The sequence below is a fragment of the Giraffa tippelskirchi genome, chromosome 6, assembly GCF_054371585.1.
Source record: "Giraffa tippelskirchi isolate mGirTip1 chromosome 6, T2T-mGirTip1v1.2.pri, whole genome shotgun sequence".
In the NCBI taxonomy this organism is placed as follows: domain Eukaryota; kingdom Metazoa; phylum Chordata; class Mammalia; order Artiodactyla; family Giraffidae; genus Giraffa; species Giraffa tippelskirchi.
Window position 1 is genome coordinate 113,924,390 of NC_137280.1, and position 265,852 is coordinate 114,190,241.

A 265,852-nucleotide genomic window follows, 5' to 3' on the forward strand; every position below is an offset into this window, starting at 1 on the left:
ACTGAAAAATGGCTAAAATGGTTACTGTTATGTACATTTTATTAAAAATTTTTATAAAAGTAAAGTGACTTAGTACTGACCACAAACTTGGGTAGTTTTATAGATAAAGCCAAGTCAATATGTCCTATTTTCAAAGAATCAATATCTTATTGAGATCTCTGATTATTAGCCTATAATCTGCATGATCTCCTAATGGATATTTTTCCTTAGTACTGACTGTTCTCATTCAGTTGGAACAATATATCACTCACAGACTGCTTCATTCTAGTTTGTACAAGCACAGCCTGGTAAGCTAAAGACTAAAGATAGACAAGAAAAAAGGTCAAGTGCTTCCTCATATGCTGCTCAGAAAAAAGAACATTAAAAAAAATACCCCTATGTTCATGCATGAATAAAAAGTTATCAGAAATACCAACAGTATTCTAAAACAAATGACCTCAGTTGGTTTTTCTCATTTTACATCACACAAACCAAAAAGCAAAAATACAGAGCATCTGAGCAATAGAATAAGGCTGCTCTAACACAGACAGATCAAACTCCACCTCGAAAACTAACTATATGATCACAACGCAAAAGCTAATCTACATTTTACACCACAAAGAAAAGCTCAACTCATTGCCAGAAGAATACAGACCAGATCCCAAGGGAAGGCACATGCGTTTAGTTCTCTCCTCTCCAAAAACCCCATTAAAGTCATTAGAAAACACACATCCCATAATTTCCAGAGAAACTTCTAGAAGTTCAGTACAGACTCAGAGAAAAATGAAAGCAGAAAAAAAAAGCCCAAAACCCACAGGATGAGACTATTCAGAGGTTAAGCACAACACCAAGGAGAACAAGTAGGAAGCAACTCAGGTGGACAGCACTCAAGGGAAGAGAGGTAAAGTAAGACACTGGTTTCCATCTGTCTGGCCTGGGGAGGTGGGCATGTAATTTCCTCTACAAATAGTGAGCAGATCCTGGAGCAGACCAGAGTAGGTTGGGTGTAAACATTCGGCAGAGCAGAGAGCTTTAGGAAGAACCACAAAACTTCAGGGAACAGGAAACAGAAGCAGAAACAGCTGAGTAAACGTGAGCCTTTAGGTGAGACTCAGAGCACACAAGAGATGACAGCAGAATTGTAAACATTTTTCATGAAAATGCAGCTATTCCTTTTCTACTTTCAAATATGGCTTGATCCTACTGTATATAGCACAGAGAACTATATTTAATATCCTATGATAGGCCATAATGGAAAAGATTAAAAGAGAGAATAAAGAATTCACATATATATAATTTATCCTGGAGAAGGGCATGCAACCCACTCCAGTATTCTTGCCTGGAGAATCCCAGGGACAGAGGGGCCTGGCAAGCTACAGTCCATAGGGTTCCAAACAGTCAGACATGACTGAAGCCACTTAGCATGCACACACACACAAAGAATTTATATATATTTATATATTATATATAAATTAAAATATAAATATGTATTTATATATATATAACTGAATCCCTTAGCTGTACAGCAGAAATTAACACAGCATTGTAAATCAACATACTTCAATAAAAATAAATAAACAACAAACAGGGAGTGAACCAGAGTGAAGAATTAGGTCCCAGACACATTCTTGTGTGAAGTACGTCACTTAATAGTTAATTGCGACTCTTTAGAATCATCCTTTAGGGAAAGCAGTCTTTTCAGTAAATAGCTGAAGTCTCTCATGCATCCATTCAGTTCAGTTGCTCAGTCGTGTCTGACTCACTGCAACCCCAAGGACTGCAGCACGTCAGGCTTCCCTGTCCATCACCAACTCCTGGAGCCTACTCAAACTCATGTCCATCAAGTCAGTGATGCCATTAGAAACTGAATTAGGTAGGCTGCCAGTGACAGAGGCCAACCTGTGTCTTAATCCCATAGGGCTTTCAATTTTTTTTAATTGAAGTATGGTTGACTTATATATTAGTTTCAGGTGTACAACACAGTGATTCAATATTTTTATAAACTGCATACCATACAAAGTTATTATAACATATTGATTATATTCCCTGTGCTGTACATTATATCCTTGCATCTTATTTATTTTATACATAGTAGTTTGTACCTCTTAATCCCCTTCATTGATGTTACCCCTGCCCCTACCCTCAACCTGTGGTGACCAGTAGTTTGTTTCCTGTATCTGTGAGTCTGTTTCTGTTTGGTTTTGGGGGGGCCCCCAATGAGCAGTATGAAGGATCTTAGTTCTCTGACCTGGGATCCCAAGCCCCACTGCAGTGGAAGTGCAGAGTCTTAACCACTGGACTGGCAGAGAAGTCCCAGCCTGTTTCTGTTTTGTTATATTTTGCTTTTCTCTCAGGAAACAAAGTGTTCAGCATCAGGTATGCAGGGTTGGCAGGACTACTGCAGCCAGCAACTCCTTTTGCCTTTCTGCTATGACACAGAATATCATCCTGGAGTTCACCTCTTGGATGGCACTTCCAAACATTAGGTGGACATCCCAGGAAGGAGCAGGGCCAGGGGCAGAAGGGTGAGTGAGCTTCAGGCTGAGCCAGCCCCTTCAAAGAACATTCTGGAAGCACCACTTGATGACTCCAACTTCTAACCAGCACCAGCAACGGAGCTGGAAAAGGTCACCCCAGATTAAATCCAGGTTTTGACAGGTGTGAAGGAGATAGCACACATCCGGGAGACAGCTAGTCATTCCCCAACTGAGTGTGTGAAGCCTGTGGGTATTTTGTTTTTCTTTTTTAAGATCTAGAGAATCTTTTATGGTTTGAGGGTGATATGATTAGAAAGTAAAAAAAAAAAAAAGCTATGGATTCCAATTAGCTCAAAATTAAAATTTCTTATTTTTTTAAAAGAGGGATCAGGAACTATATTAGAAAAAATTTAATAAACTAAATTGAGTTCAACATACAATAAAATAATTAGAACAAAAGTCATGAGAAATAGGAATTTTTAGATGGAAAACTACCAACTTCACTGAGGGACATAAAACTAATTTCCACAGCCAGAGAGTCCATGTTACAAAATGGAAGGAATGAGCAGCATAATTTGTATTAATGGTGACAGTTACTGGGGGCTCCGTCATGGCAGACAGACATTACTCCATGTAATGGGCTCGCGCATGCGTTGCTCTCAGCAATCCTGAGGCAGACAGAGTTGACCCACTATTAAGACAAGACAGAGGCACACAGGAGTTGAACTTGTTCCTCTCAAGGTGCAAGGGTGAAGGAAGGATTCAAACACAGCCAGAAATCTACAACCACAGCACTTGTCACTATTTCAGTATAAAATTTCACATAATCCCCCCCAGCTTTGCTGAGGTACAATTGATATGTAACATGTGGGTCAAGGTACTGTCTTTATGGTATGTTCGGGAAGGAGGGGTCTGGGGCTGTTGGGTGCGTGTAACAGGCTGAGGTGGATGGTTGATTAAGTTCTGTCTGTGGTTTCTCTAGAGTTGGGAGGAGAAAGACAACCCAAGGTCACACCAGGGGTCAGAGTTTAGATTTTAAAAATTTAGATTTCAAAAGTAGGCACTTGTGCCTAGGAAGAAAGAGAATGAAGCCCAGGAGAAGGAGCTCGGACTCAGGAGGGCAAAGAACCTGGGCATGGGGCACCTGGGCTAGAGGGGGAACGACTGGGAAAGGAGGCAGAGACAATGTGGAGGAGCTTTAGAAGACCTGATTATTTGTACACAGGAAACACTGCAAGTTAAAAACAAGGCAAGTGACAACTCAAGGAAAAGCTCAAAACTGCACAGTCAGGCACTGTAACTGGGGCGGCTCTACCTGGCCTGAAAGTAGAATATATTTGCATCCTGATAATGATCATTTATTTGCTAAAAATAGGGACATAATCACATTTGGAGGCTGGGGAGAAGGCGGATGTAAAAGAGCTGAACCTCAAGTATCATACAAGGAAGTGAATACATAATGCTGAACACTTAGATATTCAGACAAAACAGGCGTATCATTTAGAAATACAAAAGTAACTGCCAGGAATAAGAGCTAAAAGAGTTGAAAATCACTGCCCCTGGAAAGCAGAACTGGGGATCATGGAGAGTGGTCATTTTTGTTGCTGCTGCTATGGCCTTTGATATATTTGATTTTTAAATCATTCCATGTATTATTAGATGTGGGTTTTATTTTTCTTTTTGATGTAGACCATTTTTAGTCTTTATTGAATCTGTTACAATAATTGCTTCTGTTTTATGTTTTTGATTTTTTGGCTGAGAGGCATGTGGGATCTTCGTTCCCCAACCAGGGAACAAACCTGTATCCCCCGCACTGGAGGGCAAAGTCTTCATTGGACCACCAAGGCAGTCCCTATTTAATGTGTTTTAAAACAAACACAGAACAGAATTGATACTACCTGTAAGTTATTTCAATTAACCCATGTAATTGTTTGTTTTTAGCAAAGTCTTTTCTCTCCTTGGTAAAAACCTCAGTTCCTGATATGATTGATAAAGTTTCTGCTTTGAGGGGGTCTCCTCCTTTCTCAGTTATAAACGTTTCTGGGGTGTGATTCTCTAGAGTCTGTCAGGGAGATGACACCTTCTTACTTAAATGGTGAGCTGGCTTATTTAAGGGAACTTGTATTGCTGTGCACACTCTGTGTGACATTAACTTTGTTCTCAAATGATGTGCAGGGATGAACAGAAACATAAGCAATTCAAGCAATGATGTTAAGAATTAGGCTGCATCCTAAAAGCGTTTATTTTTGCATTCCAGGTTTAAATTTCTCTAAGTAGATTTTAGAGTCTCCTTATCAAAATCCTGAACTGCAACGCTCAAGGCTGCAGAGCTGCCACAAAACGTCACTCCAGCCCACAAATCTGGGACTTCAAACACCAGCCCAGGAAAAAGTGGAGGCTCTCCCTCAAATGAAGTTCCCTTCAAGGGAGGCCATGCTCTTGGAAACCGAGGGAACTCTGACACTGGCTCTCCGAGAGAGAATATGAGAGTAAAATTCGAACGATTCCATCCTAAGTTTGGGGATTTTCTTACTAGGTAATATTTGACTGGAGTGTTACCAGCAATGAGTTACCAAGGGGTGCTTTCTGGGGCTTGTCCTGACCCTGTTCCTTGCACTCACCCTTAAACGGAGATTGGTTAAGGAGATGGATGCTTGGGCTCTAGAGTTATAATGCTGTGCTTGTCTGCTTTCTGGGGGAGAGTAGGGAGTACCACTACCAAATGGATTTTGTGTCCAAGATGATGAATATTGAAATTTCCCCAGTTTCATTCTAGAACAGATAAAGCAATATTTCTATTTGACTGTTTTACTGTTATCATAGGTTTTTCAGAAGGCTTTGTAGTGAGTTTGTGGAAGCCACCAGAGAATGCTAACATGGACAGCTGACTCAGCGCCTATGCTGTGCACAGGCCTCCTCTTTTTAAAAAAATGCATATTCCCAGGCTCTGCCCCCCAGCAGTTTGGGTCAGTTGGCCTGGTGCCCCCCAGACCCCACTCTGAGAGCCATGGTCTACCTTATGCTGATACTTGGATGTCTGCACCCAGCCCTCTCAAGACGGGAAAGGGGAACACTTACAGTCCTCAAAGACCTGGGCTTTGGCACCCAGTGCTCTGATGAACTTCTCCTTTACTAGCTGCAAGCATGCCTATGGTATGTTAAAGCAGGTGGAGGTCAGCAGCCACTTAACCTGACAGTCACCCTGTGGCTCTGTATGTGCAGGGACTGCCCTTCCCCACCACCAGAAGTGGGAGGAGGCCGGGAGTGGTCCCCAAGGGTTGGCACATGTCAGTCCAAACATCGCCCATCTGGAGTGCAGAGTCAACATAAGGCTCACATATGCTGGGGGAAATGTCTGTTCCAACAACCGGATGACCGAGAGCCCAGGACAGCAGGGTGATCAAGGCCAAGGCACTTCAGCGCCCGTTCCTCTCAATTGGAGCTCAGGAGAGAACCAAGAGATGGTGAGGAGCAGTGGTGGGGGTGTGTGTATGGTACAATTATACACTGCTGCATAAAAAGCCACCCTGAAACTTGGTGATATAAAATAGCAATCTCTTTTTGTTGTTGTTGTTGTTTATTCATTCACTTACTGATGGACATTCAGAATATTTTTCTTTTGACCATACCACGTGGCATGCGCAGGACCTTAACTGCCCTACCAAGGATTGAGCCCATGTTCCCTGCAGTGGAAGCAGAGAGTCCTAACCACTGGACCACCGGGTAAGTGCCAGCAATCCCTTTAGGACTCTGTGGTTCAGGGATATGGAAAGAGCAAAGGAATTGCTCTACATCCAGTCCACGACATCTGGGGCTTCTGCTGGAGGACCTGAACAGCTGATGCAGGAGCCCAGATGGCTTCTTCCCTCACATGTCAGCACCCGGAGGCTGAGAAAGAGGATCAGCTGGGACTGGAGGCCTGCTTCCATAGTGGCTCAGGGTTCCCAGGGCCAGTGTCCCAGGCAAGCGGGTGAAACTGCCTGGCCTTTAAGGCCAGCCTCAGAAGTCACAGCACCTCACCTCTGCCACATTCCACTAATGGAAGCAAACAGAAACCCACCAGACGCAAGGAGGGGGAGACAGAGCATGGACCCTACCTCTCGAGTGGAGAAACATGAAAGAACTTTGGGCAGTGCTATAAAATGAACACAGCAGGTCATCAGAAGAGTCCATGATAAATGACAGTAACAGAAGAAAACTTCCCAGAGCTAAATAAAGACACAAGTGTCAAACTGAAAGGAGATCCCTAGTGCCAAGGAGGAGAAAAAAAGAAAAAAGATTCAGACCCAGACACATCCTGGTGATGTTTCAAACCATCAAACATAACTACTCCTAAAAACTTCCGGAAAGAAGAATCAGAGAGGAGCAAGAATCAGAAGATGACATCAGACTTCTAATTGACCACTCTAAACACAAGTATAAGATCAAAATAAACCTGATTTCAGACAGAGGAGAATTCAGAATGATAACTTCCCCAAACCGTCTCTAAGAGAGTATCTAATAGGCATATGCCACAAAACAAAACACAAAATGGAAAAGGACCTGGAACACAAGAATTGGAGAGCAAAGAGACCAGGAAGGCAAGTCAGTGCATATTTTTAAAATAGCCATTTATAACCAAAATCCCAAACAATTTCTGTTGGTTTCCTGTTCTGCCCCTCCCCCAGGATGGCAGTTTAACGATGACTACTTAAGATTAGTACCACAGGATCCCGAGGGGACCCCGGTTCAGGCACGGAGATTTCTGGAGTGCTCAGCCAAGCAGTGGTGTCTGAGTGTATCAGCTGAGTGTATCTGCCTCAAGCCACCCAGTTTATTATGAATCACTGTCTCCTCCACAAGGCTTCAAGCAAGGCAGAGCAGGGTTTGCCCATTCCCCTCCTAACATCCCCTCTCCATGAGATCCACTCCCTCCCACATTCTCAGTGACAAGTGAAGTTTCTACTAAATTTACCAACTTAGCCATTTAACGTCGTTCCTCCTTCTACATATTAGATTCTCCTGATCACATTTGCATGAGTTAGAATTAATCTCAACCATGAATAAAAGGAAACTACACATGCATGCAAGTTTGATTTCTCTCCTTGTGAATGCCCTCTGCAGCAGTGGCGGGTCCAGGGACCTTCGTGTGCCACCCTCCAGGCAGCCGCGTGCCCAGCAGCCTGCTGTCTGCGGGTTAGTCATCGTCTCTAAGCCACAAGCCCACATTTCTATACTGTTGCGTGGCGCTGTGTCTGGAACTCTGTAAACTACGCTTGCCACGCTCCTTAGCCAGCCAGCCAGCCTCCTGCTGGGTTAAGCTCTGGGGAAGTCTTAGATGGAGACTGGAAGAGAAGACAGATGGGACTGGTCTCCTTTTTCCCAAGGGAAGCAGCAGTAGCCAGAGGCTCCAGCCCGTTCAGCACTCACAGCAGCACAGACCTTGTCCCATTCATCAGCAGAAGCAACTGTTATACTGCGCTCCCTCTCTGCTGGGAGTCCAAGTACCTGCCAGGTCCCAGCTTCTCCAAAGTCTGAGCCCCAACCAAAGGGCACCCCAATTTCTTGATGGCTCTTTGAGGATACAAAGATCCTCCACTGACGAGAAGAGAAACACAAATGACAACTTTTGTACACTCATCAGACTACCAAAAATTAAGCACTCTAACAACATCAAGTGCTAAGAAGCGGCAGTGGGCTGGCAGCCAAGATGGGTGTGGAATGGATGCGACCCCCTTTTGGAGACCACCCTGACCTGTAATAAAACTGAAACTCATGTGAGTTACAACAGTAGCTCCTGCACACTTGTGTGTGAAGACTGCTCACGAATTGTGCAGAGCAGAGCTCTAAGGGCAAAACCTGGAAACCGCCTAAATGTCCAGCAGTGCAGAATGGAGAACTGGAGTCTGCTCAGGCCACATCTTGAGCTACATGTAGTCCAAAGGCTCACAAACAACGCTGAAGTTTAAACACTGAGGAAGGGAATTCCCTGCTGGTCTGGGGGTCAGGACTCCATGCTTTCACTGCCACAGGCCAGGGTTCAACCCCTGGTCAGGGAATGAGGATCCTGCAAATCAAGTGGTGAGGCCAAAAATAAACAAGTAGACATTGAAGAATACATCTGTGTACCATTTATAATTTTTAAAATGCAAAATAATACTATGTACTGAGGGATATACACACTTCCATGGTAAAATTTTTCAGAAACACATAAAAAGTCAGAACCAGCAGTGGTCACCTCTGAGGGGAGGGCACAGGTTTAGAGCAGGGGACAAAGAGGTATGCAAACATTTTGAAATGTTTTTTCTCACACTGCACAGCAGGTCCAGGGATATGCATTTATATATAACTTTCAGATGATCAAGTAACTCAATTTTTAAACACACTTGGCAAAAACTTAGATAACAGCATCATGATCCCACGGGTATGAAAAGACAGATTAAGAACATACATCTAACCATCTAATTTTCTGAGGAAGCACCCCTGGGTGTGAATTTTGAGAGGAATATAAACAAGACCCTGACAGTCAAGCACAGACCAACACCATCACTTTACGCTCTGCCTTCAAATCAGTGACCTGACACCTGCTGGTTCTCAAGCCTGGATTCTCATCAGAACCACCTGGGCGGGGGAGGGAGTGCTGTTAAAACGGCCCTTGGGCTTCCCTGGTGGCTCACTGGCAAAGAATCCACCTGCCAATGCAGGAGACATGGGTTCAATCCCTGGTCCAGGAGGATCCCACATGCCACAGAGTGGCTGAGCCCATGCACCACAACTACTTACCTGTGCTCTAGAGCCCAGGAGCTGCAACTACTGAAGCCCGTGCTCCACAAGAGAAGCCACCGCAATGAGAAGCCTGAGCAAGGCAACTAGAGAGCAGCCCCCACCCTTTGTATAGAGAAAAGCCTTCAGCAAGGAAGCCCCAGCATCGCCGAAAATTAAATATATAAAATTATTAAAATACATATATATATATATTTAAAAAACAAAACCAAAAAAGCCTGCCCTTGCCCAGGCCCCGCCTTCTTACACCAGAGCTGGAGAAGGCAGGCTCACTTTCCTTTTCTAGGTGACTTTAACATACAGTCAAGGGTGAGAATCATAGAGCACCAGATGCCAACTTGTCTACTTCAGGAATTCAGGGGACACCGAGTATGGCAAGTGGCTGCAGATAACATGGCTGCTGCCGTCATGGAGGGGGGTCCAGACTCCAAGCCTCAGCTGTGCATGTCAGTGTGGACATGGCGCTCCTCTCCAAGAGCCCTCCCTACAGACTTCCTGCATCCACAAGGGCATGGAGTGAAATGAGTTAACTCATGTCAACCGCTTAGAACCAAACCCTTGGGCACACAGTGCGCACTCCATGTTAGCTACTTTTTGAGTAAAGAAACCATTTTGAGGTAAGTGCTTAATAAAATGTTTCAATAAAGAGGATCATGTTTACTCTTATGGCTTCACAAACAAGCTCCCAAACCCACGTGACGGAAACACAGCTCAGACCTCTCAAAGTCAAGCGTGTGAACAATCTCTCGACACCTAAGCCATACACGCAGGAAACATCGAGAGGGACAGGAGATGGTTAGGAGTAGACCAACAAAGAGCTCTGGGAATGAGCCTGAAAGACTGAGAAAATAAGTTCTCACTCTTCACTTCATCTACTTTTACATCACCTATTCTACAATGAAAGTCCAATAATGTCAATTACAAAAAGTCTGCCCACAACTGGAAGCGAGGGTTTGCGCTTTCTTTAAGATGGAGGTTCAATTGCTTCTGTGTCCTGGTGCTGCACTGATGCTAAAAAAAACCCGTGTGGTTCTTTAGCCAAGATGTTTGAGGAAACCCAGACCCCAGACCAGCTGACAGAGGAGGAGGTTGAGATGTCTGCCTTTTAGGAAGCAATTACCCAGTTGACGTTACTGAGCAGCAATAATTACCACTCGAATAGCAAGCTCTGAGGGAGCTTTTTTTCTAAATCATCAGATGCTCTGGACAAAATTATGATATGAAAGATTGACAGACACCAGTAAACTAAAATGTGGAAAAGAGCTGCACATTAATCTCATTCCAGAAGAGTAAAATTGAACCCTCATGGCTGTGGACACCAAAATAGGGATGACCAAGGATGTTCTGATCGATAACCCTGGTGCTATTCCAAGTCTGGGACCAAGGCACTCACAGAGGCTTTGCAGGCTGCTACAGAGCTCTCCGTGACAGAACAGTTTGGTGCTGGGTTTTACTCTTACCTATTTGGCTTCTGAAAGTGGCCGTTATCACCACTAGAGCCTTCTGTAGGAGGATCGTCCAGTTAGGACTAACAGAGGCAAACCTACGGGCCGAAGAACAAAGGCTATTCTGTGTCTGAAAGACCAAACCAAGTCCTTGGAGGAAAGAAGAATAAAAGAGATTGTGAAGAAACACTCTCAATTTATTGGGTGTCCCATGACTCTCTTTGTGGAGAAGGAACACGATAAGGAAGTCAGTGGTGGCTGAAATGTTTAACAGTGAGTGGGAAGGTGCTGGGCTGGATGGGGGTCCCATCCCATGGCGGGCAGGGGTCAGGGGAGACTGGATGCAGCAGTCAGCTGCACTGGGAGTGAGCCTCAGAGGCTGCCACATGAGGCACTTACTGTGAGCTTTCCTCATGTCCTGAACCACCTTTGACCAGCCATGACACCAATGGGAACACCACTGCTGACCCACAATCCCTTGGGTGGGAAGTCATACCCACCGTGTGGGAACCACATCCTCCCCTCAATGGGTCCTTTCGCAGAGGCCCAGGGTGCGTGGAGATAATGCAGGCCCCACTCCATGTTGCCAATGGTTGTGTGTCACCAGGCAAGTTTTGCTTGACCTCTGAGAACTGTGATTCCCCATCTGGGAAATGGAGACCACAGCACCTGCCTCCTGGGGCCGTGCCACGCCTGGGGACGAGGCTCAAAGCTGGAAAGCAGCCGGAAGTCATTCGAAGAAAAGAAAAGCAGACCTCTTAGGGCAGCCACACAACTGAGGTTGGTTATTTCACTTTATTTAGCAAACCATCATACTCTGGGCCCCACCAAACTGCTCCTCCAGCCTCACCCGAGGGTCTGCCTTGGGAAGAAGCTCGGAGCATGAACAGGAAGACCCAGGCTCCCCAGTTGGCCTCCTCTTCTGCCACACATACCACACAGCACAGAACAAGATCACTGCTTGTGTTCTCAGGCGCCCACCCCAGCGTGGCCTGGGGGGCCTCCAGTGTTCACAGCCACCTGCCGGGCACTCGGCCCAGCACCAGGCACAGACCTCCTGCTCCTGAGAGGCCGGCACAGGGCCAGGGCCTCTGGCCCAGCTGTGGGCATGGAAAACCCTTATTTCCCAGCCCTGCAGCCTTATTCCCCATTGGGCAAGAAGCAAAATATATGAAAATACTTTAATTATTTCTTTGAAATGGTTAAGAAATAAGGTCATCTTATTTTCCTTTTACAATCCTAGTAAAAAAAAAAGTTCACATTAGCGCCAGGGCCCTTCCCCAAGCCACGGGCTGGCTGCTCAGTAGAAACGCTTGTTCCGTTCCTGCCGCTTCTGAAACACCACGGCCCCCACCACGGCGCACACGATGATGCCCAGGAGCGCGCACAGCAGCAGCAGAAACACCCGCCACCCCGTCAGGGGTCCACTGCGAAAGTTCCCCGTTGGGTCGTCCACATTGTCTGAGGGAGGAGAGAGGGGGAAATGAGAGGCCGAACGGGCTCCCCGGAAACAGCATGATAAGGTCCCCCACCCCACCCTCGAGGCAGCAGCTGTGGCCTGCTCGCACGGCTCCAGCGAGGGGCAGGGACATGCACAGAGCGACAATCTCACTGGGACCAATGTTCCCCGGGATCCAGGCTGAGGCGCCTTCTGCTGCAAGCTGGTGAACACTGGACACCTGGGATCTCCCTGACAGCCTCAGTCTGCCTAGGCGGGCCCAGAACCTGTTTTCCCAAGACCACCCCCAGACCAGTGCAGTGGTCTGAGGTTTCCAGCTGAAGAAACATGGCCCTGGCACAGGCTGCCTTCCCTCACATGTGGATGCATTCCGTGCCTCCTGGGAGGGCTCCCAGGGCCCTGACCCCCAACCTCCGTTCTTTCGCTTTGACCTTCTAGCCCAGTGGGCCCACTTGTCTGACAAGGAATTAACCCCTGCTGGGCCAGCCGCATGGGCTGCTGGGTAGGCTGGAGCAGATGTGTCCAAAAGCCTTGGTAGCAGGAAGCCTTCAACGAAAGATCGCAAATCAGTGGTCTATGGCAGGGTTGGTTTGGCCCCCAAAACGTTTAAAAGCAACTTGAATCTTTAAAAAGTGAAATGTCACATAAAATGTTGGTTTCCAGTGGTACTCTATCTCCCGCTGGGCCAACACACACAACTTTGGGGCTCCTGAAGTACAGTTTGCAACACACACACACACAGGGGCCTCACTCCCCATCCATCCTGAAAACCCTCTGTGAGGATGGAGCGGTGGCTGACTATTACCCTGCAAAGGCTCAGACTTGGACGTTTGCTAAAACTCAAGTTTGCATCCCGCCTTTTCACCTCTTTCTAGCTGAGGAAGCCTAAGGATCAGCTCCCCTAGCAGTTGTAGGACCTACTGCAGGCTGTTCACTGAGGCCACGCACTGAGGTATCAGCGCGCCTGTACCAGCAAACAGCCCCTCTGGCTTCACTGTCTGTTATCCCAGCACTGAGTGCAGAACGATGCAGATGCCAGGGGCTCACACACCTGTTCATGAGCACTAGCTGCTGATTCAAGGGCTGAGTTGGTCCAAGGAAGGGCAGATGGACACCGAGCAGCTGCCTAAGCCAGCCCAAGCCCCACAGGGAGGGGCTGTGCGTTCATACCTTTGGGCGACTTGAGGAAGTTGACGCTGGGCTCGATCTTGGTCCAGTCGATGCTCTCCTCGTCCGGTGTGTGCTCCACCATCAGCTGGAACAGCTTCATGGAGATGATGTCATGATTGTCTGCAGGATGAGAGTTAGCTTCTAAGGGGCATGGAGCCGCTTTGGCACACGTGGCTCAACCCTCTCCCGCCCCCCACCACACAGAGCGGCCAGGTCCCCTGGGGAGAATCCAGCAGCCTCCAGCAAGCAGTATTCCACGGGCTGGAATACTCCAGAACACAGCAATAAGAAACCTGGGAGGAAGCAGAGCAGAGAGGAAAAAGCACAGGTTTTACAATCAACATTGCTGGGTCTAATCCTGGCTCTGCTACCCTCTTTGAGGCTCAGTCTTATTTGTAAATGGGGGTGGTAATCTCCATCTTGTGGTTACTGAGGCATGTAAATGAGAAAGTACAGACAGGGCCGAAGGTATACTGCCTGGAGGTAGTATGTCCTTGAAAATAGAACCGGATAAAGACCCACACACTGCTGCATGGCTGGTTGAGAAGCCTGACCCTCCCGGGGGTGAGCAGCCACCAGACGCTCTGTCACAGAGACCCAAGTGCAGGATGCAGATGAACAACCTGGCAGCCGGCTGACAGCTTGGCTCTAACAGTCATCGACTGTACCTGGGGAGACTTGAGGAAGGCCCTGGTCCACTAGCATGGGCAGGAGAGAACCTCTGCCTGACACTGACAGTAACTGACAACTCTATTTTGAGATGGAGAGGCTGAGGTTCAGAACTGAGACGAGGGTCCCAGTCAGCCTGCCACCAGCTATCAGCTCAGCTAATTGACTGGAATCTGAATAAAGGCCAAGAAAAGGGGGAAAGCGTAAAGAGCAAGGACCCTGCAGCCAGGTCAGGCAGAGACCAGTGTACCGGACCCCTGGTATGTGCAGCCCTGGAAGCCCAGGGAGAAGCAGGGACCTTGGAGTCAGACAGCAGGTCCCATTTGAGCTTTGTCACTTCCTGGGTGCCCGAACTTGACGTTCATCTCCCTTCAACTCCCAAATGCTCAGTGGTCTCAGTTGTACAAAGGGGGAAAGAGACAGCTACCTAACTAAGAACACGGCCGTGAGACACCTGGCGGGAGGCTGGCTGACCCTCCGCCTAAGGGTCACACACTACCGCAGGCATGGCCCCTCCATTGCCCTTCCCAGGGCTTCTCCAAACAGACTTAAGAGAATACCACCTGTCACAGACCTGGCTCTGTTTCCAGAACCTCTCCTGATACCTGCTGAAACGCTGTCAAATGGAATTCCAGGTAACCCAGGGAAGGGTTATAGCGGGTCCACAGATGAAACAAGACAGGCCGTGAGCTGGTAATTACTGAAGCTGGGTAACAGCAATAAAGGGCTTATCACACCATCTTCCCTCTTGTGGGTATACAATTGGAATTACCATATTAGAAACCTTAAAACAATAGACACTCCGGGAACCAAATGGACCCAGACACTTCCATGGTGATGGGGATGCTCCTAGACAGTGGCTGGCTCATAGGCCCTGGAAACATCTATCCTGACAACAAACAAGCCTCTGTCTGGTCTGCCACATTACTTCTCAGCTCTGGTCAACAAGAGCTGGCCCTAGACATGGTGCCTCCCGGGGGCCCTGAGAAGGGACTAAGGACCAGAGACAAGGGCCACCAACAAGTGCCACCCAGGCCTGGTGGTCCCGAGACGCCTGCACAGGTAGGTAGCACCCCAAAGCTTACAGCACTCACCGTGGGCCAAACAAGACAGAGCCCTGACTCCATGGAGCTTACAATTCAGTGAGGGGGACATGACAATGAAATTAATGACACAGCAGACACCAGGATGGTTAAATGCTATGAAGAAAAATAAAACTAGAAGGCAACAGGAAGTGTGCAGGGGACTGGGTGTGTGTGTGACTTTAAATGAGGGAATCAGGGATGGCCTCACTGGGGAAGAGATATCTGAGCAAGACCTGGAGAGACGCAGGCACAAAGGCCCAAGGCAGGAGGGCAGGGGTGGGTCTGAAGAGTGGCTAGGGGCAGTGTCACCAGAGAGCAGAGAGGATGAGGCAGAGGGAATGTGGCGGAAGGCAACAGGACCACTGCTGGGAGGACAGCAGCCTCAGCTTTGAGTGAGGCGGAAGGAGTAGCTCGGCTGTGGTGCTGGGAGGAGGGGACCCTCAGGAGGCTCCTGCAATTGTCCAAGCAAGAGAGGACGGTGGCCCAGACCTGCCTGCAGTAAAGGAAGGGAGAAGAGTGGTCTGCTGCAGGATGAAAGGAAGACACAGCCAGCAGGACACGCCAACAAATGGGAGGTGGCATGTGAGAGAAAAAGCAGAGGCCGGAATAACACCAAGGTGTTCTGACCCAAGTAACCACTAGAACAGAAGTTTGTTTGTCCCTGGCTGTGGGCGTGTGAAGGCTGAAAGGCCTGCTGGTCACGTTGCTGGTGACTCAGGTTTGGAGAGGGAAACGTGAGGGTCCATTGCTGGGTTCACCAGATTCAAACCTTCCCAGCTCACAGATGACAAGAGAGGGAAGATGGCTGAAGGACCGCACACACATATGGGAAGAGGGGGAAGAAAACGTGTGGAACCAAATGCAGGCAGGTCGAGGAGGAAAGGGATCTGCCATGTCACAAGCTCCCAACAGCAGGGAAGGCCAAACTGAGACTGGATGCCTTGCTCTGCCCACACACTCACCAGACAGGTCGCCAGTACCGGCCGAGGCTCCAAAGTAGTAGCCAGTGGGTAGGCGCACTCCCGTGATGTCAATGCAGTTCTTCCACTCATTCTTGTCCTCCAGGTCAGTCATCACCTGTGGCCAGCCAGCAGGTCAAGGGTGGCCCAGGGCCAGCCTGCCCGCCTTCCCAAGCCCCGCAGAGCTACCCCTCCTGCCTCTCACCGTCAGGCGACCCCGGGAGTAGCGCACTGCCAGGAAGGTGTCATGATCGCGGTTGCGGAAGTCAGCCGTGCAGCCCGCCAGCTCGGTCCAGCGGCCGTCCTTGCTGTGGTCGTAGGACAGGGAGCCATTGTTCACCATCACGGAGATGTACGGGAACACGCGCTGAGACAAGACACCGGTCACTCCGAGGGCAGCCCAGCCAGTGGGAGGCCGCGGGGCACCCACCACCCTGACCCCTGGAGGCTGCTCTCATGCAGGGCCCAGGGAGAAGTCCTGTCCTGCCCTGCAGGAGAGCAAGGGCCTACCTCTGTGGTCTCATCGTTGGGATACGTGTCCAGGAAGATGGCTAAGCCATGGAAGTTGTCTTTGCTTCCAAACACAGGCCCTAGAATTAGAAGGAGATGCTCCTGTAACAGGAGAAATTGGGAGTTGCCCGATGGGTACCTGAAGGACAGAGGAACGCCAGCGTGGATGGGACCAAAAGAGGTTAGCCCATGGTCATGCTCCCAGGAAAAAGAAGGGATCTCTAAGTGGGGTGGGGTGGGGGGGTTGGAAGGGTAGTCTCAGGCATATGGCAGAGATGACTCAAGTTTGAAGCCTGAACTGTGAAGGAACAGCACCTGTCTATGTGCTCTGAGGTGTTGGGGGCAAGGGGATACCTAATCTGTAAAAACCAGGTGGTCATGCAGTAAGGACCATCCCTGAACCCAGGGGTCACCAACTTTCTGTCCATGGCCAGAGAGCAAAGAATTTAGGCTTTGTGCGCCACAGATGGTCTCTGTCACAGTCGTCCTTCTTTTTTCCTTCTTAAAATGGTAGGATGGTAAAATCCTCTTAGCTGGTGGAGAACACCAGGCCATGCTGGGCAGAGTTGACCATGGGGTCATCTTCTACAGGGACGTTCCATCCAGCTACTCCCCAGGCCCCATGTTTCCTCAAAGAGGACCAGCAGTGCCCTAACAGGGAGTGCAGAGTGGAGGATTCCTGGCCACAGACAGCCCACCTGTGCCAGCACCACCCTACCTGGCACCAGGCGGTCCCGAGTGTACCACAAGGCAATGCCGTCTCCATGGAGATTTTTCTTTCCTGCGCCATGAACTTTGAAGTGAACGTGCATCTCCCAGTCCTTGAGGAAGCAAGGCTAGAGGGAGAGCAGAGAGGGCTGTCAGAGCTCCCCATGCTTGCCTACTCACTGGAAGTGACCCAGCACAGACCCTAGAGCGAGTCGGGACACTCAGAACAGGGCCAGGCAACAGGGTCCCAAGTGTCACTGATCCTTGAGCATCTCAGTAGGGAGGGAGGGGGAGGCCACAGACTGTCCCAAGGCTGCTGAGGCCCAGACTCCACCCACCCTGGCCCCAGTCTTCTCCTGGGCTGGTTCTCACACCTTGACTCACTTTCCTTGATACCAGCCAAACCTGTTAGTCCTGTTTCTTCTCCATCCCCACTGCTTCTGTCCCCTGGGATCTTGTGGGAGGATTATTATCCCTATTTGAGTCATATATTTTATAAAAAGAAAACACATTCAGAGATGAAACAACTTGTCCACAGCAGGTAAGTGGACGTCCTGACTCATGCCCAGGACTGTCTGACTCGGAAACCCCTGCTGTTGCCTACAGCTGCCATGGCCTTCAGGCCTGTAATACAAGCTGTACCAGCTTCTTTTTGGCTTTCCATCCCCACCGTGTTCCCTTCAAACCAACCCCTCAAACTGAGGGACCCCCACCCAGGTCTGGCAGACTCGAAGCCCTAGACTCTCAGCCAGCACCCCACCTGCCTCTTGCAGTCTCAGCCCAGCCTGAGGGTGGTGACACTGATATCAGGGTTGGGAGCTGGAAGGGCTACTGTGATGTGAGGGAAGGAAGTACTTCCCAGCAGTCAGGAAGGCACAAAGCTGGGCCCACAGCAAGGACACCAGCCTGGCCTTGCCTGCCAGGAAGCTGCTCATGAAAACCATGGTATTGACACTCGAACGAGAATCTGCTTAGGGAAAGTCTGTAGATGGGTGTGTGAGCAAGTAATTAAACAAAGGCCCAGCTGAAAGGCAAACTAAAACAAGATATTGCTGACTTATCAGATTGGCAAGGCTTAATGCTGCAATGCAGAAAAGAATGAAGAGAAACACGGCCTAAATCCAGAGGACAGTGGATGCTCCCATCCTCTTGGGGGCAATTTGGCTGTTGCAGCTTTTTAACAAAATGAGGGAGATCCATAAGCTCTTACAGGTCAAGATCAAGATGTCAAAGATACTAAGAGGAAAGATAAACTGAAAACAGTATCAGCGCTATGTGCTCATTTTTAAAAAATATATTAAGTCTATGTGCAGAGAAAGAAGGAAATGAAAGAAATATGACCAACATTAATGAAAGCTAACTCTGGGAGGGGAATGATTACTTTCTACATTTCAGTCTTCTATACTGAACATATTACTCCTGTAATCATAAGAAATTCAAGTAAAAAATAAAAAACCCTATGTCCCCTCGTGGCTTGTGCATCACTGATTCACCAGACGCAGTGTTCTGGGCCTGGGCACCAGCAGCTCAGGTGAGAAGACTCGGCCCTTGAGAATACAGGGTTAGCAGGCACCTGCACGATAGGATGACACAGTGTGAAGTCAGCCCTCCCAGTTTCTGACAGTTCACTGGCTCTGGGAGACCCTGCAGATTCTGGAGGGGGGCAACTGTGAGGTGATAAAAAGCAGGTCTCCATGACAGATGTGCAAGGAATCTGAGTCCAAGACCTACTGAGGGGGTGGAAGGACTGGTGAATCAGTCTTCCTTTGGATTGAGGTGACAAAAATCACAACTGAAAAGTAAGAACGAATGAGAAAGGGCTCCCAGGGACTGCAGCTCAGCTATGAGTTCTCAATCCTGGAAATTAGACTAAACAGACTCACTCAGGCCTCATACTTTTAACAAAATATTGTACAAACACAATATCTGGGACACACCCAAAAATACCAGGCACATGAAGAGACAAGATGGGAACTAAACATAGAGAAAGGCGAGGAGGGAGAGAGAACAGCCATAGGAACTAAACACAGAGAAAGGCGAGGAGGGGGGAGAACAGCCACCACCATCACATCCCAGGAACCCTTAAGTAACCGAAGGAAGAAAAGATTAACTTCAAAGGACCTATAACTAGACTTATACTAGAATTTTCAACAGAAACCTTAGGAGTAAGAAGACAACAGACTGATATATTTGAAGTTGAAGGAAAATAACAATCAACATAGGATTCTATACTTAGCACATGTATCCTTCAAGAATGAAGGTGCTCTTTGGACTCGAACCTAATTTTCGGCAACAGAGCTAAACACACTAAGAAGATCCAGTAAATATGGGATCTGCTATTTCCCTCAGGAAAATGGTGAAGGGAATGGAAATCAGCCAGCACAACAAGTACATTTGCTCCTGTGACAAAACCAAGATGAAGAGATAAGCTGAGGGGATCTGCCACTGTGGTTCCTTCATGAGAACAGTAGCTGGTGGTGCCTGAACCACCACCACCACTTCTGCCATTACGGGGAGGTCAGGCCTCAGAAGACTGAAGGAACTGAAGGACCAGCAGAAGCACCACCACTGCTAGCCTATAATAAATAGATTAATTTATGTAATCCCCTTTTAAAAAAAAAAAAGGTGAAATTAAGACATTTTCAGACAAAAAACACTGAGACTATCTTTCATTCTTCAGGGAGAAATGGGATCCAGATCCAGACATGAAGTCAGAGATTCAAGAAGGAATGAAGACCACTGACTAAACTAAGTATGAGACTAAAAACACAAATAAATATTTGGCTGTGTAAAACAATAATGTTTTGTGTGATTTAAAACAGAAAGATTAATAACAACAAGGTAAAAGAAGTTAAAGCGTCCTAAAAGCCTATCATTGTCTTGGAAGGAGTTAAAAGTGCATCTTATCAGTACTCTTTGGTAAAATGTGATCTGTGTTTTAAACTCCAGAGTAACCACCAAAATCTTGGGAATAAGCACAGAGCTTTCAAGCTAACAGAAGAATAAAAGTGGAATAAAAATTAACCAACTCGAAAGAAGCCACGATCAGAGAGAAAAGTGAACAGAGGACAGCCAGTACAAACAGAAAGTAAACAGTAAGATGGTACATTAAATCCAAATGTATCAATGACTTCACAAAATGTAGTTAGACTAAATGCTGGTAAGGGTACCCAGGACCTCCCTGTATTCTTTTTTTTTTTAAATGAAATATAGTTGACATACAATATCAGTTTCAGGTGTACCACATAGGGATTTGACAGTTACATACATGACAAATTGATCACCACAAGTCTAATAATATCCATCACCATAGAAAGTTACTGTAATACTATTATTATTGCAGTATTATTGACCACATTCCCTATGCTATACATTACATCCCCATGACTCATTTAATTTTACAACTGGAAGTCTGTACTTCTTAATCTCTTTATTTTTTCTTACAACTACATGTGAATCTACAATTATCTCAAAAAAAAGTTTAACTTTAAAAATAAGTAATAGAACAAAGACTTAAACTAAAGAGCTAAAAGTATAAAACTCTTAGAAGAAAACATGGGAAACACTAGATTTAGCAATAATTTTCTGGATATGCCACCACAGCACAGACAACAAAAAAATTAGATAAACTGGACTTCATCGAAATTAAAACCTTTTACATGTCAAAGAACATCAAGAGAATGAAAAGACAATCCACAGAATGAGAGGAAATATTTCCAAATCCCAAATCATGTCCTGATAATGTCCAGAATACATAAAGAACTCCTAAAACTCAACAACAAAAAACAACCCAACACTGTACAAAGGATTTACACAGACATTTTTTCATAGAAGATAATAATTTGTATATAAAAAGTATATGAAAAGATGCTCAACATCATTAATCATTAGAGAAATGTAAATCAAAACCATATACCACTTCACACTCGTTTGGATGACTATTATTAAAAAAATGGAAAATATAGTATTATAAAAATGTGGAGAAACTGGAACGCTGGTGCATTGCTGGTGGGACTGTAAAATGGCGTGGTTGCTGTAGAAAACAGTTTCAGTTCAGTCAGTTCAGTCGCTCAGTCGTGTCTGACTCTCTGCGACCCCATGGACTGCAGCACGCCAGGCCTCCCTGTCCATCACTCACTCCCAGAGTTTACCCAAACTCATGTCCATCGAGTTGGTGATGCCATCCAACCATCTCATCCTCTGTCGTCCCCTTCTCCTCCGGCCCCCAATCCTTCCCAGCATCAGGGTCTTTTCCAATGAGTCAGCTCTTCACATCAGGTGGCCAAAGTATTGGAGTTTCAGCTTCAACATCAGTTCTTCCAATGAACACCCAGGACTGATCTCCTTTAGGATGGACTGGTTGGATCTCCTTGCAGTCCAAGGGACTCTCAAGAGTCTTCTCCAATACCACAGTTCAAAAGCATCAATTCTTCGGCGCTCAGCTTTCTTTATAGTCCAACTCTCACATCCATATATGACCACTGGAAAAACGATAGCCCTGACTAGACGGACCTTTGTTGGCAAAGTAATGTCTCTACTTTTTAATATGCTACCTAGGTTGGTCATAACTTTCCTTCCAAGGAGTAAGCGTCTTTTAATTTCATGGCTGCAATCACCATCAGCAGTGATTTTGGAGCCCAAAAAAATAGTCTGACACTGTTTCCACTGTTTCCCCATCTATTTCCCATGAAGTGATGGGACTAGATGCCATGATCTTAGTTTTCTGAATGTTGAGCTTTAAGCCAACTTTTTCACTCTCCTCTTTCACTTTCATCAAGAGGCTTTTTAGTTCCTCTTCACTTTCTGCCATAAAGGTGGTGTCTTCTGCATATCTGAAGTTACTGATATTTCTCCCAGAAATCTTGATTTCAGCTTGTGCTTCTTCCAGCTCAGCATTTCTCATGATGTACTCTGCATATAAGTTAAATAAGCAGGGTGACAATATACAGCCTTGACGGACTCCTTTTCCTATTTGGAACCAGTCTGTTGTTCCATGTCCAGTTCTAACTGTTGCTTCCTGAACTGCACACAGGTTTCTCAAGAGACAGGTCAGGTGGTCTGGTATGCCCATCTCTTTAAGAATTTTCCACAGTTTACTGTGATCCACACAGTCAAAGGCTTTGGCATAGTCAACAAAGCAAGAACAGCCATGAAGAGATACCCCACGTCCAAGGTGAGAGAAACTCAAGTAAGACAGTAAGTGTTGCGAGAGGGCATCAGAGGACAGACACACTGAAACCACAGTCACTGAAAACTAGCCAATCTGATCACATGGACCACAGCCTTGTCTATCTCAATGAAACTAAGCCATGCCAAGTGGGGCCACCCAAGACAGATGGGTCATGGTGGAGAGGTCTGACAGAATGTGGTCCACTGGAGAAGGGAATGGCAAACCACTTCAGTATTCTTGCCTTGAGAACCCCATAAACAGTATGAAAAGGCAAAAAGATAGGACACTGAAAGATGAACTCCCCAGGTCGATAGGTGCCCAATATGCTACTGGAGATCAGTGGAGAAATAACTCCAGAAAGAATGAAGGGATGGAGCCAAAGCAAAAACAATACCTAGTTGTGGATGTGACTGGTGATAGACGCAAAGTCCGATGCTGTAAAGAGCAATATTGCATAGGAACCTGGAATGTTAGGGCCATGAATCAAAGCAAATTGGAAGTGGTCAAACAGGAGATGGCAAGAGGGTATGTCGACCTTTTAGGAATCAGCGAACTAAGATGGACTGGAATGGGTGAATTTAACTCAGATGACCATTATATCTACTACTGTGGGCAGGAATTCCTTAGAAGAATGGAGTAGCCATCATGGTCAACAAAAGAGTCCGAAATGCAGTACTTGGATGCAATCTCAAAAATGACAGAATGATCTCTGTTCGTTTCCAAGACAAATCATTCGATATCACAGTAATCCAAGCCTATGCCCCAACCAGTAATGCTGAAGAAGCTGAAGCTGAACGGTTCTATGAAGACCTACAAGACCTTTTAGAACTAACACCCAAAAAAGATGTCCTTTTCATTATAGGGGACTGGAATGCAAAAGTAGGAAGTCAAGAAACACCTGGAGTAACAGGCAAATTTGGCCTTGGAGTACAGAATGAAGCAGGGCAAAGGCTCATAGAGTTTGCCAAGAGAACGCACTGGTCATAGCAAACACCCTCTTGCAACAACACAAGAGAAGACTCTACACAAGGACATCACCAGATGGTCAACACCAAAACCAGATTGATTGTATTCTTTGCAGCCAAAGATGGAGAAGCTCTATACAGTCAGCAAAAACAAGACTGGGAGCTGACTGTGACTCAGATCATGAACTCCTTATTGCCAGATTCAGACTTAAATTAAAGAAAGTAGGGAAAAGCACTAGACCATTCAGGTATGACCTAAATCAAACCCCTTATGATTATACAGTGGAAGTGAGAAATAGATTTAAGGGACTAGATCTGATAGACAAAGTGCCTAATGAACTATGGATGGAGGTTTGACATTGTACAGGAGACAGGGATCAAGACCATCCCCATGGGAAAGAAATGCAAAAAAGCAAAATGGCTGTTTGAGGAGGCCTTACAAATAGCTGTGAAAAGAAGAGACGTGAAAAGCAAAGGAGAAAAGGAAAGATATTCCCATTTGAATGCAGAGTTCCAAAGAATAGCAAGGAGAGATAAGAAAGCCTTCCTCAGCGATCAATGCAAAGAAATGAAGGAAAACAACAGAATGGGAAAGACTAGAGATCTCTTCAAGAAAATTAGAGATACCAGGAGAACATTTCATGCAAAGATGGGCTCGATAAAGGACAGAAATGGTATGGACCTAACAGAAGCAGAAGATATTAAGAAGAGGTGGCAAGAATACACAGAAGAACTGTACAAAAAAGATCTTCACGACCCAGATAATCACGATGGTGTGATCACTCACCTAGAGCCAGACATCCTGGAATGTGAAGTCAAGTGGGCCTTAGAAAGCATCACTACGAACAAAGCTAGAGGAGGTGATGGAATTCCAGTTGAGCCATTTCAAATCCTGAAAGACGATGCTGTGAAAGTGTTGCACTCAATATGACAGCAAATTTGGAAAAACTCAGCAGTGGCCACAGGACTGGAAAAGGTCAGTTTTCATCCTAATCCCAAAGAAAGGCAATGCCAAAGAATGTTCAAACTACCACACAATTGCACTCATCTCACACACTAGTAATGCTCAAAATTCTCCAAGCCAGGCTTCAGCAATACGTGAACCGTGAACTTCCAGATGTTCAAGCTGGTTTTAGAAAAGGCAGAGGAACCAGGAAAACAGTTTGGTGGTCCTCAAGAAGTTTAACAAAGAGTTACCATATAACCTAGCAATTCCACTTCCTAGGTATTTACCAGAAAAGTGAAAGCAGGCACTCCAGTAGCCACCTATGTCCACCCATGTACACAGCAGCACAACAGCCAAAAGGTGGAAACTACCCAGTGTCCAGCAACAGATGAATGGACAAACAAAATGTGGTGTACACACACACACAGGAATATTATTTAGCCATAAAAAGAATGAAATACTAATACATGCTACAACATGGATGAACTTTGCCTGCATTATGCTAAGTGAAATAAGTCAGATACAGACAAATATTCTGATTCCATTTATGTGAGGTACCTAGAAGAGTCAAATTCAAAAACAGAAAGTAGAATAGTGGCTACCAGGGGCTGTAGATAGGCAGAAAATAGGGAGTTAGTGTTTAAGGAGTACAGTTTCAGCTTCCGGTGATTAAAAAGTTCTGGAGGTAGATGGTGGTGATGGCTGCACAACAAAATGAATGTACTTAATGCCACTAAACTGTACACTTAAAAATGGTTAAAATGGTCAATTTTATGTCACGTATATTTTACCACAATAAAAAAATTTGAGAAATTTTTTTATTTTCTTTTTCATGCAGATACATATTTATAGTAATTGAAACTAATTTTTTGTTGGTAGACATTACACTTTTAAAAATTTAACTGTAGACTGATTTACAATATTGGGTTAATTTCTTCTACACAGGAAAGCGACTCAGTTATACATAGTCTTTTTCATATTTTTGTATTTTCCATTACAGATTATCACAGGATATTGAATATAGTTCCCTGTGCTATACAGTAGGATTTATTCATCCTATACTAATAGTTCGTGTCTGCTAATCCCAAACTTCCAATCCTTCCCTCCCCACCCCCCTGACAACTTGGCAACCACAAGTCTGTTCTCCATGTCTGTGAGTCTGTTTTGTATATATGTTCATTTGTGTCATATTTTAGATTCCACATAAGTGATATCATAAGATACTTGTCTTTCTCTAACTTCACTTAGCGTGGTAATCTCTAGGTCCATCTGTGCATGCATGCTAAGTCACTTCAGTCACGTCTGACTCTGTGCAACCCTACGGCTGCTCTGTCCATGGGATTCTACAGACAAGAGTACTGGAGTAGGTTGCCATGCCCTCCTCCAGGGGATCTTCCTGACCCAGGGATCACACCCGCATCTCTTATGTGTACCGGCACCAGCAGGCAGGTTCTTTACCACTAGTGCCACCTGAGAAACCCCCCAGGTCCACTCATGTTGCTGCAAGTGGTATTCTTTTCTGTGGTTGAGTACTATTCCGTTTGTGTGTATATGTGTTTACATACACACACATACATCTAGATCCATTCATCTGTTGACCGACATTTAGGTTGTTTCCATGTCTTGGCTACTGTAAATAGTGCTTTAACGAACACAGGGATGCATGTATCTTTTCAAATTAAGAGTTCTGTCTAAGTATATATCCAAGAGTGGGATTGCTGGATCATATGACAACTCTATTTTTAGTTTTCTGAGGGCTCTCCATACTGGCTGTACCAATTAACACTCCCATCAACAGTGTAAGAGGGCTCCCTTTTTCCCACACCCTTTCCAGCACTTATAGTTGTTAGATTTTTTAATGATGGCCATTCTGACCAGTGTGAGGTGGAACCTCATTCAAGTTTTGATTTTCATTTCTCTAATAACTGGCTTCCCAGGTGGCTCAGTAGTAAAGAATTCACCTGCCAATGCAGGAGATGTGGATCTGCACTGAGAAGATCCCCTGGAGAAAGAAATGGCAACTCACTCCAGTATTTTACCTGGAAAATCCCACAGACAGAGGAGCCTGGGGGCTACAGTTCATAGGATCACAACAAGTCTGACTTGACTTAGCAACTGAGTATACACACTGGCATTGGCCATCTATATATCTTCTTTGGAGAAATGTCTGTTTAGGTCTTCTGCCCATTTTTTAATTCTTTTAAAAATTATTATTGAATTGTATGAGCTGTTTGTATATTTCGGAAATTAAACCCTTGTTGGTCGCATCATTTGCAAATATTTTCTCTCAATCCGGGCTTCCCTGGTAGCTCAGTTGGTAAAGAATCTGCCTGCAATGCAGGAGATTCCAGTTCGATTCCTGGGTCAGGAAGATCTGCTGGAGAAGGAATAGGCTACCCATTTCAGTATTCCTGGGCTTCCCTGGTGGCTCAGACAGTAAAGAATCCACCTGCAATGCGGGAGACCTGGGTTCAATCCCGGGGTTGGGCAGATCCGCTAGAGAAGGGAAAGGCTACCTACTTCAGTATTCTGGCCTGGAGAATTCCATGGATTACAGTCCAAGGGGTCGCAAAGAGCTGGACACAACTGAGCCACTTTCACTTTCTCCCAATCCATAGGTGTATTTTCATTTTGTTTATGGCTTCCTTTGCAAAAGTTTCTAAGTTTGATTAGGACCCATTTGTTTATTTTTGCTTTTTATTTCTATTGCCTTGGGAGACTGACCTAAGGAAACACTGGTACGATTTATGTTAGAGAATGTTTTATCGACGTTCTCTTCTAGGAGTTTTATGGTGTCATGTCTTATATTTAAGTCTTTAAGCCATCTTGAGTTTATTTTTGTGTAGTGTGAGCATGTGTTCTAACTTCACTGATTTACATGAGGCTGTCCATCTTTTCCAACACCACTTGCTGAAGAGATTGTCTTTTTCCCATTGTATACTCTTACCTCCTGTGTGGTGACCATTTACACTTTTAAAAACTATCTCAACGCCATTAAGTATCATGCAGAAGAGAATGGTTTGAAAAATTAAACTGTTTAAAAATAAAAAACAATGAAAGGTTAAATGAGGGACTCCCCTGGTAATCCAGTGGCTAAGGCTCCCGACTCCCAATGCAGGGGCCTGGGTTCAATTCCTGGTCAGGCAAATAGATAGCATCTGCCTCAACTAAGATTCACATGCCACAACTAAAGATCCCACATGCTGCAACTAAGGACCGAAGATCCCTCATGTTGCAGCTAAGTCTAGGCAAAGACCAATAAATAAACTTCTTTTTAAGAAAGGTTAAATGGCAAATTGTTATGTTACTGTATTTTATCACAATAAAAACAAATGGATAACCACCCAAAAGCCTAGTTATATGCTGTTTACAAGAGACAACTCTAGAAGAGGTAGGGAAAAGAAAAGGACAAAAAAAGACAGCACATCCAAACGCTAAGCAAAAGCAAGCTTGTGCAGCTGTGCCAATAACAAAGTTTAGAAGAGGACTCTTCTCCATGACAAAGGACTCCATTTACCAGGAAAATGTTGGTCTCAAAATATATGAAGTAGAAACTGACAGACTATAAAGATGAAGGCAAATATACACACAGACATTTTAATACACCTCTTCTAATAACTGATAAAAACAAGCAAAATGTCAGAAAGATATAGAAATTTGAGCCCGATCAGCAAACAGACCTAAAGATCTAAATGGCACACTTTACTCAACCAGCAGAGAATCCACATCTTTCGCAAGCACACATGAATGTGTCCCCCAAATCCTGATCACTTGAAGGACCATTTGCAAGACTCAACAGATGTCCAAGGATTGAAATCACAGAATCCGTTTCTTGACTATGAAGAAATTAAACTAGATATCAATAATAACAACTTAAAAGACAAAGATAACTAGAAAAGCACTTATATATTTGAAAAAAATTTAAAAACATAACTTACATACACAAAAGTCAGCCCAGAAGCCAATATTTCAAATGGTCTCTTTGGTGCCCAGGAGTTTCCTGCGCCTGGGAACAAAGCACCGAGGTAAGACCCCAAGCTAGGAGGAGGTGTGCCTCTGAGAAGTGCCTCTGCGCACTGAGGGATGGGAAAGGAAAACCTCCCCTCCTGTCCCCAGCATGCCTGCAGGGAGATCAGTTTTAGGAAAGAGTACACACACACAGAATTTGAGGACCTAGGAACTGATACCTCCAAGACTACCCAAGCCTTGGGAAGTCTCCCCATAGTACAGGTAAGACCGCAGATCATCAGATAGAATACCATGATAAAGACAGTACAAAGAAAGATTTTAAGCAGATGAGGTATGGGCTGGAACTAATGTAAAGCTGCTTTTGGGGGACAGAACATGACATGGTCATGGCCCTCCATCCCAGCTGAGCCATGTGGGGAGCTGAGAAATCTCAATGCCCTGGCCCTCCCCCAGGCCAACTAAATCAGAATCAATCACCTGGCAGTCATGAACCATTTTACAGCTAGGTGGTTTCTATGTCTTGGCTTATAACAAAGTGAAAGGCAGAGCTAATCTAACAGTCAGCTGATACATCATTAACTTTTTTTTCATTAAAATTTCTGATGAAAGATCACTACATGATTCGGGGTTTATAAGTCAAAGGAGTTCAAAATATTGAATGACCCCTGCTGTAACAAAATTCCTTGCATCTCTATCTACTACTTAAGCGAACACAAATTTTCAGCATTCACGTGAACAAAAAGCAGAAGTCATGCTTAAGCTTCTCATTCTGACAATGACATTCACTCAAATGGGGATGGGGAGATAACAGCTCATTGAGATCCATTTCAAAAAATGTTTACTTGGTGTAATAATTATTCAAAAATTGTGTAATGTGTAAGGCATTTCTTTCTATCAATTGTATACTAGTGGTAACTATAATAATCCCACAGAAAATATTAAAACTTAATTTCAAGGTCCCAACAAAGTTAAAAAGCTTAAATTATTACACTTAAGTCACAGAAGAACATGATAGGCTAATCAATAAGATTTTCAAGCATTACATACACTGCATTAGGATAAAATTCTGTGTGGGATATGAAATGAAAATATAAGTTCAATTTTAAGAATGACATACAATTTGGGCTTATTAATAGTGTTTAAAGGGTTTCCCTGGTGGCTCAGCTCCTGCCTGCAATCCAGAAGCAATGGGTTGGATCAGGAAGATCCCCTGGAGGATGGCATGGCAACCCACTCCAGTATTCTTGCCTGGAGAATCCCATGGATAGAGGAGCCTGGCGGGCTACAGCCCATAGAGCTGCAAAGAGATGGGACACAACTGAAGTGACTTAGCACACGCATACAGCATTTAAAAGAGTGGATCTCAAATTGCAATATTTAGATTTCACTAAACAGAAAAATAAGACAATTATATTCCAGACTGAAAATGTGATGATGGCAAGTGCAGAATTCTCTCAGCCCTGTGGTGGTGGTGTTGACACTACCAACCACCAGTGACCTCCAATCATAATTAAGTTACTTGTGACTGAACCAATTTCTAGCAGTTTCAGCACAATTTGTACCTCACTTAAAAAAAAAAAAAAAGTACGCTATGCCGAACTCACTTTCTTGAAAAATATCATTCTTACAAGTTATCCAAGGAGAGAGTAGCGTGGAAGCATATACACTAACATACATAAGTAGACAGCCAATGGGAATTTGCTGTATGACTCAGAGAACTCAAACTGGGGCTCTGTAGTTACCTGGGTTCAAACCTGGGTTGGAAAGATTCCCCTGGAGGAGGACATAGCAACCCACTCCAGTATTCTTGCTTGGAGAATCCCCATGGACAGAGAAGCCTGGGGGGCTACAGTCCATGGGCTTCGAAAAGAGCTGGACACAACTGAGCAACTAAGCACAGCACAATAACCTAGAGGGGTGGGAATGGGCTGGAGGAAGGAAGGAGAGTCAAGAGGGAGGAGACATACGTACACCTATGGTTAATTCATGCTGATGTATGACAGAAATTAAAGCAATATTGTAAATCAATCATCAATCAATTAAAAATTAATAAACTTTAAAATAATAAAAGTTATCCGAAAGCATTGGAGTTCCCTGGTGGTCCAGCCATTGGGACACCATGCTGCCACCACCAGGGGCCCGAGTTGGACAACTAAGATTCCACATGCCTCGCAGTGCAGCTAAAAAAAAAAGTTATCTGAAAACAAATGAGACCTAATGAAACTTAAAATGCGTTTGCACAGCAAAGGAATCCATAAACAAAACTACAAGACAATCCACACAATGGGAGAAAACATTTGCAAATGAAGCAACACACAAAGGATTAATCTCCAAAATATACAAACAGCTCATTCAGCTCAGTATCAAAAAAACCACCCAATCAAAAGAAAAGGGCAGAAGATCTAAACAGACATTTCTCCGAAGAAGACAGATGGCCAAAAAGCACATGAAAAGATGCTCAGCATCGCTCATCACTAGGGACACACAAATCAGAACTACAATGAGGGCCCTGCGGGCAGCACAGCCCCTGGGCAGTAGAGGGGGCTTGGGGCTGAGTCCTTGCTAATGCCAGTGTGGAGACGGCACCATGGGCAAGGGGTAGAGGGGCAAGTTGGCCACCGCCACTGCTATCACCACCAAGGGTAGTGAAAGAGCCGCTTCGGGGCAGGGGTCAGGTTGGGGAGGAAGGGGTAGGTATCATTTTTCTAGCTTTTCTGGATGCAGTGGTGGTGATGTTCCAGATCCCCAGAGCGACACTGGCTGCTACCTCCCTGGGGAGAGGAACACCAGCTCCTGAGCAGGCCCCCTTGGGGGAGGAGGGACAACCACTGACCTGCCAGGAAACTGCCTCCACTGACCCAGGTGTGGAACCTGAGAGCACAGCCACCACTAGTCTAGCTTCTGTGAAGGAGTAGGTAACTCTGCACGCTGAAGAAAACTGGAAATCTGTCATGATTTTTGCCCTGTAATTCCTTGATGGCTTCAGATGACTTCAAACTTTTATCTTTTGGCAAAAAATAGTACTCTTAATGGATGTATGTATGGGAGAAAGCAAAAGGGGTTCTGGTTTCTCGGGAAAGAAGGAACTTCCTTCTGTTTAACTGCTACTTCTTTCGTGAAGCCACATCTACCCCAGCCTGAAGATAATAAGTCAACTCTCTCCTGATCTTCTTCAGCACTTTTACCACTGCTCTGACTCTTTTCATATGCTCTTCTGGAGGATATAATAAAAAGCTACCTAAGGATTAAAAAAAAAAACTACAATGAGGTATCATCACCTCACACCAGTCAGAATGGACATCACCAAAAAATCTAAAAATAATAAATGCTGCAGAGGGTGCGGAGAAAAGGGAACCCTCCTATGCTGCTGGTGGGAATGTAAACTGGTGTAGCCACTACGGAGAACAGCATGGAGGTGCCTTAAAAAACTAAAAATAGAGCTACGATATGATCCAGTAATCCCACTCCTGGGAATATTTGGAGAAAATCATAGTTCAAAAAGGCACATGCACCCCAATGTCCATCACAGCGGTGTTTACAACAGCCAGGACATGGGAGCACCCTAGATGTCCATCAACAGAGGAATGGATAGAGAAGATGTTGTACATTTATCCAGTGGAATATTACTCAACCATAAAAAGAATGAAGTAATGCCATTTGCAGCAACATAAATGAACCTAGAGATCATACTAAGTGAAGTAAGCCAGACATCAAAAGTCAAGTATCATCTGATACCACTTCTATGTGAAATCCAAGGAAAAAAAAAAAGATATAAATGAACTTATTTACAAAACAAACAGACTCACAGACTTGGAAAACAAACTTTTGGTTACCAAATGGGAAACGTAGTGGGGGGAGGGATAAATTGGGAGTTTGGGCTTAATAAATACACACTACTATATATAAAATAGACGATAAATAAGGACCTACAATACAGCACAGGGAACTTTACTCAACATTCTGTAATAACCTATATGGGAAAAGAATCTGAAAACAAAATGGATATATGTATAAACGAATCACTTTGCTGTATACTTGAAACTAACACAATATTGTAAATCAATCATAATATAAAATGAAATTAGGGGCTTCCCTGGGGGTCCAGTGGCTAAGACTCTATGTTCCCAATGCAGGGAGCTCAGGATCAATCGACCCCTGGTCAGGGAAGAAGATCCTGCATTACGCAACTAAAAAAGATCCTCAGTGTCGCAAGATCAAAGACCTCTGTACCGAAACTAAGGCCTAACACAGCCAAATAAACATAAAATGAAATTTTTTAAAGTTATATGACAGAATAAGAGGAGAGAATGTGACTCCAAGGGAAACAAGGTAGTTATTGAAGTACTCTCTGAGTGGGTGGCACCCAAACTAAAACTTAACAAATGAGGAGAAACCAAGCAAGCATGAAGAGCCAGGAGACGGTGTACCAGACAGAAGCTACAAGTGCAAAGGTCCTGAGGCAAAATGGCAGCCAGAGAAGCCGGAATAACATTAACAGAGAGGATGACTGGAGATGTGAGGCACCAGGGGCCAGACCGTGCAGACACAGTGCGTGTTTATCCCTTCACAGGAGACCCCAGGCTCTGAGGATCAGAGTGAAAGCTAAGCCAAGTAACTCCAGATCCCTCAAGCAGGAAGAGAGGAGGAGGAGAAGTAACACGCAGACGAGGCAACAAAAGGACGGTGTGGGCTCTCAGAACTGCACGGGGAAGTCATTCAGAGAAACCAAAGAGCAGAGTGATGGAGAAAACTAGGACACTGGCCAACTGCTTAGGCCACGGAAGGGGTTGGGATCAGGCAGGCTAAGGGGAGAAGTAGGTTCTGCCCCCAGTTATTCCCCTTCCACCCCTTCCTAACCTTCCTTGGTGTGGTGTCTGTGCAGCAGCAGATCTCGGCCACTGCTTATGTATGACACACCTGCGACACCTGAAGGTCCCTAACCTCTGCAGCAAAGGTCGCAGAAACTAAAACTGCGCATGACTCCACTGATGACCAGACCCTCAATCAAGCGCTGAGGAAGGGGACTGATGTCTGTAAGGATTTTTAAGGGGTTCCTTCACTGTCCAGGCTGGGTCAAGTGTAGCAAGTGAATTGCTGGACTTGGAGATGAGACAGAATTTAAATGTTGTTTATAGCCATTCACTGTCTGTGTTTGCTCTGCTTATGCAGAGTCACGAAAGCCATCTACCTTTGTTTGAGAACTAAGTGCAATAAGGCACATTAAAGTCAGTGCCTTACATACATAAAATACCCAATAAAGACCCCACTCCTTCCATTTATCCCACTAATGAGAGGGTTCAGTTGAAGCAGACAACAGCTCCACGACTTGCTGGCTATGTGACTTTGAGGAAGGCACTTTCAACTCTGAGTCTTAGCTTCTTAAGCCAGTGAAACGGAGATAACATCAGTTACTTCACATGGCTTTTGAAGGAATGAAGAGACGGGTGCACAAAGTGTCAAGATCAGCTCCTGACACATGGTAACTTCAACAGCCATCACCTGTCACTACTGGCAAGTAGTAAGGCAAGTGACAAAGGGGGAGGGGGAGCAGGGGGGCCTTCAAATCAAGCTAAAGCCTGCTGAAGACTAACTGTAATGGCTTACTTCATGGTCTGCCTCCCCTCTTAGGAACCACTCACCAGGTGGTTCCAGATAGAGCCCTCTTTACTGCGCTCGTCAGGGGTCAGACGCACATACTGGCTCGTGAGCATTGTGCTTCCTTGGAAGTCCCAGAGGAGAGTGGAGCTGGAACCGATCCCTGCGGACAGAGACAAGGGCAGACAGGTGCGTAAGAGGCCGGGCCAGGACTAGCTTTGCCAGAGGCAGGGAACCCACAGGGCTGCCCTGATCAGAAGAAAGAGAATCCCTTCCCCAACCCCGTCCAGCCTCGACCTTACCCTAAACTCATCCCCGCCACAGGCCTCACCGTGGTAGGGCTTGATAAGCGAATGCTCCCGCTTGAGGTGTTCACTGTTGCCGTCAGTTATATCCGCAGCCACTTGCCCCAGCAACAAGAGGAAAAGCAGAATTATAGTGGGGCCTGGGCCGGGGCCGCGAAGCCCAGACCTCCCTGGGCACCGCCGGCCCCAGCCCCAGCGCCAAATCCAGCCAGCTGCCGCCGCCGCCGCCATTCTCCGTCCCTCTCGGCCACTTCCGTCCTAGGACTTCCGCCTTCCGGGAGTTCCATCTAATAGCCTCCGGCTCGAAACCCGCCAACCCTAATGTCACCTGGGAACTCCCAGCAAAAGCAAAGCCTCGCTGCCGAGTGGACGACAGCTTTATTTGCTAAGCAGCCCCCTATCCTGGTCTAGTGCCTTGGCGGCTGCGAGACACCTGTCAACCAGGCTCAGCAATGGGTTCTTAGGAACGACAAGAGCAGCAACCAATCATGGAACAGCACGTTCGGCTTGCGGGTCAACGGGGAGCAGAAGGATGACTTATGTCGGCCGGCTGCGCGGGGGGGCGGGGGAGGCCGTCTGTGAAGCGGGGCATGCTGGAACTTGTAGTTTTTATGGGCTCCTAGAACACTTGGCCTCTGGCCCCTGGTTACCTCTGTGGGGTAATCTTTCCCAGTCAGAGGGGAAACGAGTTCTAAATTGAAGGTGGAGGCCTGAATTCCAACTTCTGCGCCGTCTAGATCTCAGGCGGGGCTTTTTCGTCTGTGGCTCCAAGCCTTTGGAAACTTAGAATTCTGTTATTTGGTGGCGTCCACTATTCCCAGCTCCTCAGGCCCAGTTGGATTTCAGCAGAAGGAGGAGGCCCGAATCCCCGTCCCTGTGATGGCTGGGGCCCATTCATATCCAAATGATTGTAGCAGGTACCCTCCGTGAAAGGTCCAGGGAAGCTGACAGGACCAAAGGTGGGAAACAGGTGGCCCACAGCTCAACAGAGCTCTTACTGATGCTATTTCAATAAATGGCTTAACTACCAATATTTTAAATCATGAGACAAATGCATATTAAAAATCCAAATTTCCAGCTTCTCAGGAAAAATCGGAAGACCCAAACACACTTGGATCATGGGGATGCCCTGCTAAAAATGCCTTATTTTTCAAAGCTCGTCTCCACTCTGGCCACTAATTTACAGCACCTGCCTGGCCTCCTAGACACTTGAATTAATAACTCCTGTTATAGATCACAGGGTGGAATAGTTGGTTGCTTGCTCCTTTAAGAAGTTGGGCCCCCCCTCTCTTTTAAATTGTTGTTCTTTGCTTCAACAACCCATCTTTAAAAAAAAAAAAACAAAACTGTTTGCTTGCTCCAGGTCTTAGTTGCAGCACACAGGATCTTCAATCTTTAGTGGTAGCATGTGGGAATTTTTTTAGTTGCAGCATGTGAACTCTTAGTTGGCGGGACCTAGTTCCCTGACCAGGGATGGAACCCAGGCCCCCTACATTAGGAAAGAGTCTTAGCCACTGGACCAGTGTAGGAGAGAGATGGGCTCCAGGTTAGACATTTACAACTGGCTTCCTGTTTGCATTTCATAGGGCATGAAGAAGTGGGCTTCAGGCTGGATACTAACAACTATTAGCACTTCTTGAGACAAGAGCTAGGTGGACTCCAGTTAAGGCATTTACAAGCAGCTTCCTGTTTGCCCTCCAAAATGGAAGTAACAGCAGAAACAGGGTAAAAAAAACCAGTGTTTTCCTCTTGTAAACACCTTAAGGTAACAGTCATGGCAAGGACAAAGAGGAACAAAACCCTGTTTGAGTAAAGGATTAAGGGATCTCCGTTCCCCCCTCTTTGGGGACAAGGGAGATGTTACACCTGTGCAGGAAGGCTCCTTGTGGGTCAAAAATCAGGGGATAATGCCAGAGCAGAGTGAGTCTTGCTCCTCTCAGAAGTCTTCACTTAGAGATCCATCTTGGCTGAAGGGTGCAAGTGCACCCAGGTTAGGCCAGGTGTGAAAAAAGAAACTAGATAATTGGCCTGAAGGAAGACAAAGCCCTGGAAGAACTGCCCTGTATAAATGACTTAACCACCTGTTTGTTGTGTTCCTTTTCACAAATGGGGACGCCCACACCCTTTCTCTCCAGTGTGTATCTCTGCCTTGCTTCTATCTTAACAAAGCGTTTCTCTGTTTGCTCTCCCACTTGTTGTTGTGCTATGTCTCCAATAATAAACTTTGTACCTGCATTTACAGTTTCTGCCTCTGTGATAAGTGCATTTTTCACTGGGGACAAAGATCCAGGAAAAAATAGCTTCTAGCCTCTAGCCCTTGCTGGTCTGGCAGTTAAGATTCCTGGTTCTCATCCAGGCTACCCAGGTTCAATTACTGGGTAGGGAATTTAGATCTCACTTCATGCCATCACTCACTGCTGCCTCACTGAGATTAGGACCACCAGGGAGGTCTCAAGAAGTTGCCTTTTTGATTGAATGAACTTCTTCAGGATTAAGTAGTAAGACATCTTTTTAAAATTATATGGGGCTTCTCTGGTGGCTCAGTGGCAAAGAATCCACCTGCCAGTACAGGAGATGCGGGCTCAATCACTAGGTCGGGAAGATCCCTTGCAGAAGGAAATGCCAACCCACTCCAGTATTCTCGACTGGGAAATCCCATGGACAGAGGAGCCTGGTGGGCAACAGTCCCTGTGGTGGCACAGAAGTCAGACGTGACTTAGCGACTAAACAACAACAACATCAGATGTATATACAACAAAAGTCCTCTTCCAAGAGGTATACGCTCCCAAAGAACTATCCATATTTAAACAGCTGGACATGACTGAGCGACTAAGCCCAGCACACGCATGCAAACAAGGACATATGCATACACTTAGACTGCCATGAGGGTTAGGGTTTTTACCAGCTATTGTCACTACTGAATCCCCAGCATCTAGAAAAGTGCTTGGCACACAGAAGGTGATTAATAAGTAATTGGTAAAAGAATGGATATTTGATCTAGAATCTGGAAAGAGACCCTGACGAATGAGTCAGTTTACCAGAAAGACATCCTCAGCAAAGGGAACAGGAAATGCAAAGACCAGGAAAGATCCCTGAAGGCAAAAGGAATTACAGTTTGGAATGGCTGAGGAGTGGTAGCGGAAGAGTATGGCTGAGGCCAGAACTCAAAGAGCCTTCAATTCCAGCTACGGAGTAGAAGGCAATGGGATGGTTTTAAGCATGGGGGTGACCAATCATGGGGTTTCCTTGGCTACAGCAAGAGAGACTGGAGGGAGGTTACAGGTGAAGTAAGGTGTTATGACCAGATAAGAGAGGGTGGGCCTGAGCCAGGGAGGTTTCCACAGGGAAGGGGGAGCAGCAGTCCACAGGGGAGCTAGATATCAGTACAAATCCCCTGTGGGAAGACAGGGAAAGAAAAGTTGAGAACTGTGTTTTGTGATGTCGAAGTATCACTACAATTATGGAGGGAAGAAAACTAAACAAGGGCTGAGAGATGGGAAGTCCCAGGGTTGGCTGGAGGTCCCTGGGGTGAACATTCAGTCTGTGCCAAAACTGGCATCCATTGTGGAGTGGTAGGAAGACACATTTCTGCAGCAGCATGGGGGGATGTGCTTGCGGGGAGGTGGGGGTTCCAGGCAGAACCTGGGTGGTTACGTCTTTGCGGGGAAGAAGATGAGCTGTTGGAACCTGGACCAGTGGTGGCCCAGGGCCAGCTCCTAGCGCCTTAAGCACACACATCCACAGTTCAGCAGAGTTCTAACTTGATGTGTAACCTTGCTGTATTCGGGCTTTCTCTAGTTGTGTTGAGCAGGGGCTACTCTGTTGCAAACCATTGGCTTCTCATTTCAGTGGCTTCTCTTGTTACTCAGGCTCTAGGGCACTTGGGCTTCAGCAGTTGCTGTATGCGGGCTCAGTAATTGTAGTGCATGGGCTTAGTTGCTTAACATGTGGGATCTTCCTGGACCAGGGATCAAACCCACTCCCCTGCACTGGCAGGGGGATTCTTAATCACTAGGCCACCAGGGAAGCCCAACAACTCACTTCTGAATCTCAGTTCCTGACTAAAATTATTCAATGAGCATCATTCACAAGCAGGTTGTGAGGATCAAAGGAGGTCATGTTGGGGGAAGACTTTGTAAACTTTAAAGTCTTATGAAGCTAGGCCCAGATCCATGGCACAGTGGACAGGCAGGCAGCTGCCACTCACATCACACACCCTACCACACCCTGTCACAGATATATTGACACTGTCACAGACCTTAAGACCACCATTGACAATGCTCCAAATGCAACTTCCAATACACACACCAAGTATGACTTACTGAAGGCAGGAGGAGACGGAGGCAACAGAGGATGAGATGGTTGGATAGCATCATCGACTCCATAGACATGAGATTGAGCATTAAACAAACTCCAGGAGATAGTGAAGGACAGGGAAGCCTGGCATGCTGCAGTCCAATGGAGTTGCAAAGAGTTGGACACAACTTAGTGACTGAGCAACAACAATCTGGTGGCCTGGAGCAAGTCGTCTAGAAAGAAGTGAGTTGGAACTGGGAAAAGAGGTGTATTAACTAGGATAATGCTAGCTACTATAGCAAATACACCCCATGTGTATAACAGCTCAAGGAAGTTGATCTCTCTCTCTCTGAACAGTGCAAAGCTGGTGTTCCTGGTTGACTGATGGCTTGCTTTCTTACATTAATGTGGAGACCTAGGCTCCTTCCTTCTTGTGGTTCCACAAGCCCCTAGGGCTTCATAATCTTCTGTATACAGTCAGCTAAAGAGAAAGAAAAGAATGTGGAAGACACATAGGACTTAAAAGCCTTGGCATACTTCACTCCACTCACATTCAGTTGATGGGAACTAGTTAGCGCATGGCCACACCTGACTGTGAGGAAGCTTGGGAAACTAAAGTTTAGCTGTGTGCCAAACAAGAGGACATAAATTTGTTGCGAAGAGTCACTCGGTTTCTGCCTTTGAAGTTTTCAGGTCATGGCCCTAGAAGGGGGCAATGGAGTAGAGGGTATAATATGAAAGATGGGGTATCACTTTATCCTTGTAGAAAGAGGGGCACAAACTGGAGTGGCAAGTGACTTGAGAGCTCTAAATAAGCCCATGTGTGTGTACATGCTCAGTCGCTTCAGTTGTGTCCGACTCTTACAACCCCATGGACTGCAACCTGCCAGACTCCTCTGTCCATGGGATTTCCTAGGCAACCCACTGGGAAATGGGTTGCCATTTCCTTCCCCAGGGGACTTTCCTGACCCAGGGATTGAAACTGCATCTCCTGTGTTGCAGGTGGTCTCTTGCATTGCAGGCAGATTCTTTACCAATGAGCCACCAGGGAAGTTCCAAGTAAGCCCACACTGAGGTAAAATACAAGTCCCATGCTGGATACATGCATATATTAAAAAAAAGAGGCCAACTGAAGACTCTGAAGGGCCCAAGTTCATCTGGGACTGGGCCAGGCCGTGGAGGCAGGTGCCCTTCTTCAGTCAACAATACTACATGAAGGTGGGACTTTCATGTGACTTGAATGCACAGGTGTCTTTGGGAACCTGACCTGCTCCCTGCCCAGATGGATGAGTGTGTGCATACCTGATTGTATGTGTCTGTCACTGGGCTGTCTGAATTCACAGGTTCCTGTGCACATGTGTGATTGTCACACGCCCATGTCCAAGGGACTGTGCATTCACGTGACTGAATGCCCAGATATTCCTGATGAAGGAGAATCTGTGAGTTTCTGCCCAACACACCTGAAGGGTCTGTGTGTGTGCGACCATGCCTGCAATGCAGCCATTTTTCTGCACACACAGGAACAGGCTCAGGAAGGACAGCCTGGAGATGTCTCAGGACAGAGGTGGTAACTGTACGTATACAATTGCCAGGGGGAGAGGCGCTGAGTATGCACACGTCCAGCACAAGGCAGGTGTGGGATAGGTGTGTGCTAAGTGAAGAACACATGTGGACACTCAGATCACAGTAAATATGTCCTGGTGTCCACGGGAGCCCCAGCAGCTTGTACAAAGGTGCCCAGGTGTGTGAACATATATTTCTGTGTGCCCAGACGTGCCCTTGGAACTCCCCAGATGGTCCAGACTGGGCTGGGCTCCTCGCTGGGCACACAGAGGCCTCTGCTGTGTGTCGGTGCCTGTGTGGGGGCACTGCCAAGGGTGCGTTGGCGGCATGTGTGTGTGCGCGTGAATGTGTGCGCGCGCCTGTGTGTGTGTGTGTGTATGTGTGAGTGTGTAGGAAGAAGCATTCGCTCTCTTAGACCTTGCTTCTTTCTGTGGTTCGGTTTCTATAGAGACACTTCCTGTGGCAGAGAAAAGAGGTAGTGAGCTGGTGTTTCAGGATGTGAGGGCCCACAGGAGCAGACCTGGGTTCTCTCTGTCATCTGCCCGTCATCGTGCAAGCTCTGGCCGGAGCTGCCCGCAGTCCCCATGGTGGGCGCCCCCCGCAGCGGGGACCCGTGAAGAGCAGCGGCATGCCAGGGAAGCCCAAGCACCTGGGTGTCCCCAACGGACGCATGGTGAGTGTGGGCTCCGGGCCAGGCCCACAGGGAGGGGGTAGGCACACCCAGGGTGGAGCCCAACAGGCACAACCGGCAGGGCTGGGCTAGAGAAGTTGTGGACAGACAGCAGCAGGTGGTGGAACCTACTGCCCTCACCCCAGGACCCTCCAGATGGCTCTGATGGGGGACTGGTGCCACTTTGAGGATGAGACCACAGGAGAATAGCCATAGGCTTCTGGCCCAGTCCCCACTGCTCTCTCACCTGAGACTTAGGCACCATCTGGGGCTGCCGGCTTCTTAGAGGAGCAGGCAGACTTGGCATGCCATTTGCCCCCTGTAGCCCCCACGAGGCCCTGAACCCCATACCTCACTTAGCCTCAGCCCCCTCCCTCACCTCGTATCCTGATGCCCACAATCTGGTGAGGGGCAGTTCCTACGGGGTCACCACCCTCCACCGAGACCTGCTCCAGAGGCTTTCTGCCACAGCTAGCAGTCCTTGGGCAGCCTGGGTTGGGTCAGCAGGATCACGCTAGGTCCCTGCAGCTCCTGTCTGTTCTATTCCTGGGCTGCTAGGAAGGGTGGGGGGAGCTGAGCCCTGGGATGGCCCTGGCTGTTGCCGCCACCCCACCCCTTAAATCCTCTGGTGGCTTGGCGTCCAGGTTAGAGATGCCCTTGGAGAGGTGGCTTCTTTATTAATTCAGCAGATGGGACAGGCTGTGCTGGGCTTCTCATCTCTTCCCCTGGACACCAGCCCACTTGGCAGAGACCTAGCTCCTCCTAAACACTCCAAAAAGTCTAGACAGTGTCCTAGTCTCTGACCCAGACCCAGCCTAGTACTGTCCACAGAGACCTGGGTTCTCATCTCAGCTCTGTTGTCCCTGACTAGGGACTGACTCTCAGTTTCCTCCACTTGAGATGATTAAGTGGAATAATGAATCTGAGGTCTTGACCCACTGGGGAGTCTCCATTAAATGTCAGCCCAATTCCCCCGCTCATTCTCAGCCCCTCTTCAAGGATCTCCTACCTCACCAAGAAGCTGAGCCACTCCCCACCCCTACTCCTCCTACTAATTCCCAAGACCTGTCTCCACACCTCTTCCTCCAGCATCTCTTTTTTCAGCAGGAGAGAGGCAAACCCCTCCAGGCTGGTCCAGTCCCCCACCTCACTATCTACCATCAACCTAACTTTGAAAATTTGAGTATGCAGGGGCCTTGCACTCCCTGGAGGCATGAGGCTTGGCTCACACCTCCCAGGGCATCCACGCCAAGGAGGAACATGCCCATTCCCCCACCCACCCCAGAGGTAGCTGACTTGATGCTTCTGAGCAATGCCCACAACTGCAGGACAGCCGAGGGGCTGAGACACCCAGCTTCTGCGCATTGCATGTCAACCCATAATTTCTTTAAGTCCATGGACACCCCAGCTCCTCTCAGAAACTTTCACACTCAGGTTTATCTTTGCCCTTCCCCAACTCCATCCTGACTCTCTGTGCTACCTCTTGGCATCCCGAGGGTCACAGATCAACCACTCACTGGCCCTCAGGCAGGCTTCTGCAGCCATGGTCAGCTGAAATGGAGAGGGACGAGCAGGCATCAGATAAAGTTATCCACAGATGTGGTCCAGTTGTCAGCCCCCTTCCATGAGTTACTTCCTGAGGGAGGCTCAGAGGAGGACATGACATGCTAAGGGCAGCTGGCAGGTAGAGGGACCTGCCTGTGAACCTGGCCGATTTGACTCGATGCCAGGACTCCTCCGCTTCCCAGAATTGCCTGGCTTGGTCCTCCCCTACCTCCCCCTGCCACCACCCCCACCTGTCATTCCCTGCTGAGGCAGCTTCAATTGTCAGCCTCGTCTTTCTGCCACTCAGCTTGTCAGGCGGTTGCAAAGCAACCTGTCACTTAAAGATGGCTCCCAGCCCCCTCCCAGAGAGGCCTTCACACAGTCCCAGCTGCTGTTTCATTTGTTCACTCACACATTCATTCAACAACCCCTCCTTTGGGCCTGCTCAGTGCTGGCCCTGTCCCAGGCATCAGGACCCAGGCCCATTGCCCTAGCCCCTGCCTTCAAACAGCTCCTGGTCTGGCAAAGCACAGAAGGCACGAGCACAAACGCTGGAATAAAATGCAGGCTTGGGTAAGAACGTGGGTCAGGAAGAGAGAAAGCTTGAGGAGGACCTGGGAGGGAGAACCAACTTTTCCAGTCGCTTCATGCATTGTTGGTGCGGAAGGTGCCCTGAAAGGACGTGCCAGCCAGAGTGGGGAGTAGCTTGGCGAAATGCCTAGGCTCGGGGAAACAGGATGTGGGCGCAGGGACAAGGCCTGAGGGCTGGTGAGCCTAAAGCCTGGAGTTACTGAGTCTTGTCACTCTCAGGGCACCCAGTTAGTCTTCCTGCTGGGGAAGACCTGCAAGGCAGAGGCCACTGCACCTTGGAATCCAGCTCAGGGCTAGGGGTCAGCTCCATAGGGCTGACTCAGGCTGCAGAGCCGGGCAGCCGTGTGTCTTCCCAGAGAGGATCTTGGGGCCTAGTCACCCCAAGCCAGGATGAAATGAGATGACTGTATAGAGGGCCCAGTTCAGATGTTGCTCAGTAAATCAGCCTTCCTTTTGAAGTCTGACCCCCTCCAGAGGGCAGAGTTCATCCAGGAGCCCCTGTGCTCTTTCCCCCAGTCAACCTTGCCCAACTACACCCCAGGGGCTGAGAGGCCGTGGGCCTCTCATCTCCATGGTATGTCTCCCGTGCACGCAGGGAGGGAACTCTATGGAGGAGAGACCTCAGGCTCCCGAGGCAGGCACACTGGGGCCCTAGTTGTGCAGTTTCTTTGGGTTTCATCTGTAAAACGGAAGCCATAATACCTACCACCCCAGGTGAGGATGGAGGGAGAACGTGGCTCTGTGCCGTTGCTGTCGGAGAGAGCACAGGAAACATCGGGCCACTCTCACCTGGGTATTCTCAGACACCAGTGACTCCCCCAGGGCCCATTTCCAAGGAAAACACTATGGCAAACTGAGGCCACATCATGGTTCAGGGGTGCCACTGGCCACCACATCCTTCCTCATCCCTTCTTCCCCTTTTCTCCCATTCACTCACCACTTCTCCTCAGGCAGGCCAGGGTGGGGTAGGGCCAGCCTGGCTCAGCACAATTTCCCCAGGCACAGGAGCCTGGACAGGTCAGAGCCCTGAGTAGCAGCAGCAGCCACTCTCCTCGCTGCACGCCCACCACATCCCTTCCTGGCAACCCCGGAGGATGCGAGTGCTGAGCTCCAGACTACCCCAGGGGGAAACTGAGGCCCAGAGAAGGGAAGTGACTTGCCCTGGAATGGTGGATCTCGAATTGGACTCCTTCCCCACTCCTTGCCACCTCCTGTCTCAGCCCCAGCTCTATGGGTTAGCATCTAGTGGGGCAAGAGAGGGCCAGGAAGAACTGCAGGCCACAGAGATGGGGGGTCTGGAGCCACAGCATCCCTGATGGGGGGGTGCCAGTGCCTCCTGAGAGGGCAGAGGACGGCTATGTGAGCTGCTCAGGAGCACTTGGGCTAGTGCTCCTTATGGAGGGAGTTCAGGTCAATTCTCTCCTGTAGTACAGGCCTGCCTTTCAGGAGCTACAGGATGGAAGGGGAGAGGTCCAGACATAAACTGGCAGCATGCATTGGACAAGGGATCAGGGCAGCTGGTGTTTAGGGATAACCGATGTCAACAGGCAGAGACTGGAGAGCGGTAGGGCAGCGAGAGCAGGAGCAGATACCAGGCAGAGGAAACAGCAAAGCAGGAAGCAGGAGTGTGAAGGGGTGTGGGGAAAATAAAAGTCTGATAAAGCAGAGGGTGGAGGTGAGGGGGAGGCCATGGGGGAGGCTGAAGAGGTTCATTAGTCAGGCCCCAGCAGAGCTTCAGCTGTAACCCAGCAACTGCTCTGCCTCCCAGACAGAGGAGTGGGACCAGAAGAGGACCTGGGAGCCAGCCTCATCTAAAGACACAATCCATCCAACAAGATGTAAAGAGCAAAACAAAACACAAGTGTAAGCCAGCCCAGGCCCCTCTGCCTTCTCTGGGGTCCTGGCTTGCCCATGAGCATCCTGCTTCTCCGCCACCCCACCCCCCAACCAGGAGAGAGTGCAGTGGAGAGCGCTGAGTAAGTGAGAGGCTGAGTCCAGGTTAGAGGGCAGGCCAAAGAGAGGCCGGTGGGTGTTGGGTGCGGGAGGAGGGAGGGCCAGATGGCCACTGTGGACGAGGAGGGGAAAGTCAGCATGGTTCCCGGAGGCCTGACCCGGTGACCAAGGCTGGAAACAGCCACAGAGCAGCCTGGGGAGGAAGAACTCAGGGCAGGCAGGTGTCCAAGAGGGCGCGAGTCTATGCTAAGTCATTTCAGTCGGGTCTGGCTCTTTGCTATCCTATGGACTGTAGCTCGCCAGGCTCCTCTGTCCATGGGATTCTCCAGGCAAGAATACTGGAGTGGGTTGCCATGCCCTCCTCCAGGGGATCTTCCCCACCCAGGGATCGAACCCGAGTCTCTTAGGTCTCCTGCACTGGTAGGCAATTTCTTTACCACTAGTGCCACCTGGGAAGCCCTGCCCATGAGGGTAGCTGCCAGGAAAGGGAAAGAACAGCTGGAAGGAATCTTGAGCTTCAGATTATCCCCTTCACACACCCCAGGAGTTTGTCCTGCAGCCCCAGGGGAGAATTCTGATGAAGCTGTCAGATGGGAGAGCGCAGAGGCAGCTGGGCGAGGGCTGGGGCAGCCAGGCGAGGGCGCACGGCTTGGTTCCACGCCCAGCTTCCCTCTGCACAAGCTTTCCTTCCTCCTCAGCAACGTCTTATCCCCACACTCCAGCTTGGAGACAGGCTCAGGGAGGGGCCCAAGGTGGTAAAACTAGAAGAGGTCAGGACTAGGATTTGAATCTGGGTCCAACGGACCCAGTACCTGTGCTTTTTCCTCTACAGCAGGGCTTGGCAAAGCTGAAAGCTGAAGCAGGGTCAGACACCAATACTAGTGCAACAACAATAATAGTTATGTTCCTTGAATATTTACCACATGCCAGGTGGTGCTCTGAGTTCTATGTATATTTAGCTTCTTTAATTACAGCAAGCCTTTGATGTCAGGACCATTATTTGCCCCATCTGGTGGCACTAGTGGTGCCCCACAGGTGTCCCACTACCTGCCTGCCCCACAGGAGATATAAGACACAAGGGTTCAATACCTGGGTCAGGAAGATCCCCTGGAGGAGGGAATGACAACCCACTCCAGTATTCTTGCCTGGAGAGTCCCATGGACAGAGGAGCCTGGCGGGCTACAGTCCATAGGGTCGCACAGAGTTGGACATGACTGAAGCAACTTAGCATGTACAGAGGGAAAATGTAAGTCACAGAGGTGAAACATCCTGTCCAAGGTCACAGAGCACAAATTTGAACTCAGGTTGTCTGGGACCTGCTTCCGTAAGTAACAGAAATGCATCAGACTGGCCCCAGAGTCCTCTAAGGAGAGTATGAACTCCTTCTAGAGGAACCAGTTGTTGCTCAGGACCAGCCAGGGTTGCCATGCTGGGAAGAAGCTCAGGGTAGCTGGGGCAGAAACCGGGGCTTCATGTAAAATGCCTGACTTTTAAATGTGGGAAAACCCTTTTAAGTTAAAAAAAAAGCATTCTGATATTAATAACATCTTACCTGTTTGCAAGCCAGCTCTGGCCCACAGATGTGTGACCCGGGTGCTCTGTGGGGGACAGAGAGGGAGATTCCAGCCAGGAGGGCAGGGGGAGGCTTCCTGGGGAGGAGACATCTGCAGATGTGTTTCCAGTAGGGATGGACTGAAAGGACAGGTGGTGAAAGCTCCTGTGACAGGACCTGGTGAAAATGCAGCAGGGCCAAGGGAGGAAGGAACCGGGGATCAGTCAAGCCCCCGGTGATGGGAAGAAAACCAGATGCAGGGAAGCTGGTTCCCTGCCCTGCGTTGGTGGCGGCAGGAAGTGGCTTCCATTTGGGACTGGCTGAGCTGGAAGGGCTTATGGGGCATTTGGGTAGAGATGTCAGCAGGAAGTTGGCTATATGTGTGTTTGAAGCTGGGGAGATGTGGGAGGGAGAAAGGGCCCTGAACAGAGTCAGAGAAGGGTAAAGGCCGCCTTGCATGTATAGATAATGAGGAAGCTGGAGGAGCTGCTAGGAAGGTAGGAAGACCAAGGGAAACCACTGCGAGAGTCATTTTGAAAGGAGGGTTTTTCTGTTTCAATAATGGTTGGGATTCCCAGAGAAGTCAGAATTGTGCACCTGGGGTGGGGAGTGACGGAGGGGGCACAGAGAATGGGATTGACCTCTGGAAATTGACCTGTAGCTACTCAACCAGCCACATCAACACTGCCTGGGAGTTTGTTAGAAATGGAGAGCCTGAAGCTCCAGAGGTGCCCCTCTGTCATTCTAATGCACACTAAATGTGAGAACCACTGCTCTCTACTATAAAATAGAATCCCATGCCCTGCCCAAGGTAGGGTGTTTCCAAGAAGAAACAGTTACAATAAGGAGATCATCAGTTACACAGATAATCTCTCCTTTCTCAAAGAAAACAGCAAACATCAACATATCACTTGCCACATGCTGGCCACTGTTGTAGATGCTGGAAATATATTAAGCTGATTTGACCCTCACGGCAGGCACAGGAAGTAAGTCACTATTATTATCATCCCCCCTCACTTACAGATGGAGACAAACAAGTAACTTGCCCAAAGTCATACAGCTAGTAAGTAACAGAAACATGATTCAAACTTTACACTCCTACCCACCATGCTCAACACCCAGGCTCACCCAGTGGGTGCTAGGGGTTAACCAGGAGTGACTGGAGGGTACCTTGCATAAGTCCTAGCACACAAGGTGGTTGGCACATGATGGAAGGGGAGCCTGAGCAAAACCCTGAGCAAGCAGTGACCCGGCTGAGGATGCCCAGCGTGGCCCTCCAGGCAGATGAGAACACAGCTCCGGTCCCAGGGGCTGGGCTTCAAATTGTCCCTTGAGAATCCACAAGGGGCTCTACTCTGACTTTCCGCCTTGGGTTTCTTGTAGGTTCTGGCTGTCTCCGATGGAGGTAAGTGACAAAGTGCATAGAGAAAGCCTGGGTGGAGTTGGGGGTGGGTGTTGAGGGGGGTGATACCTCTGCCATTTGCTGTCTTTCCAGGGAAAGTACCTGAGATGGGATTGGGCCAGGGGCTGGGGAAGGCCGCAAGGCTCACCTGCACTTGTCCATCCCCCTGCAGAGCTGAGCAGCACGACTGGGCCCCAGGGCCAGGGCGAGGGCCGAGGCAGCTCCCTCAGCATCCACAGCCTCCCCAGTGGCCCCAGCAGCCCCTTCCCCACCGAGGAGCAGCCTGTGGCCAGCTGGGGCCTGTCCTTCGAGCGGCTGCTACAGGACCCACTGGGCCTGGCTTACTTCACTGTAAGACCTGGGGTGGGATAGGGAGGGCGGATGGCAGTGGCCACCATGGGGGGAAGGGCGGAGGGGCATGGGAGAGGGCATGGCTGGAGTTTCAGGCTGGCCAGATTTGGACCCCTCTGTTGGCTTCCTCATCCAGCTTTTCTTTGGCACTCATTTGTCTTCTCCCAACTGGGAAGTTTCCTTCTCTCTGCCTCTTTTTTTCTTCTCTGTGCCTCTGGATCTGATCCCATCTGTCTGTCTGGCTTGGCCTCTGGGCCCTCTTTCTATCCCAATCTCTTTGACCACATCCCCTGACTAGGTCTCTGGGTCTCCACGTGCCTCCTCCTTCTCCCCACCCCCAGGAGTTCCTGAAGAAGGAGTTCAGTGCTGAGAATGTGACTTTCTGGAAGGCCTGCGAGCGCTTCCAGCAGATCCCGGCCAGCGACACCCAGCAGGTGGGGAGAAGGGGGAGCTGAGGCTGCGAGAGATAGGACCAACCCCTGAGCCATGCCCCTGACCTTCTCCTGTCCATCCCTGCCCCAGTTAGCTCAGGAGGCCCGCAACATCTACCAGGAGTTCCTGTCCAGCCAGGCGCTGAGCCCCGTGAACATCGACCGGCAGGCCTGGCTCGGCGAGGAGGTGCTGGCAGAGCCGCGACCAGACATGTTCCGGGCCCAGCAGCTTCAGGTGAGCGGTCCCAGGGGGCGTGGCTTGGGGTAAGGGGCGTAGCCTCTGAAGGGAGCTGGGCGGAGCAGAGGCGGATCAGGGGCGGGGCCAGATCCAGGGGCGGAGCGTGAGCGGCAGAGATGGTGGGGGTGGGGTGGGGAAGAGAGCAGATCTGGATGCTGGGACTCCGCAAAAGATAGGGGCAGGGCGCGGGTCAGAGGGAAGACGAGAGTCTACTGTGAAGGAAGGGCTGAGGGGGCGGCGCCTGGGGCAAGGAGGGGCTCGGGGCTCGCCCCCAAAGTTGGGGATGCAACCAAGCCCCAGGGCCGGGTCTGGAACCCTGGTGGCTCGCTGAGTGCTCTCCGCAGCTCACCGCCCGGCGCCGCCTCCGCAGATCTTCAACTTGATGAAGTTCGACAGCTATGCGCGCTTCGTCAAATCCCCTCTGTACCGCGAGTGCCTCCTGGCGGAGGCCGAGGGTCGCCCCCTGCGGGAACCTGGCTCCTGGCGCCCCGGCAGCCCAGACGCCACGAGAAAGGTCCGCAACGCGGGGTTGTGGGGGGCGGTGTCTCGGTGCAGATGTGCTGGGGTCGCCCACGGTCGGCCTGCGGGCTGACGCCCCGCCCAGTGGCAGTGCCTTCCGGGTGTCTTGCAGAAGCCGAAGCTGAAGCCCGGGAAGTCGCTGCCGCTGGGCGTGGAGGAGCTGGGGCAGCTGCCACCTGCTGAGGGCCGCCCACTCCGCAAGTCCTTCCGCAGGGGTGAGGGCAGGAGCGGGCCGCAGAGATAGGGAGGGCAGGAATCTGGGCAAGTCTGGAGAACACTCCCTTCCTCCTATGGTCCTGCAGTTTAAGTCGGTGAAAATTGAAATGTAGGGCCCTGTGGACCCCCCACCCCCACCCGGCTACATTCCCCTGGTGGTTCGGTACCCACGCTAGAAGTTTGGGAAGCCCCCGTCAGCAGCGAAGCCTCCTGGAACCCAAACCCCGTTAGACCCCTGCAAAAGGGCTCCAACAGGGTCAGCTCGGGTGCGGAGAGGCCTCAGCAGAGGGGTAAGGAGAGGAGGCCTGTCCTGCTCCGTCTTCTTCTCCTCTAGAACAAGCCGGCGGGGCGGCCAACTCAGCCTTGCGCCGTGAGTCCCAGGGATCGCTCAACTCCTCTGCCAGCCTGGACCTGGGCTACCTTGCCTTTGCCAGTAGCAAATCTGAGGTAAGCCAACTGCCAGGGGAGACGAAGTGTGGACCCAGGTCACTGACTCTTACCCCTCTGAGTGGCCACCATCATTCTCCGTCACCAGCCCCACTTCATCCCCTACTTGATCCATATGGCCAACAACTCAGCCTCCTTACTTTCTTCCTGTCCTCACTGCATTGGGCCCCATGCACATTATGGGTGAACTCTTCAGCCTGTGTGTGCATGTGTGGGTGACCAGGTGTATACAGCGTGTGTGTAGCAGTCGGTGGGTAGACTGGTCCCTGGGGTGCCCATAGGCTTGGGTGAGCATACATGTATTCCCATAGGAGGATGTAGCCTGCCTGCCTGCAAGTGTGCCCTTGGGCACGTGTGTGCCTGTGTGTGACCCAGTGAGCTTACCTGTGTACCTGTCTTTGTGTCCTTGTATGTGTACACATCACTTCCCTTGACATCTGCTCTGGATCAGAGCCACCGGAAGAGCCTTGGGAGCTCAGAAGGTGAGAATGAAAGCCGACCAGGGAAGTACTGCTGCGTATACCTGCCTGATGGCACAGCCTCCTTGGCCCTGGCCCGACCCGGCCTCACCATCCGTGACATGCTAGCAGGCATCTGTGAAAAACGAGGCCTCTCTCTACCTGACATCAAGGTCTACCTGGTGGGCAATGAGCAGGTGTGAACCTGGCCTGGTCTCCAACTCTAAATCTCTTCCTGATCCTGAACCGTGCCCCCCATTCCTGTCTCTGCTCAGCCGTGACCCCAACACCAATTCCATCTCTAACTTTAACCCCATCCCCCATCCCTACCCCCTTCCTGACTCCAGCCCTCACTGCAACCCTCAGCCCCATGCCCAACTTCAAATCAATCCAGCACCAACTCCTCACTCAAATACAGATATCTACCCTTACCCCACAAAAATCCTGTCCCCATCCCATTCCCATCCTGGTTTCCAGCTTCATCCATATCCAGAGACTGTGATAGTCTCTGGGAGCAAAAGTGGGGAAAAACCACTGCTGGAGCTGGGTTTTTTCCTGTCATCCCCAGACTTCAGACTGCCCATTCCTGAAAGGGCCATTTGGAGACCCCTCACTCCCTCCAGGAAAGCCCAGCTTCATCCAGCCTATGAAAACTTTTCCTTTAGGTACAAACTAGCATAGCTTTAAACTTAAACTAAACCATCCAGTACGAGGGAATCTAAAGGAAGGATGCTATATCCCAGGGAGAACTGTCAGAATATCATTCACCCAGTAGACAGTCCTAAGGCCCTGCCAGGTGAGTAAGCAGAGGGACCCAGGGTCCTCCAGGTCCAAAGGCTGGAAGTGAGCCAGGTAGAATGTGATCAGGGAGGAGAAGGTGACCCTCCAGAGAGTTTCTGGGGCAAGATAGGCATTTCTGGGTGGTCCCAGGAGGCTTCAGGGAAGAGGTGGTGGTTGATGAGGATGTTTGCCTGGCAGAGCTGTGGGGGGGAGGACATTTGGGCAGAGGGGATCTAAGAAGTGCTGGGCACATTCAGAGGCCTGGAGCACAGGAGTGTGAGGGCCACAGTGGGAGAAACTGCCCATTCTCTTGGACACCCAGGCAGTCTCCACAACCCAGATGGGTTCTCATGTCTGCTAAATATAACTTCCCCACCCACACTCCACCTGTCCCTGCAGACAGCACAGGCCTTTTCCCTAGGAGAGGCTGCCTCCCAGCCCTGGACTGGTACAGGTTGCCGGGTGGTGATTACTACCACTACTTTTATGTACCTACTGTGTGTCAGACACTGTGTAAGATACTTCACATCCTTCTGGCCTCACAGATGTCTTGGAGGGAAGAGCTCTTTTTTTGCAGTGAGGAAGCAAGAAGTGTCCTTAGTAGGTGGGAATGGAGAGAAGTGGACAAGTGTAAAAAAATAGGGACAAGGCCTGGGTGGCTGACCAAAGGTGGGTGGTGAGGGAGGAAATGCATCCAGCTGGCCCGGTTAAGTTTCACATGCCTGAGGGACAAAGGGCAGCTGTCCAGGGGGCAGCCTGGCTCAGGAAGAGGTAGTTTCTTCCAGCCCTTAAGCCTTAAGCCCTTAAGCCGGCCCTTTTAACCAAGCAGCCCATTACTATTTCCTGCTCACCTCACCTCCATGTTTCCCATAACTCCGCTCCTTTTCCAAGTCTTTCCAGCATTCTTGCCACCCTTCTCCCTGGTCTGGGCCATTCTAGGCTCTGATCCTGCCTGGTCTCTTACTCTGTCCGCATCTCTATGGCTCATCCGACCATCAGCCCTTGCCTCTGACCCTTAGGGAGCTTCCATAGTGGTCATGGAAGGACGTGAGGATGACCTGGGGTGGGGGAAGGGGGAAGGAGAAGGAATTCTGAGACTCTGCCCTTCTGCGTCTGCAGAAGGCCTTAGTCCTGAATCAGGACTGCACCGTGCTGGCAGACCAGGAAGTGCGGCTGGAGAACAGAATCACCCTCGAGTAAGTGTCTGTCACCTCAGCCTAGGGTCCCAGTACTTACTGGGATCCCAGTTCGGGCTGCTGTTGTCCTTCCAAGTCCGGGCCCTGTACTAACTCCGCCCCCTAGGCTAAGGCCCCACCTCCCATCTGTCCCACCGCCCCAGTTCAGGCTCCACCCCCTCTCGGGCCAGTCCCAGGTGGGTTGGGGGAGAGGCGTGGCGGGCTCTCCACCCTTCCGCAGCGCTAGGGTCCCGCGCAGGCTCGAGGTGTCGGCGCTGGAGCGCGTGGTGAAGATCTCGGCCAAGCCCACCAAGCGGCTGCAGGAGGCGCTGCAGCCCATCCTGACAAAGCACGGCCTGAGCCCGCATCAGGTGGCGCTACGCCTGGTAAGCAAGCCGCTGGGCCGAGGGACCAGGGTGGAGTGGGGCGGGCTGCCCGTCCCGCGGGCTACTGACCTGTCCCTTCAGCCAGGCGAGAAGCAGCCGCTGGATCTAGAGAAGCTAGTGAGTTCGGTGGCCTCCCAGAGACTGGTTTTGGACACTCTCCCAGGTAAGGGATGTTGGCCCCATGGCTTGGTCCCCCAGAATACCTCTGGCCCAAGAGGAAGGGGGTCCAGACAGGAGGCAAACAGGAGTGGTGGCGCTCTCTGCTGCAGGTGTGAAGATCCCTGAGGCTGGCGACATACCCCCTTGCCACAGCCAGGTGAGCCAGGGGCTGGGTGCCTTCCTTTGCCCATCAGTCTCCCCTCCTGGTTATGGCTCCAACCCCACGTTCTCGCAGGGTGGACCACCTAGAATCCAGGACAAGGCCACCAACCTCCCTCCACCGACCCTGAACTCGCTGGCCCAAGTGCCCAATAGTATCATTGGAAAGCGGCAGACCTGTGACATTGAAGGTACGTCAGGAATGGTGGCGGCTAGGGACCAGAATGGTTGAGGACCATTGAGGGTGGGTGGCCTCAGAGAGCCTTGAGCTGAGGCAGGGGCCTGGATGTCACGGGTTGGAACAGGGTCCCCTGGGATTGAGGGACCAGAAAGGCCAGGATGGGGGCAGGAAGGGAGCATTAGTACTGGGTTTAGGAAGGCTGTGGCCACAGTAAGGGCAGTGGGTCTGTCGTGGGCCAACATAGGTAGGTCTGCACCCATGGGCCCCTTGACTCTGCCACCACCCCTAGGCCTGGTGGAGCTGCTGAACCGAGTGCAGAGCTGTGGAGCCCATGACCAGAGGGGCCTTCTGCGCAAAGAGGACCTAGTGCTTCCGGAATTTCTGCAGCTGCCTGCCCAAGGACCCAACTCCCAGCAGCCTCCACCACAAGTGGAATCAGCAGCCCAGCCCAAGGGGAGCGCCTTGGACTCCACTATCCACTCTGCCCTCTGACAGCTACCCAACAGTCCAGGCCGGCTGCATGGCACCTGGCGGGCCAAGCATGCCATGGGCCCGCTCTGCATGCCCTGTCTGTGCCATGAGTGTCCCTGGCCCCTTCCTGCCATGGGCAGGCCCACAGGAAGAGGTGGCAGGGGTAGAGAGGAGACTCAGCGGAGTGACACCCCACAGGTACCACCACTTGGTCCCTTAACGGGCTTGCTCATCCATCCCTTGCTGCCAGGCCACCAGGGGGAAGTGGGCCTCGCCCCCAGTGCAGGTGTGCCCAGCGCAGAGGGGCGGCATTGGCAGTGCCAGCCTCCCCACTGCCTGCCAGGCCTCAGCAGGGAGCAGGAGAAGGGGCCGGCCCCTCTTCCAGTAGTTGGTCTGAGTAAGGCCTGGGGGTGCAGGCAGGCAGCCCCTCCCTCTACCCAGAGACTTGGACTGTGCAGTTGGCTTGGGGCAGCTGGGTTTGTCCTGGATGTATGATATTGTTATTATAATAATTATTATTATTCTGCCATGAGGTGTCTTCCTTGTGTGCCAGTCTACACGGTGCGCCGCCCCCACCCAAAAATTGCATTGCCTTTGTCACTAAGGTCAGTGCCAGGAAGTTCTTGGGGGCCTCAGGATGTACCCCCTGACTTCCTGTTGTTGGAGCCTCTCTTTCTGATTGCATGGGAGTATAGGGTGTGAGTGTGAGAGAGAGACAGAGACAGCCAGAGAGAGAGAGGAAGGGACAGAGGAAGTGGGGGAGGGAGGAAGGGGAGAAGAGGGGAAAGGGAAGGGAGGGGTAGACCCCTCTGGGGAGCTGTGCCTCTGCTGGTGTCTTTGTACTGTTCCTAGGTCTTTGAATCTGAGTACAGTGTCTGGTCACTCAACTCCTTTTCTCAACTGTGCAGACGTGGCAGTGGGCTCCTTTGGATTCCTTGAAGGCCTCAAGGAGGACACTGGCTGTTGTGGCAAGGGCAGGTTCCGGCCCTACCTGCTTTGGCTGTTTGGTCGTCCCTGTCTCCAGGCAGCCAGGGAAGCCCAGTGCCCACCCAGGAGGAGAAGCAGTGATCTCTTTTAACATTCTGTGATTCTTTTGGGGAGAAACACACTCTTTTTTAATTGAAGTATGGTTGATTGATAATACTATGTTAGTTTCAGGTGTACAGCAAAGTGATTCTGTTTTAAGTTTAATTGAGGTATAGCAAACATACGGAAGAGAAGTCATGACTATATAACTTGAATTATCATAAAGAGAACACAAACCAAGAGTGATTCCATTTTGTTTTGTTTTTTTTTCAGATTATGAGATAAATTATGAGAATGGGATTAACAGGTACAAGCTACTTAAGATAGATAAGCAACAAAGATTTACTGTATAACACAGAGAACTATATTCAAATCTTGTAATAATATATAATAGAGAATAATCTGAGATTGATTGTTATATATTTATCTTGTATACAGCCAAGTTCTCTTATTAATTCTGGGTGGGGTTGTTTTTATTTGTTTTCATTTTTAACTAGATCCTCTTAGAGTTTTATAGATATTCAATATCATCTGCAAATAAAGGGAATCATGTCTCTTTTTCCACTGGCATACTTTAATTTGACTTTTTATTAAAGCAATTTCAAATTTGTAAAAAGTTGCAAAAATAAAAACAGTACAAGGAGCATCCATATACCCATTTGTTCTAGCATTTTCTCTGAGTGTGTATCCATGTGTGTGAGTGCTTGTTTTTTTTTAGAGCTTTTGAGGGTAAGTTATGTCCAAAACTTCAGTGTGTACTTCTGAAGAATAAGGATATTCTCTTACATAACCACAGTACTTATCAACATGAAATTGACAGATACTTTTATCTAATCTACAATCTATATTCCAATTTATAAGCTGACCTAATAAAGTCTCTTATAGCATTTTTCTCCCTCTAATATAGGATTCAGTCTAGGGCCAGGTATCACATTTAATCATCATGTCTGTTTAGCCTCCTATAATCTGAAATCAGGGAGAACCCAGGAAGGAGAGCGCCAGCCATCAGGCAGAGAAGCCAGACTCAATCCCAGTGTTCTGTGATAGAGAAACAAGGGACACAGAGCCTTGAAAAAGCACTGGGAGGAGTAAGGGGTGCTCGTGACTACCTCTAACAGGTTGAGCTCTCTTCCCCACTCCAGTTCTTCACCCTCTGCCAGGGGCTCCCCATATCTGCCCCCTATCTTGTAACTGACTTTTTACCCTTGAAATTCCTGGGAGAGATGAGTGGGGTTTGCTGACCTTTCTCTAGAAGTTGGATGCCATGATCTTAATTTTTTGAATGTTGAATTTTAAGACAGTATTTTCACTCTCCTCTTTCACCTTCATCAAGAGGCTCTTTAGTTCTTCTTCACTTTCCAGTAGTCATATATGGATGTGAAAGTTGGACCATAAAGAAGTCTGAGTGCTGAAAAATTGATGCTTTTGAACTGTTGGATAAGACTCTTGAGAGTCCCTTGGATGCAAGGAGATCAAACCAGTCAATCCTAAAGGAAATCAACCCTGAATATTCATTGGAAGGACTGAAGCTGAAGCTCCAATACTTTGGCCACCTGATGTGAAGGGCCAACTCACTGGAAAAGACCCTGATGCTGGGAAAGATTGAAGGCAGGAGAAGAGGACGACAGAGGACAAGATGGTTGGATAGCATAAAGACTCAATGGACATGAGTTTGAGCAAACTCTGGGAGATGGTGGAGGACAGGGAAGCCTGGCATGCTTGCAGTGCATGAGTTGGACATGACTGAGTGACTGAACAACAACTCTAGAAGTCGAGTACAGGCCTCCCTCTTGGGGCCTTCAGCCCTCTGCCCCCTCAGCCCATTTTGTTTAGCTGTTGGGGTCGTCTCATGAGCCAGGCTTGGCTACTGAGTGTGGTTCAGGAATGATCCTCTGACCCCAATCAGAATCCCAATCCTGGTCATTTTCTACTGTCCTTTGGGGAACTTGCAGAAAAGACATGCAGGGAGAGAACATGCTTGCAAATGAAACCAGCACAAGAAAGCAGGTCTGATGGATGGCGATTCTTGACGAAAAGGATCTAAACTCCTAAATTCACCCATCCACTCCTAGACTTCCTCATTAGGCAAGCCAATGCTCGTGTGTGTGCTCATGACTCTGAGTGAGGTTTCTAAGACTTACAACCACAGAAGTCCCACTTCACTGAAGCTCTCAGCTTACACGCCTCAGAAGAGCCTTCCTGACCACATTGTGCTATGGTCTAAACATTTATGTCTCCTTGAATTCATGTGTTGAAATCCCAATCCCCAAGGTGATGGTATGTGGAGGTGGGGTTTTGGGAGGTGATTAGGTCATGAGAATGGAGTCCTCATGAGTGAGATTAGTGCCCTAGTGCCCTTACAGTGTGACCCCAGAGAGCTCCCTGACCCCTTCCATCATAAGAGGACACAGAAATTGGCTGTCTACGACCTGGAAGAGGTCCTCACCAGAACTCCACCGTATTTGCACCCTGATCTTGGACTTCCGACCTCTAGAACTGTGAGAAATAAATTTTTGTGGTTTACAAGCCACCCCCCCGCCTGCCGTTGCTGGGTTTTTTTGTTAGAGCCACCAGAACAGACTATGATAGTCTATACGAAGTGCTTCCCAACTTTGTCTGTGTGTGTGTGTGTGTGTGTGTGTGTGTTTGGCTGCACCGGGTCTTAGCTGTGGCATGTGGGATCTAGTTCCCTGATCAGGGGTTGAACCCGGGCCCCATGCATTGAGAGCACAGAGTCTTAACCACTGGACCACCAGAGAAGTCCCAAGTGTTTCCCAACTTTGTTCTCTACCGTTTTATCCATTTTTCTTCCCTCACAGCACTCAGCCCACTCTGTAATGATCTTATTTACTTATTTATACTTTGCTGACAGAATGATATATGTCAGCAGGAACCTTGTCCATCTGAGTCACTGCTGTGTCTGCTTGGCCTAGTGGGCTGACAGATAATGCCACAGCCCACAGATCTAGTCCCAGTGAAGAATTCAGGGCAGCAGGCAGTGGGGGTGCTGGGCAGGGGACCACATAGCACCAGGGTCACAGTCTGTGGCCAGACATGGAGGCAGGGAGGCCAGCTCTGTCCCTTCCCTGATCAGCTGCAGAACCTTGCTCGTACTTCCCAGGGACTGGAGCTTCTCCCTTGTGGCATTCCTCCGCGTGCCCCGGGATAGAGAGGTGGGGACACCAGGTGAGAGATGGGGTATCTTCCCAAAGTTGGAATATCCTGCAAGCCAAGCCCACTCTCCTACAGACTTCCATCCCCACTCCCAGAGGTGATGCGTCTTACTCTTAGGGACCAACAAGATTATCCCATTAGAAAGGGGATCATGGGCCAGGCAGGAAAGCCTCCATAAAGGTCAGTCCCTGCAGGAGGAAGACTTCATATCTACCAAGGTCCCCAAGTTAGAACTGCTCCATCCTTTATCTCATTTTGTCCTCACAACAAAACAGACTGGTATGGATGGCATCAGGGCTGCAGGAGGCCAAGTGACGAGTCCCAGGATCACACCGGGAATTGTCACTGGGGTGTCACCAGCACTCAATCTGTCTGATTCAGGGACACACACCAAGGAGGGCCTGGATACTGTAGGACCCCCGTTGGGGAGCCTGGGCCCTCTCAGAAGAGGACACGTTGATATGGCTACTCTGGGGGGCATTTTGAGAACGTCTGTTAAAACTTAAAAACACATAGTGTGTGACTCTAGCAATGCCCGTAGAGAATCCCTCACTTATGGACACAAAAGGCCCATCCCTGCAGGGTGGTCTATTGCCTGAAAACTGGGAAAAGTGGATGGGGTGGGGGTGGGGTTACACAATACGTGCTCTCCAATACTACACAGCAGATAAAGAATTGGGTATAACCCGTCCTGCTACAGAAAGATCTCCAAGCAGATAAAGAATTGGGTACAGCCTGTCCTGCTACAGAAAGATCTCCAAGACATGTTATTGTTTGGTTAAAAAAAAAAAAAAGAAAAAGCAGAGTAATGAACACGGCACGATACATTTATATAAACCACAAACACACTAGGCACTTATAAGTGTACAAAAAGGGGAGGAATGTTCTAGAAGGATGCATACCAAACTGACAAGGAGATGGGAAGAAGACCAGGATGGAATAGTAGTCAAAGGAGACTTTCGCCTTTAATTTGTTTTTAAAGAACACAATTAAAAATAATTATACTATCACAAAGCACTCCCCAAGACCATGTCTTTGTCACTGCTGGCCTGCCATCTCTTTCTCAAAAAGTGGTACCAAACTCTTCCTTTAGGGTCTTCAGCCCAGGGGTCTTCTGCCCCCTCAGCCCATTTTAACCAGCTGGGTGTGTCCCTCTGCCACAGTCCCCTCATGCTCCCCTCCCCATCACACCCTTAGAGGCAGCCCTGAGCCTTCATTGTCCATCTCCGCCTGGCCAAGCCCCATCTACAGAGATGGGGGCAAGGAGCACCCGCTGGTCAACCCCTGGGACCATGTTTCAAAATCACTACACAGACTCCTGGGTGGGTAATGTAGCAGAGCTGCTTGTCTTCATGCTACCAGCGGGACAGCCCTGGGGGCAGTCAGCCTGTTCACCCAGTGCCCAGGGTGAAGGAAGGGAGAGAGTACACGTTTGACCACTCTGCAGCCTCCACCACCCCTATCCTACAACCTTCACAGGCTGAGAGGGCAGATGTGACTTCCTCAGGGATACACAGGGGCCCTGGCCCATGGGGCTCCAAGCCTCTAAGAGAGAATCTGTTTCTTGTCCCCCTACTCGCCTTAACAGCCTTGGTGCTGAGCCAGGGTGGGGGCAGGGTAGGGGCACTGGCTGCTCACCTGGAGCTGGGCTGAAAGTGCTGACGTGGCCGCGGTCTAGTGCTCTGGGGATAGCCACCCCACCCCCAAGGGCAGTGCAGGGTACACCGGCAGGGGGCCTGGCCTGGTGGTCAGGTGACTTGGACTTCTGGGGGATTAAAGGCTGGAATTCAGCTTCCACAGGGAAACGAAGGCCCAGATAGGGAAGAACACACATGGTTAGTTACACTGAATCAAACGCAGCCAGATCTGGGCACAGGCCCCTACCCCTGCACAACTGCAGGGGGTGCCGTTCATGTCCACCATGGTCCTGAGGGTCCAGGAAGAAGGGACATGGACATGTGTGTGTGTCCAGTGACTCCTGCAGGGGCTGAGTGAGGAGTGCTCTGTGACCGTCTCAGCTCCTGTCTCCGGAGAACTGGCTTGTGTGTAGAGAGGGACAGAAAGCCAAGGAGAAGCCCCACTGAGCATCCGACCTCCAGGCTGGCCCAAAGTGCCAGCTGCCAGGAGGAAGCAGCCAACCAAGGTGGATGGGTCGAGGTAACCCCACCAGCTGAGGAGGACCATCTTCCTGCCCTGTTGCCGAGGCGCCAAAGGAACACAGAACCTAGACCACAAACCTCAAGCTTGGATGGTGGAACTAGAACTTGGGATCTGGAGAGCAAAGCCTGGATCTGGGACCTGAAGCTCCGACCCAGAACTGGGAGCCAAGAGCTGAAAGCTGAACCTGGCATCTGGATCTGAAATTGGAGATGAGGACTCAGCACCTGGAGTCCAGCGCCAAGAACCAGAGCCCGGAGCTTGACATCTGATGCCTAAAACTGGAGCCTGAGACCAGAACTCAGATCCCAGAGCCCACTTGGAGGCCAGAACCAGAGTGGGGGCCCCAGAAACTGGAGACAAACTCCACGTCCAGACCATGGAGGCCAGGACCCAAAGTCTGAAGCCAACCTCCGAGCCTCAGGTCTGCAACCCAGAAGCCAGAGGCTGGGACCACCAGCTGTGAGTTCACAGCCTCCCATTCAGGCCTATTCCTGAGGCCAGCAGGAAGGGCATTGGGCTGGGGACACATAAGGAACAGAGCTGCAGGGGAAGAGGTGATTTCTGAGAAAAGCCCAAAGTGGCCTCAGCTCTTTTGGCCACAGACTTTGGCCTCATCAGTCAATGAGTGACTGGTGCCTGAGCCACCAGGATTAATCATTATACGGGCACAAATCCCCCAAACAAGGACACGACATCCTCAGGCCAGCCACCCCTGCCCTGGACACAGAGGATCTAACACAGTCTTGGCCCCACTCTAGAAAGTGGGGCTCAGATGGAACAACATCTCAGGGCTCTGCCTGCTCTGTGCCGGGCAGCTCAGATCAAAATCCAGCTCTCTATGAGAGGACAGTCAAGAGGGCCACGGAGGGAAGGACCACTCTGTTCTCAGAGGGAGGTGACAGGTGACCTCTACTGTGTCACTCAACCTGCTGGTAAGACTGGCTGCCTTGACCACAGATACAGAAATGAGGCATCCACGTGTGCAATGCACACTCATACTGGGTCGGTGTGCAGTCTGGCTGGCCACATGCTGGGTTGGAATGTTGACGCCCGTATTCCCAGTGTACAGCTCTGTGCTGCCTCCGTGGGGCTTATATGTTGGTTGAATGAGTAAATGTGGACGAGAAGAGGCACAAGTTCCCCAGACTGTGCTGATGGGAAACACTGTTGTGGTCATTAACCAGATCCCCTCAAAAAGTCCGGTTCAGGGCTTCCCTGGTGGCTCAGTGGTAAAGAATCCTCCTGCCAATGCAGGAGACACGGTTCGATCCCTGATCTGGGAAGATCCCATATGCCGTGGAGCAACCAAGCCAGTGTGCCACAACTCCTGAGCCTGTGCTCTTGAGCCTGGGAGCTGCAACTTCTGAAGTTCATGTGCCCTAGAGCCCAAGCTCCACAAGAGAAGCCACCACAATGAGAAGCCAGTCCACAGCGATGAGCAAGTAACCCCCGCTTGCCACACCTAGAGAAAAGCCTGAGCCGCAATGGAGACCCCGTGTGGGGCGGTGCTTAGTCCGTCAGTCGCGTCCGACTCTTTGCAACCCCATGGACTGGAATGTTAGTTGTTTCTCCTTTGATTGTTGTCAACCTTCAGCTCCCACAGAAAACTCATGTGAAGCAAACGGTGTGTATTTAAGGAGAAAATGAATCTCAACAGAGAACTGCAGAAACAGAGCTGGTTGTGCCAGATTCCAAGGCTCACACTCTTTCTGATCCACACCCTGACTCTTGGTACCATCCTGCACTCTGTTCAGCAATTATGCGACTCCTAGAGAGACCCTTGTCATCCATGTGATGAAATTCAAAGTCTCTCACCTGTCCCATTCACATTAGCTACACTGTCTCTGCTCCTGCCTCCTGCTCCTTCCCCTGCCCAGCACTGCCCTGGTTCAGCTCTCCCAGGTCACTCAGCCTTCTCTGTTCTCACATTCCCTGACATCTCAGCAGTATTTGATCATGCTGACCAGGGTGTCTCTTTCAAAACGTGGACGATCCTGGCTTCTGGGGCACCTGCTTTTCCTCTCTTCCTCCCGGTCCCCACTGAACCTCTTCCTGTGTCCTCTCTCAAATGTGGGTGCTCGGCTGGGTCTCTCTTCCCTGTGCCCACTCTTCCTGTGGGTACCTTCACCTGAGGCCATGCAGGAAGTAAGTCAAGTCACACCGGGCCCAGAGCTGTGACCGGATGCTGGTCTAAAGGCTAGCAGGGACAGGATTTAAAAACAACAGGGGTGACATGGTGAGATCTGCCTTTTGAAAGGTGGCTGGCAGTTTTTCTGGAGATTGGATTGAGGGGAGCCATCAGACAGAAAGGCTATTGCACTAAGCCAGCTGAGAAATGGTGGCCAGGACAAGGAGGTGGCAGAACAATTAGGGAGCTCCCGGAAAAGGAAAATTGGGAAAATAGGGGGATGGATCTGAGACCAGGAGGTGGAGGAGGAGAACACGTGTCAAAGATGCTTGCTCCAGGTCTGGGTCTGTGTCGCCCACACGCTGCTCACTGAGGTCAGAACATGCAGGAGGCCCCATGTGGGGGTAAGGAGCACGCCGTGTGCTTCAGACCCGCAGCTCCAACCGCTTGCACCAGAGACATCTTAGACACAGCAGTACAGTTCAGAACAGACAGATCTTGGCATCTTCCCTCCAAAACTGCTCCTCCTGGGTGCCTTTTCTCAGTGTGAGACACTGCCAACCAATCAGGCTCCAGGTCCAGAGGTCTGGGGGAGGCCGTGGCTGAAGTAGAGGTGCGCAGACAGGGTGGGACTCACCATTCAGGGGACGCACAGAGTCTGTCACAGACAGGGAGGAGGCAGGCTCTGAGCAGAAGCTGAGATGAGCAGAGGGGCTGAGATGCTTGGGGGCTGTGGTGTGGCCACCTTCTCCACTGCTCTCAAGGGTCCCAAAGGCAGTTCTGATCACCTCTATGCTTTTGCTAGGGCTGTGGCAGCCCCATGCATGCATACTCAGTCACTTCAGTTGTGTCTGACTTTTTGTGAGCCCATGGACTGTAGCCTGCCAGGCTCCTTTGTCTATGGGATTTTCCAGGCAAAAATACTGCAGTAGGTTGCCATGCCATCCTCCAGAAGATCTTCCCAACCCAGGGATCAAACCCGCGTTTCCTGCATCTCCTGCACTGGCAGGCGGATTCTTTAGCGCTGAGCCACCAGGGAAGACCCAAGAAGCCCCACTCCCTCTAAAATATTTTTGGAATTGGTGGATGTCCACAGCATTTTGTAATTGTATCTCCTGTGAGGCATTTCATTAATAACTGCCTCCCCCTGCTAAACCCTGAGCTCCCTGAGGGCAGGGGAGGTAGGCTTCAAAACTGTCAAAGACCCAAACCTTCTTAAAAAGGAGACATGCCTCCAGTTCATAAGGAGCACCTTGAATACCACTGCTCCTGCCTGGAGCCTGACTGGAGCAGGCAGGAGAGAGGACCACGCCTGTGGGTGGGGGTCCCTGGAACCACTGTGGCTGGGGATGTTTGTACCCAGACAACCTCCAAACCCATCAGGGCCTCTGAGCTTAAGGATGAATCCAACAGAAGAATTCAGTAATAACTGCTTTTCCCTGGATAAGCAACACCCCTTCCACCTGTGCATGAACCCCAATCTTAACCCAAATCACTTCCTCCAAGTAAGAGAGGTTCTAGAACACCCATAGGTTCAACGTGTAAATTAGGGATCATGAATGTGATGCAATCACTAAAAACAATATGTGTGCTGAGTGTAAAGAGAGAGGAAAAGGCTCATGTTAGAATGTTAGATGAAAGAAAGCAAGATGCAGTCTTCTAGAGACAATCAATCCAAAATAGGCACAGGGGAAAAGATGAAAAACAGTGTCTTAGACACCACAGTGATGTTTCTGGGAAGCAGGATTGCTTTTATTTTCCTTTTGCTCTGAATGGAGACTCTTCTAGTAAGCACCCGGTGGCTGATTACCCTGCCTTAGTTCCTGAGAATCTTCCAGAAAGAGCCATATGGCTTATCCTCCAAACCAGGGCACTTTGCAAAATGAAAGGGGACTCTGGGCCAACAGTCATAACCCAGATGTGGCCGGGCAAACCGGGACTCATGATCATTCTACTCAAAAACCAATCCCAGCCACGCCTCCATCCCCCTCACCCTCGTGGGTTTTGTGGCCTGAACTACCATGGCCACTACTAGGAGCCAAACGCAGGTCGACCTGTCTCCTTGCTCTTGGGCACTTCAATAGTCTATTGTGAACTCTATGCAGTGGATAATTCCACAGCTCTCTGCGAATTAAGCACTAACATTAAAGAGGGAAGTGGACAGAAATGTCCATCCTCCTTGAAGGAAAATGCTGGGTCTGTGTCACCCTAAGATGTGTAAGATGTTGAGCAATCAGAGGGCTGTTGAGCCAAGAGCTGTTGACCTGAAACAGGGCTGAGAATCTAGAGAAGTTGGGGCCATTTCTTTGGCAGGGACACTTCGACCATCCTAGAAACAGTGAAAAGGGCATGAGAGCATGAAAAGAACAAACATGCTGAGGTCCTTTGTTCTAGGCACTGAGATGGGTCATTTATCTCATTGAGTCCTACAGCTCCCAGACAAATCCATACTCATTGCCATTTTATAAGTGAAGGGACTAGGGGTCAGAGAGGTGAAGACTTAGGATCCCAGGCCCACTCAGGGACTAGACTGTTTCTTTGATGAAGAGAGAAGCTAGCCTTGCCAATCTTGGCTCAGCATGGAATAGGAACTCAACTATTGTTCTTAGAAATGAATGGATAGACACGTGGCTGACTGGGTGGATGTTAGGTTGCTCTGACATTTGCCCAAGCTAGATCTTGAATGGAATTCACCAGTCCTGGATCTGATAAAATCTAAACCCCTTAGAAGAGGATCACATGTCTCTATGTGATTACGGGCCCCCAATTTAGGCTTCAAGGTCCTATAAAAGGGAAAGAAACTTTCAAAGACTACCTGCATTTCAGGGACTCCTCAACAGACCTCAGGTCATCATCAGCTTCTTGATCCAGAAACCCAGCTGTGATACACCTCCTCTCCCTCCCACCCCCACAACACCATTTGTTCTGCCCAAGCATAATAACTGCTTGGGCAGACAATAAAGAATCTGCCTGCAATGCAGGAGACCTGAGTTCAATCCCTGGGTCGGGAAGATCCCCTGGAGAATGGAATGGCTACCCACTTCAGTATTCTTTCCTGGAGAATTCCATGGACTGTACATTCCATGGGGTCGCAAAGAACACAACTAGAGCCTAACAATTTCAAATTTCAATAAAAAGCATCCCAGGAGTGCACATTCTCCTCCCTGTTCCTTTTCTTCCCACTTAGATTCAGACCTCATCTTATCTCACCTGGACCATCTCATCACCCTCTTACCCGGTCCCTCTGCTTCCAGACTCACTCCCCTTAACTCATGCCAACCCTCCCACACCCAGAGCCATTCTAAAATGCAGACCAGGCCCTGCCCCTTCCAGGTATGGGCTTCACATTCTCTCGGGTCATATCTTAGATCTGGGGTTGTGGACCTTCCGCAGTTGAGCACTACACAGCCCCTTTGAGTTTGTCTTCTGTTGTTTCCTCCATCACACACTCTCTCTCCTTCAAATGTCCCTAAGGACACCCAGAGGCAAAGCAAGTATAAAGTGTGTTTGGGTTACCTCCTGGGGAGTACTGTCAGGCCAAGAATGAGGGAAAGAGGCCAGAGCCATGGCATCTCTGGGGACTCTGGGAATGAGGTGCCTAAGTGGCATCAGGGTTTCTGCCTAGGGACACGGGATCATCTGTGCCTTCCTTGCTGATACTGAGTCACAGTTTAGGCTGGGTATCTGTGTGGGAGAGGAAAGAGCCTATCCACAGAGTCCCCCTGCAGAGCTGACGATTAGCAATTAACCAGGAAGAATCTCCGAGATGAAGTTAATTGGGGAACAGAGGGAGGGAAGCTAGGATTCTAGGGACTTTGCCCTTGACCCAAAGGTATAAAGAGAAGGTCCCAGGTTCTCCTCAGGCTCCTAGGGCTTCCCTGAGCTGCAGGGCAGAAGCTGAAACACAGAACACCAAGGTGAGTCCAGAGTCCCCACATCTCAATCCCATCCCCATCTTAGCAGAAAATGGGCCCCTCGCCTCTGTCCTTACTGTGCTCCCATTTCCTGTCCCCTGTAACATCTCAGTCCCAGCCCAGCCTGGCCCACTGCCTCAGAGTCTGTAGAATGGACTCATGCTCTTCCAGGGCTTGGAATTCAGCTCTGCATGGTCCCCAACCCCAACAGTCAGGGCCCTTGGAATAAGGTTGGGGGTGGAGGGCGGGGGTGCTGAACCAGTCCTGGTTTGAGCCTCATGGCAGAAAGTCCCATCAGTGTTTGTTTATTGCTGGGGCAGGGCGGGGGAGAGTAGGGATGGATAGGAAAAGAAGTTCACTTGTGAGGGTGAACCCCTGTACCTTTGGGACAGCTCTGGTGGTACCTTCCTCTGTCATTAGGATGCTTGTTCCTATTGCCACGTTCCATCGACCTGAGGGATTATTTCATTGACATCTGTTTCTCTGCTAGACTTTGAGCTTCCTGGGGGCAGACGCTGTATCTGTATTTAGCCAGCTGTACTCCAGCATCAAGCTCAGTGCCTTAGACAGAGTAGATGCTCAATAAATACTTGATGAATGAATGAATGAATCCTCAAATCTGTGCTAAGCACCTGTGTGCCTTTTGGCTGTGTGTGGTAGTAGAGGGTGTGCTTCGGTGTGGGTGTGTTCGGGATCACACACCGTGGGCGTTTGTGCAAGTGAGTGTATGGGTGTGGATGTAGGGGGGTGAGTGTGTGAGTGTGTGTCAGTTTCTGGGACATAGTAGTTGTCACTCAGTGTTGCTATGCCTCTGACGTGCAGGCCCACAGCGGGCACCTGAGATGATGTCTTACGGAGAGAAGCTGGAGGGCCGGGCTGTCTCCCCACTCCCAGTCCATGGGGGACACATGATGCATGGAGCGGCCTTTGCCTATGTGCCCAGCCCACAGGGTGAGAGCTTCTCCCACCCCTGGACCCTGTTTGCCCTCTGTTGCATATGTCCCCACCCTGGAGGGAGGCCTCTAGCCCTCCGCCCAACCCCTCCAACCCTCTCTGGGACATGGGGCCTCAGGGAAATCCTGACTAGCCTCGTTCTCCAGTCTTGCATAGGATTCCAGGGACCTCGGCCTATGGCTTCCCCAGCGTGGGCCCCGTGGCCCTCCCAGAGCATGGCTGCCCCTACGGGGAGGTTGTGGAGTGCCATGACCCACTGCCTGCCAAGCTGGCCCTGGAGGATGAGTGGAAGCCAGGTGGGCCAGTGTTGGGGTGGCGGGGGTGTTGGCAGTCATTGGCAGAACCCTCTAGCCCCTGTGCTCACGACCACCCATCTCTAGAACCCGGATTGGTCCAGAAGCTGCGCCGGGCTGGCGTGACACTCCTCAAGGTGCCACTGATGCTTTCCTTCCTCTACCTCTTCATCTGCTCCCTGGACGTGCTCAGCTCGGCCTTCCAGCTGGCTGGAGGTAGGCGGAGGGGAGAGGGCCAGGAAAGGGGCCCGAAGGGTCTCGGACAATGTTGGCTTATGTTCCCCAGGGAAGGTGGCTGGCGACATCTTCAAGGACAACGCCATCCTGTCCAACCCGGTGGCGGGCCTGGTGGTGGGGATCCTGGTGACTGTGCTGGTACAGAGCTCAAGCACCTCCACGTCCATTGTGGTCAGCATGGTCTCCTCTGGCTGTGAGTTGGCCCACTAGGGTCAGGGAGAGTAGGGGGTGGGGTGTTTGATGCTGGACCTGGGGCTCTGGGTGGGAAGAGCAGGAGACAGGGGCAGAGGACAATGTGTAGCTCTGGCATCTCCCACTCTATTCTCCAAAGCGTCACCTCGAGTCTCAGCCAGGAGGGGTGCCCACGAGCCAGGAAGGGTGGCAAGTGGGGAGTCCAGGCCCAGGAAGGCTCACCTCCATGTCGCCACACAGTCACTCATTCCATCAGTCAGGGGAACAGAACCAGAGGTATCAGAGAAACAGAACCTGCAGGAGGTATAGAGCCATCTACGATTTATCGCAAGGAACTGACTGTCGTGATTACGAGGCAGGCCGGGCAGGCCATGGGGAAGGGCAGGCCAGAGCTCATAGGCAGAACTCGATACCACAGGGCACAGGTGGAATTTCTTCCCCGGGGAAGCCTCAGTTTTGCTCTTGGGGTCTTTCATCTCACTGGACGAAGCCCACCTAGATTATTGAGGTTAATCTCGTTTCCTTAAGGTCAACCGATTGTTGAGGGAAAATCACAGCAACATCTAGATCAGAGTTGCATTGAGTAACTGGGTACTAGACAAGCTGACACCTGAAACGGACATCACACTCGTGTGCATATGTGCACACACAAGCACAGAGGCACAATTGCATATAGGACCCGTGTCTTAATGGACATGCACCCACACACACATTCACACATTCGCAGGGGCAGTACGCATATGTGAACGTCAGGTTACACGCATGCACACAGCACATCCCCCTCGTACCTGTGATGCCAAGGCTGAGCAGAGTCAGCAGCGTGGCAGGAATGCCTGCTGGGGTGGGGATGTGGGGAACGGGTCTGACAGGAGAAACTGTGGGGGCAGGAGTTGGGTGGCCACCCCTCCCAGTTTCTGCCTCCTTCTACCAGTGCTGGAGGTGAGCTCTGCAATCCCCATCATCATGGGCTCCAACATCGGCACCTCCGTCACCAACACCATCGTTGCCCTCATGCAGGCGGGGGACAGGACTGACTTCCGGCGGTGAGGGGGGAGCGGTGAGGGGCCTGTCCTTGTTGGGGGATGGTGGTCCCCCATGCCAGGAGCCCCTCGTCTGAGCATCTCCTGGCTCCAGCCTGCCCTGCAACATGGCCTCCCTGCCCAGGGCCTTCGCGGGGGCCACCATACACGACTGCTTTAACTGGCTGTCAGTTCTGGTGCTGCTGCCCCTGGAGGCTGCCACGGGGTATCTGCACCACATCACTCGACTTGTGGTGGCCTCCTTCAACATCCGCGGCGGCCGCGATGCCCCTGACCTGCTCAAGATCATCACGGAGCCCTTCACTAAGCTCATCATCCAGGTAGAGGCAGGGCGGGCATGGGGTGGGGGCCCGGGGGACTGTAGGACCTCACCCTCACACCCACCGCCCACACTTTGCCCACAGCTGGACAAGTCTGTGATTACCAGCCTTGCCTCAGGGGACGAGTCCCTGAGAAATCACAGCCTCATCCGGGTCTGGTGTTACCCAGACCCCACAGAGGTGAGTCCCGGGTCCAGCCTCGGTGAGAAGACTCCCTCTTCAGACAGCTGACTGCTAGCGTCATGGTCTGTTTAAAAGCTCCGTAGAGACTTTGGCAATCCTTTAGCTTGGGAGGACAGGTAGGGGGCAATTTTGCTGTGATACTGCACCTGTGGCGGATATTGCTACACCCTCCCAGCCTCACATCAGCTTCAGGCAGCCATTGCTAATCAACTAGAGTTAGCATGTCATTGAATTAGCCCAGAGATCAGTTCTCAAAGTGTGGGCCAATGGCACACCTGCCGCCTGGGAACCCGCTAGAGACGCAAAGTATCTGGCCCTTTCCTAGCCCCACTAAATTAGAAAAAAAAAATCTGGTGGAGCCCAGCAGCCTACATTTCAACAAGCCCACTAGTTGAAGAACCACTGATCTGGCTCAACCCTGTGGTTTCACAGGTAAGGAAATAGTCTCCAAGAGGCTAAGAAACCCTTTAGAGCTTGTTCTACTGCTTTAGGTCCCCGAGCGTGGGTCTTGCAGTCTAGGGCTATCTCTCCCCATCAGGATCCAGGGAGTTGCTTAGTAACAGCTCTGCCGTGTTTGGGAGCCCAGGTAATGTGCAGAGGAGGGCAGGGAGAGAGTGCTACCAGGATGCCTGGGAAAACCAGGACCAATAGGTAACCAGCCCAGAAGCAGGACAAGCAGGCCATGGAGACCTCACTGGAGACACAACAGCCACTCGTACTGATACTGGGTTCCTTCTGCTGGAGACTGCTGCAGGCCTATGTCCTTTTGTCCTGTGCATCCTTCTTGCTGTTTCCTGGCTTCTCACTCCTGGGATGAGGCTCCGTTTGGATCAGTTGGACACTCGTTGACCAGCCATCACACCAGGCTAACAAGGAAGCAGGCAATTACCGCACTTTCTCAATCAGCCATCAAAAAAGGAAAATGCTTCATCTAAACCAAAATGCACAGTATCTACTTCCCCTTGCTTATGACATATAAGAAGTAACACCATTGAGAATGAAAGATGAGGAAACAGCACAGCTTCTTCACTCCCTACTTGATGTTCCCGCACTTTATCCCAGCATGAACAGAGAACATTCTTTCAACTGGCCCTGCAAGCTTCCTTTGCATCTGAGTGGCACACAGCTCCAGCTCAGTGCTAAGTGTTCAAGGCAGTTCGACATCAAAAAGCCCATGGGGACAGCTTTTGCAGTGGCTTTATGACCCCACTAACACATCTCTCCTTCTCACAAGCACTCTGGGCACTCTCCAAGCTCTCTGAATCACTAAAATCCCCTCTGCTTCACTGCAAACCCTGAAAGACCAGAGTCACACACTTTGATCAAAAAGCAAGCTGTGGAAAGGAGTTCCTCAGCTGTGGTGATCCTCGCTTACTGAAATCCCTGCCACCTGCCTTCAGCTGCATTCACCCGGTCTCCCTTTGCAGGATGCAAATGGGGACTTACCTGATGGAACCCTCAGTGATGCTGGTGAGGCAGACATGATCCACCTAGAACCTGAGGTCCACTGACCAGAAGCAAGCTGCCCAGTTCCCTGTCTTCACACATTCCTCTATGGCTCCTGCTACCACTCGTCCGCTCACTGGTTTCTCATCCCAGCCTCCTGGGGAAACCTTTCCTTGACAACAGGGTCCAGATAGAATTTCCTTGGCCTGGCGAGTAGCAGGGGGTGGGAGATAAGCTCCCGGTTCTGGCCCTATCTCTGGGACAGTCCCCTCAGGAAAGTGGCTCACAATCATGTGCCCTGGCAGCTCCTCCTGCACATTTTTCCTTTGGCCACTGAGTCTCCCTGTGGCCCCTTCTGACCTGTTCTCACTGCCTCCAGCTTTCACCAAGCCAGGCCCAACCTCACCTGAGCCAGCCTCTGGGGCACCTATCTGATTGGCAGTCTGAGATTTTCCAGATGGTGAAAGAAAAAGCCAGAGGTGATATTAGTATTCCAACAACTCCTGATGCTCAGGGGGTCCTGACACTGTCCTGGGAGTTACCTTCCTGTGTGGTCACCCTGTGGATTGTCAACCCTACATGCATGGATGAAAGAAGCTTCTTGCAAAGACTTGCCACCTGGGAGGCAGGGATTATCACAACCCCATTTTTAAAAATTTATTTATTTTTTGGCTGCGGTGGGTCTTCATTGCTGCACGTGGGCTCTCTCTAGTTGCGGTGAGTGGGGGCTACTCTCTAATTGTGGTGTGGGCTTCTCACTGTGGTGGTTTCTCTTGTTGCAGGGCACAGGCTGTAGGTGCGCCAGGCTTCAGTAGTTGTAGCTCGAGGGCTCAGTAGTTGTGATGCAGAAGCTTAGTTGCTCTGCAGCACGTGGGATCTTAGTTCCAGGACCAGGGACCCAACCTGTGTCCCCTGCCTTAGCAGGCAGATTCTTAACCACTGGACCAACAGGGAAGTCCCTCACAACCCCATTTTAAATAGGCTCAGGTTTGTCCAAGTCATGCAACTGAGGGGGGACCAAAGTCCTGGCGGAAACTACACCCCACACTCCTGAGTCTCCATTTCGACTTCTCTTCCAGATGTATATCCCACCATATGTGTCCATTGCCCACTCTGCCTATCGGGCATGGATGCCACTAGGTGACCACAGCCACTTGGAGACCCTCCAGGGGTGATAGGTAGGGCTGTAAAAATGAATTTTCCTCTTCGCCACCAGATGGTGCCACTAGCACAGCACTCACGCTCTGCTTCCAGAAAAACAAAGACCCTAGAACACCCCTTCTCCTGGAGGAGAGGCTACAGTACAGGCCCAAACACTGCGCAATTTCCCTGTCCCACCTCCCGCCGGGGTGGTGGGGGAGAATTCTTGGAGCTCACATTCCTCTGCGAGCTTAATCTGGTGGCTCAGATGGTGAAGAGTCTGCCTGCAATGCAGGAGACCTGGGTTCAATCCCTAGGTTGGGAAGATCCTCTGGAGAAGGAAATGGCAACCCACTCCAGTATTCTTGCCTGGAGAATCCCATGGACAGAGGAGCCTGGCGGGCTACAGTCCATGAGATCAGTCAGACATGACTGAGCAGCTAACACTTTCACATTTTCAGTTGCTAGAGGTCTCCTTAGTTTGGGTTGTCTCTTCAGGCACATAAATTCCAGGACTTTCTTTTTCCAGATTTCTCACAACTAGCCCCTGGGGAGCAGTGGACTGCGTTATGGACCGCACGCTGCAGACAAGGAAACGGAGGCTCAGAGAGGTTTCATGTTTGGTCCAGTGTCACACAGCAGGGAGTGCTCAGCTAGGGTTTGAGCACAACTCTTTTCTTATCCCGCTTCAGAGAAAACAGGCTCAGCGAGGTGGAATGACCTGCGCAAGATGGTCAGGATAAAAAGCAGGACTGAACTCAGATCTGCCTGATAGCAAACACCTGGCTCCCTCCCAGTTACCATCGCTTTCCCAGCCGGCTTTTGCAAACAAGCCCGTCAGAGACCATTTTCTCTGATTTCTCAGCCTGGGATTATGGCCGAGGCTTGAAGGTGCTCCAGGGCTGTGGTATGGGTGCACAGATGAGTGTGCTGGCCCACTCAAGGGAGTACATGCCACTAAAATAAGCCCCAATTTAAAGTCATGCGCCATAAATAGTTCTTATCTCTAACAAATGTGTGTTAGTCACTCAGTCTTGTCTGACTCTTTGCAAACTGTATGGACTGAAGCCCACCAGGCTCTTCTGTTCATGGAATTCTCCAGACAAGAATACTAGAGTGGGTTGTCAATTCCTTCACTAGGCAATCTTTCCAACCCAGGGATCGAACCCTGGTCTCCCACGTTGCAGGCAGATTCTTTATCATATGAGCCACCAGGGAAGCCCATCTGTAACATACATTTTTTTAAATAACACAATTTAGAATAAAACATAAAGGAGCTGTAAATCAAAGTGGCATACCCCACTTGAGCCCCTCCCCCCAGCACCCATGGAGGTCAGAGGGGTGTGACTGCTGACCCCCTAGGGAGAATGGGACCAGGGTCTATATCAGCTCCCACAGGTGGCAGAATGTGGTGACAGACACTGTGGTTCTTGCATTTTGCTGGGGGCCCAAGGAGTCACTACCGCTTTCCAGGACCCAAGTTGTTCTTCGTGATATGGCTTTTCTGCAGCCAAGCCTGGCCCACTTTCTCCTTTCACTGACAGGACCCTGGGGGAAGGGTAAGGAGCCTTAGGTTGCATTTTTTAAAAAGAACTCCTTAGGGAATTCCCTGGTAGTCCAGAGGTTAGGACTCTACACTTTCACTGCCGAGGGCCTGGGTTTGGTCCCTGGTCAGGGAACTAAGATCCTACAAGCTATGCCAGGAAAAAAAAATTCCTAACTCAAGAAGGCTACAAATGAGTGGTCCCCAGGCCAGACTGGCCTTCACAGAATTATAAAGTACATCTTGAAGTGGTTGCCAACATTTACAGATTGGGAGATTTTATCTAAATGTTCAGAGTTGTGATTTTTCTTGTAGAAGCAGGGCCTTTGGCTGAGCTGGGCTGCATCTCTGGACGGTGACAGTGGCCTGGAGCTCAGCAGCTGCTGCCCCTTTAGGCCCAACATGCTTCCCAACACCTCCACACACAGCCTGAGCCCCTCATCTAGGCTACCTGCCTGGCCCTGGGCCCTCTGAGTTAAGAGACCTCCCCAGGAACCCTCTCCTTTTCACTGACGGTTAGGGAGGGGAGGGAAGAAATATGGGGCCTGGGCCCTCTGCTCCATCCTCTCTGAACAAGGAATTGAGGAAAACTCCAGAACTTGGCCTAGATGCCTGAGGGGAGAGGATGGGGCAAGGGTACCAGGGAAGAGGGGGGCACTGAGGCAGGAATTGATAATAAAAGATGGGAAAGGGAGAGTTTTCAGAAGTGGGCCATGGTCAGCAGCATCCAGGGCCAAGGAGAGGTGGGAGAAACCTGGACAAGACACCATCTGATCAGGAGGCCCCTGTAGGCCCCAGTGAGAGCCAGATCAGTGAGTCGATGGAGTATTCTGAGGGACAACTTCAGCCAGATTCTCCTGTGGCAGATGTTTTCACTCCCATTTCATCACTAGAGGAAACAGAGGGCAAGCAAAGCATCCAGGGGCATGTATTCACAAGGACCACCTGTATCCTCTCCATCCCCCATCTCTCCCTAACCCCCATTGTAGCCCCAGTCTCAGAATGCATGTTCCTAAATTTGTTATGTCACTCTCAGCCATGAAATTAAGACGCTTGCTCCTTGGAAGAAAAGCTATGACCAACCTAGACAGCATATTAAAAAGCAGAGACATTAGTTTGCCGACAAAGGTCCATCTAGTCAAAGTTATGGTTTCTCCAGTAGTCATGTATGGATGTGAAAATTGGGCAATAAAGAAAACTGAGTGCCAAAGAATTAATGCTATAGAACTGAGGTGTTGGAGAAGACTTTTAAGAGTCCCTTGGACTGCAAGGAGATCAAGCTAGTCAATCCTAAAGGAAATCAGTCCTGAATATTCACTGGAAGGACTGAAGCTGAAGCTGAAGATCCAATACTTTGGCCACCTGATTTGAAGAACTGATTCATTAGAAAAGACTCTGATGCTGGGAAAGATTGAAGGCAGGAGGAGAAGGGAATGACAGAGAATGAGATGATTGGATGGCATCACTAACTCGATGGACATGAGTTTGAGCAAGCTCTGGGAGTCGGTGATGAACAGGGAAGCCTGGCGTGCTGCAGTCCATGGGGTCGCAAAGAGTCAGGCACGACTGAGCAACTGAACTGAACTGACCTCTCCTCCTAATCTAGGTTCCCACTCCTATGGCCAGGGCAGAGGCCAACACCAGCCGGATGCTCAGAAATGCCACCCTGGAGAAATGTGAGTACCCGCAGTATGGGAGATGTCCAGCCCAGCAGGGAAGAGTCTGGCAGAGGCAGGGCCATCTTCCATCTGGCCACTGCTGCTTCCAGCCCAGAAGGACAGCTGTTGGCCAGCCTAGCTCCTGGGCTGGGGTCAGGCTCTCACGCAGAGGCTGAAGGAACACGAGGCTCTGAGTCCAAGCGGGTGGCAAAGGTTGGGGGCTGGGAGCCGGACTGAGGGGGCAGCAGCTTGATACCACTTCCCCACCCCACAGGCAACCACATCTTTGTGGACACGGGGCTGCCTGACCTGGCTGTGGGGCTCATCCTCCTGGCTGGCTCTCTGGCACTCCTGTGCACCTGTCTCATCCTCCTTGTCAAGATGCTCAACTCTCTGCTCAAAGGCCAGGTGGCCAAGGTCATTCAGAAGGTTATCAACACTGGTGAGCCCCGAGCAGTGGGTGGGCAGGCCCCAGGACTGGCCTCCTGGATCTTATTAATCCTTCCACTGCCTTACTGTGTGATCTGGGTAAAGCCCTACCATCTTTCAGCCTCAGTTTCCCCATGTGAACAAAGAAGAGGTTGCACTGGGTGATATATGAGGTCCCTGAGGTGCCAACAAGCTGGGGATCTGTGGCTGCTTCCGTTCTAGCAGGTGGCTCCAAAGGGATTCTCAGAGGCCATTGTTTGATTCAACTAACAAATAGTCATTAAGTCCCCTCTGTGTGCCAGGCACAGAGTGGTGTGAGGGATACAGAGGTGAGCCTCACAGAGATAGCTCTTGCCCTCAGGCGGCTCACAGCAAACATGGGAAGACAGAAAAAAAAAAAAAAGGTCCGGGGGGATAAATTCAGATAAAAGAGAACAGTAACTGCCAAACAGAAAGCAAAAACAGCAAATAGAGTATGGAAAAGTTGCTTTTGATAGGGAGTCAGTGGCTTCTGTGCAGAGGTGACATTTGAGCAGGGACCTAAATGTGAAGCAGTCAGATGTGGCCAAAGAGCTTTTTGAGTGGAGGGAACAGTACATGCAAAGGCTCTGAGGCAGGACTTGGCTGGGCAGGCTTGTGGGACAGAAAGGTGGCCGGCCCTGTGGTGGGAGCTCGGTGGGTGAGGTGAACAGAGGCAGGGAGAGGTCAGCGAGGTAACAGGGCCCTGCAGGCTGCACTTAGAGGACTTTATCCAGGGTGATGGGGGCACTTAGGAGTTTGGGCAGTGACACCATCTGACTTTGATTTAAGCCTCATGTTGAGCTTTGGAGACCCCACCTGGCATGGGCAGAGGCTGTATGCCAAATGCTGGAATAAGGGGCATTTGTGGATCCGTGGGAGTTCAGAGGGAGGAGAAGCAAAGTCTGCCTGGGGGCTGGGGTCAGGGAGGACTCTGCAGCGGCAGCGATACCCACGCTGAGTCCTGAGCATGAATATTTAGGAGTGAGGAAGCTAGCCCAGGCAGAGGGAGCAAGGGAGCAAAAGTATGACGGAAGCAGGCTAAGAAGGGTCTTTAATCCAAGATCAAGGAGGACCAGGAGAAACTGCTGCAGTTGAGCAGGAGACTGACAAGGTGCCACTTGGAAGCTGGCATCAAAGACCTCCTCCCCAAGAAACATCCCCGCCCCCTCTCAATCCCCTCCCACTGATCCTACTCTGATGGCTTCCTCGCAGACTTTCCCACCCCCTTCACCTGGGCCACAGGCTACTTTGCCATGGTAGTAGGGGCCAGCATGACCTTTGTCGTCCAGAGCAGTTCTGTGTTCACCTCAGCCATCACCCCTCTCATCGGTGAGTCCTCACACCGAGGCAGGGTCGGGTAGGGAGGGGCCAGCGGGGAAAGGGCTGAAGGAGGGAGCTGGGGAGCCGGTGTCCTCTCCTCTGCCCCCAGGCCTCGGTGTGATCAGCATTGAGCGTGCCTACCCGCTCACACTGGGCTCCAACATTGGTACCACCACCACGGCCATACTGGCTGCCCTGGCCAGCCCCCGGGAGAAGCTGTCCAGTGCTTTCCAGGTGAGCTTGGGAGAGGAGCCCTGCCAGAGGGAGGACAGGGCTGAGACTGGCACCTGAAGCCTGACCCAATGTAGACAGTGTGTACCAAACAGTTTTTGACTGCCTGGCAGGGGGCACCTGCTATGCCAGACTCTATGGAAATCATCTGGGCAAAGTATGCCTGGTGCCACCGTCAAGGCCTTAGAGTCTAACAAAGGAGACATTACTAAGAACACAGTCAGACACGACTGAGCGTGTGTGCGCACACACATGCCAATCAATGAACAAGAGTCAGTGGGATTCACACTCCAAGGAAGGGGTGCTGTTAATAGGGGGCCTGGCTCCATCTAGGGGATCAACTGATAAGCCAGGATGTTGCCCACTCAGGGGGCCAGAGCTTCTGAACCAGAAATCAGTATGAATCTTTCAGCTCCTGGATCGGGATGGGATCTGCTGGGGAACTCCTGAGAGAGGGGCTAGTGGGGGGAAATGTGCAGAGTTTAGGGCAGCAGTTATGTACTCACTGGTCCGGAAGTGTACCAGGGTTTCACTGGGGGCATGCTAGCCCCGAGTGCTGACTTTCCTGTTGCCCAGAGCCAGTGGTCCCCTGTCATCTAATCCTGACTCGGGAGCTAGGGCCCATGCCCGCCTCCGCCCCTCTGCCCTCTCCCCTGCAGATTGCCCTCTGCCACTTCTTCTTCAACATCTCTGGCATCCTGCTGTGGTACCCCGTGCCCTGCACGCGCCTGCCTATCCGCATGGCCAAGGCGTTGGGCAAACGCACGGCCAAGTATCGCTGGTTCGCCGTCCTCTACCTCCTCCTGTGCTTCCTGCTGCTGCCCTCGATGGTGTTTGGGCTCTCCATGGCAGGCTGGCGGGCTATGGTAGGTGTGGGCGCACCCTTCGGGGCCCTGCTGGCCTTTGTGGTGCTTGTCAGTGCACTGCAGAGTCGCAGGCCCGGGTGCCTGCCCAAGTGGCTGCAGACGTGGGACTTCCTGCCCCCATGGATGCACTCCCTGAAGCCCCTGGACCGCCTCATCACCCGCGCCACCCTGTGCTGTGCCAGGCCCGAGCCCCGCTCACCCCCACTGCCTGCCAGGGTCTTCCTGGAGGAACTGCCCCCCGCCACACCCTCCCCCCGCCTTGCCGTGCCCCATCACCACAACGCCACCCGTCTCTAGGCTCCAGCCCAGACGGCTGCCTGGAGCCAGAAGGGGCCTGTGTCTGAGATGCCCAGGGTGGAACAGCAGAGGGGTGCGTCTGGGCATGCACCGGTACTTGTACAGGTCCTGGGAGGTCTTGGCTTGTGCAGCTGAGAGTCATTGTGTGTGCACATGTGGGCAGGTTGGGGTGAGCCTGTGTGTCAGCCTGCACACAGACACTGACGAACCTGGTTGGGGGCCGCATACCGACTGCTAGGTCTCTGGGTATGATTGTGAGTCCTTTGCATATGTATTTGGAAGCCTGCACTTGTGTCCCTGTGTACACACAACTCTGACTGGGCCGGGTGGGAGTGAGGGTGAGTCCGTGTACATGACCCACAGCTGTTTGCTGGGGTATAGATGAGGGTGCCTGAGTCACTGCTTGAATTCTCACCCCCTCCCTTCCTCCATGATACCATTCTCCTCATCCTCACCCAGGGTTCCTGCATCTCCGCTACAAGCCCCTTCCTAACACTGCCTGATTAAAAAGAAAAGAAAGAAATGAAACTCTCATTGTGCACTTGGAAATCTGCTTGCTCTCCATCTGGAGGAGAGGAACAGAGCATGGTTTGGGGCTCAGCAGTTCTGTCTCCCCTCCCAAAGAGAGCCTGCTGTGCCCTGGAAAAGCTAGGCAACAAGTTGTCGCCAACAATCCTCCTGACCCTGCCTAATGAGTCCAATCCACAATTTAAACTCCCTGGAAGCCCCCTTGAGGGCTACCTTAAGGCAAGTGGAAGGAGGGCTCTGTGCACCTCTATCCCCCAACCCCAGCAGGCTGACCTCAGCTCTCTACCTGTCTCCCTCCCCTACTCTGGGATAAAATCAGTTCTCCAGAAACCAAGTGACAGGTGGGGGCCTGTCAGGGCTACTGGAGGAAGGAGAGGGAGGGTGGAGATGGGCAAGAGAAGCCATGCCCTGGGCTCCAGTGCACAGCGAGCAGAGACCAGCCACTTTCTCTCCCACCTTTATATTCTGCCTTTGGGCAGTAAACCAGGCTTCATTTAAGCCTACCCAAGTTTTTCAATCCCTCCTCCCCCATAGGGCCCCCTAAGCAGAGGTCTGCAGAAGGAGAGGCAAAGGGTGGCAATGCCAAAGCTCCTCCCTCTACTCTAGTCCAGGGACATCTCTTGGGCCTTTGGACCCCAAAGTGGCAGGAAGACTGTAGGGCCCCGCATCTAGTTGTGATGGTCTACAACACTTGCCTCCCCACCCCCACATCCACCTCCTTTGAAGAGTTGTGGGGGGATGCAAGGGCCTGGAAGCCCCAGAGCTCTTCTCCAAGCTATCAACCCCATCATGTTACCCACCCACAGCCCTTGCTAGTGCTTCTTCTTGCTAGGTGGAGGTGAGAAGTACACTGGCCCCAGCTTAGGGAGTGGTGTGGGAGGGTGGGGAGGGGACTTCCTTTAGAGTTTGTCCCACACAGACTTGTGGAAGTTTTGTGGGAAAGGATACTCAGGTCTGAGTTGGAGGGTTTGAGGAGGCTACCCCCTCCTCAACTTGGGTGTCCCTGGGAACCCTGGGGAGGCACCAAAGCCCTTGGACTCTGGCCTAGGGAGTTAGTCCAGAGGCAGGGCACCCATGGGAGGTCCTGAGATGGAGGCTGGGAAGCCACTGGACGCACAATACCAACCTCACCAGACACCCTTCTGCAAGCAAGGATCTAGTAAAGTACCTTCCTCATCGGCAATTCCCCCCACTCCCCCTCACAACTGGAGCGTGAGTCTGCCACACCCAGTTCAGTTCAGTTCAGTCGCTCAGTCGTGTCCGACTCTCTGCGACCCCATGAATTGCAGCACGCCAGGCCTCTCTGTCCATCACCAACTCCCGGAGTCCACTCAAACCCATGTTCATCGAGTCGGTGATGCCATCCAGGTCAGACTTTATTCTGGATTGGCCGGCTGTCCTGTTAGGTGCCCTGCGAGCGCAGCCCACGGATCAGCTCGTGCATCGTCTTGTTGAGAATGCCCCCGTGCACGCCCCGCCGGCCCATGAGCACGAGGAGCGCCCGGGGCGTGTGGCCCACGCAGATGGCGCGCCCGTCCAGACCCTTGGTGCGCGCGTCCAGCACTCCATCGCCCTCGGCCAGCAGGTGGTCTCGGATGACGCAGCAACGGCGACCCGCCACGCACAGCCCCGCCTGCAGGAAGGTGCTCCGGTCTGGCCCGGTGAGCACACCCACCTCCTGCGGTGAGATGGCCGCCAGCAGGCCCCCAGGCCGCGAGGCCCACACGCAGCGATTGTCCGAGTGGCCCACGATGGCCACGTCGTCGATGCGCTGGTCCCGAAGCACTGCACTGATGTAACCTTTCCAGTCGCCCATTCCGGCTCAGAGTGCGCCCCTCGCTTTGCACTTTCCAGGGTTGTCCAGCTGCGCCACACTGTGCCACGTGCCTAGAATGCCCAGGACACTATGACGTATTCAGGGGGCGTGGTTATGACGTTGAGGCAACAGTGACATCACGTAGGGGTTGCCTACACTGGAGAATAGGGTGGGGGTGGGGCCGCGTTCGTACCTATTGCCTGATGAAGTTTTAAAGTTGGCCTGAAGGAGGGAATTACACAGTAGTCAAACTAACTCTCAAACAACAACAACAACAAAGCGCTTAAATGGTCCATCAAGCACAGCATACATGAGTTTAAAAACAAAGAGATAGGTGCCCTGTCTGGACAGCCAGACCACTCAGGCCTGATAACCATTCAACCCTCAGAATGTGGTTCTTAGACATGAGGAGTATCAGAATCTCCTGGAAAGCTGTTAAATAGATTGCTGGGTCCCAACTCAGAGTTTCTCTCATCCTGTACTGTGGGATGTAGCCAGAGAAAATGCGTGTCTAACAAGTTCCCTGCTGATGGTCCAGGAACAACACTTCAAGATCCACTGCCCTGGGGCAGGGGTAAGGGGCTTCCACGCCAGTAGCCTTAAGAGCCCACATCACTGTTTTAATGTTGAGAACTTTTTTTTTTAATCTTTTGGTAGCAGCATGTAGGATTTTAGTTCCCCCGCCAGGGATTGCACCCCCTGTATTGGAAGCATGGAGTCTCAACCACTGGACTGCCAGGGAAGTCCCTAATTTAAGTACCTCTAACCATGGTTCTCTAGGAGAAGGCAATGGCAACTCACTCCAGTACTCTTGCCTGGAAAATCCCATGGACAGAGGAGCCTGGTAGGCTGCAGTCCATGGGGTCGCGAAGAGTCGGACCCGACTGAGCGGCTTCACTTTTACTTTTCACTTTCATGCATTGGAGAAGGAAATGGCAACCCACTCCAGTGTTCTTGCCTGGAGAATCCCAGGGACTGCGGAGCCTGGTGGGCTGCCGTCTATGGGGTCGCACGGAGTCAGACACGACTGAAGCGACTTAGCAGCAGCAACCATGGTTCTCAACCTCCACTGCAGATAGAATCACCTGGGGAGTTTTAAAAACATCCGGCCACCCACCCCCATCCCTAGAAATATTGATTTAGTTGACCTGAGGTGGATGTTGGGCATAGGTTCAAAAAGCTCCCCAAGGTGATTTGATGTACAGTCGAGGTTGAGAACTCCTGTTCTGTAAACTTAAAATATTAGTTTCATATTCATGGAATCACCTCACACTGGTTTGGTACACAGTGTGGCTTAGTAAATATCATCTGGACGTGAATTTAAATCTTACATCAGATCTCAATAGATTCTGTTCTCTGACTGGGTCTGAAGAAGTTGAGTACCGGTATAATGTTTTGGGTAAAGAATCCGCCCGCAGTGAGGGAGACCTGGGTTTGATCCCTGGGTTGGGAAAATCTCCTGGAGGAGGGCATGGCAACCCACTCCAGTATTCTTGCCTGGAGAATCTCCAAGGACAGAGGGGTCTGACAGGCTACAGTCCAAGGGGTCGCAAAAGACTCGGACACGACTGAGCGACTAAGCACACAGCACACCCTGTCTTGGCATTTCCCAACAGGACCTTGAAGAGCTGAACCTTTCAAGCATCTTCAAAACCACTTTATTGAGTGCCATGCCATCTGGCCCGGGCTGGCAGCGCTGGGGGGAATGGAAAACAATCCTTGCTATCCATAATCCCCCGTCCGCCACGCTTCCATTCTAGAACTGCTCAGAAGGGAAAGACAGTCGCCGGGCGGTCAGGAAGCGGTGTGCTCCCGAATCCAGGCTAGGTAGTTGGCCACGTCGGTGTACACACCCGGCTTGAAGCGGTTGCCGCAACCTGAGCCCCAGCTGACTATGCCTCGCAGGATGAGCTGGCGCTCAGGGGTCTCATCCTCACACACCAGAGGGCCTCCGGAGTCACCCTGGGTTGGGGACACGCGGCTCAGCGTCCTTGGCTGGGAGTTCACCCTTGGCTGGGTTGGGGAAGGGCGCCAAGCGGGGCCCCAGGCTCACCTGGCAGGCGTCGGTACCGCCCTCGAGGAAGCCAGCGCAGAGCATGCCGCGGGTGAAGGCGGCTCCGTGCACGTCCGGGGCGGAGCAGCGCTCCGGGTCGATGAGCGGCACCCTAGCCTCCTGCAGGAAGCTGGAATAGTCCCCACCTGCGAACGGAGAGCACCTTCCTCACACCCCTCCAGAGTCCATTTGAAGCCCAGGCCTGACTTTACCAGGCTCTTTCAAACCCGCTATAATCTCTTGTCTCCCTCGCAGCAAGCCCGGGAGGGAATGAGTTGCCTTTTAACACCTATCTCATAGACAGGAAGCCAGAGAGGAGCTGTGATGTGAATGGACCAGGAGGAAACAGGACTGCTTCTGAACCCCACCCCTACTTCCCATCCAGCGGCTCAAAACCTTGCTCCCCATCCAACCCACCTGCGGCTCCATCGCGGGCCAGCGTTCTAGTAGCCCTTGCAGCCCAGTGCCCAGAGGGAATCCAGAGAACGTGCGGCTCTCCCGCTTCGTCACAGTTCTGGGGACTCCCCCACTCCCCCGACAGTGAATTTCAAGCCCTTGGAGAAGCAGACTGCAGAGACAGGGGCCCTGCGCGTCCTCACAACCCACCAGACCGGCCCCACCTGTCCACCTGCAGGCTTCTCTTGCCTACCCCGGGGACCAGAGGCCTCCTTCCCGCTTCCAGCCGTTCTGCCTACCCTCGAACTGGTGACCCCAGCCGGCCACCTCGCAGACTGCGGCTTCGGATTCGGCGGGGCGGGCGGCGCTACTCGGCAGGCACACTGGCTGAACGAAAGGCGACGGGTGCGCGCAGCAGCCGTCTGCGCTCTCCTGCAGGCGCACCAGAGCTAACCCGGGCGGGGAGAAGCGTGAGACCGGGACGCCCGGACTTCGAGCTCTGCCCACCCTTTCCCCTGATCTCCGCAGGGGCTCTTCCACGCACCCAGGTCGTGCTGGTAGGTGATGGGCGAGAAGGCCTCGTGCAGGCGGTAGTCTCGCACTGCCAGCGTCTGGCACTGCTCACAGCTCTGGTTGTGGCGGTCCTGGCCGAGCACCACGGTCAGCTCCTCCGGTGCGGGTCTGGGGACAGGGTCGGGAAAAGGAAGCGCGCTCAGAACGGGCCACAGGCATCCTGCGGGAGCCCTCTTCTTCCAAACCCTCAAATAGGTTTCGGCTTCCTCCTGGGAAGCTCTGAAAGGGAGAAGGGGGCAAAAGTGGGCGGGAACGCAGAGAGATAGGGAACGCAGAGAGGTAGGGCACGAGTTCGGGTGTCGCGCGGAAGCTGAGCGTAGAGGAGAGAGGAGCTAGGGGGGTCCCGGGCGGGGAGCTGAGCTCGAGGACACTCGCCGGTTCTGCAGGCAGTGAGCCGCAGTCAGTACCCAACAGGGGGCGATGAGGCTGCCGGCGCAGAAATGTTGGCCCCAGTACAGCGCGGCGATGTAGGGGTGCGCCCCGGGGAGCGCCACCAGTCCTCCGACGACGCGGTTCAGCAAGGACAGCGATTTGCGGAGCCGCTGTCCACAGCCCCCGGGGCCTGCCCTGGCCAGAGGAGTCGGCTGTTTGGGCGGCGAGCACCAGCCTGTGGGAGGAACCCAGGCTGAGGACCTGGAGACCCACGGTCGATAGGTTGGAATATAGCTCGTCCTGCGCCCTCTCCGCTCGACCCTTCCCAACTACCTGAAGTCAGGGATGGAAGCGGGGTCTGGGTCGTGGACTCAGGTTTCTGCAAAGCCGACGGCGTGGGCATGGGGAAGTGCTCGTGCCGGGCTGCGGCCTGGCACGGTGCCAGGCGGCAGTAATTCCAGCTCAGTCGGTCGCCTTTCCAAATGAAGCACCACGGGCGGGTGTCGTTGTCGGGGTTCCTGTAACCACGAGGTGGGGTGGAGGCGCTATTTTGAACGTGAGAAGCCCTAGAAGGGCCCTGAAGCGGAAGGGGACTTCCAGCCGCGTCCCACGCGCGCACCGGCAGAAGGCGTGGTCGCCCAGTCCCCAGTTCAGCACTTGCTCTGCGGTCACATTCCAGTAGGTGGCCTCGGAGGCCCACGACAGACAGGGTGCGCCGGACAGCGTAGTCCCGGCCACGCCGCGGTAGCTGAGTCCGCGGTCGCGGTCGTCGTAGCAACTCGCCTGGAGGTCTGGGGAGGGAGGAGGCTCCCCGCCGCTAGGTGATGATATGGTCCCTCCCCCCGCTCCCGCCCCCAGCCGCCCTCTCACCCACGGCGCCACTCCCCCTCCTCCCTCTCCGCTAGTCCTTCCCACGTGGGGGTGGGGCTTCTGCTTCCTAGAGACCTTAACTCACCTACATCGCACAAACGTCCCGCGAAGCTAGGGGGGCAACGGCACAGGCGGTGGCCCTCCGCCTGTAGGCAGCTGCCCCCGTTGAGACATGGGTTGGTGCGGCAGACTGGGAGAAGGGGCACTCTGAGTCACCCCGAGGTCCAAAGACGGCTCAGAGAGCTCCCTCTTACCCGGGCACACCACCTGGCCTCCTGCCAGCCTTTCTTCCTCACCTTCCACTCTGGTCCCTGCCCAGCTCCCCACCAGTCTACTCACCCTGGCTGGCCAGTGTCTTGCATTGGGCATTCGGACCCTTGCACTGGCACTTGGCCACACCTGCTGGTTCAAGCCTATGCCATATTTCATTCTCGTGGAAGAACTGGAAAAACTGGGGCTCAAAGCACTTCTCTGGGGACAAAAGGAGAAGAGGACCATGCCAAGTCTCCAGGAATCCATAGGACTTCTTCAGTGGGTCTGAGGCTGCCCCTGTCCCCCAGTGCCCTCATCCCTGGCCTCAGCATCTCCTCACCTTTCTGGCAGTGCTTCCCAGTGAAGTGATCTGCACAGATGCAGCGTGAGCCATCCGGCATGTTCACACAGCTCCCTCCCTTCTGGCAGGGATTGTGTTTGCTGCAGTGGTCTGAGAGATGGACCCAGAGGGAGAAAGAGCAGGGAGCCTGAGTCAGACAGATGGGGGCCAAGTCCCTACCCAAATGTGTTTGTCTTTTGACCTTGGCCCTCCAAGTTTCCAAGCCTCAGTTTACCCACCTGCAAAATGAGGCTACCCACTCTTAGAACTTCTCTGTCTGGGGGAGAAGGAGATAGGTGGGCCCAGAATCCCATGTATTTTGGGTCTTATGATACCCAAGAGAGGAGCTGGGGTTGGGGAGAGGGCCCTGGGTCACTCCAAAGGTTGTATCACACCTTTCACTTTCTTGGGCTCCAGGCAGTATGCCCATCGTTGGTCCTTCTCAAAGTTGGGGGTAGTAGCACACCTGTAGAAAGAGAGAAAGCTTAAGATGTGGAAGTGACCCAAGTGCCCATCAACAGATGATTGGTTTAAGAAGAGGTGGTACATGCACAATGGAATATTACTCAGCCATAACAAAAGAATAAAATATTGGCATTTGCAGCAACATGGATGGACCTAGGGAATTAGTATACTAAGTGAAGTAAGTCAGATGAAGATAAATATTATATGATATCACTTATATGTGGAATCTAAACAATAATACGAGTGAATCTATATACAAAATAGAAACAGACTCACAGACATAGAAAACAAACTTACTGTTACCAAAGTGGAAAGGGAGGGGATAAATTAGGAATATGAGATTAATGGAGAGAAACTACTATACATGAAATAGATAAGCAACAAGGATTTACTGTATAGCACAAGTAATTATTTTCAGTGTCTTATAATAACATATATATATATATATATATATATATATATACACACACACACATATGTATTCTCCAGGCCAGAATACTGGAGTGGGTAGCCTTTCCCTTCTCCAGGGGATCTTTCCAACCCAAGGATCGAACCCAGGCTCCCGCATTACAGGCAGATTCTTTACCAGCTAAGCCACTAGGGAAGCCCATGTATACATATATATATAACTGAATCATTTTGCAGTACACCTGGAACCAACACAACATTGTAAATCAACTATACTTCAATAAATAAAAGAAAGAGATGAGGCTTCCCTGCTCTGCCCAAGGGGCTAAGCTCACCTCCCGTATCACACCCCCCTCTATTCAAGCAGGGTTCCCTGGACAGAAGGGTGGGCAGAGTCCACAGAAGACCCCTGCTCCAACCCTTCCTGGGTAGTCTTACCAAGGTCGGGGGCCTGGCCGGCCTCTGTGGATGCATTTATGATACAGCTGCCGGTGGTACTGGAAGGGGAAGTGGCAGGGTTCCCCGGTGACAGTGAGAACTGCAGGGATAACACACTCCTTAATGCCTTTGCCCGTGCCCCCATTGACCAGGAGCCACCCTCAGAGTCTGGTTGGGAAAAGGATTGACCTTTGAAAAGACCTTCAAGACCATGCGTGCACGCTATGTGGATTATCCAGGCAGGAATACTGGAGTGGCATGCATGCCCTTCTCCAGAGGATCCAGGCATTGAACCTGTGTCTCTTACGCCTCCTGTGTCGGCAAGCGGGTTCTTTACCACTAGTGCCACCTAGAACGCCCTACCTTCAAGACCACATCCTGCTTAAGAGTTGGGTTCTAGAGTCTGACAGCTGGAGTGGACTCCTGACTCCACCAACTACTAACTGGGTGACTTTGGACAAGTCTGCAGCCCCCAGTTCTAGAAGACTGCTTGCCATATAGCAGGCACTTGATAAATACTTGCTGAATGTTGAAGTTACTTGACCATTCTGAGCCTTACTTACCTCATCTCTAAAATGGCAAAAATAATACATAGTAAAGATGAAGAGTTTAGGTTTTGCAAGATGAAAAGAATTGTAGCGATGGATGGCAGTAAGGATTGCACAACAGTATTATCATACTTAATACCACTGAACTGGAGTTAAAAATGGTTGAGGTAGGGACTTCCCTGGTGACCCAGTGGTTAGGGGTCCACCTTCAAACGCCGGGGATGTGGGTTCGATCCCCAATCAGGGAACTAAGATCCCACAAGCTGTGGGGCAATTAAGTCCTCAGTGCTGCAACTACTGAACCTGTGCTCTAGATCATAGGTTCTGCAACTAGGGAGGCCCCAATGTGCCTCAACAAAGACCCAGTGCAGCCAAATAAATAAATAAATGGTTGAGGTAGAACATTTTATGTTACGTGTATTTTACCACAATAAAAAAATAATAATGATACAGGTCTATTTGTACAGAAAGATATTCATAATTTTAAACAAAGTAAGTCAAAAACAGCATGTCCTATTTTTTTACAAGTATTTTTACATATGCATAAAAAATAAATCTAGAAGGATATCTCCAAAATTTGTAAAAGTGGTTTTTGGAAGATAGTGGATTATGGGTAACTTTTCCTTCTCCTGTTTCTGTAACTTCTGTAGTTTTTACAATAAAAATATTGCTATCATAATTTTTAAAAAATAGTACAATTGAGCTTCATTATTCAGATTCTGTGTTTGCTTATCTGCATACCTCACTAAAATTTATCTGTAACCTCAAACCAATACTCAAGGTGCTTTCACAATCATTTGTAGACATGTACAGAGTGGTGAAAAATTTGAGTCACCTGAAGTGCACATTCCCAGCTAAGGTCAAATGAAGTGATGCTCTGCTTCTTGTTCAGCTCCTACTGTAAACAGGTGTCCTTTTCACACTCTATTTAGTGCTACATTTTCAAATTTTGTGCTTTTGGTAAATGATTTTGCTTGAAAATGGCTGCCAAGTAGAGTGCTGGAGTGTGGTCCAGTGTTCCTATGCGCAAGAGGGCTGTGATGTATATTATAGAGGACATTTTCGGACTAGATAAGCTTCATCCAGCTGTGAGCTAATAGTGCCGCTGGCCATGAGTTCAGTATCAATGAATCAACAACATCTATTAAGTAAAGTGTCTTTAAACAAAATCATACATAAGGCAAGGTTATGTATTGATGGTTGATGAAAATATAACCAGAGCTCACAGGAACATAACCTTACCTTTCCTCTAGGAGTAATGATTCGGTTTTTGCTAATTCAGTGTTCATGGTGACTTTACAGAACGTGACTGCTAGGAATAATGAGAACTGACTGTATATACTTTAAAGGAGTGTTTTGAAACTTAAATGAGGTTGTGTCTGTATAACATTGAGAGTCTGGCACATAGTCTGTGTTTGTATACATTAGCTCATATTTTGTTGTTAAAAGCATAGTGGCACTTGTGCTGAGGGCCAAATCACAGACAGGATACTAAAGAAAGAGGGAGAAGCATCTGAGATAGACCTTTAAGATGCAAATGGAATGGGAAAAAAAAGAAAGTGAAAATCACTCAGTTGTGTCCATCTCTTTTCGACTGTACAGTCCATGGAATTCTCCAGGCCAGAATACTGGAGTGGGTAGCCTTTCCCTTCTCCAGGGGATCGTCCCAACCCAGGGATTGAACCCAGGTCTCCCGCATTGCAGGCAGATTCTTTACCAGCTGAACCACAAGGGAAGCCCAAATGGAATGGAGAACCTTAAGTTGGTGATTAGGCAAGGACAGAGCAACTAGGTTGGATCAGGCTAGAGGAAGGAGAGCCATTTGGCTGGGTGTGAGGTGCTAAAGAGAGGAGATGAGGTAGTCAGGGTTGGCTGGGCTGGGCCTCAGGGCCATGCTGAGGGACTCTGTCTCATCCCACCAGGCCAGGCTTACCAGAGCAAGCTCTAGTTTGCAACTCTAGGTAAATATTTAGTGTCTAGAAGAATAAAGACAATAGGGAGCTAGGGGGAGATGGCAGATATCCCCCATCTAAAAGGAAACTTGATAATAAAAGTCAATATATTTTAAGCATTTACCATGCACCAAAATGTGGGCTGAATGTCTCACCAGGATAAATGACTCATTTCTCCTTCTCAGCAACCTTAAGAGTTTTACCATTACCAGCCAGGTTTTATAGGTGGGGAAATTTAAGCTTGGAGAAGTCAAGTCACTGACCCAGAGCCACCCAGCCCATGAGTGATGAGGCTGGGATTCAGAAGCATTTGGGCTCTAAAGCCCTGCTCTCAATCCTTTCTTGTCTGTCAAGGGCCCTGGCCTTTGTGTGGCATGCCTGATGCCTGTGAAATACTTTGAGAAGAGGAAAGGATGAGACAGGCCTGGGAAGCTGAGGAAGAAGAGCAGGTGCTGGGCTAGGCACTCAGATACAGCCCCAACCTGCCCTCAAGGAGCACACAGCTCACTATCACTCTGAGTCTGCAACACCCACTTGCCCAAGACCCGACACATAGCAGGCACCCTGGTCCGAATGCCAGCCAGACAACTCCGGGGGTAAGAGTGAAGAGTGCCCAGGATCCTCCCTCCCACTCCAAGGGCCAGAGACTAACAATCTGCACACCCCTACCATGACTCATCCCTGTCCGAGGCTCTCTCTGGAGGTGGTCCCAGGCTACTTACCCACTGTATGCTCACTCTCTGTGAGCTTATGCTTCTTGGGGCCTTTCCAAGGTGGAGTCTATGGGGAAGAGAAGAAGACACGAAATTTTGCCAGAAAGTCATTGCCTGCTCCCGTCCCATGCTAGTCCCCAGCTTCCTCTCACAGCCCTGAAATGCAGAGATTTCCTCCAAAGGCCCAGATCCCTCTTTACTCCTCCTGTTGTCTCCTCAATTTCCCTCTCCCCGAGAAATGCAGGCCACGTCCTCATAGCTACCAGTCTGTCTATTCTCTCTCTCCTCTACTTGGGCCTTATGGGCTTGCCTCGTCTTTCCAAACAGGACTTCCAATCTCCTGGGCCAAAAGGTCATGGTCAGAGGCCAAAGCTGTGATAAGGACCCACCAGGGCCATCCCAGTATAACCCTCCTGGTTTCTACAGTCCTCACCGAAACCGTTGACTCCAGGCTCACCAGCAGGGCCCCCAGGAGCAGCAGAGCCCTCATGGCGTCGGTCTGTTGGTCCAACCACTTGACCAGGAGTCCAGATCAATAGAAGTGGTCAAAGGTCCCTGAGGCCTGGGGAGCAGAGATTGGTTGAGCTGCCCTTCTAGGCTGTTTATGGAAAGTTAAGCAGAGAGTTTCCTTGATGAACCCCTAAGGATGGGAAAGTTGGGAGCTGGTGGGTGGGAGTAGAATAATAAGGAGTGGGGCTTCCCCCATCTTTCCCAGATAGTAGAACTGGAAGCAGGAACAGGGATTGCCTCATTTCTGGTCCTACTGGGGATGAAGAGGGTAAGGAAATCCAAGAGAAGCTCCCTACTTTGGGAATCTGAGAGTCCATGGGGAAGTATCTTGTTGTTTAGTTGCTAAGTCATGTTCGACTCTTTTGCAACCCCATGGACTGTAGTCCACCAGGCTCCTCTGTCCATGGGATATCCCAGGCAAGAATACTGGAGTGGGTTGCCATTTCCTTCTCCAATGGAGAAGTGTATTCATTTTCTATTGCTGTCTAAAATTAACTGCAAACTTTGCAGATTAAAATAATACCCATAGTTAGTTCACAAATCTCTGGGTCTAAAATCCTACACTGCGTGACTCAGTTTTCTGCTCAGTTTCACAAAACTGAGTTCAAGGCTGAGTTCTCCAGAGGCTCTGGGGAAAAATTCCTTTCCAAGGTCATTCAGGTCATTGGCAGAATTCAGTTTTTTGCATTTGTAGAAAGTGAGATCCCTGTTTCCTTGCAAGCCATCCGCTAGGGGCTGCCCTCAATTGCTAGAAGCTTCCTGCATTTCTTACCATAGAGCCCTTCAATTTTCCAAGCCAACAACAGAGAATCTCTGCCATGTTGACTGTTTCTCACCCTTTGAATTTCCTCTGTTAGGAAGAACCCTGTCCCTTTTAAGGATTCATCTGATTAGGTCAGGCCCACTAAGGAAAATCTCCCTCTCTTAAGGTCAACTGATTTAGGACCTTACTTATATTCATAGCATTCTTCTACAGAAGCCTCTAGATAAGCATTTGATTAAATACCTGGGAGAAGGTATGTTTACACCAGGGTCTTGCGGGCCATCTTCGAGTTCTACCTACAAAGTAAGTAAACCCATGGAAAAAATACCAAAAATACTAAACCAAGAAGTGCTAAAATATGCAATTGGAGCATAAGGAAGGGAGATGTGTTGGGGATGTATTATTATTTTTGTTTTGTTTTGTTTTTAATAGCCCTCATAGAAAAATTTTATTGGAAAGCAGGGAAAGCTACCAAGATATGAATGAAGACAAAAATAAAAAAAGTTCAGATATAAAGTGTATGACCTTGATTTAAGTGGAAATGGAACCCTTTGGTGGTTTGTAGTTAGTGACCTATATTTTCACTTTGTGGCACTGCTGCTGCTGCTGCTGCTAAGTCGTTTCAGTTGTGTCCGACTCTGTGCAACCCCATAGATGGCAGCCCCCCAGGCTCCTCCATCCCTGGGATTCTCCAGGCAAGAATACTGGAGTGGGTTGCCATTTCCTTCTCCAACACATGCATGCATGCTAAGTCGCTTTAGTCGTGTCCGACTCTGTGCGACCCTATGGACAGCAGCCCACCAGGCTCCTCTGTCCACAGGATTCTCTAGGCAAGAGTACTGGAGTGGGTTGGGATGTATTATTTTACCTCCCTAACAGCCATTTATCTTGGTTCAGTAAGGATACCCTGAATTTCCCTTTGAAAACCACTCCTCTTTCATCCCCTCCATGAGTCTCTAGTGCTGCCCACTCTACCCTCAGTTCTAGGGCTGGGGGTGTGGCCCAATCAGAGTATGGTATTTCCAGACCACAGGGGTTGGTTCAGGGATAAGCCATACACAAGTTTGGCCAATCAGAGTCAGCCTTGGGACTTTTCACCAGAACTTTTAGGATAAAGGTACTTTCTTCCTCTTGGAGTCCCTACGAATGCAGTCCTGAAGATGTTGATGGCCATCTCTGTCGCTGCCTGGGGAGGTCCTGCCTGAGAACGAAGCATACATATAGGAACAGCAGAGCAAACAGGGAAGGGAGGATGGAAGAATGCTATAGGAAGCAGCCTCCTAGATGGTACCCATAGACCCTCACCTCTGGAACTCATGACCTTGAATAGTCTCTTCCTACGCTGGGTCAGAGCTGTTCTATATCCAGTAGAATATGGCAGAAACGATTATGTTTGACTTCTGAGCCCAGGTCATAAAAGGGATCACAGTTTCAGTCTTGGTCTCATGGATCACTCACTCTGGGGGAGGCCAGCTGCCATCTGTGAGGACACTCAAGCAGCCCTTTAGAGAGGCCCATGAGGGAAGAAAGTAAAGTCTTCAGCCAACAATCGGCACCAATTGGACAGCCATGGGAATAAATACTTTTGACATGGATATTGCAGCCCCAACCAGCATCTGGCCTGCAACCTCATTAGAGACCTCAAGCCAGACCATCCAGCTAAGCAGCTCCTAAATTCTTGAACCTCTAAAGTTGTGATAATCCTAATTGATTTTTGTTGTTTTAAGCCATAAATTTTTGGATTATTTGCTACCCAGCATTTGATAACTAACACAGGTAGAGTGATTATTGATTATTTTATGTGAGAATCTGGATCCTAAAACTAGAGATAGCCTCAAGAGTTCTCAGTTACATGTGCCAATTAAAACCAATTTGAATTGACTTCCATCGTTTTCAATCAAAGAAGTCCTGACTGATCCAAAGTAATTTGTGGGAAATGAAGTGAAGGCAGAATTAGCAAATTCATGATTCTGATGGAAGAGAGGCAGGTCATGGAAGACTTCCTGGTACAGAAACACAGCAACAGGAGGGCAGGAGTAGAGGCACCACTTCAACAATTGTTTTCAAAAGTGGAAGTAATGGCTAACAAGACCATGATGAAAGTGAAACCATGAGACGTATAGACAAGCTCATTAAAGTGAAAGCACCTTCATCAGGTCTTGATTTCAGTTCCCGAATACAGTCTGTGACCCAGAGCTGGTCCCATACTGGCTCCTTCCATCTGATGAGAAACCAGCTCTCCCTCCAAATGGAAGGGGCCTTTTAAACACATCTTCGGAAAGGGAGAGAAGGGCTTCCAGGCAGAGCAAGTACTACAACTTCACAGAAGCCTGAATGTGGCATGTCAGATGAAGAATATGGTCAGCACATGTTGCTTTATATGGAATGTGAGATGAGACAACCAGTCTGCTGGGACCAGAGATGGATATTCATGAGTATTGGATGTTCAACATCTGATTCCCCCTCCTCTTCCTCTAGTCTGCCAGTTTCTATTTGGGGTTGTGTGTGCATGTTAAGTTGCTTCAGTTGTGTCTGACTCTTTGCACCCCTATGGACTGTAGCTCACCAGGCTCCTCTGTCCATGGGATTCTCCAGACAAGAATACTGGAGTGGGTTGCCATGCCCTCCTCCAGGGGATCTTCCCGACCCAAGGACTGAACCCACGTCTGTTAAATTTCCTGCACTGGCAGGCAGGTTCTTTACAAGTAGTGCCATCTGGGAAGCTCATATCTGGGGCCACCCCACCCCTATTGCTATCTACTCTTCCTCAGTACATATAGGACATTTTCCAACCTGGGAGGTTTATCTTTCAGCATCATGTCTTTTTTTGCCTTTTCATACTGTCCACAGGGTTACCCAGGGAAGAATACTGGAGTGGTTTGCCATTCCCTCCTCCAGTGGACCACATTTTTTCAGAACTCTTCACTATGATACATCCATCTTGGGTGGCCCTGCACAGCACGGCTCATAGTGTCATTGAGTTACACAAGCCCCTTTGCCTTGACAAGCCTGTGATCCAATATGCTACTGGGGAAGAGCAGAGGGCAATTAATAATAGCTCTAGTAAGAATGAAGCAGCTGGGCTAAAGTAGAGACGATGCTCAGTTGTGGATGTGTCTGGTGGTGAAAGTACAGTCTGATTCTGTAAAGAACAATATTGCATATTAACCTGGAATGTTATGTCCATGAAAATTGGATGTGACCAGGCAGGAGATTGCAAGACTGAACATTGACATCTTAGGAATCAGTGAACTAAAATGGACAGGAATCGTCAAATTTAATTCAGATGATCATTATATCTACTACTGTGGACAAGAGTACCTTAGAAGAAATGGAATAGCCCTCATAGTCAACAAAAGAGTCTGAAATGCCATACTTGGGTGCAGTCTCAAAAACAACAGAATAATCTCAGTTCCTTTCCAAGGCAAACCATTCAACATCACAGTAATCCAAGTCTATGCCCCAACTATTGATGCTGAAGAAGCTGAAGTTGACTGGTTCTATGTAGACCTACGACACCTTATAGATCTAACACACACACACACACACACACACACACACACACACAATGTCCTTTTCATCATAGAGGATTGGAATGCAAAAGTAGGAAGTCAAAAGATACCTGGAAAAAAAGGCAAGTTTGGCCTTGGAGTACAAAATGAAGCAGGGCACACTGGTCATAGCAAACATCCTCTTCCAATAACACAAGAGATGACTCTACACTTGGACATGGACCATCACCAGAGAGTCAATACCAAAATCAGATTGATTACGCTCTTTGCAGCTAAAGATGGAGAAGCTTTATACAGCCAGGAAAAACAAGACCTGGAGCTGACTGTGGCTTAGATCATGAGCTCCTTATTGCAAAATTAAGGCTTAAGAAAGTAGGGAAAACCACTAGGCCATTCAGGTATGCTGCTGCTGCTGCTGCTGCTGCTAAGTCGCTTCAGTTGTGTCCGACTCTGTGCCACCCCATAGACGGCAGTCTACCAGGCTCCTCTGTCCCTGGGATTCTCCAGACAAGAATACTGGAGTGGGTTGCCATTTCCTTCTCCAATGCATGAAAGTGAAAAGTGCAGCCTACCAGGCTCCACCATCCATGGGATTTTCCAGGCAAGGGTACTGGAGTGGGTTGCCATTGCCTTCTCCAATTCAGGTGTGACCTAAATCAAATCTCTTATGATTATACAGTAGAGATGATTAATAGATTCAAGGGATTAGATCTGCTAGACAGAGTGTCTGAAGAACTATGGATGGAAGTTCATAATGCTGTACAAGAGGCAGTGACCAAAACCATCCCAAAGAAATAGAAAGGCAAGAAGGCTAAGCGGTTGTCTGAGAAGGCTTTACAAATAGCTGAGGAAAGAAGAGAAGCAAAAGGCGAGGGAGAAAAGGAAAGATATACCCAACTGAATGCAGAGTTCCAGAGAATAGCAAGAAAAGAAAACCTTCTTAAATGAACAATGCAAAGAAAAAGAGGAAAACAATAAAATGGGAAAGACAGATCTCTTCAACAAAATGGGAGATATCAAGGGAACATTACATGCGAGGATGTCCTTTACTGTTAAAGGACAGAAACCACAAGGACCTAACAGAAGCAGAAGAGATTAAGATGGGGTGGCAAGAATACACAGAGGAACTATACAAGAAAGGTCTTAGTATAGCATTGAAACATGTATATTATCATATGTGAAACAGAACATCATTCCAGGCTCGATGCATGAGACAAATGCTAAGGGCTGGGGCAATGGGATGACCCAGAGGGATAGGATGGGGAGGGAGGTGGGAGGGGGGTTCAGGATGGGGAACACATGTAAACCCATGGCTGATTCATGTCAATGTACGGCAAAAACCACTACAATATTGTAAAGTAATCAGCCCCCAACTAAAATAAATAAATTTATTAAAAAAAAAAAAGAAGGTCTTAGTGACCCAGACAACCATGAAGGTGTGGTTACTCACCTAAAGCCAGATATCTTGGAGTGTGAAGTCAAGTGGGCCTTAGGAAGCATTACCACAAACAAAGCTAGTGAAGATGATGGAATCCCAGCTGAGCTATTTCAAATCGTAAAAGATGATGCTGTTAAAGTGCTGCACTCAATATGCCAGCAAATTTGGAAAACCCAGCAGTGGTGACAGGACTGAAAAGGTTAGTTTTCATTCCAGCCCCAAAGAAGGGCAATGTCAAAGAACATTCAAACTACTGTATAATTGTGCTCATTTTACATGCAACAACATTATGCTCAAAATCTTTCTAGCTAGGCTTTAGCCTAGTATGTGAACCAAGAACTTCCAGATGTATAAGCTGGGTTTTGAAGAGGCAGAGGAACCAGAGATCAAATTGCCAACATTCATTGAATCATGGAGAAAGCAAGGGAGTTCCAGAAAAACATCTACTTCTGTTTCATTGACCACACTAAAGCCTTTGACTGTGTGGATGACAACAAACTGTGGAAAATTCTTAGAGATGAGAGTACTGACTACCTTACCTGTCTCCTGAGAAACCTATACTTGGGTCAAGAAGCAATAGTTAGAACAGGACATGGAACAATGGACTGTTTCAAAATTGGGAAAGGAGTACAACAAGGCTGTATATTGTCACTGTTTATTTCACTACTATGCAGAGGGCATCGTGGGATGCCAGGCTGGATGAATCACAAACTGGAATCAAGGTTGCTGGAAGAAATATCAACGTCCTCAGATATGCAGATGATACCACTCTAATGGCAGAAGATGAAGAGAAACTAAAGAGCCTCTTGATGAGGATGAGAGAAGAGAGCAAAAAGGCTGGCTGTCTTTCACTCAGCATTCAAAAACCTAAGATCACGGCATTTGGTCGAATCACTTCATGGCAAATAGATGGGGAAACAGTGGAAACAGTGACGGATTTTATTTCCTTGGGCTCCAAAATCACTGCAGACAGTAACTTCAGCCATGAAATTAAAAGATGTTTGCTCCTTGAAAGGAAAGCTATAACAAACCTAGACAGCATATTACAAAGCAAAGAAATCACTTTGCCAACAAAGGTCCATATAGTGAAAGCTGTTTTTTCTAGTAGTCATGTATGAATGTGTGAGTTGAACCATAAAGAAGGCTAATCACTAAAGAATGGATACTTTCAAATTGTGGGTTGGAGAAGACTCTTGAGAGTCTCTTGGATTGCAAAATCAAACCAGTCAATCCTAAAGGAAATTAACCCTGAATATTCATTGGAAGAACTGTTGCTGAAGCTCTAATACTTTGGTCACCTGATACAAGGAGCCAACTCATTGGAAAAGACCCTGCTTTTAGGTAAGATTGAAGGCAAAAGGAGATGGAGGCAGCAGAGGATGAGATGGCTAGATGGCATCACCAACTCAATGGACATTAGTTTGAGCAAACTCCAGGAGACAGTGGAGGAAAGAGGAGCCCATAGAGTTGCAAAGAGTCAGAATCCTGGGAGAGAGCACTCATTGATTGAGTTTAGGTCTCTCTGACTACATTAGTGTAGGGAGAGGGTGATCTAGTCCATTAGGCTTCCATAGTGGGAGGTGGTCATTGGAAATTACCCTTCCCTTACACAATAAGGGAGTTGTTCTTCACAACTTAGCGGCTGAACAACAACAACTTCCCTATTGTGTGGGGGAAGGGTAATTTCCAGTGACCACTTCCCACTATGGAAGCCTAACGGACTAGATCACCCTCTCCCTACATTAACGTAATCAGAGAGACCTAAACTGGGCCAACGGGCTCTCACTCCCAGGATTCTGAATCCTGAACAGGCCACACAAGCAAGGATGGTGAAAAGTGCCGGGGTTGGAGGTCTGCCATTTCACCAGCTGTACCCTGGCCAGATTGTCCCTGCTCCATGGTATGTCAGGATGCCTTCCAAAACCCAAGCTTAAGTAGCAAGGAAATTTAAATTTATCATTTCATATCATAAGAGATCTAGAGTGGAGGGGCTCCAGGAAGAGTGCTTTCAGTGGTTTAACAATGTCATCAAGAATCCATCTTCTTGGTTGATTCACACTGTTGTGCAGCAGAAACCAACCCAAAATTGTAAAGCAGTTATACTCAAAAAAAAAAAAAAAAGAACCCAAGTTCTTTTTTCTTTTGTTTACTATGGTCCTCAATGTATATACCTTCAAGCTGATTCCCTTATGGCCACCAAATGGCTACCACAGCTCCAAGAATCATGTCTAAACTCCAGTGAAGAAGGACCTTCCCTTTCATTAGATCATTCTTAGAAATGAGGAAAGTTTCCTCCCCAAAATTCCCAAGCAGACCTCCTCTCGTGGCTCAATGGCCACAACTGGGTTATCTGCTGCTCCTAACCAATCTCTAGCAAGGGTAAGGGGTTCTCTATAACTATCTTAGAACAACCAACCCTGGAGCCAAGTCAGAGGCATGCAGGTCAAGTGGCCACAGGAACAGAATTGGGACTCTGCAAAAGAGTAAGAAAAAGATATTAGGTAGACCACCACAGTTGTAATTCCTACATTCTGGTCCTCTAGTACTCTTGCCTGGAAAATCCCATGGACGGAGGAGCCTGGTAGGCTACAGTCCATGGGGTCGCTAAGAGTCGGACACGACTGAGCGACTTCACTTTCAATTTTCCCTTTCATGCACTGGAGAAGGAAATGGCAATCCACTCCAGTATTCTTGCCTGGAGAATCCCAGGGATGGCGGAGCCTGATGGGCTGCCGTCTATGGGGTCGCACAGAATCGGACACGACTGAAGCGACTTAGCAGCGGTCCTCTAGTGGTGCTTTGTTCCTACTTATTTCCACGTGTATTCCTTCTAGCTGATGCTAGGAACCGTTGAGGGCATTCCCATGATGTAAATTCCCTTTTGTATAGGTAGCTAGAGTCATATTCCAATGCTTCTAGCCAAGAACTTTCACTCTCCCTTATCCCTCAAGTTTAACCAGCCTTCAAGTTCTATTCATTACACTGCCCACATATTTCTCAAAACCCTCCACTTCTCTCCATTCCTGCTACCTCTTTCTTTGACGTTCAGAAAAATCAAGGTATCAACAGTGCTGGAACATAATTTGAGAACCTCTGGTGGACATCTGTCATTTCCCTTCTTTAGCATCCATTCTCCCTTCATCTAGCAAGAGCCCTCAATGTTCCTTTGGGGAGGGGTCCATTCCCCCTTCCATCAAGTGGACAGAAGAAAGCTTACCCTTTCCCTCAGCTGAGGGTGGAGTGGGCATGTGATCCGGGCCTGGCCAGTTAGAACACTGCCTCTTTTGGAAAACTCAGGATGCTTAGATCCTTAATTCAAGGAGGAATGTTTCTCATGTTTATTCATTCTAGTTTATTTTCATTTAAAATCTTTTTTGGTTAAATTTAAGCTCTTTAGAAGTTACTTTTGGAAATTGAGACACATTACTAATACTGTAGGAATTGGCAAGGACTTGATTTAAAACTTTCTTTGTACTGTGATTTCCTTTCAGGTGTATTTTGTAAAATGAAACATTAAATTTTTTGTTAACTTAATTTTTTTCTTAAAGACTTTTTCACAATTAAAAAAAGAACACTGCCTCTTTCTGTCCTCAGTGATTGGTTCAAAAGGAACACCTGACCCAAATCAAACCAATGAGAGGCAACCCCAGGATTTTTTGCTAGAATCAAGATAGAGGCTTTATCTTTCTATAAAAGTGGCCCTGTTGGTAGGAAGTGAGCTTGAAGCTGCTGGCAGCCATTAACATCTCAGGAACCGGCTGAGATAAAGATAACACTTTAAAAGCTGAGTCAGAATATGGGAAAGACAAATTTTGAGGGACGCAATTTGAGACCTGAGATGCAATGACACTTGTAATCAGAACCACAACTTATACTTTTAAATTACTTAAATCAATAAATTTCTTTTTTTTTTTTTTTTACCTTAGCCAGTTTTAGTTGCAATCAAAAACTCCTAACTGATGCAAGCAGGAATTCATACATTGTTACCATCAAGTTCCTAAAACAAAAGAAAACAAAACCCCTAGTGATCAGCTCTGTAAGTCAGTACCCTGAAGAACAGGAGAACAATGACCTTAGAAGTAGGGACTGGAGGGAAACAGCAATGAACTTGAATCAGGAAAACTTCAAATCCCATCTTGGCCACTGACCCTCAGTGTGATCACTGGGTCAGGTGCTCAGCTTTTCTGAACCTTGACTGCCACACCTCTTTAGGGAGGGAACGGCACTCAGACCAACAAGCATGGCTTGTTGAGATGCTTGAAAGGGAATTCATGTGAAAGGGCCAAGCCTGGCATGTGACTGGGGCTCAGTCTATAGGAGTTTACAAAGAAACTTTCACTAGAAAGAATATAAAAAATAAACAAGAAAAAAAAACAAGAAAAAATTTAAAGGAAAAAAAAAAAAGAAACTTTCCCATGTGGACACCTCTACCCCCACTTTAGCAGTTTCTTCGCACATGCCCAGTTCCTCCTGAACATCTGGGTCCCTTATCAACTGCTTTGGATCAGAGCAGAAAGGTACTCAGGTTTCTGTCTTCCCACAGCTGGAGCATCTATGGGATCAGAAGGGAGAAAGTATCAAGTTCCTGCTCACAAGTGCTTGGATCCACACAGACACACAAAGACAGCGCTTCTTCATAGCAGGGACTTGGAAGGAAGATTTCAAGAAGTGGCAGAACTGCCTATTCAAAGGCAAGTTTAGGGGGTCAGAAGGTACCCAGCCCACCATCCTTCATTCCTCCTTACTTAGTGGCATCATTTTTCTCCCAGTTGTTCAGGCTGTCACCATGGAACCTTTGTACAAATGGAAGCCTCTCCTTCCTCCAGACGAGTGCTGTCTGTCAGAACTTCTATGATGATGGAAATATTCTCTAGCCATTAGTCACGTGTGGCTATTGAACACTTGAAAACTGGCTAGTGTGACTGAGGAACTGGATTTTCCTTTTTTTTAATTAATTTAAATTTAAATAACACATGTGGCCAGTGGCTACTGTATTGGACAGCACAGCTCCACAGTGTGACAAGAGGGAGAGGTGTATGAAATATTGTTGGAGAGCTACATGGGCCCAGATCAAGTTGGGCCCTAATAGGCCATGGGGAACAGTTTGGGTTTTATTTCTAAGTGTAATGGGAAGTGCATTAGTTATCTACTGCAGCTAATAAGGGAGACGGCAATGGCAACCCACTCCAGTACTCTTGCCTGGAGAATCCCATGGATGGAGGAGCCTGGTGGGCTGCAGTCCGTGGGGTCGCTAAGAGTCGGACACGACTGAGCGACTTCACTTTCACGTTCATGCACTGGAGAAGGAAATGGAAACCCATTCCAGTGTTCTTGCCTGGAGAATCCCAGGGACGGGGGAGCCTGGTGGGCTGCCGTCTATGGGGTCGCACAGAGTCAGACACGACTGAAGCGACTTAGCAGCAGCAGCGGCAGCAGCAGCTAATAAGAAATGACAAATTGCTCCCAAATTTAGCAACTTAAATTACAAACATTTACAGGCATACCTCACTTTATGGCACTTCAAAGATAGTGCAACTGGGGGAGGGTCCACTTCCAAGTTCATTCATAAAGCTATTGACTTCAGGTTCTTCTTGATGGTTGGCCAGAGACCTCAGTTCCCAACCATGTAGGCCTTGCCATAGGTCAGCTTACTTGAGGATGACATTTCGTCACTTTTACTGCATTTGTTTTTTTCTTTTTTTGGGCTGTGCTGGGTCTTTGTTGTTACATGCAGGCTTTCTCTAGCTACCACAAGCAAGGGCTACTCTTTGTTGCAGCGTGTGTGCTTCTCATTGCGGTGGCTTCTCTTGTTGTGCAGCACGGGCTCTAGGCACACAGGCTTCAGTGGTTGTGGCAGTCGGGCTCAATAGTTGTGTTTAGGGCTTAGTTGCTTCGTGGCATATGGGATCTTAGTTCCCTGACTAGGGATTGAACCTGACTTCCCTGCACTGCAAGGCAAATTCTTAACCACTGGATCACTAGGGAAGTCCCCTGATCTCCCTTTTTAAAAATCATTTTGAAAAAATAAATAAATATAAAGATCATATTGGCCATAGGTAGAGAATGGGTTGAAGAGTCAGATTCTGGGAGTTGTGTGAGATACCTTCCCGTCCTTATCCCATATCAGTCATCAAGTCTTATTCATCCCATTTCCATGATAGCTCTCAATCTGGTCACTTCTCTGCAACCCCTGGCCACCTCCCCAGTGCAGGGTATCATTCCTCTCTCTAATAGTTCCTCTTAAAAGGACCTCCTGCCTGTCTTACTCAGGATGGTGGTGGTGGTTTAGTCACTAAGTCATGTCCGACTCTTGCGACCGTATGAACTGCAGCCCACCAGGCTCCTCTGTCCATGGGATTTTCCAGGCAAGAATATTGGAGTGGATTGCCATTTCCTTCTCCAGGGGATCTTACCAACCCAGGAATCGAACCCAGGTCTCCTGCATTGCAGGCAGATTCTTTACCAACTGAGCTATGAGGGAAGCCCTTACTCAGGATATGTGGCTCTCAACAATGAAGCCAATTCTGGGTAACTTAGGCAGACAAGGAACTGACTGGGTGCTTGTTGAATCCACCTACCCTCCTAAGGGCTGGCTCGACCTCCTCCCCCTCTTCTTCTACTGTCACCATAATGAACCCTCAATGGTCCTCTAATGTCTGATGTGAATCACTTGCTTTGGATTTCAAAGACCTGCTTGCAACATTGGAAACATGCTCCAGGTACTAGGGACCTTGGAGAGGAAATTTTGCCTCCTCTTTGATTTCACTAGTGCAAAGCAGGGCCTGCCTCTGCATTTTATAGGTTTCCTCCTAAAGTGGAGGGGTATTCAGATGCTGGGCACCAAAATAATAGGTGTTTACAAGACAGCCTAAGCCTCTCTCTCCTGACCCTTCACCCCACCCCTAGTATGGCACACAGTAAGCAAATATGATCAAACTACTTCCTGGTTTAATACACACTGGACAGCTCCCCACTACCCTCAAAATGAAGTCTAAACTCCTTGCCTAGCTTCCAAGGAGCTCCCTTATTCAGGCCTCTTTTGAAGGCCTGAGCCTCATTTCTTGCCCCCACCCCTCACCATGCACACCCCAATGTGCACCTGAAACTCTAGTTCAGTGCTCTGCCCTCAGGTGCCAAATGTATGAGCCCTCACCACCTTCCTCGACAGAGCTCTGAACATGTGCTGCCTCTTGCCAGAGCTCTTTCCTTCCCACACCAGTTACCTCTGAAAACTTCACATTCTCACTGAACTCTCAGGTCTCACTTTGACATGACAGCCTTCAGTGGGTGAGGTACCTGTCCTTTGTCCTACTGACCACTGGTTTTCCTTCTTTCAAGGTACTTATTTTTATTCCCCAAAGTATCCTAGATCCATGCATTTCCCTGCATCTCCACTGCCACCTTCTCAGTCCAAGTCATCATCCCCTGTCTCCTGGAATTCTATAGCCTCCCAACTGCTCGTTCTGCCTCCATACTTGGCCCCTTGAAAGTCTACTAGCTAGAGTAATCTTTTAAAAGGCTTTCAAAGGCTTTGAAATCTTTCAAAGTCTTCACATTTCATTTAAGAAAAACAAACTCTTCTCCATGGTTTGCAAAGCATTCCAGGATCTACTTAAATCCCTGCTCCTTCATTTCATATCAGACTTTTGGGCTCAGAAGCCACACAGGCCTTCTTCCTGTTCCCTGAACATAGCAAACTTACTCTAGGCTCAGAGCTTTGCACTTGCTATTGCCTCTGCTTGAAACTCTGTTTCTCTAGATCTTTGTGTGGTTGGATCTGCTCAAATGTCACACCCTGAGACCAATTCCCTTCACTATTTTGTCTTACTGTCTTAAAAGCATTTATCATTCTCTCAGACCACCCCAATTATTTGTTTACTCATAGGATTACCATCTTGATCCTCCTTCTTGCAGGTAGGCAGAGAGACTGACTATCTTGCTGGCACTACTGTATTCCCCAGCTCCTGGCTCGGTGCCTGGCACGAAGTATGTGCTCTGCATTTTTGGATGAATGAATGGATAGGAACCAGAGAAGCCTAGTTGAATCTGGCTTTGCTTTACTTGCAAGTTTGGACAAGCCTCCGTTTCCTGGTGTGTGAAGTGAGGGTGGAGGGAGTAGGATGTTGAACTAGAAGGTGTTGATTAGCTGTAAAATTTCAACCTTGTTTTCTTCCTAGTCTTAGGCCTGAAGCCAGCCACTGGACCTCAGCTCCCCACCTGTATAATGGGTGTGAGCTCATTCCTGCGGCTTGGGGTGGTAGCGCTGCCTTATAAGGCAGCAGAGGCTGAGGGCGGGCGAAGTCGTGTGGGTGGAGAGAAATCACAACATCCGGCGGTGGGGGCAGGGCGGGGGCGCCCGCAGTGGGCAGGCTGGAGGCCGGGTCGCAACTAGGGAGGCCGCCAGCCTCCTCTAGGCCTCTACCTGCCTCCGATGTGCGCCCTCCGGGATGGGCCGACCCAAAAGCATACGGACGGATGTACAGACCGCACTTGCTTGAGGCCGGCCTGCAGGAGGCCTAGGATGCCAAACTCATTCCCTTTAAACCTTGGAAAAGCCAGAGTGAACCAAAGGGACCACACCCACACTTAGTGGTCCAATCAGAGTGCAGTGCTGAGAATGACTGACCTTCGTTCATCCAATCAAATACCCGGTATCCGGGGCGTGATCCAGAGATCCCACCTCCGTTGTCCCCGAGGGCTCGACCCTAATTGGCAGTTCGGTATCCTACGAAGGTGCAGAAATTCGAACGTAGGGGCTGAACCCCACCGCAGACCAACCAGGAAGAGGTGACGTTTTAGGTCCTGCCCGCCCTGTTCTTTTGAGCGAATCCCTAGCTCCGGGGGCGGGGGATGATTAAGGACTTGTCTAATGGGAAGACGGCGCGGGGAGCGCTCGCCCAGTTATTGGCCAAGTTAGGTAAACAGAAGGCGGGCCGGGGCGGGGCGTGACGGAGCCCGGGTGGCCCCCGGGAGGGGGCGGAGAGTGAGCGGCGGGCGGCGGCGGCGGCCCGGGAGGCCCCGGAGGCCGCGGTGCGGTCACTGCGAGCCGATCCGAGCCGCGCCGATCGCCATCCGGCCCCGGCCCCCTCGCGCAGTCCTAGCCGGCGGCGCGGCCCGGCGGGCCCGGCGGCGCCGCAGCCCATGGAGCTCGAGAACATCGTAGCGAACACGGTGCTACTCAAGGCCCGGGAAGGTGAGGCTGTCGGGTGCAGAGAAAGCGGGCGCGCGGCCTCCGAGCTCGGCGGGGCGTCTCAGCCGCCCGATCCCTTACGGCAGCTAGCTCCACACCCTGCACCTCTCGCAGACACGAGCCCTTCCGGCCTCTGGTCCTTTTCCTCCGCACCTGCCCTCCGGGAGCCGGAGCCCAGGAAGAGGCGGGGGTCAGGCCGCCGCCCTCGCGGCGGGCAGGGTGGTGGTGGTGGTGAGGGGGTATGAGAAGGAGACAGGAAGGAAGAGGGAAGGGTGGGACCTCAGCCCCGGGAGAGCCTGTCTGAGGCCTCTCCCAGGTGAGAGGTTAAGAAGATGCCTCAGGAAGGGGAAGGGGCAGCCAGCCTACCCCACGTGCCTGGGCCCAGATTCAACCCGGGTTGCGCCCAGCCTGGGCCGGCGCAAAGTTGGTGCAGCGTGAAAGGTTTGGAGAATGAATTAACCGAGGCTCTGCCATAGCAGAGCCCACCCGAGGTGGGGAAACTGCTGGTCATTTATGCTACCCTCATGACTGGCACTTGCTTGGAACTTCTGGACACTGGGGACAGAGGGGAATGGGTCACAGTTTTTGCCCTCAGGACTAGTGGGGCAGATGGGCACAGAAATAACTGGAAGCTGAGTTTTGAAGGAAGGGAGCATGCCAGGCTGGTAGGACTATTAAGTGCAAGGCCTGGCAGAGGGAGCCTGTCTAGTGAACCTGGTGTTACTGAGTGCCTCATGTTACCAGATACCTGCTCTATGAGGGTCCTGGGGATGCATAAGGACCAGACCCCGTCTGCCCCTCACCTGCCATTGTTCACCTCAGTAACATAATCACCGAACACCTACTCTGTACCCTGTCCTGTCCAGGGTGCTGAGGACCAGTAAAGAAGAAGACATTTCTCTTTGAAACTCTAGGGCAGGGAGGTCAGGACTCTTTGCTAGGCTTCCAGGCAGGTAGAGCCATCTGCACTGCCTCTCTAACCTTTTACAAGTGGGAAACTGAGGGTCAGATCGGGAACTAGCCCCCAGGACCCAGCAAGACGGGTTGACTCAGGCCTAGGACACAGCATGTCCCCGGTGCAGCCTGTAGGAAACAGATGCTCTCTGGCACAGCATCTGGTGCCCCCTGCCTGCCCTATGCCTGTTGACCCTGGGGAGGTGCTGCCTGGAAATGGGCATGGCAGGCTGGGTCCTCAGTGCCCAGAGCCTTCTTTATCTCCTGTCCCTTATCGAGTCCTGGGGCTAGGCCTTCCTCCCAGCCTCTGGGGGCATCTGCTGATTCTGTTCTGCCTCGTCATCCAGCCATCCAGGGAGGAGGGGAGGGGAGAGCCTGGCCAGGCCTCCCTCCCTAGGGCTGCAGCCAGTTCAGGCCTCAAGCCTGCTGAGAACACTACCTTGCCTGGCCAGAGAATGTAGGCACCTTCTGACAGGCTTCTTTAGGCCATGGGTGAGGCATAGGAGGTTATGACCAGACTAGGACCAGTTCCTTCACTGGAGAATCCTTACTCCAACCTGGCCCTGGCCCTCCCACCTGGGTGACTCTAGACAAGTCTCCTCTCTCTGAACTTCAGTAACTCTTTTTGTGGCATGGTTGAAGATGGGACATTGAAAACTAAAGGAAATCCCAGTTGTCACTGAGTTCTGAACTCTGGTCTATAGACTGAGTGCATTGGAATCCCTTCATGAGCTGATTGACAGCTGGGGCCTAGGCTTTTGCCAGCTTCCCAAGTGATCTGAGGCCCTGAGTGATTTGGGATTACATGTATTCAGTTGACACCTGATAGATGCCAGGCATGTTTGGGTTTGGAAAAGAGCTTGGCCTGGGGTCCTAGGGAGCTGGGTTCGAATCCTGCTTCTGGGACCTCCAGGCTTTGTAATCTTGGACAAATTGATTCCCCATTTCAGGGCCTCAGCTTTCTCAAAAACTTGAGCCAGGTCTGGCAGAGTTGCTGTGAGGATGAAGTGGGACAGCACTGGGGGTTGTGGACCCTCACTTAATCCTCCTCCCTTTCCCAGACCCCCAGAGACATGGGAAAGGGTCCAGGCTGGGGTGGGGTGGGGAGGAGCCCCACTGACTCTAGTGGCAGTTCCAGGACAGGATATTTGCATGTGACTCTTTGCTGCTGCCTTGATGTGGCTGAGAGGAGGGGGAGGAGGAAGTAACTGGTGAGGGTAGCAGGCGGATGGAGGGTTGGGTGAGGGACTTGCGGGGGTGGGGGAGGAGTTCCCCTTCTGGGGAGGCCTTGCCCTGGGTTGAGGGTGGGGGTCTGTTGCTCACTCACAGTGGAGCAATGACTATTGGGTGTGCTGGGTTCAGGCTGCAGGAGGGCTGCTACCAGGTTTCCCAATGTGGTACCCTGCAACACTTCCTCCTCTAGGCAGCTTAGGTCAGGGAGCCCACTGGAGGACCCAGCCTTGCCCCCTCCCTGGAAGGCGGCGCCTCCTACACCTCTTGCCTTCCACCAGGCTAGATGGAAACAAAGCTGCATAAACCATAGGGGAAACTGAGGCCAGGCAAGGGAAAGTGGTGGCCGGAGGTTGCCACTGACTTTTTGGAGCTGGGACCCACCCCTTGCCACAGCTGTACTGAGTACTGGACACAGACTCTGTTAGTCATCTTCACAATACTTCTGGAGGACCTGAAGTACACATGGAGAAACTGAGGTTCCTAGATAGCAAGTTAGGGGCTTCCCTGGTAGCTCAGCTGGTAAAGAATCTGCCTGCAATGCAGGAGACCTAGGTTTGATTCCTGGGTTGGGAAGATCTCCTGGAGAAGGGAATAGCAACCCACTCCAGTATTCTTGCCTGGAGAATTCCATGGACAGACCACCAGGTCACAAAGAGTCAGACACAACTGAGCGACTAACACACAAGAGAGCAAGTTACAGTCTGAAGCGTAAAGGGGCTATTCAGACCCAAATCTGTAAGATGCCAAGACTCAGGCCCCTCCACCATGTTCAACATCATGACCCACAAGGCCACACCTGTCTAGCTGTCTAGCTCTCTTAACATGTTTTATGTATTTGGCTGCAGTGGGTTTGTTTGTTTTTTTTTATAATATAGGAACCGATATTTCGTGTTAACAGTCCAGATTCCCGGTTGACTTTGAAAAGTCTGAAGAGTTGGCCACACTGAGCCGGCATTCCTGCCTAGTCAGAGGTCAGCTGCGGTTGTGCTGCAGCTGTCTCCGTTTGAGGGGTCCGGTTCCCACACTCCCCACCACTCCCTGTTGTTTCCCATCTGGTCCATATTTACTGCATCTGTCTGATTCTGTAGGCATTTGAGCTGCTGCCCAGCGGCTACAGATGAGGGATCAGCTAGGTAAAATGAGGTGGGTGTCAGGACCAGGGAAGTAGGGGTAAGAATTCTGAGTGCCAGGCCTCCTGCCACCACTTCGTTTGCCTCTGATGCAGGGTCCCGTCATAGAGGCCTGGAGCCTCGCTGGTGACCCAGCTGCCTTCTGCCATCTCTTAGGCATGTCCCACATGTCCCAGGATGTCTCCCTTCTGGGCCTGGACTTAACACAGTTCCCCCCACTATTGTGTCCTTCTCTTCACTTGGGAGGGAAACTCCTCCCTGGTTGGAAGCAGCTGAGGCTTGCTGAAGCTCACTGGAAACCCCACCTCCTCCCCCACCCCGCCCCTGCTGTGGCCTGGCCTCATCCCTTTCTTGGTTCTTCCATCCCTTCTTGGCTCTTCCAGCCCAGGAACCCCTAGCAGGAGGGGCTGGGGCCCGTGTGTGTCCTGAAACCTAGCAAGAGCATGTTGCATGCAGAAGGAAGTCCCAAGGGGCCTCTCAGAGTGGACTGGGCCTAGGCTGGACCCTGAAGGCCTCTGGACCATGCTGAGGGTGGCAGGGAGGCCAGCAATGGCAGGACTCAAGAACTAGCACCTGTTTGCTTCCACAGGTGGCGGCGGGAATCGTAAAGGCAAAAGCAAGAAATGGCGGCAGATGCTACAGTTCCCCCATATCAGCCAGTGTGAAGAGCTGCGGCTCAGCCTCGGTGAGGCTTTGGTTGAGACCATGGGGTGGGGTGGGGTGGGGTGGGGCACAGAGGTGAGAGAGTCCTGGTGTGCCAGGGGAGCCTCCCCTGAGACCTTGCCTTGGGGCAGAGGGTTGTGGGGGTTTCGGGGAGCAGAGAGATGGAGTCTGCACCACCCAGCTGAGTTTCAGTTCCTGGGTCCAGGCTGGGTGGAGGGCAGAGAGCACACAGGACAGCTAGGGGTGGTGGGGGTAGGCGTGGGGAGGAGCCCCAGGTCAGATTTGGGGGCGGTCTGAGGGGAGCTGCAGAAGGGAGGGCCAGGCCTCGGGTGAGCAGGGCTCGGAGGACAGAGCAGAATGTGCAGGGGGGGCTGGAGTCAGCTGACTGTCTGGGGCAGTGGGGGTGGCGGAACCCAGGCCTGTGTGCAGCCCTACCCAGCCTGGCCCTGGGGGCGCCCAACAAAGCCTTGACCAGCAGGGCCCAAGCCCCCTCTGACGGCCTGCACGTGGGCCAGGAGTACACCACGGCTGCAGGAGGCCTAGCCTCGAACTCGCCGGAAGCCACAGCTTCCTCCCACACTTTCGCCAGGCAGGCAGCAGGTGTGGGCTGGGCCAGAGCCGGGCTGGAACCACACAGACCACACCCAGCCCCAACCATGACGTATGTACAAGTAGTGTGAACAGTAAGTCAGCGGCCGGAAGTGAGGACCCTGGCTATGGAGCCACACTCCTGCTCGTGTGACCTTCGGCTAATCACTCAGCCTCCCTGGGCCCTGGAGTCCCAGGGCTACGATGGCAGTAACAGTGGTGTCGGCTCAGTGCTGTGGCAAGGGTTCTAAAGGAGACAGTGGCTGCCATACTGCAGGGCTGGAAGCTGTTGGCGGGGGCTCCGGGCCTGGCGGTGTGGACAGGAGTGCCTTGCCAGCAGGCTCCAAATCCAGGAATCCAGCAGCTCTCACCTCTGCCTGCAGAGCGTGACTACCACAGCCTGTGTGAGCGGCAGCCCATTGGGCGCCTGCTGTTCCGAGAGTTCTGCGCCACGAGGCCTGAGCTGACTCGCTGCATTGCCTTCCTGGATGGGGTGGTGAGTGCGGCCCAGCCCCACACCGAGGGTGGGCAGAGGTCCCGGGCCACATGTGTGTCCCGTCTCCTCAACACCTGTTACTCCATCCAAACCCCAAGCCTTCTCTGCCTCCCCCCCAACCCCTCGCAGGCCGAGTATGAAGTGACCCCTGATGAGAAGCGGAAGGCATGTGGGCTGCGGCTCATGCAGAATTTTCTGAGCCACACGGTGAGTTAGCACATGTGCAGGGACAGAGCTCAGTGATGGTGAGAGGAATGACCACTGCCTGTGCAGAGTGCCCCTGGAGCTACTCCAGGGTCACCAGGCAGCACTGTGGGCAGGGAGCCCAGGAGGGTGGGCCGGGGCACTGGGCCCAGCAGCTCTGCTTCACCATGCCTCAAGGAGAGCTGCAGAAAATTCAGCCACTAAGCAGGCTGTGCACCCCTGGCCACCCAGCACATCTTGGGCAGAGAGCCTGAGATCTCTGCCCTGGGGGTGGGCAGGTCCTACACTGACCTGTCTGTGGCCTGTCGCCAGGGTCCTGACCTCATCCCCGAGGTCCCCCGGCAACTGGTGACGAACTGTGCCCAGCGGCTGGAGGAGGGACCCTGCAAAGACCTCTTCCAGGAGCTTACTCGGTAAGCCTCTCCCTGCCCTCAGGCTGAGAACTGTGTCCTGAGGCGGGGGCTTCTGCACACCCAGAGGGCTATGAACAGTGCAGCAGGTGGTGAGCAAACTCAATCTCTCAGCCCAGCATTGCCCCTGCTCTGTGACCCTGATCAGGTTGCCTCCCCTCTCTGTAGCATCCTAGGCTTTAGCATCGGATATCCGTCTCCCCTGCAGGTAGGCTAGCAGGAGGGTTGGCCAAGGATTCTGCCTTTCAGGCTGAGCATACACATAACAGGGGGCCTGGCCCATTGAGGGGAGAATGGGGGGTGTCAGGTGCTGACCAGAGGCTGGGCCTTCTCGACAGGTTGACCCACGAGTACCTGAGTGTGGCCCCTTTTGCCGACTACCTCGACAGCATCTACTTCAACCGTTTTCTGCAGTGGAAGTGGCTGGAAAGGTGAGCTCCTTGAAGGCTGGCCCCACGTGGGCTGGGTTGAAGGGGTTCTCATGGGTCTCAGGCTCCTGCTCAGCTAGTGTTTGCTTCCCAACCCCTTGTCCACAGGCAGCCAGTGACCAAAAATACCTTCAGGCAGTACCGAGTCCTGGGCAAAGGCGGCTTTGGGGAGGTGAGTGGCCAGGCCAGAGCCCAGCAGAGTGCAGAGATGGGGTAGAGGGGACCCTGACTATCCCCTAACCCTCTCTGAGCCCGTAACCCCCAGAAAGGCCACAGCTGGTCCCCATTTGCCCCTTCTATCCTGGCTACAGGTATGCGCCTGCCAGGTGCGGGCCACAGGCAAGATGTACGCCTGCAAGAAGCTGGAGAAGAAGCGGATCAAGAAGCGGAAAGGAGAAGCCATGGCACTCAATGAGAAGCAGATCCTGGAGAAAGTGAACAGTAGGTTTGTAGTAAGTACAGACAGGAGACCCCTCCTTTCCCCCGCGGCCACACTGGCCCTCCCCACTCACTGGACTAAGACCTCTTCCCTCCCTGACCCGCCCCCTCCAGGCACCGCTACCTCTCCTGCCCTCAGAGATGCCTGGGAGGGGTGGGTTTGGGATGTTGACACCTGGCCTGGGAAGCAGGATGGCCCCAGGGAGTGGCACTAAGAATAGCATTTGGGTGGCTGGCGCTAGCCCCGCCACCAGGCATCCCCCGGCCTCTGCTTCAGGGCTCATGTCCCCTTGGTCACAGGTGAGCTTGGCCTATGCCTATGAGACCAAGGACGCACTCTGCCTGGTGCTGACGCTGATGAACGGAGGTGACCTCAAGTTCCACATCTACCACATGGGCCAGGCTGGCTTCCCTGAGGCTCGGGCTGTCTTCTACGCGGCAGAGATCTGCTGTGGCCTGGAGGACCTGCACCGGGAACGTATTGTGTACAGGTGCAGGGGCATGGCCCTCCCGGCCAGGGGCCGCAGCTAGGCTGGGGTAGAGGCTGCAGAGGGATGTTGGTGTGCTGGCACTGTTGTGGGCACAAGTCTGTCGGACCTTGGCTCGGGCTCTACACTCACCCACGCTCACTAGGCTACTAGGCTCAGCATGGCTCAGAACCCAGGCTCTGGGGTCTGGTTAACTCATGTGTGAATCCCGGCACTGTCACCCCTATGTGGCCTTGGCCAGTCAACTCCCTGCTCACAACACCATTTTTTTTTCCTGGGAAGCAAAGATTCTAATTCCCTGCTTTGCAGCTTGTAGAGAATGAATGAGATAATGCTGGAAAGTACACAGAACTCGGCAGTGGGGAGCTCTGCTTAGTACTATTACTAGTAATGATTTCAGGCTTCCCTGGTAGCTCATCTGGTAAAGAATCTGCCTGCAATGTGGGAGACCTGGGTTCGATCCCTGAGTTGGGAAGATCCCCTGGAGGAGGGCATGGCAACCCACTGCAGTATTCTTGTCTGGAGAATCCCATGGACAGAGGAGCCTGGCGGGCTATAGTCCATGGGGTTGCAAAGAGTCAGACACGACTGAGTGACTAATCACAGCAGGAGTGGGTGGCCCCGTTGGCTGTCCGGCCTGCTGAGCAGCATCTGACCCTGCCGTTCTCTCGTTACAGGGACCTAAAGCCAGAGAACATCCTACTAGATGACCATGGTGGGTGAGGGGCCCCTAGGGGAGGGGGAAGGATGGGAAAGGTGTGCCCATCTGCCTAATGGGCCTCCCTGCTTCTCCACCCACATTCAGGTCACATCCGCATCTCTGACCTGGGGCTGGCTGTGCATGTACCCGAAGGCCAGACGATCAAAGGCCGTGTGGGCACCGTGGGCTACATGGGTGAGTCCGCCTTCCCCCGACCCACCAGCCTTCTGTCACCTCTTGCTGTCATGTGTCCAGTCCCACCACTTCTGTTGGGAAATCTCCTGTGCCTCACGGAACAGAAAGAGCTGATGTTCCTCTTTTATAGATGAGGAGACCAAGACTCAGCCAGGGCCCCACACACTGTGAATCCACAGCGTTCACTCACTTGCATAGTCATTGAGCCCCTCCTACTGACTGGGCCTGAAGGCGGCTACCAGTGAAAGACAAGGGCCTCACACCCATCTTCCAAAGCCCTGGTCCTCCACTGCCCCAGCCTGCCCATGCTAGGAATGGGAGTGCCCATCTATGGTAGGAGCCATGATGAGGCCCCGAATTCCCCTTGAGAGCACATGACTCAGTAGGCAGAGCTCCAGCTATGCGCTCCACCATCTCCTCATTATGTGTCCAAGGGCCAGACATTCTGCATCTCTCAGCCTCACTTTCCCTGACTGAAGCCTGCTCCCCAGGTTACCTTGAAGATGAAAAGAGGCAGTAGAGGCAAAACCCCCCACCTGCCCGCTCTAGCAGGCAGTAGACACCCAGCAAATGAGTTGCCATCTTCTTTCCTCTCTTTGACATTGAAGCTAGAGGTTGCAAACTGGTAGCCACACTGGGTCTAATTTGGCCTCCATCTGTGTTTAAATCAAATCGTTTTTTAAATAATTTGAAGTGGTCACCAGCATTTGATAACCCAGACAGCTTCACGTTAAAAATGTGATTTCTGACTTCTCTTGAAAGATCAGAAGGCCTGACCCCTCACCCCCACCCCACCCTGCAGGGCCATATCAACTCCTTCTGGTGGGCTGTGAGCTTCCCTACTCCCTGTGGGCCCCACCAGGCTGCTGATGGTGCCTGCCTGGCACTGGCTGGTGCCAGTGGGTGTTTGAATTGATCCCTGGCCTTGACTTGACGTTCGAGCTGGGCATTCCCAGGGCCCCAGGGCTCAATTCTGCCTCCCGCCCAGTCTTAATTCCTGCTGTCCCTCCCAGCCCCAGAGGTGGTAAAGAACGAACGGTACACCTTTAGCCCAGACTGGTGGGCACTCGGCTGCCTCCTGTATGAGATGATCGCAGGCCAGTCGCCCTTCCAGCAGAGGAAAAAGAAGATCAAGCGGGAGGAAGTGGAGCGGCTGGTGAAGGAGGTGGCCGAGGAGTACTCCGAGCACTTCTCCCCACAGGCCCGCTCACTCTGCTCTCAGGTACGGCTGCCAGCAGGAGGCCCACCCAGCCGGGGCTGGGGCTGGGGCTACCTCTCCCAAGGATACCCTAACCGCCCCTGCCCTGCTGCAGCTCCTCTGCAAGGACCCCTCCGAACGCCTGGGGTGTGGTGGGGGCGGCGCCCAAGAGGTGAAGGAGCACCCCCTCTTCAAGAAGCTGAACTTCAAGCGGCTGGGAGCTGGCATGCTGGAACCACCCTTCAAGCCTGATGTGAGTGCCACCCACTCCTGCTGAAGGCAGGGCCAAGCCCAAGTGGAGCTGGGGGCTCTTGGAGCATTGATTGGGACCTGCTCAGGGCAAGCATTAGAAAACTCAAGTGGGTTAACCAACCAAACAATTCACCAGGTTCCTAAAAATGAAAGGCCCCAGAATAGGCCTGGCTTTTGGCACACTGGATCCGGGGCTCCAGCAGTACTGTAGGAATTCTGTCTTCCTCTTCCTCCCCACTACCAGCTGTGTGCAGGCTTCCCTCTTGGGCAGCTGTCCTCAGGGTATCAGGCCTTCATCCTAATAACTCAGCCACCCTGGTAGACAGAGAGTGCCTCTTTGCTCATTGCCTGATTACTCGGAGGCCCCTCAGCAGCCACATCAGGACCACGTGCCCACCCGAGCCACTCAAGTGGGGAGGATTGGTCTCCCAAAGGGAAACCAAGATTCCTTGCCAGCAGGAGGAAGGGCCAGTGGACTGGCAAAACATCCACTGCCCCCTATACCTGGCAACGCTGACCTCCCATCTGTGAGCAGCACACTCCCCTCTGAATAGTCCCACTCACTTACTGAGCTTCTCAGTGGGTCAGGCATCTGCTGGCAGAAACATCCTAGAGTCATCAGATTCTCAGTGGGAGAAGTCCAGCTCAAACTTAGGCCCAACATGGAGCTTTTTGGTTCATTTGGCCAGGAAGTCCCAAAGTAGGACCAGCGTCAGTGTTTTACACTGTGTTGCCAGGACTCCACCTCTTGTCACTGCTTGTCACCTGTTGACTGTTCTCCCACTGAATTCAAGCTTCTCTGCATAAGATCATAGGCGAGGTTCTGATTGGCCAAGATTAGGTCATGTGCTTGCCCTCGCCTCATGTGTAAGAGGACTGAGTCCTGTGATTGACACTTCACCAGGAACACAGGGAAAGAAGGAAGGTGATGATGGGCAGGCCAGATTGGTGGCCGTCAATCATGCATGTGATTGTTTACACATTCAACAAAATATCTGAGTGCCAGTATGTGCTAGATCTCAGAATTCATAGGGTCAGTAGGACCCAGTCCTACCTTCATGGTCTAGTGGGAAGACATAGAAAAATAAACCAATAAATGAATAAGGAGTGGTGGAGAGGTGGGAGTATTTTTGGACAGGATGGCCTCTGAATAGCTGATGGATAAGTATCAGTAGAAACCTAAAATATGTGAAGGAGAAAGTTGTGCCAGGATTTGGGGCATGAGCATTCCAGGGAAAAGGAGCAGCCAGGCATTGAGGTCCTAGTCCAGGGACCAACCTTGAGAGGTAGAGCAGCAGTGGAGGCCAGTGTGGCTGGAGTGAGTGTGGGCAGGGAAAGAGGGAATGTGGAGCAGGAGTGTTGAGGGGTGGGGACGGATGGTGGGGCCATAGAGCTGGGAAGTGGGAGTGGGAGGCCCCTGCCTCCATAGGACTGCATATTGTAGGTGGGGCTCACCAGCGCTCAGAGGTGTTTGCCTTGCCATCAGCAGCTGAACTGCAAGCCTGACTTCTGCAGCCTGCCTTAGAGCTGGCTGTCCCACTCAACTTTACTCCAGCTTCCCTGCACATCTTCTCAGTTAATCTTGAAAATCTGCCCTGGAGTTGAACGTTTTTAGAAGCAGATGAAAAGTGTGCTTGATGGTGATACAGTTTTTAACAGCTTTATTGAGTTCACATACCATACAACTCACTTCTTTTAAGCATATAATTAAATGACTTTTAGCATAAAGATACAACCATCACCAAAATCAATTTTAGAACATTTTCATCACCCCTCCCCCCCAAATACCCCATACTCATTAGCAGTCATTCCTCATTCCCCTTCCCTTTGGCAGCCACTAATCTACTTTATATCTCTCTATATTTGCCTGTTCTGGACATTTCATGTTAACGGGATTATATAATATGTGGTGCTTTGTGACTGGCTTCTTGCAGTTTGCATGATGTTTTCCAGGTTCACCCGTGTTGTAGTTCTTACTGGTCCTGCATTCCTTTTTTTATGACTGAATAATATTCCATTCTATGAATATTGCACCTTCTGTTTATTCATCCATCAATGGACATTAGGGTTGTTTTCATTATGGGGCTATGATGAATAATGCTGTTTTGAACATTCACATACAAGTTTTTGTGGGGACATATGTTTTCATTTCTCTGGGACATATACCTAGGAGTTGAATGCTGGCTCGTATGGTAACATGTTTAACCTTTGGGAGAACTGCTGACTTTTCTGAAAAGCAGCTGTATGATTTTACATGATAATGTTTTGACATCCTTAACAGTAGGATTTAGAAAACAATGTAAAGATGAAAAAAGAAGTGGCCTTCTGGAGTGAGGTGGGCTCCTGGCAGGGGGCTGGGGGCACAGGGACTGTTGGCTGTGAAGCAGAAGGAGATGGAGTATGCCATTGGACATCCCAGGATAGAGGGACCCATTAGCTCCAAGCCCTGCATGGGGTGTCCAGCTGAAGAGGCCAGCTGAGATTCAGCCTGCTCTCCGCTTACCAGTTGCCCCCCGACAGCTGTGTACAGGCAGGGGTGGGGGCTCCCTATTATTGATTCCATATGGCACTGTGGGGACTGATGGACTGTCATGGGTCAGCTATGCAGCCTCATCAGTCCGTGAGCAATGAGGGGTAATAATCCCCAGTTTAGAGGGAAACTTGGGCCTCAGAAGGGACTGTCATGCTCAGGAAGTGCATGGGGCACTTTTGTTTTTGAAGTAAAGTTGATTTACAGTATTGTGTGTTAGTTTCTGCTGTACAGCAAGGTGATTCAGATAAGATATATGTATGTGTTTATGTACATGTGTATACATACTTTTTTCAGATTCTTTCCATTGTAGTTTATTACAAGGTATTGAATATAGCTCCTCACACTATATAGTATGACTGTGTTGTTTATTTATGTGATATATAGTCACGTGTATCTGCTAAACCCAAACTCCTTATTTATCCTCTCCCCTTCCTCTTTGGTAACTGTAAGTTTGTTTTCGATGTCTGTGAGTCTGTTTCTGTTTTGTAAATTAAGTTCATTTGAATCTATTTTTCTAGATTCCACATGTGATGTCACTATATTTGTCTTTGTATGACTTACTTCACTTAGTATGATGATCTGTAGGTCCATCAATGTTGCTTCAAATGGCATTATTTCATTCTTTTTATAGCTGAGTAATATTCCATTACACACACACACACACACACACACACACACACACCAAACATACCACATCTTCTTTATCCATTCATCTATGGATGGACATTTAGACTGTGTCCATATGTTATCTACTGTAAATAGTGCTGCTGTGAACACTGGGGGCACCAGGAAGATGCAAGGGTCAGGGCACACCCAGCCCCAGCTCAGGGCTGAGTTGGTCTCCTGTGGGGTCTTCCTGTCTGACCACTGCCTCTGTTCCCCCAGCCCCAGGCCATTTACTGCAAAGATGTTCTGGACATTGAACAGTTCTCCACAGTTAAGGGTGTGGAGCTAGAGCCCACTGACCAGGACTTCTACCAGAAGTTTGCCACAGGCAGTGTGCCCATCCCCTGGCAGAACGAGGTGGGGTCCTGCCCGGCTGGTGGGGGGCGTCACGGGGTGGGGGGTGACCTCGGGCAGCGCTCACAGCTGCCTGTTCTGTGGCAGATGGTGGAGACCGAGTGCTTCCAGGAGCTGAACGTCTTCGGGCTGGATGGCTCAGTTCCCCCAGACCTGGACTGGAAGGGCCAGCCACCAGCACCCCCCAAAAAGGGACTGCTGCAGAGACTCTTCAGTCGCCAGGTAATTCCCAGCAGTGTCCTACCTTGGCCCCTAGCCCAGCTCCTGGGGACGGCGGATGGGAGGCAGAGCTGGTGCCCGTATGCGGGGGAGTGGGCATCCTCTGGTCGTGTTAGCGGTGCCCAGGGTCTCTGGCCTCATTCCCGCCTGTCCCCCACCCCTGGCTGGGCTCATGGCCTCTTTTCTCTTTCCAGAGGTGAGCAGTGTGGGCTTCCCGTGGGTTGGCCTTGCTGCCCAGCCCCGGGGAGCCACAGGCAGCCCTTCCATGGCAGAGGCAAGATGTGGGCGAAAGAAGTCTGGTGCCCGCTCCCTACCCACCTTTCCTCTCCCACTTCCCCTTCCCCTGCCGTGCCCTGCACCTGGCACCTGCAAGCAGCAAGCCTTGCTTAGCCGTCTTGTCTCCCCATGCAGTGCATCCACCAGTCCCAGAATAGAGGGCCCTGGCAGAGCCTGGGATCCACCTGGTCCCTCTTAACTTCAGCCTATTGCCAGCAGCCTCTGCACTGGTATCCACACGTGTCTGGCCTGAGCTGCTGCTCTGGGCCCCTCGTGGGGAACCCCCTCCATGGAGCACAGCCCTGGTCAGCTCCTGGTCGGCCCTGGCACGGCCGGGCCAGGTGAAGGCTCTGGTGGCTAACTGCACACGCTCTGCCTCTCTCCCTCCGTGTCTCCCCTGCCCTGCAGGACTGCTGTGGAAACTGCAGCGACAGTGAGGAAGAGCTTCCCGCCCGCCTCGAGCTCCCCACCCGCCTCTAGCCCCCAGCCTGAGGCCCCCCCGGGTGGTTGGCGGTAGCAGCTACTGCGAACGCTGTTTACAGTTTTGCACAGTGGTCTTCCCCATTGTCCACTCAAGTCGTGGCCTGGGAGACACAGCCGGAGCTGTCCCCAGTGCCCTCTGCCCCGGAGCCCCTGGTCTGGCTGAGTGGTCAAGGCCTGGGCTGTCCCCTGGGACAAAGGTGCGTCCCTTCAGCTCTTGTCTGTGGAGCTTGGGGCTTTCTGTATTTATGTCTTTGTATGAATGTATATAGCAACCAGAGCATTCTTAAGACTCACTCTGGAGCCGGCAGAGGGGCTGCTGCCGCACACTCCAGGCACCTCAGGCCCGGCTTGGATGGGCAAAGTTGGGCCAGGCCAGGCCCCTGGGCCCTCAGCACTGTGCTTGCCACCGCCGACCTCCGAGTGAGACTCGTGCCTGCCGCTGCCGCCCTGGGTTTAGGCCACCACCTCTGGGGCCCAATACTGTCCCTTCTCAGCGCCTGTCAGAGCTGGATCTGGGACCACTGGGTCCCCTAGGCCTGTGCCAAAGTGTGACCAGAGACTGGGCTGCCCCTGGGATCCCTCAGTCCACTGCCCAGGCTGTCCTAGACGGGTCTGCCTCTGCCTTCCAGCTCCCAGGACACCTCGTCCCTTGTGCTGGGCCCTGTCCTGGAGTCACCTCTTGCAGAACACCCCAGCCCAGGCCATAGGAAGGGAAGGGGTGGGGGTGTCACTGACCAACCCTCAAACATTCCAGACTCCCCTCAAAACAGACACATGTGCCCAGCAATAATCCGCCCCTCCCTGTGTGTGTGTGTTTGTGTGAGTGAGAGAGAGAGAAAGAAGGGGGCAGGCTGAGGCTGTGTGCCTGCATCCCAGCCCCAGCCCTTCCCAGACTGATGGCCCTCTTGGTCACAGTGTTAACGGTAGAGTGGGATACAGGGCCCCAGTTTTTCCATATTTAAGGCCGATTTTTATTACTCATTTTGTCCAATGTAAGCTGCCACGTGTCTCTGTGTGAATACAGTCTGAGCACAAACCTGGCTAGCTGCCCCTGCCTGCCTCTTTCTTGGCCCTGGTGGTCCAGGGATCTCCTTGCTTCCCTGGCCCTGCTGGAAGTGGGAAGGGGTTGGAAGTGGGGCTGGTGGAGGCTGCCCTGCCACCAAGGCCTAAGGGCCTCAGGACTGATCTTGGGGTAACCTCTCCAAGCTCTGGTGGCCTTTGGGCCCCACCAGTTTCCTCAATGGAATGAGGCCTGAGGGAAGATGCCTTGGGTCCCCACTAGGGTATGGGTCTGACTCCGCCTGTGCTGAAGAGGCTTAGCTGGCAGTATCCTCCAAGACCAAGGCGGCCTGGCCACCAGTTGTGGAGCCACCTGTGGAGTAGGGTGGGAGCTCCTGTTGGGAACACCTGCTCAGTCGGTCTTGTCTGGACACCTGCTCCATGATTTGCCCAGGGCCTGTACACATGTATTAGAGCCATTCCTCTGCTCTCCTTCTGAAGCAGGAAATGTGGCCGGGCAGAAATGCACACTGGTGATGCTGCGAGTCAGGTCATGGCAGAGGCAGGTGCGGACCAGCCACATGGGCATCAGGGAGAATTCTCTGAAGGTAGCAGTTGAGCTGGGCCTAGAAGGAGACCTGCGCAGAGAGGGGAGTGACAGCCTATTGACCACAAGTCTGTCCCAGGCTACATAAACCTGTTCCTGCAGCCTCCAAATGACTCCAGCCCCTGCTATAACCACCTATAATGGTCTGTTCCTGGCCTTTGGGCCAGGCATCCAGTGCCACAGAGGCCACATGAACTTTGCGGTTGGACAGCTCTGGGTTCAAGTCCCAGCCTGGCCACTTGTCAAGCTGCATATGCGTAGACCCTACCCTTGTCTGGAAAGAGGGATGTGATTTCCCATTGCCTCACAGCATCTATGAGAATTCACTTAGATAGCCAGTCACCCTCCTGAGCCCTTGGGTCACTGGCAGCCCAGCTCTTGATGGCGTGTGCGGTATGCACTGCTGCTTCTGTTGATTTGAGGGGAATGGGGTAGGGAGAGGGCTTTGCCTAGGTCTTCCAGCTGGTGAGTGGCCATTGCAGGGTTGAGAGGAAGCCAATTGAAGATTAAGAAACTGGAGGTGAGAGGTAGGGGCCTGAGGCACAGCAAATTCTGTTGTGGGGGTTGAGGAGGGGGTAGCTAGGTATTAGTGTACAGAGGCCGCAGCCCAGCTCTGGGCAGGTATGTGAGAGTGAATGAATGCCAGGTAGACGGATAGGTCCATACCTCCTGATGGCACTAGTGGTAAGGAATCTGCCTGCCAACGCAGGAGATGCTGGTTCGATCCCTGGGTCAGGAAGATCCCCTGGAGAAGAGAATGGCAACCCACTCCAGTATTCTTGCCTGGGAAATCCCATGGACAGAGGAGCCGGAAGCGCTACGGTCCAAGGGGTCATAAAGAGTCAGACACAACTGAGTATGCACGCATGCAAACCTCCCACCAGACTTCCCCTTAGGCTAGGTAGGCACCCAGGGAAATTCTTGGCAAAGGTTCAACCCACCTTAAAGTTCTTACCACAGTGGATCCTTGGCAGAGGAAACTTCCAGAATTCACTTACTAACAAGTCTTCCCCAAGTTCACCTCCTCCCCATCCAGCTCTGTGATCAGAGCTGGGAACCCAGATGGAGATGAGGGGCCCCCCTGCCAGCTTGGAGCTGTCTGGTAGGCAAGCAGACGTGGGAACAGTGGGACCCAGTGTGATCAGTACTGTAGCAGAGATGATTCTAGAAGGGCTGGGGCTGGGGCTGTCACAGGGCTGAGACTGGGGGCCAACACAAAGCAAGGGAGGAGGCCCCTTGTCACAAAGTTGTCCAGTTGGGACCCTCCAGGATACAGAATCAGATGTTCCCGGAAAAGGAGTCAGATGGGTGATCTAGAGCCTCTAGTGGGGCAGTGGCTGGAGCCAAGATCAAGGAGACTGCCATGCTGGGTTTTGAAAGCTGTGTTAGGATGTGGGGTCTCATCTGGAAGGTGGGGGCAGTCCTGAAGGGTTTTAAGTGGTTGTGTTAGGGTCTCTGCCTAACACATACAAAAGCACCCCATGTTTCCTTTGGGCAAACTCGCCTTAGTCTTCATGGTTCAGATGGGACTGGGCTGGCACTTGCTGTATACACATACACTTAGAGCATGTGACCCAGGGGGCACTGTCAGGGATCTTTGGTTGCAAGTGACAGCTGTCCTGTAGCTAACTTAGAACGTGTTAAAATGACATGGAGGAGCTGAGAGAACCAGGACTTAGGCAGCTCATCAGGCAGCACAACCCCCAGGAGCAAGACGCTACAGCCGTATATATGTCTTTGCAGTGCTGTTGCTGCTGCTGCTAAGTTGCTTCAGTCATGTCCGACTCTGTGCGACGCCATAGACGGCAGCCCACCAGGCTTCCCCGTCCCTGGGATTCTCCAGGCAAGAATACTGGAGTGGGTTGCCATTTCCCTCTCCAATGCATGAAAGTGAAAAGTGAAAGTCAAGTCGCTCAGTCATGTCCAACTCTTAGCGACCCCCTGGACTGCAGCCCACCAGGCCCCTCCGTCCATGGGATTTTCCAGGCAAGAGTAGTGGAGTGGGGTGCCATTGCCTTGCACTACTGAGCTTCAAATCCCAGGAGTCCAAATGACCAGGCTGGGAACCTGCCCACTGCACATCAGGGGCACCTGGTGGGGGTGTGGTGAGTCCCACAGTGAAATAAGGCTGCTCAAAGAAAAGGGAATGGATACTGGGTGACTGAACACATATCCCTTCGCCCATACCTGGATCGGTTCACCTATGTACACATGGCCAAAACAAATCCAAAAGGAACCTGGGGGGTTGCCTGCACTACTGACAGAGAGTCAATGTTCTCAGTTCCTCTAGGGATGGATGGCTTATGTCTAGAGCTGTGGGGTCAACCTCACCACCACATGGAGGCAGATTTACCCGAAAATGATGAAAACAGAAGAAAGCTGAGTGGAGAGAACAGATAAATGCCTCATTGCATTGCTAGAACACCTGGAACCAATTGTGACCATACCTTAAAATCCCCTGGACATCCCACTTACAGGGAAAGTTACATTGCACAAATAGGCCTCAAGCCTATTTCTTTTGAGGTTTGGTCACTGGCAACCCAAAATGTTCTGGCCAACATGAGAGTAGAGGATGTTTTTTGGAAGACCACCCTAAGTGTGGAGGAGAATTTGGACTGGAAACAACCCAATTAAGAGGCTGGTGGACAGTCAGGATCAGACTCAGCCTAGGCAGTGGGGGCCCTGACTAGAGCTCACCTCTGTTCCCTGAAGATGAACAGAGTCCTTGGAGGCCAGGTGTACAGATCCAGCACTAGGTATTCCACGTGCTACTTCTTACTAGACATGTGGTAGTGTGTGCTGGGAACACAGTGGGGAGGGCCATGAGTTGGGTTGTTGTTCAGTTGCTGAGTCGTGTCTGACTCTGTGACCCCGTGGACTGCAGCACGCCAGGCTTCCTTGTCCTTCATCATCTCCTTGAGTTTGCTCAAACTCATGTCCGTTGAGTCAGTGATGCCATCCAAGCTCTCATCCTCTGTTGTCCCCTTCCCCTGCCTTCAATCATTCCCAGCATCAGGGTCTTTTCCAATGAGTCGGCTCTTTGCATCAGGTGGTCAAAGTATTGGAGCTTCAGCTTCAGCATCAGTCCTTCCAATGAATATTCAGGCTTGATTCACTGGAAGGACTGATGTGAGTTGGGAGTGGACCATATATTTGTAAGCTGGAGATTCAGTAGGGTGCCTGCCTGCTCCAACCCCTGCCCAATGCGTGTGGTGTGTGGTGCCTGTCAGGATGTGACCGGGGCCAGGACATGTGTGTACTCTCCGGGTTGAGCTGTGTGTGTGTGTGTGTGACTGTGTCTATGTGTCAGGGTTTTCCATCTCAGCTGCTTGTCTCAACATACTGTGTGTTCGGCGGGTGACGGCCTGCACGGGGTCTGCCAGCGTGTGCCAGGTCCGGACAGCCTGTTGCCAGTTGTGTGGCGTGGTGTCAGCATTCCCTGTGCAGGGTGAGCCTGGCGCCCTTCCTGCTGAGTCTCAGATGCGGCAGGTGGGTTTCAGGTTCTCCGCCTCTCGCTCCCGGGACAGCCTCCTCGGCAGCGAGTGACGGGGGGTGGGGGCACTCTGCTGGCTGCCGCGCGCGCGCACGCCGGACTCGGTACGCGCCGTGTACGCGCCCGTGCGCGCGCCCCGCGGCTCCAGCCCAGCGCCCGGAGCCGCCTTCGCTGCCACAGTCAGCTCCCTGGGGCCGCCGCCTCCCCCGGGTCTGGGGCTCTATCCGCGGGCCCCGCGCCGCTCGCCCTGAGCCAGGAGGACGAGCTCAAGGAGGATGCCTGGGCCCGTGAGTACCGCGGCGGCGGGCCGATCGGGTCCGGAGCGCGGGCAAAAGATGGTCCCGGGGCTGAGCCCCTCCCCGCGGGTGGCTCCGCTCACTGGCCCCGGGTCGCCCCCTCGGACCCCCGCCTCGGCCAGCCCCTCCCCCAGCCCACAGCGGAGGGCGGGAGGGAGGGAGAGGGAGGGCGCCAGTGAGCCGAGGAGCGGGGCGCGAGCCGCCGCCGGTTTGCTTGGAAACGGTTGCCACAGCAACGGGGTTGCGCTCCCCGGCAACGCGGCTGCAGGGCGGGGACGCCCCCTCCCCCACCTCACGAGGGGCGGTATCCCAGGGGCGCAGGGAGAGGGGGACTCTCCCTCTCGCGGTGGGGGGGGGGGGAAACTTCGCCCCTCTGGCCCTGTCAGGATGTGCCTGCCTCCACAGTCGTCGAGGGTGGGGGTGGGGGGCGATCGGCCCCGTGGGCACGAGCAGGCTCCCACGTGGCTACAGTCGTCGCAGCAGGGCTCCTGGGGTGGCAGCAAACGTGGGGGCGCCCCAGCCACTGGGCCTGCCATGGGAGGAGGAGGCATGGGTCCGGGGTCCGTACCCCGCCACACCAAGCCCCCACCCCCTCCCCGATCCCCCCACCCTACCGCACCCACCGCCAGCAAAATGGCCTGCCACGAGTTGGGTGCTTCAGAGGCGATGGTCCCTACCAGGGGAGAGGAAAGACGCTCACCTCCCTCCTCCTCACGGAGAGAGCATGTGCCAAACGGTAGCCTGGGCCCACGGTGGATTTCTCTGCTCCTCTTCTCAAGCCAAATTCTCCAGGGAGGGGTAGGAGCAACGTGGGTAAGAGCAAAGGACACAGCTGATCCAGGGAAGCTGAAGCCCAGGCCAAATGGGAGCACCCAACTCATTGTCTGGATCACAGCGTCCCTTTCTTGTCTGAGCACAAAGCCCAGACTGTGCTGGGTGGCATGCAGGTTGGCCAGCAGGCAGGCCAGCGCCACATGGAGATGCCCTGTCCTCCAGGGGAGCTCCTCTGAGGGCAGAACGGCTGCTGAGTCAGAGGAAATGACTTCTGGCTCCCCTCCCAACCTCCCCTCAGTGGGCAGCTTGCTGGGGGAGAGAAAGGGCCCTCCTGCCAGCTCTCCCGGGCCTGACTCAGCAGATGCCAGCCCCAACCGCAGGCCTTGGACCCAATATCCCAGTGATCACAACCACCCTGGGGTCTCCTTTCCCATCCAGGTATCCTGGGTATCACAGGTGACCATTAGCTAGGCATTTCAGCCAAAGATGTCCTTAGATGGGTGGTGTCCTAAGTCAGGCCTGAATCTCCCACAGGCAGGAGTGCCTTTGGAATTACTCACAGGCTCCTTTCATTCTGTTCCTGCTTTGTCGGAGACCTGTGTTCAGCGCTCTGCATCCATGATCTCCTTAGTCCTTACAACACTGTGCAAGGTAAGTTTATGATCCCCATTTTAGAGATGATGACTCCAAGATTCAGGGAAGTGAAGTGACTTGTCCAAGGCTGCGCAACCAGTAAGTGGTGGAGCTAGGTTTCCAGTGTTGGTTTCTCTGCTGGCTTGGCCCCTCTCTGCTGTGGTATTGCTTCATACCACCTCTTGTGACCCAGGCAGAAAAGAACTGTAGAGCCTTCTAGAGGAGCTTTCTTAACCTTCTTCCAGATTCCTCCAGTGAGGATATTCCCTATGTTTTAGGTCTTGGTACCCCTTTCCTTTCTCCGGCAATAGCAGCCAGATTCTTGCTCCTCCAGATGCTCTATAGGACCAACTACTGCCGGGCTGCCTCCTTCCCTCCCTCTCTCTAGTAGAAGTTGAGCAGTGAAGGCTACCTCAGTCCCCTGGAAATCCCTGAGGCTCCATTCCTTGGTTTGTGGGCTCTGTGGCGTGGTCAGCTTGTAACCTTGGCGGTAGCAGAAGGAATTTAGCAATAATAGGCCCATGCACTGCTGGCCCCTGTGGGTGCTCAGTCTAGCTCAGGGACTGGAAACTCAAATGGCTCCAGGGCCCAGGTGGACTAGCGCACTAATCACCTGCAGTCTACGTCACCATGTGAGAATGTGGACTTGGTATGACCAAGTTGTCCAGTTTTCAAGGTGAACCAGAAATCTAGACATTTATGTAAAAATCTCCTGGTTTTTAAATGTTGACAACTAATCATGATATTTTTTTAAAAAATGATTATGGGTCAACAAACCATGTCCATGAACAGTGTCCAACATGAGTCACAAGGCTGAGACCTCTGACCCATGGGAAGGTGAGGGCAGTTTTTCCTGGACTACCTCCAGGCTTGTGTAGATGTGGCATCATGGCCAGTTAACACATTTGAACCTCTTAAGGCTGCAAGGTGTTGGCAGTTTCATTTGTCAAGTGCAGCTGTGTATGCTGGTCTTGAAGTGTTTTCACATCCCACATCAATTCTACTCCTCCCTTGGCACTGCCAGGCTGGTCTCATTTCTGTCTTATAGGTGAAGAAAATTCAGTTCAGGCATGGGAGTAGCTGGGATGGGTTTACACAGCTGGGCAGAAGGAGGATTTGAACCCAGGGCTCCCTGCTCAGCACTCTGTGTGTTCACCAGGCAGCCCCTCAAAGGAGGATATAATCCCCTCTGCTTTCTCCCTACCCCCCAACCCTGAGCTGTGGCCACCTCCCTTGGAGGGGCAGATTTGAGTAGGGCCCCCATCTTTTGTCCCATTTGCAGTTTCCCAAGCCCCGAATTCCTGGCCTGGTGCCGAGGTTGGATCACAGAGATGCTGCCTGCAGGTGAAGGTGTCAAGCCAGTACCTTGGCCTCGCTGGGAATAAGTTCTGGCCAGCTCCATGCCTGGCCAATGGTGGCAGCTGGGATGGTTCCTGTCACTTCTCTCTGGTTTCAGTTCATTTATCTTGGTGTGAGAGGAGTGTAAAAATGTCACCAGTGCTTCCCTGAAATGACCTTCCTGCCAGGTTCTACAGTTCCCTGGATTTCATAAGCCCACAGGCTACGTGGGCCTGAAGTGGCCCCAGCTCCCTGCCTGTAGAGTGGGGATGACAGCAGCTCCCTCCTGCCTTGGAGGAGGAAATGGCAACTGACTCTAGTATTCTTGCCTGGAAAATCCCATGGACAGAGGAGCCTGGCGGGCTACAGTCCATGGGGTAGCAAAGAGTCGGACAGGACTGAAGCGACTTAGCATGCATGCATGCACACTTTACCTCCCAAGGTGGTTCAGTGGTAAAGAATCTGCCTGCTGATATGCAGGAGACTCGGATTCGATCCCAGGACCAGGAAAGATTCCCTGGAGTAGGAAGTGGCAACCCACTTTAGTATTCTTTTCTGGAAAATTCTATGGACAGAGGCTGCAGTCCATGGGGTTGCAAAGAGTCGGACACAACTGAGAGACTGAGCACCCTCCTGCCTGAGGCAATGAATGTAAAGAGGTTAGCAGGGGACTTGGCATATTCAGGGAGGGAACGCAGGACAGGTGAGTGGTCACCTTTCCTACCCCACCTTCATTCTATACACCACACTCTCCTCCCTCTCTCTGTTCCCTGGCCTGAATTCCTGTTCCTTCACAGGACTAGCAGCTCTGGGCTCACGTCCAGGGCTTCCCCTTGTGACCCAGAGCCCCTGGTACACATCTTAATCTCCATGTAGACTTTTCCTCCTAGTCATGTAGATATATGTATCCTCAGCTTGTTTATAAACCTCCCTGTGAGGGCTGAGAGCTGGTGATAGCTTGGTTATCAGTGATGTTTTGGTGAATGGGCATTTGGACACAGGTGACTACAGAACACTGTGATCAATATCACTGGGCTTCTCAGCCAGCCCTGGGGGATGAGGGAGCTGGAAGCTGACATGTCCAGGGAGGTGACAGGTGAGACCAAGAGGCTGAGGAGCAAGTACTAGGGCGAGAGCAGTGAGGTCGTGTTGCAGCTGGGTTCATAGAAGGCCTGGGGGAAACAGGCCGTGTGGAGAAGCAGGAGCACTGTGTGGAAGCAGAGAAAGTGGTGGCAATGGTAATGGAAGCCCAGGTGAGAGGGACAGTGGCTTAGCCAAGCCAGCAGTGACAAGGGGACAAAAGGAGTGGACAGATGAAGACACACAACACCGAGGGCTAAAAACAATAGGACTTGGCAGATGGTGTAAATGGTGGGCTCTTTGCAGAGATAAAAGACCCAGAAGCAGATCTTTGGGGTCTAAGGTTAGGGTGCTGGAATTCTTTATGCAGAGGAACAGTGTGGGAGGTACACACAGCAGTGTGCCAGGCCCCAGAAACCATTAATCTGAGCAAAGTGTTCTCATCTGTCAAATGGGCAGAATGCTCACCTAGTTTATAAGGTGACTGAGAGAAAACTCTGTGGCATCCAGCCCTGGGGCACACACCTCTGCACCCCCAGCTCTGAAACTGTGGCAGCAGTGCTCATGTTTCTGGGTGTCTCTAAGCCCTTTGCATGGATTAGCTCACTCTTCTCCACTGATGAGAAAACTGAGACAACATGCCCCCCCCCCCCGCTCTCACTCCCATCCCCCTGCCGTGCTCCCAGTGAGAGTATGGCCTAAGAAAACCCTACAAAGCGATATACGCAGAAACTCCACAAATAAATCAAGATGGAATCCTGAAAAATGTCTAAATAACCCACAAGAAGGTAAGTAAAGAGAATGAGGAGGAAACAAACAGAAAACAAGTCATAAAACAGCAGACTTAAGGATGAGCCTGGCTGAAGGCTCTGCTCCCAGCACACAGTCGGAGTTGCTATTTACTAAGGACCAGGCATGTCTGCAGGGGATGGAGAAGGTGAGCTGTTGTGAGCAACAAGCAGAGGGTCTTCATCTGAAGGGCTTCCCAGACCCGCCAGGAGCATGCACGAGGCGTGAAGGGATAAACGAATAACCCTTTGGAAAGGCTTTGAGAAACTTGGCTTAGGAAAAGCCCTTGGAAAAGTCTGAATGAAGCCCTTGACATTTATATAGTGGGCACCTACTGTGAATTAGATGAGATGTTACTGAGCAACTCCCTCCAGACCAGGAGGGAGGCTCAGGCAGGATTCCTGCCATCTGGGCCTGCTGGACCACCAGGATGAAGCAGCAGCCCCAGAGGCATTTGTCATTGCTCCCCTCCACATTGGGCACTGGAGCCAGTGTGCAGTCAGAGGGCCAGCTCAGCTGAGACTGTACACAGACTTTCTCTCAGACCCACAGTGGCCAAGCCTGTAAAATTCAGCGATAGTTCTGTCACTTGGCTGGTATTTAGCTAAATAGAAATAAAAATACCTGCTAAGGCCTGTCTACTGTGTGTCAGGCCTTGTTCTGTGCCTCTTCTATGATCTTACATGATCATAGGTGATGATCACGTCTTACATGATTTTCAACACCACCTTCTCACTGGGGGTCATATCCATTTGATAGACGAGAGAGGCGACCGTGGCACCCAGCAGGTCTTGGGTTTGGCCTGTCTGTCCCCCTAATGCCCAAGGAGCTGAGCTAGACCCCTCAGGGCACAGTCCCTGTCCTTTGTCCCTTATTAACCCTAGAGCTGCCATTCCACCTCTCCTTCACCCTGTAGCCTTTTCCCACTCTTGAACTGAAGGCTGGTTGGCAGAAGCACCAAGTTTTGGTGAGAAGGTACAGGAAGGTGCACTTTGACTACAGGCTGGCCAGCCTGGCCAGTGTCCCCACAGGTTCCAAATATCCTGTACTAAGTGCTCACACATACTTATTTACATCTCACTCATCATTTAGGGGAAAGTGTTTCAACACAGACTTTGGAGTCAGAGTCAGGCTAAATCATAGCTCTTCCCCTTATAGCTGTGTGACCTCGGGCAAGTCATTTTCTTTTCTAAGCCTGTCTCATCCATCAGCTGGGCATGACCTCCAGTGGGAAGGTGGTGTTGATTACATAAGATTATTCTGCATGGAAGGAGTCTAAAATGAGGCTTCACACAGCAGACAGTCCTTAGCATGTATTTCTAATTCAGCTAAACTCCATCACCTCCAGCCCCAGAAGTGCTTCTGTGACCCAGAGCTGTTCCTGCCCTGCAAGCCAAGGAGGCACCTAGTTAGTGCCAGCTTCCTCAGAGCATTCCTGAAAATTCCTGTGGGCTCAGGAAAAGGAGAACAGATTTAATTAACCCCCAATGACTGGCAGCATCCTGTTTTTATCTGGGCTGCGTCGCCATGGCAGCCTCATGGTGGGGTTGTGAAGGGGGCGGGTGGAGCTATTGTTCCTGCCATTGTCTGTTCTGGAATGGAGGCCCAGGAGAAAGGGACTGGCACGGGGACCAAGTGGCACATGGCACAAAACAGCCATGGAGTCAGACAGGAGCCATCTGGGGAGAAGTGAGGGGTATACTGGGCGGCCTGGCTTCCCCCCAGCTTGCTCTCAGACCAGTCTAAGTTTAATGTGGGGTCCTCAGCTTGGGGCTCAGGCCCACTGTGACGTCCAGAGCTGAATACATGTGTGCCTTGGCTGGGCATGCTGAGGATGGGGGGGCAGGGAGTCCAAAGAGACCCACAAAATAGCTCAGGAGGCAGCACTCTTAAACACCCCAGGCTAGGGTTTTGTGGCCAGGCTTGGATTCAAATTATGGAACCGTCACCTGCCATTCACACAGCTGCTAATTGTGTAAACTCTGTAAAACAGGAATAATTCGTTACCCCAGAAGGTTACTGTATGTTTAACGCCTTGAGTGTGAGGCATTCAAGAAGAGCTCATTCCTGTTCTGAGGGGGTGGTGAACAGTTGCCTGCCACTGTCCCTCCAAAGTCAGGGCACCCCTCCTACATACCTCTTATGATGCAAGGTTCCCCTCTCAACCCTGGCTGTGGAGAGGAGGTGGAACTGGAAGTGCCCATCTGGAGTGATGTGGGCCCAGGCGGTACCGATTACTTGAGCTAGTTTTCCTACCCTCTGCAGAGAGGGAAAGGAATTGGGGGAAGGGACATGGCAGCCCGGAGCTAGAAGGGCAGGGCCAAGTCGGGCTGCGCATGGGTAGGAGGCTCGGGAAGCGGAGACGGAGATGGGATTCAGCGAGCGGAGGCGCCTAGAGGAAAGGAAAAAAGGGAACGGCCCACGCTCGGCGGCATGTTCGGCTTAGACAAAGACAAGCTGGTAGCACGCAGTAGCCACTAAGAACGGCCCGCCTGATCCCCCCTACAAAAGCTGAGACAACCAGGAGGCCGCGGTGCGGGCCGGAATGTTCCAAGCTCTGGGCAGCCAGGTTTGGGAGCGGGAACAAGGTCTAGGACGCCAGACGTTGCCAGGTGCGTATGCACAGGCTGAAGCTGGGCCCCGGCGGGTTGCTCGTGGGGCCTAGGAGGTGAACCACCTTTTCCCCGCCGCAAAGCAACCGCGCAGTGGCTCCCCGTCAGCGCCCTGGGTGTCTGCCTGTGGGCAGACAAGCCCTTTCGGAGCTGGAGTACCCTGGACCCGCGCGTTGCGGATGACGAATCTCTCATGAACACTGAAGCCGAACCTGGCCTTCGCGCGCCCCCTGCTGGCCGGCCTGGAATCCCCTCGGATGGGAGGCGGCGGCGGCCGGGTCTCAGATACGGGAAAGCCCTACCGGGGAAACCTCAGGCGTGACGTCATCCCTGGTGACGTCACCGGGCCCCCGCGGAATGCGGGGGTTCCGCAGAGGAGGCTTCCCTGGGATTGCGCCGGGCACCCGCGCGGGCAGGAAAGTCGTCAGGGGCTGCAGCGCGCCTTCACCGCGCCCTGTGTCTGTCCTACAGGTCCCACGCGGTCCCGGGTGAGGCCCGCCAGCGCGCCTGCCGGCGCCATGGGAAGGAATGGGCGCCGCTGCTGCTGCTCCCCGCCGGCGCGCGCACGACTTGAGCCCAGCTGCGGGCAGCCCCCGGCCGCCGGTCCTCGAGTGACGCTGGCGGCGTCTGGGAGCTTGGCGCGGGCCCGGGGCCACGTCGAGGAGCCCATTGTCCAGTGAAGCAGCCGAGGACCCGCCGCCCGCGCCGCCGCCATGGTTATGTCCCAGGGCACCTACACGTTCCTCACGTGCTTTGCCGGTTTCTGGCTCATCTGGGGTCTCATCGTCCTACTCTGCTGCTTTTGCAGCTTCCTGCGCCGCCGCCTCAAACGGCGCCAGGAGGAGCGGCTGCGTGAGCAGAACCTGCGCGCCCTTGAGCTGGAGCCCCTTGAGCTCGAGGGCAGCCTGGCAGGGAGCCCCCCGGGCCTAGCGCCCCCGCCACCCCCGCACCGCGGCCGTCTGGAGGCGCCGGCGCACGCCCACCAGCACGTACACGTGCACCCGCTGCTGCACCACGGTCCCGCGCAGCCACACGCGCATCCGCACGCACACCACCACGCGCTCCCGCACCCGCCGCCGCCGCCGCACCTCTCCGTGCCGCCCCGGCCCTGGAGCTACCCCCGCCAAGGTAAGTACCACGTGCGCCAGGGGGCGGCCGGGCTCACTAGGGTGGGCGAGGCCTCGGCAGGGGGAGGGCTCGCTGCTGTCCCGCGGGGCTGTCCCGTGGAAGCCTCTCCAGCGAACCCAGGAAGAGGGAGCGGGCTGGGTCTGGGGTTGGTGACTGGCCGAGGCCTCTGCGGGAGGCTGAGTTGGCCTCACACTCTCGGACCGCTTCCCACTCCACAGCGGAATCGGACATGTCCAAGCCACCGTGCTACGAAGAGGCGGTGATGATGGCCGAGCCGCCGCCGCCCTACAGCGAGGTGCTCACGGACACGCGCGGCCTCTACCGCAAGATCGTTACGCCCTTTCTGAGCCGCCGCGACAGCGCGGAGAAACAGGAGCAGCCGCCGCCCAGCTACAAGCCGCTCTTCCTGGACCGGGGCTACACGTCGGCTCTGCACCTGCCCAGTGCCCCGCGGCCCGCGCCGCCCTGCCCTGCGCTCTGTCTGCAGGCGGACCGCGGCCGCCGGGTCTTCCCCAGCTGGACCGACTCAGAGCTCAGCAGCCGAGAGCCACTGGAACACGGAGCTTGGCGCCTGCCGGTCTCCATCCCCTTGTTCGGGAGGACTACAGCCGTATAGAGGGCGCCCGGCGTCCCGAGCCCCACCCGCGGACTCCTGGCCTGATTGCGGGGCTTTTTAAATGCTTCCCTTGGACTGCGGGGGGTGGGGGGTGCGGGGTGGGGGGCGGGCGGGAGGGATTTCTTACCCTGTTTGTTACATTTTGAGGATAATAAAGGTGTGTGATCTGGTTTGGTACAAGCGGAGGGGGCACCCACTGCTTGCGGCCAAGGTTCTGGTAGCCAGGTGTGGCCGGCCTCATTGGCCCAAAACTAACAAGCTGTAGAGCTAAACCTGAGGTCAGCCTGCTCCAAACCTTTGGTTGGTTCCCCCAAGAGCCTTATACCCCACTTTCCTTGGGGCCTTGGTGAGGGTGCCCTGGCAGCTTTGGAGGTAGGAAAAGTTGGGAATGGGGTCGGGGCAGGCGGCCCACCACAGATCAGCCCCTGGAGGCCCGGAGCAGCAGGCCTGAAGGGATCTGGATTTCTTTATTAACAGACATGAGCACGACCTGTTACAGAAGTTTGTGCTTTCCAAAAAACAGTTACTGAACGTGAAAAAGGAACCCAAGCAAAGAGGGAGGAGGTGGAGAGGGGCCACCCATAGCCCTGACCTGAATCACACCTAGGGCCTCCAGCCTGGGACCTGCCCAGCAGGAGGGGGCAGGAAAGGGCCAGGAAGCTGAGAGGCCCCAGCTAGGCCTGCTTCTCTTCCTTTGGGCCAGGTGGAGAGGGGTCAAGAGAAGGGCGGGGAGGGGTGTCCCAGGGAGCCAGAGCCCACGAGCCATTTATTGCCATGTTTTAAAATTCGTGCAAAATATCTGAAGCCCTGGACAGAGAATACAAAGTGATATTTTTTCCAAGAAACAGAAAACTAGGAAAAGAGGTGGGGGGAACATTTTCCCACCAGAACTCCCCCCCCCACGCCAGGCCCCAAGCAAAGTGAGGCCTCCACCCCGGCCAGGTGAGTGAGCAGGGAGGACTAAGAGCTACAATCTGGACCGGGTGGGAAGGGGGTGGAATTTGCAACAGCGTCTCAACTACCAACGGGAGGAAAACCAGTCAACTGTACAAGTCTCCTATCAACTTTAAAAAAAAAGAGAAAAGCTGTAAAAGTAGGGCCCTGTGGGTAGGGATGCGGCCAAGTTCCCAGCCAGGGCCAGAATCCAGAGTGGGTGCCAGGCGGAGCTGCTGCGAGTGCAGGCACTGTGGACCATCTGGCTAGAGACGGGGGCGGGTGGGCGGCCTTGGCGAGGGCAGCCTAAGGGCAGGCACCACTGCTAGTCACCACCCTCGAAGCCCTCCTCCTCTTCCGGTACTGGGTCTGCATCCCAGCAGGTGATGTCGATTTCTATGATGTGGGGAAGGGAAGGGAGTTAGGATGGCTCAGCAGATCCATGCCTGTGTCCATCCCAACCCCAGCGAGCTGTCCCAGCTGTGTATTGGGGAAGAGCTGCCTGGCCACACTCAAACGCAGCACCCCCACCCAAATTCCTCTCCATCATCCATCCCAGCACTACCTGGTGGCTTGTTGTAGAACACAGGAGGCGGAGCCTTTGCACATAGCTCTTCTGATTGGACAAACTCCTCCTCCTGTGATTGGCTGAAGTACCCCTCACTGGCCTGCAGGAGAAAAGCTCCAAGTCACTGGGCCCCACCCAGCAGGACTAGGGCTGACCTACCAGGCCTCAGCTGTTTCCCCAGCAACCAGTGAGTCCATCAGTGGTTGCCAGGGAAACATGCCTACCCTGGGAATAAAAGCAGAGCTGGCCCATGGAGGGAAAATGAAATAGCTTCCCCCCAACAATGTGGGTCACAGAGAAAGGGGGCAGGATACTGTTGCAAGCCTGAGGAACCAAGGGTCAGCCCTCTGCTCCAGCCCTGACTACTTCCCCTCCCATCAGGCAGCCCCAGCCCCACCTGGGTCCCCTCCTTCTGGGTGGTCTCGCCATTGGTCAGCAGGTGGGGCTCTGGTTCCAGCTCTGGCTCCAGCTTCTGATCCAGCTCTTCTAGAGCTGAGGGCAGAGTTGGAGCCTGGGGGGCAGCCAGGGGCTCCCCTTCTATTTCCTCCCCTGGGTCACAGAAGGTGGCTGGCGGCTCAGGCAGCTCATCAAAACTGAGAAGATTAGCACTGCCTTCTCCTGCTGGCAGCAGTGGCTCCTGAGCCACCTCATCCAGCAGGGGCACCTCCGCCAGCATGACTTCGGCACCTGAAGGTGGTGTGGGGGCCCGAGGCTCAGCCTGGGGTGCAGAGGCCCCTTCCCCATTGCCTGGCCATAGGTCAATGAGGCTGGCAGCGGCAGGGGTGACGGTGTTAGCAACAGCAGTGTCAGCAGCGGCAGTGTCGGTTTCAATGGCATCAGCTGCTGGGCTGTCAGCTGCAGAGGCTCCAGCCATGGCAGGCTCTAGAGAGGCAGCCAGGTCTGCCTGCTCTGTAGATGCCATGAACATCAAGTCCTCCTCCATGGGGCTGCCTTGGCCCTCGGGAGGCTCGGAGACCTGAGGGGACTCCTCCAGGGGGCCAGCCCTGGCCTGAGGGGCTGCTGCTCTGGCTTCCTTGCTGGTCTCTTCACTATCCAGGCTGAGGCTGGGCTCTTGGGTCTCTGTCAAAGCAAAGACAGAGGAGACATGCGATCAGCTCCCAGGATGTGGGCCCTAGGCAGCCACCCGAGAGTACCCTGCTTACCCACTGAAGAGTTCAGGAAAGAAGGCCTCCACTAAGATTTCCATGCAGAGTGCCTTCTAACACCCACTGGCCCCCGCTGCCCCTTTACCCACAGTCTTTAAACTGCTCAGCAGCCCTGGGAGGAAGGCCCAGTCCCCACTCCAGGGAGACACTGAGGTCCAGAGAAGGCAGGTCTGACCAAGGCTCGTCCCTGCCCCAGCCACTTTCAGGGCCGTACAGTGGCCACTTGGAGTTCCCAGTCCAGGGGCCAGGGTCCCCTCACATACCTTGGGCTGCTGGGGGTGGTGGCGGCAGTGGTGGAGGCTGCGAGGACGTGACCTCATCCAGGGCCCGCTCGATCTGCTCAGCAACAGGGGTGGAGGCCGTGCTGGAGTCAGAGGGGCTCCGGGCAGGGAGCGGGGTAGGTACCATCCTCCGGTGGCTGTCCAGGTGGCTGCCTGTGGGACAGAAAACCCCAGGCTGATCAGTGAGGGCCAAGGAGCCAGATAGTAACAGGACTGTCCAACTTGGGGCCTGGCCAGCCCCTCCTCTCTGGAGTCTGGGTGGGGGCTGGCAGCTCCCCAGGCCCCCCAGGGGCCAGACCACAGCTCCAGGCCCTGTAAGCTAGGCCCCCGGAGGGCCAGTGCTCCTTCAGGGCCAAGGGAAAGAAGCAGGCAGTACCTGCTCTGGGGATAAACACCAGAGATCAGCGATCAGGCTGGGGGAGGGCAGGGGGGCTGCTGGGAAGCGGGGCCCTCCTTACCCCCTCCCGCAGAGGCCTGGGACTGCTACCTACATGGGAGGGAGGAAGAGAGGTTTGGGGTGCGGTGACAGGTGATATAGGGAAAGGGAGTCCGTGGAGGGGAGGAAGAGGAAGAGGAGGAGGAGGAAGGCCCACTGTCCGATGCCTTTATGAAAGGGCAGTACGGACGACCTGCCAAGAGAGACAGACAGAGAGAGAGAGACAGAGGACAAGAGAGGGTCAGTCTCCCCCACCCCCATCCTGAGGCCTCACCCACCCCCCGGCTGGCCCTGGATGTCCAAGCTGCCTTCAGCCAGGGTGCACATTCAGCCAAGCTGGACCAGAGCCTCAAGCCATCAGACCACTGCCACCAGCACCAGCCACACAGACAGACAGAGAGCCTGACACATCACGATGCAGCCAGCCTCCCAGCCTCTGGGCAACCCACGCCCAGGAACAGCCTGCCCCACCCCTAGAGCCCTAGCACTTGAGCCAAGCACACAGAAGGGGCAAGCAGGCCAGCAGACAGGGAGCAGAAAGGTGCTTCAAGGAGAGGTAGAAGCCATACAGGGAGAATCCAAACAGGGAACCCGGAGTACAGCTCCAGGCTGCTCAATCTCAGGACACGACGAGGCCCCACTCCCCATGCACCTACAGTTCTTCAGATAAGACAAGTTCAATCCCAGCAGGGCCACTCACTGCGGCCAGGGGGATCCCTCAGCCTCAGATGGCCTCTAGCATCACCCATTGCTCAGACCGGGCCCTGCTCGAGCCCTTCTCAGCCCTGCCACCTGGAGGCGGTGGGTGGAAGCACACGTGATGCTCGGCCTTGGCTTCTCCAGGGGGTCCTTGGGCAAGGTCTCCCCTCTGAGGAAGGTCCCAAAGAGGCTCAAGACCAAAACCTGAGGAGTGGTGGTTGGGTAAGGGTGTAGGAGCTGGGACTACCTGGTCGGTGGTTGAAGGGTGAGGGCACATCGCAGCTGCCTGCGGAGGCCGATGCGACTCTTTCCTGCTGCTTAAAGAACTCCCGTGGATTATCAGGTCGCTGGGCAATAATGGCTGCTGCCTCCTGGGGGCACACGGAGAGTCAGGCCAGGTGGGGCCTGATTGAGGCAGCCGGGCCAAACTCAGATGCCTGGTCTCCTCCACAGTGCTCACCTCTACCTCTGATTCTGACTTCTTCATCTGGGTCTCTTCTTCCTCATCCCGCTGGTCACCCTGAAAACCAAAGGGATGGTGTTCTGAGCACCCCACCCCCACAGGAGCTCTGGGCTTTCTTACAGCCCACTTCTTTCACTACTGGAAACCACTTTCATGACCCAGTCCCACAGCACCTTCCATTTGCAAGGTCCTCAGCTGCCTCATCCGGAGAAGGCAATGGCACCCCACTCCAGTACTCTTGCCTGGAAAATCCCACGGACGGAGGAGCCTGGTAGGCTACAGTCCATGGGGTCGCTAAGAGTCGGATACGACTGAGCGACTTCACTTTCACTTTTCCCTTTCATGCACTGGAGAAGGAAATGGCAACCCACTCCAGTATTCTTGCCTGGAGAATCCCAGGGACGGTGGAGCCTGGTAGGCTGCCGTCTATGGGGTCGCACAGAGTCGGACACGACTGAAGCGACTTAGCAGCAGCAGCAGCAGCTGCCTCATCTCCAGTCCAGACAGGCCCCTGGGCACCCAGGGCCATCCAGGAACACTCCAGCTTTGTAGCTAACTTTTCTCGAACCTCTTACTCCAGTACCTGGCCAGCCACACCCCCATCCGTGCAGCCTGTATCTTGCTATCATGACTGAGGCTTCACTAGTCCCCTGCCTCCTTGCTCTTTCCCCCTATTTCTTTCTCTATAGACCCTGAAAGGATCTTTCCAAAACATTAATTAACTGCCATCACTTAAAAATCATGAATCTGCTTGCAATGCAGGAGACCTCTGTTCAATCCCTAGGTTGGGAAGATCCCCTGGAGGAGGAAATGGCAACCACTCCAGTAGTCTTGCCTGGAGAATTTCATGAACAAAGGAACCTAGTGGGCTTCAGTCCACGGGGAAGCACAGTCGGACACGACTGAGCAACTATCACTCACTCACTCAAAAATCAAGTTTCTTACTGAAATCAGGGTCTTCAGTTTCTCTTGAAAATGCCAGTAGCCCTGGTAACACAGGCCTGTGTGCCTCAAAGCAGCTTTCAACTAGAACTGCAGTGCAGCAGTCCTCAGTTTGCCACAGTCCCCACCACTCCCTACTGCCCTTCACATGCTCACTTCACTTGCTGCTTTGGGACTGCAGCCCCAGGAGTAAAGATAGGTGGGGGTCCTTGGTTGGGCCTCCCCTCACCCTGCCTGATCCAGCCCATCATCTCTTCCAACATTCCCCTCCTGCCCTGACTCGCACACACCCTGTGAGATGTAGACATCAAGTCCTCAGCACAATGGAGTTGTAGGTCCTGTAACATGCGTACAACTTCCCAACTCTGTGCCTTGGCAGAGGAAATGAATCTCTCTCCCCATGTGCCTGACCCTCACCCTGGGTCCAGCTCTTCCTGCTTCCGGCCTCAGCTTCGGCACAGCCTCCTGGGGAAGGGGCCCTTGGCCCATTCAGGGCATTTCCTTCCCTGGGCCCCCATGAGGTGTTCCAGCCATACACCAATTACACTGTGTCTTATTTTCTCTTTCTGGATCATCTCCCCACCCTCTGTGGGTGACACAGGATGAGAACTTATGTGTGTGAGTGATCAGCCTGACGTTCAGTGGTACCTGATTCCTCAGTTGACCTCACCACACCAAGAGCCTCAAGAGGGTTGTCACCCTAACCACCACTTCTTATCTCCCAGAATGAAGTCTAACTCCTCCTCTGACCTCGCTCTCTCCTCCCAACTTTCCAAGGGGCCTCCAGTCAAGCTCTTCGCCTTCCCTCAAAACATACATCCCACCAGCCTCTGCTGCTATGCCACCCCTGCCTGGTGTCACAGGACTTGGTTCCTCTACCTCATTCAAAAAAAGGACCAGAGGCAGCTTACCACAAAAACCTTAACTACCAACACTGTGAGAAGCACGGAAACAAATCAGAGCTGGAGGTAGGAGAGAGACATCAACACAGTAACTGGAAAGGTCAATGGTGCTGCCGTGCTTCAGCATCTTCAGATAAATGGAAACTCCTAGTATCCCAGGCAAAAAGGGAACTCACATAAGGAAGGCAATTCTTATCAGAAGGGGGAAAGCAGAGCACCTCCTTAAGTCAAAAGAAAGCATTTTACGGTTGTAAATTTCAAAGATTTTTGTGTGGGACCTTCCTCAGGGGACCTGAAGTTGCAGGGTCACCACAGTGACCTGTTAAAATACCTACTGTCACTGTCACATGACCCATACTTGAAGGGCCAGATGAGACTATAAAATAATGGTGTAACACTGTAAATCTTTGCCTGAAACATTGGTAATTGAAGATAAGCGATCAAAGTCAAAGGTTCACTAAACTATTCTTTCTACTTTTGTGTGCGCATGTACGTGAAATTTTCCATAAAAATAAGTTTTTTCCCCCAAAAGACCTTGCTCTGAATGGGTAAACAAAATCTGGTATACGTATACTACGGAATACTAATAGTTTTCAAAAGGAAAAACATTCTGACACATAGATGAAGCCTGAAGATGCTAAGTGAAATAAGCCAGTCATAAATGGTAAAATAACTGCGTGATTCCCCTCATATGAGGTACTTAGTCACATCACAGACACAGAAAGCAGTTGCCAGGGGCTGAGAGAGGTGACAATGGGGAGTTAGTGTTTAACGGATACGAGGTTCAGTATGGGAAGATGAAGAAAATTCGGGCGATAAACGGGTGACGGCTGTACAAAATAAATACACTTAATGCCATGGAACAACACATTTAAAAATGGTAAAGATGGTACCTTTTATGGTATGCACCTTTTGCTGCAATTAATTCATCAGCTAATTGTAAAAGAGCCTTGCTCATCTTGTTCTCCACCATATTTCCAACACCAGCACATGGCAGGTGGCAAGGGTTTGTTGAATGAATGACTCTGGAGCTTACTACCCACACATTCTTTCCACCCTCTAGCGGCTAATGTGAGTGGAATGATCTATGATAGCCATTAATGCCAGTGCCTACAGGGCTGTCCTGCCACCTCCCTCCCAGCCTCCTGTGGGTGTGACCTTGAAGTCTGCTTGAGTCCCCATGGCCCAACAGCTACCCACCATAGTCTCAGTCCAGATGACTATTGCCTACCTCCTGTCCCAAACTGCACCATGCTCAGCACTGAATGATCTTTGCTATTTCTAAAATGTAAAATTCAATTCAAAGCATGAAGATCTGTCTCCACTGTGGTTGTGAAAGGGTCAATCCATGATGATCCTAGGGCCATCCCAATGTTTGGAGGTTCAGCCAAGTATCCCTGGAATAAGTGCCTGCCCTAAAGGAGACACTACACATACTTGTATACAGATGTTCAGAGCACCAGCCCAGATTCTTTCAGTGGCTCTACAGCATTACTACAATGGGGACCAGGCCTCAAGTCCCATTAAGTATAGGAAGCATGGCTAATCTACCTTGAGCCCCTCAAGTCCTGCTGGAAGGGGGCAGGGGGAGCCTGGTCAATGAGGGTTTAGGTCAACGTAGATTTTCTCTTTCAGTCTAGAGTATAAACTTCTCCGAAGAGGTCTCTTCCCACAGCCAGGGGACAGAACCCCACATGATCAGGGGTCAGGCCTGACATGGCAGGCCATCCCATGCTGATGCAGGGGTACCCTGAATGCCCAGCACTGTCCCCAAGACTCTGACTATCCCCCAAGGGGCCCAGTAATTCAGGGACCATCCCCACTTCCCTGACCAGGAGACAGAAACCATGGGCTAAGAACTTACAAAGATAGATTGCTCCTTCAACCGCCTCTTGGCCTCCTCAGCCTCTAAAGTCTGTTGTTTCCTCCTGGAATGAAAGGTGCAGGTGAGCCATTAGGACTGGCCGAAGTGGGGGCCGCGGCCCAAGGTGGGGGTGGAGCTGGGGGCACACCTGTGTTCCTCAATCTGCTGCTCTCGCTCCCGATAGCGGCGCTCGCGCTCCTCCTGTTCCTGCCGCTCCTGCTCCATCCGCTCTTGCTCAAATCTGAGTCTCTCATCCAGGGCCTTCTTCCGCTCCTCCTCCTTCCTCAGTTCTTCCTCCTTCTGCAGCAGCCCCCCGTGCCAAGGCAGTGCAGGCCCTGAGCTTCTGGTCCACCCCATCCCACCCCACCCCCATCCCTGACCCAAGGTTCTGTGAATTTGGGGGCTTTCAGTGTGGGGAGCACATGGGATGGGCCCTGCTGTTGAAAAGAGGGACTTTAGGAGAGGAGCCAGAGCAGCCCCGTGGGGTCAAGACAGGGAGGAGTTGCCTAGCCAGCAGGCCAGGGTCAGGGTCTGCACCTTGGCCTGCTCCCAGAACTGCTCGCGGTTAATCCGCTTCATTTCCACAGCCGCATCAGTCTTCTGATAGGTGGTGCCCTGCAGAGTTAAGGGGCCTGGTGTGAGCGCAGCCCACAGGCCAAGTGCTCGGGAGCACCCCTCTGCCCCCCCACGAAACAGTGAGGACCGAGAGGGGACTGGCCAGTGGAGCGCTAGGTAGGGCCAGCCCACCAGGGGCGCACACTGACCACCGGCTCAGCATTCTCGTCCTCACGGAGCCGTAGTCGGTGCAGCACAGGGCTGGAGAGCCGCGCCAGCCCATTGGAGAGCCGCTGCCCGATGGCGCCCGCATCGATGTCTTCCACGCTACTGGCATTCACGATCACGTCGACGCCCTGCCGCAGGAAGAAGGCAGGTTCAGGCAGCCAGTCCCCGCTCCTGTCACCAACCCCTACAAGCCCTGACCCCACGCGCACCTGGAAGAACTCGGCCACCTTAGCCACGTGGCTGGCACAAGCACATTTGCGGGCATCAGGTACATCCTCACCAACCTGCAAAGTCGCAGCAAAGGGGGATAGGGCAAGGACAAGAGTTGGGGGCAGGCTGAGGCCTGGGGCTCTCTTCCTGCAGCATCAGTGAGTGAGTGGAGTAGGAGGGAGGAGAACCATTCTGGGGTCCTCAGCTCCCCTCCCCAGCCCTCCGGTGCATACCCAGTTGATGAGCACGTATTTCGGCAGAGCAGCCTGGGAGTCCTTGACGCTGCAGAAGCCATACATCACTCTCTGGTTCTCAAAGTGGCCGGAGAGCTCCTGCAAGCCCCCATCTGGGGGAATCAGGAGGGTTGTCAGGCCCAGTCTCCTGAACCCCTCCCCCACAAAGGGCCTGGAATCCAAAGCAAAGACTCCTCTCGTGGGCTCTGCAGACACCCCCAGAGGTCTACAAGTCCCAGAGTTCTGTGCTGGTGTGAAAGAGGCAGCAAGGCAGGTGCAAGTTTTTCCTTTTAATCCCCCAGGACCTTGGAGAACCGAGGATGTGTTCTTCACACATCAAGTCTCACGCGGTGCTAGCACCCACTGAGGTAAATTAAAACCTTTTTGGGCTCTGGAGAAAGTGGGGTGATCCAGGCCATCCCTGTCAGGCCCCTTCCCACCTAGCTGTGTGACTTTGGACAAGTCATACTCCTTCTCTGAGGCTCTGTCTTTTCATAATCAAACAGGAAACCAGTCTCCCTCCCTCTCCACCCTGGGGATCTTAGGGAAGATTGGAGGAAGGACATTTGCCAGACAAATAATGGTCTGCTGGACGCAGGCAAGCAAGCATCGAAGTGGCCTGGAGCCAGACGGGTGGGGAAGAAAACAACCGGAGGAGGGGGCGGGGAGGAAGACAAAGGAATGGCTGGAATTCTTACCTCCTGATGCAGCAAGCTTGAGGTCATCTGAGCCATCCTCATAAGTGTACAGAGCCCTGGGGAGAGGGAGGGGTGGCTCGGAGAACTGTCAGGGCCCAGGCAGCCAATTTTGGGTGGAGATGGCTCTGGGAGGGTAGGAGGGACACAGAGGGGGCAGAACAGGAGGGGGGATTCCAGCCTAGCACTTAAGGCTTATCACCATGACAACAGAGCTAAGCACCATTTCAGGCTGGAACTCAGTGGGGGACAGTTTGGGATTTGATGGAGGGAGGCTTGGATCAGGTAGAAAGCAGGCAACGGGGAAGGAATTGCTGGCCAGTGGCTTGCTTCCAGTAAGCCAGTGTGTTGTGTCCTCGGAGCCCTGGACCTAGCAGCCTGCAACCCAGCCAGTGGTGTGAGATGGAGATTCCAAGGCGACGGGTTCCTTGGTTACCGTTCCCTGGCTACAGCTCCTCATCCCCCATTGGTGGTTGCCAGGAACCTACCTGGCGCGTGCCTCGGTACCCACTGCCCCTCCCCCCACAGCAAGGCGGGGCAGGGGGAGAGAACCTGGTGCTGTTCAGCTCTGGGCATCCCCCTGGTAACCATGGCAACCCAGCAATTGGCACGCGACTGGCCCACCCAGCTGCATCCTCCTGAACACAAAGGACCCCGGGGACACACCCTCATCCTCAATCTCAGACTCTCTGAAATGGGGATGAGGTCACCATGGCCACTCTTGCCTGGACTCTGGCCTCTGGGCGGCGGCGCTTTTTTGGCCTTCCAGCCCTAGGCTGCCTCTGCCCTAGCTGAGGTTCTGGTCTCCGGGGACTGCTGGCCTTTCCTTCCTTCTCAGCTCTGGCAGAGAGCTGAGCCAGCAGCCTTCCTCCTCCCTAGCTTTTTCTCCACAGGTAGGAGTGGCTCAACATCCATTTTACACAAGGGAACAGAGAAATGTCTCCTTCCCAGGACCCACTTGGAGGAAGACAGGCTTGGGGCCGGGAAGAAAGGCAGGAGGGGCAAGGAGGCTCAGCCCTTCCCTCAAGCTCCCTTTTCCTGACTGCCAAGGCAGGGTGCTAGGAGGAGAGGAGGGAGGAGACCAGCGAGATGCAGAAGAGAAAGCAAGCTAGGAGAGGAGGCAGAAACAGAAGACAAGAGAAGGGAGGGACGTGAAGGGATGGAGAGAAAATGAAGGGGGGGGGAGGGAAAGGGGTGGGAAGGAAAGAGGGAGGAGAGAAGAGGGAGAAAGGAGAGGGGGAGGGAGGTGGAAGGAAGGAGGAGGGCGGAAGGAGTGCCTGATCTAGGCCCAGCCCCATGAGGTCAGCACAAGTCACTGCCAAATGGGCCCCAGCCCCTCCCCGCTTCTCAGGATCTCTTCCCTCCTAAAAGGGACACAGGTGGGCTGTGGGGCCAGAAACTCCCTGTCCAACTGTTGCCTGGGCCCCAACCCTAGCAGTTGCTTTCTCCACACAGCTGTCCCACCACCTGTCTGGCTGTCCTAAGCTGCCACTGGGAACAAAAGGCCCTTAGAGAAGGAGGATCTGCCCCTTTGCATCCCGCAGCTGGGAAACTGAGGCAGGACTCCACGACTATGGTTCCCAGACACTGCACTAGCCATCAAGTCACACTTCCCCGGCGTGACTTGTCAGCCTCTCCCAGGCTCTCTGTGGCTCTTCCCAAGAACATGTGTCCTGCCCCTTCCATTCTTTATTCCTTGTCTACCCACCTTCAGGCACACCTTCTGTGCTGCAGCCCTGGCCCCTACCTGGTGAGATTTCAGCAGGCCTTCATCCCTGAGCTCCACCCCCCCTGCCTTTCCAGCCAGACCTCCGCATCCATACCATACACTTGGATCACACTGGATGGCTCCCGATGTCCAGCACAGTTCTGGGCATTTCCCACCCTAGAGCCTTTGCATGAGTCTCCCTTCACAGGAAGGCCAGATCTGCTTCTCCATCCCTTGCCCACCTCTGACTGAAATCCCTCAGGGACCCAATGCCAGCTCCCCAAGAAGCCTTGCCCTGCCCTGCACCTCCCTCCCCAGGGTGCTTACCACACCCCAGCAAGGATGGGAAGAGGCACCTGAAGCTGCCTGGGATCTCACTAGACCTATGCTTCTCAAACTCATTCGAGGTGACCTGAGCTTTGGGTGGGTTGGAGCTGGTGAAACCGAAAGGAATCGGTGGGGGGGGGGGAACGGACAGACAGGAATCTACACCTCCAACCCCTGCAGATAGACACCGTTCCATACCGTAAGCTTCGTGAAGCTGGGACATTTAACTCAGACTTTCAAGACAGCACAGAGCAGCTCTAGTTGGTATCTACCATCTAGCAACCATCTCAGCCAGAGAAAGTGGACCGGGGCGAGTGGGAGATTGAATGTAGCAGCTCCAGGGAGATTCTGGTTTGAGCTGAGGATGGGGATTGCAGGGCAGGTGGATTCCTCAGGACAATCACACTCTCAGGATATTAGAACTGGAAGAGCCTTGAGCATCCCGGGTATGGTTGAGCCCAACTCCCTCTCCTGCTTGTCAACAGGAGCAGGGACTCGTGTGGTCATACAGTGAGTCAGGTCATGTCCAGGGTAACACCTGTTCTTCTCACCACACAATCTGACTGCCATGGTCCCCTGCTCCCAGTATCAGGCAGCAGTCTGTTCAAGAGTAAGCCACCTGGGTGTGACCTTCCCCCACCCTCACTCCCTACTCAGAGGAGGGCAGTGCCAAGCCCCCTTTGCCCAAACAGTGATTTTATCCAAGACACCCTCCTCCAGCCTCAGTGCAGGGTCTGCTCCTGAGTCTGGAGACCCCACTGTACCCTGGCTCTGTGCTGGGTGCTAGGGGCCCTCATGTCCCTGATGATTCTCACATCCTTTCTACCAAATGTTTATCTGGGCCCTTGGGAATGAGCAAATGTGTGTATGTGCGAGGGTGCATGTGTACATCTGTGAGTGTCCCACACACAACCCAGATCGGGGAAGGGAGGGGGGTGACGCATGCCAGTGATGAATAATAACTTGCTTGAGCCACATGGATGCTGCTGGGTGGTGGGAGCCCAGGCCTCCGCTGAGCAGGATGCAGGCCAGCAGTGGTTGTGGGAGCTCCGCTTTTTGGAAGATGGGGGGAAACAGGGTGGTGATAGGCAGCACCCCCAGACTGAAGAGCATTCTGAGGTGGGCTGTGCCTCTCTCCAGGCACAGCCCATATCCCATGGCCAGCTCTTCCACCAGGCCAAACCGGCCACTTGCCCTCAACTCCTCCCATGATCTCAGCCCCCCGGGGACAGGGCTGGGACAGAGGCTGGGCCGCCTGCCTGCTTAGCTTGTCTTGGCCTCTCCTGTGACTGACCCGCAGGACACGAGAGCTTACTTGTCTCCCTCGTCCATCCCTCCAGGCCTGGCCGCCCGCCAGTGCTGCAGTACTGTGGCATGGATGCCTGGCCATCTTTCCCCTCCTCCAGCCCCCAGGTCAGTGTCTTCCCAGCATGAGGGTGAGGCCAGCCCAAGTGTGGTCCCTCAGATCTTCCTTCACTTTGTGTTTCCTGCTTGCCAAGGGGAGAAAAGGCCTAGGGAAGAAAATGGGCACTTGCCCCAGGAGAAGAGTATTCCGGGGAGATGATGGTTCCTGAATGGGGCAGTGTGGAACCCCTTGGCTTTTCCGCCACACTGGGGACTCTAGCCTCAGAGCAGGTGGTCCGTCCCCACCCACCACCTAGGGGGAGACAACAGCTGGGGAGGGGAGAGAGGGCAGCCCAGCTCCTCCCCATCCCCGCGGTAGCTGAGAGCCCCTTGCCACTGGGCCACCAGGCCAGGGGCTCCGTGGATCTCCTCACCCCCTCATTCTTCTCAGAAAACTCCCTCCACTCTCTCCACAATGGTCCGCCTGGAGGCTCCCTCCCAGGGACCCCACCTGGCACCCTAGGCAGACAGTTCAGTTCCTTTGGCACGTCCCAGCCTGGGTGCCTAGTCCCTGCAACCCTCTTCGCCTCGGGGAGAAGACTTAGCCCTGCCTCCTCGACCCCTGAGGGGAACAGGAGGCACTTGGCGGCGGTGGCCGCGTGGCAGTGAACGTCTTTTCATCACACCCCAACTCCGAGAGGCCCCCCGGTGGGCGGGGCGCCCCGGCCCCCAGCCCGCTCCGCTCCGCTCCTCCCCCGCCCTAGCTTTTCCTTTGTGCGGTGGCCGGCTGGGCTGGGCCGGGTAGACTGCTCTGGTTCTGCCGGTTCGGTCCCCGCCCGCTCGAAGGTGTCGAAGGTGCCCTTGGCCTCCTGGTGCACACCTGTCCCCCACCCCCCACCCTCGGGGCCCAAGGCGAAGAGGAGGGGGTGGAGGAGGAGTTCTGCAAGGCCAGGAAGCCCCAGGCCACACACCTGGACCCTGCCTCTCTCCAGCCTGCGTCCAGCCACCAGAGTTCCCACTGCGCGGCTGGGGCCGCCTCCGGGTGCTCGGGGACCGCGGGTGCCCCGCCTGGCCCGGCCCGGCCCCTCCCCCGGCGCGCACAAAGGCAGCTCCTCCCTGGCCCTCCCGGGCCGCTGCAGCATTTCGGGGTCTCCTCCTCCCTCCCGACTACCGGGCGGTGGGGCCGGGTGGAAACAAAGGCGCGGCGGCGGCGGCGCGGGGACAAAGGGGCTGAGGGGCGGGGGCGGGGGGCTCACCAGTCGGCCGCGCTCTCCTCCCGAATCACCTCTTCGTACGCCGCCAGCAGCTCCAGGCGGTGGCCACTGAAGCTCACGCCGGCCATGCTGCGGGCCGGACCGAGGCCGAACGGACAGACGCACGGACGGACGGACGGAGAAGGAGGGAGGGAAAGACGGAGTCGCCGCGCCGCCGCCTCGGAGCCTCTGCAGCGTTGCAAGCCGAGCGAGCCAGCGGCCGGGGGAGGGGAGCCGGCCGGCGGGGGGCGGGGGGCGCTGGCTCCGCCCGGCTCGCTCCCTCCGCGCGCTCGGTCCTAGCGCCGCCCCGGCCCGGCGCAGGGGGAGGCCCGCCCCCTCTTCCCGGCCTGCCCCGGGGCGCCCTCACGCCCCTCGCCCCCAGCCCCTGAGCGCCGCGCCCAGGCGGGGCTACCACTCCGCACCCAGGGGCCGTTCTTTCCACGTCCCAGTTCTCCCCTGTGGAGTCCCCAGCCACAAATCTTAGGGCCTCCGTTCCCGCCCCCCCCACCATCACTTGATCTCCCTCTCCCCGTCCCCACCTCACCAAGCCCTATCGAGGCCCAACTTCAGCCCTCTCCCTTCCAACTCCCTGTCCCAATCCCAAATCCATTCCATTCCATTCCGGCCCAGCCCCAGTCTGTCCTTCATTTATCTTCCTCCACCCCAGCCTCACCCCCATCCCTGGTCCATCCCAACCTCCATCCCCAACCCCTGGCCCATCTGTAGCCCATTCTCATTTCTTTCCCCTCCCAGCACCAGCCCCACTCCCAACCTTATGCTTGGTGCAAACCCCTACCCATTCGTCAGACCCCATCCCTAGCTGCACCTTCCTTATTCCAGCCTATGATGTTCTCATTCTGATCTTTGTTCCAACCACACCCCTCCACCCCTGCCTCGTAGACTCGGCTTCCTACTCCAACATTCCCAACCTCTAACTCATCTCCGCCCCACTCTATACTGAGCACCCCTCCCCCACCAGCTGCCCCCTGAGCCCTCTCAAGTGAGGCCAGCCTAGGAAATCCTTTGCCTTCTCTCCCAAGCCTCAGGTCTCCTAGAGGAATCCCAAGAAAAGTTCCGGAAGCAGCATTTAAGCCCAGACTCCCAGGGCAGGGCTTCTCCAAGGACTCTCCAGGGCCAGTCAGTCCCCTGGCACCCTTAGTTCCCAAAGCTCTGAACACAGAAAACACTGGGGCCTCAGAGGAGTCTCTTGCAAGGAAGTGGGCACCACTGCCAGGGCCTCCTGGAGCAACTCTGTTCCAGTCTAAGCTGGGCTCCTGAAACCCTCTGCAGCTCTCAGAAGCCTTGACCACCACCTGCAAAGCCCTCCACCCTTGTCTTCCCAGAGGAGGTGGCAGAACCTGAGCAAACTTTTTCTGCTGGATAACCAACCGCTGGACCAAGAAGAGGAAAGAAGTATGCACATTGATCTCCAGCAGTGGATCCCAGCACTTTAGAGTACGAAGAACCCCTTAAAACCCAAAAGATTCCACAGGCCCCCGCCTGGGAAATTCTCAGCACTATGCCCTTGGACCCCTGGCCCTGTCAGTTTCTCCAGGGCCTCCACTTGGAGCAAGTCCCAAGCAGAGTCCGTGGGATTCTAGGGAGAGAGGAAGACCCCATAGCGGGGCTGAGGGGTGCCTGGGAAGGGTAGGTCGAGGGATCTCAGGCCTCAGTCCCTTCCTGCTTCCTTTGACTTTTCCCAGCTTTCATTTCCTCATCTCAAAGCCCCCTCCCCAGCCTCCTGCTCAGTTTCACACCCAAAACAGAAGCCCTACCTGCACCTGCGGGCTCTCTTTCTCAAATTCCTGCCTCCCCCAGCCACCTACAAATTCTAGCCACACCCACTCTTACCTCTTTGCCATCTATATTTTTAAATAAACTTTTAATTTTAGAACAGCTTGAAATTCACAGAAAAATTACAAAGATAGTACAGAGAGTCCCCATATGCCCCATGCCCAGTTTTCTCTATTTTCAGAGGAGCAAGGAGGTTCCCTGCTCATATTCCCTGGAGCCCACCCTTCACCCCTTCACATCATCATCATCCTATAATTTATCTGTACTCTGCCTCCTTCCCGCATGGCCTCTGGCCCTGCTCTGGCTGAGGTCACCAGGGACCCCTAAATTGCCAAATTCAGTGGCCCCGTTGTAGTCCTCAGTTTCCTCAAACAGTGGGAACAGGGTGACTAATGATCACTCCCTCCTCTGCAAAGCCCTGAAACCCACATGCTCAGTCATGGTGGGTGGGTGCTGGGTGCCTCCTTGGAGGCTCTCCCACCAGGCTTTCATGTCTACCACTCCCAGCACTGATCACCCTTCAAGTCTCTCCCTCCCCAAGATCCTGAACTTGTCCCCTCTCCCAGCTGCTCCCCCTGCCCCCTCCAGCCTTGGGAGGCTTGTCCAATGGCTTCTCAGTCCCCAGAGTGGAAAAGCTAAGAAAGAAGGAGGATTCATATCCCGAAGCTGGTCACTTGCTGTGTGACCTTGAGTAAAATGCTTTCCTTAAGTTTTCTCTTTGATAATGTGTTGTGAGGATAAAATGTGACAGGGTGAAGGCTTAGAAAGCAAAAACCCCTTCCCCTTCCTCCTCGCAGCCCCACCCTCCCACGCCCACCTTCTTGCTCTGTGCTCCCCCACACCTCTCAGATAAAGCTTCAAGGCTGACATGTAGGTTTCAGGACTTTTTCAGCACCTGGAGCCTTCTCTGCCCTCACCCTGCCTCTGCAGGTTCCTACCAAGAATACCTTCAGAAGTTTCACCCTCATCATTACAATACTCCCATCACTTTTCAGATCTTGCCACTGGCATGGTCCCAGCCACTTTCACCACTTACCTCTGCACCTGAGCTGCACAGACCTTGCTACAATGTGACTTTAGACTCTTCTGCTTGGCCTTTCTTATCTCGCTGTAAAATAGGGATGATAATGATGGTATCCACATCATAGGACTTGTTTGAGGATTTAAGAAAAAAGTATCTAGAAAGCATTTAAAACGGTAGGTGCACATAGTAGGTGCTATTGACATGTTGGCTATCATTACTATTTCACAAATGGGAGAACCGAGGCTCAGAGAGGGGCAGTGACTCACCCTGTAAGGCACAGAGTGGCAAAGTCCGTATAGATACCTGTCTGTCCTGCATCCCTTCAGCATAGCACACTCTCCCCCTGCTTCTCCTTCTAGCACCCCTATTTCTACATCCAGGGGCTAGCCTGACCTGGAATTTGGTCAGAAGTAGTTTCTGAGGCTACAGCTGTGGGGCCAATGGAAGGAGTCTGGGGGGCAAGGATCCTGAGTGTGGAGAGCGAGATGTCTGCTCAGCGCAGTGGACATCCATGGTCAGCCATCCCTCCCCATCTTCCAGTTGATTTTCCAATGCAGGCTCCAGAGGACAGCATGTGATTCAGGCCAGTGGGTCAGAACCAGTGGCTGCTTCAGAAGTGGACACGTGATCCCATTAAGTCCAATGGGTATCAGCCCTGGAACTTTTTGCTGGAACCATCAAGAGTCTCTGGTGGGCTGCTGAGCTGGCAGGATGTGGGCCTAGAGCTGGCTGAGAGGTGTTTTTGCTGATAATGGGATGAGTTACCTGAGACTAAAGCCAGAACTGAGAAAAGGAGGAGGGCCAGGACTCAGACTCCTGAAAACATCCTGACATCCATGGGTATCGGATCCTGCTGTGTCTGAAGCCATTGACCTTTGCAATTAAATGAGACAAATTATCCCCGTTTTTTTGCTTAAACTAGTTTGAATTGCAGCTGAGAGTCCTTCCTAGTTGACCCAGTCTCCAAATAATAGTCATTTTTGTCAGTGGCAAGAGACAAGGGTGAAAACAAAGTTGATCCTCTAGTGCCCCCAGGTCCTGAGTGGGATAACTTAGGCTGGTCCTGGGACCTTCCTTGGCTATTCAGGGCTGGTCCCAGCCTCATGAGTTCTCTGCAGGCTCCCAGAAGGCTGCCTCTTGCCCCACCAGTAGCCCCTGGAACCCCCTACCTTGCCCCACTTTAGGTCCCAGCTAGGAAGGAACTCTTCCTCCAGTCTAAGGTTTGGCTTTGGATTCAGGCCAACTCAGGTTCGAATCCCAGCCTTTGTGGCTGTTCCGTGTGTGTGCCATGGGGCTAGGCCCTGTAGTCCCTAGCCTCAGCTCCCTTCCTGTAGCAGGACCTTGTGTACCTTGTGAGTGTTCCAAGGCCCACGTGGGGCCCAGCATAGAGAAGCAGCAACAGAATCAAGAATCGTCAGTCCTTGCCTGTGTACCCTGTTCTCCACCGCCTGTCTCCCTGCTGACTTCAAATGAGCGCAAGCCGCTCAGAACTGGAAAAAGCCCCTCCCTGGCCTGCTGTCTCTCCAGTTGCCCACTCAGCCCCCTGCCAAGGGCTCTGCTCCCTCAGCTGGGGTTACTGCACACTCCCAGGGTGCTAATGGCCTCCCGTGCCTGGTACAAAGACATTTCCCAGTACCCTTGGCCTCCACCTGTATAGCCTTGCACCTGAAACTTGAGAACACAGTGATCCCTGCAGTTCTGTGCTGGAGAGGGGTGGGGAGCTGGGAGGTACAGTGAGAAGCAGCTCCGCCTTTAATCTGGGAAGCAAGGACTGGACCTGGGCTGCTGGGTGGCTCCGGAGAGGTCACTTTCCCTTTCTGAGCCTCAGGTCCCTCCTCTGAAACGTGCCTTGAATGACATCTTTTAAGTATGTTTTAATGATTTAATGACATCTAAGCGATTGCTCTGTGGTTCCAGCAGAGAGGTAGCTGTTCAGAGCAAGTGCCCCATGCTTGTTTTGACTTCCATCTAAAAAGCTCCACTTTCCTGAGATTCAGTCCCCAGCTCTCTGCTCTTCCCTTTCCTCTCCCCTTACATCTGCCCTCCAGCTTCTTCAACCACCTCCCCTTGGCAGGAGCCTTCAAGCTGCCTCCTCCACCCCTCCTGGCAGCTCAGCTGACCACAGCTGCTCAGGGCCCACCACAGTCAAGCCTTTTAAGACAGCTGTCCACACTCTCTCATCGACTCACTCTCTACACCCTCCCCTTCTTCCTCCAACCCTGGCACTGGCCCCAGCTCTCAGGAAAACTGATCTGGCAAACGTCACCTTGTAGCAAAATGCCACGGGGACTCCTCGGCCTTATCTGCCTGGCTGACACTTCTGGAAACAACTCCTGCCCCACCCAGGATTCCCTGCCCCAAACTCCCTCCCTCCAGAGGCTGTGGTCCTCCACTTCTGGCGGCTCCTTCTGCTTTCTCTGCCCTGCCCTGTGATGTTGGTGCTTCCCCATCTCTCATGTCTTCTCTAGGCTGGGGCCCTGGCTATTGTCACACTGGATTTGGTCCACGGTATATTTTTTTTTAAATAAGATTTTAAAAAATCTTAGTTGCCAACATTGAAAAACCAAATTTCACATAAAAGTGTCGATCTCTGGATGTTTTTGGTAAACTGGCAGGTCTGGCCACAGTTCAGCATTCCCACACGGCTGCCCCCAGAAGGCTCCCCACAGACCAGCACTTAACCATCTGCCCCTGTGCTCTTGCTGGCTTGTATCCATGGTAACCAAGGATGGACTGAGAGGTCTTCATGGTTTAAGAGGAGAGGGAGAGAGTACACTTCCCTGTGGAAGTGAGAGATACTCTTCACTGAATATGCCAGGAATGTCTATGTTGAAAGAAAACCACATCCTACCTGCTTTACTCATGTGACCTGCCGGGGCCCCTCTCTGAGCATCTGTGATAATGGTTGAATAGCTCCAATAGCTGCCCTGAACTCACTCCCAAATTTAATCCAAAGTGTATCTAGACTTGAATCTTCAGCTGCTTCCTGGATTTGTCTCCTAAATGTCTTGTAGGCACCTCATTCAGTCATTCAACATTCATTGGGCATCCACTGTGTTCTAGGCATAGGCACTGTTTTAGATTCTGGTAAGATATCATGAAAGTGACATGCAAAGTCCTACACTCCTGCTCCAGGGGTCCTTGAGAAGCCACAATACAGAGGCCCTGCTCTTCTCTTAAAGGGAACAGGCCTGAGTACCTGTTGAGAACGCCAACAACTTCAGATGTGCTATAAAGTTCCTCATGACAGCGAGCCCTGGAGGACAGGTGGCTACGGGCGCACCATGTTCTCCTGGTCTAGTTTGGAGCCTCTCCTCAGTCCCTCTCCAGTTCAAGCCTGGAATAGGAGGAATGACAGTCCCCTCGGGGTAGTGGAGGGCACCAATGTGATGCAAGAGGCCCTGGGGAAAGATGGGGCCACTGCCAGAGCCTCCAGACTTGGAGGCAGCAGGCAGAGGCGAGCTCTGCAGGGGCATCCCTGGAGTGTGGCGCTCAGTGCCAGCCAGTCTCAGGACGCTGTGCCCAGCTTCAGGCCTGGCTGCCGGTCTGGCTCATGGCTCAGGGGCAGTGCAACTCTGGTCAGGTCTCCTAAGCTTTCATCTATAAGATGAGACTAAGTGCAGACACCCCACAGGGTTGCTGCGTGAGATAAGGGGAGGAATGACTGGTATACTCCAGATGCCGTCCTTCCTCTTCTCACCTCTCATCCCCTAGTCTCTGCTACAGGCCTGGGGCCAGTCCCTGCCATGTGGCTTGTTGCTCCTTCCTTCCCCTGAGCCCTGCCCCTCCTCCCAGGCTCCCTTCTTCCGCTTACCCAGCTCATGGCTCCCAGGGGCTCTTTCTACAACACAGATCTGAACCTTCTGTGCCTGGCTCTCCCCACCGTGCCCTCAAGAAGCAGTCCCAGCTCCTCATCCTGGCACTTCCAGGCATCCTGGCATTTCCAGGACTGGGGGGCTGCCTTCTCCAGACCCCTTTCTTTGCCTGCAGCATACAATTGCAGCAGCCTGTCGGGACCCTCACTTGGGTGTACCATTTTCCATGTTACACCCCTGAGGATGCCCCTCCAACTCCTCTTCTCTGACTGCCAAGCCAAGCCAGACCAGGCACCCCCAACTTCAGTGGGTCCTGGTCTCAGCACGTGAGATTCCCCTTTGCCTCCTCCTGCTGATCGTGAGTCTTCCCTGTCCCCATCATGGGACCACCAGGACGGTCAGCCCTGGAGAACTTAATCTCCACTCTGCTACAGGCCTCAGATCCCACCTTTCTTGATGCGCAGGGGGAAGCATACACCAGACACAGCTGGAGACAGATTTATTGTAGCACTGGACGTGAGCAGGGGCCAGTGTGGCCAGCACCAGTGTGTGGAGGTGGTGGAGGGAGTGGGGGGAAGTGAAGGGGGTGGGGCCCAGGGGACCCCAGGCTCGGGCCAGGAGTCGGGGTCGGGGCAACTTTTGCTAGCCCTACCCAGAAATCTGGGGCGATGGTTCCAGAATCAGCAAACCCCTCAGGTTGGGTAGGCTGGGGTGGGCAGCAGTGGGTGGGAGGGGCTCACACGTGGGAGAAGGCGTGGCTCTTGCAAAGGGGCTTGTCTTTCTTGGAGTAGAAAGTCTTTCCTTCCAGGTTGATCTGACATATCTGGGAACGGCCAGGGTGCAGTTACAAGGGGTGGGGGTAGCAGGAGGGGGCCCTTCCCAACTGCTTAGGAATCCCAGAGGCAGGGGTGGGAGGAAGGCGGGTGAAGAACACAGGGCTCTGGGGACAGGGCCTGAGTCTGAAGAGGGGTACTCACTGCGCACACGAAGCACGTATCATGCCAGCTGAAGCCCAGTGCCTCCAGGAAGCGGTCCCCAGCATCGATCTTGAAGTCACAGCCTCGGCATTTTGTGCCAAACATCTTTTCATAGTCTGGAGACACAGAGAGAAGAAAAGTGCGGGGGGGACTTGGGTTCTTCCCTGCCCACACCCCGCCCCTCACCCAGCACCGCCTTCTCACCTGTCCCAGCCCATACCTCGCTCGCAGTAGGGGGACCCTTCCTCCATGTAGAAGGCCCTGTTCCGAATGGGTGTCTTGCAGGCCGCACAGGTGAAGCAATGCACATGCCAGGTCATCTTCAGGGCGTGCATGATCTCCTAGGAGGAAGCAACAGTCACTTGGCAGCTTGGCACCCTCCTCTCCAGAGCCCAAGACACAGGCAGGCTGGCTGGGGCCCTCTTTCTTTCCAGATAAATGTTTTATCTGCACACCCACTGCTCCCACTTTCTCCAACCCCAAGGAGCCTCTGTGGATGTCCACTGTGCTGTGCTGTGCTTAGTCGCTCAGTTGTGTCCAACTCTTTGAGATCCCATGGACTTTGGCCTGCCAGGCTCCTCTGTCCATGGGATTCTCCAGGCAAGGAATACTGGAGTGGGTTGCCCTGACCTCCTCCAGGGGCTCTTCCTAACCTAGGGATTGAAACTAGGTCTCCCTCATTGCAGGCGGATTCTTTACCATCTAAGCCACCAGGGAAGCCCATGAATACTGGAGTGGGTAGCCTATCTCTTCTCCAGGTGATCTTCCCAACTCAGGAATTGAACTGGGATCGCCTGCATTGCAGGTGGATTCTTTGCCAGCTGAGCTACCAGGGAAGCCCGGTGGCTGTTCACTATGTTCATAGCCCGGTGGCTATGTCTGAAATTCTGCTCCTAATCTCTGCACACCGGGCCTTGCACATTCCCACAGCAGTCTCTGTCTCAGTGGATGGTGACTCCATCTGCACAGGCCAAATTTCTTGCTTTGTCCCTTATTTCGGGTCCACTCCAAAATCTGGCTGGGCTCTCCTTCAAGATGCATCCAGATACTGGCCACTTCTCATAGCCTCCCTGATGTGGAATGTGAGCCTTGGGCACCTCTGACCTGGATGAGTGCACAAAACTGGCTTCTGTGCAATCCTTCCTCTGCCCCTGACAGCCTGATATCAACCTGTGCTGGGCCAGCTTCTCCTCTGCTTGAATCCCTGCCTACTCCACATTGCTCTGAGCAAAGGGCAAAGCCCAGGGAAAGGCCCAGAGGCCAGCAAGACTAGCTTCCGTCCCTCTGCTCTCCCCATGTGGCCTCTCATCCATGGTTGATGCACCGGACACACCGTCTTAGGGCTTCCCACCAGCTGCCCCCTCTACCTGGACTGCTTGGCCCAGATATCTGCTAGGCTCAGCCCTCACTCCCTTCAAGATTTTGCCCAAAGGTCACCTTCTCCTTGAGGCCCATGCTAACACGATCAGTTCATATGCCAACCCCCCTTCCCAAAGCCATGCTTCCAATAGCTTGAACCCTGCACTTTCTTCCCGTACTAATGTGTGTGTGTGTTAGCCACTCAGTCGTGTCTGACTCTTCACGACCCCATGGACTGTAGCCTGCCAGGCTCCTCTGTCCATGGAATTCTCCAAGCAAGGATACTGGAGTGGGTTGACATTCCCTGCTCCAGGTGATCTTCCTGACCCATGAATTGAACCTGGGTCTCTGCAAGGCAGGTGGATTCTTTACCATCTGAGCCATCAGGGAAGCCCCCCATACTAGCATATCACCAGATAATTTACCCCTTGTGTCTTTTGCTTATTGTCTGCTCCCCACCTCCTTCTTCCCGATCTAGTATGAAGTCCCAGAGGGCATGAACTATTAACAGTTATGTTAGCTGGTATAACCCAATAGTGCCTGGCCCATGGGTAGGCATCACGAATGCTCGTGAGCTAAGTTATCTGCTCTACTGGAGTCCTGACAGAGCAGAGGCCACAGGTGGGCTGAGCTCTCCCTGGGGATAACCAGGTGAGCAGCTCTCACACCCGGAGCAGGCAGAAGGCAGTGTGGAGCCCCAAGAGACGTCAGATCGTGGGTTCAGCCAGATCTTAGCTGGGTGGCTTGCCCAACAGCTTTACCTCATGACACTTGGCTCCTTCACTTTTAAACTGGGAGCCTGATCCCAGCTTTGCTGGGTTGCCATAAGGATGGTTCCACATCTGAGGCCAGGGGTACCAGACCCGGTGCCTGCCAAGACCAGGTCACATACACAGTGGGGCAAGGTGGGGACTGTTTCATGGGAGAGCATGTGTTCCGTGTGCAGGGGTGGTGTTGACCACTTCATTCAGGAATGCCTGCAAGGCTCAGGTTGAAATCCAGGTGTTAAGTCAAATCCAATTTTTCAATATTGGCTATTACTTTAAAAATGAAACAGAGGCTTCTCTCATGGTCTGGTTAGGAGTCTGCCTGCCAATGCAGAGGACGCGAGTTCGATCCCTGGTCCAGGAAGATCCCATATGCCAAGGGACAACCAAGACTGTGCACCACAACTACTGAGCCCTCAAGCTGCAGCCACTGAAGCCTGTGTGCCCTAGAGCCGGTGTGCCACCACAAGAGAAGATCCGCAAAAAGAAGCCTACACACCACAACGAGAGAGCAGCCCCCACTCACTGCAACTAGAGAAAGCCCGTGTGCAACAACGAAGACCCAGCGCAGCCAAAAATAAATAAATAAACAAATTTTGGAAAAAAGACTTCCCTGGTGGTCCAGTGGTTAGGAATCCACCTGCCAATGCAGGAGACACAGGTTCAATCCCTGGTCCAGGAAGATTCCACGTGCTGCAGAGGTAGCCAGACCCAGGTGCCGCAATTACTGAGCCTGTGCCCCAGAGCCCATGCTCTGCAGCAAAAGAAGCCATCGCAGAGAGGCCCATGCACCACAACGAAGAGGAGCCCCTGCTTATAGCAACTAGAGAAGGCTCTTGTGCAGCAACGAAGACCCAGCACAGCCAAAAATAAACAAAAAAATTTTAAATAGAAACTGTTAAAAAAATAATAATAAGGAAAGAAACAGTGTGGACAAAGCAAGACATAAGTGTGGGGAGCACCTAGCTCTCAGCTGGCCTGTCCGTGCCCACTAAAGAAACTGTCAAGGGAATTCCCTGCTGGTCCAGTTGTTAGGATTCACTGCTCTCACCGCTGAAGGTTCAGGTTCAATCTGTGGTTGGGGAACTAAAATCCCGTAAGGCATGTGGCACAGTCCAAAAAAAAATCTGTCATTTCTCACATATACCTCACAACCAGCCTGGCCAGGAAGTTGCTGCCACTCCCATTTTAGCAAGGTCCAGAGAAAGTGATCTTAGACATCACAGTAAATAGATGACGGAAATGTGTTTCGAGCCCAAGTCTGGCTCACTCCAAAGTTAGCTCTTCCCACTGCCGGGTGTTGCCTCTTTGCAAGGAGAAGACCAAGGGCTGGGGGAAGGAACTTGGCTGTGGGCCAACAGGACAGGGTCTCGGCAGGAGCATGGGGAGCCCAGAGCTGGGCCCAGTGGGCGTGTGGGCAGGGAGGCAGGTCTCTGAGCCAGTTCTCCATGTCTACCTTATGCCCAAAGTTTCCTAATCTGTCTGCCCCTGCCGTCCCATCACCCTAACCCAGGCCTAGGGGTTCCGTCCCCTCCTCGAGTTGTCTCCCCCTAGGGGAAGTGCACTGAGGCACATCTGACCTCAGCAGTCCCCAGCTCCGGAACCCCTAACATGGCCCCTGCCTTCAATTCCACCTCATCTCACACCCTTCCCGAGTGTTGCCTTGTGACACAAGCTGTTCCCTCTGCTTGGAGCACTCTCTCCTGATCCTTGTCCAAGCTAATTCCTACTGATGATTAAGTTCAGCTTAGAGGCCACTTCCATTCACTCCTTCAAGTGTTAAGTGACCGCTTTCTATACATGTGTTAGTGTGTTAGTCGCTCAGTCACGTCCGACTCTTTGCAACCCCATGGACTGCAGCCCGCCAGGCTCCTCTGTCCATAGAATTCTCCAGGCAAGAATACTGGAGTGGGTTGTCATGCCCTCCTCCAGGGGATCTTCCTGACCCAGGGATCAAACCCAGGTCTCACGCATTGCAGGCAGACTCTTTACCAACTGAGCCACCAGGGAAGCCGTTCCTATATATGAGGTACAGCATTACACATGAGAGAAAGAGCCCTGGTCCCAGCCCATGAATTTCACACTGGAGAAGAGATGGGACAAAAAGACTGGAGGGTAGTAAGCAAACAGTGGGGAGCCTGGCCAGGTGGGAGGGTGGGTATCAGGGAAAGTGCCCCTGAGGAAGTGTTATTTGAGTCGCAGATGCGAAGGAATGAGGTAAAGAGAGTGCTAAAAGGTATTTCTAGCAGAGTACAGCCTGTGCAAAGGTCCTGCGGTGAAGGAAACATTGCACTGGCAAGATGGAGCTGCCTGTGTCACTGAAGCACCGGAGTGACGGGGCTGGTGATGAGTGGTAAGGCTTGACAACAGTCCTCCAAAGGGTCCCCAGACTAGAACACATCCCCTCTAATGTGTCCACCCCATCTCCCAGAGTTCCCCTCCAAGTCTACTGAATCAACCAGACGGTCCTGTGTTTCCCCATGCTCTGAGCTCTAAGAGCCTGAAGCCCATGGTAAACTGGGACAGTTAGGTTCCTGCCCACCCCCCTGCACACACACCGTACCAACCCCGCTGGAGGGTGTGGTCTGTCAGCCCCTGCAAGAGGGGAAGCTGAGTGCCCCTGGGCCACACGTGGAACCACTGGGCTGGGGCAGGAGCAGGGCTTACCATCTGACTCTGGGCTTACTCTAGGACCCAGGAGCTAGGCAGGCTCTGTGAGCCTTGCCTCTGGATCTGCAGCCTGGGCAATAACTTTGTCCACCTAGAACTGGGGCAGGGCAGGACGAAAATGCGATGTAATGTAGGCGGGGCTGTCAGTGAACAAAACATAAGGGCCTTGATCTGTGGGAAGCAAATCCAGATGCCAGCTTAAGAAAGGTTCTGGGGGGACTTCCCTAGTGGTCCAGTGGTTAAGACTCTGTCTGCCAATGCAGGGGACACCGGTTCAATCCCTGATCTGGGAAGATCCCACATGCCATAGGCCAACTAACCCCGTGTGCCACAACTAGTGAGCCTGTGCTCCGCAACAAGAGAAGCCACCTCAATGAGAAGCTTATATAACACAACTAGAGAGTAGCCCCCGCTTGCTGCAAATAGAGAAAAGCCTGTACAGCAATGAAGACCCAGTGCAGCCAAAAATAAATAAATAAATAAAATTAAAAAAAGAAAGGTCCTAGGTTCCAGCCCATTCTGATAGCACAGTCCAACACGGTATGGATTAGGCTGGTGGGGAAATGACTGTAATCTTGGGCAAAATTTCCTCATCTTTAAGATGAGAATAATCAAACTGACTTCATAGTATAATTGTGAAGCTGGATGCCCACACGTATAAAATGGCCCACAACACAAAACTGTGATATCCTTTCTCCCCTTCCAGTCTACTGATGGAATCCTCACTTTTTGCTGGGCACACAGCTATACCAAACAGACTGTATTTCCCAGCCCCCCTTGCAGCTCAGTAATGTCATGTGACTGAGTTCTGGGCTATGGGATGGAAGCAGAAGGGTTGGATGGCACCCACAGCCCAGTCCAAAAGGAAATCAGTCCTGAATATTCATTAGAAGGATTGATGCTGAAGCTGAAACTCCAATACTTTCCCACCTGATGCGAAGAACTGACTCATTGGAAAAGACCCTATAGCTGGAAAAGATTGAGGGCAGGAAGAAAATGGGACGACCGACTCGATGGGTTTGAGCAAGCTCCGGGATTTGAAGGACAGTTTGCTGTCCTTCCCTGGCGTGCTGTAGTCTATGGGGTCGCAAAGAGTTGGACACAACTGAGTGACTGAGCTGAACTTATCTTCTAAAGATGGCTCCCAAGAACCTTCCACTCCTTCTTCCTTTTCCAATTTCCTAATGAGAAAAGAAGAGAAGCAAAAGGCAAAGGAGAAAAATATACCCATCTGAATGCAGAGTTCTAAAGAATAGCAGGAAGAGATAAAAAAAGCCTTCTTAAATGAACAATGCAAAGAAATAGAGGAAAACAATAGAATGGGAAAGACTAGAAATCTCTTCAAGAAAATTAAGAGATACCAAGGGAACATTTCATGTGAAGATGGGCACAATACAGGACAGAAATGGCAAGGACCTAACAGAAGCAGAAGAGATTAAGAAGAGATGGCAAGAATACACAAACTGTACAAAAAAGGTTTTAATGACTCGGATAACCATGACGGTGTGGTCACTTATCTAGGGCCAGACTCCTGGAGTACAGTCAAGTAGGCCTTAGGAAGCATTACTATGAACAAAGCTAATGGAGTAATGGAATTCCAGCTGAGCTATTTCAAATCCTAAAAGATGATGCTATTAAAGTGCTGCATGCAATATGTCAGCAAATTTGGAAAATGCAGCAGTGACCAGAGGACTGGAAAAGGTCAGTTTTCATTCCAATCCCAAAGAAGGGCAATGCCAAAGAATGTTCAAACTACCACATAATTGTGCTCACTTCACATACTAGCAAGTAATGCTCAAAATCCTTCAAGCTAGGCTTCAACAGTATGTGAACCAAGAACTTCCAGATGTACAAGGTAGATTTAGAAAAGTAGAGGAACCAGTGATCAAATTGTCAACATCTGCTGGATCATAGAAAAAGCAAGAAAATTCCAGAAAAACATCTTACTTCTGCTTCATTGACAAAGGCTAAAGCCTTTGACTGTGTGAATCACAACAAACTGGAAAATTCTTAAAGAGATGGGAATACCAGACCACCTGACCTGCCTCTTGAGAAATCTGTATGCAGGTCAAGAAGCAACAGTTAGAACCATACATGGAACAATGGACTGGCTCAAAATTGGGAAAGGAGTACATTAAGGCTGTATATTGTCACCCTGCTTATTTAACTTGTTTGCAGAGTACATGATGCAAAATACTCGGCTGGATAAATCACAAACTGAAATCAAGCTTGCTGGGAAAATATCAACAACCTCAGATATACAGATGATACCACCCTAATGGCAGAAAGCAAGGAGGAATTCAAGAGCCTCTTGATGAAGGAGAAAGAGGAAAGTGAAAAAGCTGGCTTAAAACTCAACATTCAAAAAACTAAGATCATGACATGCGGTCCTATCGTTTCATGGCAAATAGACTGGGAAAAAATGGAAACAGTGATAGATTTTATTTTCCTGGGCTCCAAAATCACTGTGGACAGTGATTGCAGCCAGGTGCTTGTTAAAAGACAGGTGCTTGTTCCTTGGTAGAAAAGCTATGATGAACTTAGACAGCATATTAAAAAGCAGAGACATCACTCTCCCGACAAAGGTCTGTATAATCAAAGCTATAGTTTTCCAGTAGTCGTGTTCAGGTGTAAGAGTTAGACCATAAAGAAGGCTGAACGCTAAAGAAGAGCTGCTTTTGAACTGTGGTGCTGGGGAAGACTCTTGAGAGTCCCTTGGACAGCAAGGAGATCCAACCAGTCCATCCTAAAGGAGATCAACCTTGAATATTCATTGGAAGGATTGATGCTAAGGGTGAAGCTCCAATACTCTGGCCACCTGATATGAAGAGCTGACTCATTGGAAAAGACCCCGATGCTCAGAAAGATTGAAAGCAGGAGAAGCAGACAACAGAGGATGAGATAGTTGGATGGCATCACCAACTCAATGGACATGAGTTTGAGCAAACTCTGGGAGATGGTGAAGGACAGGAAAACCTGGCATGCTGCAGTCCATAGGGTCGTAAAGAGTTTGACACCACTGAGCAACTGAACAGCAAGCCGATTGGAGCATAGAATTTTGTCTGAAGCTCAAGAGGTATCTTGGACTTTGGGTGGTAAGTAAATAAATGCTAAGATGATGGAGAAACAAGACACAGGAGCCTGGATCTGCCTGCATGTCCCAGACTGCCCACCTCTCGACTTCCTTAGGTGAGAAACAGCTGTCATTTTTTCTGTCGCTCGTGGTCAAGGCAATTATCAATAGTATGACCATTACTACGGAGCTCTCTGGGCTTCCCAGGTGGTGCTAGTAGTAAAGAACCCTCCTGCCAATGCAGGAGATGTAAGAGACGCGGGTTTGATCCCTAGGTTGGGAAAAAACCACTGGAGGAGGGCATGGCAACCCACTTCAGTGTTCTTGCCTGGAGAGTCTCCATGGACAGAGGAGCCTGGTGGGCTAACAGCCCATAGGGTCACAGAGTCAGACACGACTGAAGCGACTTAGCACACATGCATGCACAGAGCTCTATGGCCACATCTGGAAGCTCTGCTCATAGATCCAAAAATAGGGAAATGCATGAGTGCTGGAAGTCCACAGCGCCTGGTGCTGTCTGGTTTGGCCCTCATGCTCTGCAGCCTTGGGCAGCTTCTGCCTCTCTCTGCACTTCAGTTTCCACTCAGGCACAGCTGAACCCCCCTCAACTTGTCACCCTGCCTGTTACGCTCCTCTCTCCTTAGGCTGCTCACCCTTGACACTCTTGGAGTCCCCTTCCTCTGTGTGAGTTCCTGGGGGCAGGACCATGCCTGTCTCTTCACAGGGTATTCCCAATGTGGGCCACACTGTCCCCAGTGAATGGAAGATGGTAGATAGGACATCACTCTCAGCCCATAACATGTGCTGACCCAAGTCCCAAGCCCAGCTCCAGGTGGCAGCTAGGTTGCCCTGCAGGAGACCAGGCCAGGCTCTGCTGCATATTTAGACTCAGTAGGAAGACTTTTTTTTAGGAATAGGTTTTTAATATAGATATTTATTTTATTTATTTGGCTGCATGGGGTCTTAGTTGTGGCACAGGGGATCTAGTTCCCTGACCAGGAATCGAACTCAGGCCCCACGCGTTGGGAGTGCAGAGTCTTAGCCACTGAACCACCAGGGAATTACCAAGAATAGGATTTTGAATCACAAGTTTTTGAACCTGAATTTTTGCCTTTGCAAATCAATAGTTCTGTGTCCTTCAAGCCTATCTTTAGAGACTCCGTTTTTCATACGTATTCGGGGCAGCAGACTCTGCATTAGCCTCTCAAAAGCCAGTCACAACCCCCAAAGCCTTCCTCTCTTATAGAGAACAGTAGCTAAAATACTGGAGTTGCCAGCTTCCCTCACTGGCCCAGGTGCTCATACAATAACAATTCCAACAACTGAGATAAAGATGGCAAGTTCCTGATTTTTCTTCCAGAGTCAAAAGGCAAAATCTCATTAAAAGAAGGTGCCTGCTCCTTCCCTCTTCTTCCCACCTGCAACAAGAATGTGAGCCTGGGGCTTGACAGTCATCTGGTAACCACGATACAATAAACTTGAGGACAAAAGCCTAAAGGCTAAGGATTTCAGAACTAAAACACAGGAAAAGCCTAAAGCCATCCAGGAGCTGCTCTTCAACCCTTGGAATTCTTGCAATTGAAGTAAACACTACCCCTTCTGTTTCAATCTCTATAGTGGAGTTTTTTCTATTACTGAAGCTGAATGCAATCCTAACATAGTAGCCATCTCGTGTTTTGGCCTGACTAGCACTTACCTCCTCTCTTGGGGTAATGTCACCCTGGTTTTATTTTCAAGGAACCAGTCCTGTGGTTCAGGCAAGGCCACCAGACCCCATTCCAGGGGTGGGCATCACCCAGGCCTGGCCAACTAGAGTCACAGGGCTTGGTTCAGAGATGGGCATGTGAAGCAAGCCAGGCTAACGAGCATCAGCACTGGGACTCGATGCATCAGCTGGCACAGAGGTGCTCTCTTTCTCTCTGTGGTGCTAACCTGGGGAGATGTAACCCTGGAGCCACTGATGTAGCAGCATCTTTGCCGCTTTCTAGGGAAAAGCATGCTGGGAACAAAGCCAACACAGATGAAACCAGAGGCAAGTGGTAGAAAGACTCCTGACGACCTCAGGATCTGCGTTCATCTGGGCCAGAAGTTAGCATCCCTCAGTCTTTCTGATTATTGGCGCCAATTCTCTCCTGCTTGAGCCTTTTAGAGTAGGATTTAGGTCACCTGTTAAGACAATCCTGGCTAATGTCAAGTGAGGTCTATATAGTAGCCTGATTGTGAGACTGGTAAGGTTCCAGTGGGGTCCTGCAGGGAGAGCCCCCCAGCCCAGGAGCTGCTCAACACTCCTCAGTGCTGAAGAGTCAGGCTTGCCTTCCCAGTCCCCCGCCAGCTGCCAGCCCCACTCACGCCAGTGATCTTCTTCTTGCACTTGGCACAACTGGGTGCATAGCGCACATCATAGCAGGGTGGGCAGAAGATGGCCCCCTTCTCCTCGAAGAAGCCACCCTCTTCCAGAACCTTCCCACACTGGCTGCACACAAACTCCTCAGGGTGGTACGCATGGCCTAGCGCCACCAGGTAGCGGCCCCTGCAGGGGAAAGAGAGTGCAATGAGCAGGAGTGGGTGCAAATGAAGTCAGGGTTCCTGGCCAGCACCCCACAGGGTTTACCCCACACCTATTACGAAGCCTTGAAGGGAACGTTCGTTCTCTTCATCTCCAAACAGGGAAGAGACAGGTTTGGAAGGTGACTTGACTAAGATCACACAGCAAGACAAAGCTGCATTGTTGTGGGACTTCCCTGATGGTGCAGTGGTTAACAATCCGCCTCCTAATGCAGGGGATACGGGTTCAATCCCTGGTGGAGGAACTAACATCCCACATGCCTCAGGGCAACTGAGCCTGTGCGCCACAACTAGAGAGCCCGTGCACTGCGACTAAGATTCCATGTGCTGCAACTAAGATCAGATGCAGCCAACTAAATATTTTAAAAAGCTGTACTGTTTTGATGACAGGAGGTGAGGAAGAAGGGTAGTGTCAGAAAAGGGAGGAAGGTGAGGACTGGGTGAGCCCCCACTGGGTGAGGACTGCTGACTGGAGCCTAATAAGTTGGACCCAAGGGGTTGGTGTCCTGGGTGACAGGAGGCCTGGAGTACCTGTGAGCCCTGAAGACCAGTGGGCACTTGAGCTGAGCCTGGTGCACTCTGTCCCACCGGCTTGTTCCATCTAGGCTGGAGAGGGACCTGGCCATCCCAGATAAATGGGGATGTCTGAACGAGGGGGTGCTTTCCAGAGCTTAAGAGCTGACAGGAGTTGAGACAGGGCAGAGCCTGGGATGAGAACTAGGAAGGCTCTGGGGCCTGACACAGAGCTGATTCTGGGGGGCTGTGGGACTCTGCTGGGCCCTGGGGAGCAGTGCAGAGAGGGAGGGACTTAAGAGGCTTAGCAGAGAGAGACCAAGTGAGCAGGAAGGAGACAGGCAGAGGGGCTGGGAGTGGGGAGGCCTTTCCTGGCCCAGACAGCAGCGAGTCTAGGGCTGCAGCTTGGCTGTGTCGTTGGCACCCCCTCCATTTCACCAAGGCAGATGTTGGAGAGAGGCTGAGCAGAGGGCAGCTGAGATGAGTAGGGAGACAGATGGGATGAGCAGCGGTGAGAAAGACACCAGGGCTGGAGTTCTGGTTCAGGAAAGACCAGCATAGGAAGGAACGGGGCACCCACCGGATGACCTTGTGGCACTGATGGCACACGGGAGTCTTGCCGTTGCTGCCCCCGCCCCCGCCGTGGCCCCCTCCAGCGGCGGCCTGCACGATGGAGGTGCGGTTCTGCATAGGCGTGGGTGTGGCTGGCTGCGAGTGCCGGGTCAGCACTGTGCTGGTCTTGTCCGGGGCATACCGCTCAGCAAATGCAGGGTCCACAGCCCAGGGTGGGCGGCTCGTGGGACTGGGGGTGGTAGGGCCTGCCAAGGCCAGGAAAAGTGGCTCCATGGGGGTGCCCAGGGACACCACAGGACAGCTGGGAGAGCCCGGGGCAGCTTGGAGGGGCCCGCCCCCCATGCCTCTGGAGATTACCCACCCTTCCCCAAGCCCAAGCCCACACTCTCTCACCAGGCCAGGGTTCCTGGGGTGTAGCTGAGGCTGGGGTTGGGGCTTCCGTCCTGGGCACCTGGCTGTAAGATCTGTCATTCAAGGCCCTGCACGGCCGAGGCTCCTGGCATGGCCCCACCCCCCAACCTTGGTCCTGATGGCCCCATGAGAGATGCCTGGGTGCATGAGAGCAGAGGACTCCAGGTCCCCCCAGGGCAGGGATGGGTAGGGCAACTTCTCCTGGCCAGGTTCCAGCTGGCTGGTCTGTAGCACAGGGCTGGGAGGTGAAGCAGGGTTCTCGCTTCTGGGGCCGCTCGTGAGGGTCCTTCTGATGTTAGGGCCCCCTGTTGCTGGGTAGCCCCACCCACTGAGACCTAGACTGGCAGGGCCCACACTGGATCTGAACCATCTAACACCCCCGACCCCAAATGCAAACCAAGTCCATGAAGATAGAAAACAGAGGCAGAGAAAGCAGGGCCGAGAATGTTTATTTTCATGCCCAAAAAGCCAGCACAGGCCTGGCAGACAGCAGTACCATAGGGCAAAGAGTGAAGGCAGCAGTGTCAGATGGAGCCGGGCCCTGTGCCAGGAGGGCAGCTGGGGCCAGGCCAGCAGGAGGCTCAGTCCAGGGGCAGAAAAGGGATGGGTGAGGTAGGCAGAAGCTGGAGGCGCCAAGGGGAGGTGCCCTGGGGCGGAGGAACAGCAAGAAAGAGGCAGAGAGGGCAGCCGGCCGGTGAGGACCAGGCTACGACTGCACGTTGAGCACATGGGCAGAGCGCTGGTGGTGCCAGTCCCGGAGGCGGGTGTAGCGTGGGCTCTGCAGCTCCAGGACATACTTTTCCCTGAGGGGCAGAGAGAGAAGGAGGAGCAAGTGGAAGGAAGGAGAGATGGAAGGGAGGCAGGGAGGGAGGACCGAAGGAAGGAAGGAGAACGGATCAACCTGGCTAGGGGTGGCCAGGAGCAGACAGGGCTGGAATGGGAGAGGCCGGAAATGAGAAAGAGGGGCTGGAGCTTGTCCTGTTACCTTGATTTCTTCAGATGCTCCTCATCCGGGTCTTGCACTGAGAGGGCAGAGGCAGGCATTGACCAAGAGCAGACAGAAGGCCACCCCAGCCCTGAGCCCTGGTAGAGGGTCACAGGGTGCCGGAGCAGGCTCCAGCTAAGCCTGGGTCCGGCTGGGGACCAGGAGGAGAGTCCGCCCTTCCCTGGGCTGGCACTTACTGAACTCGGTGCCCGTGAGGTGGGCGAGGATGCGGAAGGAACGGGACTGGCCTGTCCCAGGCCTCGGCCGCCAGTCCTCTGTGTCCTCCATCAGCCGCTGCTTGCTGGCATCTGGGACCAGCGGTCGGAGCGGCTGTCTGTGGGGAGAGTGTGGCTCAGAACCTCATGCTGGGGTGGGCATCAGGGGCGGCCCCTCCCCGGACTTGATACACGTGGGCTATAGTGATGGGAAGAGGGGTGGGCAAGGCCAGGGCCCTGCTGGGTGAGGGGTGGGGTAGGTAAGTGAGAGGGGAGGAGGGCAATCAAGGTGAAAGGAGGGCAGCCAGGGTGGGGAGGGGCCACCACCCAGAGTGCCAAAAGGAAGGAAGAGAGGGACAGGCAGAGGGGGCTCACTGACTTGTCAGGGGTCTGCACCTGTGAAGGAAATAAGACAGATGGACAGATAAAGGTACAAAGAGATAGACAAGGGGAGGAAGAAAGATGGCAAGGGGTCAGAATAGCCAGGGGTAAGGCTGCACTGAGTGTCTGGGCTCAGTCGGCCGACATCAAATCCCAACCCCAGGCTACCACCGAGTGGGGGGCGGCGCGCTGCCCTGCTCACAGCCCCCAGGAGGGCCGGCCCAAGGCAGGAGCCACACCCTCGGTGGGGCCCTGTGCCTGCAGTACCCGCCCCAGCCACCAGGGGTCGCTGTCGCACGGTTCCGGCCAGGCTGGGGCGCAGCACAGACAGCAGCAGCGGGCAGCCGGCGGGCGTGCGGCGGTGGAGACATGGCGTGGACGGGCAGGACAGACGTACCCATTCTGCTGCGGGGCGCTGTCAGTGGGCGAGTTCGCCCCGAAGGGTCGGGCCGTCTTGTTGAGGGAGGCGCTGGGTGCAAAGGTGTACCGCGGGGGGTCCGCGGCGGGGGCCAGGGCCTGGGCAGAGACAGAGCGGGGAGGGCGGGCAGGGCAGGAGGAGGCAGGGGATTTGGCAAGAGTGGGGCGTCCCCTGGCACGAAGAGGCCAGCGGTGCTCCAGCCCTACCCCCACACATCTGGCCTGAGGCTCCGGGGAGGAGGCGACTCAGGTTTCAAGGGGCCCATTTGGGAGCAATAATCTCAGCCCACGCAGTCCGAGGAGGTGTGGGCTAGTGCAGCTTGCAGCACAGGCCGGCGGGAGAGAGGGAAGGAGGCAGGCAGGCAGACGGATGGACGGACGGGCGGATCGACAGGCAGACATGCATGGTGCTCTGACCGTGCGGCAGTCCCTGGCCCAACTCCCCATTCCCAGACTCCTCAGGTCCGGCCTCCACCCTCTACTCCCGGCCAGGGATGGGGGGGTACCAAGGCTGCACCAGGGAGGGCAGGTGAGCCTGGATGTCCAGTCCCACCCTGCCTGCTGCCCACATATCCCAAGCCCATCCCCTACCTTCTGCGGTTTGCTTTGAGTAGGCTGAGCCCTAGAAGAGAAGGGGAAGCGGTGATGATGGGCCACACCCAAGGGCACGCCCACCTGCCAGGGCTGCTCAGCTCAGGCTTACCTGCTGAGGCTGAGGCTAAGGCGCTCCCCGCAGGCACGGATCTTGTTCTGGGCTTCGATGTGTGTGAGGCCCCCCGCGTTCTCGCCATCAATACTCAGCACCCAGTCACCCACGGCCACGCCGGCCTGTGCAGCTTTACCTCCAGGGGTGAGCTATGGAGAGATGGAGGGTCATGGAGGGTCAAGACTCTGCAGACCAAACTCAGGCAAACAGCAGCCAACCCTGCCCTTCCTCAGCTGCCCGGCTCGCAGAACCCAGGGGTCTCTTCATTCAAAGTGTTTCTGGACTACTGTTGGATACTAAAGCCATCTGGGAGGGGGTGGGGCTCACTTGAGCTTCACCATCACCTCAAACACTCCACTTAATACATTCATTCACCTCCAGCGACCCTCCTCATGGTTCAGAAGCTGCTGACATCAACACGCAGCCACCTTCAGGCTAAAACCCAAGTGTCTCAGCTCCAACCGAAGCTTTTGAGGTCCCTGCTGGCCTCTTGCCCAGGCCATTCCACCCACCAGACCTGCCCTCTGGCTTGTGCATGTGGCAAGTTCCTCCCTGAGCACTCACTGACCTCTTACACCCCTAGCACCCAGTCCTGGTGCCATTTGCAGGGATCCACCAGGACCCTTTGAGCGCCAGAAATATCCCCCATCACCCCTAGGTTCCCAGTGATCAGTGCCCAAATGGGGCCCAAAGCGTCAGCTGGGGGCTTCACAGGCTGTAAATACGGGTGTCACCCCCAAGCCCAGACTGCCACATCATCCTCTCCCCACAATCCTTTGGGCTCTGCGTTGGGAATCCCTGGTTCCTGTGGCAACTGAGGAGCAATAGCAGGCTGGAAGGAACGGTCAGCAGCATGAGCTGAAACCATGAAGGTGACTTCTGGGAAGTGGTGGGCTTTGGCAAAAAGAGAGTGGAATGGGCTGCCTAGGGTGTGAGAGAATCCAATTACTTATGAAGACCTCAAGTGCTGAAAGAATTGTTCTCAAGGTTAGGAAGCACCAGTTTCAAGGCCCAGGGTGGGGTATTTTCCAGGGTCTTGATACAGGTGACCCTGAAGAACCCAACTGGGCCCTCCCAGTCCTCTAGCCTAGTGGCAGCAACACAGGCAGAAGTAGCACTGCTGTACGTATGTCTAAGCCCGCAGTGCTGCCTGGCCATCTGGCAACGGGCTTGGCCTTGAGCCGGCTTGTGGGGAAGTACTGGGAGGTAGAATCATACTTCACGAGTTGGGGAGGTTTGCGGAGTACAGGCTGCCTGTGACCCCATAAGGCTCCTCAAGTGGGCTGATACTCAGGAGTTCAGGCAGGGAGAGGAGGTAAGAGGTTCCAGAGAGATGGCAGGGGGACCAGACCCAGAGACTGATGGCACTAGGGCAAGAAGGGAGAGCTTGGTTTGATGGCTCTACCTCGTGCTTCAGAAGTTAGAAGGGTAAGACAGCTGGGTGGCCCTTTCTTTACCTGCTAAGTACTAACAGCAGTTTACATTTATCGAGTACCTAGTATTACTACATACTGAATCCTCCAAAAACCCTGTGGAGGAGAGTCTGGGAATATACCTATCTTATACATGGGAAAACAGAGAGGTTAAGTAACTTGCCTCTAGTTGCCCAGCTAGCAACTCAAGAGGCAGGGCCAGGACCCTGACTCCAAGGCTCCACCCTTTTAGGCCACCTCTGTTGAGAAAAGTAAAGTGAAAGTGTTAGTGCCTCAGTTGTGTCTGACTCTGTTAACCCATGGACTGTAGCTCCTCTGTCCATGAAATTCTGCAGGCAAGAATACTGGAGTGGGTTGCCATTCCTTCTCAGGGGGTCTTCCCGACCCAGGGATCGAACCCAGGTCTCCTGCATTGCAGGAAGATTCTTTACCGTCTGAGCCACCAGGGAATTGTTGAGAGCTGGGGCTTCAGAGGTCAGCCCTCTGAATGGAAAGATTCTCTGACCCTCAAGCTGGGTTTGGGGTTTGGATCCCCTATCTTACCTCTAGTTCAATCCAACCCCTTATAATGGAATGGGGAAGTGATGCCCTTGAGGGGAAGTGACTTACTCAAGGTCATAGTGAGTCAGTAGAAGAGAAACCTGGTCTGGCCACTCCCTACCCACACGGGCTGGCTCCCGGGAAGTGTGGGCTAAGCCCATGGAGGTGGGGGTCTCCAGTTGAGCTGGAGCTGTTGGCTCCCAGAGAGGGGATGGGGAACTGGCAACTCCTTCCTTCTCTGGGATGAGGAGGACAGGAGGACACAGGAGGGACAGAGGAGTGGTCAGAGGTGGAGACAGAAGCAGAAGAGACCTGGGGATGGGGAGTGGGGTGTGTCTGGAGAGAAAAGCAAGGAGGCCCAAGGGACCAAGGAGAGGAAAAGCCAGGGGGCTGGACACTACACAGAGCAGGGGGTGAGTCAGCCTGAGGGCTCCACTGAGCAGCCCAACCCCCCAGTCCCAGACGTTACCTCATCTCCCAGGCCTGGGCCTACAGCCAGCCTGAGCCCCTCCCTCTCCTCCTCCATGCTAGGGTCAGGAGAGAGGGAGGGGGCCCAGCCCAGCTCAGAAAAGACCACCCTCACTCCCACCCACCAGGGCCTAGGTCCAACTCCAGGGCTGGGCTCAGCCAGTGGCCCCACCCACATGCTGGGGCTGCTGACAGCAGAGCCCGAGCTTGGAGTGCCCCCAACAGGCCACATCTGAAAGTCCACCCCTTAGGCTGCTTTGCTGCCCATCCCCACCAATGAAGAAACTGAGGCTCAGAGGTCAGCCAAGCTCCCAGCCACACTGACCAGCACTTTCCCAGGAAGAGGAGTATAGGATGGGTTCCCAGGGCTGGCAAGGCTTGAGTATTATGTACTGGCTGGGTGTATGTAGTAGGGAGAGCAGTGCCCTTAGCTACCTTGCTGGCAGAGCAGCTTCCAGGAAACTCCGCGGAAGGGTCCCTGGGAACAGTGACTGCCTGCAGGTCCTGGCCACCAAGCCCAACTACAACAGACTCTACTTTGGGGCCCCCTCAAGCTGGGCTCTCTAGACCCTTCCAGGCTATGCCTGCCCTGGGCTTCATGCCAATAGCTGCCTGCTGACCAGGAGCCTGGGTGGGCCTCTCTGGACAAGCGGATATGGGGACAGGAAGTCCTCGCCCCCTCCTGACCCCCAGACTACAGTCAACAGACACCAACCCAAGGGCTGGCCTCACCCTCTCAGCGCAGGCACTTTGTTCCGTGTGTCCCACAAGTGATCCCACAGTAGGAGCCACAGACTGGTGATTGGCTGAGGGGCCCACTGATGGGGTTCAGGGTTCCAGGCCTAGGCCAGCCTTCTTTAGCTCTGCAGACTCCAGCCACCAGTTGGCTATCCCAGCATGGGGCTGCATTCTTGGGCTTATAAGGCAATCCCCCTGCCACAGGGAGGAGCCAGCCTCCAGCTCCACCCCCACCAGGACAGGCTCTCAGGAGTTGAAGTCAGAGCCCTAGAGACCCAAAGACTACTGCATCCTGAATGGGACAAAAGTCCTCACCTGGGCTGGGGAGAAGCTTATCCACCCACAAACACTGCAGGCCATCCCTGTGTTTGAAGCCCCATGCCTGCTTTGCCATGGGACTGATGGAAGAGTCTCTTCAGTAAGTCTTGAGTTAACTCATCTGAATAAACAGGATAACAGTTGCTATTCCTTAAGTGGCAATGAGGATGAAGTGAGCTCCTGCGGTCAGAGTGCCGTCCCAGGGGCCTAGCACCAAGCATTGCTCCTCAAGCAGTTTATGGACACTTCTTGGAGACCTCAGGCTCACCTCCTGAAGAATGGGCACACTCCTGAGCCTCGAAGGTGCAGTGCAGTGCTGTGGAAGTCTGAGGGCTCCTTTCTTAGTATCTACCAAGTTGGGCGTCCTTGTGGCAGGTGCCCACAGCTCTGGACCTGGACACTTCCTGGTCTACTGACGTCGGCTCATTCCTGCTCAGACTCCTCCTGCCACCCGCTAGAGATCTGAGCACCCAGAGACCCATAGGGGAACCCTTCCCTCAACCTAGGCTCACCCGGGAGATGGAGAGGGGTACATTGAAGTCCTTGCCCCCCTGCAGCCGGAAGCCCCAAGGCGCTGGCCCCTCCAGCACCACCTTGAAGGAATCCATAGTGCTGCTCCTGAGAGGAGAGAAAAGGTGAGTGATGCTGGGTGGGTGCACAGGCAAGCCCGACTCTGGACACCAGCCTTGGACTAGCGCCAGGTAGATGCTGAGCACTCCCAGGGGGAGGGTAGGCGGGGCACCCTGTTAGGTCGGGCTGGGCTGCTCGCTGGCAGACTCATTTTGGAAAGACAGGGGCAACCCCCCTTCCCCAAAGGACTGGGGCGGGGGTGGAGGGTGGGGGGGGTTGGGGGTGAAGGGAGCCCGCATCCAGTCTTAAGGTTCCTCTCATCCAGGAGTGTACCGCAGGACTACTTTGGCATGACCTCCTTCCCAGCCAGTCTTGAGCCTTGGTCTGGACAGCAATGCCAGTCCAGGGCCGGCGCTCCTCTCCCCCGCCCCCAGGTCCCGACAGGCAGGCCTCGGCTGGAGCCTGCTCGGACTATATAAGGCGTGTAAACTGACACTGTGCGGAGAGAACACGGGGGCTTGGGCCGCGAGGGGGAGGGGTGGGGAGGGGTGGGGAGGGAGGCGGCTGGAGCGAATCCTAGCCATTCCAAGCCCAGTCGAAGCTACTGAGAGCCAGGGCAGGACCCCTGGGAGCGCTGGGGTTCTGGGCGGGGGCCTGGCCCCTGGGGGGAATGGTGGGGGCTGGGGCTCCAAAGCATGGCCAGGAAGCGGATTTACCCTGCAGCCCAGCGGGGGTGGTGCCTCCCACACAGGACTGCTACCATCCCAACGTGACTCAGTTTCCCCCTGGGCCCCAAGCACTGGCCGAGTCCCAGGCGCAGGAAGCGGCGCAGGCGCCAATCAGCCCCGCCGCAGCCGGCTTCGCCGCAGGAAGGCGGGGGCGGGGGTAGGGGCGACGGCCCACCGGAGGAAGTGCAGAGCTGGCTACGACCCCTAGCCCCCTCTGTGGTCCCCATTAGGCCTCTGCCCCCAACCTGATTCGGCCCGAGACGCCCCGCGCTGTCGCAAGTACCTCCTGGGCCCCGCCGGGGCGCTGCTCCGCGGCGGGCTCCAAAGAGCCGCGTTGGGATCCGCCGCCCGAGTTCTGACCCCGCCCCCGCGGCTGCCATCCGCTTTGAGCCCGCGTAGGGGGGCGGAGCCAGATGCCCCGCCCCTTCAAATGTCGCGGTCGCCCGGGCAGTGGGAAGCCCCACCCAATCCTTCCGCCCCACCCAATCACCAGGTCCCATCTAGCTTTGAGCTCTAAGACACAGCCCTCCTTGGTCCCGTTGGTGGGGCGGGGCCTGGACGGAGTCTGGGCGGGGTCTCGGCTGCTGCACACCTAGTCTGGGAGCCTAACCCTCCGCTTTCCCGGCCCTTTGCGCCTCCAGCTGGCGGAGTGAAAAGCAAGTCGACTTGGGAACCAGACAGATCTGGATCTGAGTCGTCTGTGAACCTTAGTTTCCAACTCGGAAAAATGGGACGATAATACTCGGTTCACAGGGCCGTCGTGAAGATAGGCACAGTTTGCCGTAAGGCACGGCCATCGGCGGCTCCAGAAGTTCTAAATAGGACGGATTTGGTGGAGAGTTGGTGGGGGGGCGGGGACCTCGAGGTGGGCTTTGTTGAGCAGGACACAGGGGAGCATGAAGTTAAGTTTGCAGAAGACTCCACCGAAGGCAGAAAATAATGACAGCCGACACAGGTGGAGGGACCCTTGGCTCTGGCCCCAATCGTTACTCAATCCTGACCTATTCCTACCGCCGACCCCCGGCAGTCTGCGGCCAGAAGCCCAGCGACCTCACCTAAGTGCTGACTGTCCTGATGGGCTATGTCCTGCTACCTGCTCCAGAGCCGGCAGCGCCTCCAGTGAGGGTGTCAGAGTCCCCATTTTGACCCAGTGCTCAGCCCAGGCGGCTAGCTCAGGCAGCGGGGGAAATTGAGCAGGGACCCAAGTTTGCAAGTGAGTGAACAGATGTGCACGCCTCAGGGCATGGCCAATGCTCTTCTCCCCTCTCCACTAGTATCATGTTTAATCCTTTTCTGCATCATTCCCCTCACTACATAAACTGATGTAAGAGTTCTCATCTTTAAAGAAATTTTCTCTTGATCTCACATCACTTTTCAGCAATCTTTTATTCTTTTATTCTACTCTCCTTGAGGGTAAAATTTCTTGGAGTTGTCTATCACCCTTCCTTCCCGTTTTTCCTCCCATTCTCTCCTGAATCCATTCAGTCAAGCTCTTGTCCCCACCAGTCCTCTGAATTAATTCCCTCTTCAAAAGGTCTCTAATGACTTCCAGGTTATTCAATCAATGGTGATTTCTCAGCTTTCCTCTTTCCCTACCTAGGAACAGCTCTGGTCAGGGAACGCTCCCTCTTCCCCGTGGCTTCATCCTGTCCCACTGACTGCTTCTTCTCCACCATCCTTCCTCCTGCCCTACTGAATTCTCCTTCTCCACCTCCTTTGGCAGCTCCTCATTTGCTTTCCAACATGGCCATCAGCTCTTTCCTCTCTACATTCACTTTCTGGGAACCCATTCTGTTCTGTGAGTATCAATAACACCTATATGCCAAGGACTCCCAACTTTTATGTCCAGATCTGGCCTTCCCCAACCAACCCAGACTCCAGTATCCAACAGTCTATCAAACCTAGGATGTCTATCTCAAATCATCATTGTTGTTGTTCATTCGCTCAATCATGTCCAACTCTTTGTGACTCCATGGACTGGAGGACACCAGGCTTCCCTGTCCTTCACCGCCTCCCAAAGTTTGCTCAAACTCATGTCCATTGAGTCGGTGATGCCATCCAACCATCTCATCCTCTGTCATCCCCTTCTCCTCCTGCCTTCAATCTTTCCCAGTATCAGGGTTTTTTGCAATGAGTCAGCTCTTGGCATCAGGTGGCCAAAGTATTGGAGCTTCAGCTTCAGCATCAGTCAATTTAAACTTGCAATTTCTCCACTTCCCTAACTCCTTCCTCATTTTGGTAAAGTAAAAAAAAAAAAAAAAAAAATTTAAAAAGAGCAGCATTATTCATCTGCCTGGTCCAGTAAAAATTATGAAGTTTTCCTTCCTTTATTTTCTGTCTCATACTTCAGATTCTGCAAATTCCACCTTCAGAATTTGTTCCACATTTGGCTTCCATGTATGTCCCTGCCACTTCTCTCATGTCTGGACATTTTAACAGTCTCCTAATAGAGCTCTCTGCTACTACTCTTACGCAGTCCAGAGTTCTTTCAATGCAGCAGCCAAAGTCCCCCTAAAGCAGAGATCACATCAAATCACCCTCGGCTTTTAGCATTCCAGTGGGCTGGTATCACACTTGAAAGTAAAGTGTTTCAGATGTACATGACACTAATAAACTGCATCCACCATGACACAATAAACTGGGTCACTTACCTCCTCGTTCACTCCATCCACTCCAGTCACTTGGCCTCCTCAGTGTTCCTCCAACACAGCAAAGGTATTCCTGCCTCATGGCCTTTGTATTTGCAACTCCTTCTGCTTGAAACACTTTCTCCCAGATATCAAAACAACAGGCTCTCTCACTGTGTCCACCTCTCTGCTCAGATGTTGCCTCCTCCTTTCCTGATCATCCTATCTAAAACAGCAGCCCCCGACACCTCACCTGCATCATGCATTAGCTCCTTATCCTGCCTTACTTTTTCCCTATAGCACTTACCACCATTTGACATTATATTAAGTGCTTGTTTCTTCATTGCCCTTTATCTGCATTAGAAAGTCAGTCCTAGGAGAACAGGGGCTTGTCTGTCTTGTTCACCATCTCCCCAGTGACTGCACACAGTGGATGTGAATAAACAGATGAAGGAAAGGTTGAGAAAGTGAAACAGTAAATGAGGAACGGAAGAAGTGGCAGCCTGGGGCTCCAGGCAGTCCTCCAACAGGGAGGGCCAGGGATCCCATTCCTTGGGCTCCTGCGCGGCTCAGATCTAGATGGAGCCACCAGAGCTCCCTGCACAGGCAGCCCCTGGGTAGGGAGGAATGGGCCATGGGCTAGGTCACAGTGCCCCCTGGTGGTCAGGATACCTGTAGCTCCAGGGCCAGGTCCCTAGATGTTTCCAAAGACTTGCTCTTCTACTGTCTGATTGGAACCTCACAAAAATTGCCACAAAACAAAAAGGTTTAGATTTGTTAAAAAAAAAAAAAAAAAAGCATGCCAAAACAACAAGAACCTACTGTATAACACATAAATGTATATTCAATATCTTGTAATAACCCATAATGGAAAAGAATTTGAAAAAGAACATATATATGTATGCATACATATATACATATACATACATATATATATATATAACTGAATCACTTTGCTGTATATTTGAAACATTATAAATCAAATCAACTACACTTCAATTTAAAAATGAATATACACTGAAAATAAATTTAAAAAGAACATTCAATCGCTTAAAATAGAAAGAAAAGTTATTCTATAAATTGTGTTGAAACAATTGGTTATGTCTAAAAAAAACAAGCCTCTACCTCATGACATATATAAAAATATATCATGTATAGATTAAAATATACTTTTATGGGAATTCACTAATGGTCCAGTAGCTAAAACTCCTCGCTCCCAATGCAGGGGGCCTGGGTTCCATCCCTGATCAGTGAACTAGATCCCACATGCTGACAACTAAAAACCAATGCCATCAAATAGATAAGTAAAAATAAATATTTGAAAAAATAAAGTAGAATCTACTTTTACAAGTAAAATTGTAAAAATATTAGAAGACAGTTTTAAAAAGAAGTGTGCCAGACCAAGGACCCAGAGCCCTGGATTCCAGTTCTGGCCAAGATCTTGACTCTCTAGGTAACCTCTAGTGTGCCCTGGCATTTTGTGAGGTGGCAGGAGCTGACCTGCCCCTGTGGGGCCAAGAGGTCTTTGCTGAAGGTACACTGACACCTCTTAGCCTCAGCATGCCCTGTTGCAAGCAGCCTGATCAATCATGGGAAGACTGCCTTCAGGAGGACCGTCTGCAAGTAGGGCTGAAATCTGCCTCTCGGTGTTTCCAACATTTTTCTCGGTTTTGTCCTGTGTGGCCACAAACACCATGGCCTAGCACAGAATGCACCTCCCCACAACCTCCCTTCACAAACTACATTTGGAGATGCCTTGTAGACACCTAGAACTCTCATGTGCAGTTGGAATCTTAAATCTGGATCTCAGGGGCGAGATCTATGCTGAAGATATATGTTAGGAGTCATCAACATTTAGATGGCCTGTGAGATCTGGAGACCACCTTGACTCACTTAGGACTGTGGTTCTCAGCCTTGGGTGCATACTACAATTATCTGGGGAGCTGAAAAAGTGGTGCCCAAGGCCTGCCTTGACAGATGAAATTTGAGACCATGGGTGTGGGCCCAGGCACTGGCATTTTAAAAAGGCTCTACTTCAAGCTTCAACAGTAAATGAACCAAGAACTTCCAGATGTACAAGCTGGATTTAGAAAAGGCAGAGGAATCAGAGATCAAATTGCCAACATCTGTTGGATCATAGAAAAAGCTAGAGAATTCCAGAAAAAGATCTACTTCTGTTTCATTGACCATGCAAAACCCTTTGACTGTGTAGATCACAATAAACTGTGGAAAATTCCTAAAGAGATGGGAATACCAGACTACCTTACCTGCCTCCTGAGAAACCTGTATGCAGGTCAAGAAGCAACAGTAGAACCAGACATGGAACAATGGACTGGTTCCAAATCGGGAAAGGAGTACGTCAATGCTGTATATTTAACTTATATGCAGAGTACATCATGCAAAAATGCCGGGCTGGATGAAACACAAGCTGGAATCAAGATTGCTGGGAGAAATCTGAGAAATAACCTCAGATATGAAGATGACATCACCCTTATGGCAGAAAGCGAAGAGGAACTAAAGAGGCTCTTGATGAAAGTGAAAGAGGAGAGTGAAAAAGTTGGCTTAAAACTCAACATTCAAAAAATGAAGATCATGGCATCCGGTCCCATCACTTCATGGCAAATAGATGGGGAAACAATGGAAACAGTGACAGACTTTATTTTCTTGAGCTCCAAAATCACTGCAGATGGTGACTGCAGCCATGAAATTAAAAGACGCTTGTTCCTTGGAAGAAAAGCTATGACCAACCTAAACAGCATAATTAAAAGCAGAGACATTACTTTGCCAACAAAGATCTGTATAGTCAAAGCTCTGGTTTTTCCAGTAGTTATGTACAGGTGTGGAAGCTGGACCATACAGAAGGCTGAGCACCAAAGAATTGATGCCTTCAAACCGTGGTGTTGGAGAAGACTCTTGAGAGTCCTTTGGACAGCAAGGAGATCCAACCAGTCAGTCTCAAAGGAAATCAATCCTGAATTTGCATCGAAAGGACTGATGCTGAAGCTGAAGCTCCAATACTTTGGCCACCTGATGTGAAGAACTGACTCTTTGGAAAAGACCCTGATGCTGGGAAAGATTGAGGGCAGGAAGAGAAGGGGTCGATAGAGGATGAGATGGTTGGATAGCATCAATGACTCAATGGACATGAGTTTGAGCAAACTTTGGGAGGTGGTGAAGGACAGGGAAGCCTGGTGTGGTCCAGTCCATGGGGTCGCAAAAAATCAGACATGACTGAGCAACTGAACAACAACAGGTGATTATGTATGCAGGTAGGGTTGAGCTACACTGTGTCTGATGCCAAAGTCCAGCATAGAACTCAGGCAGGGAAGGTGACAGCAGAGTCTGGGAAGGAGAGACCTGTAAGGAGGAGGAACACCAAGTGAAGACCACATTCCAAGAAGGGGTGTGGAATGCTGCTGAGAAGTAAGGAGAGTCTAGATTACAAAGAGAGTCCGGGTTGCTTTTGTTTGGGGGGAAAAGGAGGTTGGTGACCCTAAAAAGAGCGATGGAATGGAGTTGTGGAGATCACCAGGAGATTGGATTTGGTTGAAGGGAGAATGGGAGGTGAGAAAGTGGAAATGAGAGTAATCAACAACTCTTTTGAGGAATTTCTCTATGAAGAGGAAGAGAGAAATGGGGAGGTGGCTGAAGGAGAATGAGAGGTTGAGGGAAGGTTTGTTTTAAAGAAATTATAGAGCATATTTGTGTGTGGCTGGAAATGATGATGATGATGGAATTAACAGGTCAAGTAGAGAGGGTAGAGATCCGTTTGCCAAGCCGTGGGGAAGTGAGAGGCGATGGGAGCAGACACTCTTCTGTGGTAGGGCAGGAGGGAGACTGGTGCAGATATAGCTGCTCTTGTAGATGAAGTGGTGGCAGGTCAAGGATGCTCACTTCTGTTGGCTGCCATTTCCTAAGTAGAAATGTGAGAATGGTCAGGGATGGAGAGCAGAAGCCATGAGAGCCTTGGGGAGGAGAGAAGCAGCCAGTGTGGGGCGCAGGATCTCTGGGCAGCATGGAGAGCCTATCTATTTGAGGTCTGAGATCACATCATTAAAGAGAACACAATCAGCCTGGTTATGGGAATTTCTCATATGGTGGCACAGAGAATTGGGTTCACCTGAGGCTGGTGACTTTGCCCCCAAAATAGGATGGAAGAAGAGGGGAGCAAAAGGCAGAATCCAAGTAGGGCAAGGATGGGCTTATGGACTGGTGTAGTGCAGATAATGAGAAAAGAGTCAGTGCAGGTCAGTAAGAATGGAGAGCAGCCACATAGGCGACACTAGAGGAAGCGGGCTGGAAGGAGAGGAGGTAGCCAGAGGCAGACACTTGAAGTAAGATCACTGTGAAGTGACAATGGAGCGCCACCATCATAAAGATGAAGTTCGGGATGTGTCAAAGGTGTGAGCAGCTGAGGTGGTGCTGAGGTCAAGGGGCCAGGAGGCTGGATCTTTGGGGGCGTGATGCTTGTATGCATGGAGACCCAGGGATGGTGATGGGAGCAGCAGTAAGGGGAGGACAGTAAGGCAGGCAATGAAGTCTTCAAGAGACTTCTCATCTCCTTCTGGAATGTGGACTCCTTGAAAACAGGACTGTGGCTGTCATGAACACGGCCATGGGTCCTCAGTGCCTGGCACAAAGTAGGCATTGGTAAGACTCGAGTGAATGCATGTCTGGTATATAATTTGATCTTTAGCCTTGATGGCTAAGGAAGAGACTGAGGCCAGGAACTCCCCAGGAGTGTCTGTGCATTTTTGAGCCTCAGTGGAGAGTGTTTTGGGTGTGCACATCTTTGAAGTCCCAGCCTCCTGCCCCTCCCCCACTCCCACTCCTCCCCAGCTCAGGCTTTATGGTCCCTCAAAATCAGCCTCCACACAGTTTTCCCTGGTCTGACTGTGTCTCTCCACCCAGCTCCTTGTAGGATGATCAGGCCTCTCATGCGCGGCCAACTCAACCTCAAGCCCCTAGGAACCCTCTGGTTCATGCTCTTCCCTTGCTCTCTGCAACTGCCATGCCTATCTTCAGCCTGGAAAGCTCCAGGGGTCACTGCCAGCCTGGTGAAGCCCTGCCTCCCCTTTATGCTCAATTCAGAGGGTACATCGCCCATCGGCGAGCCTTATTTCTCCCTCTGCCCTACTACTGCCTGAGTCACTTCCACCGCACAGGACCACATGGAGCCATAATTATCTGCATTTGACTTGCCTGCTCCGGTGGACTTGAACCTACTGGTGGCAGAGGTCGGCGCTGGGTCACATATGTCCCTGGAACCCAGCACAGGGCGCTGGTGTTTACTGCAACCCCTGTGTTTGAGGATCTGTGTGGACCTGGGCATACCACTGCCGGGAGCCTTGCTGTGCTTAGTCGCTCAGTCGTGTCTGACTCTTTTCGACCCCATGGACTGTAGCCCGCCAGGCTCCTCTGTCCGTGGGATTCTCCATGCAAGGATACTGGAGTGGGTAGACATGCCCTCCTCCAGGGGATCTTCCCGACCCAGGGATCAAACCCAGGAATCCGGCATTGCAGGTGGATTCTTTACCATCTGAGCCACCAGGAAAGCCCTTAGGGAGGAGATAGCACTGTGGGCCAGGAGGCTGGACAGAGAGGAGAACTAAAAAGGCTTTATTACTAGCAAATCTGTACACTATACACCGGGCGGTCTCCTCAGGCCTCCTGCCTTGTCCCTCCAGGCTAGAGTGAGTGTGAGGGTTGCGTCCCCAGATGTCCGTTGTCCTCCCTGCCCTCTTGTCTCAGGGAGAGCGCCCTCCTCTCCTCCGGAGGCCACGCCAAGCTGTTCAGGGCCGGTCGCAGGGGGCCGGGCCCTTCTTTCGCTCTCGGCTCAGCAACGTCACCAGCTTGGCCTTGAAGCCTGACTGCGCGCCGGGGCGGCCAGACCCCGCGGCCTCGTCGCCGTTATCCGCCAGCTCCAGCTCCAGCAACCGCCGGTACTGGGCCTCCAGGCTGCTGTCGTGGGCCGCGCCGGGCCAGCCCAGGTCCTGGCTGTTGTGGTAGATGGGGCTGGCCGGGGGGCTGCCGCCGCCCGGGCCCTCTTCCACCAGCTCCCGGCAGCCGGCGTCGGGCGCGCACAAGTTCTCGTACAGGTGTTCGGCGGCGGCGCTCGGGAGCCCGCTGGCCCGCTTGCACACGGACGCGTAGAGCACTGCCGGCGGCTCCTCGGAGACCGCGGGACCCAGCAGCGGCGGCAGACTCTGTGGCCCGGGCTCGGCCGCGCGCATCTTCCGCGAGCCGGGCGCCTCGGGCCGCGGGGGCCCCTCCCGCAGCTCGCCTGGAGGCTCCAGCGAGGGCAGCGAGGTGGCCCGCGGCAGAGGGCAGGGCCGGGGACCCGGGAGCCGCTCCCGCTGGCGGGCGATGGCGGCAGCCAAGGCCCCGCACAGGTCGCGGGCGCGGGCGCTGCTGAAGGCGAAGAGGCCCTCGCCCGAGTCGCAGCGGCGGCCGGCTTCGAAGGAGAACACGCCCTGGGCAGGGGGCGGCACGAGGAGTCAGCGGTTTGAGCGGCCGCGCGCCACCCGCCACCCTTCCTTGCGGGACCAGCGGGGCCGCGGCCCAGCACCTCACCTTGTCGGAGCCGAACTTTCTCAGGAAGCAGTAGGGCCAGGTGTAGAGCGCCTGCGGGCTGGCCGGTTCGCTCAGCTGGATCGCGTCCTGGCCCAGCCGCAGGAGGTAGGGCCCCTTCAGCTGGCAGCGGGTGGCTGCCTCCGTCCTGTGCACCACCACCGGGAACTCGCCCACTGCAAGCACCGGCCGTGAGGGCCACAAGCACAGACTCCCGGGGTGGGGGTCCCAGAAAGCTTCCCGCCTCGGGTGTGCGGGGGCTGAGGCTGCCCCTGTAATCTCTGCGACTTACCTTCCTGCCAGGAAGAGTAGATGGAGTTCTCCTCCATCGGGACCAGGCTCCTCTGCTGAGCCTCCACCTCCCCAGATCCCGAGGAACTCTCCCCTGTGCCCTAGGGAATGGGACGAAGTCAGTGGTTAGTGCCCCTCTTCCCCATTCCCATATCATTTCCCTGGGGTCTGTGACAAGCAAGGGCACTCAGTGACCTGAGTGCCAGTCCCAGTGCAAGGCCCTGTGCACCACTCTGAGCCTATTTCCCCACCTGCTGCCCCTTTTAGGCTGTCAAGCAAAGGGCACACATGAAGATGTCCTTCATCGCCCCTGAGGTTGGCCAGGGACTGGGCCAGTCTGTCTGTGTCCCTGATAGCTTGGAGCAGTAGAGGGGTGGGAGCTTCAAGGGGGGGACCCACGAGTGAATGGCCACTGTTCCTCCCGTCTTTGACCTCTTTCCCCGTCTTCCCCGACATTCTTCAGGCTCTGACCCTGAGCATCTCCATCATGACCACCTTGGCCCATGATACCACGTGCAATGCCATGCTAAGTCACTTAAGTGTCCGACTCTTTGTGACTCTATGGACCATAGCCCGCCAGGCTCCTCTGTTCATGGGATTCTCCAGGGGAGAATACTGGAGCAGGGTTGCCATACCCTCCTTCGGGGATCTTCTCAACCCAGGGATTGAACCCGGGTCTTCTGCATTGCAGGCGGATTCTTTACCATCAGAGCCACCAGGGAAGCCCCAAGATACCATAGCCAGAGTCAAATGCAATGGCTTCCCACTGGTCTCTTTGCTCCTGTTTATTTACCTTTTTTTTTTTTAAAATCAAAACAATTGTGGTAAAATACACAACATAAAACTGACCATTTTAATCATTTTAAAGTGGATGGAGATGTAATTCAGAACTTTTTCATTACTCCAAGTGGAAATCCTGTACCCATTAAGTCTTTAATTTCTATTCCCTCCTCTCCTCAGCCCTGGCAAACCAGGGCTTTCTGTAACTATGGATTTGTCTATTCTGGGTATTTCATGTAAATGGAATCACACAGTGTGTGGCCTTTAGTGTCTAGTTGTTCTGACTTAGCATGTTTCCAATGTCCACCCATGTTGTAGCATGTATCAGTGCTTCATTCTTTTTAAAGTAATGTTCTATTGTATGGATAGACTACATTCAGTTTATTCATTCATCCGTTGATGGACATATGGGTTGTTTGCATCTTTGGGCTACTGTGAACAATGCTGCACTAAAGATTCTCATACAAGTTTTGTTTGAACACCTGTTTCAGTTCTCTTGGGTCTACGCCTAGGAGGAGAATTGCTGGGTCATATGTTAACTTTGTTTAATTTTTGAGGAACTGCCACTCATTTCCTTTTGGTCCATCAGAGACCCTGCAAAGCTTAAAACACTCAGTATCTGGGTCCAACTCCCCAGAGGCTTCTCCTCTTGCTCAGAATAAAAGCCTAGACTCCACAAGTGGCCCAAGGCAGCTTCAGTTGGCTCCCACCAAGTTCTCCACTGTTGCCTCCTCCTGGGTCCCCTCTCCCTCCTTACCCTGTGGCCACACTGGCCTTTTTGCTCCTTGAACATCAAGCTTTTCCCTGCCTCAAGGCCCTTGCCCACGCTGCTTCCTCTTTGCTGGAGCCTTCTCAGACTGGTGTTTAGGACACTCTTTCCTTGGATCTCTGCCTGGTGGGTTATTTGTCCTCTCCTGAGAAGCCTTCCTGGACCATCCTGTCTAACATCCCCCCACTCACTCATGGTCCCACTTAGCCTCTCATAGCATGCATGGCCATCTGAGATTTGTTCTGTGGGCTTCTGGGCTGTATCCCAGGCTTCTAGGTGCTTGCTGAGTGATGGGATGTGAATGAGCATGGAGATGAACAAGGTGTGGGTGAAGTGGTCTCCCTAGCCCGCCCCTGGATGCCTTACCCACCTGCCCTGTGCTCACCGGGAAGGCCAGCTGACAGATGGGGCCCATCCATGCCTGGCGGTGCTCTGCGGCCAGCAGGTGGCTTCGCTCCGTGGTGGTGAGCAGGAAAGCACCAGTGTCCCGGGGGCAGCTCTCGCCATCAGCCGGTAGCACGGACACGCAGTCAGCCAGGCGGATGATCCGTCGTTCTCCCCGCCGGCCAGGCCCCGCAGACCTGTCACCTGCTGGCCCCAGGCCACCATCTCGGACCTCCCAGCTCTCTAGCCGGGCCACGCCCGAGGGGCCTCCTGCATAGAGTAGACCCCATACCTTCCGCCAGGACTTCTGCAGGAGATAAAAATGGGGGAGATGACCCTCAAGTGGCAGTTCTCAACCTGCAGCTCAACCCCACACAAGCCAGTCAGCCAGTGCTCCTGGCCACCCAGGGTGGCCTCGCCTCCCCGCTCTTCAGGCTATGTGAGAGTGAAGTGTCGCCCAACTCTTTGTGACCCTATGGACTGTAGACTGCCAGGCTCCTCTGGCCATGGGATTTTCCAGGCAAGAATACTGGAGTGGGTTGCCATTTCCTTCTCCAGGGGGTCTCCTGCACTGCAGGCAGATTCCTTAAGGTCTGAGTGGATTCTTTACCATCTGAGCCACCAGGGAAGCCCAGGATGCCTTGCCAGAGCTGGCCTGGCAAGGGGGACAGTCTGTACTTGGAGTCAGTCAGCCCTGGGTTCACATCCACCCCCACACTTTCCCAACTGTGACCCCCATAAGCACTAGTATCTTCGTCTCTCAAAGGTCATGAGAGGGGACTTCCCTGGTGGTCCCGTGGCTAGGACTCCATGCTCCCAATGCAGGGGCCTGGGTTTAACCCCTGGTCGGGGAACTGGATCCCACATGCGGCAAGTAAAACATCCTGCACTGCCACCACTGAGACCCAGCATGGCCAAATAAATAATAAAATAAAATACTTAAAAAACAAAATGTTGTGAGAACGCACGAGGTTGGGGCTTCTACTGGATAATATCTAGTGGCTAGAGCAGACCACCTGACACCCCTGCTTTGTCGGTGCCCCCACCTCCTGCAAAGAAAAGGTCAATTAGGCCATGGGACAAGGGCTGGGGTGGGAGGGAGGCCTCGGTCTCATGAAGGCAAGGAAGGAAACATGCAAATAATTCCGAGCAAAGGAAACAGACGGTTTATCTGCTTGGGCAGCAGCTGCAGCTGAGCTATGGGTGTGCAGGGCCCGAGACCTCAGGACAAGGCTGGGAAGAGCCAAGCCCTCTTCCACAGGATGGAGCTCCACTTTTGGGGGCTCCTCCAGCTCAGCCTCCAGCCCTCTCAGGAGCCACAGTGCCACTAGTAGATAGGATGGAAGGCTGTTGGATTAGCCAGTCCCTCACCTCTGCTCTGCCCCAAGGGTGGCACTACTGGCTCCCTGCTCTTGGCTTCCCACCTGTAAATGAGGCAGGGTCTCCCTGAGGCTGGACTTCTCCACACCCAGGTTGGATTCCCCACCCTGACGCCTACCCCTTTCTCCCAATCCTAGTGGCCTGTCCGAGTCTGGGGCAGAGGCCCACCACCTGTCCTAGGCGGCCGCCTGGCAGCCAGGGTCCCCACCTTGCCGAACTTGATGTGCTGCTGGTAGAGGATGCCATCCTTGACGGGGGTTTCCAGAGGCTCCATGGCCACGGCCGGGCCCCAGGGCCGCCACTCTGAGGACCTGAGGAGACTGATGACGGGCAGGAGGGGAACTCCTCACACTTCCCCTTCTGGCCACTTCCCCCTCCCTCTGTCCAGAGAGGCAGCTGCAGGGCTGGGGGAGGGGAGCCCTACCTACCATAAAGGAGCTAGAATGGGGTGGGGAGGGCATCCCATGTTTCTCCCTTGGGGTTCCAGGTACCCCACTAGGGCCAGGCAGGGGCCTCAGACCACCTGAGGGCAGATGATCCCTGCCTGTCCCGGTCAGCTGGGTGTGAGCCTCTGACCGCAGACTGGCTCCCGAGTCATGAGCTCCGTCCCCTCCCCCATCCTGGGGCAGTTGTGTACCCTGAGGCCTGGCATGCCCGCAGCCTGGTCCCCACCCCAGGACCTTACTCTAGCCACATGGGCAAACTCCTTGCTTTCCCATTCAAGAGTCCTAGTTGGTCGTCCTGTTTTAATGCTGGTAAACAGTTCTAACAATCACTTGGTCCTCTCCATTTCACAGCTCCTGTCCATTGCCAGCCTTGGCATCTTCCCATTGAACCATGGCCACACCTGGGCCCATCGGGCCCTTTCTGCCATCCCCAAACCAACCCATCCTTCCCCTTCCAAAACGCTGCCTGGCTCCCAGTGCCCGCATGTCTAGCTTGGATTCCTGGGCCCAGCACTTGAGGAGTATTTTCGCCTCCACCTCCCCATGCCTGGCCCCTTCAGGGCGCCTCTCACCGTGCTCCTCAGGGCACTGGGCCTTCTTCCTATGGCCTTCTTCCTCCAGGAGGCCTCCCTTGACCACCCCACGCTATCTTGAGAGCACAAAGGCCCCAGCCCTCACGGCCGGGCCCCAGCCACGTGAGTGAGGGTGGCACGCCCCTGCCGAGTTCCCTGGAGAGCTCACATGCTTTTTTTTTTAAGCTTTGCTTCTTGCTGGGGCTCTTTCCAAGCCTTACCTTGCTGGAGGCCAGTATCTGAGCTCTGCATATGAATCTGAATTCTGGAGACAGCCTTGTGTCATTTATCCCATGCCACTTCTGGGAAGGAATGTGTGAACAGGCCAAATACTGTTTGGGGGTTACATGTGGGTTGTGTAGCTTCTCAGGCAGGAAATCTAGGGCCTCATTCACCTGGCTTTGTGCCCATTATGGCCCAAGCAGCCCGGAGCCCCAGCAGCCTCAGACACCATGTCCTTTGCATTCTCAATGCCATTTCACCGATGAGGAAATCAAGACTCAGAAACATTAAGTAACTTGCCCAAGGCCACACACCAAGCGACAAACATGGCTCGAGCAACTGTTGTCTTGCTGGGATAAGCATGCGGCCTTGCACATGAAGTGTCTGGCACAGAGGAGCTGCCCCCAGGGTTTTTTTTCTATCTACCCCTAGCAAGATGCTGAAATCCTGGCCCATTTGCTAGTAGTCCCATGACTGCAATCCTGCATTTATTTATGGCTGATCTGTCTGTCCCATTCACTTGTGAACTTCCCAGAGGGCATCTTTCTGGCTCATCTGTGTCCTGAGCCGAGCAGATAGCTGGGCACAGAGCTGTGTCAGAGGGTGCGTGTGGCCTGGGTGGCAGTCCTATGGCATTTGCTGCTCCCTTGGCATAGAGAGCAGAGGCCTCCCTACTGGGAGCCTGTGTGAGCAGGGGGCCTGAGGCAGGACGTCTCCAAAGGGCCTTAGGAGAAGCCCTGGGGAACTTTACACACTGACAGGAAGAGGGAGGCTGGGGCAGGGCTGGAGGTTATAACAGCCAACCAGAAAGACCAGAAACCCCAATCAACCATTTCCCTTTGGTCTATCAGGGTGGTCCTTCTCTGAGTCACAACAGAGGAAATTTACCCTAAGCCTCCACAGGAGGCCCCAAGCAATCAGCTCCTTCCACAACTCAGTACCAGCAGGTTTTGGCAGTGGTGGTGGGAGATACCAAGGTCCCACCTCAGAGGGGCGCTGGAGGTCAGAGGGTGAGGCCTGCCCAGGGAGCACGGGGCAGACAAGGTGAAACACAGAGGCTGAGACCAGAAAGGCTTGTGCTTTAATGGCAGCTAAGGTAAAGGGGAGCAAAAATAGTAATTCTGGGGGGCATGGGGAGCAGGCAGCCAGGTCCAGCCTGGCCCAACCCAGGCCAGCTGAGCCAAGGTGGCTGTCTTCTTGTCCACAGGGTGGGTGGGTGTGTGTGTTGGGGGAGGGGGGTGGCTGGAGCTCCAGGGACAGAGGCCCCTCGCAGAGAAGGAGGGGTGGCAGCCAGCTCAGAAGTCCATGGAGCTGTGGGCCAGGTAGTCCTTGCGGCCGATGTTGCTAACCTGCTTCGTCTGCATGGCTTCAAGCTTGGGGCAGTCGGTGATCCGATGGCCCAGGCCCCCACAGAAGGCACAGCCACGCTCTCCTGTGGGAATGGGGTACCAGGGGAGGGAGGGTCAGCATGATGATGGGGCCAGCCTCCATACCTGACACCTTGGGCCCCCCATCAATCCACCAAGGGGCAGCAAGCACTTGTTCCACGGTGTTCTTGACTGCCCCCACTGGACTAGGGTTCTTCCACCCCGTGTCACCTCCGATGTCCAGCATGGACTCGTCCCCACAGTGCAGGACTTGCAGGACGGGTGGAACCTTTTGCTTGGCCTCCAGCAGCAGGGCTTTGAGATCCATCAGCACTGACTCATCTGTGGGGATAGTGGGGAGCCTTCAGGTCCAACCCTGGGCCCTGCAGCCAGAACCCGAGTGGTCACAGGTGGAGGACCCAGGAGATAGCCTTGGTGGCAGACTCACCACAGGCCTTGTTGATGAAGGTGGTGGCGATGCCCGTGTTTCCTGAGCGCCCAGTTCGGCCAATACGGTGCACTGCAGAGAGAGGGAACAGAGCATGTGGCCCCCTGTCCAGGGGCTGGGGCTGAGCCCTCAACCCTGGCCTCCCAAATACCCCACCATAGTTCTCGATCTCCTCAGGCATGTCATAATTGATGACGTGCTGGATGGCAGGGAAGTCCAAGCCCTTGGAGGCTACATCCGTGGCCACAAGGACATCCTTCTTGCCTTCCCGGAATGCCTCGATAGCCTTGGTCCGTTCCTCCTGGTCTGGAAAGGGTCAGGCAGGAACTGTTAGAACGACAGCAGTGGTCTGGGGAGGAGTGGCAGGTAGGGGAAGGGATAAGATGAGGCGCTGCTACAGCAGTGGGGTCCGTGCCTAGGACATCCCACCCTGACCTTTGCCCCCATGGATGGCAACAGCCTCCACTCCCTTGAGCAGCAAGTACTCATGGATGGCATCCACATCTGCTTTCTTCTCTGCAAAGATGAGCACCTGTCCGGAAAAGGCCAACTCTGGTCACAGGGGCTGACTCCTGGGTGCCCCCTGTGAAATTCCCCCTGCATGCTGCCCCTGGGCCAGCCTGGCTGGCAGCACTCACGGGCGGCGGTGTCTTCTGCAGGCACTCAAGCAGGTACACCATCTTGGCTTCCTCCTTCACGTATTCCACTTCCTGCCACCACCAGGATCAGGTCAGGTGGTCCTGAAAACAGGCTCACCAGCCCTGGCCCTGCCACAGAGAATGGGTCCCCAGTCCTGGCTGGGAAGTGACCAGAAGCCTCTTGCCAAGGGTGGGGCACTATAAGAAGGCTTCCGGCTAAGGGCCGAGACTGTGAATGAAACCCCCAGTGCCCACCCCACTCTGATCAGTTCCCGGGAGCGTTGGAAGACCCTGCCCTCCCAGGTGAGACTGCCGAGCAGGTACCTGGATGACATCCAGGCTGGCGGCCCCGGCACGCCCCACGTTGATCGTGACAGGCTTTACCAGGGCGCTCTTGGCAAAGTTCTGAATCTTCTTAGGCATGGTAGCGCTGAAGAGGAGGGTCTGTCGCTGGCCCTGAGGAAGAAGAGGACATGTAGGGGCTGGGGGGAGGCTGGGCGGCTGGGACAGTGGGTGGACCTCAGGGCCCTTCAGAGTTGAATGTGATGTGTGTGGTGGGGGGAACGGTGGCGGGAACCTCCCGGCCAGGTGGGGAAGGGCACCTTGAAGTAGGAGAAGATGGTGCGGATGTCGCCCTCGAAGCCCATGTCGATCATGCGGTCAGCCTCGTCCAGGGCCAGGTAACGACAGATGTCCAGGCTGACCATCTTCTTCTGCAGCAGATCCATGAGGCGCCCAGGGGTGGCCACCATCATGTGCACGCCACTGGGGACCAAGGAGAGACACTGAGCCTCCTGCTCGACCTTACCTAGAGGCCGGCAGCCAGCCTTGTTCTGCCTTCCAGTCTCCTTCTTCTCTCTCCTCACTTGTCCCTCCTTGTCACCGCCACCACCTTGCTCTCCGAACAGAACAAGGCTCTCCTGGACAGCACTATAGCCTAATTTGCTAGACCCCAGCCATGTGGTCACCTCTGCCTTGCACATCTTTCCCCATGATCACTCCTCTGCCCCTAGGAGGGCTGACCTGAATCTTCAGATAGTTTCAGCTTGTGCTCCCACAGCTCCCTTTGTAGGCCTAAATGGGATCACCTTCCTGGTACACTGAACTCATCTTTTCCACATTTGCATCTTCCCTGACTAGCAATGCGTATGAAACAGGGACTGGGTTTGGACTGTCTGTAACCCTGGACATGTAGTGATGTGATGTCTGTCGGGAATGGCACTGTGTGGAAAGGGCACAGGCCCAGCCACACCCCAGAGCCTCCTTGGTAGATCACACTGGACAACCCTGATCATCCTGGATACTCCAGGCCCTCCACCTCTCTGCCTTCTGCCTGGAATGCCAACTCGTTGACCTTCCAGATGCCCCTGTTCCATCTGCTGTGGTCCCACAGTACTTTAGCACCTTCCTCTGTCCCAACCCACCTCCCCATTAGACTGGAGGCTCTTTGAGGGCTGGGCCCATGGGCGGCCTCTGCAAGGCTCTGCTGAGTAGCTAAAGCAAAGGGTCTTTTGGCTTGTCAAGGGGTTCTGAGGAAGACCTTGGGGCAAGGTTACTTAGACTCACTGTCGGATGGTCTCCATCTGCTCTTTGACGGACATGCCCCCGATGCAGAGGGCACAGCGCAGGAGTGGCGAGCTGTCTTCCTGCAGCAGGCGGCAGTAGTACTCCAGGATGCCGTGGGTCTGCCGGGCCAGCTCCCGCTGCAGGTACAGGGGCAGTGGCTGGCACCAGAAGGTGGCTCCCTCCCTCTTGCACCCTGCCCTCCAGGCCAGCCTCTCTTACCGAGGGGCAGATAATGAGTCCATAGGGCCCTTCTCGCTTAGAGAAAGGTAACCTTTTCTCTTGTTCCAGGCAGAACATGATGACAGGCAAAGTGAACACCAGTGTCTTGCCTGAACCGGTAAAAGCTATGCCTATCATGTCACGGCCAGAGAGACTGGTGAGAGAAGAGAGGCCAGAGGGTCAGGCTCGGTGGAAAACAAAGACTGCTTCTCATCCAGTGACTGCTCCTCCCCAGGACTGTCAGGTTCACACTCACATGGTGGGAATTCCCTGGATCTGAATGGGTGTTGGGTGGTGGATGCCCTTCTTCTTCAGGCCTCTCAGGATGGCTACAGAAAACAACCTGGCTTCATTTTTGTGTTTCACAGGATAAGAGAGACAGGCCCATAATGCCTATAAAATTGACACTATTCCCTTCATGTTACAAATGATGAAACTAAGACAAACGGAAAGAAAGACACACAAACTTGTCCAAGGCTTCTAGGCTAAGTGGAAGCAGTATTCACACCCAGTTCTGTTTAAGGCCATCATCACTTGCCCACCAAAGCTCCCTAATGGCAGAGGTTACGAAATATGAACAGCTAAATGACTGAAAAAGAAGCATAAAGACGAATTCCTCCTTCTCCACTGACGAGACCTGATGCAGCAGCTTCTGGGTTCGTCGGGGGCCTAGGATGCAACCTCACAGATGTTTCACTAACAAAATGTGGTGCATGTTTCATGATCACAATGTGGTACTGCAGACTTCCCTGGGGGTACAGTGGATAAAAATCTGCGTGCCGATGCAGGGGATGCGGGTTCGACCCCTGGTGTGGGAAGATTCCACATGCTGTGGAACAACTAAAGCCTGTGTGCCACAACTACTGAGCCTGCGTGCCACAACCAACGAAGCCCACACACCGCAACCTCTGAGCCCATGTGCTGCAACTACTGAAGCCTGAGTGCCTAGAGCCTATGCTCCACAAGAGAAGCTCCTCAACAAGAATCCTGTGCACCGCAACAAAGAGTAGCTCTTGCTAGCTCCAACTAGAGAAAGCCTGTGCTCAGGAACAATAGACCCACCACAGCCTGTATGCATATAATATGCTAGTGCTTCTGGCTCCCAGGTACCTGCAGGAAATTTCATTTCCTTGAAGCTCTTAATGGGTGGTGGGATGCCATCGCCTTCCACCAAGATGTGGTACTTCTTCCGGACACGTTCATGCCGCTCTTCAGACATACTTAGGACATAACGGGGTGGTGTCCAGCTGTGGGTGGGTGACAAGGGTCAAGACAGCCCATAGGCACACCTGGCTTTGGGGTGTCCCTTCCAGTCTCAGCCACCTACCATCCCAAGTAAGAGGAACCAACAGCAGACAGGAAAGACGTACCTAGTTTTGATTGGATCGTCGTACGTGATTCCCTTAGCCATCTCCTTCACCGACATTAAAGCTGAGGAAACAGATGTGGCTCAAGGCTGGCTCCTGCTTCCCAGAGGCCAGGCCCCTTGAAATGGTACATGCCTGGGGTTGAGGGAGGATTCGCCTCCTCTCTGCCCTGGCTACAGCCATACCTCGACCTTCGGCCACACTCTCCAGGATCTTCTCCTCTTCCTTCAGCTGCTTCTCTTTGGCAGACTCCTTGCGGGCTGACAAAAGAAGCAGAAGGTGTCAGAGAGACACCAAAGCAGTGCGCCACGCTAACCCTCCGGCCTGATGCCCAGCCCACCTTCAGCCTTCTCTTTGAGATGCTGGTGCTGATCCAAGAGGCTGACGTTGGACTGAGGACCCAACGGGATGTCGTCCTCATCTCCTCGGGGCTCGCTGCCGCTGTCCTGCTGCTCCTCTTCCGCAGCTCCCTTACGTCTTCGCTGCAGCAGCTTCTGGAGCTGAGGTTCCACCAGTGCCCCTCAGAGCCAAGCCCAACGCAAAGTGGGGCATCGGGCCCGGGGGCCTGCGTCACAGGATCCTGGCTTTTGGGAGAGGGTCCTGTGCTCGGAGGCGCAGAGCTGCCCCACTCCTCAGATGAGATCGCCAGTTCCCCGTCTGCCTGGGGACCACGCTTCGCGGACCCGGGGCCACCCCCATCACATTGCTAAACCCCCATCTCCTGCCTTCACTTCTCCCGCGACCCACGGCCCTCACCAGCAGTTGCCGGCGCTGTCGCAACGGCACGTATGGCACATAGTCCTCGTCGTCCTCATCTTCTGTCTCGGAGCGGCTTCCTGTGGCAGTCGCCTCGTCGGTGCGAGCCCGCTGCAGACACACACGAGTCAGACCCGCACCCCCGGCCTTTACCTTCGCTCTCCACCCGCGCGGACCCCAGCCTCTCTCCCACCTTCCGCTCAGGTTCCGATTCCGCCATCCTTCGCTGCACGCATGCGCACCACAGTAAAACTCCGCCCCACCTATGATGAGACCCAATCAGATGTAAGGAAGCGGACGTCGGCACCTAGCAACGACCTCTGAGTGCCGGATCGCGCAGAAGGACAAATTTTTTCCTGAGCGTCGGTAGTGCGGTGCCGTGTCCCCGCCCACTGTAGGCGGCTACGCGACTGTTGCCGGGGCTTAGGGCGAAAGCGTCAGACCATGCATTGTGTGACTCTGCAGGATTTGGAGCACGCGCTAAAAGCTCAAACCGAGCAGGGCAGAAGCGTGGAAACCGCCGTTCCCGAAAAGGGCGGCCTGCCGGCTGCCTAGCCTCGCCCAGGGTGTGACGTCACTCGGCACGCACCCGCTAGTGGACACTGCGCCCTCTCGTGGCCGGGGAGCTCAGAGACCAGGCTACCTGGAAACCCGGCCGGGACTCTCAGTTCAGTTCAGTTCAGTTCAGTTCAGTCGCTCAGTCGTGTTCTACTCTTTGCGACCCCGTGAATCGCAGCACGCCAGGCCTCCCTGTCCATCACCAACTCCCGGAGTTTACCCAAACCCATGTCCATCGAGTCGGTGATGCCATACAACCATCTCATCTTCTGTCGTCCCCTTCTCCTCCTGCCCTCAATCCTTCCCAGCATTAGGGTCTTTTCCAATGAGGCAACTCTTCACATGAGGTGGCCAAAGTATTGGAGTTTCAGCTTCAACATCAGTCCTTCCAATGAACACCCAGGACTGATCTCCTTTAGGATGCACTGGTTGGATCTCCTTGCAGTCCAAGGGACTCTCAAGAGTCTTCTCCAACACCACAGTTCAAAAGCATCAATTCTTCGGCGCTCAGCTTTCTTCACCGTCCAACTCTCACATCCATACATGACCACTGGAAAAGCCATAGCCTTGACCAGACGGACCTTTGTTGGCAAAGTAATGTCTCTGCTTTTAAATATGCTATCTAGGTTGGTCATAACCTTCCTTCCAAGGAGTAAGCGTCTTTTTAATTTCATGGCTGCAATCACCATCAGCAGTGATTTTCGAGCCCCCAAAAATAAAGTCTGACACCGTTTCCACTGTTTCCCCATCTATTTCCCATGAAGTGATGGGACCAGATGCCATGATCTTAGTTTTCTGAATGTTGAGCTTTAAGCCAACTTTTTCACTCTCCTCTTTCACTTTCATCAAGAGGCTCTTTAGTTCTTCTTCACTTTCTGCCATAAGGGTGGTGTCATCTGCATACCTGAGGTTATTGATATTTCTCCCTGCAATCTTGATTCCAGCTTGTGTTTCTTCCAGCCCAGCGTTTCTCATGATGTACTCTGCATGTAAGTTAAATAAGCAGGGTGACAATATCCAGCCTTGACGTACTCCTTTTCCTATTTGGAACCCGTCTGTTGTTCCATGTCCAGTTCTAACTGTTGCTTCCTGACCTGCATACAGGTTTCTCAGGAGACAGGTCAGATGGTCTGGTATTCCCATCTCTTTCAGAATTTTCCACAGTTTATTGTGATCCACACAGTCAAAGGCTTTGGCATAGTCAATAAAGCAGAAATAGATGTTTTTCTGGAACTCTCTTGCTTTTTCGATGATCTACCGGATGTTGGCAATTTGATCTCTGGTTCCTCTGCCTTTTCTAAAACCAGCTTGAACATCTGGAAGTTCACGGTTCATGTATTGCTGAAGCCTGGCTTGGAGAATTTTGAGCATTACTTTACTAGTGTGTGAGATGAGTGCAACTGTGTGGTAGTTTGAGTATTCTTCGGCATTGCCTTTCTTTGGGATTGGAATGAAAACTGACCTTTTCCAGTCCTGTGGCCACTGCTGAGTTTTCCAGATTTGCTGACATATTGAGTGCAGCACTTCCACAGCATCACCTTTGAGGATTTGAAATAGCTTAACTGGAATTCCATCACCTCCACTAGCTTTGTTCGTAGTGATGCTTTCTAAGGCCCACTTGACTTCACATTCCAGGATGTCTGGCACTAGGTGAGTGATCACACCATCGTGATTATCTGGGTCGTGAAGATCTTTTTTGTACAGTTCTTCTGTGTATTCTTGCCACCTCTTCTTAATATCTTCTGCTTCTGTTAGGTCCATACCATTTCTGTCCTTTATCGGGCCCATCTTTGCATGAAACGTTCCCTTGGTAGCTCTAATTTTCTTGAAGAGATCTCTAGTCTTTCCCATTCTGTTGTTTTCCTTTATTTCTTTGCATTGATCACTGAGGAAGGCTTTCTTATCTCTCCTTGCTATTCTTTGGAACTCTGCATTCAGATGGGAATATCGTTCCTTTTCTCCTTTGTTTTTCGCTTCTCTTCTTTTCCCAGCTATCCAGCCCCTATTAACCTGCACCGGCCAAGGCAGGCAGGGCAGGATGGGGCTTGCAGAGTAAGTGACTCAACACATGTTGCCGCTGACTGGTGAGAATACTGCCGGTGTTATCTGTGTGAAACACCTAAGTTCAGAGTGGCAAGGGATAAACAAAATGATGACTGTGGTTTTAAACTGAGGGCCTGTATATGTACGCAAATGATTATTATTGTAAATGCCATAATAGAGCTGAGAGAGTAACTGGGGAACCAGAGAAGACTTCGAGGAGACCTGGACCTGAAGTTATAGGGAAGTGAGGAACCTCAGAGCTTCTGGGAGGGCAGGAGAGGGAGAGGCTTCCTGAGAGAGGGTCTAGCAGGAGTCAAGTTCTGGCCATGTGCAAGTTTCTCAGTGAACAGAGTTGTGGCCTATATAGGGTAGGGTAGTCAGAGTTAAGGCTGGAAAGGTAGACCAGAGTGTGCAGGGCTGACTGTCAGGATAATTTCAACTTTTAAAGAGGATAGGTTCATGCTGTTCTTTTCTTCCTTTGTATGATAGTGTACTGGACATTGTGCACAGTGTGAACATGTTAGTCGCTTAGTCATATCGCCTCTTTGCAATATCGCGGGCTGTAGCCCTCCACGCGCCTCTGTCCGTGCAATTCTCCAGGCAAGAATACTGGAGTGGGTTGCCATTTTCTTCAGGGAACTTCCCGACCCAGGGATTGAACCTGGTCTCCTGTATTACGGGCAGATTCTTTACCATCTAAGCCACCAGGGAAGCCCAGAGATTAGGTGGAGAGATAGATAACTGGTCTTGAGTTTAAGAACTCTCCTAGGATACACAAAGTACCACTTTTGGAATTAGCATAAAGGCAGGGAAATGGCAACCCACTCCAGTATTCTTGCCTGGAAATTCATGGACAGAGGAACCTGTCAGGCTACAGTCCATGGGGTCATAGAGTTGGACACGACTGAGCAACTAACACACACACAGGGCAAACTGTAAAAAAGTGGCTTCTCAGCTGGAATGTGAAGGATTAGGTAGTATTTGTAAGAAAGTGTTATTTTGGAAGAGGGAAACAAGTGAGCAAAAGTCAGGAGCCCTGAGGGCGCCAGACCTAGCTGGAGACTGAAGTCATCAGGTGTGGCTGGAGCATGCCAGAGGCAGGAGCCAGATTTGAACAACCCTGAACACCATTCATAGAGCTCTTTTTCTGTGGGAAAGGTCTTCTCTGATAGCTCAGTTGGTAAAGAATCCACCTGCAATGCAGGAGACCCCGGTTCAACTCCTGAGTCGGGAAGATCCACTGGAGGATAGGCTACCCACTCCAGTATTCTTGGGCTTCCTTTGTGGCTCAGCTGGTAAAGAATCTGCCTGCACTGTGGGAGACCTGAGTTCAATTCCTGGGTTGGGAAGATCCCCTGGAGAAGGGAAAGGCTACCCACACCCATGGGGTCACAAAGAGTGGGACATGACTGGGTGACTTTCACTTTCTGTGGGTAAAGCAGCTGCTTGATCAGATCTGCAACTCTGCAGGTGAAGCAGAATTTTTCATAGCTGTGACAATTCAATTGCAGAGCAGGATCCCAGTGTAAGAGCTGAAGGCAAGAAGCACAGATAATAAATATACAGAGAAAGGTTTCACAGAAAAGTGGCCACACTTCCTTGAGGATTGGCCAAGGGACCAAGAATCGTGGCCTGTGGTCAATGCTGTTTCACATCTTTGGAAGAAGTGGTACTGCTAGCCCAGTGTGTGTGTGTGTTGCAGGGTGGGGAGGGTTCAACCTGGTGGGGAGGGAGAGAGTGGTTTTGGATCCTGGTCCCAACACTCCACAAAGACCTGTTAGTGAAGGTATAGCTGCTGCCATTTTCACTCCCCACATGAGCACAGGCTAAGAGCTCTTCTAGTAGAGAAAATGACATTGGAGGTGAGGATTTGGGACAAAAGTGTGTGTGAGGCATATCTGGCAAAACTATTATTTTAAAATCTGAATTCACAAACAAGATCTGTGGTGGGGAGCAGGGGATGAGATAGTTGGCTTTCCACAAGAGTTCCTTCTTCTCTTAACACTCAAGTACTTTGGCTACAAATCCATGCCCATTGTCAACTCAGATCCAACTTATAAAACTCCACCTTTACTTTTACCCTCACCTCTCCCTGACAACTTCAATCATCCAGGCTATAGGTACACACACAATCCACAAAGGCCCCAAGACTTCCTGATAGCTTCTCACATTAGCTGCACAGAGACCAAGTCCTACCCCTCCAACTCACCCATCTTGGAGAGAGGGAAACTGAGACACAGTGTGGGGAAGGGGTTGCTCAGGGTTTCCATACTGGAGTCCTATTAACAGGGGGACATGGCACAGATGCTACTGTCATAGAGACCTATGCTTTAACCGTGTGTGTGTGTGTGCGCGCACTGTCATGACTGACTCTTGAGACCCAATGAACTGTAGCCCACCAGGCTCCTCTGTCCATGGAATTTTCCAGTTATAGAATACTGGATCATGTTGATGTTTGACAGAAAACAACAAAAGTCTGTAAAGTAATTATCCTTCGATTAAAAAAAAGAATAATGGAGCAGGTTGCCATTTCCTACTCCAGGGATCTTCCTGACCCAGGGATCAAACCTAAGTCTCTTGCATCTCCTGCATTGGCAGGCACAGTCTTTACCACTGTACCACCTGGGATCCTAGTTGGCCAAACTGAGCTCAGTTGAGTCTCTTTGCTGTCTTGGCTTTAACTCCTCATCCGCAAAATGGGCTAATAGTTCCACTTAGCATTGCTGACAGAATTAAGTGGAATCAATGCCCAACTCTTGAGGTAGCACGTGCTCAGGAAAGTTAATGACTAAGGCAGACTACAATGCCTCTGAGTATATCCTTCACCCTCACGCCCCACCCAGATGAGTAAACCATCAATCAACACACCAACTCTGTGTCCAAATGTTGCTTTATCTTTCGGCAGGAAAGATTTTCACAGTATCAAAAGTAAAGAATTGAAAAACAAGTAAAACAAAAACAAAAAAACCAAACACAAAAAGAGCAGTGTTGGGCCAGCAGTACCATCAGCCCCCAAGCCCACAGGCCAGCCCAGCCCCCAAGCTCTGAGTGTGGAGGCTGCGTAGCACCAGGAAGCGGCTCTGCGGAGGTCCTGAGGGGCCCCAGCATGAACAGCATCTATTCAGCTTTTGGTTGGTCCAGGATGGTGGAGCGGGGAGTGGGGTCTTGGGCAGGTAGGTGGGGATGTGATGAAGAAAACTGTAGACCTTCGGCTGGCAGTTGGGGTCTCAGGACACCCTTAAGAAGCTGGTTCTGGCAGGGGCTGAGAAAACAGAAGAGTATGGCCACATGGTGAGAAATGGCCCTATAGCAGCCTCCCTGTGCTGGCTCCGAGTCTCCACAGGTCCCCACGGAGGCAGCTGGGCTGAAAACACTGAACAGAGTTTCCCCATCACCTCCAGCAGAGGACGAAGGTTAAGACAGAACCCCCGCCCCACTGAACATCATCCTAAATCTCAAGGAATGAGGACAACACTTGAGGAACCCAGAGCCCCCTGCTGTAGGCCAGGGTGGAAGAAGAGCCCAGCCTCTCCCATTGACCGTGGAGAGATCACCTATGCTCTCAGACTCCCGCCTCGGGCTCCAGGTGCCTGGCCCAGGCTGGGTCCCCAGCCTGCACCAGCAGTGCTCTCTCACACACTCAGGGCTCACAATCAAGGCTACGAGAAGGGTGGAGAAGGTCAAAGGAGGGCATTTATTGGTGGGGAGCACCCCGTCTTGAGAAAGAGATCAGTCAAGAGGGAGTGAGAGAAGATGGCTGGATGAGGTTTCCTACAAGACAGGGACACTGGGCTGCGGGAGGCAGTGTGACTTGTTCTCTCAAAAGGGGCAACAGATGAAGGTGCCTGGGGTTCTAGTAGCTCCTGGCTCCTGTGGAGGTGGTGAAGAAAGGCAGGATGGCACCCTGGCCATGGCAGAAGATCCTGGGGGGCGTGGACATACTATGACAAAGGATCAGGGAGCCTAGGCCCACAGAGCAGAGGACCTGAGGCGAGTCTGAGGACTGTCCTGACTCTGGGTTAGTACAAACGTGACCAGCCTACAGGGAGCCCAGCCCTGAAGGCTGCCCCTGGGAAGCAGAGGCTAGTGTCAAGGGTGGGGAGGATCCTGACTCAAAAGGAGACTCAGGGACTCAGTCAAGGGTCCAAGAAGTCTGCTGCCTCGGCACCGGGAAAAGGAGGAAGAAGACAAGAGAGGACGTCCTTCTGAGGGGTGAGCTCAGCCCACCTGCCCCAGCTCCCTACTGCCTCAAAGGCAGCTATATGCTTGCCAGCCTGAAGAGGCCTGGCCCCGGGCACACATCTTAGGGTGAACTATGGCACTGTACAGCCATTAAGCCCCAAGCCCAGGACCAAGGCCTGCCAGCCAGTCAGTCTTCTCTTCTGCCCTGGGGGTTCCCAGTCCACTGCCTTCTCAGTTTTCTCTTTTTAGCCTGGAACAACATCTGATATGTCAACAATTCAGATAAAAATACCTGAGCAGGGGGCTGGGAAGGGAGGCCAGAGCCCAGCTGGGGGCCAGGCTCTTCTTCCAGGAGGGAGCTTCAGTACTGGTTTCCTCATGGAACCCATCCTGTTTGAGGAAGAAGGCCCACCTAGCCTCAATGCCTAAATGACCTCCAAGGCCTAAATGACCTCAATGACTCCAAGGCCTAAATGACCTCCGATGCCTAAATGACCTCAATGCCTAAATGACCTCCAAGTCTAGTGGGACTGCCCTCTCACTGTTCTCTTGGGGCTGGGTCCGTTTTGCATGGCTTTAGCTGGGAAGCACCTTAGTAGCCTGCATGGAGGAGCCAGGCCAGGCCAATGAGATTCAACCCTGAGGCCGATAATGTCAGGGGTGGGGGCAGCCCTCTGAGGCCCATGGCCCCCTGGGCACTTTGGGAGGCAGCTGGTGAGGGAAGTTAGAGGTCTGGCAATGACACCCCAGGGGATGGCAGTGCGGGAAGGGCCCTTCAGGAACAGGGACAGGTGGGCTCTCAGGAGATGAGATGGGGCCGGCAAAGCACCTAGTCCAACTCCCTGTGTCCTAGAGCATGAAATGGCCTGGAAGCGGCACAAAAAGTGGCAGAGCATGGGAAGAAGGGGTGCACAAAACACTTGAGGGGTCTCGATACCTCACTGAGCTGTGCTGGGAGTGGTTTTCTTGAGGCTGAAGTTGGTCCAGTTCACAGCAACTTTCTGACGCGTCTGCTTTGCAGAATCCAGACAGAACCTGTTGGGTTTGGGAGATGCCCAGGCAGGGGGTGGGGTGGGGGCACAATCAAGAGGTTCTCTCTTCTCCCCGCTGGACCCACTTCCAGACCTGTGAGCCCTGGCCACTAAGGAAACCAGGTCAGCTCTGTACAACCCCTCGGACTCCCAGGTGTTTGGGTCTAACAGTACGGGGCTGCCTGGGTGAGGTGCCCACATGCCTAAGGGGCAGTGTGTGAAGCGAGTGATCTGCCTTAGCATACAGCCGGCCTCCGCACCCTGGATTTTACTCTAGCGAAACTGAGTCAGCATGATGTATTTCTCCTGCCCTCAAACCCTTTTCATTTTACCTAGCCCACTCATTCCTGTTCTTCAGGTGTCAGTCTGGTTACCGCCTCTTTGGGGAAGGCTGCCCTGGCCACCCCATCCTTCAGCTTGGCCATTCCTAGGCCCTAGCCCCATGCCTTTTCTCCTCTAATAGCTCTTATCACTGAATTGTATGTATATGGCTCTCTCCCCCAACCTAGATAAGACTCTGCCCCCAAAACTCAACCCAGGCAAGAGCAGAGAAATACAAGTGAATAAAACTGGAGAAAGCCCTCGTTCTTGGGGCCTGACATCCTTCCTGCTCCCAGTCCCTTGCACCTTCCCAGATGATCCATCCTGGCTACCTGTGTCCCTACCTAGGGCGGAGTGGGGGGGCTGGAGTCCACCATGAGTGGGAGAGCAGGCAGCCTCACACCTACCTCTTGAAGTACTCCACCTCCCGGTCAGTCTCATCCATCTCCACCCCATCCATGTCCTTGGGCAGGAACACGTCGTCTAGGAAGACATAGCCAGGAGGGCTCAGTGCTCACAGCAGCCTCTGGGTCATGTTCCTGGGGCAATGCTGCTCACATGTAAGGACTACCCTCCACCCCATGGCCTGGCTGGGTGGGGGTCGGTCAGTCATTCAGTTCCTGGTGCACTCACCCAAGGAGGAGGCTGACTTCTCCTGCTTGTTGCGGCTCCGGCGGCTGCGGCCCTTGCCCTGCTGCAAGCTCTGCGGCCTTGCTGGACCTGGGGGCTGTACAGACTCCTGCTCCAGAGGCCGTGCCTTGGCTTCACCTGGCCAGTTTCGCCAGGAGCTGCCCTTCTCCTTGTCAGCTTTGGGGCTGTCAGCCCAGCCTGGTCCTGGTCGGGTCCCCTGGCTCCCTTCTCCAGCTTCAGCACAGCTGTCCACTCTGGGAGGCTCTGGGGCCTTGCTTGGCTGCTTGGGGCTAGGGGTCTGGCTCTTGGCACTGGGAGTCTCCAGGCAGGCCGGGGACTGGGAAGCTGGGCTCACTTCACTCTTCTTGGCCTGACTACCCTGTCTCTTGCCCTTCCGTGGCTTCCCACCTGAGGCCACAGGCTCAGGCAGCTCCTGCTTGCAACCAGGGGCCTCCTTTATGCTTGGCTCCTCAGAGCTAGGGTTACCTGGCTTGGGTGTCTTGACCCAGATCATCCGGGACAGGTTGGGCACGGTGTTGAGTCTCCTCACTAGCCCATTCTCAGGGATGATACCAGGAGGGGGGCCCTTCACCTCTGTCCATGGTGGGTGGGGACTTCTCATTTCTGCCCATGGTGGGGCTGGCTCTCCTGGAGCTTGCAACATATGGTTCTGAGGGGAGCCCAAAGTCAAAGGGGACAGGTCAAGGTTAATGTCAGGCCTTTGCTCTGAGGAGCCACTGGGGTTTGAGGGGACTAGACTCTGAGGTTTTGGCTCAGTGGCCCCTTCCTTAGAGAAGCCATTGCTGTCCACGCTGAGCTCACACATACTGAAGCTGGCACAGATGGAGTCCTTGACAGTGTTCTTGATCTCCTGTAGACGGCTGTTCAGAAAGCTGTTGACCCGATCCAGCTCCCGATCGGGCCACCCCACAAGACTCTCCCTGGCAGGCCTCAGCTCCCGGCTTCCAGAAACACTACGATTTGCTTGCTTCAGAGCTTCCGCTGCCAACTGGGCCTTCTCCTTTTCCTGCCAAGACAAGAGGCAGTTTCAGCAGGGGCTTGGCAGCTGCCAGGCACAGTGTGACACCTGACACGTCTGCCTCCAGTCCAGCTTTGCCACTAACTGGCTAGAAGCAGGGCCTGGCAATCCTGGCTTGCTCACCCTACAGTAACAAGGATGAAATGCAATCCGACAGGTACATGTCGTGGGGATGGAGGCAGTTATGCCAACAGAGGGTAGGATTTTTACATCTTGTTCATCCAGGGTGCTAGACTCAGTCCTAGGGCCTAAAAAGATTAAAGGATCTCAAAAGGGATAGGATCTCCCTCTCAGGCATAAGCTTAAGCAATTCACTCAATTGCTGAGTCTCAGTGGACTCATCTGCAAAATGGGGACAGTAATTCTAGAGCGAAAACCAAAGTGGGGATATGTGTAAGGAAGATTGCTACTATGGAGGCATTCTCTCCAATTCTGCAGGTGGCAGGAGAAAAAAAGCCATGACAATATGTAGGTCTTTCAAGAAGGAAGATGTGGGGCTGTGAGATACCACGGTAGATCAGACTGTTCTGGGTGGCTGGAAAATGAGTGTGCCCTCCTGAGGCTGCCTATGGGTGCTATTGGAGAGGGCCAAGTTCCCATAGGAAGGCTACTCACTGCTTAGTTGGCCTCAAGGAATCAAGGGCACACCTAAAGCATGCCCAGTGGCAGACAAGGGACCCCACAGCAAGAGGTAAAAGCAGCCCCTCTGCCCGGTTGAGGACCAGGAAGCTGAGGGAGGCTGGACTCTGCCACTCAGCATCGACAGTCAGATCGGGAGAGTGAAAGCAAGTCTGTGGCCTCTGAGTCACCCCACCCCTAACCTCTGGCACCAGCTCTGCCCAACCTCAAGGCACCAGCAGGCTGAGGAGGCCTTTAGAGGGAGACAGGAGACAGTTTTCAAAAGGCAATGGGAATGAGGTGGTAGTGGTGTGCTAGGGGCCAGATGACTTCACTATCTCACCTATTTATAGCTGATTTGGGAATGAAGGGGTAGGAACAGGAAAAGTTATGTGAGAAGAGGGCTTGCCACCACAATGTCAACTTAAGGAGGGTGACCCTCTGCCCCAAGCGGCATACATTTATTCTCTCATCTTTTTTTTTTTTTTCTGGTTGGTTTACGGTTTTATTTTTTAGTTTAATTCCATAATACATTTAGAATTTATCTTTTGAGTGACCTAATTAGAAATCTAGTATTAATTCTGCCTGTAATTTCTTCTTAATATTCTCTCATCTTTTTAACAGGCTGGTTCTATAGCTGACTAGGACCACAACTGTGGGACCTTGGACAAATCACTTATTCTTCCTGAACCTTACAATCTCCATTTATAAACTTGGGAGAAAAACAACCAACCTATATATGTCACAGGGTCACCATGAGGACACCTCAGTGGGTGTGTGTCCCCTTCCTTGGGCAATAATCACGTTGTGCCTTGGCACAGTGGTGCTCAGGTGAGAAAGAAACTCAAGTCTGGAGCAGCTGTAAGCCGTGGAGTTCAAGGCTACAGGCAGAGCTCTGAGGCCGTGGGGATGGACGAAGAACTGGAAGGCCCTTCACTTTGCTCTTCCTCTGTGCCAGAACAGCTCTGCTTTCACTTGTTAGGAATTGAGGGCCTGAGGACAATCTTAATTGCAGAAAGGACTTTTGCTGCTATACAAGTGTGAAACGACTGGTGTAGGGGGCATGATGTGGAATCATATATAATTTTGTAATGAGAGAAGGAAAAAGCATGGAACCACACATTTTTGCTATGTACCATAAGCCTGGTACCTTCCCATGTTGCCTCATTTAATCCCCACAACTGCCCTTGCTGTGTCATTATCCTCAGTTTATAGATGAGGAAACTTGACTTTGGAAAGAGTTAAGGAACTGACCCAAGATTACATGCTAGTTAAGTGGTGAGTCAGGAAAGCATACCCAGGGGTGATCTTCAGAAGTTCTTATGTTTTTCAGTATCATCTGACAATCATTTCTTGACCTGTAACTCTTATATGAGGCATTGGGCTGGGCTCTGAGAACTCTCTGTTCACTGACTTGAGTCTGCTGGGGGAGATGGACGCGCAAACAGGCTGTTTAATTCTGAGTGACAGTGTGAAAAGCGACAGGGGAAAAAGCACAGGGTGCTCTGGGGACCCAGACTGGGCCATCAGGAGAGGCTTCCCAGAGGAGGCAGTATCTCACTGAGCACTGAAGGATACGTGGGATTATCCTGGGAAGTGTGAGACAAACATATTCTAGATAAAAACTAGAAGAAAGGCTGGGAAATGGGAACATGCAGAATATTTAGGGAATGCAAATACTTAGAAGGACAGCTGGAGCACAGATTTCTTTTGGGTGGAGTAGAGTGGGCAGGAAGGCCACAGGGGCAGACTGAGAGATGAAGCTGGCAAGCTAAGCAGGGGCTAGATCCTCAAGAGCCCCGCAGGCCATATTTGATCCTAGATTTGAGCCTACGGGCAATGTTCAGTCACTGAAGGCTTTTTAAATAGTGCCAGTAGGGTGGAAAGAAGTGGATGGTGTGAGCTACTGGAGGGGATCACATGGCCAGGACTGTTCAGGGACGGGTGGGGGAGAGAATGAGATGAGTCGCGAAAACATCATCAACCATCACTACTGTTTCTACAGCAACTACTCTGTTCACTCTGCCCAACCTTTCTGTGCATCACTCCATTTCATTCTTGCAAAAGCCTTGAATTTTAGTTTCTACCGTTATTCTCATTTTATGGAGGAAAAAACTGAGGCTTAGAGGTTAAGTGATTTGCCCAAGGTCATACAGCAAGTACGGCAGAGCCGGGTTTCAAACTGGTCCAACTTCAAGGCCTGCTGCTCTCCATCACCATGATGCAGTCCTCCCCAGCTGGCATCTGGGGTTCTGGTTGAGGCAACTGGGTGGATGGTGGTGCTATTAACTAGACAGACAACGGAGAAGGAAAAGTGGGCTCTTTTGGAGAAAGGCGACAAGCTCAGTTTGGGATATGCTGATTTTGGGTACCTGTAGAATGTTTGTGAGGAGGTACCCACCAGTGGTAGGGTATGTCACTGTGAAGTACAGGAGAAAACAGACAGACATAATGACCTGGGAGGAAACACTATCTAGATGGCTCTCTCCCAGGGAGCTGTCTTTAAGGGGGAGGGCCAGGCAGAGGAAGAGGTGCTCACAAAGGAGAAAGGACAGAGGGCAGAGAGGAAGTGAGAAATGTAGAGAATGTGGCCTCCCCTTTCCCTTTCCCTGCCCCTACTTGAATGAGGTCAGAGGGGCCAAAGAAAACAGTGTTTGAAAAAGAGAACAAAGGGTGAGATGCTGCCTAGCGGAAAAGATGGAACAGGAGAAAATGATTCGGCAACAAAGAAGTCACTAGTGGTTCTATTGAGGAGTGGAGGTAGAAGACAATTTGCAGTGAGCTGACAGGAGTAAATGCAGATGTTTTTGTGTGATGAGGAAAGAGACCAGGGTGGTTTAGAGAGGCTGTACGCTCAAAGGACAGTTTGCTTTCAAAAAACAGAGTACTGGGCACAGTGAGAGGTTGGAGCCACACAGCGAAGTGGTATTAGACTGAGGAGGCAGGAAGGACAGCACAGGCTTTAGGTAGGAAAAGGACTAACTCTTCCTTCATGCAAGAAGGAACTCTGCAGGACAGTGCCTCCTCACTGGCTTTTAATCCTTGTTGAAACAGAAAGTGAGTTATCTGCCAAAAAGTAAAGTGGGGGTGGGGAGAGCCTGGCAGTTGGAGCAGAATGGAGGTCTAACAAAGGGGCTGGGGTGAATGGAAGTGATAAGGAGTCAAAAGACTAGAGAACAGCAAAGTGGGGGCTCAGGCAGGTGGGAGACCACTTGGCCAGAGTGCCAAAGACAGACTCAATCTAGCACCTTCCTCAAGGTGTAGGAGAGAGGCAGGCTGGGGCTGAACCCAGGACTGTGGTTTTTCTGAGTAGGTATAATGGAAGGACGATGGGGCAAGGAACTGAGAGGACTGGTAGGAGAGTGAATGAATGATACTCAAGGGATCTCAACTGGTCTGAGAAAGGAAGGAAGACAGGTGACAGTCTTCAGTGGATGAAGAGGAGTAGTGGTGGGAGGTTACAGATGACAGACCCGGGGTCGGTTTCAAAGGAGCAAGGGTTAGGACATTAAAGAGTCATGGTCCGGAAATGGTATGAGAGAACAGAAAAATATCCAGCTTTATCTGTCTCCCCAGGTGGGTAGTGGGTGGATGGCTTTCATGGTGGAAGCTGTATTTTTGGTGGATTGTAGTTAAATCTGGGAGGTGAGGGAGGGGTACTGTGGAGGAGGCTGATGTATAAACAGATAACGCCCATGATCGCTAGTTACAGGACATCAGAACTGCCTACTTTGTGTTGTATCCTGGCCTCTAGACTGGGTGGGGCATATGGGAGCTGTGCAGACAGTTTCTGAACTGTGAGTGGAGAATGATACATGGCAGACTAGAGAGATGTGCCAGATGCAGCCACAGCACAGTGGATGTTACCTGAGGAAGAATGCAAAGGAGGAAACATTTGAACTGGGCTTGGGAGGAGGTTTTTAGAAGGAAAAGGAGGAGGCAGAGGTGAAGGAGAAAGGATATCCAGGCAGAAATTTATGAAAAAACATACCAGGCCTGGAACTGTGAAGTGTGCTCCCTGGGACCTAACTGGGAACCACAGCCTTGGGAGGCCAGGAAAGGCCAGAGAGACCATTTCTGCCCACTGCACACTTCTGCCCAAGCAGTGCTGGCAGAGAGACAGCAAATGCCGACCATTTTCTGAAGGCAGTGGTGAGACCCTTTGGTTTACTACTTCAGGGTACAGGGAAGGGTTCCTGGTTTGTCCTTGGGGCTGGAAAAAGATGGAGAAAATGCTGTTTTCCAGAGCACCAGGGCTGTTTGACCACCCAGGACCTGGAGCTAGCTGGCTGTCAAACCCATTCTCTTCAGCTGCTGAGTGTGGCACTGTGCAGACACAGCTGGGGGCAGGCAGGCTAAGAGGTAATGAGGTGGCAGGGGACGAGCCATCAAGCTCTGCTGCTCGCCTGGTGGCAGGGCTGCCCAGGAACAGTCCCCTGGTTCTGTCCTTGGCCTTCTGGGAGGAGTTCACTCAGTCCTCAGGATGGGTCACTCCCATGGCTTCAATTACATCTCCATGCCAGCAACTCCCAGCCCCACATCGCCATCTCCACTCGGACCTCTCATGAGAATCTCCAAGTCACTGTGCCCCAACTAAATTCCCTGTCTTCTGCCAATTCCACCTGTGCTCAGTAAGGCATGCCATCCTGCCGGCCATCCTGGAAAACACCTAGGATGTATCTCTGACACTATCATCTCCTTGTCCTGAAATCAAGAGATCACCTGCCTCCTCTGAAAACTCCAGCTCTCCTGCTTCAGGCCCACTATCGATCACCTCTCCCCTGGCTCTTGGTTCTTTGGCCTGGAGTATCACCCCTTCAGGCTACCCTCCATACTGCTACATAGTCATCTTGGGAAGCACATCTGGTGAGTGCATTGCGTGATTAAAGCCCTTGTGTGAACCCCCCTCAGCTGTAGATCAAATCAAAGCTCTTGAGCAGTACCATTCCCTCACCTCTGTTATCTGCCTGCCTTCCCCTCGGTGTGAGCTCTGGCTTCAAAAACTGCTGTGGATGTGCTATGCCCGCTGCCGGGAGGGTCCTCCTGATGAATCTGTACTCACTCTCTACAACTCAGCTCCCCAGGCAGCCTAGTGGTCCGGCGTTTCCAGTGCCTCAGGCAGGATGGGGGCTTCCCTCATCCCAGCACTTGTTGCACACTAATGTGCTTGTCCAGTGTTGTGTTTCTCCACTGGACTGAGCTTTTCCAGGGTAAGAACTTAACTGCATAATATTTGGCTCCAAGTATTTGCAGAAGTGTTTGCTGAATGAACATATGACTGACTGACTGAAGCCAAGTCCTAAGCTTTGAGGAATCCAGCAAGCGGCTTCTGACGCCAGGACTTGTTTTTCCTCCAATCACCAGCCCCCTGGCTCCCTTACCCCAGTGCCTCCCAAACTCATTCAGACCTTCTCAGAGAGCCCTGCCAAGGCCTTTGGCAGCCAGCACTATTCATGCTTGAGAAGTCCTGGGGGTTGGGGGCGAGGGATTCCTCGAGGGAAAAGAGGTGGTAGAGCTGGGCTCCCCCCACACCCACCTTCTTTTTCAGCTTGTGCCGGGCCCGCTTGGCAGCCCTGGCGCTGTTGGGGACTTTGGGCTCCGTGCTGTTGATGAATTCCAGCAGCTCATCCACATCTCGATGGTCCACGGCGGGCTCCCCAGGGATCCCGCCCAGGGCGCCCCCCTTCATGGGCAGCTCCTCTTTGCGCCTGGTCAGCCTTGAGCGAAGCTTCTCTCGGATCTCGGTATAATTCCGACTCGTCGGGGCAGCGGGTGGCTGGGGGAGGGGAGGTGCTGACGTTACACCCTGGGCCTGGGAAGCCCGGAGCACTCCCACCCGCAGGCACCAAGCATGTGGTGAGAAGCAAGACAACTGTTCTTTCTACCACAGCCACAGAGGCCAAATGGCTTCACCCTCAGCCAGGCTCGGAGCCAAGGCAGTGGTGGGCGGGGGAGTGGGAGGTATGCAGCAGCGTTGTGAGCAAACTGACTTGGGAGCCAGGAAAGCAGGTTTGAGCCCAGGCTTCATCACTCGGAAGCTGTATGACCTTGGGCAGGTTCACTGAGTCTTTGTGAGCCTCGATTTTGTCATCTCTAAAATGAGGATAACAACTTCTAGCTCAAAGGTGACCAGCAACATAACTGCTTGAATTTCTTCTGTCCTCAACTGCTCTCCCCTAGCCAGAAGCCCTTTCCTCTTCACCTTACGAGACTTCTGAACTGCTTTCTCCCCCTGTCCAGAGACAGCCTGTACTCTGCTCTGAGCCTCCTTCCTGGCGCCATCTGTGCTCACGGCCTGTCCCTTGGCTGGCTCCCACACTGGGGACTGAGAGCCTTGGCTTCCACTCTGCCTTCATCACGCACAAGCCTTCGCTTCTCCGTGATTACGCACGTTATGTATACATACTCATCAGAATCATAGCTTTCCTCTGCCACTTCCTTTCTTTTTGCCTAAGGAAAAAAAGTCAATCTTAAGAGAAACCATGAGAAAAGCAAAGGTAGCAAATTGTTGAAAAATCTCTATCTCACCCATATGCCATGAGGATCTAGCAAGCAGACGCTGGTGAGGACTCACAGGGTCCAAGCACAATTATTAGTTCTATGAGCAAGGGGGGCCCTGGGAAGAGCAAGGTATTCCCCTGGCTCCCCTCGGCTGGCCCCCAGCCTGCTCTGGCCTGGGAAGGCTCACTCACCGCATTGTGGCCGAAGAACTCACAGTAGCAGCAGTCACAGAACTTCCCATCTCGCTGGTGGGTGGAGGATGAGGTGCAGGAGCTACGCTCCGAGCTGCTGTCCTCTTCCTCGCCCAGCCCCTCGTCTGCCTCGCACGGCTGGGGAAGCTGGCACGTCAGGCCACTGTGGGTAAACTTGTGCCCCTTGCACCCAGGGTCCCTGCTGATGTGGGAGAAAAGACAGGCCCAAAGGTGAGGAGAGGCAGGGCAGGAGCACGCTGTGAGGAGCCTGGGGAGCAGCCCCACCATCACCTTCGTCTGCGTCATCCCACAAAGACCAAGGCAGGCAGACAGAATGAGCCCCTTGTAAGAACAAGGCAAACACCCTCGCTGTTCCTCAGGGTCCCCCTCAATGGCACTGTTCTGGAAAGGTTCCCCGTGCCTCCCTTCCCGTCTACCACGTGAGCCTCCTGGACTCTGAGGGCACCAAGTATACCTCTATCACACACTATAGTGACGGTGTGTTTACCCATCTGTCTTCCAGACCAGAGTGTGCATTCTCCCTGAAGATATGGACTATGCCACTTCTATTTTTGGGTCCAGTGTGTACCACCACAAGCTTGTACATAGTAAGTGCTCAGGAAGTAGGTGTCTGAACAGATTAGTGGGCTGATGGTTCCCTGGAACATCCAAAGGAGGCCAATGTCCTTTCATTCTCTACAGTTCCCCCCACCCTGACACCGTGGTTTTGTTTTTGCCCATATCATGTGGCTTGTAGGATCTTAGTTTCCTGACCAGGGATTGAATCTGGGCCCCCGACATTGGAAGTGACAGTGGACCATGCTTGAAGGTCCTTCTGATTGAGATTGCACCGCTGCACAGAGCTGCCTTAGCCATGTTGTCCTGAGGTTAGGAAAGCAAATGTGCCTTGTGGGCCATACTTTGAGCTACTGTTTGTGCCAGGTATTGCATACAGCAAATTATTTCTAACAATCCCCCAAATCCTGCAAAACAAGTTTTGCCATCCCCACGCTGCAATAGAAGAGACTGAGGCTCAGGGTGCTTCACTGTTTTGCCCAAGGAGCAGCTGGGATTCACCCTCCCACTGCACTGCTCTGCCTCTGGAGTTCAGTAATATGGACTAATTTCCCACGTTAAGGAAGAGACAGGTCTGAAAGGTCCCAGAATTCACGCTAGAAGAGTCAGAGTCCTGGGTTGGCCATCAGCAGTGGGAGTGCTCCAGGGCAGAAGCCAAAGGGAGCCAGGAGGAAGGGTGGGGCAAGGAGCAGCCAAGAAGGTTCCCTGGGGCAGGAATCATTATCAAAGTGCTTAGAGGACTTTCCTAGTGGCCCAGTGGTTAAGACTTCACACTTCCACTATAGTGGGCACGGATTCAATCCCAGGTTGGGAATTAAGATCCTGCATATTGGGTGGTGCAAAATAAAAAGGTGCTTAGAGCAGCTTAACCCCAACTGACCATTATTCATCTACTACATTAGCACAGTTGAAAATCCCTAGTGCTTTAATACTGGTGGTTACATCAATTTGGAGACCCTTTTGGAAAGCAATTTTTCAATATGTATTAAGAGCCCTTCTCAATAAAATAAAAGCAAAAAATCCCTCATATCCTTTAAACTGAGAACTTTTTTCACCCTGAGAGATCTATTCCAAGGAGAAAAATCCAAAAGAGTGAGAAGCTTTAGGCAAAGACGTCGTTAAGAGACATTATTTACAATGTTAAAATGTTGAGATGACCTAAATGTTCAGCAACTGGACAACAGCAAAGAATTTCCCAGCCTTTAAAGCTGAGGTTCAGAAGCCATGTGGGAACCTAACAGCACTAAGTGAAACCGGACGACGAAAAACCACACGGACACCACTGCCACATGGGAAGGCTACTTGAGAGAAGACTGCTAGGAGTGCTGTATCGGGGTGGTGGGACTTCAGAGCGGGCAAACAGAAACACATCATCAACACACATCCGATTCATAAAAAGACAGATCTTCTCCAAAGAATTGTATCTTTCAAATATATATTAAAACAAACTTTCTTGGTACTTAAGAGTTAATTCTAGGAATCTACTTTAAGGACAGAACTCCTGACATTTAGATGCAAGGATGCTTATTACAGTCTACAAAAAAATCTACAAACGCCTGAATATCCAAGAATAGGGTAATGATAAAATAAATTACGCCACAGCTGTACAATAAAACATGTGGCCACTGAAAAAGTTTTTGAAGAATTTTAACTAGAGAAATGACGATGATATAATGTTAAAAAGCAACCACACAAAAATAATACAGAATGTGGACCTCATTTTGGTATGGATATATAGAAACATCAAAGAAATATACTGTGGTGTTAAAGTTTATCTTTAGGTTGCCAGGAATTTTTTTCTTCATGTATTTAAAATTTTTATACATTTATAAATTTTTCCAAGTTTTTTTAAAAAAAATAACAAACATATTTCTCTCATATCTGGAAAAACTATAGAAAAAACATAAACAGAGTATACCCTTTAATTTCCACCCCAAAGTTTTCCCCAAACTCTAAGTTGTCAGGGAGTTTGCTCTTTGTGCCACTCACCTGTGAGTGCTAGGGAGCTGCTGAGAGCTGGGTGGTGGGAGGAGGGGCCCGCTGCAGTGCCCGCTGCAGTGACCACTACAGGGGTGGCTGCAACCCGAGAATGGAGGAGGCATCTTCAGGAGCGGCATGCTGGTGGAGGGAAGGTGGGGGCTCTGACATGGCCCTGGGGTGTGGGGGGCAGCAGCCACGGCAACAGGGCATTCTGAAACCTGGGCAGGGAAATGCACTGCTGGGGTTGTGGGCAGCAGGTGCGGGTGGGGTGGTGAGCCAAAGGATCCGGGGTGAGATGGGATCAGCGGCGCTGGCTGGGGGTGGTGGCCGGTGGGGCTGTTAGGTGGAGCAGTGAGGTCTGAGTGCCGGTGGTGCTCCGAGATGGGGAAAACCTCACCTGTGGGCGGATGGGGGAGAGAGGTGTCAGAGTGGGAGCCCAGATCCTGGGAAGGAGGCCCAAGGGCTCGCTGCTGCAGCAACCTGCTTACTGTGACCAGAGGCAACATGCCTGGGCACAGTGTCTCAGCATGGTGGACCCATGAGCTTCCGGAAAAGCTTAGCGATACCTTGGGCTGGAGAGATTTCTCTGCAGGCAGCAGCTGGACAGGCTGAAGATGGCCAGGCCTGAGGGAGAAGGCACTAGGAAGGCCAGCCCCATGCAAGGTCATAAAACCTCTTCTGGGCATAAACAGGGGTTGTATGTTCTGAGTGCTTCTCTAGGACCTGTCTGACAAGGCTCTGCTTCTGGGCCACGTGCATCAAGGCAGCCAGGATATGCCAGACTTTCGGGTGGCCCCAAATTTCAGAAGACAAGTGGGAAAGCGCTTTGATGACTCTCTCTGGCTCATGCACCAAAATAACTGGAATTATGTTATCGCTCCACTCACAATTCTGGGGGTGCCGGTGGTGCTCCGAGATGAAGAACTCAAAGGGGTGGTGTACACCTTTGAAGAACTCAGGTCCTCCATTTAAAAGTAGACAGTAATTCATATTTACAAAGTACAGCAATAACTCACGATTTTTTCTTTGGGTTGCTAAGCATTATCCCAGGGTCTAAAAAAGGCTTACACAGCTGCATAACTGGCTAATAATCAATGCAGCTCACACTGCCAATCTCATGCGGACGGAAGTGCAGTGCTTTTATAAAAGCACCCATCCCTTGGATGGAGAAGAGGAGGCACCCAGGCCCTTGTGCTGCTGCAGTAGTCAGGTGATCTGAGTCCTAATTCCTTAAAGGCCCTTGCAGACTTCACTTTCTCTTCAGCCAGTGCTTACCAGGTCCCCTCTTAGATCCAATGGGAACAGTTATCAGAGCCAATGCCAGCAGTATTTTTCAAGTTCCGAGTCTTGGGGAAAGGATTCCTATCAAGATAGTCAAGGGCTGGATTCCCTACTTGGCTTCCACAAGAACAGCTCCACTTTTATTTATTTTAATAACTGATCTGATTTGTTCGAACAAAACGGTTAGGAAAACACAGCTCTCTCCATTTATGGAGAGAGCTCTCTTCTGAGCTTGGAGACTCACCAGGGATTGTAGGAGGGCTCCCGAGCGAGCCACCTGGCATGGCCCCACTGGAGTGCGGGGAGTTCCAGAGGCCCGAGAGCTTATGTGCTGACAGGAACGAACTAGGATCCCAGTCCCCTGAGTTCCCATGGCAGGAGGAGGACGAGGAAGAGGACGATGAAGAGGAGGACGAAGAGGAATGAGAATCACCCCCACAAGACTGTGATTTGCAGGATGTGTGTGACAAGGAGATCTGGGGAAGAAAAAGGCTCATGGTAAAACAGTAAACATCAGGGCTGACCCTCTGCTGCCTTGGCTTCCCCAGGGGCACCTCCTCCTCCAGGTCCCCATGCCATGGCACAGTTCCCACAACTCCAGGTGCAAGGGCAAACATGGGCCAGGCCTTTGCCAAGAGGGGCTGTGGTGCTCCCCATGAAGTGAAGTATGTGGATGTGATGAGAGATTCTGGTAGTGGCAGAGACTGCCTGTCAACTGTGGCCTTTGGGGAGTCCTGAGAGCTGCCAAGGAGAGGAAAAAGGTCTTTAAGTCAGGAGTCCTGAAGCTGAACTGATTCTGGGTTACAGAGAGGGACTGAGGGGAATGAGAAATGAGGAGTCTGACCTCTGTGATTCAGGAGATGGCAGTTAGATGGCTCCCGGGCATCTTGGAAGCCTTCTAACAGAGGCACTGAAGACCCTCAAACTGACCTTTGCCTTCCATGTCATACTGGTTGGTTTTTGAGCTGCCACAGAGCTGAAGGCAGCACAGTCACAGGGAGGGTCAGGATCTCGATCTACCAGTGCCTCCAAGCCGGCCATCACACGGTGCACTGCCTTTGGGGGCTGGTGGGCTGCCTGAAACCTCTCTTTTCTTCCCCCAAATGTGGGCCACAAGCTGCTAATGCTGTGTGGGCACAGCCTCTTTGGCGCCAGGGCAGAGGTGTTGCCTGAGGACAGCCACTTGAGCACAAGGCAGCCACAGCTCAACAGCCTGACTTCTCTGGGCAGGCAGCGCTCCTGCATTCGGGGACCCCTTCTCAGCGGTTACCTACCGCCACTGCATGTTCTCGACCTGTCTGCCTTTCATCTTCCTCCATGCTCTTTCGGCAACTCTGGCAGACCCACAGAGGCATCTCGCCTAGGAGATTCTTGACGAGCTTTGGCATGAAGTCAGGGGGCAGCTTCTCACCCTGCAACACCAGTCCGTTCTGGGAAGGGCCTTCTTCCCAGCCTTTGCGTTCCCGGTGACACAGCAGGCAGCAAGTCTGCACAGACTGGCTGGTGGTAGGGGGAACCTGTCCAACAGACAGAAACAGGGTTTCCCAGAAGGGGAAAGGCTCTGCTTAGAAACAATATTAACAATACTGATGACATCACTTATTATGTGCCAGGCACTGGGTTTGGCACTTTATCTACCCAATTTTAGTCCTTGTAAACAGCTCTGCAAACTGTGGTATTATCCTCATCTTTTTTTTTTTTTTTAAAGAAGAAACATTTCAAGAAGTCAAATAAGTTGCCCAAGGTTATAGAGTTAGTGAGTGGTTGAACCCTATAGGATTTGAACCCCAGTGAGGCTGACTCCAAAGCTCATGCTCGAATGCCCTAGTGTCCCAACGTCTCCAGATCTTGAAGGTTAATGAGTTGGCCCTTCCTGCTGTGGCATGTCTGGGAGAGGTCACAATTCTTGGGCTGTCTGTGAAGTCTACAGACCAATCCTCACCTGAAAGGAAAAAACATGCTTTCAGTTAACGCAGTTTGGGAGACCATGTGGGTTTCCCAAAGAGCTGCACAATTCCATTAGGATCACAGGAGCATTCTGGAGAAGCCAGTCAAAGAGTATCAACTCAGCTGAAAACCGAGCTGGAGGGTAAGGAAGACCCATGGGCTTCTGAGAGGCAGGGCATTGTGGTGAAAAACCCCTGGGCTTTAGGTGTCAGACTGATATGAATTCTAATCCCTCCCTGACCATGAATGAGCTGGGTGACCTTGAGCAAGTTATTCAACTTCTGATTTCCTATCTACTGCGCAGAGTTGTTATGAGGGGGGTGCATAAACAAGGAAAGTACCTAGCTACTGTGCATGTCCATAGTACAGTCCCAGTATACAGTCATTATTATTTTTTCCTTTTCCTTCTAGGACAAATCTGACCTAGAGATATGTCTATAGGTTTTCTGTCACATTGAGGGGTAGTGACTTGAGAGACTGATTGTGTCTAATGACCCCATTAATGGCTTTCCTATATCCTGCAACTTGGCATTGTAGTCCCTTCTCACTCTGACAGTCATGTCACTTTCTCTGGCCAACGGAATGTCAGCAAACATGCTGCCAGCATGAGCCTGAAAAGTGTGTATGCATTTCTACTTGCTCCCTTGCATGGCTGGACTTGCTCGCTCCTGCACCTCCACCATGCCACAGAAGCATGACCAGGCTAGCTGCTGGAGGGATGTGAGAGACTTGTGGGGAAAACTGAGTCTTCCCAGCTGACTGGCCAGTAGATCAGATACATGAGTATAGCTGAGATCAGCCAAGTAGGCCCCAATCAGCAGAAACACCCAGTCCATGACAAATAATAAATGGTATTGTTTTAAGCCACTAAGTTTTGGGGTGGTTTGTTGCACATAATAGTTAACTGATATACCTTCCAAACTTACCCACCACTAGGCAAGACATATTTGCAGAGGCCTAAGCAAAGGAATAATACAAGTATCACTTTCATCCTACCAATAAAATAAATGGCATCATCTTTTTCAAATAAAATCACCTTCTCACAATAAGTTGGCATCAGGGTATCCTTAAATTTGTAATGTTACAATTACACTGACCTGGGTCCCTGGTTTCTAGAAAAAGAAAGGAAACAAACAGTAGTACCAGAAGCATGTGTGTTTGAGCCTGTGCGTGTGTGCTCAGTTGCTCAGTCGTGTCCAACTCTTTGCGACCCCGTGGACTGTAGCCCACCAGGCTCCTCTGTCCATGGAATTTTCCAGGCAAGAATACTGGAGTAGGTTGCCATTTCCTTCTCTAGGAGATCTTCCTGACCCAGGGATTGAACCACATCTCTTGGGTCTCCTGCATCTCCTGCACTGGCAGGGAGATTCTTTACCACTAGCGCCACCAGTAGCATACTGAAACATGTGAGGAATTACAAGGATCTTGGGAAAGGTATCAGAGAGAAAGAGAAAGAAATCTTACATATGGAACTCATGTGAGATGCTGCCTAAAGTCCGTGCCAAGGGGACAGTTCAGTGAGCAAGTCAGCTGCTTGGTGGCAGCTTCAAAAGAAAATTGCATTCTAGAACCCATTTGTGGTGAGCATCTCATGGTAAGGGTGGAAGGCTGATAGAGAAGTTAAGGTAAAGGAGGCCTTTCTGAGACATGCGCCCAGGAAACTTTCCATAGTTACAAGGTGCCACAGTATTAATAACTCCAGGAGGAGGAGGTGAGGCCAATGCCCAAGTCCCTTTCCCTGTGAGAAGGAGTAAAGTGACTATATTTTTTAGGCAAACACCAGGATGTGCAATTTTACTACAGTGGAGCTTCCTTTTCCAGTGTTAGGTTCTAGAGTTATTACAGAAGAAGAAAATCTTGGGTGAGTAAAATAATTCTTGAAATTTTTAATGTGGCCTGTAAAGTACAGTATATATGGTTTTATAGGAACAACCAAGAATGCAAATGTACAATGTAAATGACAATGTGTAGTGTTATTTGCTGTTTTCTTTTTTTTAAGTGAAACAATTCTTATAAGGTAAATATGTGACCTGTGTGACAGTACTTGGTGCTAAAGTACTTGTGGGAGGTGCTGGGGTGTAGAAGAAACAATACTGGCTTTGGCATTAATCCTGGGCCTCCATCACTTACCAACTGTATAATGTTGGGCAGGTTCTACTTATTCTGTGCCTCCCCGTCTATAAAATGAGATTAAGTTCTGACTTGTAGAGTTGGCTGTGAGCATTGTGATAAAGCACCTAGTCCAGTGCCAGGCATATATGCTACTCAACATATGGCACTAATTATGAACATGATGGGAGCAATAGGAAAAAATATTTAAAATCAGGACTAGGGTTGAAAACATAGAATATACAGTCACTGTATTTTAGGAGAATGCGAGTCTCTCACATGTAATGAACTAAAGGTGACATTCAGGCATCTTAATCTCTGTCCTCACTCCACTAAGTCATTCCTTAAGTTCCCCAAATACTCCTTGTGCTCTCCTACATCATACCTTTGCTAAAGGGGATCCTCTCCCTAAACCCCCCTTCCTCCCCACATTTACCAATAGGTAGATGAGCAGGGCTTAAATAAAGCCCAGCCTAGATCCAATCTCACCCAAGCTTTCCTAGAGATTCCCTCTTACAATTCACCTCTCTTTCCTATTTCCATACCCACACAGCACATTGGGCCTTGGTGACAAGATTTGTGCCTTCTACTTAACTTATTTACCTGTATCTTCTGTCCCTTCTACTAGGTTGTGCTCCTAGAGGGCAAGTACCAGGTCTGATTCTTGTCTGGATCCCTCATGGTACAGCACAGGGCATAGGCTCAGCTGGGCATATAGTGGCTAAGTCAGATTTGTTAAGTATCCCCATGGCAGTACAGCTGGCAGGCAGTTTGGTGAGACATTGCTTGAAATTGTTGTTTCCCATAGAAAAAGGCCATCTTCCCACCCTGGACCTCCAACCGAATGGTTCCAATCGCAAGTGTGGAAGAGTGGAAGATTGCTGGAAGACTGTATTCCTCAGGGATTACGAGACTGCTTGTTCATGGAAATAATGTGACTTTCCCTAGAGCTGAAATGGTATACATGATAAATAAGATTAGCCATCAAAGGAAATGAATTTACAGGTCAGGCTGTCTTTCTAGTTAAAGGAAGAAACACAAGGCCTGGGAAGCTAATTAAGTACAAACTGAAGCAGGGATGATACCACCTATGTTGCACAAGGTTGCCCAGAGGATTAAGTGACATTAGAGATGCAAAGCACTTAGCTCAAAAGATCCATACAGGAGGTGCTCAATCTATTATCTAGGCTCCTGGGCTGGTCTTTTTTTGGGGGGGTCTGTTCTTAGTAAGTCTACACTGGAAACTAGCTTATCTACTGTCCTGAGTTTGGTATACTAGATTATTTCTTTCTAGGCCCAGGAAGTTTTAGGGGGCCACCCTCAAAGTTGTCTTAACTCTAAGCCTTGGTGCCTACCTCTGGGTAAAATTCCCAGTGGAGCCTATGCACTGTTTCTCACTGACATTTTCATCTCTACTTTAACTGTCAGAGGGTGTTCAGAATCCCAAGCCCTGGAGACATTATATACAGTTAATACTATCAAATTTTTGCTTTGGCAGAAAAGCTCTTGGTTTACAGTTCCCTTTGACTGCAATCTCCTGCCACTTTCCAAATTCTTGGAAATCATGACCTTGTATGCCCTGTAGTCAATTCAATTCAGGCTTTCAACTAGCTGCTCTCAAGCTGTACTTTTTAGCAGCTAGCACAATTTTACAGTAATCTCACATGAAGAACATGATCAACACATGTTTATCGAATGAATGAAAATTCCAACCATGTTTCTTCATCAGAAAGGCTGTTGGAACTGATTCTTCAACCCAGCGACCCTGGGCAACAGCTAATTATTCCTCCTTACCTCAGGTTAAATTCAGAGCCTCTCCAAATTCCAGTTTAGCCTTAGGTAAAAGATGGAGGAGTGAAAGGAAAGGTTCTAGGGGTTCTCTAGATTTGCTACCTGCTAAAAAAGCTCCAAGATAATTCTGCTTCATTCTCTGAGCAAACCCCAAATTTCTGGACGTGTGGAGTTAGTCACAAAGGGTATCTGTGCTATAGGCACATCCCCAGAGCTCTCAAGGAGCCAGGAACCTAGACTGTGGCCACTCGCAGCCCAGGGGGCTGGCATGCACACCCATTAAAACTAGTACCTGCGTCCTCATCTGACCAGGCCCAAGACTTTTCTGTTTTTGTCTGAGAAGCATTATGCTAGGACTTCCTAGTTTTTCCTGGGAAAAAAGAGATAAAGTCAAAGGGAGGGAGAGCCAATTTTTCACAGAGCATTTTTAGTTCAAAGAATGACTAACTGACAAACTAAGGTTATTCAAACTTGGGTACTGGCAGACATTTTCTCAGAAAATGAACAAAACAAGCCTATCACCCCCAAGGAAAACTATTGTATATTTGTGGTCAATGGTAAAAATTCAAGTTTTAGGTGAAAATTAGAATTTTTAAAAAGCTGCACCCACAACCATGAGCTTGACAGCTTCCCAATACTTAAAAGACTTTATGATGAAATTGATGGTGATGTTAATAAACGTTATTTTTTGATATTATAAAATGAAACAGGAAAACATCTGGAAGATCTATATAACTCAGTGAACCTATTTTCCAAATGATCAAAGCATGATGCCAGAGTCATGCATTGGTATAAAGTCCACCCAAAGTGTTAGATGAACCCACAGATTTTAATGTAAATGAGTATAAAGACTTTATTGATATGTTCTCAGATTCCATATTGCGAAGAATAATACCAACAATCATCTGAAAAGGCTATCAAAATACCTTTCTCTTTTCCAACTATGTATCTGTGTGAAGTTGAATTTTTTTTTTAAACATAATTCAATCAAAATAATGTACCGCCAACAGACTGAATACAGAAGCACATGTGTGTGTGCTTACTCAGCTGTGTCCGACTCTTTGCAATCCCATGGACTGTAGCCCACCAGGCTTTTCTAGCCATGGAATTTTCCAGGCAAGAAATACTGGAGTGGGTTGCTGTTTCCTTCTCCAGGGGATCTTCCTGATTCTGGGATTGAACCCGCGTCCCTTGTGTCTCCTGCATTAGCAAGTGGATTCTTTACCACAGGCACCACCTGGGAAGCCCCAGAAGCATGTAAGAGAATCTAAACTTTTTCTATTAAGATAGACATAACTTTGCAAAAGTGAAAACAAGACCATTTTTCTTACTTTTTGGGAAAATTGTTATCGCTAGTTTAAAAACTGTCATTTATGTTAATATGATAGATCTAATACTGTTATTCTGAAATGAGTGACCAAATATTTTTAAACTTTCTCAACTTTAATACTTAATTTGGTAAATTTCAATAGTTTAACCAACAAAAGCTCTTCTGGGTCCTTAAAAATTTTTAGAAATGTAAAAGGGTCCCAAGAACAAACCCTTTGAGAACAGCTGATGTAAAGCATCTAACAATGCCTATCAGCCAGTGGGTGTGCTATAAGCAATGGTGATTATTAACAACCATATAGCAGTTCATGGTTTATCTGAAGAGCTGTTTAGGGTCATGAGAAAATTTTGCACCACAGCCTTTCTGGCCACAGTTTGGGAATTACGTATCACTAGGCCAGATGGCTATCAAGGACTGCTCTTGAAGCTGGATCTAATTTCCAAAAGCAAACCTGCTCTCATTTCTTTCATGGGTTCCTTTTATTCCCAAGAGTTAGTATATGTTTATAGAGGATTCCCCCAAGACACAGTGCTGTATCTACCCAGGAGACCTGCGACAGTGTCTAAATTCTATTCAGAAATGGCCCAACTCCAAAAGCCCCCTTGTCACCGAGGCAGGCAGAGGACAACAGTTAAAATTCCCTTCCAAAAGCAGAGAAAGTGATTAGTTCCCCAGCCTAGAAAAACTTAGTCAGCCCAGTCATTACCACTCACTCTTCCATTCACCCATTCATTCCCTCATTCAACAAACATTCTCAGAGCCTCTACCTGGTGCCAACCATTGTGCTAGGTGCTGGGAAACAAGAGTACCTGCCTTAAGAACACATGTGTAAAACCAGGCAGGTTTATGCACGGGGCTGTCAATGCTCCCAAACTCCCAGGATGCCTCATATTCATTTTGGAGAATCAGGCAGGAACACATATTAAAATAATATACAATTATAATCAGTAAATGAAATAATAAATATAAATTAAAAACAACCAATTAGGACATTGGGATTCTCTCCTTAAGGTTAAGCTTATAATGTGCCTTCTCACACTATCTACCCAGTTTGAGGATTTCTTTCCTTTACCTCCTCTTTCCTACCTTGGTCTCTTTTCATCTCTAGGCTCCTTTTTGGTGGAGCTCACTACTCTCACTATGATACCCTTTGGCCCGTGGCATTCATAACGTGGCCCCAGCTGATCTCTCCATATTCCATTTCCATGCTTAACACCCTGAGCCATAGGTTCTATTTGTACTATTCCTCAGATACACCGTGCCCCATCAAATCTCAGCTTTGCTCCTCAGGAAATTCCTACGCATTCCCTAAGATCTTGGTCAAAGGTTGATGAAGCTTTTGCTGGACCAGGCTAAGTAGAATTCTTTTAGTATAGCGTCTATTGCATCGTGCCATAGACACATATCCTCTGCCCACTCCCAAACCCCCGCAGAATGGGAGCTCTTTGGGGGCAGCAAGTGGACCCTGGCCATTTAAGTGAGTCCAGGAACTAGGCTTGGCTTGGGCCTGGCACATAGCAGGCATTCACTGAATAAATGAATGAATGTTTAAGCCATCTGGCTTATGTCTCAGCTGCTCTACACGAAGGATAGGAACTAAAACACAGCCCAACTAGCCCAACATACTATGCTGAAAAGGCATGCCTGCGTCACTCCAGGTCACTAATGGGAAGGCATCAGTGCTAAGAATCTTAGACCATTTTAATGGGGGCCATCAGAGGTGTAGTTAATTCTTAGGGAGCCAATACAACCACACCTCCGTGCCCTGAGCTTTCACCCAAACTCCCACTCAGGCTATTGGCTCAGGTCCTTCCAGGAGATAGGATAGTAGTTTCACAACGTAAAGTCAGTTTGTGGAGAATTCTCTCTGGCTGTACAGGCTAAGTCAAAGATAGAGCAGTGAGTCTCTCTGACCCCAGTGGCCCTCTACCTGCGAAGGTTAGTTCACCTGTTGAACCTGTTTCCTGGGTGCAATCAGTCATGGGAAGGCCTAAGCCCCTGCTTATTTACCTGGAACCTCATGCAAACCTTATTACCGACTACTCTATAATGGCAACAGAGTTCTCATGGGTGGAAGAGAATGACCTTTGAAGACAGACTGTTGAGTTCAAATCCAAGTTTTGCCACTTCCAGTATGATCTTGGATTATTACTGAATTTCTTTGAGCCTCAATTTCCTCATTTATGAAATGAGAATAAAACCATACTTCACAGAGTCGTGAGGACAGAAGGAAATAAATTATGTAAAGTACCTGGCCTGGGCCTGGCACACAGTAGGTGCTCAATACCCGTTAGTTTCTTTCCTCTTCTGTCCTGGAAGAAATGACAGGGAAACTTACTAAGTGAGACTTGCCCAATCCAAAGTTATTACTTGAAGCACAGGACAGAAGACTAGACAGATGACCTTCAAGGTCTCTTTAACCCCCCCAGTCCATGTTCTCTGGCTATAACTTCATAATAAGAACCTTCAATATTTCTAGACCCTTCTTTCTGCCTTAATTTCTCTATATCTATTCACTTCAGAATGGAGGGGGAAACCACAAAGGGAGCTGGACAGCTAAGAGTCTTGGGGAGGGAATAAAGGAGAGGTGGCCTATAGGACAGCACCATGTTCATCCATCTTATACTTGGAAGGATGAGGGTGGGAACATGGGCATAGAACTGAAAGGTGCAAACACAGGGTCCTTCCGAGGACACAAGCATTCTTCTCCTCAGTTCTTTTCTGCTCTGCATATTCCACCACGAAGAACCATGAACCACTCCTTTCCACAATATTCATTCCCTTTCCCCAATTCATGAAGTGTATCTTCACTCACACTGTCCTCTTTGCCTCTTCGTATTGAGGCTCAGTTTGGGTATTACATTCTCCTAAGTCTACAGGCAAAATAAACTGTGCTCTGCTCTGTTAGGGGATGCCCTAACACTTTTTTTACATGTCTCCTGAACAGAGGTTATCACATGTATCCCGATTGTCAAAATCCGTCTTCTCCATAGCACTGTGAGCTTTTCAAGGGCAGGGCCTGTATCCCATGAGTGACTGCATCCCAATTGTTCAGCAGAGATGGCAGCACATGTTTTGATACACAAAGAAAGATTAGCAGTTGGAGAATATGGACAAATGGCGAACTGGAAAAAGTTTGTTTTTTTTTTCTTTAAAAACTAAGGCTGGTTCTTCTTCTGCTTAGGGAAAAGCTCTCTCCTTCCCCAGGAAGCTCCATTCTTTAAAGAATATTCTAGGCCTCCACAGAGATCCCCATGGTACCCTCAGTTAAAACAGTTCCCAGACCCAGCCACACATCAGAAATCATCTGGGGCAATTTAAGAACAGGTTCCTGGGCTTCAGACCTAGAGACTCTAGGTCTGGGATAGGGTCTAGCAAAGCACAGGGGATCTGATCATTAGTTAGGTTGGGGTGAGAGAGAGGTAGAATCAAGCAATCACAGTTGCTTCTTCTATTGAAAATTACTTCCTCCCACATTCTCATTCACTTTCCCACATCTTCTGTTGACTCCTCATAGCCTATAGGATCAATCCCAAACCTACTAAACTCTCCAGTCAGACTTCTCGCCACTCTCCATGAATTGTGCAGTTCTGGCTTCTGGGTCTTCGTCTACGCTGCTTGGTTTGCCTAGATGCTTTGCCTTACCTTCTCTGGAGGACCTTCTACTTGATCTTGAAGCCTCAGCTCCAAGAAGCCTTTTCTAGGCTATCACATCTGTGCATCCTCAAATCAAAGCATCTATACTAATCATAGATACTATTTGTGTTCAGTGCTTGACTGCACTGTTGAACCCTAGTTTAAGTCCAGTATCACTGTCATTTTATACACAGAAAACCAAACAAAAGGCTGAAATACTTCTAAAGATGTGTACCAGGATCTAGAATTTGACTCAACTCAGAGGAAGTGATGCTCCTCTAGCTTAATTGTAATTATTACATATATGTTCTTTAGACCATGAGCCCCTGTGGGCAGAGACCATGTCTGATTGATTCACTTCTATATTACCAGCTAGCCCAGGACCCAGCACAGATCAGGAGTCTATTAGTGTTGGTAGAATAAATGAACACCAGGTTAGGTGAGAGGAAGGCTGGGCATAGTGCGTGTGTAATGGGCCTGAATGAATGACTGCCAGTCTGGCCTAGGAGTGCAGGCAGTAAGAATAAGGTGCCAGAAACCTAGCGTTTCTTTTATTATAGTTTAACAGCCACTCATTGAACACATAAGGACCATGTGCAATAAATACTCCAGAAATGAACTAAAAACATAGCCCAAGCTCACAAAATTCTAGACTTAGTAAAGGTGTTAGGATATTAACAGTATATCTAACATATATTATACTTATAGTTCTGGGAAATTTTAAGGAAATTTAAAATTTTAGGAAGTAAGTTTTAATCTTCAAAGGTCTTTTGGCATTTCTACATGGTGAAGCTCTACTGGTTTACAAAGGACCGGAGGTGACAGGGATCTCTCCTCAACATTATCTCCTCCTAGCTGTATTTAAAATGGCTAGGTGGGCAGTGATTTTAAGGGGGAAGCCTCAGGGTACAGGGATTATCTCATTCATCTGTGTGCTCTGAATAAAGGCCTTGGCACAGAGGTTGTTAATACTTGCTGAGTGGATTAAATATAATGAGATGATTTTAATAAAGATACTGACTGTCATCTGCTCCTGTCCCATGAGGGAGTAGGTTTAACTCTGAGCAGTGGTGGAGCCAGGTCTCTAGAGTTCCTTTAAACTAGGCTGGACAAAGTCCCACGGGAAGCTGTAGAGGAGAGATGGGAAGGACAGGATGCGCTCAACCCCTACCAATGCCAGTTTACAGTCTAGCGCATCTCCTGGGGGTTTACTGAGTGAGTGTGCACCTGGACTACAAGTTGAGTGGTCCAAGAGAACTAGAAATAGCCAGTGGAGCTGGCAAGTGAGAACACTCAGGCTTTGGATGGCCAAATGGCTCCTGCCACACGCCACATCCAATTCTAGCTCTGGCATGAGGAGCACTAGATGCTATGTGGATTGCGCCACATTCTCTTGTGAAGCTGCGTAAGAGTCTTAAAGAAGGGAAGAAACATCCCGACTAACAAAGCTAGGAGACTGAGCAGGAAGCTCACCCCAAGTCTGTAAGATTAAATACTATGTCTCTCTGTCTCCTTCAACTGCTTTGTAATTTGTTTTTCCCCCCTTCACTAAGAAGGCTGTAACTGTTTTAGTCTTCTCGTGGGGGAAAAAAAACAAACGAGGATTTGGGTTTTCAGTGAATGTATCAATGTTATTTAGGGGACTAAACAATTAGAAGAAAGGGCTTTTGGGATTCCAATTAAGTTCAAGGTCCTGCATTTAAATGTGTATAAGTTATGAAAATAAGCAAAGGAGACTGGATGGAACCAGAGAGACCTATGAGCCTCAACTCAGAGAAAGCAATGCTCTTCTAGTCTTACCATGACTACTATATACATGTTCTCTAGCCCAAATGAGCCCCTTGTGAGGAGCGTCCACAGTTGATTTACTTCTGTATACCAGCCAGTCCAGGGCCCGGCACAGATCAAGTGTCCTTCATATGATGAAGGGGGCAGACACTTTCCAGAGACTGCAGATGACTAACTTCTGGAAATGTGGGCCTAGCAGCACCAGATTTTTAGCAGCAGATGGCACAAATCCAGTTTTGTGGGAAACTGATTTTTAAAAATACTGGCTCAAATGAAAACAAAAAAAGAAACAAAACATGTGACTTGGGGCATTAAACCCTATGTGTGGACTGAAAGTGATCCCATTCTCCAGCTGTGGCTTCAGTGTGGCATTCGACACTGACTTTCACCTTACTTACCCACTCTAAGTACTTAAGACAGGGGACTAAGTCGTGGTGGGAGCCAGAGGTCCTCGCCAAAGGTATGCCTGAGGGCAGAGCAAGGACTGATCCCAATTCTTTCAGCAGGTGCTTTTCACCAAGGCACAAAGGCCTGCTTCTGGCACCCAGAACTCCCTTCCCCAGCAAAAATGGGGCTCAATCAGAAGTTTGTCCGTTTGTTTCACCTATTGCAGCTAGAGTTAAAAAAAAAAAGTCTTGCTAAATACCCCACAGTACACAAAAAGGTACTTTATGGGGTGGTGGTGGGTGTACCTATAGTAGGAGTTATTTGAGCAAATGTTTAGTTTCTCTGAGTTTCCATTTCTTCATCTGAAAAATGGAATTAATAGTATTTATATCTTCATTCATTAGAATTTATCAATCACCACACTTAGTGGTACCATAGTGACTGACTTGGTTTCTACACTCTCAAGAGTTTACAAAGCAAAAGCAGACTAATAATTATATCAATGGTTAATGCATCATATTTGCGCTAAATGCTGAGGAGAACACAGGGGTGGTGGGAAGGTATGTAAAATGCCTAGCATGAATAAATGAATGAACTGAAAGGTCAAGCAGTGGAGTAGGTAGGAATCTATCATGTTAAAACTGTGACCTAAATAAAAACTGAATGGTTATGCCATCAACCAAACTTTCTGGCCATGAATACTATAGGCTGGTTAAGGGGGACCCTGAATGGTAAACAAGAGAAGACAACAGCTCCCTGACCCTCCCTTCCCCTCCCTTCCTCTTCTGGAGAACAGCACTCCCAGGGGTCCAGAGAAGGCTAGAGGGGGAAACAGCTTCAGGGTGGGAAGTTAAGACTAGGCGAGGATGGGGTCCAACTTGAGTTCTCAACTTGAGGAGTCCTTTGGAAACAGTCTCAGCCCAGGGTAGGGGATGGGGATGAAGGGGGGGCTTCTCACACTCAGTAAGTGGTAACGTCTTCATTAATTAAAAATCTTACTATGATCTGAGACACAAAGGAGACAGTATAAAAACTGGGTCACAGTGATTTCGGGTTCTCAACGGATTCATTCTCTCTCATTCACCTAATTATTCCTACTCTGTGTCAGCAAGGCCAGGGCTAGGTGTGGAGGGCTGGGGACAGACGGCATGATTTGTGCCCCTGCGGAGTTCACAGTTCAGTGGGGGGAACAGACACATCAACAGACTATGTTATTGTAGAACAGGGAGTGCTACCAGAGGAGAGCATGGGGGCTGTGGGACAGAGGGGGCCCCTCACACAGCTGGGGAGGTCAGGAAAGGCTTTCTGGGAATGGTACCCCAAAGAGCATCCCCACTCACATGCACAATTCCAGAGATTCTACTAGAAGGCTGTCAAGAGCCATGCCTTCTGGCTGCACCAGCCTCCCAGAGTCCCCTGCTGCCCGATGCAGTGTCTGCAGAGCCAAACGCATCTTCCGCCACGCCTCATCCTCATCCGGCGCCGCATCCGACCCTCCAAGACTCCTGCAGGAGCCTGCCTTCCTCGGCAGACTCATCCAAAAAACCAACTCAAAACTCTTTTGTCAGAGCAAGCTTAGGGCGAGCCACCCAGCCCCAGGTGCCACAACCCTCCCAGAGCAACTGTGGCTCATGCCACCCCAGCTTCGCAGTGAACACTGGCAGGGTACCTATTATCTCCTTTGCTCAAAAGAAAGTGACCTTCTTCCAGGTGGCAAGCTGGAAGCCCTGGAGAGTCCTCCTACTGCTCACTTTCAGCAGGATTCGCCAAGCCCAGGGATCTGAGGGTATGGGTGGGCTGCCTCGTGGGTCGGGGTTATAGCGGGGAGAAAGAGCAGGCTTTGCTGGGTTTCCAACTCAGTACAGAAGCCCCACCAAATAAGTCTTCTAGGCAGCCTGGCTGTCTGCTTCAACTGCTCAGCTGGGCAAGGCGGGGGGCGGGGGACGGGCGCCCTGGAGACAGATGCTGAGGGCACAGCTGCTGAGGGAGCAGCGAGGGGAAGGGGTGGAGCTGCTCCCGAGGGGGTGGAGAGGGAACAGGCTGCAGCCTTCCAGGCCCCATAGCCCCGACGTGGCCTGTGGGTGGGTGGGGAGCAGGTGGGCCCAGGGAAGGTGAAGGGCACAGAGCTAAGCTGTGGCCCTAAGACTGGAGAGCGGTCCTAGTGGGTGTGCGACCGAAATGTATCCCGGAGGTGGCGAGAGAGGGCAGGGAGGCTGGTCTCACTCAGAACCGGACGGGCCGTGCCTCGGCTTTGGCCCAAAGGGTCCAGGTTCACTCCCGCCCTGGAGTAGAAAGCCCCAGCCCTGGCCTTGAGGGTTAAGGTTCTGGTCCCAGCCGGGGATGGTCCATCCCCAAGCCCGTCCCAGCCCCACTCCGGGGAGGTGAAAGAACCCGAGCAGCCAGACTCGCCTCGCTCGCTCCTACCTGGGGGCCGGGCGCCAGCTTGGGCTCGTCCTCCTCCCTGGGGCCGTCGCGGTAGGGCTCCGTCGGCGCCTCCGGGGGCCCTGCACCCGCTCCCGCTTCCAGGCTCGGCGGCGGTGGGGGCTCCGGCGCCTGGGGCTTCTGCGGCCCCGTGGCCCGCGCCCGCTCGCGCCGGCCCGCGCCGCCGCTCGGCCTGCTCCGCCTCCGAGTCATGCTGCTTCTCGCGCCGCTCCCTTGCTCCACTCGCACCGCCGCCGCCGCTCCCCACACAGGACAACAGCCAATATGGCGGCGCCCAGCTCCCCCCTCCGCCGCTGCCAGCAGGTCAGAGGGCACGCGGAGCCCGCGCCGCCGCACTAGCCCCCGAGGCCGCCTGCGCCATTTTGCAGAAGGTCACTACCCGGAGTTCCGGGGGAGAGGAAACCTGGTGAGGAAACGCCCTCCTCACTTCGGGATTCCGGGGATGAGACCTGCGCCAGGAGGGTGTGTGCGCTGTAGTAACCGTGCTGCACGGCCCTGGGCGCTTCAAAACTGGCTGTTAAATGGATGAGTGAATGTTAGTAATATTAGTAGTTTCTATAGTGCTCCGCTACTTTTACAGCCGTGACTTGATTTCTCTCACCTACACGACCTGGCAGGTGCGATAGCTCCTATTTTGCAGCGGAGAAAACGGGGGCTACAAAAGGTGAAACGGTTGCTCAGCATCAATCAGCCAGCCAGAACTCATGGGCTTGTGGACCGCCTGAGCTGAATGGGACGAAGGGATTGTCTAGATCCTTATTTTCAGTGTATGGTCCACGGGGAGTACAGCGATTGGTGCTTGGAACAGGGAGACTCAGCTCCTCAGTCTGGTGGGAAGAGTGGACACTGAAATACGCAATTACAACAAGTGTGATGAAGGTGAGATGACTGGGGCACATACTAGGTCAGTGTTTTCAAAAAAGTGTATGTGTGTGTGAGAGGATTCTGAGTGATACACAAAGGAACATTAAAAAAGTGTAATGATTATGTATTTAATTGTTAAAAATGGGATATTTACTCTTTTTTGAATATGTGACATGCACGTAGAACAAATTTTTAAAAAATAGTTTTGAGTGCAACTTGTCTCATGCATGGGTCAGTGGTATCCTGAAACTTTGTAGTGGTTATATGTAGAGTTGCTGTTGCTCCATCAAGGGCACAATTTTGACATTGGCCCGACTCAGGGAGTAAGGGCTATTTTGAGAAAGGCTAAATGGAAGGCCCTGGAGCTCTCCCTAACTACCGAATGAAAAAATAATACTTCATCTCGTTATAGGGATTAGCACCACTGTCAAAGATTTGAAAGATTCGGGGTGATTCCCACTATATCAACATTAACTCTTCAGTTTGGCCAGAACAGAAGATAGATGGGATTTTTTTTTTCCCATTTATTTATTTTCATTGTGGTAAAATATGTGCAACATAAAACTTACTGTGTTAACCATTTCTAAGTGTACAGTTCATTTGTATTAAATACACTCAAATTGTTGTGCAGCCATCACCACCATCCAGCTCCAAAACTCTTTTCTTGCTAAACTGAAACTCTATACTCATTAAATAAGATCCCATTCTCCTATCCTTGCATCCCTTGGCAACTAGCATTCTACTTTAAAAAAACACAAAAAACTTTTCTTCCCCTTTTCCCTACACCACAATGTCTGGTAACCATTGTTCTACTCTCTTTTTAATGAGTTTAGCTTTTTAAAAAAATATTTATTTATTTATTTGGCTGTGCTGGGTCTTCTGGAGAAGGAAATGGCAACCCACTCCAGTATTCTGCTTTTGAGAATCCTGTGGACAGAGGAGCCTGGTGGGCTGCCATCTATGGGGTCGCACAGAGTTGGACACGACTGAAGCGACTTAGAAGCAGCAACAGCAGCTGGGTCTTTGCTGCCGTGCGAGCTTCTCATTGCAGTGGCTTCTCTTGTTCCAGAGCACCGGCTCTCCAGCTCTCAGGCTTCAGTAGTTGCGGCTCCTGGACTCTAGAGCACAGGCTCAATCGTTGTGGCACATGGCCTTAGTTGCTCCGAGGCTTGTGGGATCTTCGCAAACCAGGAATTTAACCCATGTCTCCTGCATTAGCAGGCAGATTCTTTACCACTGAGCCACCAGGGAAGCCCTATGAGTTCAGCTTTTTTTAAAAAAAGTATTCCACATGTAAGTGAGATCATGCAGTGTTTGTCTTTTTGTGACTGGCTTGTTTCATCTAAAATGCCTTTCAAGTTTCATACATGTGCAAATGGCAGAATTCTCTTCTTTTTTTAAGGCCAAATAATATTCTTTTATATTTATTATATATACTTTCTGTATATTCCTTATATATATATATACTCATATATATATAGTATATACTTATATATTCCTTCATATATATACAGATATCTGTCTGTCTATAGCACATTTTCTTTATCCGTTCATACTTCAACAGAGAAGATAGATGGTCTTAAAAAATGATCGAGCATTATGATAAACTCATTCTGGTAGGGAACCCAACTGAGGGACTTTTTCAGAGTAGCACAGTTGCTGGCCCACAATGATAGGTCAGGTCAATGCTTTTTATTCTATACCAAAGCTCGGGAATAGTTTGTATTCCTCTAGCAGGGGCAGCAATAGACCTTTACTGTCTTCAGGGGTGTGTCACTGTCTGGATACACTCAGTTTACAGGAATTTTTGACCAGCTCACCATTCCGGGGGATATCAGGCTAATGTACTGTGATACTGATGACAGTATCCAGATGGAGCTTGAGAACAGGAAGTGGCGGATACCCTAGATGATTTGGTAAGCACATAAATGTGTGCCAGAGGGGAGATAACAAATCCCACAAATACATAGGGTTCTGTTTACTCAGTGAGCTATCTAGGGTTCTGGGGTGTACTGTAATATTCTGCACCAAATAAAGGACAAGTTGCTGAATACCACACTCCTGATCACTAAGAAAGAGGTATACTACTTTGTGGACTTCTTTAGACTTTCGACTTAAGTATAAAATATACCAAATTTAGGTATATTATTTTTACCTGTTACTGGATCATTTGAAAACTATCAACTTTAAGGGGGGCCATACAAGGAGAGATGATTTTCTTACTGGATCAGGCTGTAGGGTAGGTGGTTCTGCCTTTGGCCTTTTATGTTCGGGCATTGGATTTTGGAGCAAAGTTATGACCTCCTGCAACAGTTATTTTCCTTTCGAGAAACATCTCCTGCCTTGCTCCAGGAGTCTTGAAATTGGATGCCTGATCATGGCACAGCAGGTGACCACGTGACCTGAGCTTCTGTGGTATCTGATCTACCTAGATATAGAACTAGGGATGACCAGGCCTCAGTCCTTCATGAAGAGGATGTGACATATATGGCTGGGATCCCGCAGGCCTTAAAGGCACAAGTAGGTTGCCTGAGCAAGTTGTTTACATTCCTCTTCTGCAACTGATGTTCTACGCCAAGAGAGTTTTTTGTGATGAGTTGATTAAGGAAGGAAAACCTAAAGCCTTGTTTATAAATGGCTTTGCACATTATGTTGGCTCCTGCTGAAAGTGGATTGCTAGGGTCTGCTAGTCTTCCTCTGAGAAGGCCTGAGGGACCTAGAAAAGGGAAGTGTGCCCAGAGGCCCCAAAGTGAAGATGCACTGATTCCTAGCCATTGGTTAATGGTATGGTCTGTTGGTTAGGGACTTGAAATGAACCAGACTAAAGGCTTAGTGATGAGAAGTTTTGAGGAAGATAAATGTGGATAAACTGCCTAGAATGGCTTCAGAGCCTAGGGTTATTTGTATGCCAGTTGAATAGTCACCAAAGGGTCTTACTACAGAAGAACTTCTTAACAGCTTGGTGGGCAGTTTGACTCCTTCCCTAGCCATATCAGGACTGGCTCGATGGGTTTATGAGAAAACTGGCAGAATATTACAAAATGCTCCCTCCCTCAGCTGACCTATTCTCAGTGCTGAGCCCAATTTGCAAGCCTTGGGGAACCAGCCTGAGCCCCCAGGCAGAATCTTACTTTGAGGGAACCAGCTTGCTATCTCCTGGCTGGGAGCTTACATTAGACTCGGTATTAGTCAGTATTGGCTAACTGCTGTAACAACCGACTCCAACATGTCAGGGGTTTAATACCATAATAGCTTAGTTCTTGTTCATGTCACAGTCCAATGCTGGATGAAGGGACTTTGCTTCAGGCTGTCGTTCAGGGGTCCACTGTCTCTGTCCTGTGGCTCTGCCCTCATCTAGGTTCTCTCCATTCAATGAGAGAATGGGAAAGAAGGTAGAGCAAGGGTTGCATGGGCTGTTTTTATGAGCAATACCCATTAATGACTATACATCACTTTTACTCATTCTGTTTGGGAGATTTCAGCTACATGGCTCCACCTAACTGTAATCTTTCCCTCCCACTCCTTTCCTCTCCCCAGGCAACCACTGATCTGTCTCTATGAGTGTTTTGCATTTTCATATAGCATGCACTTTGTTTTGTTTGACCTCTTTCCCTCAGCATAATTATTTTGCAAATTATCCGTGTTGTAGCGTGTATCCATAGCTCATTCCTTCTTAATACTAAGTAGTATTCTGTTGTATGGAAGTATCGCAGTTTGTTTATTCATTCAACATTGATGAATAGTCATGACAGATCTTTCTCATACATTGAATTAACTTATTATACTGCTCTGAGAACTGAAAGAAAAAAATTTTTCTTCCTTTTTTTTGACTGCACCATAGGGCATATGGTAATCTTCCCCAGCCAGAGATCAAACCTGCATCCTTTGCATTGGGAGCACAGAGTCTGTAGGGAAACAGCAAATCAGCCAAGATGGCGGTGGTCAGGCTCTCTCACCCCATGCCCTCTTGCTCTTACGCCATGGTTTGTAAATAATGCTTATGTAACAGCCGAGATCACCTATAGCACTGCGCATGTGCCTCACAAGGTACTCGCTTGGCCACGGGCTACTTTTGTTCTGTAAGCATACATAAATTCCATCTGAAAAAGCCCTTGCAGCTACCTTATGGCTGTGTTATGGTGGTAAGGTTGTGTTATGGCTGTGTCCACTGGGTCAACCATGAGAAGGGAGAATATAGCATGTCTGCTGCTGCTACGGCTGCTGTGCCAGTCTGGAAAGAATAAACATGTCTGCAGTTCCTATGGCTCCTTGAGTTTTCTTCCAGCTTCCCTGCTCATGCTTTACCTACCATGGGTTCAACGAACAGTGTACTCAGTGAGATACAGCAAGACAGTCGGCAGGATCAGCGAGAAAGTCTTAACCACTGGACCACCAGGGAAGTCCCAGGAAGAAAATATTTTTAAAGCAAGTATGCAGGATACTAAAATCACATCTTTTGCAACTGCTTAAAGTTGTGTATATATATATACATGCTAACTTAAGAATGTGTGAGAGCAGAACCAGCTTCTTGGAGGTGTAACCTGCACAGTCACTCAGGACCTCTAATTCAGAAGGGCTCTGAGCTTGGCTTAACAGTCTGCCATCACTTCTTGAACTGTTTCCTATCTCCCGCTCCCCCCCCCCAGCCACACTGCACAGCATGTGGGATCTCAGTTCTCTGACCAGGGATGGATCCTGGGCTCCCTGCAGTGGAAGCACAGAGTTGTAAGTAACCACTAGACCACCAGGGAAGTCCTTTGAAATTCCTAATAATGTTTGGCAAGAGGCCCACATTCTCATTTTGTTCTAGGCACTGCAGTTTATGTAGCTAGTCCTCTGTGAGAGTGCGTGTAGTTTTAAAAACTGTTTTTGGGGGGCGGGAAGCAAGCAGGAAGCAAAAGTTTGCAGGCCACTGACCTCAACCATCAAGTCTGTAAGAGCTTGGACTTTCAAAACACAAAATCCAGGATAGTTTATAAGTTCTCCTACTTTCCACTTTCTAATAAAGTAGTACTTTATTCCTACTTCAAGGCAACAGTTACAGAACCAGCTGCTTGAGTGGAGAGGAGGAAAGGGGAAATGATAAGGGTGATGCCAACCAGGTTACCATCTCAGCACAGTGTCCCGTCTGCACAGGTGAGGTTGGGTATCATGGGCCTCAGGCATGGGTATCATGCGTGCTTTAGGCAGCCCCGGTGCAGTTCCTGAGCCCCATCCAGCTTGCCACCCTCATCTTGGGGCTGGATTCCAGGAGGAATTTGTCAGATCAGGGTGCCTTCCTCTCCTTGAGTCCTGTAGTTGGGCCTTACCCATCTAAGGAATTTATTAACCCTTTTTGAGGGAGGTAACTAATTCTCCTTTCCTTTCCTTCAGTCCTCCTCCCTCTACACTTGAGAAGTGCCTTTTTACTCTTGGGCAGGAAGGCCTGGGACAAACCCTTCCCACCTCCCCAGAGAGGAAGAGAGGTTTAGAGGAAAGGACATAAGGCTGAGAGGACAAGAGATGGGATCCAGTGGGAAATAATCTCAAATACCAGGGTGAGGACTGAACCTTCTGTGAGGGTAGTGGTGCTTAATCACAGGGAAAGAATGAAACAGGAAGGTCCAGATGAGATACTCATGGAGGCAGAGCATTGAGAATTTGCCCTGACCTCTTCCAGGCCCTATGGACTAACTTAAGTGACTATTGTGCAGAAGTCTGAATGGGGCAATTTTCAGATACGTTTTCTAGGAAGTAAACAGTAAATTGCTAGTAAATACATTGCTTTACTAGAGTAACCAGTAATGGCTCCTGATCATTAATTAACTGGGCAAGAGCAGTGGAACCTATGTTATAGGCTGTGAGAAAAGAACATCAAAGGAAGGAAGGAAAACTTTGCAGACAGAATTGAAGACCTGAATTTGCCTGGGGCATTTGGAAGACAGGTATCTCAGAGGGGACAGAGACTTCTTCCCCACCGCTACATCATACATCAGGCCTCCAAGTCTTGTTGATTCTGCCTCCATAGTATTTACTGCAGCAAGGAGGAAACTCTGTTCATAAATTCACCTGTGCAAGAAATATAATTATGGACTTCCCTGTTAGTCCAGTGGTTAAGAATCCACCTGCCAATTCAGGGAACATGGGTTTGATCCCTGGTCCAGGAACTAAGATCCAACATGCCGTGAGGCAACTGAGCCTTCATTGCCCTAGGGCCCATGTTGCCTTAGGGCCAGTGCTGGGCAACAAGAGGAGCCGCTGCAATGAGAAGCCCACGCGCCATGACAAGAGAGCAGCCCCCACTCGTGACAACTAGAGAAAGCCTGTACACAGCCAACAAAGACCCGGCATAGCCAAAAGAAGGTAATTAAAGTTTTCTATAACTCAATTTCTGCTTTGAACTCCCATTCTGCTGGAGTGGCAAAACCTAAGCTCGGCGAATTGAGGGTTTTACCCTTTCCCTGGGGTTGTGTTTAAGGCCCTGGAGCCTTATCTAGTACTCATTTGTGAGTGAAAGAGAGCGTGTGTGCGCCTGCGTGATTGTGGATTGAACCTAGTTCTCTAGGGCGTCCATTCACGCAGGTGCTCATGGTGGCGTCATTGGTTCCCACTGGCTGCTTGTTCTCACCCACACGTCTGTTAAGGACCTGTCAATTACAAACTGGGGCTTGCCAACAAACTGTGGAAAATTCTTACAGAGATGGGAATACCGGACCACCTTACCTGCCTCCTGCGAAACCTGTATGCAGGTCCAAAAGCAACAGTCAGAACTGGACATGGAACAACAGACTAGTTTAAAATTGGGAAAGGAGTCTGTCAAGGCTGTAATATTGTCACCCTGCTTATTTAACTTATATGCAGAGTACATCATGAGAAATGCTGGGCTGGAGGAAGCACAAGCTGGAATCAAGATTGCCGGGAGAAATATCAATACCCTCAGATATGCAGATGACACCACCCTTATGGCAAAAAGCGAAGAGGAACTAAAGAGCCTCCTGATGAAAGTGAAAGAGGAGAGTGAAAAAGCTGGCTTAAAACTCAACATTCTAAAAACTAAGATCATGGCGTCTGGTCCCATCACTTCATGGCAAATAAATGTGGAAACAGGGACGGGCTTTATTTTCTTGGGCTCCAAAATCACTGCAGATGGTGACTACAGCCATGAAATTAAAAGACGCTTGCTCCTTGGAAGAAAAGCTACGACAAACCTAGACAGCATATTAAAAAGCAGACACATCACTTTGCTGATAAAGGTCCATATAGTCAAAGCTATGGTTTTTCCAGTAGTCATGTATGGACATGAGAGTTGGACCATAAAGAAAGCTGAACGCTGAAGAATTGGTACTTTTTAACTGTAGTGTTGGAGAAGACTCTTGAGAGTCCCTTGGACTGCAAGGAGATCCAACCAGTCAATCCTAAAGGAAATCAACCCTGAATATTCATTGGAAGGACTGATGCTGAGGCTGAAGCTCCAATAGTTTGGCCACCTGATGCAAAGAACTGACTCATTAGAAAAGACCCTGATGCTGGGAAAATTGAAGACAGGAAGAGAAGGGATGACAGAGATGGTTGGATGGCATCACTGAATCAATAGACATGAGTTTGAGCAAGCTCTGGGAGATGGTGAAGGACAGGGAAGCCTGGCATGCTGCAGTCTATTGGGTCACAAAGAGTGGGACATTGAGCAACTGAACAACAAGGGCATTTGCCATCTGCTTCTGCAGAGACTGAACCGTGTGCTGCTGCAGCTGTTGACCTTCAGCACCCCCTAAAGGAAATTCAGGGTGGAGACTGAGGCACTCTGCTCCAGGGAAACTGGTGGAACAGGTCTTTGGATAGTTAGATATTTTCAGGAACGGATTTCACGATCCCATTCTTTGCATCTCCTCAAAAGGCAGAGGAACCAGAGGTCAAATTGCCAATATCTGCTGGATCATACTCTTTTGCCTTGAAAATCCCATGGACGGAGGAGCCTGGCAGGCTTCAGTCCATGGGGTCGCTGAGTCGGACACGACTGAGCGACTTCACTTTCATGCTTTGGAGAAGAAAATGGCAACCCACTCCAGTGTTCTTGCCTGGAGAATCCCAGGGATGGGGGAGCCTGGTGGACTGCCGTCTATGGGGTTGCACAGAGTTGGACATGACTGAAGTGACTTAGCAGCAGCAGCAGCAGCTGGATCATAGAAAAAGCAAGAGAGTTCCAGAAAAACACCTACTTTTGCTTTATTGACTACGCCAAAGCCTTTGACTGTGTGGATCACAGTCTTTCTTAGTAATTTACCTGAGAAGGAAGCTCACCTTGCTAAGGAAGCATTAATTTTCTTGCAGATGACAAAACTGTCTCCTTGAAGGAAAGAATATTCTTCCTGGAAATGTAATACTGCCCTTTTGGAAGCCATAGCCCTAGACCATCACATAACGGGTGTTTGACATTTCCTGGGCCAAGCTCATCTATAGAACTGGCTTCACTGGGGATATTAGGTCTCCCATGAGGATTCTTCCAGCTTCCACTTGGTTTTCTTTGATTTAAAAGGATCACTCAGATGAGAAAGCATCTGTGTGTTTCCAATTTGTCCTATTGAAAAATAATTTGTTTATTCATTAGGCCTTTGTTAGCACTCCATGTCATAGCTTGACTTGGTGATGGGTAAAAACTTAGAAGAAAAAGATACTGTTCTTGGCTGAGGAGCTCTTGGTTTAGAAAAGGGAGCACAGAGAGATAAGGCCATTGAGTGCAGTGTGATAGGGGCTGACATTCAGAACACTTGTTGATGTGGGAGTCCAGAGGGTCTGGGAAGACTTTATGAGGGAGAGAACTTCAAAGTAAGCCTTCAAGGGCATACTTGGGCTTCCTTAGTGGCTCAGATGGTAAAGAATCTACCTGCCATGCAGGAGACCCAGGTTCGATCCCTGTGTTGGGGAGATCCCCTGGAGAAGGGAATGGGTACCCACTCAAGTATTTTTGCCTGGAGAATTCCATGGACAGAGGAACTTGGCAGGCTACAGTCCATGGGGTTGCAAAGAGTTGGACATGACTGAGCAACTAACACTTTCACTTTTCACTTTCAAGGGTATATAGGATTTTGTCATACTCATGGGGGTGGGGGCTGGATAACTCTTCAGTCAGAGGGAATTACCACTGAAAAATTTGAAAGGGTGTTCAAAGTTTGAAAGGGTATTTGATGTTTCTTGAATAATATAGTGAGAAGCCCCATGAAGTCTGAGCATGGGGATGAGAATGGTCTTGTAGGAGAGGTATGTACTTTCTTCTACTGTTTATGGTGAGTGACTGAAGGGTGTGAGTCTAGCTGGCAGGTAGTATGAGAGTACAGGGTTTGAAATGAGGCTCTGGTTTGGGAGGTATTGTGGTGGAATTGATCCTTGTCCAGTTTGTTGCTGTCATTTCATCAGGGAGTGCAAACTCAACATCTGGAGGCTTGGGCTCTAATTGTTTTCGAGCCCCAAACTCCCCATCAACTGCAACGGCACTTGTATTTGAAAGTTAAGAGCAGTGTCTGCTTATTTGCATAGCCTTTTACAAGGAAACAACAGCTACCATCTACCAGGTGCCTTTTTTTTTTTTGAGTTATATTTTTGGGGCAAAAAATATGCAAGGAATATCTGTATACATGTATGTAAAAATTAAAACATTTTATTGTGAAATGCAACATACATAGAGAAGAATATAGAAACGGTACATTTTCAGTTGAAAGAGGAAATAATAGAGTAAATATCCACATACTCATCTCTCAGGTTGGGAAATAGACTGTTACCAGAACCATAACTACTCTTCCGTGTGTCCTTCCCCACAAACCACTCAAGGTCCCTAACCTCCTCCTAGCCTCACTTACATATGTCCTCCTTGCTTTTCTTTGTGGTTTTACTCCTTACTTATATACTCCTAAAGAATGCATTGTATAACTTTGAAAACCAGAGGAACCAGAGATCAAATTGCCAACATCCATTGGATCATCGAAAAAGCAAGAGAGTTCCGGAAAAACATCTACTTCTGCTTTATTGACTATGCCAAAGCTTTGACTGTGTGGATCACAACAAACTGTGGAAAATTCTTAAAGAGATGGGAATACCAGACCACCTGACCCGCCTCTTGAGAAAGCTGTATGCTGGTCAAGAAGCAACAGTTAGAACTGGACATGGAACAACAGACTGGTTCCAAATCGGGAAAGGAGTACATCAAGGCTGTATATTGTCACCCTGCTTATTTAACTTATATGCTGAGTACATCATGAGAAATGCTGGACTGGATGAAGCACAAACTGGAATCAAGATTGCTGGGAGAAATATTAGCAACCTCAGATATGCAAATGACACTACCTTTATGGCAGAAAGCAAAGAACTAAAGAGCCTCTTGATGAAAGTGAAAGAGGAGAGTGAAAAAGTTGGCTTAAAACTCAACATTCAGAAAACTAAGATCATGGCATCCGGTCCCATCTCCTCATCACAAATAGATGGGGAAACATTGGAAACAGTGAGAGACGTTATTTTTGGGGGGCTCCAAAATCACTGCAGATGGTGATTGCAGCCATGAAATTAAAATATGCTTGCTCCTTGGAAGAAAAGTTATGACCAATCTAGGTCTCTGCTTTTTAATGTCTCTGTTAAAAAGCAGAGACATTACTTTGCCAACAAAGTTCTGTCTAGTCAAGGCTATGGTTTTTCCAGTAGTCATGTATGGATGTGAGAGCTGGACTGTAAAGAAAGCTGGGTGCCGAAGAGTTATGCTTTTGAACTGTGACGTTGGAGAAGACTCTTGAGAGTCCCTTGGACTGCAAGGAGATCCAACCAGTCCATCGTGAAGGAGATCAGTCCTGAATATTCATTGGAAGGACTGATGCTGAAGCTGAAACTCCAATACTTTGGCCACCTCATGCGAAGAGTCGACTCATTGGAAAAGACCCTGATGCTGGGAAAGATTGAAGGTGGGAGAAGAAGGGGATGACAGATGATGAGATGGTTGGATGGCATTACCGACTCGATGGACATGAGTTTGGGTAAACTCCGGGAGTTGGTGATGGACAGGGAGGCCTGGCGTGCTGCAATTCATGGGGTCGCAAAGAGTCAGACACAACTGAGCGACTGAAATGAACTGAAACCCATCTGTGGAAGGAAAGGGCAGTATGGCCACTGTTTGATGAAGCTCCAGAGGATACACTGAACAGAGGTTCTGAGGCATAACCTTGGCTTCAGTTTCCTTAAGAGTCTCTGAGGCCCTGCTCAGGGAAGTTGGTGGGCAAGATTGTGGGTGGAATTTTCCAGAGAGAGAAATCCCAGCTGGGAAATCCCACAGGGCTCTAGAGTCTGCAGGAGCTGCACATCTGGCAGCAATGAGGTAGTAGGAATGGGCTGTTTCTATGTGGTGGGCTGAGCATCCTCCACTGATGCAAGCAGCAGAGCATGGAAAAGAGCAGCAATGCTTCCTATGTAAACAAGTACAGATGAGACTCACAACCAGCTCAGCAGCCCACGCACGTGTCTTCCAGTTATAAAGGTGGTACAATGGGAGAGGGCACCCAGGGATTCTCTTTCAATGTTCTCTTGGGGATTTCCATCACTTCTCTCCTTGTTGAATCTTCCGGTTCTTCTCACCCATCTCTTCCCCTTTCTTGTTTATCTCTTTTGTTTTTGTGGAGAACATCATGGTAACCTTTCAAGGAAAGGTACTTAGGGTCAATTTTTCAGACTTTGCATGCCTGAAAATATCCCTGTTCAACCTTCCCACTTGATTAATGAAGTGTTGAAAGTGTTAGTTGCTCAGTCGTGTCTGACTCTTTCCGACTTACTGGAGTGGGTTGCCATTTCCTTCTCCAGGGGATCTTCCTAACCCAGGGATTGGACCCAGTTCTCCTGCATTGCAGGCAGATTCTTTACCATCTGAACTACCAGGGAAGTCTTACTTGGTTACTGGTTTGTCTTGAATATGAAATTCTAGGATGCGAATAATTTTCTTTCAATATTTTGAAATGATTACTCTCTTGTCCACTTGCCTCCGGAGTGGTTGTTGATAAATCTAAAGCCATTGTAATTCTTGATCTTTCTATGTGTCTTGTTTTTTTCCTCTTTTCTAACCTTTGGAATCTTCTATTTGTCCTCAATGTTCTGGAATTTCACAGTAACTTTCCTTGTTGTTGGTCTATAGGTTTTTTCAAGGTTCTTCCAATGTTTAAAAGTCAAGGTCTTCAGTTCTGGCAACATTTCTAAAATTATTATTTTGGGGATCATTGAGTGTTTTTTCCCCTCTATTTTCTCATTTAGATGGTTGAACTCCTGGAGAATTTCTCTTATTTTTCCCATCTGTTCCATCCCTTTTCTTTGCTCTCCTTGTTGGGAGAGTTTCGCAAATTACCCTCCAACTCTTACTTTACATATTTTCCATTTACGCTGTCAGATTTTTAATTTCCAAGACCTATTTTTGTGTTCTTCTGAATCTTCCTTCCTTCCTTCCTTTTTTCCCTCCATCCCTCTCTCCCTCCTTTCCTTCCATCCTTCTTTTTTAAAAATAGCATTGTTACTGTTTTAAGGATATTTAATTTTTAAAAAAGATTTCAATGATAGTTTTTACATCTTAATTTAAAAATTTACACGTGGTAGTATTCACTATTTGGGGTGTGTAATTTGAAGGTTTTGTTTTTAAGTCTTTATTGAATTTATTACAATATTGCTTCTGTTTAATGTTTTGGTGTTTTGGCTGGGAGGCATGTGAGATCTTAGCTCCCTGACTGGGGATGGAACCTGCGCCCCTGAATTGGAAGGTGAAGTCTTAACCACTGGGCCACCAGGGAAGTCCCCTGAAGAGTTTTAACACATACATGAAATATTCTCCCTGTATAGTGTGTTTCCTCCAGATTGCTTTTTTTCTCTTGTTTAAGTGTGTTCAACGTTTTTCTCAGATGTCTAGCAATTTATGACTCCCTGCCCATGATTAAGAATGGGGACTAACCGGGGATTTTGAGAACGTGGTGGGCCTTGCCAACTGGGAGGTTCACAGTGGGTGATGACATGAGCCAATTGTTAGGGGTCAGATTCCCCAGTGAGGAGCCCTCTAGGCTCCTGCCTTCAGCATTCATACGTTTTTGGTATTGCCACCCTATCTTATTCCTTTAAATATATTCTTTATTATTTATTAGCTTAAGATAGTATCTAGTTACTACTGTGTTGGGAAAGATGAGAAAATCAACATATTTGTACTATCTGTTACCATTTCTGCTTCTCCTTTACCGACTCTACTGAAGACAATTTCTTCAGTTATTTCTAAGTCTATTTTCTGGAACCAAAATCGCTGTAGTTGTTTGTAGCTCGGTGGTACATGTGAATGCATTCAGCACTCACTTTGTTGCTGTCGTTGCTAGTTTTTCTGTTCATCATTGGCTGAAAATGGTCTTTTAAGAACAGAGCTTTTCCAGCTTTTATGTTCTTAAGATTCACCTAGAAATCGTACGACTCGAGTTCAGTAGGTCTGAGAGAGGTTCTTCACTTGTTTCTTTATTTTTCCACTTTCTTTTTTTCCCTGCAGTATAGACTCTTTGCTTATTCATTTTGTAGTTGACTTCTTGGATGAGCTGTTTTCATAAGGATGGTGTTGGGGAGGGCCCAGGGTATTTGCATTCTTTCATTGGACGTCTCATAAGACAAGTACGTGTGACTGAGGCTGCTGAACTTTCCTCCACTGAGCTGACCAAGAATGGCAGCTGCCAGGCTACTGTCTCCCCTTGAGTCCTTCCTGCTCCCCATGTTGCCGAGGTAGCCATTTGCCAGGTCCTTCAGGTAACCTCCTATCTCTCTGAGCACCTTCTCCTTCTACTCCACTGTTTCCAATGTTCTTGTTTTGTCCCAACCCCCACCCCAGGTAGGCCACCCACCTGCATGGGTCAGTCCTTCACTGGCCCTACTATAAAGGTCTCCCTGGATGGCCCACTGTTCTCTGCCCTCGACAATTTTTCTCAGTTATTTTAGAGTTTGGAGTTTGAGGTTTTGCTCATTTAATCAAAGACAGAAAACCACTGTTCCTCATTTTCTTTGCTGCTTTTGATGGGTTTGGGAGAAAGGCAGATAAGAAGTCGAGGAATAATTTCCTATATGTAATTTCAATAAAAGAATGACCCAAAGTAAATGCTTGGGAAAAAATAATGAAGATTAACACACCCTTCCTTACTATAAAATGCAGGCAAACTCAAATACATGTAAATTTCTGTATTCAGCTCAAAATCTTTACAGAGGTATCCCCCACCCACCCACTCTTATGGTAGTAAAAATAAATGTCTTGATGCCTCTAAAACCGAATTTCAACTGTATTCTATAGCTTGTATTTCAAGTCAAACCATGCCAAACATCGCTCTGCATTTGGAGAAAAGTCACCCATCTCCATAACGTGGTAGCAAAGAGTTATCTTACAGAAAGGCAGAAATACTACTTTACATAAAGGAGCAATGGGTGTAAAACACTTGTCACAGTGTTTGCTCCTATCTGAAATCAACATTGGGCTCTTCTCTCTGCCTCGTCTCCTTCTCAGTTATACCTGGGGTGATACTGTTGTGGGAGGAATGGAGCTCTTCATCAGGACTGGGCCCTTAGTCACTGGGACACTCATCTCCCAGCTGGTGCTGCTGTTGTTGGCCTCTGCAGGTCTGTGTCTAATTGCCTGTGGCCTGGGCCCCTCTCTCTGAAGCACTATGATCTGGAGGGGCCCAAAGTTCTTTGAGAGGCTGCTAGAGGCTGGCAATGTTACCAAGTCCAAGGTTGTCTGTTCGCCGCACAACAGACCAATGAATCCAAGACACGAGGGGTTGAGGCAACAAAGAGACAATTCGAGGAGCTGGCTGACCAAGCAGATGGCACGCTAAAGTGAAGTGAAAGTCATTCAGTCATCTCTAACTCTTTGCGACCCCATGGACTGTAGCCTGCCAGGCTCCTCTGCCCATGGAATTCTCCAGGCAAGAATACTGGAGTGGGTAGCCGTTCCCTTTTCCACAGGCGCTTCCCAACCCAGGAATTGAACCCAGGTCTCCCACATTGCTGGCAAATTCTTTACTGTCTGAGCCACCAGGGAAGCTCCAAAATAACCATCTTATGGGGGCTGGGCTGGATGCCAGGTTCTTTTATAAATCAGAGATGGCCAGGAGGTGAGGAAGCCAAGTAAAAAGGCCATTAATCTTGCAAACATCTCCTAGAATGGCAAGCCTCAGGTGGGGGATGTGTTCATTTCTTCCTTCCTGCAGGTGGACAGGATTCTGGATTCTGAACAAAGGCACTTTAGTGAAGAGTCAGGCAGAGGGGCAGAGTTCTCTGAGGCAAACCATTCTGTATGATTATAATAACAAAAGAAACGAAAAGCAAGTCAAAGAAACAGTTCCAACACTGTTGGAGGAGTCAGAATTGGCATCTCTGCAACAATAATACCTGAAGTCACGATGCCCAGGGCTCTCAGCCTTGTGTTTTCCAGTTCAGCAGAGCCAATTGTCCAGGCCCTCTGGTCTCCATCACCACTCTGTTTGGTGTTCACCTACCTACACCTGTGAAACAGCTACTACTGTCCTCATGGCAGCCTTTTCACAGTCTCCCCCTGCCCCCAGCTTCACTGTAACCTGGCTCCCCTCCCCTCTTGCCCCTCATTCTCCCTTAGCCTGAGCTTCTTGGTGCAGAGCTTACATCGGAGTGTCCCAGTGCTGCTGTCCCACCTTACAACTCTGCCATGTTGCCCCGTTGCAATCCTCTTTGGGCTTATCACCACTCCCCATTACTTTGGAAGTTCTAGGGCTGTGGCTTTTAGCTTCTGCACTATGCCTGGGAGATTTCCAAGCCCACCCTACAGTGAAGGGTTACTTCCGTGCCTCCTCTGGGTGCCCACAGCACACCAGTCACCCCCCAATATGGCATTGACTCCTGGGCATAGTTCTGTTTATGCGATTGTCTCGCCAAGCCCCCAGAAGCTCTTCTCTTAAGAGAGAGTCTTAGTCATCTGTACCCCATTGTCAAAGTTAGGGGCAGCTTCTTGATCAACACTTGTCTATTTTAAGAATAAACAAAAGACTGGAAGGTAGGGACATAGAGAAGGAAGCACAGGCTCTGCTCTCCTCTCTTGCAGGTCATCGTGCCTTTTCTCCAGGCTGGAAGCCTTTCTCCATCTGCCCATCCCACTTCCTTGCTCCTCCTTCCTCCCTCCGTAACCCTCAACTTCCAGGACAAGTCCTCCAGGCCTGCTTCCAGTCCTACTTTTCCTTTCTGTTTAGGGATGGAGACTGGAGGCCTGCATGGCCTGTGGCAGGTAGAGAGCAAGTACCCTCTGAGCTGGGCAGGGTGTTCTTGCCTCCCTCAGGGCCTAGGCGGGTCTGGGAGGCTTAGGTGAGATTAGGTAAGGGTGCCTTGGTGCTGAGCCCTGAGCCTTGCTCTGCAGCCTTCAGCAAAGGATTTGACTATTGACTTAAGGCAGGTACCTGCTGTGCGGAGGAAGCCTCAGGTGGGCAGGGAAGGGATGAGGCTCCTGAGGTAGTGAGGTGTCTTGCCTCTCCTTCGACGAGAGGCTCTTTGGGGCCCAATGAGGAAGGAGGCCAAGCAGGGGCCTGGGAAGAGCTGGAGAGGGAGCATTGGGAGCCCAGGTTGGGATTCCCTCTATGCAGGGGTTCATGACTGCCTGCTGTCAGTTCTTTCAGTCCCAAAGTGACAGACAGAGGGAGCAGATTATCTGGGAATTTTCCTGGAACTGGAAAAGAGTGGGTGGAGGTCGAAGAATTGTGTTTAATCAGGTCTGATTCCTCCACCCATTTATCCCTGAAAACATACACAAGTAAAGAAATATAACAGTGGACTTGTAGCCACGCGTTCTGGGAAACAAACTCACTCAGATGGACAATGCAGATAGTGGAGTGCAGTTTATTACACCGGTGGGCCCAAGGCAGAGTCTCCTCTTAACCAAGGACCCTGACCAGTTTTTGTGAAAACGTTATATACCCTAAGTGTACGTGCACAAACCCACCTCCCCAAATTCCCTGACAATCGAAGTTAACCCGTGATTCATATGCCTTAAGCCTAGGTAGTTAACAGTGGACAATTATCAATAGGCTTGTGGTCATACACTAATAAGCATGATAGAACCTAAGATTCTATTTAGTTACACAGATAATTCGGGTATTCTTTTAGCAATGGAGAGCCCTGGGGCTCTTCCTTCCGGGGGCCTGGTTTCCCAGTTGGTATGTTGTTTCCATAGATACTGGGCATATAGCTCAAAGTCCACAGTCCGGCCCAAGATGGAGTCCTGCTTTCAAGATAGAGCCTGTTCTGTTTCCTCCTTCAGACTCACATGTACCCATTCTCTAGACTGAATAATTACTAAGACTGTGCTGTATTTACTCTGTCACTTTTATTTTTGCTGAAGTTCAGTTCAGTTCAGTCGCTCAGTCATGTCCGACTCTTTGTGACCCCATGAAACGCAGCACGCCAGGCCTCCCTGTCCATCACCAACTCCCGGAGTCCACCCAAACCCATGGCCAAGGAGTCGATGATGCCATCCAGCCATCTCATTCTCTGTCATCCCCTTCTCCTCCTGCCCTCAATCTTTCCCAGCATCAGGGTCTTTTCAAATGAGTCAGCTCTTCACATCAGGTGGCCAAAGTATTGGCGTTTCAGCTTCAACATCAGTCCTTCCAATGAACACCCAGGACTGATCTCCTTTAGGATGGACTGGTTGGATCTCCTTGCAGTCCAAGGGACTCTCAAGAGTCTTCTCCAACACCACAGTTCAAAAGCATCAATTCTTCGGTGCTCAGCTTTCTTTATAGTCCAGCTGTCACATCCATACATGACCACTGGAAAAACGATAGCCCTGACTAGACGGACCTTTATTAGCAAAGTAATGTTTCTGCTTTTTAATATGCTGTGTAGGTTGTTCATAACTTTCCTTCCAAGGAGTAAGCGTCTTTTAATTTCATAGCTGCAATTACCATCTGCAGTGATTTTGGAGCCCAGAAAAATAAAGTCAGCCACTGTTTCCACTGTTTGCCCATCTATCTCCCATGAAGTGATGGGACTGGATGCCATGATCTTTCTGAATGTTGAGCTTTAAGCCAACTTTTTCACTCTCCTCTTTCACTTTCATCAAGAGACTCTTTAGCTCTTCTTTACTTTCTGCCATAAGGGTGGTGTCATCTGCATATCTGAGGTTATTGATATTTCTCCGGGCAATCTTGATTCCAGCTTGTGCTTCCTCCAGCCCAGCATTTCTCATGATGTACTCTGCATATAAGTTAAATAAGCAGGGTGAAGTATTTTAAGGCAAATCTCAGACATTTTTGTCATTTTACCTCTAAATACCTTGGTATGTCAAAAACATGACAGTTACTTTCATACCATAGTGCCATTATCATACTTAACAAAATTAACAATGTTTCTTTGGTGTCAACTAATATTAGTTCATAGTTGAATCTCTTTGGTGTATTTTTGCTATTGTTTGGTATGTAAAGCCCAACATTTGGTTGTGATATCTCTTAAGTCTGTTTTTTTTTTTCCTCTTAAGTCTGTTTTGATGGACAGTGCTCTCCCTTTCATTCTGGGTCAGTGACCAGTGTTGCTGACACTGGATGTCCTGTACAGCCATGACACTGTCCATGGCTCTCGATCTGTTTGTCTGTATAGTTGATGGTTTTGCTGCCCTGCCCAGATTCTCTTTACTGGCACACTCAACTTTTGGCTACAGGGCTACAGTGAATGTGGGATGCTAAGGGCTCTCAGGTGCCTTCTACTCAAGGGAACTGCTTCTAGAAATTTGTCAACCTGAGCTCACTCTCCTCATGGCTCACAGACAATGCTTGACAGGGGTACTGAAGCCTGGGCTTCCTAGGTAGCTCAGTGGTACAGAATCCACCTGCCAATGCAGGAGACAAGGGTTCTATTCCTGGGTCAGGAAGATCCCTTGGGGAAGGAAACAGCAACCCAGTCCAGTGTTCTTGCATGGTAAGTCCCACAGACAGAGGAGTCTGGTGGGCTACAGTCCATGGGTTTGCAAAAGAGCTGGAAAGGACTTAGCGACAAAACAACAGCAACAACTGAAACTTAACTTCCTTGACCTGAGGCGGGATAGTACTGTAGTGGTGCTCATGTTCTAGAGCTTTCCAGGGGACTCGGCAGAGCCTTGGCTTCACCTGAAAGCACTTTTGCTTTTTCTAAAAAATTAATTTATTTTAATTGGAGGATAATTACTTTACAGCATTGTGGTGGTTTTTGACACACATCGACGTGAATCAGCCATGGGTACACATGTGTGTCCCCATCCTGAAGCCCCCTCCCACCTCCCTCCCCACCCTATCCCTCTGGGTTGTCCCAGAGCACCAGCTTTCAGTGCCCTGCTTCATACATCGAACTTGTACTGGTCATCTATTTTACACATGGTAATATACATGTTTCAATGCTGTGCCCTCAAATCATCCCACCCTCACCTTCTCCCACATAGACCAAATCTGTTCTTTACATCCGTGTCTCTTTTGCTGCCTTGCATATAGGATCATCATTAATGTCTTTCTAAATTCCATATATATGCGTTAATATACTGTATTGGTGTTTCTCTTTCTGACTTAACTTCACTCTGTATAATAGACTCATTTCATTCACCTCAATAGAATTGACTCAAATGTGTTCCTTTTCTTAGCTGAGTAATACTCTGTTGTGTGTATGCACCACAGCTTCCTTATCCATTCGTCTGCCAATGGACATCTAGGTTGCTTCCATGTCCTAGCTATTGTAAACAGTGCTGCAGTGAGCACTGAGGTACATGTGTCTCTTTCAATTCTGGTTTCCTTGGTTGAAAGCACTCATTTTCTTAGCTTCCTTCTCTGTTCTACTCTGCCTCCCTCACTTCCCTGCACGTTTCTTTTGAGAGCACTTGCTCTCAAAAAGAGAATCCTAGGGTCAAACTCTGCTCCTGGGAGACCTATTTTCTTCCTTAGAGTGTGACTTAACTTTTACTTTGATTTCTTGAATACCTACAAATGGAAATACCTTCTAGAAGCCTAATTAGAACCAGGTTTGACTCTTTATAGGAAGATAACCTCACCAGAGATCTGGTCAGCACATTGTAACCTGGAGGCATAGGGAATCAATGAGTTCAGTCTGATCCCTCCATTGTGAAGTTACCCATCAATCTCTCAACCAAATGCTTCATCCATCGATTAGTCCCTCATTCAGTTACTGCAGTAGGGGTGGCAAGGAGGTTACTTTTCTAATTCTTTTTCTAACATCCTTCCTTCCACATTTATTACCTGCAACATTTCTATAGGGGAGAACTTTCCTATATCAATGAAAGCTATTTGGTTGTCCTGGAATGCAATTTATTCAGGAAAGGTTAGTTTCTTTCCTGATGATCACCAATGCTCAGTAAAGAGGTGATGCCCTTTGTTTCCTGGTTCTATTACCATTATTGCTCATGTCATTGTGTATTCCAGTATCATAAAAATGTGTAGGTTTTTAAAGATTGAGATAAAATTCATATAAAAGTAACCATTTTAAACTTTTAGAAGTATGCAATTCAAAGGTTTTTAGTATATTCACAAAATCGTGCAACAATCATCACTATCTAATTATGGAACATTTTATTACCTAAAAGCAACCCCACCCATTGAGCCGTTAGTCCTCATGAGTCCTCAGCCCCAGCCCCTGGAAACCATTAATCTACTTCCTGTTTCTATGGATTTGCTTATTCTGGACATTTTATATAAACAGAATCATACAATATGTGGCCTTTTGTGTCTGGCTTCTTTCCCTTGGCTCAATGTTTCCAAATTCCATCCATGTGGTAATGTGTATCAGTTCTTCATTATTATTCATTCACTACTGACTAATATTACATGGTACAGATATTTCACATTTTGTTTATCCATTAATCAGGTGATGGATATTTGGGTTGTTTCGTTTTTTTTTTTTTTTTTTGGCTATTAGGAATAATGCTGCTATGAACATTGAGGTACAAGTTTTTGTGTGAACATGTCTTTTAAATTGTCTAGAAGCAGAATTTTTGGCCATATGGTAACTCTATGTTACCTTTTTAAGGAGATGTTTTCCACAGCCTCTGTTCTGTTTACATTTTCACCAGCAATGTGTGAGGGTTCCAGTTTCTCCACACCTTCATCAACATTTGTTGCTTTACCATTTAAAAAATTATAGCCACTCTGATGAGTGTGAAGTGGTATCTCATGTGGTTATGATTTGCATGTCGGCAATGGCACCCCACTCCAGTACTCTCGCCTGGAAAATCCCATGGATGGAGGAGCCTGGTAGGCTACAGTCCATGGGATCGCTAAGAGTCAGACACGACTGAGTGACTTCACTTTCACTTTTCCCTTTCATACACTGGAGAAGGAAATGGCAACCCACTCCAGTGTTCTTGCCTGGAGAATCCCAGGGACGGGAGAGCCTGGTGGGCTGCCATCTATGGGGTTGCACAGAGTTGGACACGACTGAAGCAACTTAGCAGCAGCAGCAGCAGCAATGCTAATAATATTGGACATCTTTTCATGTGCTTATTGGCTATTGCATATCTTTGGAGAAATTTCTTCGCAAATCTTTGGCCCATTTTAATTTTTATTGGATTGTTAGTTCTTTGTTGTGGAGTTGTAAGAATTCTTTCCAGACTAGACTCCAGGCTGTCTTGATGATTATCCTTTGATGTATAAAAGTTGAAACCACCTCCAACCCCTTATTGAGAGATATATTGACAGATAACATTGTGTAATACTGTATAAGTTTAAAATGCAAGTGTGATGATTTGATATATATACATATGTTATGAAATGGTAACCATATTACAGTTAATTAACACATCCATCACCTCATATACCTATCATTTTTTTGTGTGTGCATGTTTGTGTACGGTGAGAACATTTAAGGGTCTATTCTCTTAGCAAATTTCAAGTATACAATATAGTATTATAAATTATTGTCACCATGCTATACATTAGATCCCCAGAACTTACTCTTCTAATTGCAAATTTGTATCATTTGACCAACATGTCAAATCTCCTCATTCCACAATCTCTGGTTACTCTCTGTTTCAATAAGTTCAGTGTTTTTTGATTCCACATTTTAGTAAGATCATACAGTATGTGTCTTTCTCTGTATGACTTAATTCACTTAGCATAATACCTCAAGTTCATCCATGTTGTTGCAAATGACAGAATTCCTTTATTTTTTATGACTAAATAGTATTTGTGTGTCAATCCATCTAGTGTTAGTTGCTCAGGCGTGTCCGACTCTTTGCAACCCCATGGACTGTAGCTCACCAGGCTCCTCTGTCCACGGAATTCTCCAGAGAAGAATACTGGAGTGGGTTGCCATTTCCTCCTGCAGGGGATCTTTCCAACCCAGGGATTGAACCCTGGTCTCCAACATTGCAGGCAGACTCTTTACTGACTGAGCCACTAGTGTCAGTCGTATCACCTTCTTTATCCATTCATCTGGAGACTGACACTTAAGATTGTTTCCATGTGTTTGATATTGTGAATAATGCTGCAGTGTACATGGAGGGTGTGTGTGTGGATATCTTTTCAAGATGGTAATTCTATTCCCTTTAAATATGTATCCAAAGGTGGAATTGCTGGATCATATGGTAGTTCTATTTTTAATTTTTTGAGGAACCTTGATACTGTTTCAAATAGTGACTGTAACAGTTTACATTCTCACCAACGGTGCATAAAGGATCCCTTTTCTCCACATCCTCTCCAACACTTGTTATCTTTTTAATTGTAGTCATTCTAACAGGTGTGAGGTAATATCTCATCATGGTTTTGATTTTCATTTCCATGATAATTAGTGACGTTGAGCATCTTTTCATGTATCTGTTGGCTTCGAAAAATGTATTTTCAGGTCCTCTGCCTATTTTTAAATCCAATTTTTCTTGAGTTGTTTGAATTTCTTATATATTTTTATATTAATTCCTTATCAGATGCATGATGTACAAATACTTTCTCCCATTCCATGAATTGCTTTTTCACTTTGTTGACTGGCTCTTTTGCTGTGCAGGAGATTTTTAGGTTTATGTACTCCTACTTACTCATTTTTATTTCTACTGTATGTGCTTTTGATGTGACATTAAAAAAAAATGTTAAGATCAATGTCAAGAAGTTTTTCCTTCTAGGAGTATTACAGTTTCAGGTCTTATGTTTAAATCTTTAATCCATTTCAAGTTAATATTTCTGAATGGTATAAAGCAGTGTTGCAATTTCATTCTTCTGCTAGTGACTGTCCACTTTTTCTATCACTATTTATTGAAAAGACATCTTTTTTCCCATTGAGTATTCCTGGCTCTCTTGTCAAATATTAGATGAATGTATATGTGAGGGTGTGTTTCTGAGTTATGTTCCACTGGTCTATGAGAGTACCATGCTGTTTTGATTACTATAGCTTTGTAGTTATAGTTTAAAACCAGGACGTGTGATACCTCTAGCTTTGTCCTTCTTTCTCAGAATTGCTTTGATTATTCAGTCTTTTGTAGTTCCATACAAATTTTAGGATTTTTTCCCCCATTTCTGTGATGTCTTTGGAATTTTGATAGATGTTGTATTGAATCTATAAATGGCTTTGGGTAGTATGAAAATTTTAACAAAATTAATTTTTCTGATCCATGAACTTAGGGAAGTTTTCCATTTATTTGTGTCTTCTTCAATTTCTTTCATCAGTCTTACAGTTTTTGCTGTACAGTTATTTTACCTTCTTGGCTAAATTTACTCCTAAATATTTTATTGTGAAAGGGATTGTTTTCTTTGTTTCTTTTCAGATATTTCACTGTCAGTGTATAGAAAGACAACTGATTTCTGTATGTGAACTTTGTATCCTGCAATTGTACTAAATCATCAATTAGTTCTAACAGTTTGTGTGCATGTGTGTGAAATCTTTAGCATTTATATATATATACATATACATATGTATATATATGATTGTATCAGGGCTTCCCTCATGGCTCAGATGGTAAAGAATTTGCCTGCAATGCAGGAGACCTGGTTTCTATCCCTGGGTCAGGAAGATCTCCTGGAGAAGGGTATGGCAACCCACTCCAGTATTCTTGCCTAGAGAATCCCATGGACAGAGGAGCCTGACAGGCTACAGTCCGTGGGGTTCAAAGAGTTGGACTTGATTGAGCAATGAGCACGCATGCATGATCATATCATTTACAAACAAAGACGATTTTACTCCCTCCTTTTCAGTGTGGATGCCTTTTCTTTTTCTTGCCTAATTGCTCTGGCTAAGACTTCCAGTACTATGTTGAACAAGAGTAGTGAGAGGGGCATGTGTGTGTGCTAAGTCGCTTCAGTCATGTCCTACTCTTTGTGACCCTATGGACTATAGCCTGCCAGGCTCCCTTGTTCATGGGATTCTTCAAGCAAGAATACTGGAGTGGGTTGTCATTTCCTTTTCCAAGTAAGTGGGGTGCTCTTGTCTTATTCCTGATCTTAGAGGAAAAGCTTTCAGCCTGTGACCACTGAGTGTGATGTTGGCCCTGGGCTTCTCCTATAGAGACTTTATTATGTTGAGATATGTTCCTTCTATACCTAATTTATTGAGAGTTTTTTTTTTATTGAGAGTTTTTAATCATGAAAGAATGTTATATTTTGTAAAATTTTTCTGCATCTATTGAGGTAATCATATGATTTTTACCTTTCATCCTATTAATGTGGTGTATCATATTTATTGATTTGCATATGATGAACCATCCTTGCATCCCCCACTTGAACTTGATGCATGCTCCTTTTAATGAGCTGTTGAATTCAATTTTTTAATATTTTTTGGGGGGAATTTTTCATCTATATTCATGAAGGATACTGGTTTATGGTTTTCTTGTAGTGTCCTTATCTGGCTTTGGTATGAGGGTAATGCTGGCCTCATAAAATGAATTTGGAAGCATTCCCTATGCTTCCTTTTCAATTTATTGGAAGAATTTGGAAGGATTGATATCAACTCTTCTCTAAATGTTTGGTAGAATTTGCCAGGGAAACCATCTGGTCCTGAGCTTTACTTTGTTAGGAGAATTTTAATTCTGATTCACTCTCCTTACTTGTTATCATTCTGTTCAGATTTTCTACTTTCATAAGATTGTATCTTGGTAGGCTGTATGTTTCTAGGTGTTTAACCATTTCTTCTAGATTGTCCAATTTTTCACATATAATTGTTCATAGTAGCCTCCTTGATCCTCTGTATTTCTGTGGTATCAGTTGTAATGTCTCTTCTTTCATTGTATTACTGATTTCATTTATTTTTATCTTCTCTTCTTAGTTTAGCTAAGGCTTTGTTAATTTTGTTCATCTTTTAAAAACAAACAGCTCTTAGTTTTGTTGATCTTTTTATTGTTCTGGTCTCTATTTCATCTCTGATCTCTGTTATTTTCTAACTTCTGCTAAATTTGGGCTTAGTTTTTTCTTTTTCTAGATCCTTGAGGTGAAAGCTAGGTGGTTTATTTGAAATTTTTCTTTTTTTAAATATAGGTGTTTGTCACTATAGACCTCCCTCCTCAAAATGCTTTTGTTGATGCTATAAGATTTAGTATACTGTTTTTCCATTTTTGTTTATTTCAAGATTTTTTTACAACTTCCCTTTTGTTTTCTTCTTTAATTCGTTGGTTGTTCAGGAGTGTGTTGTTTCATTTTTACATATCTGTTAATTTTCCAGCTTTCCTCCTATTATTGATTTCTGGCACCCCACTCCAGTACTCTTGCCTGGAAAATCCCATGGACGGAGGAGCCGGGTAGTCTGCAGTCCATGCGGTCGCTAAGAGTCAGACACGACTGAGCGACTTCACTTTCACTTTTCCCTTTCATGCACTGAAGAAGGAAATGGCAACCCACTCCAGTATTCTTGCCTGGAGAATCCCAGGAATGGCGGAGCCTGGTGGGCTGCCGTCTATGGGGTCGCACAGAGTCGGACACGACTGAAGTGACTTAGCAGCAGCAGCAGCAGTTTCATTCCATTGTAAGCTCCAAGGAAAAAGATACTTGGTATTATTTCAGTTTTTTTTTTTTTATATCACTAAGACTTGTTTTGTGGCCTATCCTGATCTATCTTGAAGAAGGTTCCATGTGCACTTGAGAAGAATGTGTATTCTTTTCTGTTGGGTCAGTCAGTTCAGTTGCTCAGTTGTGTCCGACTCTTTGCGACCCCATGAATTGCAGCACACCAGGCCTCCCTGTCCATCACCAACTCCCAGAGTTTACCCAAACTCATGTCCATCGAGTTGGTGATGCCATCCAGCCATCTCATCCTCTGCTGTCTCCTTCTCCTCCTGCCCCCAATCCTTCCCAGCATCAGGGTCTTTTCCAATGAGTCAACTCTTCTCATGAGGTGGCCAAAGTATTAGAGTTTCAGCTTCAACATCAGTCCTTCCATTGAACACCCAGGACTGGTCTCCTTTAGGATGGACTGGTTGGATCTCCTTGCAGTCCAAGGGTAGAATGTTCTGTATTTGTCTCTTAGGTTCACATGATCTTAAGTATAGTTCAAGTCCAGTATTTCCTTGTTGATTTTCTGTCTAGATGATCTATCCATCATTGAAAGTAGGATATTCAAGTTGAAGTCCCCTACTTTTATTGTATTGTTGTCTATCTCTCCCTTCAGATCTATCAGTAGTTGCTTAATATATTTAGGTGCTTCGGTGATGGATTCATATACACTTATTGTTGTTTTATGTTCTTGATGAATTGACACCTTTACCATTATATAATGACCTTCTTCATCTTTTGTTACAGTTTTTGTTTTAAAGTATATTTTGTATTATATAAGTATATCTACTTCTGCTCTCTTTTCATTTCCACTTGCAATGAGTATATTTTTCTATTTCTTGCCTTTGAGCCTATGTATGTCCTTAAAGCTGATACGAATCTCCTATAGGCAGCATGTATTTGAGTCTTGTTCTTTTTATCCATTAGCTGCTCTATGGCTTTTGATTGGAGAATTTAATACTAATGTCATCTTATTGTTTTCTAAATGTTTTGTTGTTCCCTTATTCCTCTCTTGCTGCCTTTCTTTGTGAATTAAATTTTTGTACTGATATGCTTTGATTTCCTTATACCTACCCTTCACATATCTACTATAGATTTTGCCTTGTGGTTACCATTAGCCTTACATAAAACATCTTATAGATGTTATAGTCTATTTTATGCTGATAATAACTTAAATCACATATAAAAATTCTACTCTATTTTTCTCCCCTCCTTTTGTGTTTTTGATGTCATAATTTAAATGTTTAATACTGCATATTCATTAATAAGTTATTATAGCTACAGTTATTTTAATTTTTTGTCTTTTAACCTGTATAATAAAGTGGTTACTATATCACCATATTACAGTATTAGAGTATTCTGAGTTTGACTATGTACTTAAAAAAATTTTTTTTGGCTGCACTGTGTAGCATGTGGGAGTTTAGTTCCCCAACCAGAGATCAGAACCACACCTCCTGCATTGGAAGTGCAGAGTCTTAACAACTAGACCACCAGGGAGATTCCATGACCATATACTTGTCTTTATCAGTATGTTGTATATTTTCATGTTGCTAATTAGTGTCCTTTCATTTTACTTGAAGAACTCATCTCAGTATTTCTTGCAAGACAGGTCTAGTGGTGATAAACTCCCTCAGCTTTGTCTGGGAAGGTCTTAACCTCTTCTTCATCTCTGAAGGACAACTTTGCCATGTTGAGTATTCTCATTTGGCAGTTTCATCCTTCCAGCCCTTTGAAAATATTACCTCCCTCTCTCCTGAACTGCTAGGTTTCTGCTGAGAAATCCTCCGATAGTCTCATGAGGATTCCTTTATAAGTTACAGGCTTTTTTTTGCACCTTATAATATTCTTTTTGTCTTTGACTTTTGACAATTTTACTATAATATGTCCTAGAGAAGATCTCATTAAATTGTTTGGTAACCTATGAGCTTCATGAACCTGGATAGCCAAATCTCTCTCCAGATTTAGGAAGTTCTTAGCCATTATTTTTTTAAGTGAGTTTTCTGCTCTGCCCCCACCTTCTCATTCCAAGATTTCAATAATTTGCAGGTTGTTTCTTTTTATATTATCCCATGAATGACACATGCTTTCTTCACTCTTTTACATTATTTTTTTCTTTGTGTCCTCTGACTGGATAATTTCAAAGGTCTTGTCTTCTAATTCCAGATTCTTTCTTCTTGATCCATTCTGATGTTGATACTCTCTACTGCACTTTTCATTTCACTCATTTGTATTCTTTGTATTGAATTTTGGTTTGGTTCTTTTGTATGATTTCTCTTTGTTAAAGTTCTCATTTTGTTTGTGCATCATTTTCCTGATTTTATTCAGTAATCTTTCTATGTTTTCTTGCAGCTTATTGAGCTTCCTTAAAACAACAATTTTGACTTCTTTATCAGGTAAATTATACGTCTTCATGCCTTTGGTATTAGTTACCAGATTATTGGGATCCTTTGGTGGTGTGATATTTCCTTGATTTTTCATATTCCTTGAAGTCTCATGATGCTGTCTCCACCTTTGAAGTAGCAGTCACTTCTTCCAGTCTTTATGCATTGACTTTGGGAGAGAAATACCTTCTGTCAGCCCTGTTGGGAATTCTGAGGTTTCCTCAGACCTACTATGGATATGCCTAGTCCATAGGGAACATTCCTAGTTCCCTCTTGTGGCAGAAATCTTAAGCTTCTCTCCATCCTGCAAGGCACCAGACCAGAGGCTGACAGACTCCCTTTTGCTTTTTGAAGGGTAGAGCTAAAGCTCAAGTTTGTGATCTCTCCCTGGCCAGCAAATTTAGGCCAGCTTTCTGCACATGCCCACCATTTTCTGCCTGAGCTTATTCTCATTGCCATCAGGAGTGCATGCAGGGAGGTAAGACACAGGGTGGAGGTGTGTAGATGAGGCACATGGAGCGTTGGCAGTACCTGTAAGTCATTTGGGGGGAATGTGTCCTCAGCAGCTTGTGGGCAGACTTCTAAATGGAGTTCGTGACATTCAGTAGGGTCCACATCCCTTTAATGTCCTCTGAGAATCCTATCTGCTCTTTCCCAGCTTCTTTCCATCCCCAGTCATGTAGCTCATAACTCAGTACTCTGGATGGAACAAGAGAGAAATGGCTTCTTTGGCACGAGCCCACAGTGCTGGGGAAGTTAGGTGCTCATTCACACACTCTCACTTTACCCTGCAGGAGAAATCAATGGCAAGAAAATGATTTCTTGGCACTGAGGTGTGTCAGTTTGGAGGACAAGTGATGCAGTCAAACTGTTCCTCTTAGCCTCTCTAGTGTGTTCAAATGTATATTTTTCTCCTCCAACTATGTGCTAGAATTTCTCTTCTGGAAACCTGGACTTCCACAGACCTCTCATATCTATGAGTGATTGTCTAAGACAGTGCTCTTCAAGGAGAGAGGCCCACTCCTTCCTCATAATTTTTATCATGCCTCCTGGATATGCACAACTGTCATTTTCTCACGTTAACGTCAAGTCAAGTGTTACAAAACAGCTCCAAGCTCCTTCATCCAACCAGTTTGCCTATCCAATATATCCCAAAATTTATATTACAGAAACTGTGATACTGTTACTGTTGTCAAATAATTTGGAAAAAATTAACCAAAAAAAGATAAACAATATATTTTCAAGTCACTCATCAGCAGCCTCTGATAACAGCCTACTTCTAGTTGTCTAACTTGCAGTAAGTATATTCCCCCTTCATGGATCACTGCCTTGTTGTGGCGAAGGGGCTCACATAACTCAATGAAGCTATGAGCCATGCCGTGCAGGGCCACCCAAGACAGACAGGTCATAGTGGAGAGTTCTGACAAAATGTGATCCACTGGAGAAGGGAATGGCAAACCACTCCTGTATATTTGCTGTGAAAACTCCATGAACTGCAGAAAAAGGCAAAAAGATATGACACTGAAAGATGAGCCCCCAAGGTTGGAAGGTGTCCAATATGTAATGGGGAAGAGCAGAGGACAACCACTAATAGTTCCAAAAAGAATGAAGCAGCTGGGCCAAAAAGGAATGACTCTCGGTTGTGGGTGTCTGGTGATGAAAGAAAAACCCAATGCTGAAAAGAACAGTATTGCATAGGAACCTGGAATTTTAGGTCCACAAATCAAGGTAAATTGGATGTGATCAAGCAGGAAATGGCAAGAGTAAATATTGACATCTTAGGAATCAGTGAATTAAAATGGATGGGAACGGGTGAATTTAATTCAGATGACAATTATATCTACTACTGTGGACAAGAATCATGTAGAAGAAATGGAGTAGCCCTCATAATCAACAAAAGAGTCAGAAATGCAATACTTGGGTGCAACATCAAAAATGACAGAATGATTTCTGTTCGTTTCCAAGGCAAACCATTCAATATCACAGTAATCCAAGTCTATGCCCCAACCACCAAAGCTGAAGAAGCTGAAGTTGATCACTTCTATGAAGACCTACAAGACCTCCTAGAACTAACACCAAAAAAAGATACCTATTCGTCAATGGGATTGGAATGCAAAAATAGGAAGTCAAGAGATACCTGGAGTAACAGGCAAATTTGGCCTTGGAGTACTAAATGAAGCAGGGCAAAGGCTAACAGAATTCTACCAAGAGAATGCACTGGTCATAGCATAACACCCTTTTTCAACAACACAAGAGATGACTTTACACATGGACATCACCAAGTGGACAATACCAAAATCAGGTTGATTATATTCTTTCTAGCTGAAGATGGAGAAGTTGTATACAGTCAGCAAAAACAAGATCTGGAGTTGACTGTGGCTCAGTTCATGAGTTCCTTATAGCAGAATTCAGGCTCAAACTAACAAAAGTGGAGAAAACCACTAAGCCAGTCAGGTATGACTTAAATTAAATCCCCTATGAATATACAGTGGAGGTGACAAATATATTCAAGGGATTAGATCTAGTAAACAGAGTACCTGAAGAACAATGACAGAGGTTCGTAATATTTATTGTACAGGAGGCAGTGAACAAAATCATCCCAAAGGAAAAGAAATGCAAAAGTGGTTGTCTAAGGAGGGTTTAGAAATAGCTGAGGAAAGAAGAGAAGTGAAAAGCAAGGGAGAAAGGGAAAAGTACACTCAACTAAATGCAGAGTTCCAGAGAATAGCAAGGAGAGATGAGAAGGCCTTCTTCAATGAACAATGCAAAGAAATACAGGAAAACAACAGAAGGGGAAAGACTAGCGATCTCTTCAAGAAAACTGGAAATGCCAAAGAAATATTTCATCCAAAGATGGGCACAATAAAGGACAGAAATGGTAAAGACATAATAGAAGCAGAAGAGATCAAGAAGAGATGGCAAGAATACACAGAAGAACTATACAAGAAAGATCTTAATGACCCAGATAATCATGATGGTGTGGTCACTCACCCAGAGCCAGACATCCTGGAATGCGAAGTCAAGTGGGCCTTAGGAAGCACTGCCACCAATAGAGCTAGTGGAGGAGATTCAATTCCGCAGAGCTATTTCTAATCCTAAAAAATGAAGCTATCAAAGTACTGCACTCAATATGTCAGTAAATTTGGAAAACCCAGCAGTGGCCACAAGACTGGAAAAGGTCAATCTTCATCCTAATTCCCAAGAAAGGCAGTATTAAAGAATGTTCAAACTACTGTAAAATTGCACTCATCTCCCATGCTAGTAAGGTCATGTTCAAAATCCTTCAAGCTAGGCTTCAGCAGTACGTGAACTGAGAGCTTCCAGATGTTCAAGCTGGGTTTAGAAAAGGCAGAGGAACCTCAGAGATCAAATTGCCAACATCTGCTGGATCAGACGGAGAAGGCAATGGCACCCCACTCCAGTACTCTTGCCTGGAAAATCCCATGGACGGAGGAGCCTGGTAGGCTACAGTCCATGGGGTCGCTAAGAGTTGGACGACTGAGCGACTTCACTTTCACTTTTCCCTTTCATGCACTGGAGAAGGAAACAGCAACCCACTCCAGTATTCTTGCCTGGAGAATCCCAGGGACGGCGGAGCCTGGTGGGCTGCCGTCTATGGGGTTGCACAGAGTCGGACACGACTGAAGCGACTTAGCAGCAGCAGCAGCAGCAGCTGGATCAGAGAAAGCAAGAAAATTCCAGAAAAATATTTACTTCTGTTTCATTAACTAGCTAAAGCCTTTGACTGTGTGGATCATAACAAACTGTGGAAAACTCTTAAAGAAATGGGAACACCAGACCACTTTTACCTGCATCCTGAGAAACCTATTTTCAGGTCAAGAAGCAACAATTAGAACCTTATATGGAACAACTGACTGGTTCAAAATTGAGAAGGGGGTACAACAAGGCTGTATATTGTCACCCTGTTTATTTAACTTATATGCAGAGTACATCAAACGAAATGCTAGGCTGGATGAGCTACAAGCTGGAATCAAGATTGCTGGGAGAAATATCAGCAACCTCAGATATGCAGATGATACCACTTTGTAGCAGAAAGCAAAGAGGAACTAAAGAGCCTCTTGATGAAGGTGAAAGAGAAGAGTGAAAAAGCCAGCTTAAAACTCAATCTTGAAAAAACTAAGCTCATGGCATCTGGTCCCATCACTTCATAGCAAATAGAAGGGGGAAAGGTGGTAGCATTGACAGATTTCCACTTCTTGGGCTCTAAAATCACTGTGGATGGTGACTGCAACTAAGAAATTAGAAGACAGTTGCTTCCTGGCAGGAAAGCTATGACAAACCTAGACAGTCTATTAAA

General features: G+C 50.7%; 12 protein-coding genes, 2 long non-coding RNA genes and 1 pseudogene across 74 annotated transcripts; 6 read left to right on the forward strand and 9 right to left on the reverse strand.

Moving 5' to 3' along the window:
• Positions 1-10,261: 10,261 nt before the first annotated feature.
• Positions 10,262-10,925, forward strand: LOC145510532 (heat shock protein HSP 90-alpha A2-like; annotated as a pseudogene). Its single transcript, XR_014057094.1, has one exon. The product of XR_014057094.1 is annotated as a heat shock protein HSP 90-alpha A2-like (transcript).
• A 514-nt stretch (positions 10,926-11,439) lies between these two features.
• LMAN2 (lectin, mannose binding 2) lies at positions 11,440-34,414 on the reverse strand. 2 transcript variants are annotated; one of them, XM_081501965.1, is made up of 8 exons: positions 34,200-34,414; positions 33,913-34,031; positions 17,234-17,351; positions 16,516-16,595; positions 16,211-16,372; positions 16,009-16,123; positions 13,293-13,412; positions 11,440-12,124 (listed from the first exon to the last, which is right to left on the reverse strand). In XM_081501965.1, exons 1-8 carry the CDS (start codon positions 34,402-34,404, stop codon positions 11,964-11,966), a joined length of 1,080 nt encoding a protein of 359 aa, XP_081358091.1. In that variant the 5' UTR covers positions 34,405-34,414; the 3' UTR covers positions 11,440-11,963. The 2 variants fall into 2 exon arrangements, with proteins under 2 accessions (XP_081358091.1, XP_081358092.1); XM_081501966.1 differs by having other exon boundaries at positions 11,440-12,163; positions 13,270-13,412.
• Positions 34,415-40,504: 6,090 nt separating this feature from the next.
• RGS14 (regulator of G protein signaling 14) lies at positions 40,505-55,394 on the forward strand. 6 transcript variants are annotated; one of them, XR_014057095.1, is made up of 16 exons: positions 40,505-40,705; positions 47,727-47,748; positions 47,918-48,096; positions 48,438-48,530; positions 48,619-48,762; positions 49,136-49,279; positions 49,397-49,499; positions 49,835-49,947; positions 50,399-50,602; positions 52,305-52,381; positions 52,620-52,746; positions 52,828-52,909; positions 53,016-53,062; positions 53,141-53,255; positions 53,535-53,914; positions 54,625-55,394. XR_014057095.1 is itself a non-coding variant. In XM_081501967.1 (15 exons), the coding sequence occupies exons 1-15, from the start codon at positions 40,661-40,663 to the stop codon at positions 53,735-53,737; spliced, it is 1,698 nt and encodes a 565-aa protein (XP_081358093.1). In that variant the 5' UTR covers positions 40,505-40,660; the 3' UTR covers positions 53,738-55,394. The 6 variants fall into 6 exon arrangements, 4 of the variants coding, with proteins under 4 accessions (XP_081358093.1, XP_081358095.1, XP_081358094.1 ...); XR_014057096.1 differs by having other exon boundaries at positions 55,016-55,394; XM_081501967.1 differs by having other exon boundaries at positions 53,535-55,394.
• Positions 55,395-60,169: 4,775 nt separating this feature from the next.
• Positions 60,170-80,713, forward strand: SLC34A1 (solute carrier family 34 member 1). Of its 2 annotated transcripts, XM_081501977.1 has the most exons (13): positions 60,177-61,700; positions 66,941-67,069; positions 67,219-67,368; positions 67,453-67,581; positions 67,652-67,795; positions 68,726-68,837; positions 68,959-69,154; positions 69,239-69,334; positions 75,073-75,142; positions 75,399-75,566; positions 76,787-76,903; positions 77,004-77,128; positions 77,785-80,713. In XM_081501977.1, exons 1-13 carry the CDS (start codon positions 61,622-61,624, stop codon positions 78,286-78,288), a joined length of 2,019 nt encoding a protein of 672 aa, XP_081358103.1. In that variant the 5' UTR covers positions 60,177-61,621; the 3' UTR covers positions 78,289-80,713. The 2 variants fall into 2 exon arrangements, with proteins under 2 accessions (XP_081358104.1, XP_081358103.1); XM_081501978.1 differs by lacking the exons at positions 66,941-67,069; positions 67,219-67,368 and having other exon boundaries at positions 60,170-61,700.
• On the reverse strand, positions 80,175-80,632 carry PFN3 (profilin 3). Its single transcript, XM_081502006.1, has one exon. It carries the CDS (start codon positions 80,630-80,632, stop codon positions 80,219-80,221), a length of 414 nt encoding a protein of 137 aa, XP_081358132.1. The 3' UTR covers positions 80,175-80,218.
• A 1,554-nt stretch (positions 80,714-82,267) lies between the features above and the next one.
• Positions 82,268-104,986, reverse strand: F12 (coagulation factor XII). Of its 4 annotated transcripts, XM_081501982.1 has the most exons (18): positions 94,455-95,435; positions 93,433-93,691; positions 92,407-92,486; positions 91,529-91,577; positions 90,446-90,574; positions 90,022-90,079; positions 86,800-86,899; positions 85,884-85,954; positions 85,489-85,599; positions 85,236-85,367; positions 84,982-85,086; positions 84,646-84,817; positions 84,360-84,544; positions 84,030-84,261; positions 83,626-83,762; positions 83,381-83,530; positions 82,686-82,831; positions 82,268-82,594 (listed from the first exon to the last, which is right to left on the reverse strand). In XM_081501982.1, exons 5-18 carry the CDS (start codon positions 90,500-90,502, stop codon positions 82,427-82,429), a joined length of 1,824 nt encoding a protein of 607 aa, XP_081358108.1. In that variant the 5' UTR covers positions 90,503-90,574; positions 91,529-91,577; positions 92,407-92,486; positions 93,433-93,691; positions 94,455-95,435; the 3' UTR covers positions 82,268-82,426. The 4 variants fall into 4 exon arrangements, with proteins under 4 accessions (XP_081358108.1, XP_081358106.1, XP_081358109.1 ...); XM_081501980.1 differs by lacking the exons at positions 91,529-91,577; positions 92,407-92,486; positions 93,433-93,691; positions 94,455-95,435 and adding exons at positions 98,652-98,708; positions 100,157-100,232; positions 104,862-104,942; XM_081501983.1 differs by lacking the exons at positions 92,407-92,486; positions 93,433-93,691; positions 94,455-95,435 and adding an exon at positions 98,652-98,708 and having other exon boundaries at positions 91,529-91,581.
• A 230-nt stretch (positions 104,987-105,216) lies between these two features.
• Positions 105,217-120,373, forward strand: GRK6 (G protein-coupled receptor kinase 6). 18 transcript variants are annotated; one of them, XM_081501985.1, is made up of 17 exons: positions 105,217-105,428; positions 109,332-109,427; positions 110,377-110,489; positions 110,619-110,696; positions 111,006-111,106; positions 111,442-111,534; positions 111,640-111,703; positions 111,843-111,983; positions 112,270-112,460; positions 113,135-113,172; positions 113,263-113,352; positions 114,366-114,574; positions 114,666-114,803; positions 118,221-118,358; positions 118,443-118,577; positions 118,691-118,692; positions 119,259-120,373. In XM_081501985.1, exons 1-17 carry the CDS (start codon positions 105,377-105,379, stop codon positions 119,365-119,367), a joined length of 1,788 nt encoding a protein of 595 aa, XP_081358111.1. In that variant the 5' UTR covers positions 105,217-105,376; the 3' UTR covers positions 119,368-120,373. The 18 variants fall into 18 exon arrangements, with proteins under 18 accessions (XP_081358111.1, XP_081358122.1, XP_081358124.1 ...); XM_081501996.1 differs by lacking the exon at positions 118,691-118,692 and having other exon boundaries at positions 110,271-110,489; positions 111,608-111,703; XM_081501998.1 differs by lacking the exon at positions 118,691-118,692 and having other exon boundaries at positions 110,271-110,489; positions 111,612-111,703.
• Positions 120,281-126,291, reverse strand: LOC145510543 (uncharacterized). Of its 3 annotated transcripts, XR_014057100.1 has the most exons (5): positions 125,429-125,519; positions 124,283-125,257; positions 123,637-124,063; positions 121,606-121,684; positions 120,281-120,970 (listed from the first exon to the last, which is right to left on the reverse strand). It is a non-coding gene; the product is annotated as an uncharacterized LOC145510543 (long non-coding RNA). The 3 variants fall into 3 exon arrangements; XR_014057099.1 differs by lacking the exon at positions 121,606-121,684; XR_014057101.1 differs by lacking the exons at positions 120,281-120,970; positions 121,606-121,684; positions 123,637-124,063 and adding an exon at positions 126,063-126,291 and having other exon boundaries at positions 124,205-125,257; positions 125,429-125,514.
• On the forward strand, positions 124,564-133,875 carry PRR7 (proline rich 7, synaptic). Of its 4 annotated transcripts, none has more exons than XM_081502004.1 (4): positions 124,564-124,719; positions 126,037-126,153; positions 132,426-133,082; positions 133,301-133,875. In XM_081502004.1, the coding sequence occupies exons 3-4, from the start codon at positions 132,668-132,670 to the stop codon at positions 133,696-133,698; spliced, it is 813 nt and encodes a 270-aa protein (XP_081358130.1). In that variant the 5' UTR covers positions 124,564-124,719; positions 126,037-126,153; positions 132,426-132,667; the 3' UTR covers positions 133,699-133,875. The 4 variants fall into 4 exon arrangements, with proteins under 4 accessions (XP_081358130.1, XP_081358128.1, XP_081358129.1 ...); XM_081502003.1 differs by lacking the exon at positions 124,564-124,719 and adding an exon at positions 124,989-125,541; XM_081502005.1 differs by lacking the exon at positions 124,564-124,719 and adding an exon at positions 124,991-125,464.
• A 271-nt stretch (positions 133,876-134,146) lies between these two features.
• DBN1 (drebrin 1) lies at positions 134,147-148,819 on the reverse strand. Of its 5 annotated transcripts, XM_081501972.1 has the most exons (15): positions 148,509-148,819; positions 143,877-143,932; positions 143,179-143,291; positions 142,945-143,019; positions 142,717-142,863; positions 142,490-142,567; positions 142,101-142,252; positions 141,953-142,016; positions 138,242-138,301; positions 138,029-138,152; positions 137,138-137,275; positions 136,629-136,799; positions 135,597-136,279; positions 135,197-135,299; positions 134,147-135,027 (listed from the first exon to the last, which is right to left on the reverse strand). In XM_081501972.1, the coding sequence occupies exons 1-15, from the start codon at positions 148,592-148,594 to the stop codon at positions 134,957-134,959; spliced, it is 2,121 nt and encodes a 706-aa protein (XP_081358098.1). In that variant the 5' UTR covers positions 148,595-148,819; the 3' UTR covers positions 134,147-134,956. The 5 variants fall into 5 exon arrangements, with proteins under 5 accessions (XP_081358098.1, XP_081358099.1, XP_081358101.1 ...); XM_081501973.1 differs by lacking the exon at positions 137,138-137,275; XM_081501975.1 differs by lacking the exons at positions 137,138-137,275; positions 148,509-148,819 and adding an exon at positions 148,224-148,415.
• Positions 148,820-155,622: 6,803 nt separating this feature from the next.
• Positions 155,623-175,902, reverse strand: PDLIM7 (PDZ and LIM domain 7). 8 transcript variants are annotated; one of them, XM_081502007.1, is made up of 14 exons: positions 175,829-175,902; positions 174,760-174,865; positions 170,748-170,899; positions 170,636-170,666; positions 170,025-170,143; positions 169,622-169,642; positions 169,229-169,365; positions 169,032-169,068; positions 168,029-168,090; positions 167,643-167,880; positions 166,334-166,514; positions 156,336-156,456; positions 156,116-156,231; positions 155,623-155,961 (listed from the first exon to the last, which is right to left on the reverse strand). In XM_081502007.1, the coding sequence occupies exons 2-14, from the start codon at positions 174,853-174,855 to the stop codon at positions 155,875-155,877; spliced, it is 1,398 nt and encodes a 465-aa protein (XP_081358133.1). In that variant the 5' UTR covers positions 174,856-174,865; positions 175,829-175,902; the 3' UTR covers positions 155,623-155,874. The 8 variants fall into 8 exon arrangements, with proteins under 8 accessions (XP_081358133.1, XP_081358135.1, XP_081358139.1 ...); XM_081502009.1 differs by lacking the exon at positions 170,025-170,143 and having other exon boundaries at positions 169,626-169,642; XM_081502013.1 differs by lacking the exon at positions 170,025-170,143.
• A 7,873-nt stretch (positions 175,903-183,775) lies between these two features.
• Positions 183,776-189,461, reverse strand: DOK3 (docking protein 3). Of its 3 annotated transcripts, none has more exons than XM_081502017.1 (6): positions 189,365-189,461; positions 188,555-188,666; positions 186,968-187,273; positions 185,035-185,134; positions 184,746-184,918; positions 183,776-184,645 (listed from the first exon to the last, which is right to left on the reverse strand). In XM_081502017.1, the coding sequence occupies exons 2-6, from the start codon at positions 188,618-188,620 to the stop codon at positions 183,965-183,967; spliced, it is 1,326 nt and encodes a 441-aa protein (XP_081358143.1). In that variant the 5' UTR covers positions 188,621-188,666; positions 189,365-189,461; the 3' UTR covers positions 183,776-183,964. The 3 variants fall into 3 exon arrangements, with proteins under 3 accessions (XP_081358143.1, XP_081358142.1, XP_081358144.1); XM_081502016.1 differs by having other exon boundaries at positions 186,953-187,273; XM_081502018.1 differs by lacking the exon at positions 189,365-189,461 and having other exon boundaries at positions 186,968-187,270; positions 188,555-188,678.
• A 1,184-nt stretch (positions 189,462-190,645) lies between these two features.
• DDX41 (DEAD-box helicase 41) lies at positions 190,646-196,172 on the reverse strand. Its single transcript, XM_081502019.1, has 17 exons — positions 196,141-196,172; positions 195,948-196,058; positions 195,532-195,691; positions 195,377-195,451; positions 195,195-195,255; positions 194,935-195,071; positions 194,081-194,153; positions 193,825-193,978; positions 193,606-193,742; positions 192,642-192,804; positions 192,364-192,495; positions 192,040-192,111; positions 191,837-191,933; positions 191,558-191,707; positions 191,402-191,473; positions 191,185-191,295; positions 190,646-191,018 (listed from the first exon to the last, which is right to left on the reverse strand). The coding sequence occupies exons 1-17, from the start codon at positions 196,165-196,167 to the stop codon at positions 190,882-190,884; spliced, it is 1,869 nt and encodes a 622-aa protein (XP_081358145.1). The 5' UTR covers positions 196,168-196,172; the 3' UTR covers positions 190,646-190,881.
• A 5,248-nt stretch (positions 196,173-201,420) lies between these two features.
• FAM193B (family with sequence similarity 193 member B) lies at positions 201,421-232,617 on the reverse strand. 15 transcript variants are annotated; one of them, XM_081502034.1, is made up of 12 exons: positions 232,311-232,617; positions 231,227-231,418; positions 226,327-226,387; positions 218,310-218,415; positions 217,143-217,374; positions 215,627-216,014; positions 213,062-213,263; positions 211,906-212,145; positions 204,716-205,739; positions 204,490-204,565; positions 203,668-203,765; positions 201,421-201,810 (listed from the first exon to the last, which is right to left on the reverse strand). In XM_081502034.1, the coding sequence occupies exons 5-11, from the start codon at positions 217,180-217,182 to the stop codon at positions 203,669-203,671; spliced, it is 2,067 nt and encodes a 688-aa protein (XP_081358160.1). In that variant the 5' UTR covers positions 217,183-217,374; positions 218,310-218,415; positions 226,327-226,387; positions 231,227-231,418; positions 232,311-232,617; the 3' UTR covers positions 201,421-201,810; position 203,668. The 15 variants fall into 15 exon arrangements, 13 of the variants coding, with proteins under 13 accessions (XP_081358160.1, XP_081358156.1, XP_081358155.1 ...); XM_081502030.1 differs by having other exon boundaries at positions 213,062-213,260; positions 218,173-218,415; XM_081502029.1 differs by having other exon boundaries at positions 218,173-218,415.
• LOC145510550 (uncharacterized) lies at positions 218,515-221,943 on the forward strand. Its single transcript, XR_014057104.1, has 3 exons — positions 218,515-218,987; positions 220,618-220,706; positions 221,763-221,943. It is a non-coding gene; the product is annotated as an uncharacterized LOC145510550 (long non-coding RNA).
• Positions 232,618-265,852: the final 33,235 nt, after the last annotated feature.

What these genes read in the sequence shown, in the direction of transcription:
- LMAN2 (XM_081501965.1), bottom strand. Translation starts at nt 34,404, where the DNA reads ATGGCGGCGGCGGCGGCAGCTGGCTGGATTTGGCGCTGGGGCTGGGGC. An exon ending in ACTCCCGGGGTCGCCTGACG is followed by an intron (nt 16,124 to 16,210) that starts GTGAGAGGCAGG and finishes GGCTGGCCACAG; the next exon opens with GTGATGACTGACCTGGAGGA. An exon ending in CTTCCTCAAGTCGCCCAAAG is followed by an intron (nt 12,125 to 13,292) that starts GTATGAACGCAC and finishes CTCCTCCCTCAG; the next exon opens with ACAATGTGGACGACCCAACG.
- RGS14 (XM_081501967.1), top strand. Translation starts at nt 40,661, where the DNA reads ATGCCAGGGAAGCCCAAGCACCTGGGTGTCCCCAACGGACGCATG. An exon ending in ACCTGGTGGGCAATGAGCAG is followed by an intron (nt 50,603 to 52,304) that starts GTGTGAACCTGG and finishes CTGCGTCTGCAG; the next exon opens with AAGGCCTTAGTCCTGAATCA. An exon ending in TACCCCCTTGCCACAGCCAG is followed by an intron (nt 53,063 to 53,140) that starts GTGAGCCAGGGG and finishes ACGTTCTCGCAG; the next exon opens with GGTGGACCACCTAGAATCCA.
- SLC34A1 (XM_081501977.1), top strand. Translation starts at nt 61,622, where the DNA reads ATGGACTGGAATGTTAGTTGTTTCTCCTTTGATTGTTGTCAACCTTCA. An exon ending in GACAGGACTGACTTCCGGCG is followed by an intron (nt 68,838 to 68,958) that starts GTGAGGGGGGAG and finishes CTCCCTGCCCAG; the next exon opens with GGCCTTCGCGGGGGCCACCA. An exon ending in TCACTAAGCTCATCATCCAG is followed by an intron (nt 69,155 to 69,238) that starts GTAGAGGCAGGG and finishes CTTTGCCCACAG; the next exon opens with CTGGACAAGTCTGTGATTAC.
- PFN3 (XM_081502006.1), bottom strand. Translation starts at nt 80,632, where the DNA reads ATGGGCGACTGGAAAGGTTACATCAGTGCAGTGCTTCGGGACCAGCGC.
- F12 (XM_081501981.1), bottom strand. Translation starts at nt 90,502, where the DNA reads ATGAGGGCTCTGCTGCTCCTGGGGGCCCTGCTGGTGAGCCTGGAGTCA. An exon ending in CACCTACCAGCACGACCTGG is followed by an intron (nt 83,531 to 83,625) that starts GTGCGTGGAAGA and finishes CGCCCGGGTTAG; the next exon opens with CTCTGGTGCGCCTGCAGGAG. An exon ending in GCGGTACCGACGCCTGCCAG is followed by an intron (nt 82,595 to 82,685) that starts GTGAGCCTGGGG and finishes TCCCCAACCCAG; the next exon opens with GGTGACTCCGGAGGCCCTCT.
- GRK6 (XM_081501985.1), top strand. Translation starts at nt 105,377, where the DNA reads ATGGAGCTCGAGAACATCGTAGCGAACACGGTGCTACTCAAGGCCCGG. An exon ending in AAGTGAACAGTAGGTTTGTA is followed by an intron (nt 111,984 to 112,269) that starts GTAAGTACAGAC and finishes CCTTGGTCACAG; the next exon opens with GTGAGCTTGGCCTATGCCTA. An exon ending in GGGCACCGTGGGCTACATGG is followed by an intron (nt 113,353 to 114,365) that starts GTGAGTCCGCCT and finishes TGTCCCTCCCAG; the next exon opens with CCCCAGAGGTGGTAAAGAAC.
- PRR7 (XM_081502004.1), top strand. Translation starts at nt 132,668, where the DNA reads ATGGTTATGTCCCAGGGCACCTACACGTTCCTCACGTGCTTTGCCGGT. An exon ending in CTGGAGCTACCCCCGCCAAG is followed by an intron (nt 133,083 to 133,300) that starts GTAAGTACCACG and finishes CCCACTCCACAG; the next exon opens with CGGAATCGGACATGTCCAAG.
- DBN1 (XM_081501972.1), bottom strand. Translation starts at nt 148,594, where the DNA reads ATGGCCGGCGTGAGCTTCAGTGGCCACCGCCTGGAGCTGCTGGCGGCG. An exon ending in CAAGCTTGCTGCATCAGGAG is followed by an intron (nt 143,292 to 143,876) that starts GTAAGAATTCCA and finishes TGATTCCCCCAG; the next exon opens with ATGGGGGCTTGCAGGAGCTC. An exon ending in CCTCTCTTCCTCCCTCCCAT is followed by an intron (nt 136,800 to 137,137) that starts GTAGGTAGCAGT and finishes TCTGTCCCACAG; the next exon opens with GCAGCCACCTGGACAGCCAC.
- PDLIM7 (XM_081502007.1), bottom strand. Translation starts at nt 174,855, where the DNA reads ATGGATTCCTTCAAGGTGGTGCTGGAGGGGCCAGCGCCTTGGGGCTTC. An exon ending in GTCCCCCTACTGCGAGCGAG is followed by an intron (nt 156,232 to 156,335) that starts GTATGGGCTGGG and finishes CTGTGTCTCCAG; the next exon opens with ACTATGAAAAGATGTTTGGC. An exon ending in ATACGTGCTTCGTGTGCGCA is followed by an intron (nt 155,962 to 156,115) that starts GTGAGTACCCCT and finishes GGCCGTTCCCAG; the next exon opens with ATATGTCAGATCAACCTGGA.
- DOK3 (XM_081502016.1), bottom strand. Translation starts at nt 188,620, where the DNA reads ATGGAGCCTCTGGAAACCCCCGTCAAGGATGGCATCCTCTACCAGCAG. An exon ending in AGCACATCAAGTTCGGCAAG is followed by an intron (nt 187,274 to 188,554) that starts GTGGGGACCCTG and finishes TATCTCCTGCAG; the next exon opens with AAGTCCTGGCGGAAGGTATG. An exon ending in GAAAGTTCGGCTCCGACAAG is followed by an intron (nt 184,646 to 184,745) that starts GTGAGGTGCTGG and finishes CCCCCTGCCCAG; the next exon opens with GGCGTGTTCTCCTTCGAAGC.
- DDX41 (XM_081502019.1), bottom strand. Translation starts at nt 196,167, where the DNA reads ATGGCGGAATCGGAACCTGAGCGGAAG. An exon ending in GACAGCGCCGGCAACTGCTG is followed by an intron (nt 195,692 to 195,947) that starts GTGAGGGCCGTG and finishes GTGGAACCTCAG; the next exon opens with CTCCAGAAGCTGCTGCAGCG. An exon ending in ATCCAGGGAATTCCCACCAT is followed by an intron (nt 193,979 to 194,080) that starts GTGAGTGTGAAC and finishes TTCTCTCACCAG; the next exon opens with TCTCTCTGGCCGTGACATGA.
- FAM193B (XM_081502020.1), bottom strand. Translation starts at nt 232,520, where the DNA reads ATGACTCGGAGGCGGAGCAGGCCGAGCGGCGGCGCGGGCCGGCGCGAG. An exon ending in GGCACAAGCTGAAAAAGAAG is followed by an intron (nt 205,740 to 211,905) that starts GTGGGTGTGGGG and finishes TTGTCTTGGCAG; the next exon opens with GAAAAGGAGAAGGCCCAGTT. An exon ending in GAAGTCAGCCTCCTCCTTGG is followed by an intron (nt 204,566 to 204,715) that starts GTGAGTGCACCA and finishes ATGTCTTCCTAG; the next exon opens with ACGACGTGTTCCTGCCCAAG.